The sequence below is a fragment of the Pseudopodoces humilis genome, chromosome 6 (assembly GCF_049639895.1).
Source record: "Pseudopodoces humilis isolate 2021_Gansu_Grassland_sample_001 chromosome 6, ASM4963989v1, whole genome shotgun sequence".
NCBI lineage: Eukaryota > Metazoa > Chordata > Aves > Passeriformes > Paridae > Pseudopodoces > Pseudopodoces humilis.
In genome coordinates this window covers 45,449,081-45,720,298 of record NC_142205.1, presented here as the reverse complement: position 1 = coordinate 45,720,298, position 271,218 = coordinate 45,449,081, and the positions used below count along the sequence as shown (strand labels likewise).

The 271,218-nt window shown below is 39.7% G+C and overlaps 1 protein-coding gene and 2 long non-coding RNA genes across 4 annotated transcripts; 2 read left to right on the top strand and 1 right to left on the bottom strand.

Annotated features, from left to right (window-relative positions):
* Positions 1 to 32,172: 32,172 nt before the first annotated feature.
* Positions 32,173 to 46,486, bottom strand: PITX2 (paired like homeodomain 2). Of its 2 annotated transcripts, XM_014259429.2 has the most exons (5): positions 46,401 to 46,486; positions 44,011 to 44,066; positions 36,176 to 36,439; positions 35,278 to 35,483; positions 32,173 to 33,464 (listed from the first exon to the last, which is right to left on the bottom strand). In XM_014259429.2, exons 2-5 carry the CDS (start codon positions 44,054 to 44,056, stop codon positions 32,901 to 32,903), a joined length of 1,080 nt encoding a protein of 359 aa, XP_014114904.2. In that variant the 5' UTR covers positions 44,057 to 44,066; positions 46,401 to 46,486; the 3' UTR covers positions 32,173 to 32,900. The 2 variants fall into 2 exon arrangements, with proteins under 2 accessions (XP_014114904.2, XP_005517579.1); XM_005517522.3 differs by lacking the exon at positions 36,176 to 36,439.
* Positions 46,487 to 56,819: 10,333 nt separating this feature from the next.
* On the top strand, positions 56,820 to 154,307 carry LOC148184168 (uncharacterized). The gene is made up of 3 exons (XR_015772768.1): positions 56,820 to 56,956; positions 136,997 to 137,123; positions 154,247 to 154,307. It is a non-coding gene; the product is annotated as an uncharacterized LOC148184168 (long non-coding RNA).
* A 4,716-nt stretch (positions 154,308 to 159,023) lies between these two features.
* Positions 159,024 to 181,769, top strand: LOC148184167 (uncharacterized). The gene is made up of 3 exons (XR_015772769.1): positions 159,024 to 159,143; positions 160,008 to 160,069; positions 181,661 to 181,769. It is a non-coding gene; the product is annotated as an uncharacterized LOC148184167 (long non-coding RNA).
* Positions 181,770 to 271,218: the final 89,449 nt, after the last annotated feature.

Here is a 271,218-nt window from a genome sequence, read left to right as displayed (position 1 = left end):
CGTGCAGTGCTGTCCAAAGGGGAGATGACTGTAAGGTACAGACATTTTGGTACAGGCTACATGCTTGCCTCTGGGCCTTGGTACAGCACAGAGGACTCCAGAACAACTTATATAGTCCCAGATGGAAACACTTTACCCCATTTCCACATTTCATTCAAGGCTGGTACTGCTTTGGGCCTCTCTCTAGACACCCAAATAGCTGTGATAAGCCCAGATAAATCCAGTGACAAAGTCAGTTGTCCTGTTGTGCTGGTTTTGGCTGGGATAGAGTTAATTTTCTTCACAGTAGCTGGTGTGGGCTATGTTTTTCATTTGTCCTGGAAACAGTGTTTATAAAACAGGGATGTTTTCATTACTGCTGAGCAGTGCTTACAGTGACAGGGCCTTTTCTGCCTCTCACACCACCCCACCTGAGAGGAGACTGAGTGTGCATAAACTGAGGGGACACAGCTGAGACGGCTGATCCCAACTCACCCAGGGGATATTCCATACCATAGTGCATCATGCTCAGCATACAGAGATGGAGGGGAGAAGGAAGGTAGGGACATTCAGAATGATGGCATTTGTGTTCCCAAGTAACCATTATGTGTAATGGAGTTCTGCTTTCATAGAGATGGCTGAACACCTGCCAGCTCGTGGGAAGTGGTGAAGGAATTCCTTGTTTAGCTTTACTTGTATCCACAGCTTTTGCTTTAATTATGAAACTATGTTTGTCTCAACCCATGAGGTTTTTTGTTTTCTCATGCTCAATTCTCTTCCCCATCCCACCCAAACGGAGTGAGCAAGTGGCTGTGTGAGGCTGAGATGCCAGCTGGGGTTAAAACACAAGATCCGTCAAAGGAAAATATCAGTCATTTTCCTCCTGCAAACAAAACATGTCAGGATTTTGACTAACAGTGGTTACAACTTGCTAGCGACAGCTAGTGACCAGCTGCTCTTCAAGGTGAGGAGGTGGCAAAGGGCCAGGCAGTTCCTTCCAGTTTTTCTGGTTCCGATTCACACGCAGAGAACAGTGAAAGTGAAGCAGCTTCCCACACCCAAAACTACCAGCAGCAGACAGGGAGCAGATTGTCCTTGGGCAGCTGCCAGCTCAGTACAGCATATGACAACTCACCTATTTTACACTTTTCATGAACTGAAGGAGTGGAAGCCAAACAAAAACTCTTTTGGTTTCAAGGTCACAAACTGGTTACGTAGCATCACACAGTAATGCCATCAGCACATTGTATCACTGTGACTATCAACAGTATAAACATCTCTGAAAAATTTTCTGTGTACACTATGTTTTGATTGAAGGTTTTTAATTTCAGCTGGCCATGATGTCAAACATTGCAAAACCAATATGAAGATATCCAAGCACACAGCTCATGATTTAATGAAATTTTGGCAAAAATAACCGATTTTATTACTCACACATTTCTGCCACAAGTTGCTGCAGAAAGAGAAGTATGACTGTTACGGGAGTTGTACAACATTAAGAAGTTATTTTAAGGTTTTTTTATCCCTTGTTACATGTAGCCCATACTACCACCAAGTGGGACCAGGCTGGCCAACTTTGTCAGCTACAGTAGCAGGCTTTCATCAAGGAAAACATAGGAAGTAATGAAGATTTTTTATGATTCAGGACAGCTACAGCATTAACAGCCTTCATCCAAATCACATAGACAATACCACTGCTTCAGACAAGACGTATATTGGTAGCATTGTGTATCACTGTAGTAGAAAGAATAAAAAAGGTCAGAGAGAGAGAACAGAAACATATCACTGAAACACAGAGAGAAAGAGAAGCCAGGGACAAGCCTGAACAACTACTGAGCTCATGGTCCTGGGTGAATGGGGGAGAGAAGGAGATTTAAAGAGTGAACCAAGCAATTTCCACCTGTCATTTGATTCTCATTCTCTTCAGGAAGTTGTGACCAACTGCAGCTTTTGTGCCTGAACCACACTGGATTGGAGAGTTTTGACTAGTGCTTGGATACTTTCGATGTTACAGAAAGGTTAGCTGGATTTCTACACTCATCTTAAGTGGGTAGAGGAACATGGAAGAAAGTCCAAAAGCCCCAGAAGGCAGCTACTTTTATGATAGGGTAAAGGTTCTGTCAATTTTAAATAATGTTCTCTAGATTATGCCGTGCTCTTGCTACCTTTAAATGGCTCATGGAGAATGTAGTGTATGGCATGTGCCTCTTTCAGACTGTTTGTCCGAGATGGATAACAAATCTAGTACATGCTAAATCTTTCAGTCAGGAACTGGTGCATTTATAAATGGTTTGTGATAAGCTTAAGAATGCCAATTTGAAACTGAATCCAAAGAAATGTGAACTGTTTTAAAAAGAGATAATTTTCCCTCGGTCATTCGATCAGCAAGGAAGGAATTTCTACTGATAAAGCTGAGTGAGGGAGTGCAGAACCAGCTGGCCCCTTAGATCCACACAGTTTTTTGAGACTCTGCTGTTCCTATTGTACCACAGCAAAAGCTATTGCAGGCAGTGAAGCAGAGAAACATCTTGTGTAATCAAAATGCAATGTGGCAGAGTTAAAGAGGGGCCACTTACAACTTTTGCAGTGTTGCCTTACACCAGCTCTGCAAATCCGTCTCATATCAGCTACAGCTGTGCGTCCTATAGAGCCTGAACCCATGGGCCCCAGGAGGCTTTAAGCCTGATAGGAGCATGAAAATGCTTTATCTTGATAATTTAGGTAAAGAAAGAACTGAAGACATTGTATTACTGCACAGAGCAAAAAAATTAATAGCACCAATGGGAACACCAAGGCGTCTACAACTCCCTGACTGAGACAGTTTCTAAACCAGCAGTTAAGATCTCTGTGAGTATGCAGACATAAAAAAAAAGACCCCCACCTTAAACATATGGCATGCCTGTTGAAATAGAACATGACTGGGAAGTATCCCTCCAGTCTTCCCACAATAACCAGTACCATTTCTTGGCATTTTGTGTGACGGCATCTTCCAGCAGCTTTTGGGACTCAAGGTGAGAGGGAAAAAGCTAGCCCGTGTTGGGCACAGGAATGCCTAGATAAACCGGGTCTGAAGGCTAGGAACTTGTCCAGTTGCTACCAACTTTTTCCAAGATGTGCTTCAGAAAAAAAAATCAACTACAAATATATTTATAAAGCATCTGAAACCTATATGGTTCAGGTAAGTCTGAGAGTTTCTGACTTCCCAATGTACATTCTAAAGAGTCATGAGGGAAGAGCAAATCCTGAAAAATATGACCACAATATAGTGTGAAAGAAAATGACACAACTTCTGTAGCTGCAAATGTCTGTTGTGCTTGTAACAACACCTAAAATCTAAAAAATACCATTAGTAAGTAGCACTCACTAGTTATTTCAGTAATCTATCACTTGCAGAAATCCTTTCCATATCAATGTTCTCTTCTTCCCAAACTGATATCCAGAGACTGCTACCAAGCTGACACCTACTTTCTGATGATCTACTTTCATGATGCTGAAACAACATGCATGGATGGTCTCAAGAACCAGGTAGCCAGGGAAAGGAAGATATCCAAGCATGAGAGAGGACTGGAGCCTAACTCTACAAAAGGAAGGCTGGAGCATGGTCATTTTTTTTAGTAAAAAGCAAAAGTTAATTTGAAGTAGATGTTGCAGTTATAAATGTTATATCCATCACACAACCTTCACCCAGTTTAAACCATCAAGGTTCATTTTCCTTTGGAGATGGATGAGATGGCCAGGTGACTTCTAAATATCCTTCCCAATATTTTCTTTAACTGTTTGCAGTGTATGAGGGACTGGTCACTGATATGATTTTTTCCAAGGAGTGCAAGGCCAGACATGGGTGATGAGGTTCTGCCATTCCAGAGCTCCCTTTCTGTTCTGCCTACTGCCAAATACATTTGTACACCACAGGTCAGCAAGGAAGCCTCTCCAACCAGGAACTGCAAACCCCTGAGCTACAGAGCTCATATCTGTAGCAGCTCTGAAACTTAGGGCTGTTTTTTTTGGTTTTTTGTTTTTTTCAAAGAGGGATACTGAAAGCAAAAACCTGCAGGATGTACTCTGGAGGGTTGCAAACATAGCTATTAGCCAGAGCAAAAGTTGAGGAATCTCATGCCAAGAAAGGCGTTAAGCTGTAGGTCAAGTTCTCATAAGCCAAAGGCGTTACTGTGGCAGCCTAAGAGGAAGATTTTCCAGGTGTCTGGTGGGTAGCCAAAAACTGATTGGATTCATTTATTTCAGCAAACAGTCACTTTCAGCAAACTAAAATTATGGCCCACCCAGGTTCCTTAAGCAAATTCAGCTGGAGAAAACACTATGGACCTGAAGTTACATAAACCCTGATGAAAAGTCATCATCCCTGCTTTTTTTTGGGCTGGAGCACTTGCAAAGAAAGCAAACAGATCAAGGCTCAGTTCTACCTCCTCCAAAGAAATGCACATGAACTCTTCCACACGACTCTACTGGGCCTGGTCTTTCAAATTTTCCCATGGTACTTAAATAATAGCCAGAATCAAAAGTAATTAGTAACTTCCTCATTTGTTGCTTCATGTGAGCACCTAAGAACACAGGATTGCCAGACATTTTTATTAGTATTTTATTACAGAGTATTTTTATCATTATGTTAAGTAAAGATGAATACTTTCAACGGAGGCTGCTAATAAGTTTAGATCTGTATCAGTAGGCCCTAAGTAATTAGAAATGTAGAAGACCACCATTCTGTAGTACAGTGGTTTGAGTAATAGCCTGAAAGGGAAGACCTGTGGTTTGAAATTCTCTCCAGCAGAAACAATTCATGAAGTCCTCCACTTCCTGCACAAGATCTCCAACCAATGCATGTAAGAGGCATTCCTCTCCTCCAGTGCTCTTGTAAATGCAGCCCTTATTTTACCCTACCACCTCAAGGACTCCAAACCAAAATGCTCAGTCCTGTACAAGGGAATAGTTCTGTGTCAGGTGTGACAAGACTTCAGCTTTCCATTTCTTCAGCAGAAAACAAAGCTTCCTTCAAGCTGCATAGACACACACCCCTTCTCCCTTGCTCAGGAGGAAAACAAACAAAAATGTGCTCCTACACTAAATGTCCCAAAATAACATGACTTGCTTCACAGACAAGTTATTCAGCTCCCTGGCCCAACTGCAACAGAGGAAAGACAAGCTCCAGGCATGAAAGACAACCAGTGCAAACTAGGAGGTGAACCAGAGCAAACTAGCCCCTCAGGTATCACCTTAGCCACAAAGCAGAAGCACACAATTGAGCAATTTGAGAAGGGCTGATGCAAGCTGGGGCTGGTTTTAATGAACATCGAGTCAGTCACTAAGTATTACAAAAAAGAACAGCCAGCAGCAGAGCCAACAACACATAATTAACATTGAAAAGCCACAACCAAGGGCAATGTCAACCATGGCTAAAATCAGATTGTAAGAGGGGGAAATCAGGTACAACACCAAAGGACACAGCTGGCACCAGCGTGGTGCAGTCAGAAAGTCAGGGCTAAGCCAAAGGATGGTATTCATGTAAGCAAGGTGCTACACCAACACACCAATACAGCGCCTTCTGTGCTGCACCCTGGACAGACCCCTCCTCACATCCCCTGTTCATGGCTGCAGGCGCACAGCTAGGAGAAAACTGAGCAGAGCAAGAAAGGTTTGGACATCTTTGCATTTTGAATGAATGGAGAACAAGTCATTTGGCCAGAACTGCTCATTCTGCTCTAATGGATGGGTGGGTTTACTCAGGAAAAAGATATTTTTGGGGTGCCTTCCAGGCTGCTGAGGTGAACATGGAAACAATGTGCAGGACAGGGAAACAGAGAGGCAGTTACCAAAGCAAGTTGACACCCGTGTCCAAATGACACACACACAGCTTGTATTTTGTTTATTTAAACACTCTTGGCTTAGGGGCTAACAGTTCTGCAGAAAATATTTAAGAGTTCTTTGCAAAAGATTGAAGGTATTTTTACTCTTTAGTCAGGACTCCTTGCATAGGAGATTAATTAAATCTGCCAAAGACAAATCAGATGGGGAAGATTAGGGACAGGAAAAAAAGAAAGCATTAGAAAATATATTAGTGAAGTATCATTACATTTTTACTATGGGAAATATATTATCCCAAAAGCATATGTTAAAACATAAATTTCCAATTATAATTTTAGGAGTTATTGCTCAAATATTTCTTAACATGCAATACAAAAATGTTGATCTATTTGCTGTGTTCACTAGATAAACAATGAGTATTGGTGGTCTGGGAAATATGGTTTGTTCTTACATTGGACTGTAATAGCTAGAGTGATTTCAGAGTGGTTAAACTAATCTTTAGCAATGGAAATAAATAGGATAATCATAAAGATGCAACATGGTGATGAACTTCCTTTCGTCTTGTTAAAGAAATAAAAAAACCCTATGGTATGTGTGAGATAGAAGACGTGTAGTGATTTTTTCCCTATTTTTATTTCTTCACAGTGTATTAAGAGCAGCCTCTAGTGACAGTTGGTAGCCATTACATTTAATTATACTCGCTTTAACACATCGAGCAGAAACACCTACTTAACTATTTGTAATACATCTTAAAAAAAAATAAACAAAATAGCCCTAATGTGGTCTTAGAGACCAGTCACTAGGCACACAGCAGCTTCTAAGTAACACTGCACAAAACTACTTAACCTAGAATAAATGGTAATCACAAAGGCTAAAATTTATCTGTGTTTAAAAAAATAACAACCAACCCATATAATAAGCTTCTGTGTCACTTTTTAAGGTAACATTTAACCATTTTAATCATAAAATGGCCTGGGTTGGAAGGGGCCTTAAAGATTATCTAGTTCAACCCCCTTTCTGCAGGCATAGACACCTTCCACTAGACCAGGTTGCTCAAAGACCCTTTAACGCTTGCAGTGATGGGACACTCACAGCTTCTCTGGGCAGTGCCTCTCCATCCTTGCAATAAAGAATTTCTTCCTAACATCCAGTGTAAACCTATCCTCTTTCTGCTTAAAGCCATTTCCCCTTGTCCTACCTCTACATGCCCTTGTATAATGTTCCTCTCCATCTCTCTTTTAGGCTGCCCCCTAGAGTCTCCTTACTGGAAGGCTGCTGTAAGGTCTCTCCAGAGCCTTCTCCAGGGTGAACAACCCCAGCTCTTTCAATCTGTCTTCACAGGAGTGGTGCTCCCATCCTCTGACATCTTTGTGACCCTACACCAGTTTTGGTCCAACAGGTCCATGCCCTTCCTATACAGGGGCTCCCAGAGCTGAACAGTGTTGCTGGTGGGGTCTCATGAGAGCAGAACAGAAGGGGAGAATCCCCTCCCTCACCCTGCTGGCCACACTGCTTTGGATGCAGCCCAGGACACAGTTTGGCTTTCTGGGCTGCAAATGCACATTCCTTGGCCATGTTATCTTCTCATCCACCAATATCCCCAAGTCCTTGTCCTCAGGACTACTCTCAATCCATTCTCTGTTCAGCCTGGATTTGTGCTTGGGATTGCCCTGACCCAGGTGCAGGACCTTGGCACTTGTCCTTGCTGAACTTTGTGATATTCACCCAAGATCACCTCTCAAGCCTGTCAAGGTCCCACTGCATGACATCCCTTCCCTCCAGTGTGTTGACCACACCACAGAGCTTAGTGTTATTGGCAAACACTAACTATGGCCTGAGAGTGCACTCAATCCCACTGTCCATGTTGCCAATAAAGATGTTAAACAGTGCTGGTCCCAATACCAACCTCTGAGGAATGCCATTCGCCATTAGAAAGTGATGAAAATGTAATTTATGTTTTAAAAAGCAGTGGGCACTGCCGTGATGAATCAAAAAGCCAAACACTCAGAACACGAGACAGTCACAACAAGATTCTGTATACAGAAGGTGTGCTGGATTCTGGCATGATGGCTAATTTACCTCAAAAAGTTGTTTGCAACTGAAAAAAAAAAGCTTCCTGGAAGAACCAGGCATGTGTAATTTGCAACAAGCACAAATGCCCATAAACTCCTTAACATCATTCTGAGCTAGGCATTTTTTAGCTTTTTTCACTCATAGCAACTGAGACATTAAGAAGATACTTCATTTTCTTGCAAACTTGTCTTTTGTTTTGGATGTACACACACACACACTTGTGCTTTGAGGGACTGTGGAAACAAGCACCTGTGATCATGTGGGGTGCCCATGCTCAGCAAAATGCTGAGGCATCATGGCAGGACCCAAACAAGCTCTGGCTGCCTGAGGTGTGGCTGGGAATAGCAAAGCCAGGCAGTGTCCCCTCACAGTTCTGCCAGTAGCCCACAACAATGCCCTTAGCATTTCCAAAACAGGCTTATGTTTGTTTTTAATCCATTGCTTTGGGGAGTCATATGTTCCTTTATTCCTCACTGAAAAGAAGTTAGGAAATATTTGTTTAAGAAGGCTGAGCACCTGCCTTTAAGTAATTTCTTCATTTACAGAAGGAGGACTCATCTACCTCTGCCTGCAGTGGCTGTTCTCCTGCAGACATGGCTCTGCCCAGAACTCTGGAGATTTGCTCCAGCCTGTCAAGCTTTGCTTATAGAAAATGAATCCAGGTTCACAGTCATGATAGTGTCTGCAGCCTCAGCATTTCAGCAATACTTTTGCAGCATTATAAAGGGAGACTGGAGAGTCAGGGAGAGTTCAGGAATGTTGTCCCAGGCAGGACAGCAGCAAGGCATCAGTTACCTGTCCTCTCCGTACCACAGGGCAGCACCTGGCACAAGCAGTGCAGCCCCTGTCCCTCAACCAGCCAGGCAGGCTGGAAGGAGAAGCTGCCAGAGAGATGGGCTCCCTCTCATGGCTGGCTTCCCATGGGCTACAGAGAACAAAACCTTGCACCCCGTGGTGGGGCAGTACTCATCCTGGCAGACAGGAGGGGTTGAACATAAGATCTTGGAATTCAGGCATGTCTGCTGCCTCTCCTCACACCTACCTCCCCATAATAGGCCTTGCTCTTAGGCAATCTGAGGGGGCTAAAGCCTCTTCCAGACTCTCATCTCACACCAGTCACACTGCTGGTTCACTTGTCCTGAAGTATAAAGCCTCTCCTGAGAGCGCAGAAGTCCTGTCACCAGGCCCTGCGCCACAGCTGAGTGGGGCTCTGTGGTCTGGCATCCCCGGCAGCTGCACCCCTCCAGCACCTGGGGTGGCTCTGGCCTCATCTCCCGTTCCCGGCTCTCCTAAGGTCACCATCGTGAGGGAGATGAATCTCTCTTAGGGGTCCAGGAGCCTGCCAAGCGTTTGTGTCTCCATGTAGCAGGCAGGGCCATGGGAGGGAGAAGGAAAGGCCCCTGCCAGCATCCCGCTGCTGATCCTGAGCGCACATTCCCCTGCACCCAAACCTTGGGCAGGTCGAGCCCCCCACACCGCTGGCGCACCCGGGAGGGCAGGGGTGGGTGGCCGGCTGCTCTCCTTACAGCCACTCATCGGCCGCTAATCCAATCACCCCGCTAATGAAATCAGGCTGTGCCGCTAATGAAATCACCCTGCAGCAGCCAGCAGGGCTTCACGGTGCTGCTGCTCTCAGCGTCGGCCGTGCTGTGGGCACCCCCTGCTCAGAGCCCCCAGAGCTGCTCCGGCAGCTCGGGCTCCAGGCCTCTGTCACAGCGGGCCCCGCGCTGCCAGCCGGCTGAAGGAAGCAGAGAACAGGATGGCTCCGAAGAAGGCAGTTTCTGGTTTTACTTCCCTGCCAGCATGGGTTTGCTCGGGGAGCTGCTTGTCCGTGTGTCCTGGGAGCTGCTTGTCCGTGTGTCCTGGGAGCTGCTTGTCCGTGTGTCCTGGGAGCTGCTTGTCCGTGTGTCCTGGGAGCTGAGGTGCCACAGGCCTGCCCAGCCCCTGTGGCACAGGTGCTCAGGGAGGGAGCTGGTGTCTGCAGCACTCGTGGGCCCTACACTTCGGGATAATGCTGCTAATGAATGTCTTCTGCTAATTAGCAGAGAAGCGTCCCAGCACAGGGGCCCTGGCCTCTCTGGGATTTATTCCCAGAGTGTTTCCTGAGTACTTACCAAAGCGAGAAAGGGCAACCTTTTCCTTATGAAACACTTCTGATACTATCATTCCAACAGGCTAGAAGGGGGTAAAAAGAATACTAATACTGTTTTCTTTAAATGCCTTTTTTTCCCCTCAGGAGACTTTTGAGGTCTGCTCTATCCCACAAAATATGCCGTATTAATGTTTCTTTTTTACATTAAAAGCTGCTGGATGCAGGGGAACAATTTGAAGCATCCAGATCGTGTTTGGAGTGAGGTCTATCTTAAATTGGAGTGTGTTTGGTTATTTTTTGTTTTTTTCCAAGCAACTTGGAACAGAAAGAAATGAAGGAGATGGGGATAAGAGTATTGTTTGTATGAAACTTAGAGCATTCAGCAAGCTAGTGAGCTCCTCAAAAGGGCTGCTAGTTAATTGGTGTGTTAAGGGAAGATTTTAACGGTGTAGGAGGCATAAGCGTTTATAAATAATATTGTCATTAATGCAGAAGGCCTTATAACACACTCCTTGCTTAGGCAAGTCTCCTCTTTAGACTGGAGTTTTGTGTAAGAAGCACAGAATCAAGTCCATAATGACCCAGCTGCTTAATCGAGTGGTGCAGCAAAACACATTCAAGCAGTTTTCAGGCACATCTGCTAGACATCAGTACTGCCGTGATCTCACTAGAGGGAGCAATTTATTTTGAAATATTAGTCAATATTAGCTCAGCGCTTAGCTGGGCCACCGGTGGGTCAAAATTAAGAAGACTTTTCTCAAGCAAATACACATTTTAAGATACAAAGACAAACAAGGGGAATAGAGAAATGAAAAGACAGTGATAGTTTAAAGTCCCAGCTTCTGAAACAATGAGTTGTAAACAGAAAAAGGATTTTGTGTGACATATGGAGATGATTTTTATAATGTTTTTCCTGCTGAAAAATCTACAGTGGAGGTTCTGTTCCTGTTTCCAGTAGAAATTCCAGTTTTCAGGAATTACAGATCATTTTGGTTGGCCCTTGATGTGAGATTTTAAAACATGGATAAACTATTCCCTTTTTTTATCATAGGCTGTAAAAGGAAATAAATTCCCAGATGCACCGAGATTCTGAGAAGCATTGCTAGCACTCAGACTCTGTCAACATTTCCATCTAAAACTATTATTTAATGTAGAGTCATCAACACCTTTCTGTAAACATTTATTTAGTGCCTGACAAGATCTCCCCTCTAAAGGGGTGGGGGATGGTGTTGTTCCAAAAATCCAGGGGTCTAAAACATTTTTAATGATATCTTAAAAGGCTGTGTTCTAAATTTGTCATGGTTCAATACTGTCCTTATTCAAATTCTATATTGGGGTAAGTTTGTTCTGGACTCGTACAGTGCCTGGCACAGTAAGGTTCTCAGAGACCCAAGGCACTGCAGCAAAAGCAAATAATATGGATTTAATACTGACTGTGTTTATGCAGTCTGACCCTGGGTATTGCTTAGCTCCTGGGTCCTGCTGTCTGGCTCAGCTACGTCTTGACTCTGTGTTGGGGTGAAATGTGGGAATGTGATGCCTCTACTTTGCCCCTGCTCAGTCTGGAGATAGGAAAGGGGATCTGCAGACTAGCAGGGAGCCAGAGCGACCTCCCTGAGGTGCAGAAACCTGGAGCATCGCTGTCCCACAGGCAAGGCACAGCCACCGGGATTTAATCCCTCCTCACAAAGCCCAAATGATCAGCTTGTGCATCTGTGTGAGCAGAAGCTGGGTCTTTGTTTCATGTGCTCAGCAGTCTCTGTATGCAAGATCGCTGGGTCTGTTTGCTCTGGTGGGTTTTGGATATTGCCTTTAGAAGCCCTAAACTTGCCATCTGGCTTACTAAAGAGGAGCCTTCTTTCTACAGAGCACCAACTGTGATACAATTTGCAGGATGAGAGCTGAAATGTTCTAGTGTTTTAGTAAGTGAAATAACATCACTGCCACCTCTCAGATGTATTTGACTGAAATTGTTATGAGCAGAAATTACAAGCATCACAGTTAGTTGGAGGTGGTGTTGGCTCTGTACCTTATTGAAACAAAAATCTGTTGTTATTTTCCAGATCTGACACACACGCAAAGGATGGCTTATGCCCATACCCTCGCTGCTTTTCGGGAGGCTGGATGGAGGTATGTGCACCATGTTCCCCCAGGCTCCGGCCACGTGCTGGTACTGAGAGCACAATGGTATGCTTAAGGAAGCCATGCTGGCGATACAGCAGGATCCGCCTGGATCTAGGTGCCATTTATCACAGGGTAAGAAACAGACCCCAAGGAAGGGAAGAGGAAAAGGAGGGCTGTGCAATTTTCATCTCTAACACGACCTGCAAGAAAAGCCTCGCTTTTACTGCTGCTGACATTTTACTGTTGAGAAAATCAAATCTCAATTTTCAGTGGAAAATTAAAAAAGAGTGGTAAGTGTAAGTGAGGGCAGATGTAAGGCTACCTTCAAATGCGATTGAATAGTGGAAGAAACTTTCTATAGTTTTAATCTCTACTAATCCACAAGGTTGGGGTTTACTTGTTGCAGACTGAAATTTTCTGGTAATGCTTTATATGAAAACATCCAGTCCTGGTTTATTCTGCCTGCTTTAGTCTATAGGTGAATAGAGATTTAGTAGATGTGCTGTCAGGCAAGGAGGAAGCAAAATCTGACAGACTGACTGAACATGACTAATAACCAGTTCATACAGAAAGTCTTTTTGTTAACATTGATGTAACTCCTTTGCTAAGACAGCAGGCAAAAATCTGCTTGGTTCTTTCAGCAAAGCACTGAAGCACAAATCTAACCTTAACAATGTGAATACCACGGAGCTTTTATAGGTATAACTGGTGTTAGAAATTTCAAAATATTTGCATATTCATTTAATTGCTGAGAGAATCTCCTTCAAGAAAATTTCTAGAAAGAAAATTCTGAATACATAAAGGAGATTTTAAAATATTAAACAAACATGGGTAATTGCCTTCACATGCGTGCCTTCCAGTTTACAATCATTTCTAGTGGTGCCTGCCGGTGTGTGTGTATATATATATACATACATATGTATATATATTTCTGTTTTCTTAGAATTATCACAGCACCTGTCGCAATTGCAGTGGGCCAGATAGTACTGATGTAATTGAATGGTAAGTAGCACATAGGAGACCATGTAATATGTAAAAATTCCTCTAGAAGTTTAGCTCAGCTGAGGTAGAAGCAATAGCCTGGATTCTGGAATGCTTGATTTCTATTGAAAAACCTGAGTGGCTTAAAACTCAATTTAAACAAGTATGTATGTAAAAGGCACTAAAGAATACATAATACTTTAATATTTAATAAATCCATAATATTCAGTTGTTCATTTAATAAGAAACTTCTTTTTGGACCAAGGCTGCTTTGGACTAGCAGCAGGATTAACAAGACCTAGTTATCTCTTAAAAAAATTATGATTTTATTTGTTTCCCATTAAAATGTGTTGCCAGATGAATGGAGATTGAGATTCTTAACATTACAGGCATTTTAGGAAAACTTCAGAGAGTTCTGTATTGCTATTATTTTTAAATGTTTGGTATTACATGTAAAGCCAAACATGTTATGTGTAAAAAAATAAATAAATAGAGGTGTTGCTTTTTTTTTTTTGTGTGTTCCTCAGTTTAAGCACAAATTTCTTCCTTTCCCACATTTGGTTGGAGGAAGGGGGGTTAAGCCTCTGCATCCACCAAACTACACCTAGTCCACATGAGCAGATTGCTGGACAAAATCCACAAAGGCATCCAGTAATCAATTCTTTGGAGGAAAGTGGGTTGATCTATTTTTGCTACAAGGAAAAGTTGTTCTTTGCAAAAAGCCCTTTGCCCTTTGCCATGTGAATTAGCAGTACACTGCTGTTAGTCTAAGTGGATTAAAAAAGGGTAAAGACTCCTGGTCCATGAAAGCCTTCTCTATAGCTAGATTTTGTACAAGTGTAACTGTGTCGGCTGTGTGAGAGACCTGGTGAGGGGGAAGCACAAGGGGGGTCTTTTAACTCCATCTACAGCTCCTGGTATCAATGCACTTACAGTGGCAGGAAGGTGCTTGCAATTCATTCCTTTTCCTGTTGAAGAATAACAACATCGGTATGGGGTCTTTATGTTGCTATAATGGCAGTCACGATATGGGGCAGAGGGGAATGGCTGTGTTTGTGCTCTTATACCCGAGTGGTGGAAGAGACACAGCTCCTGTGTGCAGACACAGCCGAAATAATGCACTTCCCAAGGAAGGCAACAGTGCCGTTCTGCAGCTATAAAGCACCGGGCTTAAGAATTTTGCTTGTGAGCATATCAAGGAGCTCGGCATGCTGACTAGATAAATGTTTAAAAATAAGTCTAGTGCCCAGGCTGACAAGCTTGTGCCTTTTTGAATATATTAATCTGAAGAAGAAAATTAATTTATCTGGAAATTTGTTTCATTTAACTGAGGCTCTCATCAGGGATGTAATGCGTACTTGCCATTTTCATTACTCACCTGAATATTTTTGATATCTTGAAACAGGGAAGATAAAGAGTTGTATTCTATTAATCACTCTTCTCTTTGTTCTCAAGCTACCTCTGTTCCTTCTATCCCTCTTCCAATCATACCTCCCTTGCCAAATCTTCAGAAAAAAGGTAATCGCTGCCATATTCTTTCAGGGACTCTAGCACTTGCTGGTACGACATGTAATTCTTGTGTCTAATTTGCGTTTTTGTCATCTGACTGGGAGCCAGTAAAAAAAAAATCACATTAAAATGGAATTTTATAAATAACAGATGTGAGCTTTTTTTAAAAAATGTTCAAAGTTTTTAAGAAAAAAAAATCTAATTCCGTTTGCTTATTTTGAATTTCCTTCTTTTTCTTCTTTTCTCTATTTTCCTGGGCTTAGAGGGAAAATAAAATTTTCCCAGGCGAGACAAAACAGGAGAAGAGTATTGTCTTTGGTTTTATCATGGTGAAGTAAGCACAGAGAGGGTAAAGTCAAGAATTTTCCACAAAATTCTTCAGGTACTTACCATTACATGGCACAAATTCCACTGGCATTATTCACCACTAATATGTCTAGCAATTATTTTCACTGGGCAAAATAGGGTTTGAAGAAGGATTTTGAAGAAATTTGTGTAGTTTGGTGTTACCTTAGGGCCAACACTTTGATAGCCTTCTCTTCTGTATGAGTATATGATAGGCACTGATTACAAACATCCTCAAACTGCAGCTCCCTGCCGCTCCCTTCTCTAGCTATCATAACAATGAGTTGTGAATCTCCATGCACAGGTATAACACTGCTCATATATAGAGCTACTAACAGCCAGTGCTGACTCCTGGCAGACCCACTGTGTGCCCTCAGGTCTCCATCCCAGGGCCTATCACAGCTCCATGCCAGGCATGGGAAGTATTGCACAGCAAGGTCCGGATGTGAAGCCCTGGCTTGGGGACATCACGTGGTGTGAGGCTAAAGAGCTGTCAATCCTAAAACATGTAGGCACTGTCCTTGAGGTGAAGGCTCCACACCAGAATTGCTCTTTGGCCCCGTGTTCCCACCCATGAGTAAATGTTCAGCTTAAGGCTTCCCACCTGTGTAGCAAAACCCTGTTTTCTTCTCTTAGGGTAAGTAGAGAAAGACAGAGGTGACCCAGTTTGCCACACAGAGGGAAGAGAGAATGGGATGGGCTGGAACTGGGTTCCTGTGTGGAAAATCCTGGGGATGGAATAATGTCATTCTCAGAACAACTGATAGTGACAGTCTTGCTTCCTCTTCTGCCACAGCTGCCACCGCCTCAGCCCTGAGCCCTTCCTGGGTGGAAACAGCAGCCTGGCTTTGCATGGCTGTGGGAGAGGTGATACAGGCAGCAGGGCCCACTCAGGCTGAGCTCTTCCCCCAGAATGCTCTTCACCATGATGGTGGAAAATCTCCTCTAACCAAAATCACTACTGTTGCATTTCTTATCTGTGCTGATTTCCCACTACTCACACTTAGACACTCCAGAGTGTATTTGACCCATCACAGTTCTTCCTAATGGCACAGTGCCCTTGTCTGTGCTGTCTCAGGCTGTCATGGTCTTGGGCTATGAGTGTTCTGATTCAAACAATGTTTAGTTCCCCACCATCTCTACAGAGAAAGTACTCAGCCCTCCCTAAATTTCAGCCTGGCCTGGATAAATGAATTCTTTTGTCAAGTTCTGCTTTTAAAAAAAACTGGCAATTCCAGCCATCACTTGACCACAAACTGTCTTTGAGATCTTCCAAGCTGGCCAAGGAAAAGCCTGCCCAGCCCAGTGGAGCCTGGGCTGGATAGCTGGGGTTCAGAAGGACAGCCTGCGGGTCTGTTTGACAGATGCCTGGGTGGTTTCAAGTGAAACAAGCAGCAGCCCTGTCTTGCCATCAGCGCAGGGAACTGGCTGGGGCGTACTGCAGCAGCTTTGTAACACATCGGTACATGTTTCCTGCAGCAGCCACAGTTTGATGCAAGATGAGGAGGAGCCGCATGTGTAAGCTTCAGATAATTTAGCTGCCCAGCTCTAAGAAGTGTTTCTAGAGTACATCCAAATTAGAATTTCAGAAATTTGGCTGATAATATTTAGGAAAGGAAAAGGTATATTCCTCACACTAGCATAACTTTTCCAGCAAATTAACATCCCTGCTCCTAAGCATATACAAGCCATTGTCTTGCAGCAGGATAAGAGTGTTTTTCTCTCTTTGGAAAATGAGCCAAATGATAGATTAATTTAATTATCCCTGGAAACACTGGATGAACCATTTTTGTTGAATCTTTAACCAAAAGATACATAAATCAGCAACCAAAGATAGACAACCATCATGTTTTTTTTTTGTTTTTTTTTTTTTTGTATGAAGGAAAGTATGGAAAAATTTAAAGTGCCTAAAACAGTCATTTACATGAGGCAACTTTGCATTCTAATGGACACAGTGTAGTGCTGTATTTCCCAGTAACAGCAGTTAGTAATACAGGCATCTGTGTCACACCTTTTGCTAAAGCACTTCTTCAAGGAACATATTTCACAAGTAGTGTGTTAAAAATTAGCTCACTTTTCTTAATGTATTAGCAGTGAATTTAAATATGCTTCATAATGGGATCTTCCCCCAGCTGCTGGGATCCCATTATCCAAAGAACCTCCTGTGTGCTGTCTTGCTCTCGCCTACACAGGCAAATTAGGCTGTCCCTATTCTATTCCCATGTTTCCCTTGCAGCTATTCCCATGTTTCCCCTGCAAGAAAACCAGTTGCAGGCAAAAATATCAGTGGCTTCTCTGATGGCTTGAAGGTGTCTAAGAGAATAAAGCCCGATGTGGGTCTTCCATGATGCACCAGCAGCATCCTCCCCCTCAAGTGTCTTCAAAGCAGTCACAACCAGCAGTATCCTAGGAATGCAGTTTCCATGCAGCACTTCTTTTTGGTGCAACATCTAGTCTACAGAACATGATCCTGTAGGATTCACAGCTCATTGGAGAGAAAAAAACTTCTCCCAGAATCTTCATAAGCAGATCCCTGGAAGGGTCAAAGGTCTGGATCTATGCCAAAAGAAGTAGAATCTTTCTGTGCATGAGAAATCATTGTTGCCTTTTGCATATAGATGCATTGAGGTGGGGAGCTTAAGCAACATACCCAGTATTACAAAGCAACCAAGTGGTAGAGCAGAAACAGACATCTGGCATCCTGACTCCTATTTGTCTCTAGTTTCTATTCTCTCTTTCACTGATGCTTTCAAATCTGTAGTTAACATTGCTGTAATGCATTTAGAAATGAATACAAACAAGTATTTTTTTTTTCTAGTGGGCAATAAAGATGAGTTGATTTTGCACAGTTGTAAAATTCTGTTACATATAAAGGACTCTTTATTTTATAATAGCTATTAGAATGTTTGTTTGTGGGATTTTCTTGGGCTGGAAACTTTAGATGGAGCATTGCTTTGAGCTAATCATTTAGCAAAGGACAAAGATACCTTAGATTGGTGACTCGTCCTATAGTTAATGGTTCTCTCAGGCTTTTCTCTGTCAAATGTGGCAACTATGACATCAAATGTTATCTCTGTAAACACATGCCAACTCAAAATAGCACATGGTGGGGGGGAGAAGGACAAAGAGTTCCTTATCCTATATTTTAGCCAAGATTATGGTCACCAACATGTTCCTCTCAGCACAGAAAAAAAATAGACTTCAGTTCACCTACACTTTACAAAATTTAATTTTCACAGAAAATTGACTTACGTGACAAACCATTTCTCTTTCAAATTAGCCACATTAGGGGGTCATGCTCTAAGTGCATGAAGTATGGAATTCTTACTTCTGATATGTCAGAATTTGAGTTATGATATATCACCTGCAGAGGGACACTATAGGCATGAGAACAGCTACAGCTATTAGGGACCTTTTTCTAAAGATTTCCCAAGGCAGTAGACTGGCACTTCAGACAACCAGACTGTTTTGTTGATCTGCCACTGATCTGCCATGTGACCTTGAGCAAGTCTTTTCACTTTCCTCTAGCTCTGTTTCTCCTGCTACAATTTGCCTTATCTATTTAAATGGCAGCCTTTCTGAGCAGGGAATTTCTCACCTTGTGCTAGCTAGCAGCGCTTAGCTGAATGTGAACCCGTCTTCCTTGAGATTATTGTATTGTAAAGCCAGCAAGTAACTACCAATTAAAAGCACTAGTATAAAATACTAATAAGTTTTTTTTCCAGAGAGGATGTTTGTACAGTTGGAGAAACAGTGATCCCTCCCTCTCCACTGCTTCATTTCTGCTGCTCTTCATATCTAGAAGCTGAAGCAACCAACGCTGCCACTTTACAGTCAAAGTTTTTGGAAGAAAGCCTCAAAACCATGAAGATGTGTGGTGTAGCAGCCTGAAGCAGAGCTGGCCAAGCTGTGGCTGCTGAGCTGCACTTGGCTTAGGGGCAGGTCAAATCCACTCCCATGCTGGGTTTTATCAAAGAGGATGAGAGGTGCTCCTAATCCTGGCTGTGAGTGAAAGTGAGCTTGCAGAGCTGCCAAGGCCCTGGCTGCAGTGCTGGACCTCAGCCACCCGTGCTGACAGCCCTGGGCTGGCAGTGTGTGTTGTTCCCGGGGCTGGGTACCTCCGGTGATGGCCAGCTCCAGGGCTCACAGGCATCACAGCCATGCTGAGCCACGCAGACCAAAGTCTGCAAAGCTCTCTCCCTTAAACCTGCACACGCAGTGTGGAGCGGCAGAGGACAAATAACCCAGGTAGTTCACAGCCCACCAAGACCTCTGTGCCTGAGAAGGTAATTTAGAGGTAGCTGAATGACATGACTGCTCGGCAGCAACAAGCCACAGCCTGTCCTAGTTTTTCCAGGGTGGATAATTGTCACTGGCACTGTCTCATAATGAAGCACGCCATGAATAAGAACAGGTACAGGGTGCAGAGGCCTGCTTCAGAGTCCTGGGCCATGGTGAACCTCTCCAGAATTTCTAAGCAAGAACCCCATAAATCTTAATTTACATGTGTGACACCTGTTCCTGAACACTGCAAAAAGTATAAAATAAAAAACACCCTAAATGGACTTCTCTTCATTTTTTGTGGCTTATTATCCCTGACATCTCCAAGCAAGCAATTTGTACAGTGTGTGGAGTCCCCTCCCACTGGACTTCTGGTTAGGGTCTTTGACCTATGGACCAGTAGTGTGGGGAAGCTCTGTCTTCCCCCAGAATCAATGGCATTAAACCCTATTTGGAGTAGAGAGGTTTTCTGAGGCTGAATCATAATTTTTGGAGGCAAGGTTTTTTTTGTTGGTAATATAATATATGCTACAGTCTACGTTGACTTTGGCAAAGCAGTTTATTATCCTAACTAGGAGTTGTTTGTAAATTTGTCCAGAATTAGCTAATATATTTTACGAGCTAGGTGCAAGTTGTCAGCTTGCAGCACGTCCACAGTAGAGCAGTATTCTCGCCATTCTTCCCATAAATTAGACAAATGCCCAGACTATCTAAGGCAGCAGTTCATTTCAGAGAACAGGATTTCTCAACAGAGATTTGAAGAGGAATATGCCTGCCTAACTCATCTGCACAATTTGAGCAGCTGAGGCTTTCTCCCAAAGGATTTGTGTGGCACACGCTCATCATCCTCACAGCATCCTTTTGCCAGCCAAGCAGACACTTTCCCTCTCCATTTGCAGGCTTGGGAGAGTAAGCATAGGGGAGTGAAGCCTGTGCCTTTCTCTCACACATACATGGCAAATCCCAGAGTTTTCTGCCTGGAATCCTCCTGAGTCAGTAAACAGCTGGATTTGTATCCCAGTCAGGAGGCAGCTTTCAGAGGAACATCTGGCTCCAGTCTCTATCTTGTCTGCTGATCCTTCACACATCTACTTCCTTAAAAAGAGCTTACTGGGGTGAGCAGGAGGGAAAACTGGCTCCAGGTCCTTTTGGCTACTTAAAGAGGACCACCCTGTTGCACTGTCAAACAAAAGTTATATATCTCCTACAAAAAAATATAATACTTAAATAAGGGAGACAATTATATTTAGTTGCCTATTGCAATGCAGTTCCGACATCTTTGGGATGACTCGGAAGTTTATATGTGGAAAAATGCTGACTGCTGCGCTTCTTCTCTTCAGTTTGATATTCCAGGCTGTTAGAGAAAGGGCTCTGCACAGAAAGGAATGAGTGAAACTTGTGGGTGTTGGACGAATTGTGTTAAATATTAAACAGGGATGTCAGTCTGCCCAGACTTCCAGATGACATCCTTGTTTTGCAGATTGCCCCAAAAGAAGCTAGCAGCAATATTTTTAGAGGCTCATATTGCTTAGTGCGAATGACAGTGGTTAAATGTCTTTTCTGACAATTTCCAAATAAGCACAAGCCTAATGAGAAAGAAGAAGAACAAAGACCACTGCTGTGGGGCAACAGATTTGAGGGAAAAAATTGTGATTTTGTGGTCAGTCAAATATGGAATGTGCTGATGGTTCCGTAAGATTTTCTAATGGAAAAATCATAGGCTGCAAATAGTTAAATCAGAGTCTGTTTCTCAGCAAACATCTTAAATTACACAAAAAAAACTCTTAAACACTTTAGCTTAAGAGAGGCCCAGTCTAGCCCTAGATCCTTTGTCTTTTGGGAATTTTGCAGCAGACCACCCACTGGGAAAATTAAAAGTTGGCATCACTACTATTGTGGCACTTTTTCTGGAGATGAGCCCCTGTGGTAGTTTGACATTAATTGATATTTAAGGAAAGAAGAAGAAACAGCCCCTAAAACAGCTCTTTTGCGCTTTTCCTTGGAAAGATCAAATGAAAAGGTCTGACTTGGTCAACTTGATTTGACGAAGCAGAGAGGTATAAATCACTCGTGGCATAGTACCTAAACTATTAGGTACTCTACTTACATGTATTTGCACCAAATGTCCTGCTTCACCCCACTACTTACATGTAATGTAATCAGCTCACACTTGTCTACAATTTCACAGAGACATGCTGTATGCTGTAGATGCCTTGTCTCAGATAATAAGCTAGTTGTACTAATTATTATAAATCTGTCCCGGTCTATTAAAGTCTTTCCTTAATGATATTGCAGTGAGGTGGCTGCTTCATTCTGAGTCAGTTTTTCCTGTAGCTATGCCTGTCTTTTTGATTGAAACCTTTTGTGGTTCCTTAGTGAAGGTTGCCAATTTCTAGTTTATAGGCAAACAAGCCATTTTGTCCCCAAATTGTCTCCAGACAATTTTATGAAGATTATGTTTTTCATCAGAATAAAAGGTATGGAGTTGGAATGCTAATCTTATACATTAAAAAACAATAACAACAAAAACTAAAAGTAAAAATATTTTAAAAACCCACAAAAAATAAAGTGTGCATTATGCATAGGAAGTATACATTTCTAGATAGAAATTAGGGATTTAATTTGTTGTCCATTGGCTGAAATGTTCTTCCTTACAAAGTTATCTGAGCATTTCACAAACACCAATGCACTTTTATCTTTATGCTACATGGGAGACGATTGTCGCTCCAGTTAGGCGACTGCTGCTCAAAGGGCAGCTGGAAAAGAAGTCTGCATTGCCTATGAGCTACATGAGACCTTCCAGGTGCCCATCTCCTTTGGCACACACCAAGGACCTGATGAGAACACACTGTAATTCCCTCTAAGCTTGCTTGTATGCCTGGTTTCCTTCCTGTGGTTGAATCCATAGGCTTATTCAACGTGTTTTTGACTGCTTAAAGCATTACACCAGTCTAGATGACCAGGATATGCACTTGGATCTGAAAGTCTTGAAGCATCCCAGATCCTTCAGTTTAAACACCATCTTAGTGGCTTGACCTTGTCTGTGTGCCTGAAACACGAACTAGTGCTGGTGTCCTGCATTTCACTGAGTTCAGCATATGTACAGCCTATTTGCAACCTAGTTAGCTAGGCTCAGCTTCAGAACCTGCCAAAGTTTGGGATGGGCCAGTAATACCATGGCCAAGAGCTCTCTGCATAAAAGGGTCCAGGAGATACGCTGTGTCTGTCTGACCCTCTTTGCTAAAGGCAAAAGATAGGGTCATTCTGCACTCCCATAGTATCCAGAAATTTTCTCACCCTCTTGGTGCTTGGGGCTCAAACCTAACTCAGCCAGCAGCTCCCTTGGGGGTTTTACCATTTGCTCACAGAGGGAGTTGGTGAGAAGAGTTCACTTTCAGAAGAAGGAGACGTCCCATCCACAAACACTTCACAGGGGAATATGGGAGATTGCAAAGTAGCTGAAGGGGGGTACTACTGTGCTTGCAGTCAACAACAACTGTCCTGGACTCTTGGCTACAGTCTAAAATGTCAAGAGCCCCTTGGGGTACTGTGTGTCCAACACCAGTTACTATGCCAGATTGCACGGCAGCGGTTTGATCATGGAGCCAGGACTGTGTATCTGATGTCGCGCCTTTAGGAGTTCAGTAGTGTGGGGTTATAGCATTATGTGTAGTAGACAAGTGTCGGATACTGTCTTGGGTTTCTTGCCAAGATATCAAGAACTGCTTTTTGCGATTTTATACTTTTCACTCATTTGGCTGAAGTCCATATTTTTAGCCTCAGATTACTCATCTCCTTATGGACAGCGGGAGGCTTTTCTTTGTACCTCTGGGAGCCCTCAGTGCACTGAGAACAAATCCTCAAGCAGGTACCTTCTAAAGCACCCTGAAGTTGTCAAAAATGGCAGGACAGGATTGGAACATTATTTCATGAGGCCTGTTCTAGGCTCTGCTTTTTTCTTCGTAACAACCTGACGTTCCTAATCCTCTGGGGTAATCAGGATGGGCATTCTGCCCACAACACTCCACACGCTCTGCTGGTATATACATGTAAACTGAATTTTGCAGTGAAGTTTATCAGACTATATCTTTATTATGAAGAATAACAAAGAATAAATTATGAGTACCTTCATTGCCTTTATAGAATCTATATTAAGACTACCAATTTAGCTGTCCCATTTTCCCTCTGTGGGTTTATTTCAATTAGATTTCTTTTAAGAAAGTGAAAATGTGCCACTAAAATAAATCAGTAAAAAAAATTGCTTGGGTTACATCACCAGAGAATTAGATTCAGAATTATCACTCTTGTAACATACCACCCCTGAGCTGATCTAGAGAGCATAGAGATTTTTCTTAATGACAGCACATTGGTTTCAGTGCCATTGTATTCAATGGGGGTTTCTTCTTGTGACAGTCACTGCATAGGACATCTCACAGGAACCAGAAATAGGTTCTCTTTTCTTCTTCTCAAGCTGTTTCATCTTTTCTTCTTGTTCATTTTTTGGCTTAATTTCTCCAGACAGGAGAGAGAAGTAAGGGAACCACTCTGGGAGTTCTAATGCAACGTGTTTCTAAAGTGCATCTGCATGGTGTCTGCTCATTCCTGCAACCTCCACACAGGGTCAGCATGGTCTTCATGGCCTGGGCAGCATGTGTCTTCCTCCCCCCATGAAAAGCCTTTGCAGAGTTCCTTTAGAGGGTTTTCTCCATTTTTAATTCATCTACTTCCCTGAACATGAGGCATACCCTCGTTCCAAACAGCTGATTGATTTCTCTAGCCAGAGATTAAGTATTTAAGGTTGGAAATTTTTTTATTCTAGGTGCTGTAGAACCTCTAGTTATTCTCCTTGCCCAGCCATGCAAGATTAAATGAGCCTATCTAAGGCCATAAAAAGGGAACCTGTTCCCAGTCCTTCCTCTCCAGCCTTGGAGCCTGGTCCTGATTCAGCATGTTCTGTGGGCACATGCTCCATTCCTGCTGTCCTCCAGTATTATGAGTCGAGTCGTTCTCATGCTGTTCAAATGCCATCGGAAGCCAATGGGATTTATGTATATTCATACATGACCCATTGAATCGACAAGCGCGTCACAGCTTCTGCTCCTTCCAGCACAAGGAGGAAAATGCTACATTGCCTGGTGTAAGCCCATAATATTTCCATGTAAACAATGCTTGCTTGGGTCCCCAAGCTCTGTTATTTATGTCCCCAGAATTGCCAGCTCTACCAGAGGGAATTTGAGTGGTCTCAAATAGCAGTGCCTGGCCATCACAAGAATTAAGTACTCCATTGTCCTGGAAAGAATTGTTAAAGCTGTGCTCCAGTTTCAGAAGCCTTTCTGTTCAGAAGACAGAAAAATGCAATATGTCTTGTGCCCTAGATAATTCAAAGGAAGCACCCCCTAAGTTCCTGAGAACCTACAACTGTCACTTAATGAGCAATGAGACCACTCTTAGAGGTAATTAATATCCCTTTTTTTGTGAAAAAAAAACCCAAATCAAAATAAAGCAAAACCACCGCTGTCAGTAGGAGCCAATGCTTCTGCTCTGCATCAGGGGGTGAAGTTTTAAATAGCATCTCAGGTGCATGGTCCAGGACTAAAAAAATGACCTGTGCTATGAACATCCCTCCCCGAGTCCTTTACTTACTGAGCTATAGCTGTTGACATGTGAGAATGGCTGTCGCCCTGATCGTGTCACGCCAACATTATTTGTCAAGGATGTTGCCGGTCACCCACTGATTACCAGCTAAAGTCTCTGACCTCCTGGCTCAGCCAGCAGCTACAAGTACATCAAGTAGGACAAAGGTGTCCCTTAACATCCAAATAAACCATGAGAATAAAGCCCAACTGCCTGCTGGTGTTAACAAAACACATGGAGTATTTTTATCTCTGGAAAGCTATTTCCTATTTGTAATACTACTTGAAACCCCTTCCAAGTTTTCATTTGATGTTTCTCGCATTCATATATTTTATGTATCTTATTTTCATTTTCCAAACATGTTTATTAAAAAATGTTCTCAGGGTGATGGGCCTTGTGGTAGGAATTTCTGTTTCAGGAAAAGAATGCCAGAGTTGGAGGCTTTTGCCAGAAGGATGTGAAAGCTGAAGGGAATAACAATGACTGAGGCTAGAGATTTGTCACAGGGAGTTAGAACGTGAAAATTTACAGTCTGGCCATGAGAGAGTCCAGGCTAAAGCCATGAATTTATAGGAAGCATTGCCAAAAGCTGGATACTATTATTTTACTGAAACTCTGTTTTGCTTTGCATGGAAAAAAAATTAAAAAAAAATAGAAAATAAAAAATTGAGAAATTCCAGAAACTTTGTCTCTTCATACAGAAGAAAGAAGGCAGAAAAGCCATCTCTGTCTCCACTGCTCTTCCCATCCCAGCTGAGGACTAGGAAGCATGCATGACCTTCCCTGGAGAAATCATGGGAATTGAACCACCCCAAACCTCATAGGGAGAATTTCTACTTGCTTGGGAACTGCTCTTGCACTGAGCACTGCCAGCTCAGACTCTGCTGACTTCAAAGGATCACCAAACGGGCTGGGACCCACTCACACCGATACATCTTCCCCCAGCCTGGCAAGAAATTCTTTCATTCCTCAGTTCTGCATCCACCAAAGCAGATGCAAGAGTTTGTGGCTCGGAAGGTTGAAAACTTCATCGGCACAGGCTTGTAGATTCCTGCTCCTCTCCAGATAATGCAACCATGAAAGTGCCCATCAAGGTTTTACATAAAGGAAAGGCTTTAAACTCCTTTGTTGTCCCAGTGACGTTAAATTTTTGGTGGGGTTGTTTTGGTTTTATTTAATTGAATGAAACAAAAGAGTTCTCTTCACTTTTATCTTAAAACTATGAGGTCTGGATCTGCTGGAAAATTACTTGTGAGACCTCTGGATCTCTTACTTGCACAGAAGTAGACACTTATATTTATTGCTTTACATATGGCCACAATCCAGCAAATCACTCAGGCATGTGGATAACTTTCGGCATGGAAGTAGTCCCCGGTGAGGCAGCGGGACTGCCACCACACTAAATATACACATCAAGTGATGAGCCCGGCTCCACCCTTGTGTTTTCCCGAGTGCTGCCACTTCTCCACATACACACCCCGCAGGCCAGGGGGCTTGTTCCTCGGGTTCCTTTCCAATCGCATGAATTTCAGTTGCAGATTTGAACTCTGGGCTGCCTTGATGGCTTCACGTCCATTGATCCTTGCCCGCGTCTGCCCACCGAGGCTGTGCAGTACTGCGCTCCAATCAGATTAGATATTCTTCCTCTTTTCCCTTTAATCCCGAGAAAAAAACATAACGAATTTGCAGGGGGGAGCCTTGTTGAGTTTTATAGAGCCTTGCTGCAATGTATGAGTAGCTCTTATCACAGGCACAGAGATACAGACCCCTCGAAGGGCGGGAGCAGCAGGGACAGCTGCGAGCGGCCCCACCTAGGCTGGCCCCGGGGGGTGGGGGCTCCTGCCGCCCTGGAGGGTTAAGGGCCGGGCCTGTCCCGCTTCTTTTTCTCCTCGCCGTAGTTTGGAGGGAGCGAGGTGGCCCCAGCGCCCCGAAGGTTGTGACCCTCGGTGGTCCCCTGTGGGGCTTCGCTCTCCTCACGGGGAGGCGAGACTGCATCCCAGGACATGCGGACCCAGGGCTAGGACCGCAGCCAGCCAGCGGGATTTAGAGGGAGAGAAAAGTGGGGAGAGGAGGGAATGGCAAATACTGCGTAGCAACAGTAAGATGTGAAGCCGAGAGCACTAAGTGCATACCAGGATTTATAGGTGGACTTTACGGGACGTTTTACTACAACCTAGGAGATGATTCATTTTTATACATAGCCTGTTACACTGCGGGGCCGCTCCAGCCGGTTAATGTTCAACGCGGGCCGGGCTTAGCGGTGGGCGCAAACCCACGGCCGGGGAAGGGGCTGCGGCCATCGGACTCACTCCGTGACGGGCCCCGCCACGGCCCTTCAGCCCCTGGATTTGCGGGGAGAAACCTCAAAAAAAGGTCAAACGGCAGGAGAGACTGAAAGGCGATCACTCTCCGCCATTCCGGTCAGGCGTGGGTTTCACCGCCGCTGTCTGTGCATGGCCAGTGGCTGGCAAAGCCCCTGGAGCATCCCTCTCATCTGCGGGCGGCGGCTACAGAGCACAGCCCGCACAGCACTCTGTGTGTGTCCGTGTAAAATACGCACGTGTGAGCAGTAGATACGCGTGTGTGTATTACACGTGTATGTGTGTACGTGTGCGGCGGAGGGAACCTGAGACGCTTCCCCGCTGCATCCTGGCTTGGTGAGGAGCCACGCTGGGCCGGGGCCGGGTCTCTCCCACACTCTGGCACACTCTTTGCACACTTGCGCACACACACAGACACACACAGGGCTCGCACAGCTCCTTCTTCAGCGCCGTGCCGCGCTGCCGGGACAGGGGGCTGACTCCAAAGGGCGCTCAGGTTTTCTTCTCTGCCGAAGCGAGGCACTCGCGGCCTCCTGCTGCCGGGTGGGCTACTGGGCAGTCTTGGGCTTGTTAAACTTTTTTTTTTCCTTTTTTTTTTTTTTTTTTCTTCTTCTTTTTTTTTTCCTTTCTCCTGGTTTTGGGTTGGTCATCAGCCGCGGCCATACCCCACTCCCGACGGGATGTTCCAAACCCGCAAATTGCGCCCCTCGCCCAAAACTCCCAGGGATATGCCATTGTAGAGTGGCGGCCGCTCGGGGCCTGTCTAGCCGCTCCTTCCCGCGTGGGGTCTGGCCAAGGCTCTTGTCGAAGCGGTGCCGAGGAAGGGTACCTGTCTCCGCCTCGGTCACGCTGCCTCCCTCCCGTGGGGCTGCAGTCCGTGAGGCCCCGCTCGCACTCTGCCACCGCCGGAGCTGCCGGGCACGGGCTGGTGGCGGCCGTGCGAGGTCGCGGGGCCGGGCTCGGGCCGGTGGCCCCCCCGCGCAGTCACAGCCCGCCCTCCGAGAAGGCAGGCTCGGCTCGGATCCCTCTGTGGCTGCGGCAGCGTTTGCCCTGCCCCGCTTGGCTCCACAGCGGCGGGAGAGACCCGCGCTGCCCCCTGCACTTCGGGGCGGACGGGGGGTGGTCACAGCCGCAAGGGAGAAAGCCACCAAACAAGTCACCCTCGTCCCCGAAATCACGGTTCGACCAGAGGGACGTTCGTCGAGCACCGCCAGAGGGCTGGCTCCCTGCTCAGGGGCGCGGAGCACCGGCTCCGTTCTGCCCGCTCCAATCCCGCGGGTCTGCCTGGCACAGGGCCGAGGTCCGGAAAAGCGGCCTTTTATTTTTTTTTTTTTATTAAAAACCTCCAACAGAACAAAACACACACACGAAAACAACAACAAAAAAGACCCCAACATCCCAAACAACAAAAATATTCCCTTGCCGCTTAAAATTCGCACTTTAGAGTTTATTTTATTTCTCCTCTCTTCCACTCTTAGAAGTAGATGCAGGAGGCCGAGGAAAATAATTCCAAAAGGGGTTAGCATTAAAAAAACTTCAGACTTAGCAATCAATTAGTCCGGCATTGTATGGAGCTCCGAAGGTGTAAATCCTTCCAAATTTCTGGATTATTGACTGTTACGCTCTATCGGGTGCCTAATATCCAGACCTACATGTGTAATACGCGTACCAAAGCAGACATTTAGCAAGGTAAATTATATGTCCCGAAAAAGCGTGTTAGCGCCAGCAACCTGGGCCAGTTCCCTGTCCTCCCTCCTTGTCTTAAGCCGGCATCTGAGACCCCCCCACGCCACTCGCACACCCCCCGCAACCCCGTCCTCGGCTGCGGGGGAAGGCGAACTGCAAACCTGCAAACGCCGTCGTCCCCGCTCCACAACGGAGTATTCTTGAAAGAAAAAAATGTCCCCGAAACGCGGTTTTATTGAAGAAAAAAAAAAAAACACCAACCCAACAACGAACTCTTGCCCGGGCTCAGATGTCAACTATTTTCCCTAGGTAGTTACTTGCCTCCAAAAATGCTAATGAATGTCTAAGGAAAAAAAAAAAAAAAAGTTCTTTTTATAGTTTTATAGGTAGAAACAACTGTACAGGTATGTAAAGATCGGTATCTCGCTGGTTTGGGAAAGTACACGCGGATGAGCGCGCACGTACTAAAAACAAAGCAAGGAGAGGACAACGGGAAGCACAGACAATAACCAAAAGGAGATACATCCATATCTGCTCGTCATTTTGACCTTTGTGAAGGCGAAGCACTCCGATCCGACGGGACTCGCGCACGCCGCCGGGGTTCAAAGTGCGGGAAGGCACCGTCCGAAAACAAAAGAGCGGAGCGGGGCCGCGACACGGCCCCGGGACACCAGCGCGGGGAAAGGGAGCCCGGGGATCCCCCGGGCCCGCCTGGAAGGGGCGCGCTCCCGGCTCCGCTCCGCGGCTCCCGTCGGGGGGTGCTGGGGGCTGCCAGGGCCAGCGGGACTGTGGATTGGGATGTGGATTGCGATGTGAATTGGGAGGCAGACGGTGCTGCCCGCTCGCACGCCCGGCGCGGGGGGTTGCGCAGCGGGCGGCCTGAATAGGCCTTTCGGAGGGGCGAGGGGGGTGCGAGGGGGTGTGAGCCCCTTGTTTAACCACTCTCCGCCCCGCTTCTGCGAATAGATATTTTGCAAATTCCCCATTTCGTTGTGGCTTTTTCTCCCCCTCTGTGCGGCCTCCATTGTTCCAGGTTCACACTGCCACCGCCGATAAGGAGAAGGAAAGCGCCCGGGAAAAAAAAAAAAAAAAAAAAAAACACGGCACCACGACCCAAGATTTTGATTTACGACCTAATCAAAACATTATATCTTTGGTCAAGTGGCGCAGAAAAATGATGACCCTCAAGGCTTCAGCTAGGGGGAGAAAGAAATTCAGATTACTCTCGGAGTGATTTATATCCTCTCTGAGCGGTCACGTTGATTTTTCATCGTTTGAGCCATTACACAGTAGAGTGAAAAACTCTGATTCAATTTTTTTTTTTTTTTTTGGGTCCGGAATCGGTATATATTATTATTCTAAATATATATGCGTATACTATGTATTGTGTATCTAACATTTCTCCACGCACACACAGATTCTACATATATATACCGACATTTTATATGTGTGTATATATATTTATAATTATATTTATAACAGAGGACTATAAATAACCAAAGCACCGAGAAGAAACGAGAGCTGAAAAAGGCGTGTAAAATACCATGCCGATACCCGCAGCGATCCGCTCGCTGATTTCCAAGCCCGTCCCTCCGAGAGGGTTTGGGCAGAAAAGCTTTTCTTTTCTCCGGCTCCCCTGATCCCGGAGGGGGCTCCGGGCTGCCAGCCCTTCGCCGCCGTCACCCTCAGACTTTTCGCCCGCAGCCCAGTGAGGAAGAGAAGAAGGAGGAGGAAGGGGACATTTTTGGCAGCCCCTGGCACTCACCCGGGTGAGGTGTTGACACGGTGCGGAAAAAACGAGGGGAGCGGAGTTGGGTCGGGGAGGCGGCGAGGCCGGACAAGCAGGGGGGGGCTTCCCGCCTCCCCCCGTCCCAAGCACCGAGGTTCTTTCTCTCCACTGACCCCCTGGCAAGAACACACAGAGGAAAAGGAAACAGAAAGACGCGTAAAATAATTTTAAAACCCCCAAACTCGCAACAAGAGAGACAAAAACCCAAAACCTAAAAAAAATGTGATAAGGAAGAAAAAAAGGAAAGAAAAAAAAAAAAATAAAGGGTGTTAAAAGAAATTAAAAAAGGGGCGGGGGGGGTGGGGAAGTGGAGGCTGGGGTTTGCCCACGCTGCAAGTGGACCCACGGGAGAGTATCCTGATTTCGTGTGGAGGAAGCATTTTCCTCGTGGGAAAGCGCAGGTCGCTGACCTCTCCCCTCTCCCCTCTCCCTCTCTTCTCTGCTCCTCTTCCCGACCAAGCGCTGGAGGGGAAGGAACCCCCTCCAGCGTGTCCGCCCACCCCCGGGCTACCTCGGCAGCTCCTCCCGACCTCACAAAGGTGCGCAAGGAGCGCGCAAAGGCCGCTCAAGGATTAAGCTCGCTCTCACCGCACAGAGTTTCCTCCCTGCCGTCCCCTGCGCCCCTCGCCAGTTTACGCGCCTGCGGAATTTCTTCGTGTCTCGATATTCCTGCAGGATCCTGCGGCTGCCCACCCTCTCGGCAGCCCCTCCTCGCCCGCCCGGGGTGTGAGCCGATGGGAGGGCCGAGCAGCAATTCATCTTGATTTGTTTCAATTGTCTGGCGATGGCAAAGTTATAATCCTGTATAATTTCACGAACAAGCAGGTTGAGAATGAATGGGTCAATATTATTTAAAACAAAACACACGAGAGCACGACCTTTCCCTTCAACGGCGTGTTGCAGCACGAAGTCGCAGGAAACTCGGGCTAACCTCTCACCCCCCGCGCTCCACGGGGTTGCGGTTATTTGGGCTGCTCTTTGTTTCTCTTCATGTCTGAAAGGGGGATTTGGAAATAGAAATGTAATATTACATGAAGGATCTCCCCGCTAAAGAGCGAGAAGGTGGGCGCAGGGGCGGCAAAGGGGACAGATTATTTTGAACAGGAGCAGTTTGTTTGCAAGCTGGCCTTTTAAAATTCCCCTTCCCCCCCCCCCCCCCCCCCCCCTTTAATGTAATAAAAGCTTCCTTCACAGGAGGACAAATTTATGCCCGAGATACAGCAATTTAGTGGCTGGTAATTCTCGAGTCCAGCGATGTCAAATAATCCAGCTTTTCTGGGCTGTGTGGGGAAATAAAAGCAGCCAAGGGGTACAAGTCCCATGTTTCTCTAGTATGCAACGTTAGCGAGAGGGATATTTTTTTTTAATGAGGAAAAAAAAGCTCCAGCATTTATTTGCATTGCAAAAGCACTACCCCGAGTTGCCAGAGAACGAGATCCAGTGTCAGCTATCAGTCAATCACTGCAGACTAGTTGCTGCTGCGCAGCTTGGCTCAGTAAATAAAAAATCCAGACAAAACTGTATGCTGTATATTTTACTCCCATGAAATAAAACACATTTTTTTTCATGTTTGCTGAAAAGTAAAACAATAATATTGTACGAAATGTTATACACAGGGCATGTTTTACATTGCAATATCAGAAACATCATTGCATCCACCAGAGGTACTATTCTAAAACTGATATTCACACAATTTTTTTAATAATTATATGTTAGAAACATACAGTGTCGCATTTAGTATATACATTCCCTTGCTCGCAAGCGAAAAAGTCCTAATCGCTTCTGTGTAACATGCTTTATTTTAAAGCCTAACCTTTTAAAAACACTGTTGTGATATTACTAACAACTGCTTTTATAAAATTAATTTGACATTTCGATATATATACATCCTTTCAGTCATTTTTATGTTAACAATGCTAAACTTAAAAAATAACAAGCTTATAGTAACATTAAAATGTCATATCATATCCAGTCAAACATTTGTCCATATATATATATATATATATATGTCCTTGTAACTGTTGAAATACTCTTAGTGAAAGAAAGATCTCAGAATTTGTAGGAGGTCCTTTGAAAACAAAGGAACTATCTTATTTCAGTGGTTTCCTCTTTTTATTTTTTTCTCTCCTCTCTTTCTCTCTCTTTCTCTCTCTCTTCCTCTGATTTTTCCTCCTTTCTCTTTCTCTCTAGTGCCCATTACTTTCTAGTGAAATTCTCAGTCTCTGCGGGAAATGGGGAGGATTCCCACGCAGTTTTCTACTTGGATGTTTCACACGGGTCTGTCCACCGCGTACTGGCAAGCGCTCAGGTTGGAAGCGGGGTTCTGCACACTGGCATAGCCAAAACTGGAGTGCTGCTTGGCTTTAAGTCTCAGACTCGCCAAGCTCGAGTTACATGTGTCCCTATAAACATACGGAGGTGTCGGAGGAGCATAAGGACAGGCTGGCGTTGGCACTGCAGAATTCAGGGAGGGATTGCTCAAGTTGTTCAAGTTATTCAGGCTGTTGAGGCTGGAGCCGGGCACCCCGGTGACTGCAGAAGGTACCATGCTTGAAGACATACTCATGGAGGATATGGAGTTTGGAGGGGAGAACATGCTCTGAGAAGACAGAGGGTTGACATTCATGGAGTTGAAAAAAGGAAAGCTTTTGGTGGAGAGGGAAGCGGAGGTCAGGCCCTTGGCTGCCCAGTTGTTGTACGAGTAGCCGGGGTACATGTCATCGTAGGGCTGCATGAGGCCGTTAAACTGCGGACCGAAGCCGTTTTTGCAAAGCTCGGCTTGCTGGTTCCTTTCTCTCTTTCTCCATTTGGCTCTGCGGTTCTTGAACCAAACCTTTGGAAACGGGGGGAGAGGGAGGGAGGGAGATGCGAATTAGTCAGGAACTACCATCACCACCACCGCAACCCTTTGCAGGTTCTCGGGGCAACAGCCGAGCCTGTCCGTATAGAAATTATATATGAAAGTTTGTACGAATATACATATATATATGAATATATCTCCATGTATAGGTTCACCTCCTCCTCTGTGGAGCCCTGCACTGGGCCGAGGCAGGGGTGCGCTGCCGGGACAGCTGAGCATCCTCGGGGCCGCCCGGGTTTAGCAAGGCAGACTCATGGCCGCATCATTCCACCCTCACCACGGCCCCCCCACTCCCCCTCCCAGTCTCCCCCGCAGCTCTCCACATAATTTGTGATGCTCTAATTCGGGCCACGGAGGCTAAAGCTTCCTTCTTATTCTCTCCTTTCTATGCTGCCGCCCCTTCATTCCTCTCTTGGGGATTTTTTCACCCCCTCCCCTTCTCTTGGCTTTTTCTGTACTGCAGCCATCCAGGAAAAATACAAAAGTGCAAAAGCTAGAGTAAAACGCTTGGAAACCCGCGGAATATTTAAGCCGATAGTACGGGAAAGGAGTGGGGAAGCCAGCAACTAATAAATCCTTGCTTCAGTTTGTTAAAGCTACAAGTTCCTCTAGCGTGAAAGCTTCCAGAACCGAAAAACACTTTCTAAACAAACTTGTTCGACTGCTCTTTGGAGGGGGGGAATAATAGGAAAAAAAAAAAAAAGAAAAGAAAAAAAAGTAAAAAACCAGAAAAGAAAAAACCCCACCATTTAACAACGTGCTAAATGAAATCTAAGGGACCCTTCCCGCGCAGACAATGGAAAAACGTGCCCTTTCCCAATCCACATCTGGGTGTCTGACCCGTCGGGCAGCCGCCAGCAGCCGCCTTACCGTGTGTATTGAAACCACCCCGGGGTGTTTGCGGTAACCCCCACCCTGGTCCAGCCGGGCGGGGGCCGCCCGGGCATCACGGGGACGGGCCCGTCTGGCGGAACCCATACAAAAACTTCCGAGAAAGCCGCACGGCGACCGACAGCGCTCCGCGCTCCGGGAGGACACCGGGCTCGGCCGGGCCCCGCTCCTTCCTCGTGGCTGCCCCGGCGCCAACACCGCCGGACAGGGGCTGAGAGCCGGCCCCGCTCGCTGCCTCCCCCGGTTCTCACTGTCTCGCTTTCCTCAAGCGACCTCAGGGAGAGGATTTATGTGGGATTTCCGAAAATGTGGAGGTTTACAGGCTTCTTTTTGTGCGCGTTGGGGTTTGTTGTTTTTCTTTTTTTTTTCCCCAGCGCGGCTTTTGCAGGCGAGCAGGATCCGGCCGCGGTATCTCTGCAGCGCCGCGATGGTCTCATAAATCTCAGAGGGGGGTAGAGGGTGGAGAGAGACGCTCGTCGAATTGTGAAACCCAAAGAAATAGAAAATGCAAGGAAGGGCACGTTGGGAGTGCCTCGGAGTGAAGCAAAAGCTCTTGTGTATTTTACATCTTTTTCTCATTAGAGACAGCGCAGGTTGCAGCCTGTTCCAAGTTGCTTTCTTGGCTAATGTTTTCATTAGCGTTTCGATCAAAAGGAGAGGGACGCATTGCACGGTGAGGGCGAAACGTGCAGCAAACCATATTTCAGAGACACAGAGAGAGATCCCAATCTGTCTCGCTTTGACAGAAATGTCCTGCTCTGCCCTGCTTTTGTGCAAAGGCTCTGAAGTTTACATACAAGGCGAAATCGAAAGCAGCTGCAAACATTTCAGCCCTCCTTTCCTTTCCCAACCCACCCTGACCCCCGCTGCTCCGAGCCGGAGTGTCAGGACTTACCCTAACCCTGGCCTCGGTGAGGTTGGTCCAGACGGCGATCTCCTCCCGGGTGGACATGTCCGGATAGCGATTCCGCTGGAAGGTGGCCTCCAGCTCCTGCAACTGCTGGCTGGTGAAGTGAGTCCGCTGCCGCCGCTGCCTCTTCTTCTTGGAGGGGTCCTCGGGCCCCGCATCCTCATTCTTGCTCTGTTGGCTCTTATCCTTCTCTATGAGTGGAGGAAACAAAAAAGAACAAGGCGGAAAACGAAGGCGCCTCAGCCTCCTCAGCCTCCTCTCCAGCGGCTGGGGAAAAGCGTGTCCCCAGCGCTGCTGGATCCCGCAGACTGCCCCGAACGCGACTCGACGCTGTAATGATTAACCCACGCCGGCCTCTCGCCGCCGCGGCTGCTCCGCGCCCCGCGGGCACCCACGGGCGGCTCCTCCCGGCGGAGCAGCCACCGCAGGGACAGCGGGACGGAGCCGCCTCTCCGTATGCAAGCTTTCTGCCTATGTGCATCCATATTATTCTCCCGACTGCATACACGCAATTCGTTTTATTTGCTTACCTACACCGTTTTATTCGCCCGCCTGTAACAATATTGTTTGTCCGTATATACCCCTATTTGTCAGTCTGTATCGACATTACTCGCCCACGAACTCCCCACGTTGTCTGCCGATCTGTATCCATGTGTAGCAGTATGCATGCTACTCGCCTATCCTTACGTATGTCATTATCTTCCTATACGCCGAAACACCGCACTCGAAAAAACACGAAACGCATCTCGGCTCGGGTGCGGGACGCTCCCGGGCAGAGGGGCGGCGGCGCATCGCGGTCCGCGGGGCTGCCAGCAGGGCCGGAGCAGGACAGGGCGGCGAGGCGCCCGTCGGGTTGAGGTCCCTGCCTCTCACCCCCTCTTACCTGCGGCCTCGGGGCTGGAGGTGTCGGAGATGGTGTGCACCTCCAGCCGGTGCTTGGCGGACTCCAGGGAGGAGCGCGCCTGCCCCGACGCCAGCGCCGTCGCCATGGCCAGCGCGGGCTGGTGGTGATGGCAGGATGATGAAGAAGAGGAGGAGGAGGAAGGTGAGGAGGAGCACAGCTTATTCCCGGCTCCCAGGCGCTCCAGGCTTAACGGGTCCTTCATGCAGTTCATCGGCAAAAGGACGCCAAAGTCTACGTGCGCGCCTGGGGGGTCGATAGGAGAAGGTGTGCGTGTGTCTGTAGGTGTCGGTACGTGTAGGACGGTCCGCGCAGCGCCCCCTCCGCGGACGCGGAGCAGCCCCGCGGCTCCGGGGGTCAGGGCTGCCGGCCGGCGAGCCGCGCCGCGGCGGGCGACGTTCGACTAGAGCCCGGGCGGCACGGCGAGCCTCGAAGCCCCCGCCGCCCGGGGGGGCGCGGCGGCGGCGACAGGAGAGCGGGCGAGTCCGGTCCTGTAAAAGCCGTCACGGCGACACGGCAGCTCCCCGGCCGGCGGCCCCCGGCCCGCCGCGGGGCTCCGCGGGGCGGGGGCGGCGAGGCGCGGCGGCGCTCCGCGGGGCGCCCCTCTCCCCTGCCCGCGCATGGGCCCGCGCCGCGGCCGGCCCCGCACCGCATCAGCTCAGCCGCTTCCCTCTTGGCCTGACATCTTAAACCGGCGGCGGCCTTCCCCGCGCTGCACGTCACCCACCCCGCCCCGCACCGCCTCCGCACCGCCCCTTCTCCGCCCGCACCGCCCCGCCCGCGCCCCGCCCCGCCCGCGCGGCCCTGAGCGCCCCGCGCCGCCCCCGCGCTCTCCCGGTGATGGGCACACCCGCCCCCCAAAAAACCTCCGCCCGGTGTGCCCCGAGCGGGGGACTGCGCCTGGAGCCCGGCCTCCGCCGCCTGCTCACGGGGCACCCCGTCGGAGCGGCTCCCAGCGCGTCTGCTGCGCGCCTCGCCGCACTCCCGGACCTCCGGGGGTGAGGAGCGGGGAGCTCGGCACTGCCAGAGCCGCTGCAGGAGGGTGGAGGAAAGCCGGATTCCCTCCTCGTGGAGGGATGGCAATAAGCAGGACGGGGGCGCGGCCGGTTAGACGACGGACCTTGTGCTGGTAACAGCGACAATTAAACACAGACGACGACAGCCTCCCCTCCGTGACACAGCTACGGAAAGCTTCACACCGCGCTCGGAGGCCCCCGAGCTCTTCTAGTCCCCGCGCTCTTCCTCTGCTCACACCGAAGGCAGAGTACACGGGGGGTAAAATCCTTTCCTTGGTTTTGCCATTTCCGCCCCTTCTCTGCAACCGCGTTCCCAAAAGCTAGCCCCCAAGGAGTCTTTTCCACCCTGGCTTTATAACTTACTCTCACAGTAATCCGCGGGACCATTCCTCCCTCTCGGCGCGGACCCGGAGGGACCATCCCGCGCCCCTGGGGCGCCCAGAGCAGCCCACGAATCCGCACCCACGCCAGCCGTTCACAGCGTTTGGCCAAGTCCCACATCTGGCCGAGCGCCGGCACACAAACCACTCAACCCCTCTCTGAAGTTTGGGGACATGATTTGACCCTTCGTCCGGGCAGTGGCAGTAGAGGGACGGACTACACTGCCCCGCAGATCCCGCCCGTGGGACTGATTATAGCGCCGGAATGAGGCTGCTGTGGACTCGCAGGAAGGAGGTGCGGGGCTTTTGCACGGGCATCTAAGGCTGGGGCAGATTGCCCTCCTATACTGGTCAGGTCCGCCTGGGGCAGAGGAGTCTGTCCCCGAGCCCTAGCCCGCAGAGCCAGCACTGCCCTAGGGGAGTTGTAGCCGTCTTAGGGATGGGGATTCCGAAGGAGCCCAGGAGCGGGAGATGCAGGTTTCCGTCTCTATCTTCAATTTATCTGGCTGGTCACCCGTATTGAAAACTTACCGAAAGCTTCCCCTTGATGCCCTACACATCCACATCCCAGCGCCCAAACTTTTCTGTGTCCCGTTCCCATCCCGTCTGCCACACCCCACCCCCACCTCCCTCAAGGGTCTTCCTTAGTCGCTGATTCTCGTTCGACGTACGTATCATCCATCGCAATCTTAGTTATCGCTAAATTATACATATTACTTTCGCAGCCTGTTAGTAAAGAAGGTTAAATTAATTTACATTCTGCTCATTATCTGGTGTTTAAATGACGTGTTTTTATCCCTGAGATTTGGCAAAGAATCTCTTTCCTCAGACCCCACAGCGTTTCGATGGAGACAATGCTCTTACATTTGTAGTGGATTTTAATCTGATAAGACTCTAATTTGCTTAAGTCTTTTAAATAGGGGGTTTAAAATGATTCTAGCCGTTTTCTTATTGAATTTCCTCTAATTCCCCCAAGATCATAAAGTATATGTGTAAAGTAAATATTTCCTCCCTTTGCACCGGCAGCAGATGACCTATAACTAAGTCAATATGAATCCAGCTCCATTCTGCACAATTTGTTTACCAATCATATCCCAGTTTCTTCTTAACCTCTCGCTACCTCTGTGGTCCCGCACCGAGAACCGCCCCCCCGGCCTTTCCGCATGGCGGGGCCGTGCCCTGACTGCGGGTGGGGGGCTGCCCAAACCCCGGCCAGGCGGGCGCGGCCTCTGCCTCTCAGCGAGGGGCACTTGGGAGGGGGCGCTGCCCCTGTCCAGCCCCCACGTCGGGGTGAAAACAAGTGTGCAAAGCCCTGGGGAGGGGAAGTCACAGAGAGCGGTGATACGGAGGTATCTCCTCCTTCCCCCCCGCTTTTTTTTTTTTTTTTTTTTTCAGGCGGTGCAGTGCATCCCTGTCTTGGATGACACCCATCGCCGCTTTTTTTTTTTTTTTCTTTCCATTTTTTTTCTTTGCCTTCATTTATTTTTAGTAATTTTGGGGCAATGCTGTCTTCTTCGGCCGGGACTCGAAGCGAAAAGTCCGTCCCTCTTGCGGGGCGCAGTGCTTGTTACGCGCTCTATGCCCTTGCAGGGCGAGCGCCCGTGCCCGCCGGTGCCCGCCGGCCGCAGCCTCGCTGGCTCAGGACATTTGACGGGGGCAGGCCGTTCCTGGCGAGCTCCCCCAGGGAACGGGGAGAGGAGGAGCAGGGCCCGGCCACCGCACCGCCCTCTCTCATCTTCCCTAGCTCCAGCCCCGCGTCCCACAGCCACAGGCGGGACAGACCCTCCAGCCGTCCCCGCGTCCCGAAAAGGAGCGCACAACACTGGCCACGGGCCCCGGCAGCCCAAAGGGAGAGGCTGTCGGCATTTCCTTACGTGCCTTTGATTAAAACTCCCCCACCCCGGGCAGGAGGGGAGCTACCACACAGCATTAGTTGTCATGGTGACCATAAATCACGTAAATCCAAAAATACCCACCTATAATCTGAGATGAAGCTTTTATTTCCCAAGTGAAATAATATTTTAAAAGCTGTCAGCCAACCGAAAAACAACCTAATTGTAGTCACCCAGGTAATATATTAGCGGTAAAGGTTTCAATTAAAATGTCAAGTGTTTTAAATTTGGTTTTTTTCTTTATTTTTTTTTCTGGTGGAAGTTCCCATCGCCTCTCGGGTTCAGGTCCTGGCCGCAAAGCCACCCCCGCCAGCTCACTCGCGTACTGACTGTCCGTGCCTGCTGCGTGTGGCTGCCATCACCAGAGAAAACTCCAAAACTATTTTGGGAATTGCTCTCTTTCCTTTTCGCCCTGAGCTTCAGGGCCCGTCTGGGATGCGCCCCAGTGGACTGGGGGATATGCGCTTCCTGCGAAAAATGGGGAATCGGGGGTACTCCTCACTCCACCTGTTTAATTTCATGGGAGTTTTGGTGTGGTTTTCTCCTAATTGTTTGGTTAGTTGGTTGGTTGGGTTTTTGTGGTTTTGTGTTTTGTTTTTTTTGGTGTGTGCGGGTGTGTGGGTTTTTTGGTTTTTTTTTTGGGTTTTTTTGGGTTTTTTTGTTTCTTCACTCTGTTTTTTGAGCTCACCCGAGATGCCCGGTGCCCGCCCCGGTGCGGGAGGCGGGAGGGCCGAGAGCAGGGCCGGAGCTAAGCGGCTGTGCTGGGGATGCCGGAGGGTGGCCAGACCTACTGCGGGTATTTATTTTCCCACTTTTCCTTTATCTGCTCACGAGATCTTTGTTTCTAGGCGTAATACTCCCCTAAATGGATAAATTGGTTCTTTATGTAGAGCCTCCAACTAGTCCTGTTGTCTTTTACCTTTGGCTTGTTGTCTTTCGCCTATCTCGGATTACCGGGTATTCTCCTCGATGAAGAGCCATTAATTACCCATTCAGTCAATATTAGGAAGACTACAGAGCTTTTTACATAGGATTAAGAAGACATCAGATTGTTCCGTTAGTATATTCCTACTCACGAATAAGCTTTCGTTATACATTTAGTTTTCCCTGGAGTGAGGCTAACAACTGCTGCATATATTATTCTCAGACGGCAACTGCGGAGGGGGAAAATTCTATAAGCGAAGCGCAATGAATAACTTCTAATTTGCGCTTGGTTTAATTTGGGGGGTGCGGGACGGGGTGCGCACCTTCCGCGGCGCCTCGCAGGGGCAGAGCACCAGCGGAGTGCTTGCGCTCTGGACACGGAACATCCCGGCTCCGCGGCTCGGGTCACAATTCCGGGGACAAATTTGGCCGCGCTGTGTGGAGGGGAGGGTGCCGCTCGGCTCTGCCTGGAGGCCCAGCGGCAGCAGCTACTCTCCGGCTCCGCCTCGGCCCCCCCGCGCTCGCTCCGTCCCGAGGGGGCAGAGGCTGAGCGCCCACCTCGTCCCGGGGCTCAAAAAAGGCACCGGCGACCTTTGCACGCTGCTCGGTCTTCAGCCGGTCTGAATGGAAAGCTGAATCAGCGTTAGGTTTTTAAGTTTTTGTTTTTGAAAAGAATGTTCAGTTACGGAATATTTAGACCAATTTTTCTCTTTTTTTTCCTCTCTCTCTCCCTCCCTCTCTCCTTTTTTTTTTTTTTTTTTTTTTTCCCTTTTGTCGATAGAGTTGAAACAATCAATTTGGAATGCTGAATGGTGATATAAAACTGAATGTAATTTCAACATTTTATGCTGGAAGCTGCTGTTTCAGCAATACCCAGATTATCGATTACAGGGAAAGATTCCTTAAGTAGAATTCACAGACCTAACAAATCGTATAGATTATATATATACACGTACACACAAATAGCTTAAGCATCCTTTCTCACTGCATAAAAATTATTCAAACAAACCCACCACCGACAACCATTTGTAAGTGCCGTGGGTCTGCCGAAGCATGTGCTGAAGTTTTCCTAATTTTGTGGGACTGGTCACCCAGGAGCAATTTTCCCGGCTCTCTGAAGAAACCTGACACCCGCAGAGCTGCGTTTGACACTCTAGGCTGCAATAATATTTTCATACTTTCCCATTTTCCTTTCCTCGGCGTGGCCACGAATTCGTTTCTTCTGGAGCAACCCTCCCCCTCCGCGCCCCATTCCCCGCGGGAAGCCGGCATGCCGTGTCATTTTGAAGGGTTTCCTACTGAATTTCGTTTACTCCTTTCGCAGAACCATCGATTTAACAAACGGTCGCATGTTTTGCTATTCCTGCCAGTGGTTCTAGTTAGCGATCATTCTCCTCGTGGCCACCGACAGTGCCTATCTCGCGAAATTACCTCACTGCCCTCGTAATTTCCAAAGCTGAAATGTGACAAAGGGGAGTCCCCAGTCACCCCTGCTTTCTTCCCCGCCTTCTTCACCAGCCAGCCCCAAGGATCAGACTTTTTGCAAACTAAATCCCAAAAGCATGACGTCCTTACGGTCAGGCAAGACAAAAATCAACGAGTACCGCGCGGTTTTAAGCAAATCAAAGCCAAGACACAACAAACCCCTCCGGTATCACGAGAAAACACCCGTGACTTCTCAGCAAGTCGCCCGAGCAGCTCAGGGCTTGCCATTATTCGTCGCAGAGGCAGGGACTGAGGCAGCACACAGAGTTCATCCCCACATCTACAAGGATGTATTCCCGTATCTGCAGGGATATATCCGTATCCGAGGTCGTCGCGCTTCCCTTCCCCGTAAATGAGAACGTTTTAATGGTCAGGCAACACCGCCTTGCTTCTTGGACTCGGTCGTGTGTTTTAATTAATGGCATTAAAGGTGTTTAGATAGCAATTTCCCCTGCAGCCCGGCGAGTAAAAAACAGGCCGGCTGGTACGGTAACAAGGCAGGAAATTTTGCGTGTACTACAATAATCCAGGTTCATAATTGATGTTTAAGAAAATAACCATTTGTTTCTCGGCAGAGGAAGTTAAAGTTACCGTGTCAGGGAGCATATGTGGATATTACTTTTATAAATACTTAGCCGAATAAAGCTGACTTGGAAGGGCTCATAAATTTATTATATCAGAAAGGTCCCCACTTTCCCATTAGATCGTGCTAAGGGTTTTGATTAAGACCACCTGTTCATCGGGAAGAAAAGGCAGGGGAGGGTAAAAAGGCCTTTCTTATTTGCAAACCATATATAAAGCAATGTCACCCTTCCTTTCCACATTATTTAACACTTATTACTGGCCGAGGGAAAAAGTGACAGACTCTGGTAAAGCCTATTTGTGCACAATTTAATATCGTATATGTTTCCGGGATTAAAAATTATCGGTTCGTAATACTTCGGAGTTTGGAATTACCCCGGATTTTGCTCGCCAACCTTCCTTTAGCCTAAGCGTTCCTTCTTCTAGGGGTTTTGATGTCCAGCTAGCAAATCCTGTTTAAAGTCCCAGGGGCGGGTGGACTCGAGAAGGGGACATGGGCCCTCCTGAAATCATTGGATGTTATTTGAGAAATAGCAAGCTGTTTGGCCAAACAGGGCTAATACAGTATTCTTACAAGGAAGTGTTTAACCACGAGACCAGGAATACGTGCATTATTAATTCACTCTAGTTTCCTGTATTATTAATTCAGGTTAATGTATTTTATTTAAACAAAATTACGTTTATCTTGGATTAAACAGTCTATCGAAATACGGAGTGCTTGTTTTCTTCTTTGTAATATGTTTGCATTGCTGTTTTTCTTTACCACCCCTCAGGCTCGCCTGTCAGACCCCTTGAAAAGGGCAGGGGAAGAGAGACAGGAGCTCGCTCTGCTGCAGACCGGGCTCTGTGGGGGTGCCTACCTCTGGGGGCAGGAGAGGGCTGCCGGCTTGTTTACGGGCGAGGGGGTGGTGTCAAAAAATAGAAAATAAAAATAAATACGAGAGCGACGCTGCGGATGTCTAAACGGCGCGCTGACAGCGATGCTTTTTTTGGGGGACGCGCTGGCGGCGGGAGCTGGTGCTCGGCCGCAGCCGCGGGGGTGCGCGCACGCCCTTTCCCCCTTGGCTTTCCTCTCCCGCGGCCGCGCACCTCCAGGCACAAGCGGTGCCCACCCAGCAGGACAGCAGAGGGCGCCCTGGCGCCGCGCAGCCGGGCCCGACCCGGCGCCGCCGCCCCGCAGCGCGCCCGCGGAGTGTGGCGGAGGGGCCGCCGCGAGTCACCGGCGCTGGGGGCGGCCGCCAGGGCACCGCGCTGCCGGCGGGCTCCGTGCGGCCCTCCAGCGCCCCTCGCTCATCTCCCCCTTTAGATGTCCGCCTTCGTAATAAAGAGACTCGACGGCGGGCTGCACACGCCAGGGGACGGGGACACGGGGCGTGGGGGGGAAGGGGAGAGGTAACTCAAGTGGTGGGTGGGTGGTCGGCGCCCGACGCTGCGCAGCCCTTGGCGGAGCTGGCGCGGTTTCCCCGGGGCCGGCCCGCTTGGCTGCACACCCGCGGGGCAGCTGAGCCTCCGGCCCGGCGGGCGGGGGTGTCTCTTACCTAGCTGAACACAGGCGGAGACAAGTTTGCGGCAGTTGGACTCCATTACCCGTTATCTGCAAAAGATGAAAGCACCGGAGTTTTAAGACAATTATTTTGAGATTGAAAAATACAAGCAAAACCCCGAAACAGAACCGCCCCGGGAGCTACGTCGCAACGACCCGGGCTGGATCCCGCACCTTTCTCCAGTGATGCGTGCAGCGTCCCCTCTCCCTGCCTCAGCCTCGGGTCCCACCTAAGTCACACCACAGGACAGGCGCAAACACCCGTGGCTGTTTCCCAGCCCGTCCAACCCTCCGGCCTCCCTGCACCTCTAGTTATTTGGGGACGTAGGAGAGTCCCCGAAGCTCGTCGCCGTGCTGAGCCGCGGGACAGGCCGAGCCCGGTGGCAGGGGAGCCGTAGGGCAGTGGATACCAGCAGCCGCTCCCCCACAGCGGCGGAAGTTGCGCGGCAGCGGCGGCGCCTCCGCGCTCCCCGGCCGCCACCGCCGCCTCCCTCTATCTGAGAGGTCGGGCAGTAAAATCACAGGATTAGTGCCTGATTGAGATGTCTGTTCGTGAGATATTACAAAATTCATTATCACAGCTCTCTACTAACTCGATATGAAGTAACACAGATGGGATTTTATTAGTCCAGGCTTCAAATGTTTACTTATGATAATTTCGGGGGAAATTTGCATGTCACCATCATTTCGATAATCTTTCTTCTTCTTCGCTTCTTTTTTAATGTCTGGACTGTGCGCATTATTAGCTGATGCTTAGAAATCCGGCAGCCTGGAGCCGAGGCATGTTTCGTATGAGCAGCGCCAGACGCAGCACCCACCGAGAAGGGCCCCGAGGCCCCGGCCCTGCCACTGTCCGCCAGACAGGCAGCAAAAGGCCGTGGAAAAAGGGGAGGAAAGGGGGAAATAACAACAATAATAATAATAGTAGTAATAATAGTAATAATAGTAATAGTAATAATAATAATAATAATAATAATAATAATAATAATGGAAAAGGAAACTTGAAGGTGAAGTTATCGGGATTCCTCGTGGTCGTGTCGTGACATGGCGATTTATATTCCCAGATGAACGACGCCAGGGAGAAACTCCACTCCCTCCAGCAGCCAGGCCTAGCACACGAGCAATGCCTAAATTAATCGGGAACGCGATTAAGAGAACCTTAATTCTTCGCCGATGGGCTTTATTTCGGGATCGGTCTCCGTCAAGATTAGTCCTGCGTGACAAATGCCCTCCCCCGCGGCCTGCCTCTATGGCTGATTTATCTCACGAGTGGAGACACACGGCTCCCCCCACGCACACGCACCGACACCGAGGGGAAGTTTTTCCTCTCTACTGAAATGCCGGTCTCCTCGGAGAAAAGTGCCTTTCGCGGACAGATTATTATTATTCCTTCCTGTCCTGTATTGCTCCTTCCCTTTCTCCTCTCCGTATCCTCTTAAATTTTGTTGCAAGGCACATCGCAGCACGGGGCCAAGGGGAGCGTTTTCCTATTGTCTCCAGTCCGGCGACTCAAACGAAAGCAACTTGCTTTTCCACTTCCCTTTCTCCGAGTACTCAGATTTAAATACCTCTGCACCTCTGCGAGCCCACAGCCATAGCAAACGCACCAGCCATGCGACCTTGCCTTTCGCCACGGCCGGGCCCTCTCAGCAGCAACCTGCTCGGAGCAACTGCAGGGCGCGGACAGGAAAGCGGAGTCACACGGGATTTTTTTTTTTTTTTTTTTCCTTATAGGTATCTATCACTGTTCTTTCGGGAAAAAAAAAAGAAAAAAAAAAGAAAAAAAAAAAAAGTCCACAATCCCCCCAAAACTGGAGTTGTCTGCCAAGGATCTCACCGCCCGAAATGTTGTGGTCCGTGATTTTGGCGGGACACTTTCTGCCAGAGGCCCGCGGCCGCTAGTTCTCAAACGACAGGGGGTTCCGTGCGGGGCCTACCGCTCCGCCGTGCCCGCGGGGCAGCCGTGCCCCGCCATTCTCTCGCTGGCGACGCCGGCGGGTCCCAGCCGCAGACCCCGCAGCCGGCTCGGCAGACCCGCCCGCATCGCTTTTGGGCGGCCCGAGCCCGCGCCGCCCCCCGCCCAGGTCCGAGTCTCCGCGGCAAGAAGGCGCTGCCTGCGCGGCCGGTCCCTCGGCGCCCGCCCCGCCGGGGAACCGGGACCAGCACGGCGGGCAAACGGCGCGGGAGCAGCGCCGCTTCCCTCGCCGACAGCTCAGTGGGACGGGCCGCAGCCACCCGGGAGGACATCAGCAACCCGAACCAGCGGGACCCTGCCCAGCCGGCCCGCGGTCCCGCTGTTCGTCCTGGGCTGCGCAGAGCCCTGACCCGCCGGGTTCGCAGCTCCGCGCCCGTCCCGCCGATACCCCCCGAGCCTCCCGCACTCACCGGGGCCGGTTGCGCTGCCCGCCCCGCTGCTCTCGCTGCTGGTGCCTGCGGCTGGCGGGGGCGGCGGGGCCGCGCCGGGCTCCTGCGCTGGCTGCGGGGCCGCGGAGCCGCCGCTGGCTCCCTCCTTCCCCGGCCCTCCCGCGCCCCCGCCCCGCCCCGCCCGCCTCCCCGGGCCCTGACGTCACACAGGCTCCGCCGAGCGCTCCCCGCCGCCGCGGGGCCGGGCCGGGCCGGGGCGGGCGGCTCCGCGGCTCTCCGCGGGCACGGGCGCAGCGGCGGCCGTGGCAGCCCCCGTCCGCGGAGGGGGCAGGGGGCAGGAGGAAGGACAAAAGTCGGCGGAGGCGGCGCGGCGGCGGGCTAGGTAGCCAGAGGAAAACCGAGGTGAGCGAGGACGGCCGTGGCCTCTCCGCGCCCGCGCAGGGCGCGCCCTGCTCCGCCCGGCTGGGGAGGGGGGCACAAGTAACTGTGGCCGAAGTTTCCCGGGCCGGGCCGGTGGCTGTCCTTGCACCAGGTGTGAAGAGGGATCGGCAACCTATTGGGAGAGGTCTCGGTTTCCTGTTTTAACCCAGTTTTTAATAATTTTTTAAAAAATTTTCTCACTTCTTACATATATATACATATATATATATATATATATATATATATATATATTTTTTTTTTTTATTGCGGGGTGTTCTTGTTCTTGCCTGTATCGGTAGCGCAGTGCCGGGATAGCCGAAATCCTGCCGCTCCTCTGTTACTCGCCCTGCATCATTTACGCAAGATAGCGAGAAAATGCTACTCTCTCTCCCTTTCCCCCAAAGGACACCGAGCTGCCTCCAGGGGGAAATTTAATTTCGATTTTGCGGCGTTTTGCGTGTTTAAGAAAATATCGAAGCCGGATTTCTCTATTCAGATCAAACTAAAGCGATCGCTTTTTCTCGCAGCATTTCCGAGGCTTTGTTTATAGAGGAACCACGTGAAAATAAAATAGGCGCTTTACTAACTCGGAGGCTACACCTGATCTGTTTGTGGCTATTTTAAAATTATTTCAGCCTGGAGTGAATTTTAGTTTTTTATAGCCGTGGGCAGGGGGCTAGGCAGTTATTGCTGGAGGGGAAAGCGAATCCTTGGAAGAGTCCAAGTTTTCCGCGGGTCGTTAAGTCAGCCCAGCCGCCGCCGGCAGCACCACCGCTCCACGGCGTGCTCAGAAAAGCCCTTTGATTGCGACGCCGCAGCGGTGGCCGCGCCAAGCGGAGGGGGTGACTTTCTCTCGCAAGAAATGAAATAGTGTGGGAAAATCTAAGCAGAAATAAATTAGTTAAGTGCGTCCTTGGCTACCTGCACTTCTATCCCTGGGAGCGCTCTGCCAGGTGAAATCCAGTTTCTCCGCGCATCCGAAGAAAGAGCGGGAGTGAGAGGGATTCCAAGCTCCCACCTCTCACTTTTGTTTACCCGGGAGAAGCAACCTGCTTGAGCCGGTGTGCATCTTCCCCACACCCCCAGCCCCGTTGTGTGTTGGGGAGGGAAGGCTTGGGACACCCGCCTCGGCAGCGCGGTCGCGGAGCGGGACCGCCCGCCGATCATCGACCGCCTCCGCTCCGGGCGGCAGCAGTCTCCGTCCGCCCCGGAGAGGCTAAAGTGAGCAGCTGGTGGGAAATGCAAATGGCTCCTGGAGAAACATAAGATACTGGATGATTTTCATTCCCTCCTCGAGTGTGTGGAAGGAGCTGGACATACGTTTCACGCTCCTAATCCTTCTTTTACATTTTTAGTCATACTCCTATTAAACAACTAATTAATGCCTAGAATCACCAGGGAATACATTAGACATGCTGCCGTGGAAGAGGGGTTCCAGGGTGTCTGGAAACTATGGAGCCGACTTAATATGAGGATTTCAATTTTTTTTTTCCCCCTTCTGTCAAAGCAATAAATGTAATAATAGATTTCGGGGCGAGCAAAGGGCGCGACGGCTATATTTATAGTCTATCTCCTCCCTTTCGCCAGCGCAGTGACAACAGCTTTAAAACCCCCGAGGAGGCTCCGAAGCCATTCCTCGGCGGGTGAGGCGGCAGTGGCGGGGGGCTTGCAGCTGCCCCGGCCCGGCTGGGACGCGGAGAGCCCTCCGTCCCGGCCCCCGGCAGGCAAGCCGGCTTTCCGAATCGCTTGGGAAGAGAGTCGGAGTTATTTATCGCTCCAACAGACGGAAAAGCTGTTTTCTTAAAACTATCGCGACTATCCGTTTGCAGGCACCTGGTGCACCAGCCGTGTTCCCGACTGCGGCGGGTGCCGTGGAGCTTTTCCCTGGGTGATCCCGGATCACAGAGTGGGTGAGGCAAAGGAGAGCCTGATCAGCTTCCCCGCTGCCCAGGGACGATGGAAGAAAGGAACGGGAAAAAAAAAAAAAAAAAAAAAAAAGCCTCCCCCAATCAATCAAACAAACAAACAAACAAACAAACAAAATTCCAAAAAACTAAACCAGCCGACCAACATAAAAAAACCCCGAAGCGTATGTAGCGGTGACTGAGCACAGAGCTCAGCCGTGTTTTGGGAAGCCCTCAGCGTCTGGCACAGGCCGCCAGCGCTGAGGAACCGGCGGAAAAGGGAGCTATCCTCCGAAGTGCGCGGTGGGGCAATTCACGAGAATTTACTTTCTTCATTCCCGGATTATGATCTCAGCCCTCGCAAGCAAATCCTCCCGTCTCCCCCCAGCCTCTCCTCCCACCTCTCTGAGCTCCTTATCTGTCAGCAAACGAGTATGTAAATACCTATAGCTGGCTATGTTTAACACACTCAAACATTATTGATTTGTTGGGCTGCTCGAATATTTTCTTCCTGTCCAGATCTGGTTTCAAATTGCTCATTCAGGCTGTTCGTTCCGATGCTACAATACAGTAATTGTTAAAAAATTAAGCATTTCAAATGGACCCATTGATTTGCATATAAATTAAAATTATTATGCCTCGTGAATTCCAGTGTTTTATAATCATTTCGAAATTAGCGCTTAACCACTTGATCTGAAAGAAAATATAAATGTCTGTATTGACTTACTAATGAATTGCTTAATTAAAACGTCCAGAGGACGTCGTTCGTTAGGAAGATTGTTAAATCGGGGCACATTAGAGGTATGCGAACCGGAGCGAAGCAACCTCTGTTAACACAAAGTAGTATAAGCAGTGATTCCCATATTTCTTTTCCTTTGCTTTGATCCCTTACCCCTCTTCTATTATTTCTTTTTTTAAAAAATATTTATTTACTCTCTGTCTCTTTCTTTCCTTTTCTTTTTAATTATTTATTTATTTCAAATAATGAAGTAAAAAGAAGAAGAAGAAGCGCAAATATCTGCCTCTGTGCTCCGAGCCTGGGGTCGCCGCTTCCCGGGCGGGCGCGGATGCCCTCGGCCGGAGCCGCTCTCGGCTCGCATCTTCCCGGCAGCGACCGTCTGCTGGAAGCAGGGAAGAGCAATCAGAGCCGGCGAGGCCCGTCCCGCCCAAGAGATGGCACTTACCTTCCTCATGAAACTAGGCATAAAAAGGTAGCTCTTCCTAGGACAGGCAGTGCAAAGGAATGCGAGAAGTTCAGGAAAAAAAAAAAGAAAAAAAAAGAAAAGAAAAAAGAAAAAAAAGAAAGAAAAAAAGGACCGGCGGTGCGAAAATCTGTAGCCTCGGGGGCTAGCCAGCAACCCCTTTCATTTCAAGCACTTATTGATTTGCTGTTGTCATCTTTGGCGACGCAGAAGGACACTTGAAAGAATTTCTGATGGGGCTCTGATCTGAGAAACGAGGTGACCTGACCGGGCTCTCACCAAATTCTTAATTACCACATCAACTGCCTTAAAAATAATAAAAAGGGAAAAAAAGAAAAAAAGGGGGGAAAAAAGGGAAAAAAACGGGGGGTAGGGGGGTGGGGGGTGGGTAAGAAGAGCGGCGGGGGGCGGGGGAAATTTGACAGCACAGAGTTTGCTTATCCGAACTTGTTTAACCACTCAGAAACTCTCCGTGTCTCCTGTTCCCACCTCTGTAGCCGCAGCTCTGCACCCAGATGACCCCATCCCTCCCGCCCCAGCCTCTGCTCCCCCAGGCCCGAGCTCTCGGTCTGCCGGCGCAGCGCTCCAGCTAGCCCGCGGGCGCGGAGCAGCCGCGGGGCGCTGCGTAGGGGCCAGCGGAGGGAAACCGCGCTTCCTCCCGGCTGCCACGGCTGCGCGCATCCCCCGAAGCCCCCTTCCTTTCGCCCACGCCGAAAACAGGTCTGGGGAACAGCCCTCTGTGGGCCAGGGAGGCAAGCCTGGGAAGGGAGTTGCTAAAGAAAACACTTCAAATGCAGCAGATCTCAGAGGAGACGGGGAGAGAGGTCAAGACAAGGGGTGTGTGTGTGTGTGTGTGTGTGTGCGCACATGCATGTGTTACACTCAGCCAGACATGCAAGCCTGTGACTTGTCTGCAGCCAGCTGTTAGAGTGTCATCAAAACTAGATGTATACACTTCAAGCAGGGGAGCAAAAAGGAAAATTCAGATGAGGAAATCGACATGAAAAACATATTGCTGAAGGCACTGGGAGGTAAATAGTGTTTGGTGTTGCTTGTACACAGGCATACAATGCTGACAGATGACAGCGTGCTCTTGGCTGAAGAGAAATACACTGCCTTTGTCCCACATGGTGTACAAACACACAAATGCACATTCCTTCTTCCTACTCTGGCTGCTGTTTCTGCAGGACAAAGCAAAACCCATCCTTTATATACATTATTTTTCCCCACCCCCCTTTTCTCTTTCTGTTCCCTCCCCCCCGCCCCCCCCAACCCATCCCATGTGTGGTTCTTTATTTTAGTATCAGAAAGCTGAGGGCTGGGATTAGCAGCTATTTTGGCCTCTGATTCTGTCCACCTCACAGCAGTGGCTGGACCCGGGCTGTGAAAGCCCAGCAGGCTGTTGCTTAGCATTTTGTACTCTTGCTAGCTTTGAAGGGGCATTGTCCTTTCCAAGCAAATGCCAGTCCCACCAGATCACATCTGCCCATCAACCAAGGCTGATGACATCCCTGTTTTCTGTGTCTGCCCCCCCTTCCCATTTCCAGTGGGTCCCTGCTTGGGTGTGGTGACATAAAATTATTGTACCTGAGTGTTACACTCTCTGTTGAGCCTCAGCTCCTCAAAATTCTGCTTCATAGGATGTCACCACCCATTAGAATTTCTAATTAGAAATTAGACAGCCTAACATTTGTTCAGTCATTTGTGACTGAAATTTTCTGCTTATAGCTTGCTCGCATCCTGCATCCAGTCTGTCATCCCCCTCCATGCTTGACACTTTGCAATATTGCTGTTGAACTTCCTTCTCAGCAGCATCATGTTGTAGCAATGGGAATGAATGAAACAACCCCTTGTTATCTTACAGGAGCTGGATTCAAATTTGAAAGATTTGGGAGTTTAGTAGACAAACCCTTGAAGAGGTGCCACTTGGATTTTTTTTTGACATGACTCTCTTGCTTTGGAAATCTTTTCCAAAGATTATGGAAACCCAGGACTTCTGTGTAGTTGATTATTTTTTTTTTCATCCATACTTGGTAAAATTAGACCTTCTGGTAAGTGCTGCAGGTGTAGGCTGAAGGGGATGTCACATTTTTCAAAAAACAGGTACTATACTACAACAGTGCTGTCAGTGTTGGAGTGTCACGGTCTCCCTGCCACTTTCATCTGGAAATCAGGCAAGGTGTCACACCTCCTGTCTGTCACAGCACGGAGGGACCCATCCCTCATGCCACGAGTGCTGGCAGTGTTTGTGCTCACCCTCTTCAGGGAGCCTCTGTCATGTTCATCAAGTGACTGCTTCTCCTGTGTCTCACTTGCCTTTGTTGCTGCCAGTCCATCTCTCAAGCTGCAAAATGCTCCACTTTAAATGTGTGATCTCTGGCTGTGCCTTTTGAGTGTTTCTGAAGGAGGAGGGGGAGAAAAGATGCCAGAATGACCCTAAATTATCTTTATATTGTGGTTTTGTTACAAAACAGTACTCTTTCCTCCTTTGGGCACGACAGAGTTGTGATGAAGCTTATTGAAGCAGATGAAGTAAATGTGCATTACTTGGACTTTGCTCTCCTCTCACACATGATTTCATGATCATTCAGTGTGATGATGTGCAATCGATCCATTCCTGGGTCTTGCTATCTTTGCTGAGCTGCAAGTGGCTGAAAAGGTAGATGCACGCTGAAAATACTGTGTGTCTGATCTCATATCATTCCTTACAGAAAGCAAGGAATTTCTGTCTCCTTTCTGCCTTCCCTGGGCTGTCCCTGCCCTCATGCGGGTCCCCCACACCCTCAGTCCCTCACCGCAATTGCCCCCCCCCACCATGGAAGGCCCCGGAGTGCATCTTCTGTCCTGGCCAGTGGGGGATTTTTCGGTAAGAATATTTGGGAAGGGGTGTTGTGTGTGCTTTGAAGTTCTGATATGAGTTTTTGGGATGTACAGTCAGGTTTTGGGAGGCGGCAGGACTGTTGCGCTACCTGGCCTTTGGAGACGGCTGGAGCTGGCTGTGGCAGGCCCTGGGCCGCTCATGGCTGCCTGCGGGGCCACGGCACAGCAGCCTCACTGCAGCCACTGCCATATCTCCTCAGCCAGGGCTGGAACACGTACAAACCCACCCAGGGCTGCAGGGAATCACAATCCCTGCTGGCAGTGGGGTGAGGAGAAGGAGAGAAAAATCCCACCCAGCACAGGGAGGCCTCGCTCTCATGCTGGAAGGGACACCTGTCTCTGCCGTCCTCTATGGTGTGAGGTGACAGGATGTGGCCAGAGTCAAGACAGGCTTCAGTTCCTGAGGAGCTGGCTGAAAGCAAGGGAAACAGAGCTTAACAGCAGCCCAGCTGTTTAGTTGGGACAGCCTGGGAAGCCCTGTCGCCGTGAGGGGAGCTTCCTGTCTCACTGGGAAGGACTTGCTGCTCCTGTGCCAGCTCCTCAGCAGCACTCCCACCAACCCAGGGTGGCTGCCGTGTGGCCAGAATGGCTGGTCAGGCTGTGCCCCAGCCTTTGGAAAATCTCCATGCTTTAGGAAGGTTAAAGTATTAAGTGGCATTTGGGAAAATCGCTTGAGGAAGGGCAAAGGTGGCAGCACCCGGTGGGTTGTTCTCTGTCTGGGAGCGTGGCCAAGCTCTCTTACTCACTGTAATATACTGTGTCCAAGTGCTGGCTCCTTATTAGACACTGCTTTAAAAAGTATTGCACTTGGAGACGTGGTGCTAAATTTTCTTTACCAGCTGAGGGCTGCTTCCCTACTTTTCCTAATTTTATATGGAGCTATTCTGACCTCCATCAGAGAAGATATTGAATGCTTTCAGAAGAATATTTGTTCTGATGGAATTTATGATGTGATCTGTTATTCAAATTTATGGTTAGCTTGATGTGGCAGGTTAGGTAAAAAGGCTCTTGATGACACTGTGGCAATTATGAAAAGCCATATTTTTAGGCATGTTTGGACAGCTTACCAAAAAGTGTTTGGAAGCAGAATGTGGATATAATAAAATAAAGAATAGAGTTGGAAATATTGCCAGGTTAAAAAAACCCCACAAAGTCCAACACCTAAGCTGAAAGATAAGTTTATAGGTAAACTGAAGGAGTTTACCTATAAATATAGGAGTTCCCTAGGCAGAAGAAAACACTCACTTTGAGGTCAAACTTGACAAGAAAAGGGAGAATGTTCTTAGTGTTAATTATGGGGAAATTTTTGGTTTTGGGAATGAGTGTATTCAAATCACTCCAGCAGACAAGAAAGCAGAAGATGAGAGCTTGCTGGCAGGTTTCTTCCCCATATTTCTCTGCTTTCAGGAATCTTGCTTACCAGGAGAGCAGTTCATCTGCTGATTCCACCAGGTTGTACCACCCTGCTGAACACAGAGGCAGCTTGGTGCAGTGAGAGGCAGACTTCTTCCCAGCTGCTTTTGCTGGTGGTGTCAACAGGGTCTTCTGAGGAGAGCATGCCACATAAACCAGTTCTCCATCCAGCTGGGTCATCCCTTTACCTTTGACACTAACTAGGGATGCTCATGAACCCTCATGGAACACAGGTTTGTGGAGTTGCTTGTTGTGTCTTCAGCCATTGATCTCATGACTGAACTCTTCACACACCTGCTTATCTCACTTTTCTTCCTGTCTGGTCTCTACTGGCCTTATTTTGCAAGCTTTTACCATCCTGGGCAGGGTTTACTCATGCCACTGTTTCTGGGGATAAGAGTTGTGCTGCCTTTCCCTGTTTAGCATCGTACTATTTAAAAGAATGTATTCCCCATGTAAACTTTAGGGAGAAAGGAAAACGACCTTTTAAATTTGGCAGACTGGTAGAGACTGAAGGAGATCTTTCTGCAGCTGATTTATCTGTCTCTGCCTGCTACTGAGTAGCTATAGCACATTTTGGTTATTGTTTTCCCTCCTGATTTCTGAGATCAAACATTTTCACACAGTCTGTTTTTCTTTAACACTATAAAGTCTATTTTTCTTTAACTGATTTTTCTTTTTGCCTTAGAGCACTGGGAACGAAAGGGGCCATGAAAACTTTGTGGCAATTACCCTCCCATGAAAGGAAAGCCCAAATTACAGCAGAGAGGGTCAAAAAACACTGCATTATAAGAACAGCCTGGAAGTTAGTTCTGTCTTCTCAGATTTTTAAAGCTACTGAGTATACCTGTGATTATAAGTGAGCTGTAGGTCAACAAAAATTGCTGTTAGTACTTTCATTATAATCTCAATTGTTGGGAGTTTACTTAGCACAAACATTTGCTTTGTGGTGAAAGTATGGTATGTAAGCCTTTTGATCTGCAAGCAGTAAAAAAAAAAACCCACCAAATTTTTTGCTTTGTTTTCATTCCCTCCAAACACACTTTATAAACTGCGTTACAGCATGAGCGATCTGATGTTTGAGCTATAAAACATGGCAAGAATATAGATGACATTGGCCACTCCCCCTTTGCTTGGTTCGGGAGAAAAATCTTTTTAAAAGGCACGATAAGATCTCTTTTGAGTGTGCTCAGTAGCAGACTGCACTCCTCTGCAAAAAGATGAGAAGCCTGAAATATGGGTGATAGGCAGAGACACTCCCTCTGCAGCTGTGAGAGCTGCAAGATGGCAGAGAAAGGCTCAAAATACGGTGAGCGAGATGATTTTAAGATTCTTGAGTTCACACAGGGCAAGGGACCAGTGAAAAGTCCTGAGGTTGTATTTCTTTCGGTGTTTTTTTTTTTTTTTTTTTTTTCCTCCAGTTATAAAGGCTCCTCTTCTTCCTCAGAAAAGGAAAGCATCCCACTTGTTGCCTCTCTGAGCTTTTCCAAAGAAATCAGCAATGCAGTGGTGAACAGCTGGGCTCCTTCTTGGCACTTCACAGACAGGGGGGTGAGAAAAAAGATTTCCAGATACTTAAGCAGGAGTTGCAGCTGCTGCTATGGCAGAAGTTTTCCTGTGAACAAACAGGTAAGGACTTCTGTAGTGCCTGGGCAGGCTGAAGCTTCACAATGAGCACAGAAACGGGCATGATGGGCAGCAGAGTCACTGCCAGCCAAACTCCGTCCCTGCCTGGTACCTGGAAAGGCCAGTCAGTGTCAGTTCACACGGAGTGGAGGCTGCGGCTACCCAGACGGTGTCGAATGACAGCCAGTTTCTTTAGAAAACCTGTCCGTGGGTTTTCCTAATCTGCTGAAGCACAATGAAACACAACACGTTTCACTTTTGGGCTGTTTGTCACGCCTGCTGAGCTGTGGTACAAGCACTAAGTAACCCTGTATTTGCAGGTGATACGATGATACAAAAGGAGGGCGTCTTCACATCATTTAGGCCTTCCTGAAGGGTGCTTTTTTTTCCTGTCCTTGGAAGGATGAACTACAGAGTTGATTGTGATCTTCCCATTCCATTACTCTGCCAGAGGACCTGCTGTTTGAGACTTTCCTTGTTTCTCTGCTCTCTCTCTTCTACATCAGCTTTCCAGATTTTTGGTCTTACATATTTGCTCCAGGTTTCCATTCTGGAAATGTTTACATACAATTTATACAAGGATTAGAATTCAACCTTATGTATTTTCCTAGTGATGCAGAAAACTCATCCTAATGCAGAACCTTACCTTACCCCATATGCTACATATTACTGAAAAAGAGGCTTTTTTTTAACATCTAAAATTTTAGGAGAGCAAAAAAATTTATCTTTCTCTTCTTTCAATAGGCTCCAGGCTTATTAAAGGCTGACTTTTTTTCCTAGAATGATATTTCCACACATAAAAAACTGCTTTCCCAGCTAAAATTTTGCATTGTTACAGGCAACCAAAAATATTAGTCTCACAACAGGCAGTGTGAGGGAAACACAGAATAGCAATCAACAGCACCCTTTCCATAACTGCTAACACCTGTTAACTCCAGTCAGGTGTTGGCACTTTAAATACCAGCTCTGGGAGGATTATTTTTGCTGGGGTTGAAGGCCTCTGTCTCTGGGAGCTGAAGATTTAGAGAATTTTTGCTCCATCCCAAGAATTCATTGTGGAGGGAATGTTGGTTTCAGCAATTCCATCCACTTTCCTTCTATGCCACCTGTCTCTTCCTTTCCTATCTTAAAGGTTAGTGTGTGTGTATATATATATATATATTTATCAGAAAAATCTGATACTTCTGGATCTTTTGTTGGATTTGATGTTTGCTGAAGATTTTTTCCCTTCCACTGAGGTAATGTTTAGTTACTCAGACTTCTAAATAATTCCTGATAATGAATTATCATTATCACAGGTTTGGGTTCATAATCCAGGAAAAGTCCTTAAAGCTAGGTAGCTCAGGTCAAGAAGGCATGCTGTGAATACCTCAAATCCACAGACCTGATGTCTTAGCCTAAATTCTCTGTTTCTTGGGTGGCTTTATTGTGTGGGTGGTAAGTTAGTTTATGTCTTCTAGAAACTGCATTGTACAAACTGGAGGGAACCAGCCTCTCCTTGCTGGTGGAATGCTAACTGATTTTTGACTGGCTAATATAACAGAATAGGAGCTGGGAAGTGTACATATGCTTAAGGAGTGGACTATGCTGACCTATGGTCAAGAGGATTTTAGCTGTGGTTGATAAAAGCCTGTGGACTGATCTTACTAGCAAATACTTCATCTAAGCATGAAACTTCTGCTTTTCTGTAGTCTCACACTTTCCTTCGGTCCTACACTTGGCAATTACTCTGTGTAGAGGTTCCCCTGTATAAAGACATAATATCCTTCCTTGTTTGAGCTATCCTTTACTTAGCTCTTTACCCAGCATGAGGTTTTCAGGGGAAGGTGGGGACTTGGAATGTTTGCATGTCTGTTTCTGCTCATTGTTACAACTCATTGGTCTTGTGGTTTTTTTTTTTTTTTTCATCCTATGAAAGGAAGGCAAATTAAGTCTCCTTTTCTTTCCTCCTCCTTTCTGACTTTATTATCAATTTCTTTGATACTGTACTGAGTGTGTTCAGCTTGCTACATTTTGGACTTAATAGTGTTAACATAGTGAATATATGTAAATGTATACACAAGAGAATTGTGCCCTACTTTTATAAGCAAGTAACAGAAAAAATTAGCTAGCTTTATCATTCTTATTTTATTACCACCTTGAGTACGTCAAACTCTTCACTGTTCCCTTATTAAAGGTTAGACAGTCACAGTTTTAGCAGTAGCGTAAGAGATGCTGTTTACTGACAAAGTAAAGCTGAATTTTAATGTGTTAGGGAACTTTGAAATTAGCAGGTTAGTATTTAAAAGATTATTAGCAAACCTTGGATTTATACATTATTGAACTGTCATATTATACAAAAGCTTTTGTTGCAATTATGTAAAAAAATATTTTATTTTTGAGATTAAAGCATGTCTGTGTGTTTTTGCTGAATGAAAGAAACTGGTTGTACTAATTCAACACACACTGTTTGAAAAGAATTTTTTTTGTGTGTAGGTTGGAATACCAAGTGAGTATCAGGAGACTGCTGCATCTTTGAGGGTTTGTTAAATGTACTTGTAATGTACAAAAATGACGTACCGGTCAGTTTTGTAAAAAGTCTGACCTGAGGGGAAGGAGGGAAGCGTAATAAGAGTTGGTTTAGAAGTGTCAAAATTAGAGCTCAGGTGCTTAATTTCTGATATATCTGGTACAATCTGTAGATGTCCTAAACGTTTGGCATTCTTATTAGTGTCAATGAAATAAAGATACAGTGGAGTGGAAGGGTTATAAAACTTACTCCTCCTGATCATCTAATTATGATAAGAATGTTACTTTTAGTTTATCCTAGCTGATCGTTACATGGGAAAGTGTTGAAGTAAGAGTCTAATCTTTTCTCCTATCTGCAAAATAGAAATACCTCATGTTTTTGGTAGTCTGCAGCTGTGAACCCAGTAACTGGTGAAGAACACAACAAATTATTTAACTGTAATTAGAACACTGTTCTTTTTTTCTTGTCTTCTTCTTCACCCCTCCTCCCCAACACACACTTACCTTTTGTCCTTGTCCATAGGACTGCTATTAGGAAGAATAAATGGGATTTTGGGTTTCTGTTAATGTTTATTAACAGTGGCAGCATACTGATTTCTCTATCGTTGTTTGAAATCTTAGATGGTTTCTGCTGGACCAAGGCTATTTTAAGACTGAGATGCTTTGGTTCATGTGCAAATGGAACTTGTCAACTGTTCAGCAGAACCAGGATACTTTCAGCTCCCCAGCTGAAGGCTGCCATATACTTTCAGCATGTCCTTGTCTGTCTGAAAAAGTTCACAGCTGGTTAGCTGAATGACTTGGAGGGCCTTTTTTCTTTCGTTATGCAGCTGGTGCTAACTAGTGACTCGGTAGTGGAAGAGATTAAGAATTATGGGATTCAAGAAGGAACAAAATGTTTATTTAAGCCCCCCAAAATGCCAGATTTGGACGTTTCTGTAAACTGCAATTCAAAACCAGAGGAAGAACTCCGGTTTCCTTTTCTGAATTGAAATTCTCTTTTGGTATAGAATTAAAAGAATGAAAATGAAGTGGCCCCTTTCTCAATCTCCGTAGTGTTTAAGTATTTGATTTGACACTGTTCTAGAGATAGTTTTCTTTGTTTAGAAATTGTTCTACTTCTCCTGAAAGGCAAGCTTTTTTTTTTTTTCCTTTTTCAGGCAAGCCTGAAAGGCTCAAAGAGGAATCCAAAAGTTGTCAGTTGCTTGTGAAATGTTGTCTTTAATTTTCTTTTTTGAGGTGGGTGTCCCAAGTAACATACCAATGGATACTGTATTCCTGATGAGTATTTTCTGTCATTTTACAAGTTTGTTTTAAAATTAAGCATCTGTTAGAAAACAGTGGTAGTTAAGGACTTAGTTTCTTGGCCAGGACCAACTTTAGTTTCCTTTTGTTATTAGTTCAGTGTCATCACAGAAAATAGACTAATGTTATTTTGAGTTTCTTTTTTTTTTTTTTTTCCTAGACATGTTGGGCTGAATAGCTCAACATAACAAATTATAGTCTATGTGCTTTAGTTTCAAATTTTTCTTGTAGAATCCAAGTTTTAGCATCAGGATTCAATTAAATGATAGTTTGATTTGACTGAAAAATTAATGGTCCGGAACTGAAACCTCATAGTATTTTTTAAAGTTCTTATTTTCAGTACTCCTGTTTTGAATAAAAGTCTGGACTCAGCCCAGTAACATAAAGTTACATGTTCTCTCATCAGCTAAACATACATAATGATTAAATTTAATAGTGATTGTTTTCTCATTGCTTCTTTTGGCTGCATAGGTATCTTTCTGCATTCATAAAATTAATTCCCTGGCCATAAGTGGCACTATACTGACTTGCTGTGAAAAGTTCCTTGCTACCGTCTGTTGTCATTTTCAGGAAATAATAATTTGCAAAGTACAAATCATATTCAATAATTATATGTCATCTTCAATGACAGCTTGAACATTCAACTCCTGTTTACGCTTGAATTGGACATATTGATTTTTCATTTTAATGATAAACAGATTGGCATGTAATACGTTTGACAATACATCTGCTTAAAATGTGTTAAGATTGCTGAATGAAAAAGAAGGGTTTGCAGTGCAGGCTAGTGGAGGTACTCAAGTAAAAGTAAAAATGAGGATTACTTTTTTTACAAAAGTAAAATGAGGATGCACGCTACTCTAGGCAATTCCTGACAAAAAAGTGCAGTCCCTTTAATCTGGTATCATAGCAGGCATATTTATAATTGACTTTTCTGGTTTGCTTTTAGTCTGTCCTCTGGCCAGGAGAGATTCTTCAGCCAAGAATACCAGGAGTATTTAAAAAAAAAAAATTGTGGCTTTACTTGAAAAATTTGATTTTTCTCATAGAATATACTACAAATAAAAATGGAATTTGGCCTAACTTCAGTGTTTAAGCTCATTGCCTCTGCATTCACTCCCAAATAGTTTCATCTTTGGTGTTCTATACATTTGTGTACATGTATCTTAACTTGTTAGGAGAGTATGTACTGACTATATTAAAACCACCTTCTACTAGACTGTTGCTTTTGGATAAAGATGAAAGTTGCAGGAATACTCCAATTTTGCTGATTGTAATGGTTTACTTAACCCCCTCAAGTTTCTTTACAACTTAAACAGATACCTTAAATTTGAGTTCTTAAAATTTTTCTGTGGACTTGCATGTAAAATTCATCTCTTGACTTCATTATATGCTGTGTGATAGCCAGTTATCAAATTTTAGTAGATACTGTGATGTAAATACTTGTTTCCAAGTACAGTATTTCTATCAGACACCAGGTACAACATAAAAACATAGAAATGTATATATATGCACACTATGTGTACACTTAAAAGCAAGTGATCAGTGAATATTTGAAATGCTGTGGATAGAGCAGATTTACCAGGAAAACAACTGACATCTTTTGACAAAAACACCACACAAACTGGAATGGTGGAATTGGTTGTGAATGCAGCAGAGCCTCAAGTGAAAATATGCTGAAAGAATGTCTATGTATTTTTAATAAAAACCATATTGTTTGTAATTTGCAAGACATGGAATTGAGAGCTTTGGATAATCTTGATATTTGGACTTCTGTGCTTCCTGTTACAGAACATCTTGAGGCTCCTCTTGATCAGTGAGGCCATCACATCTTCTGTTCTGAGCAACTTTGTCCATAGTGTTTTTTAAGTCTATTTCTTTCTTCAGACTTTCATAAGTTTCTTTGAAACTTGAAGGCAGGTGTTTCATAGTCCTGTACCACAGAAGATTGTATCTTTTATTTTTAAATGAAGCATGAACTATTTTAGAGAAACAGCAGTTATTTTGTTGCTCAGAGTGGAGTGAATCTGAATAATTTGTCTTTACACAGCCATTCCTAGGCTGTCTTTGGAGGGCTGTGTTTGGGCTTGGTTTTTAACGTGAAGGTGATGCAATGGTTCCTCTAAGGGTACAATATTTCTGTGGTTAGTTTGTTACTGGTGCTTATTCTATTTGAACACCATGCTCTTTACTTAGTGACTTGCTAATACTTTCCTGTACTTCCATGTTTTCTTTGATAACACTTGTATTTTGAGGATGCTGCTTTTGGAAGTACTGCTATATTTAATCACACAAAGGATAAATCTGTATTCAGGTTGTGCTGTCTTTGAGCATGGACTGTCTTGACTCTACTTGCATTTATGGAGATTCATGAAATATGAGACTCTATAGATTCAGTATGTTCCTGTGTTTTATTCAGTTGCTACAGTGTAGAAGTGAAATATCCATGCTTATCTGAAAAAAATAAATTGTAAATTTAGTATTAATTGTGGTCAGTTAATGGGGTAAGTGTAGAGGATACTTCAAGAAATGTAGATATCTACAGACTGTTGCTTTTGCAACAGAGAGGCCTTTTTCAATTAAGGAACCTCACACCTTAAAAAAATGCAGCTGCTAAAGAAAAATAGAAAAAAGCAAGCTCATTAGACTTGATTAAATGCAGTGGTGGTATGTTATTTCTCCCAAATAAACGTGCCTTTCCTGTCAGTCAGGTGTCTGAGTTGGGATGGGGAGGATAAAAAAGACAAATTTCCAGGCACATAAGCCTTTCTTCATGCTTGATTAGATGTGGTACCCAATTACTGCAGGTCCTGTAGGCACAGGGGTCTGGTGCAGTACACTTGTACAGCACTGGGATAGGCTTTTTCATGTAAAATGTGTGTTTAAGTGTATAAAACAACCGAGACGGTATCTTAAATTTGCTCTTAGTAAAATATGTCAGCTTATCTTAATTTTCTCATTAGTGAGATATATGATAAATTACTGGAGACTTAGCTGCTGTGGAATTATTTATGTTAACTGATACAGCATAATAATGTGATGATGAAAAGGACCTGGGAGAGGAAGAGGGAAAGCAGAACTTGGACAGCTATCTACTAAAATGAAATGAATTTTGACTGCCCACTAGGTTTTAAGTGTTTCTCAATTGTGAAAGAGGCATTTCAATTACATTGCTAAAAATTAACACATACCCTACTCCCAAAAGAACCCCAAACAAAGCCCTCAAAACCCCCCCAAACAACCTACCATAGCGAAACCTGGGATTGTGTCATCACTGGACTTAACTGTAGGCTGTTCAGTCAGTGCTCTGGGCTGGATTTGCATCTAGTTCTGAATAGCAAAATTTAGTTACCATTTCAAATATAGGGGGTTTATTTTGTTTTTGGTTTTTTTTTTTCTCTTCTGTGACAATGTGCTGATTTCTGAAAAAGGCTAGGAGCTCTTTGGTGAGTCAGTGCCTGGCTGTTGATACACAGCTCATCAAGGCAAAGATCTAGATGCCAACTGTGAATAGTAAAGAGTCTGTACATTCTATTAAAATACCTTTGCTAGCTACAAATAAAAGGGTAGGAGATGAGCCATCTGGCAATGTCCCAAGTACATCTCGGGTCATGGAAGCCTCCTGGCAGAGACAGAAGGACAGAGAACTCATGTCGTATGTGATTGTTGTTGAGGTGAGGGTTGAGGTATGTGAGCATTATAGTTGGGGGGAGTGTTGCTGCTTAGAGCACAGCTCCAAAAACAGTGGAAAAAGATAATTTGGTTTATGGCTTATGTTTGGCACATAGAAATGAGCAGGAATCTTCTTAGCAGACCCCCTGCTCCTCTTCAGAACCACAAAAATAATAGAAAGGGGCTGTTGTAAAAGGAAAGATGGATATCTGTAAAGGGCACTTGAAACTGACAAAAGTTAAACAACACCAAATAGTTGAGCTGAGCCCTCCCTTCTCCTTCTGGTCTCCTGCTGATTTTAATATGATTTGGTTGTTACTAGAGTTGTTCCTATAGTTAGATTACTTGTGGGTATTTATAATTATCCCTGCTATTTCTTTTCTTTGTGGAATTTTTTGGTCACGCTTGTGTGCACTTTGTCTCTTCAGTTACGTTGTAAACCCTGAATGGTGGGCTGTGGGAAAGATTAGCCTTCTCTCCACTATGCCATTGGTTTAATCTCTGGAAGATGGTTTTTCACTGTGCTTAAAAACATACAATAGAGCAGGAATGAGGGTCACTGTTTTTTGGGTACCCATGTTCATCTCAACCACAGCTGCTTCTCTTCCTCCTAGACTTTCAGAGCCAGTGAAACCCTAATCCTAATTTAGTTGGCACTCTCTTAGGGTGCCATACTGTGGAGTGGGCAAACACTTCTCTGTTTAATTTGTGGCTGGGCACATTGAAAGCAGAGCGGTGCCCGTTGCTGTGATGCTGGATTGGAGAGCTGCTAGACACTGGTGCATTTGAAATACGAGTCCAAACGTTGCTGCTTGTATCTTTTTCTGCTTAAAGATGCCTACCCATGTGTCTTTTTGCTCCCACTGCCTAATTCAGCAGCTGTGAGCTGCAGGCAGTAGCACATGTGCATTGGCTAAAATAACCAGCCAGCCTATCCCTTTGCTCTTGCCAGAGTCTCATGTTGTTGAAAAGAGTTTTTAGGATCAGATCCGGCTTCTCAATTTACGTTATTCCTTTGCCCAAGCCCAGCAGGAAGACCTCATCAGGGTGGCCTGTCCTCTTATTCTTTTCTAGATCAAGTTTAAAAAATAGTAATTTGGGGAATTTAGTACAGTAGCTAAATGGCTATTATTTTAACTTTAAAGTAATATTACATATCAAGAAAATGTCTCTTAGAAACGGGCTTTAGGTTTTTGGTTTTTTCTTTTGGCAGTTTTTTTTAAGAGCTCATTTTTATTTTTACCCTTTTAAACACTTGAAAAAATACTGCTTGAGTTTCTACATGCTTTTCACCTTACTGTGGGAAGAGGGCTTTTGTTCTTCAGTTGTCCAGTGCTGACTTACAGGTCAGGTAGGTAAAAATGCAGGTTGCTTGCTGTTCTCTTGAAACTGATTCCATGTATGTGAATGATAGAAATAGAACTTTGTAAATACAAATATCCTCTTTTTAGGGAGAGAGCCTGGACCCTATGCCCAAAGGAAAATTCACTCTCCTCTGTCTGTGGGCACTTGCTTGTATAGTCTGGTCCAAACATTCTTATGCCAAGATGCATGCTGAATCAATTTTTTTTTATTGAATTAGAAGACCCTGAAAACTATTTTTTAAATAGATATGTTGAAAGTACATCAAATTTAAGACCAGGCACAGCTATAATTTTACAGGCATTAGGCATCTGAAATAACTTTGTCTGAAGATTACACCTGGATTTGTCATCAGTTTTCTAGGAAATACTTGAACTGTGTTTTATGCACACAAGAAGACTTACTTCATAAGATAAGGAGTTCTGAGATTTACATTCCAATATTCAACAACACTTTAAAGTGCTTTTTCATTCTCATAATAGAGCTGTCATAAACTATGTATTTTAAACATATCAAACTAAATTTATGAAAAAATTCTATGTGGAATCTTGATTCTGCATATTTGAAGTGGAAAGTGTCCCATAAGGTTAGGTCAGCTTTTTACAAACCACATCTGTTAACAGTCTTGTAGCTTTGTTTATTATTTAAGTAGTTGCCTTAAATTACATTTTCATATACAAATGCTTGATGTACAAGGAAGTTTCCCTGGGGCTGCATCTTGCACTCTGGGAGAAAACAAATTAAGAGTTGCTGCTTCATCAAACAGGCAAAACACTTGCAATATGTCTGGGTGCAGTGGAAGAAATTCTCCTGACAGGCTGGAATGAAGGCAAGGTCTGTAAAGAGGATGTATTCCAGCAAAAGGATGTGTGTCCAATTCCTGCATCAGCCAGCTGCTGATGTGCACTCCCTTGACATAAGGAACAGCAATGCATCACTGTCAGAATGTCACGCTGGCTTTTAGGGGTCAATTCTATGTTGCTTGGATGTCTTGTAGTGACCAAAGTTCTGTCATGTAGAGCAGCAAAAGGTTTTTTTCTTTTCGAATTTGACTTCAAGCAATGCTAGATGTCATATTTCTGAGGGCTAATCTCTTTTGTCTATAATGTGGACAATATCTTTTGGAGAAGGGATGTCAAAATGCTTCCCTTTGAAATGCTTCCTTTTGGTTGCTGTAAATTATATATAAATTATATTATATAAGTTATATAGAATGGGGAGCATGTTACCTGCCACAGATTTCTGAGCATGAACTCCATGATGCGACAGAATCAGCTGTTCCTCATTGGACTGCATCCTCAAGGAGTGTCAGGAAGCAGTGTCTTAAGTAGCTCAGAGAATCATGGTGTGGCTGTGGTTGTACCACCACAGAGTGTGACACAGATTATACACTAAATGTAGGTCCAAATGTTTCTGGCTGTGGTTGGATGTTCTATACCTATTTTCAGACAGATGCTCTTACTGCAGACTGAATTAACAAATGTCATTGCATGAACCTTATCTGTGCAGAGTTCAGTTCAATGTGTGTGTGCTGTGGGGGACTTGGCAGAGGGAAAGATATGGAGGATCAAGTCATGTCCAAATTTCACTTTATTTTCACTTTTTTTAGCTGGGAAGCTGGGATGATATAGGTGGTTTAAAAACCTTAATCCATTAGGGCTACTGTAGAGTTAAATAGTAGTTGCAGAGATTTCATGTGATCTGGAAAGGCTGCTGTTACAGCAAGGAATATTGAGGGGAAAACATTCATTAGTTGAATATTTAAGTAAAGTGTGAGTTCAACCACACATAAACTCAGCAGTGTAAATTATTGTAGTGATAGCATAATCCACTGAAGAGATGAACATTGCCATGATTCTTGTCTGTGATTAATCACTTACCAAATTAGGAAGAAATTGTAAGGAGAGTTGGTTATATTGCTACTTCTCCCAGCAAAGCAAATAAGCAGTGGCTGAAGGAGTTACCTGCCTGTCTGTGGGAGGTAAGTATGTGAGTAGAAAGGAGGGAGGAAACTGGGGACTCTTAATAGGTGGTGTGTATTCAGTGTATACACTGAACATAAACCCCCTGCATCTAAAAACTCCCTTGTTAATTTTTTCTCCCTTTTTGACAACAAAAATGTTATTGACCTTATAATACTTGCTGTATCAAGTTAATTCCAAAAAATCCATCTATTTAAAGGCTAAAATTCGTATGTTTTGTTATTCCTTACATGCACATTTTAGGAGTTTGTCTGCTCAAATTTTGGAGTTCCTTATCCTTTATGACTTTTCCAGTTTAATAGGTTTCAGATGTAAATAATCTGTGTTGACTATTTGGCTGATGGATTGTTTCACACCTGCTTTCCCCTGCTTTTTTTTTTTTTTTTGTGGGTGGAATTATCTGGGGAAAACTGCAGATCAGGTGAAGTTGAAACCTGAACAGCACATGTCAAATAAAAATGATGGGGAAAGCTTGCAACGGTGTGGCAGCAGTGCAAGCAAGGTTGCAGTTAGATATCCAGGTGCTTTTTGAAGAATATATGTGTAGTTGGTTGCTTCAGAGAAATATATATCCAGAGTGCACATAGATTCAAGTAAAGAAAGTGTGGTGCATATCTCAAATAATGGATGGGCTTCATGTATCAATGTTATGAATTAATTAGTAAATATGGAAGCAGGGTGATGCTGGTGGTGTGTTAGGTTGTGCCTAACTTACTCTGCTAAAAACCCAGAATATGAATCGTATTTATAAGGGGATCCCAAGAAAGGTATGTGTTAGATTGTCCAGATGTTTGAGTTTATGGTCTGTTATTTATCTGTTGTAGACTCAAATGATGAAAAATGGGGATAGTATAGACCAGCTGTCCTGGAGGTGCTGGAGAGACTGCTTTATTCTAACTGTGAATTGCTTTACTTCCTGAAGGCTAAAAACTGATGATTTCTTATCACTTATTTAGGCAGTTCTAAATAAGTGCAGGAAATCATTCTGCAAACCATAACATTATGATATATTTTTTAACAACATCTGAAAACATATCTGAATAGGCCTAAGCCTATTTTAGCCTCTTGCCTACTGAAACCTTTGAAGTTTTATGGAAAGTCAGAATTGACACTGCAGTTTTTTGAGATACAAAAACTGAGCAAAATAATTTGAATTGGACTCAAAAATTTACTAAAAAGAAACTGAAGCAAGACTGCATGTTTTTCCTGGAAAGAACAGGAATTCTGCAGTGAACATTTGTATGATGGATATTAAGAAAGGCATCATTACTGGGCTTTGTTTTATAATGCCATATGTGTAGCTAAGAATGTCGGTTCAACTGAAATATTAGTTTTTACCTCCAAAATTAACATAAAATCTGAATCTAATATCTGAAGAAAATAATCAATGCCTATTTATTTAAGAATAAATAGGTTGAAATTTCTTGAATGTAGAGGGATTTTATTAAAAATTACAAAAGCTGGCTAGAAATAGTGTGCATATTTGCATATCATCTGCAAGTTTTGTAGCAGATTGATAGATATGAGTCTGGCAGGTGTATATAGATTAGGATGTTCTAACTTTTTTTGTGGTTTAATGTACTGAGACTATTGCATACTTTCCCACAAGTCAATTTTTATTATAATAGCTGTTGACACGGGAGCTATAACAATCACCTTTGATGGGCATGGGGGCAGTTATCTGTAGTGCTGATTAAAAAAAAATCATCCCAAACCTTGAGTTGAATTGGAGGGGAGTATTTGAAGTATTAAAAAGGCTGAAAAAAAAGGTATTATATTTTAATGTCTCTTAATGACTTGGAGAATTTTATCCAACATTTCAAGTATTCTGTGAATGTGTTATAGTATGTTTTATTTTGAAACCATAAAAATCAGTGTTTCCTAAAAAACAGTGCTTTAAATTTTATTCCTAAATCCAGAGATGGGGGAAGAACAGAATTTAAAAAACATGGGGTGCTGATGTTCTCTTAGTATCAACTCTAATGAACATCTTCTTTTGTGCAGTCTGGCAGCTATCAATTCCAAGCCTAGAAGGGCTTACAGAGTCTGCTGAATGCCTGAAATAAAGCAAACAGACCACTGTGAGCAGCAGGGAGGTGGGAGAGGTCTTAAAACCTCCTGCACCTGCTACATGTGTCCAGTCACTGCAGACCTGAGTATGAAAAGCTTGCTGGATACCTGTGGGAGGGCTAGACACACTTGTGCTCCTGCTGCACATTATTACATCTGTCAACATATCATATCTATTGCTAGATTTACATGGCGTTACTGGCAAAACGTACTGTTTGTTCTGCCTGTCAAAGGCCTCTATTCTTTATTATTGTTCCTTTTTTTCTTTTTTTTTTTCCTAGACTGCAGACAAGATGGGCAGACAGGTCTTCAGCTCAGCTACCTGGTAGTCTGAAGTAGCTGTAGTGTTGGCTTAACTCATGGCTGAAAGACTCTTCTGTTGACAGAAGGTCACCAGGATGGCACCTGAAAAGGCCTGAAAAGGCTTCTGCTTTCCTGCTCAGTGTAAGCACCCTTTCCTGAGCAAAAGTAAGCTGTAATATTTCAGTGTGCTGGGAACTCCTGGCTGCTAGAAGTGGACCCTGAGTTGATATGAAGCTAGGTGTGAGCTACCATGCATGGGACTAGCCCAGGGAGAGAGGAGAGAAAATGTGGAGGTGATATAAAATTGTTGCTACTTCAACTTTTCTCCTCTGAGGAAGCACAATAAAAAGACAGCTTAGAGTTGAGGCCAGACTCTCTCCAGTGAAGATTTTACAATATAATTTCATGTGTTGGGGATGAGTGGGAAATAATAGAGGGCTAGAGTGGGGGGCCTTAATATCTACTCTTTGGTATAGCTAGTTCAGATGCAGAAGGTGTTAATTGGTTTGTATTGTTTTGTCTTTTATTATTTGCTTCCTGATTTTTAGATAATCTATCACACCTATCTGATCCAAAGAAACATAGGTTTTAAAAATAAGTGTGTTAATATAAGGCAGAGAAGCCTTCAGATTCCCTATGCAGAGAGGTGATGCCAGCTGCTGAATGAACAGTAAGGGCAAAACTTCTCTGAAAAGCCCATCTGAGGTTTGAACATCGGCCGAGTTGAGTGGTGATGTGGTTTTGTGGCACTGAGATTAGCATTGCTTATCAGTACCTGTAAAACTGTGGTGCTGCTCTGAAGAATATTTGTCCCTCGTGAGAAGGATAGCAGCTTTGGACATGAGGCTGCATTTGGGGCTTTGTGTACCAGCAATCCCCTTTCTGACAAGCTGCTTCTTAGCACTTTCCAAGACAAGCATGAATTTTGACAACTCTGGCTATAACACTGCTATGAGGCTTTAAAAGATCAAGTTTACTTGAATGTGGGTTTTACTGCCCCAGTGTTGGAAAAAAGTAGCCATTGAGGCTCCATGGAAGATAAAACTTTCAAATATTGATGAACACATCTCTTGCAAGATGTAAATTTTTTCCAGACATCTTAGGCATTTTTGACCTGGCTTTTGATAATCCAGATATTCAGTATCAGTATTACCAATCTTGAGTCAAAATTACTGCTGCCTGCCAGCTTTATGGCAGCCACTCTTTTAGCATTCCTGGATGAGAGGCTGTGGAAATGGATCGGCCAGAAGAGCTAGTGGTTGTTTGGTGGTGGTGGGAGAAAGGTTTTATACAAAGGACAAGAATAATCCTAGAAGGTGTTAGTTAATTTTTCCCTGTTGGAAAATGAAAGATGTAGTTCAGCTTCCTCTGTCATCAAAGGAAGTAATTCCAATAACTTCAAGAATTTCATATGTAGATTTTGTCTGGTTTAATTTTAAATATAAAAATTTGTGCCAGGTGTTCTGTGGGTTTTTGCCAAAAATCTTAAACAAATGAAAGCAAAATTAACTTGGGAGATTTAGCCTTTCATGGCTGAGACGGAATTTTGAGTGGCAAAATTCGGCAAGTTCAACTCTTGCAGGAGCTGTGGGCAGTGCTATAAGCACTGTAAAACAAGTATTATAAACCTGAGCAAAGTCAGAGCTTTGTAAATGCATGCAGACTGAGGATCTTGGACAGATGTTTCAGATGTTAAAGCAGGATAGGCTTTGCACATCCAAACAATCTGTCACCGTGAGTGTGTTCAATAGGCAAATAAGAGGGAACGCCAGCTTTTTTCATGTAAATCTCTGGGGATTTTCTTCTAGGCTTCAGAGCTCTGGCAAAAAGCTGTCTGCAAGAATAATTAAATGCGGGGGGAGAAACCCTACAAAATTTAAACAAAATATCCAGTGCACAAGAACAGCATATGTGCATCTTTGAATTCAACATATCAGTGTTTACAATTAGGGGGAAAAAAAAATCTATCCTATAAAGATTCCTTGTAAAATTAAGTATTTTGAGGCCATCTAAAGGAGCACATAGTTTTGTACTGGGAATTGGTCTCTATCCAGTATGCTTTACATGTATTTGTTGAAGGATACAATACACTTGTATTATTGCACCAATTTCATTCTTGGATGATTTCCCCTTTGGCATACTAGTGGCAGTTTTCCATTGGTTATTCATTTATATTATTGATTAACACCTACTGGACCAATTTATTAGTCCCACTGAATCCATTTTAAGTATCAGGGTTTTCTAATGGAGAAATAACCTTTACAGAATACTAACATCACACTTGTAAAACATTCATTGGCTCCATTTATTTTACTGTGTATAGCATAAACCATACATCGAGTAGATGCTCTTTTGTTGCAGGTCTCAAATTTTGCAAGCCTTCTAGATTTTTTGATATGGAAATGTTACCTGGAACACAAGTGAAATCTGCTCTATGAGACTCGTGGAGCTGCTCCTATCTATCATGGAAATGTTAGCAGTCCTTCAAGGAAAAATTTTTCCCTGTTCTGGTCTACTTGCACCTGTGGTCTTGCTTGTTGTGTTTGGGGAAAACGTGGAGGTTGCTTCTGTTGTTTGTATCTCAGGGGTATGGACTGAACCAGTCCATGAGACAGTTCTCTCTTTCTTCTGGAGTAACTTGAGAATGGTTCAAGTATATGGCACATTAAAATAATTCTTCATGAAAGCTCTTGGGTCAAGGCATTGTAACACTGTGACATAAAAGTACAGGCTGCATCTTCAGAAACCCCTTATGGGCTGATAATATTAAGTACTCTGATGTAGGATACTGTGTTCCCTATTGTTCTTCTTGGGGTAATATCTTTGCACATCACTAGGTCCATATGTAAGTGTATCTTTTAGTGTTTGTGTTGTCAAAAGCCTCATTATACATGCCAAAATTAATGCTAAAAGGCCTAAAAACTGAATGATAGTGAAATTCTACCAGCCTCCAGAGCTTAGATGATGTTGTTCAGTACATCTGTTGGCAACCTTGGTCTACTTCAGTAAGGATCCATCTATGATTTTTTCTTTATTAGCAGATAAAAATTGTTTTACTCGACACGCTCCTGATGACTGACAAGTGTGTGCTTACAAGAATTTTGCATGATGCCTGGGGCAGACCTAAGTATATGGGGGAGAAAGCCAGGGTTCAATAAAAAGGTATGAATAAGGCTAGTGTTCTGCACTTCAGCTGCTCCCCTCCAGAATGGAGTAATACTAGAAACTCTCTGCATTAAAAATGCATTAAAAATGTACTGCTCTCAGACCTTTCTGATCTGAAGTGCCTTAAATAAACAAAATATTAAATGTAACAGATTAAAAGAAATAAGCAGACTTGGGGAAACAGCAATTAAGACAGAAAAAATAATTGTGGAATTTTTATACGCTATTCCTTCAGTAGTTCCTAGATTTCCTTCCAGTAGACCGTTTTGGAATGACACTTGTACTTTACCAAGGGCACATCATTGGAGGGAGTTTGCACTAAGGCTGTGATTTAAGATGCAAACAGATGTAGGGCAGTAACGTGTCTGTGGCAGATGAATAGGTGATGAATCAGGAGAGCTTTGCATAGTACAAAGGATAAATGTTGTCAGTGCAAGTTGTCCTGTTTCTTTTCTTTAAAGACACCTCATTTGGGATGTGCTCTTTTCATTGAATGAAATGTAATGACTGTCTTCTGACTTGGTAACTACTTTGAAACTGGGTAAAGCATAGGCTGCAATTATGAGCTAGTATTTACTGAAGCTGAGCATGCAGTTTTTGGGGTATACTGCTTTGAAGCCAAACAGCTCATACTTGACACATTTCATGGGGTCAGAAAAGAATATTTTAGTAACCAAGTGTGCCAGAAAAGTCACATGAACTTGAATTTAAATTTTATTTCTCGGTGTCCTATTTAGACAACACGCGTAGTGCAATGAAGTTGGCAAAAGCAGAAACCTTTATGTAAGGATATTCCCTAACCTCCGTATTCGGTCTCTTTAGAAATATCATTTTTTGCTGTCTGCGGGGTCCAAACAGAGCTTAGGGAAATCCAAGGCCTTGGACTAGGGAGGAAAAGGGCTGAATTAATAAATGTCCATAGACTGTGGAAAGAATTTGATGCTGACTAGCATTTTCCTCTTGGGCCCCCTTCTGCAGTGAGAAACGGCATTTCACGGGGTATTTGCAGAAAGCTCCATCAGAACAGCTCCACAGAGTTACACGGTCTGGAGAGCTATGAGAGGAACAAATGTTAAGCCTGGTATGGAGTGGAGGGGCTCCATGGAGATAGTGTCTGCTGCGGTTTCTAGCAGTCAGTGGATTATTTCTTTATAAAAAAAGAGATTGATACATCCCAGTCATCTCTCCTGAACATACACATTGGTTATTTTCTTCCTCTTCTGCCTTTAGCATTTCTCACTCTGCTCCTGCCATGGGAGCTTTGTGTGTGTGCAGAAGAAATGCAGGAAGGTTGTGTGGTGGACACAATATTCTGTTTTCTTCATGGGTTTTAGTGGAAAGCCCTAAGAAACTAAGGGCATGGGTTCTCATGATTGCAATGATTCATGGTCTCAGTAAGGGAGTATAAGCCCAATATAAAGCTTTTAATGAGCAAATTAGTTTTTATGTGCTAGTGACTATATCATTATTTGGACTTACTAATGTTTTGATGCTTACGCAAGATAGCTTCTTTTTCCTCACTTGATTTTCCCCTGCTTGTGGGAAAGAATGCTCAGAATGAAAGTACAGTGTGTGGAATAAATTCTCATTTGATTTTGATTATTTGCTCTGTATATTCCAGTGCATTTTGTGGGACCCCAAACAGACTGGATGGCAGGTCAATTACAGGATGTCTATCCACAAGTGCTGTTGAAAGTGGCTTAAAACATGGCTTTGTTAGGAATAACTAGCCCTTGTGCTGTGACTGAGCCATTTGTAGCTTCCTGTCTAGGTTTCTGAAGTGCCCAGAATTGTAAAATACACACACAACATGTAATATTTTGACTTTTGACAAAGGTAACTACCAGAGACTAGGTAGCTCTGACTGGGCTGGGCTAAAATTGGAAGGCAGAACTCTTTAATGCCTGTTTACCTGCAGAAGAGCAACTTGGAACTGCAGGTTTAGTTTGTGATTTAACAATCCTTCCTGCCAGATCTCTGCTAATACTAATTAGGGCTGGATCAGCGTGTGCAATCAGTTGTGCTGTGTTGAGCCAGGCGCAGCACAAGCTGTGCTGTTGCTACCAGCCCAATGCCAGCTGCAGTAACACAGACGATACCTGATCCAGCATAAAGTGAAGAGTGGTGTAGACAGATGACACCTGATCTTGCCCAGTCTGCCGGGACAGCTACTCTTTGAACATTTTAAACAAATCTGAAATGACCAAGCAATTTTTCACTGGCTCTGCAGTCTGTCTCATGGCTTCAGTGTTCCTGATACAGCAGTAAGCATCTTAAAACAATATTCATCTTGCAAAGCTGTACTTATGTTACCTACCTCAGTAAATATCTCTGTGCCCTAAGGAGTCTGGTGAATATACCTTTTAGATAGATTAAACCCCACAAAGTCTAGCTCTGTTTGCGCTTTGTTGTAGCTTAGTTGTCAGACACTTTTGTACTAAATGCCTGTTCCTGTAAATGCACGTACATTTCTGTTGCCTTCAGTGGGCACTTTACATATCAGGCTAATACATGATAGCTGTTGGCATCTGGATCCTAAGCCAAAGAAAGTTTCCTGTGCTAAAAAGGTAAAGACCACAGACACCAGCTATTTTAATTTAATTTGGATTCAGTTGTAGTCTAATTGTAAGTAATAGCCTCTTAAGGGTTATGCACAAATTCCATTGAAAGTTGGGCTGAGATCTAAAGCAGGAGGAGGAAATTTTTGATACCTATTACTATTAATGTCTTGGTTTTACATCTGTTATCCAAAAGAGTTTGTGATGTTTAGTAAATGGCAATTTCTGTGTTTGTGTCTGTAGGCCAGTTTGGGGACTCTGGTGTTTCTTTTTGAGGTGCAGTTCTGTGTTAATAATATAGGAGAAGTGTGGCTTGTCTTCTCATAGCACTAAAAGTGAGATAATCCCTGTGTAAGGAATCAGTAAGTATGGTCTGCTTAATCTAGTCCCAGTGTGAAACTGTTGACATTTGTTCTTTTTTTTTTCTATCATTATGTGACTGGGCCTGTTTTGTGCTGGATTAGGCACAAATCTCCTATGCAGCACATTTGGCATGTTACTAGTAGTTTAACTTCATTAATAATGTATGAAGGAAATGTAATCCATGACAAGGAAGGAAAGAAAAGTATTTTTACAGCTACCAAATCCTCTGGAATGGGTAATTATTCAAGATTTGATGTTATAGTTTACAACTGAGCTCCTTCCACAGAATCAAAAAAATATACATACATACAAATATAGTGGCACTATAGGAAATGTGCTCCTTCCTATTTGAGGTCTTATGTACTGGTTTAAAATGCACCAAATGCAGAGAGAAATGTAGATTGTAAAAAGAATGTTGTTACATCTTAGATGTTGTAAGCAGCATTGTTTTGATCTCAGTGAAAACAAACTAAGGCTATATAGCAATCTTTTAAAAAAGGGAGGAAAAAAAGAATGAGCAGCTACTCACTGAGTTATGTTGACCTTGCATAAGAAAGAAGATTAATTCCTTGTGTCTGTTAGCTACAGAGCATAGATCCCATATTGGTCTATGGGCTGCTTCTAACAAATTTTCTTGTTTAGAAATTCAGTAGCACACTTAGTATTCCCTCTCACCTGCAAGGCAGTCCTAAACAGCCTCAATATTTGAGGTGACTGAAAAGTCACAGTGTGCTGCACAGAGCCTAAACCAGCCTAAAAGCAGCAGTCACTTGCAACTACTTTTGTGTTCTACACTCCTGTCACATTTGTGCTATCAGAGCAACAGCTGGGGAGACTTTTTCAACAAAGATGAGTGTCAGATAATCCTGATGAGATTCCACATCCAACATCTTTTGTAATTATGTCACATTCAGCTGTAATGGAATAATTCAAGCTGAAAGGACAAGCTTTGATCCTTTCTTAAACCTTTCCCTGTGGACTGGCTATCTAAAAGATTTAAAGATATTTCTGTTACAAGATCTAGTGTTTCCTCAGAGAAGTCATGTTTCTGAAGCAGTGAGATCTGCAAGAGCAATATTATTTGCCAAATACATCTCTCGGAGCAATTTTGCAAAATAAAGATGTCAATAAGAATATGCCCTTCCATAACCAGCAAGGAAGTTAGAATTTATTGTAGTGTTCTTTAAGTCATTTGTGTGCACAGAAAATGGGCTTGATTTGTTAATGAATCACAGTGTGCAATCTATAAATATTGGTGTAAAAATTTGTGCTGAAGGAAATACAAATTTGTTTAGGCAAGGATCATATGTATTTGGAATATCTATTTAGAGAAGTAAATGTTTCTGAAGAGCCACTCTTTACAAGTAATTATTTGACGCTAAGATTTTTGAAATAAGATTTAGTGGCCAGTTTGGTCAGTTTCCTATTGAATTTCAATACAATTTCAGTACTTTATGCCCCTAGGCCCTTATGGTAAACTTAATTAACTTGGAAAGGCCTTTGCGTCTACATGAAAAAGAAGTTATTCAAAAGACTTTCTTATTTCAGGAAAATATTTTGTATTCTTTAGTGTTACAGAATATGACACTAACTATTTTATACTTCTGAGCAGAATAGTGTGACTATGGCTATGGACACTGCTGTAGAAGATCTTTCCCTGGGATCATTTTGGCCTCAATTTGGAGGATAGAGTTTGGATCCCTAATTTTTCTGTATGTCAGATTTATGCCAATGTAAATCCCTTGACTTCAGTGAACGTTTTTCATTTGTTTCCTGGCCTCCACTGGAAAAAGAACTGTTCCTTAAGGTTTTCACACATGGACTACATTAAGGGGTCACATTCAGATGATACTCTTCTGGCATTTCCATCAGCCAGGGGTCAATGAAGTGCTATCTGGGCTAAGGATATAGGGTTGGGCATGTGTTTAGTCAGCTCCAAATTTCCCATCTGTCAGACATGAGAAATTCAATGTCTTTTCGTGCATGCCTGTTTGCTTAGGGTCTAAGAATCAGTGTGGCAGGGGTCATTTCTGAGGGCTGTGCTGGTGGAGTCCTTTGGTATGCCTCCGAACAACCTGGTGCGTGCCTCACTTCTGTCTGCTGGTGTTTAATGCTCACTCATCTTTATGGTCCTGAAGTTGTGGGGCCTAGGATAGAAGCTGACCTCTTCAGAGGTATACAAATGGGAGAGGCCTGCTTTCACACAGTCTCTCCTCCAAGTTTCTGCTATGCATGTAGAATGTTATTAATTTTGCCTAAGCCTAAGTTTAGTTAATAAATAAAATCAATAACCAAGGTCCTAGGAGAATATTGTTCTCTCTTTCCCAGGATGTATTTCAGTTTATCTGCAAGCTAATAAATGGTAGTGACTAATGATTGGTATGAGCAAACCTCAAAAGCATCAATTCAGAACGAAATCTTGAGTCTGGACACTTACCCAAGTTTGTTGTGTCTCTTGAGTGATTAATCTGGCCTGAAAGCTTGAAGGATTTCTTCCTCCATTTTGCTGGTTGAAAGGAATTGTTCTGCCTTCATTTCAGGAGAGCAAAATTCTGGGATGTATTACATGAAGTTGGTCTTGTGCCTCTGAGGATGGATGCTGAGAAGGCTGAATTCTTAACTCTTTCATATCCATTGTTACTTAACGGGACAATTGCATGCTGCAGGCTAGGGCAGTTAATAGCCCTGAAAAATGGGTGATGTTTCCACATGGGTAGGAAAGTAAGCCTTGGATTTTTCCCATGTCATTTGAGTCTGTTCTTGACCATAGTGATTTACTTATTCAGTTGTTCAAGAAGTACCTCTAGAATTTTTGGAGAGTGGACAAGGTACTAAAATACCTGAGGAAAAGGACAGTGCTTGCTTATCTTTTAAAATATTGAGGGGTTGATGAGAGGAAAGAAGCAGGGCACCTTCTAGACTATCCAGAGAGGATTTAATCTTTGGCAAAATTCTGTAACAAATTAATGTATAGTTTGGAAATATCTAGGAAACAGAGGATGAAGATCAGCCAGAAATACCTCAAGATCAAATTATATCTAACTGATAAAACTCCTTTCTATGACAGGGCAAAATATATATGGATAGAGTCAAAGCAATAAATTCCTCTGTATCCTGGATTCAGAAAAGCTTTTAAAACAGTCTTATGCAACACTTGTAATGAATTTAAGACTTGTTGTCTAGGTGAAAATATTGTAAGGTAAGCTCTCAACCAGCTGGGCAATTGTACCGCACAGGAGTTATTTGTATCAAAAATAAGTGTCTACGTGCTGGTTTCACGATCTAAACCACCACAGTCTACCTAACAGGTCTGTTTGGAGCCTGATTCTGTTTGATGATTTTATTAGTAACTTGGCTGTTTTGTTAAAGGCTGCAACAAAGCAAACTGGGGTGAGCTGCAATTGTTTGAGGGTGGGATCAGAATTCAAAATGAATTCAAAATAATTTTGGTAAATCAGAAGTTAAGTGATCTGAAAAGCATAGGATGGCATTTAGGCAGGTTGAATGATTGTTTGGGGGTAGTAATTGCTTGCATTAGTATGGATGAGAAGCAATGGAGTAAGCAGAGGTTCTGTGGAGAAAGATCCAATGCTAAGTCACAAGTCATGAGAGAGGTTTGGAGAGAAACATGACTTAGCTGTGTTGCTTTATTGATAAAGAATTGAACAGAACAGTAACAGGAAAGACAACATTTATTTACCTCCCCTCTTGCTTTGTAAGCTTTCAGCTGGAATGCTATGTCTCATTTTGAACATTATACTTCAGGAAAGACTTCAGAACAACAATGTTGGAAAGAACCACTGGAGATTGTGTAGTCCAACCTCCCTACTCAAGAAGGGTTCCCTAGAGCATGTTGCTTAGGATTGCATCCGGATGGCTTTTCAATATCTCCAGGGAAGGAAACTCCACAAACTCCTTGGGCAATTTGTTCTGTATTCCGTCACCCTCACAGTCAAGAAGGTGACTCATGCTCCAGTGAGCTTCCTGTGCATCGGTTTCTGCCCATTGCCTCTTGTCCCATTGCTTGGCACCACCAAGCAATAGGAAAACAACCACCTGGCTTCCTGCTCTTGGCACCCTCTTTCCAGATACTTATAGAAATTAATGAGGCTCCCTCTCACTTGTCTTTTTGTGAGGCTGAACAGGTTGAGCTCCCCCAGTCTTTCTTCATAAGGGAAAGTGTTCCAGTCCCTTTTCCCTCTTTGCTGCTCTCTGTGGGTCTTGCCCCAGGAGACCCAGAGGTTCTGTATTGAGGAACCTGGACCTGGACACAGCACTCCAGATGTGGCTCCACCAAGGCTGAATAGATGGACAGGATCACCTCTCTTAATCTGCTGGCAATGCTCTTCCTAATGCACATCAGGATACCATCAGCCTTTGTGGCCACGAGGACACTGCTGGCTCATGGACAGTTTTTTGTCCTCAAGGACTTCTAGCTCCTTCTCAGTGGAGCTGCTTCACAGCATTTTGGCCTCCACCCTGTACTGGTGCACCAGGTTCTTCCTTCCCAGTTGTAGGACCCTGACCCTGCTTTTGTAGAGTTTCAAAGGATTCTGCTCTGCCCATCCCTTCAGTTCATGAGATCCTTCTGAAAGACTGTGCAACTCTCTGGGGTATTGGCCACTGCTCTCAGCTTTGTATCCTCAGCAGATTTGCAGAGGAGTCACTGTTATCCCTCCATCCAAGCTAATGGATAAGCTAAGCAATACTAGATCGGTATCAACCCATGGGGGACATCACTAGCTACAGGCCTTCAATTAGACTGTGATGCTTATAAAAACCCTGAGCTCTGCTATTCAGCCAGTTCTCAATCCACCTCATTGTCTGCTTTTCCAGCCTGTAGATTTTGGGCTTGTCTATGAGAATACAATGGGAAATAGTGTGAAAAGCCTTTGTGGAACCTCAGGTAGACAACATTCACTGCTCTCTCCTCATCTATCTAACTAGTTGTCCCAACATAAAGGTAATTGGATGTGAACTGGTTGCAGAGAAATGAAGGAAAAGCACAGAGCATCTTTGATGTTAGGAGGATGAGACAGGCTGAATGGACCGAGATCTTTAACCTGATGAAGGCAGTACCAGAGATGGTGACATAATGGTTTGCAGACCTGTTCTAGAACCAGCATAACAATTTTATCTCTGTGGTGAGTAGAAATAGTAATGGACTTGAACTTCAGGAAGATGAATTAGTAATAGTTTCTGGTGAAATTATTTTTTTTAAAAATAATTGAAATTATTTAAATATTTTTATTTAAACAAATAAAACAAATTTATTAAACAAAAAAATTGTTTAAATATCTTATTGGGAGACTCTGGTCTGTTCTTGGAGAACTCTGAAAATAAGTAAGTATCTATTGAGAATGACCAAAGCATGGTTTATACTATGCCTGGAGCAAGGTACAAAATGACCTCTTAATGTCCCTTATGACAATATTCAGAAACCTGTGGCCAATTCTTTATGATAAAACTCTGTATATGTGTATTACCAGAAGTGTGATTGGAACTTGGGTATTGGTAGATCAGTGCCAATGAAACCAACTCACAAAGTTTTCTGGATCATGTGTGTAATCACTGAAGAGTCAGCTCTTCAGCCACTGGAATTAGACAGGCTGCTGGGGTTATTTTACAGGGATTTGGTCTTGTAACTTTTAAGTGTATTGCCCAACCAAAAATTAGTTTAGGCTTAGTAAAAGTGTTCATTAAAGATTAGGTGTTGGTCCAATCCCAAGGGGAAATCCAGATTTGTATGCAGCGGGTAAAGTTTCACTGAATTGAAGATGTGATTGCAGTTTGGCAAAATCAAAGCAAATGTAACCAGCTCAATGCACAGAAGTGTCATTTCCTCAGCAAACTGACAGTTGTGCATGTGGATAGCGCAGGGGAGCTATCTCTGCATACTGGTATTTCCTGTGTTAAATCACTTTATGTTTTGGAGATAATGTATTGCCTAACAGGAAACTCACTTGACTCGTCTTACATACTGGAAGGTACAGTATTGGTAAAAATCCAGCCATTCCAAAAGGATAGTGGCTGACTGTGGTCAGCTAACTGTAGATTACTGCAGGTTATGGAGCAGACCTCATAATATATGTGTGATGCTGCAAAGTGCTGGTGGAAGGCAGGAGACTCTTCAGAGGAAAGCAAGAAAGACACTCTACTCACTGAAAGGCTACAATGGTAACAATAAGGCTTAAGGACTTCAAATTCCTGATTCTGCATCCTGCCTACCGGCTGGGGCATTGATAAGAGCCATAAATCTGTTATTCTAGTGTTTAAAATTTCTCTAGTTGGGTAGCTTTTCCAAAATGTTTGTTAACTGGCAATGGAATTATTCAAATGAGTGCAATTACAAAGCAAAGAAATATTCTGGTTAATTTATTTTATTGAGGTAGTTGTAGATATTAATGAAACATAATACTAGGTATCTTAAATACTTAATCTACTTTATGAATTAGGGCGTAAATAAAATTGTCACAAAGCTCCATCAGATTTCATTGGGAAAAGGTGTTACTAGTACTCATAATATGCTGAATACTGACTTGTGGTCAATGATGACCAATGGTGCAAGTTAATGCATCTTTTCTCTTCCTATCTTTCTAATGTCCTAATACTGCATGTCTGGTTGTTATTGTTGTGGCAAAAAGATGATCATGACTTTAAGGAAAAATACCCCAACTATCTTCTGTGAAAGTCTAGAAAGACACTGTATGATGTTATTTGGAAAATTTATCCATTATGTTTACTAAAAATATTTTTAAATGTGATGGTTAGATTAATAACATATGAAGCATCTTTTTTTTTTTCTCCTCTTTAGGTGGGTTACCAGAGTAATCTGTTTAGAAGAGATGAATTTACTTTTTTAAAGTGAAGCTACAGCTCAAAGCTTTTTAAAAATCTAACCATTAGACTTGTCAGGTTTTCTATATACTGTACGTTTGGCTCAAACCCTTACTCATCCTTAATCACTTAGATTAATAAATCCCACAGTATGCTTCAGCATTGTGACACACTGTGCACTCTTAAGGGCAACATTACTCTATTGGATATCATGTTATTTTTACTCTTCAGCATGATGTCCAGGATTTCTTGCAAATGTAGTGTATCTTTAGTAGCAACTTAAATACAGTAAAATTCTGTGGTTTCAAAGCACTTGTAAAGGTCAATATGCTACCAACACTGGACTGCATTTGAAACTAATGAGAACTAGTGATTTCAGGACTCTTATTAAGATACTCTGTTTGCATCTTTAGATGCATGCAAAATTTATAATTATAATCTATATCAGAACACAATCTGTGAATCCTTAAAAAAAAGTGGTGATTCTAGACATCTACTCTGTTGGGAGTAAAGCCTCTGAACCAAAGGTGTGATATAGTGCAGTGCAAAAGAAGTTTCTTTGTAAAATGGGAACTAGCCTCAGTGATCTCAAATGTATATGGGTAGATGTGAAATTGGCATGTCATTTTAATATTAATTTTAATTTTCTTGAAGAATTCCCCTGGAAATTGGTACCCACTGATCTTTTTATCCTGCATAATGATGGACATGAGCATGTGGTTTATTTTAATAATAAATTGTAATAAAATGCCAAGCTATGTTTTAGAGATCTATAAGTATGTGAACAATGTAAATTTTTTTCATGAACTTTGAACTACTGGTTTGTTTGGGTTTTTTTTTACTTTTTGCTTGTTCAAATTTCACAGATTTTGTAACTAGAATTAGTGGAATTTCACTGTTCTCTAACTCATCTTGTGAGCAAATGGTTAATAAAAAACCATTTCAATATGCATATGGGCCTGAAGCTGCATGTGTTGCTCATCAGAAAAATGTGATTAAAAATAAGAAAATATAGACATTAGTTAAAGCTCTGGGTATAACTGACTAAATATGGAGAAGGATAGCCACCTTAATTAAATGTGCTGTGTTTATGCCTGCGTTTGACCTTAAAAAAAAAGGTCTTTTTAGAGAAAATGAGAAAATGTGGTTTTTCCAGGTTGTGCTATTTCCTATCTCATCTAAGTGCAGAAAACATGGCAGCTTATTTATGTTTATATCAGCTAAAATTATCCATAGTTCTATGAGTCACAAATTTATATCACTAGCTCTTGATAATTAATGTCAAGTTTTTATTGTACCTATTCGTGGTTCTTAAATAAGCTTTTTGCTGTGAAGCTTAGCTAACCACTCAGTGACCTTTTGTCCATAATTGTGTGTGCATAATAGAAGAAAGTTCCTCTGTTGCTCTTAAAGTCCACATTTACATAATTTCACATTTCTCAGTGAGAGCTCCATCAGCTTAGTGGGTACAAAATCTCACTTTTCAGTTCTTTCAGTTTAAGTATTTCATGGATATCAAAAAATAATGGTGTTAGCCATCAATTTCATTCCTATGGATCATCCTAGATAAAAAACATAAATTACCTTTTAGGTTTGTATAATCTATGTTACATTAAAGTTTTAGGTGATTACCACAGAATATGCACATAAAAGGTAGCCTTAGATCAAGAACCAGACTATTGACTGAAGCTCTGATTTCTGATCTTTTTCCTCCCTGACACAAGCCATTTCTCCCCATATGTTAGAAAGCTGAATCTTTTCTTCAAGAAATGGAACTAATCATATTCCTTCCAGCTCCACTGTATTTTCCAAAAGGCTATCCACTTTTAGTTTCTCCCAGCTCTTCTCAGAGCTGAATGCTTTCTGGAGTGTAGGAATGCCTTTTTAACTTGTCCAGACACTTTTTTCATTTAGTTTTGTTTTTTCCTCCAAGAGTACTTCAGACAGATGTAGAAATGTAGAATCTGTTGCAGGGAAGACCAAGCAGATATCCAGTCTGTTTTTAGCTTTGTTATCCCAAATATGCTTCAGGCCTTCTTCAGTTTTTCATAGCCCTAGAAAGTCTTCAAGCTTACTCACCTATTTTGCTTAGAGTAAAACTGTTAATATGATTGAAACTGTGCCTTCATTACCAGAGTTATCAACTTGTAAAATGCAGGATATTAACAGCACAGAATGTGCTTTTAGAATGTACAATGTTAGGGAAGTTTCTGCTTTAGTTTCTGCTGCCTTCATCCTACTTCTGAGGTCTTCTTTTACTAAGCACTGAACTCAGTGTATCTGGAAGGGATCAGAGGTAAGAGCCAGGAGAATAAGATTTTTTTTCCTTATCAAGTAACAGAAGATAAGACACACAAGCAAAATTATGGGAAATATTATTGAATAGGTAGAAAAAAATTGGGGAAAATCAGCATTAACCAAGTGAGACAAAAATAACATTTTTTTTAATTCTGTAGGTATTATACCTAATAAGGCAGTTCCTATTGAACAACATTTCAAAGTCACCTCTTAACTGTAGATTTCAAATAATTTCCTAAGGATGAGCAAGTATAATTTTAATGGCTAGACTGGGGAGCAAAGGCACAAAACTGAAGTGGTCATTTTAGAGCTCTCATTGTAGAGTCCTGTTCTCTAGGTTCTGGTAAGAGAAGATGCTGTGAAAGACTGTATATCACTTTTTTTTTTTTGCTTCTTACGGATTTGAATTATTAAAATATCTTTACAAATGTGTTTTCTTGCATGACTGTCCCTGTTTCACATATGTCACATTGTACTGTTTAAGCAAGTAATGTTCTTTCATCAGTATGAAAAATAGTGTCTTCACATTCTTCCTCCTGCCATTACATTTTTCATGGTTTAGCATGTTCTTAGGGGAAAAGGAGCTAGAAAAATGTATTCTTGTTCAAGACAACTGATAGGATTTTACCCCATTCTTTCTTTTTTCAGTGGGATTTCACTTAAATCTCTAAGTACAGTCAGGAATGATGAACAATGAGTATGTGTAGAGGCCTTTTCTTTAATTTTCTTTTGTAAAATTGGTTTATTGTATTACAGTTTCAATAATGTAGTATCACACGTTAACATTGGTTAGTGTGTGATATTCTTTTTACCTGACAAAGTTCTTGAGAGAAGAGCCATCCCTGGCATTGTGATACATCATTGTCTGTGATTGCAGACTTCAGCAAAAAAGACTTATCTGCATTTAAGAGAATTTTCTGAGGGTTGATACAGGATGCTGGGCTGCATTTCTCAGAGTCTGAGCATGAATTTAAGCTCAATTCTAAGAACAATGTATTTGACTCTCTTGTATGTTTGCTAAGTTATATAAAAATTATAGGAGACACAATAAAATGTGTAATCCCTACACAATTGTGCTGGCCTGAAATGAAGTTAGAGGTCATGTGAATAGCACTTTTTTGCTCTATTAGCATATCACTAAAAGTGATTATTTTGGATAAAGCAGTGAGGAAGAGCAGTTTCTTCCCCTCTCTTTTTCTCTATTTGGTTAAAGAAATTTTAACATATTTCTAGTAACTTAAAGATATAAATATTCTTTGTCCTCTCCTTCAAGTCTGAGAGACGATTCCTGTATCACTTGCCCCAAAAGGAGCTAAATATTTAGAAGAAAATTATCTGTTCTTTTACCCTTTCTCACTGAGAAGCAAAATCCTACTGAAATGCCCACATTGATCTAAAAACAAAACCAGTGAACTCTGGCTTTTCCTAACCCATCTATGTAGCCCAGTGATATGATACTCATTTTCCCTCCTAGCTAAAAAAATATTTCACATTGTAGCTTTTCAAAAGAACATTTTAAGGGTTTGATGGGATAGACTGTGGTCTAGGCAGGTAATCTTGCATCTCTGGAATTGAATGTAAATTGCTAGTGAGCATATTTAGTCTTTTTTTTTTGTCCATAAAGAAATGTTTATTTGGTGCTTTGTTCCAAGATTGCATTTTGACAGCAACATTAGATGGACTGTTTAACTTTTTATCAAGCAGAAGAAAACATGTAATAATTGGCATATTGGATTGTACTTGTGGTCTGCCTAATGTACTACCATTTCTCTTTGACCATACCAGATGCTTGAGATGAGGATGGTAGACCCCATAGGAATTAGAGGCTTCTATGAAAATTTCATTCTAATCCCTTCTAATGAGAAATTGAGCTAAAACTGAAGCAGGAGCTTTTATCCTTTCCAGCAGTCTTCATAGGTTGGTGACTTTAACTCCTCTAAATATTCTTATCTGTGTCCAGATTTGATTTGCCTTTGGATAGTAGTGTTTGGGTTTATATATTTTTTTAAACTTGTGGCAATAAACTACATGAACGGTGATAAAATCAGATAAATTCTTCTTCTAATGTAATTGGATATCCCTTTCCCTCTTGAATCAGTCTTCTGAAATGTATTGCATACCACCTGGTTTACAAAGTAAATAGCAAAGTAGAAGGCAGCTACTTTCTCCATGTGTTCTCACTGGGGGTAGTCAACTATGGTGATAGCCTAACTACTGTCTGTATGTACAGTCTGAGAGGCTCAGCAACTCCCCCACACCTCTTTTCTCAAAATCCTGTTTCTCGAGTATTTCAGATTGGGCACCCAAAATCACTGATTTGCAAACTTCCATTGATTCTGTGACTTCTCTAGTGAGCATTGGTTTAACCAGGATATAATTTTAGACTTGGATGCTATATTATGAATAAAATAGGTATTTTCAATACTTGTTTAGAACACGCATGGATCGATAAGTGGGCTGTATTTCTAGAATGCTTCAAAGTCTGTGGCATGTGATTAGATGCTCTTATTCCCAGGTGAAATCTTAGATTTAGTTGTTAGTAAGGAAGATATTTTTTGAAACAAGTTTGAGTGCTGTCTCTAATCCGTCTTTCCTAAGAGTGGATAAACTGCTTTTGCATGCTGGTGATATATCCAGTTGTCATATAAAACAACGACTGTAACTGTAGTGATGGAACTTTCTTGGTAAGAAGTAATTGTCTGATTTCAGCTACATCAGTAGAAGTCTGGATTCTTCTTCTCTATTCTCAAAGATATTAGCATGATTCTGGATGTGGTTGGGACTGTAGCTGGAGCAGCTGGCTGTGTAATGTTAGACCATCTGGTGGGTTGGGTCTTGCTGGAGTCTGCCTCCTCCCCTGGGACTGGAAACACCCTTGTGTACCTCAAGAAGTCAGATGCCAGAAAATATCTCTGTTTGCAAGAACTGTTTGACTGGGATAGGACTTTGATTGACACCAGTATCAGCTGCATGTACACGCTAGTTGGGAACCTAATGAGTACAAGATAGGGACTTCAGAGAATTGAAGGGAGTTCGCTGAAGAGACTTCAAATCTCTACCAAATAGTCTCTGAAGAAAGAGATCTGAAAAGTTCTTAATTACAGTAATCATCCCTTGAGTTTATCCTAGAGCTCTACACGAAGAAAACCTGACCATGATTATTGAAAATGTAAATGCTATTGGTCACCTACCATTTCCAGTTTCTGGATTACACTTTATTTTTGGTTAAACCCAGGCTGTCTCTGTACATAAAGAGCACGTTCTTTATCCAGAAATTAAATTGAATACATTGTAAAAAGTATTTAATTTAAAATTTATTTTTAACTAATTATATTAATCTGGTCTGAGTTTATTAATTTCAAGACCAGGGTATAGCTTGGTACCATTAAAAACCAAGCTTATTAGGATAAATGTTTTTGATGACTTCACCACTGAAATGGTGCTTACAGTGCAGGCTTGGTGCATGAAGTCCTATAACCCTCTTGCGGAAGTATCTGGCTGATTTCCACCCCTAGTCCTCCTTATTTTTCCCATTTCTGAGTCTTTCCTATTGATTACAGTGTCATTAGTTAAATATTTTTCTCATCAGAGTCATGGCATTTTAAGAAGCCTTGGATTCTATTGCACAAGATACTTCATGGATATGGTTTAAAAGAAGTCTCAATGGTTGTGAGGAAAATACAATGAATGACCACAGTGGGAACCAATGTAAAATTTGTTCTTCCAGTGGCGTCAAAGTTGTGTGTGGGGGTGGGGTTCTTTGTTTGTTTGTTTGTTTTTTGTGTTTGTTTTTTTTTCTTCTTTGTGGGATTTTTATTTTATTTTTTTTAGTACAGGAGAGCTTTAGAAAGGGATTTGGAGGGGAAAACTCTGGAGCTTTGAGAATGGTTGAACATCAGTTTCATTCAACAAAACACTTCTGTGTCCCACTTCTGTGTAGCATCTCAGAAGAGTAATGCAGGCAAACAATGTGGAGGAATAAGTCTGGAAACTATATTTTTTTTTTCCTATTTGCCTCAAAAATGCATTTGTATGTAGTCATTTTTTCTACACTGGAAATTCATTTGTGGCTGAATATTAAAAAAAAAATACTGTAGAAACCTGACACAGAGTCCTAGTGTAAGGCTGTGTATATATGTTTTTTAAATGGTGGAAAAAATAAAAAAGACAACCCCCAAAAAACTTCCTAATGATTCTTTGTTTTTTCTGTTGTGAGTAAGGAAATGCAAAGATACTGTGAATGCTTTACAGGAACTTAACAGTCCCAGCATATTTTAGGAAGACTTTTTATACTACAGCATCTGAAAAGATAAAGGTTAAGTAATGGACAATGCTTAAGCTACCCCAGGAATGTGTGTATATCTTATTTAAACAAAAGCCTGGTTACAACTGAAATTGTTTGAGAGGAAGATTAGTTGAGGCAAGCTCTGCTTGGACATCCCATTCATAATTTTCTAGCATTTAAAAGTAACTCAATTGATTTAACCTGTACTAAAATGAAGCCAGAACTCTCTTGGCCTTAATTTTGGGAGCAACTGAAATTGTTATGGTGCCTGAGTAACCTGTTTTCTCTGTAGATCCTGTTGAAGAGATGGATATTTGTGTTGGTCATAAAGCTGGGAGACTAAAGTTTCCTAGGTTTTGGTGGTTGCCCTAAATAAAGAAAGGTTTGTTATCCTCAATGGGAATTTTCATGCTTACATAAAGCTTTAGTATTTGTAATTTTTACATTTATAGACCATAAAAAAAAGTGTTTAATCTGCTTCCCATCCTGTATTTTTCCAATCACTGTAAGATATCAAATAATAGATCTGTGTTCAAATGTTTTATTTGTGTGCCTTAAGAAATTACTGCATCTACCAGAAGACTTACTTAACTGAAATAATGCTTTGTCCTTAGACAAAATATTTTGCTGGGTTTGGATCTAAATTTCTGGGAAAACTTTACAAACTAATGTATTTTTCTCATCTTATGAAATAATCACATGCTCCAAAACTGGGAGAAACACCTTTTCTGGATTTTTCTAATACTTTGGGTTCATGCTCACTTTCTAGTTATTGCTAGAATAACATAATAATTACACTGGTTATTTTTCATCCTTACTGCAAAAAAAATTAGAGAAGTTCCTTAGAAATAATGATGGCAATCCATGTCTTCCCTAAAGGTTGCATTACTTTGCAACTGTTTGGTCTCTGAACAGAAGTTAAGCATGATTTCAACAAGCTTCAGCTGTTGGTATCCCTTCCACTTGGGCAGGAGGTTTGATGCACACCTGGATATAGCTTGGATGCAGATGGAGGTGGGACAAAAAAAATGGGAGGGCAGAAAACAAGCTATGGAAAAGAAGACCAAAGGTGAAGAGACCAGAAGCACGCTAAACTTGTTAATGAGCAAGTATCATAGTAACAAAGTGATTCTAATGGTGTCAGGATACAAAACAGGCTGATATAATCATTGGGCAGCACAAAAGAGGGGTGAGGCTGTCCCTACCTCCCACCTCAGTGGTGAAGGCCAAGGGCCCTGTGCAGGTACTAGAAATCTTTACTGATGTGCTACCAAACCATTTCTACATGGAATTCTTTCAAGGTCCTCTGTTTTCAAAAAACTTCTGCATGGATTTGCCAGCATCACTTACAGACAGGAGTAAATTGGCGGGGGACATACACTGACAGTGTGGGAGCTCTTCTCAGTCAGATTAATGATTTCCTAGATTGATTTGACTTCTGTTTTTAACATAGACTTGCTTTTCCTGATAGACATGCTATTCCTCTCCTTCTATAAGCTGCTAATGCTATTGGACTCTTGTTAGAGGCAAGTAAACTTCAGAGAAGAGATGGACTAGAGATGGAGCATATCATGCATCACGCCCTCTCTGATATGTTGTTTAGGGTGTAAAATTTATACCGGATATAAACTCACTGTGACTGTGTGGCTCTGGATGCTTGACTATGCAGCCATAGGTGTATGGATTTCCTGTTTTCAGTAAGGCATGGAGCACACAGATATTATTGAGAAATGAATTTTTAATTTTTTTGATTTTTTTTATCAGTAAATCAGCTGCGGTATCTGTGGAACACCAAGAGCCATAGAATGTCATTTTAGAAATCTGCAGGAGTCTCCAGACATTTCAAAATGCCAACAGTCTCCAGCATTTGCAACCCTGCTTGAATCAGAAACAATAGAAGAGCTGTGCTTGCAACTTTGCCCATTTATTTTTTTTTTCTTGCTGGTGGGATACTGTAGATTTTAGTAGTAATGACTTTCATATGAAATAACATTTAAATAATTATAAGAAATTATTTACAGAAACTGTCTAAAGCTGTAAAGTTAAACCAACAAATGCATTTAGATAAAAACCACTTGTGTTCTATCAAAGGAATTGTCTTTTTCACAACACACTTGCAGATGACAATTCCTTAATATACAAAAAAACAGCCATTGAAAAAGCTGAGGGCAATCCCTTCTGCAAAGGCTAATTCTAACATAAGATGTGAGGAATGGGTATTTTCTACATGGGGCTTCAGAGGGAATACTTAAACATTTATGTGACCTTCTGGGACACCTGGCACAGGTTTTCACTTGTGAGCGAGAGACATCGACAAAGAATGCTTATAAAGGCCAGAAAAACCCAAACCCACCTTTTATTCACTCAAGATCATTCACATCAAAGGAACCCATCATTTCTTTCATGCAAATACTGTGGGGATTGCTTCACCCAGGACTGGAAAGCAGCCAGCCTGCATAGCATGACAGCTACTCAGCAGTCCACAGCAAAGCTATACACCACGAAGGAGCAGGAATGGATTGCTGGTTTTAAATCTGATACACATTTGCAGCAAATGTTCAGAAAGCATTTTATTTTCTGCGTTTTGACCATATCTTCTCTAATGTGCTGTTTCATGAGCCTTATGGTATAGCCTCAAATCTTCACTTTTTTTCCCCTCTATAAAGGATTAAAGTAGTATGTCTCTACATAATTAAATGGTCTTACAGAACTGTGTGCCTACTCCATCTCAAAATGGCATCCTTTCCTTTGCAACTGCTATTGGAAATATGCTTGTTGTGTCCAAAAGCAGCCAAGGTTTTTCTTGGTTTTGGTGTTTTCTCACAACATCTCTAGCACCTCTTAAATTTTTTTGTCACGTGTGACTTTCCAAACCTGCACATTGAGGAAAATTACTGAATTCTTCCAACCTGAAGTCTCTTAATGCAGCCTGCTTAATTTTCAAACACTTGAAATCAAACCTTGTAACTCATTGTTAATTTCAACATAATGATTCCTAGAATTAAAAATTCTACTGCTGAAAGTATTAAGTTTTCCTCAAGTATTTTCCAGCTGGCTTGAGGCAATGGATATTCTGGCTTTCCAAATATAATAATCTCAATTCCTGGGGGGTTCAGGTCCCACCACGCACCACATGCAGATACAGAAGCATTAAGTGTTCTCCATAGAAGATCTTTCCTCTGAGCATTATTGAGCAAACCTGAAATTAGCAAATGGGGTAGCTACACCATTTGTATCTTATATAAGAAAAAGTGAGCAAGGTCTAAGGAATTAACTGACATGAGAATGTATGCAGTCTCATTCTTTCCTATTAGGAAGAAAATTCTCTTTCAGATGAGGAGTTATTTAATCCTGTACTTGCCTCCACAACCTGAAGTTATATCATCTCAGTTTATTTTTAGAATACCATTTTTAAATATCAAACATGATCCCTGCTACAGAGTTGCATTGATGTGTATTTAAATACTTGAGTACAACAAATAAAAATACCCCAAACAACGTCCTACAGGACAAAGCAGATGCAAAGACTTCTTTCCAAAGAAATGTCAAAATGCAGGTGACCTCCCCTTCATAGTGAGGTGTCTGCTTGCTTCTTATCTTTTGAATATCAGCATACTTACAGAACACAGAGGGAGTAATGTACATTGTTGTCCAGTGCTTTTAGAGACTATAAATATAGCAGGGCTTTTTGGGTTTTTTTTGGGAGGCTGTTTGGGTAATGCTCTCTTTAGAAATACTGCCTTTAGATTACAGTAAAATCAGGTGGTCAAGATTTCCTTTTTGAGTTGTATGCAAGGAAACATGCATGACAACATAATCTGAATGTGTTGAATATGTACTTGTCGTAGCAAATTGTTTCACTAATTGGATGTACAGGACTGTTTCAGTTATGGCATCTACTCTCTATCACTTCATGAGGCATTTGGATTTATTTTAATTTTCCAGAACTGTTCTTAGTTATGCTCTGTACATGTAAAAATAACTTTTAAAAAGTGTCTCAATTATTTTGGAATACAGCTGTATTAAGTCGAGTCTATACCTTGTGTTTGCTATTACCTTTTTAAAAAAAAAACATTAAAGCCTTTGATTTTGGCCATGAAATTTTCATAGTGGATAGATGTAGAATTATGGGGCAATAGGAAGGATTAGTCCTGCAAGCACAAGACTTAGTTGTGGAGTTCTATGTCATGGGACTATACAAGGGATGCTCTGAGAGAGATTTGGTATATCAATAGAAGTTAGAAACTTGGGTAACTGTTGGATGCAGTGGCTAGAATGAAAAGGTTATGTACTTCTGAAAACATTGAAGGGACTGGGATATGTGGGATAAAGGTTACTTTCTTCAACATTTTTTTTAATTAAATATTTTTTACTTGGTCATGCACTTCACTATTACCCATGCTAAGCCTTTGTTTTATTTGGTCTAGCTGCTCTTAGTTTCTCACATTTGTATCAGTATGCTTATAACTGACTTGGATACATTTATTTACTCGTGCTGGCTCCAGAGGTGGCTGAAGCCACAAAGGTCAGATTTTTGCTTCTCTTTTGTTGTCTTTATAACAAGAGATTATAAGACGTATGGTATATTTGTGAGCCCCAGGTAAACTTAAATCTTAACTGGTGATATGTTAGAGAAACACTCTGAAAATTAGGAAAAAAGCTCACAAAAAGTAGAAGAGCAAAATACTCAATAGATGTCCAAAATATGTATTTAGAACTGTAACTCACCCTAAATCTTGACAGGCTTATGCAGTTATGGTCTTGATTTGTTTATGAAGGAGGATCCCAATGCTGCTTTTTCAGTGATGGGTGCTGTATTATCTGATCCTAAATATAAAACTCAGTGTGTGACCAGCTAGAGATGGTGATAAATTGTTTAGCTGAAACTCTTGTTAAGTTTGCTTTGAAACACACTATGTTTTGAGGAGAAATTTCTTCAGAGCTGTATTGTCTTATGAGGCTAGAAAAGAAGAAAAAACCATGTATGTTTGGATGTTTAGCCTTTCGCTTATTTCTTGAGAGAGCAGTTGTTAGAGGGTTCTATTCTGCAAACAAGGATGGCAGAACAGTTTTTGCAGCCTGTCAGAGAAAGAATGGATGTGCTAGAGGTACACTTGACATCTCTACTCAGACCTTGTGAGGGTGAAAAAGGATCTGGACAATACTGATTTGCAGTCACTTCTGAGCTTTTGTCAAGGTTGCTGCAGCATTGTGGTTCGAGGAAACCAGAAGGAAATTCCTCCCATGCCAGCAATGGAAACACAGCAGATACTCCTACTCAGCTGTGGCTCATGGTTTATGTCTCTTTTATCTTGTTCTTGCCAGAATTGGTCACTTTGCTGGATTTTGGAAGGAAGAACAATACTGGTAATAGCTAAGAGGGAGATTTTAACAGTGCGCTTCCATCTTTACTGTTGGCTGTCAATGGTACTTTCATTACTAACAAAGTCAGTCAAGTGCTGCATTCATTTCCTCTCCTCCCCCTGCCCACTACTGCATGTATAATGACTGAAAACAAAATATTTTAGAAAGTATTGAACTAGTATGTGAGATTTTTTTTTTCCAAGTTGTTTTGCTTGGTTTTCTTTTCCCCTAATTTCCTTTGACCCTCTGTCTCTTATGTCTTTGGTAGGGAGCTCATTAGGTTGCATCCCTTATAGACAATTTTGGTCATGTGCAGTTCAAGGCCGTTGTGCAGCTCAGAATGTGTTTCCTTGTAGAAAACTTTCTGTTGCAAATGGCTTTTCATGAGGGACTTGCTAATCTAATTTCCCAGAATTTTTTTCTTGTAAAAAGCTAATTTAGAGGATTGATATTAAATTTATTTTTGCCATTATGAATTCTAAGTTAAGTCAAGTCATTCCCCTTGAAAAATTAGTAACACGCTTCTTATGTGCAGCTGTTTAGTAGATCAGAGATTTAGTGCAGAGATACAGGTAATGAAAGAATATTATGCTCCAGGCAGATTGTGCTAACTGAGCACTGCTCTTTACAAACACTACTGGACTTTACAGGCCAACTCTATCAGCCTGTGTCCAAAGCCCGTAGGTTTGGAGAGCTGGACTGTGTTCAGGGGACCAATGTTTGTTACAGATTTATATATTTTTAGCACTCTGTGTCATCCCAATTGATGGACATAGATTGGCATTATATATTAGGCTTGATTCCTGGGATATATTTGGCTTATTTAACAATGCTATCTTTAGAATATCATCAGCATGCTAATCCTCATTAGTTGTATGAATGGCATATCTTGGTGTCATTTAACTAGATGAATTGGTTCTGCTGGCCTATGCTACTCTACTGGGTTGTTTTTTTTTTAAGCTAATGTAGTAGCCATTTAAAGTATATTAAACCTAAGAATTTTTCTTTTTATTTTCTTATTCTTGTTTTTCAACTTGTGTTGTTATGAAAAGGGTGAAATGTTTGATGCCTTTTTTTGTCACAACTTTCAATCTGTTCATTTACTACCTCTGCATTTATCTCTCAACATGCCTCTGTGACTTCTGTTGTGACAAAATATTATGTAACTATGGGATTAGTTTGATGTGTTGGGCTATAAGGAAAAGAAGGAAACATAATTTCTGCTGTTTAGCAAAGTCATCATTACAATTTGCAATATGGCTTGGGTAAAATATGTCAGAGAAATATCGTATACTGCTGGTGGTTGAACTCTTCAGGAACTTAAGGATGGGCATTGTGGCCTAGAAGAAAGCCACATTTGGGACTCTGATGCCTCTGAGCCCATTGAGCTGCAAACAGGCAGGATCATAAGTAACAGTATAAATATTAAATACACCCGGCCTGCTTTCTCAGCAACTGTACCTTGAGCTCATACCATGGTCTTCTTTGCTAGTAATTTTCTAGTAATTTGTCCAGTTCAGCTCACAGTCTCACTGTTCAACTGATGAATGTTCTAAAAGTGTCCCCACATCTTTCTAAATAATTATAATGAGTATAAAGCTTGTTTCGAAGTAGATATGTTATTTTGTCACTTTGCGATTTATTGGTTTTTTCGGCTATTTACTGTGGATGCTAGCTTTGGAGCAGGCTGCAGGGAGCCTGCAGAAACTGCAGGCCACATAGCTTTCTCAAGGCCAGCCTGAGAAAGTAGCCTGGGAAGTTTTAAGGAGGAATCAAAACAATTCTTAGAGACAGAAAACAGCCGTACCAGGTGTTGTTTTCCTGCTCTTGTTTTCTTTGCAAGAGAAAGTCAGAGGGTGTTGCTCACCACTGACCAATGATGGTGACGTAGCAGTTTACTAACCAATAAGAGTTTCCTTTCTGTATTTTCCACGAACCAGTCTATAAAACAAGGCTGAAGCAATAAACTAAGGAATTCTCCTGTTCTGACTCCCTTGAGAGTCTATGTCGTTCTTTTCACCGTTCCTAATAGAACGACAATTTACTAATACCATATGCATACCATTTTATATAAAATCTTGTAGGATTCCACAGTAAAAGCTGATTAGTAAACTACTTACCCTGATTTTCTTAAAAAACAACAAAAAAATTCCAGACTGTGAGGTGTGGCAGCTTCTTCAGAGCATCATGTAAGGGGTGTTACAATCAGGGGCATGAGTGGCATGTAGTTGTATGAGCAATTTACCTGCAGATACCTGCAGATGTGAGCAGGTTAATCAACCACTGATAAGTTTTTTTGTTTCAATTTTTTTGTTTGTTTCTATCTACCTGTGCTGTTTTAGCTATATTCTTCAGTCTAAATCACTTCAGTGTGGCACTGCTATTCTCACTGGGGAAAACTGCAAACACAGGTAAATCTAGGATTTAATAGCAAGATTGTGCAATAACAAGATTTTGAGGACAGGACTCTGCTGATGGTGCCTTCACATGGGAGAGGAGTGTAGGAGATTAGCAATGTGATGGGTTCATGGTGGAATTTATCTTAAGGAGTTTTTTCCCTTTTTTGGTCTGCAAAAAAGGCAGATGTGAAATTTGTTAATCAAAAAAAAATTATTATGGGAAAATGGAGGAAGGTGTCTGGGTATGATGATACTTAAGTTGTATTATTATCCCAGAACACTCCAATACCTTTGTTTAAAGGAATTACAGACATAATATGACTTTTTTTAAAAATAACATTTGGGTTGCTTTCTTCACTAATGAAATAGAAAGGCAAGATGGGACAGTGAGATACCATGGTGGGACTAAACACTGAATGAGCAACTTGTCTGGCCAGTAGAAACTCTGTGTGGTATTATCTAACCCACTTGTTAGTACAACCAAGAAAATGCTTGAGAAATTAATTTGAAAAATAAGAGGAAAAAGACATTTAAGGATGTCATAGAGCAATCTAGGTTGAAAAGGATCTCTGAGTCACCTGGTTCAATCTCTGCTCTGAAGCAGAGCCAGCTGTGGTTCTTGAAGTGTTTCTAATAGTTGTTCTTATAGCAAGATGCTTAATGTGCCACATAAGAAAGAAACAATGGTTTTAATTTTAGTAATTCCAGAATAATGGGTAGAAATGGACCTAGTTAATGTAAAGGCTATTCATTTGGGCAATGCCTAAATTTAATCTGATAGCTAACACTATGGTATCCCGAAGACTGCAAAAGTAGAATAAATAAAGTGCCATGGTTCCACATAATTTCTCTATTTCAATGTAACCTTTTAACATTATATTTTTAATTTATTAAAATGAAATAGCATTTAAACCGCCTAATGAGGCCAGAGCCAATGGAATGTTTTGAAAGGGAAGAATATGTTTTGGCAATTCTGCTTGATACATGTCAGAATATTTAGAGTCTGATCCAGGTTAGAATTGAAACCATATCCCCCTACTACCATGAAGTTATACATTGTTAAGGCTGCTTCCAAAAGCAAAATGTCTCTATCCAGTTTTGCTCTCTGTCCTGTGTGTTTAAACAAGTTGTGTGGGTTTTATGTGTGAAAAATAATTTAAGTGTCTTCTTATTTGTGTGAAAAATAAGTTAGGTTCCATCCAAGTACAAGTTAATAACAGAGGTAACTTTGCTTGATTTAATTTTTGGGGGGCATCCTAGGAGAAAAGAGGTGGGGAGGAGAGGAGTAACTGTGCTGTTAAAGTGCTTGACTTCAGCAACAGCAGCTCAAAATGCTAATAAAAGGACATTAGTTTTAATGTCACTTGAAGAAATTAAAGTATGTTTGACCTTTTGATCATCAAATAAATGATGCATCCTACCTCTGGGGAGGTGTGTTTATATAATGAAAGGTTTCTAGGACTGAACATCAAAACAGGCTTGCTCAATGTCTATCTGGAGCAAATCACCTTGTCCTTAGTGATGATTTTATGTTTTTTTCTCCATTACAGAGGCGTGTGTGCTAGCTTTTGAAATAAAATGTGGGACACTGCCATGTCTGTTGTTGTTGCCAAGTATTTACACTGACCTGTTTCCATCACTTACTCAGAACACATTTTCAATCTGGCTGAGTACAGTGCAGATGTGAAACAGTTGGATATTCTTAAATATGCTGTGGGTTTTTTGTTTGTTTTTTTGAAGACACTGCTGTGAGGCTCATGCAGCCCCTGACACAGAGGATGAGGAATGAGATGTGCTGGCAGTTGGAAGTGATTGCACTGTGAGAAGGAGACATCTTGAGTATGAGTTCCAAGGTACTGCGGTAGCCCTAAAGAGTCCTGAAGATAATCAGTAAGACAAGGACTGGGTAAAGGCCAAGGCAAGATATTCAACTGAAAAACTTATTTCCTACCATAGGGCTTTATTATCAAAAGGAGTTTTAGTTTGTCTTCCTGTTCTCACACATCCCTTGTGTATGATGAAACAAAAACTGTTTTGGGGAGAGAAGGAGGAAAAGCTTGTGTGGTAAAGTGGTTTTGGTGTTATGAAGGGAGGTCTCTTCCCTTGGTCTGCAGTCCTGCCCTTTTAAAACATGCAAAACCCATGGAGATACATTCCCCTGCAGAGTATTGAGCCACTGTAGGACAGACATGTGATGAAAGTTCAAAAGGCTAGAAATTTTTTAAACAATGAATGTTGAAGCAAGTTTTAATGTTTACCATGGAGCCTGAAACAACCAAGTATGAGATGCTGTGTCAGTGACTGGCACAGGTATAGTGTGAATTTCCAATTAGTATAGATTTAGCAGAGTGGGGAAGAATTATTTCCCATGCTTTCCCATAAGCAGTCAAAGATGCCCAAAAATGTGATGTTTACAAGGTCCTCTGCTATAAACAAATGATGAATGTAGGTTTCCCAAATTCTGATCCAGTGCTTAAGTGATCAAAAAACTGGATATTCATACAAGTCACATTGACTGCATTTTCCTGTCTTCATAATGATCCTTTCAGAGGTGCTGTAGGCTGTGTAGCAAGAGGTTTCTTTCTTTCCTTTTGGGATTGCTTTGCAAAAATTTCTATGATATTGCAAGTTGTAGTTTACTTTTTGATATTGGATAAGCTAAGGATACTAACCCAGAGATTATGCAGTGGAAACAGTGCTTCTTAGCTTTAAACCTTTAAAGAAGAGCTTTAACACCAGCTCTTCTTCATCATGGGTACCTTCAGTCTCTAACCCAAAAGAAAAGTCCTGTTGGGACAATGGATTAATTTACAGCTGCTGACATCTAAACAAAAAATCAGATGCCACAGTAGAACCGGACTGAGAGAATAGAGCATATTTCTCTCTCTTTAGTGTTTTAATATTTTCAGGAGTCTTTGTTAGCAAGCCTATTGTGAGTATTCCACTGGTAATACCCATCATCTGAGCTACCCTCTTCCTGATTCCATGGCTTACTCCAAAACAGTCTCTTGAGTATGAAGCTCTCTTCTTAATAAGTACCATCCTTCAAGCTGATGTTGATTGGCATTAGGCCATGTTTGCCTCTCCTGGGCATGTTTCAGTCTCCAGTATTTTGTTTTCATTGGGTTTTACTGCTTTAGCTTTCTCTCACTTTTAAGTTCTCCAATAATTTAAGCTCTCCTGTGATTCTTCCAGCCTTTTTGTACTTAAAACCAAGCTCAGTCACTTGGCAGATTTTCCCAAATGCTCAGGTTCTGAAAATATCCCCTTGACTCTGAAGCAAAATATGTCGAGGGGGGACTGTTTCAAGTCACGTTTTATATTTCATCCCTTAGACTGACTTTCTGTTACAAGTTAGAATTGCTTCAGGTTGGCTGTTTAAAGAGCTTTGCCAAAGCGTTGACTTTCCTTAGAGTAGAGTGAGAGTAGGAATGAATGAAATGTTATGGAAATCTACTTTGCTCCTTTATTCAATGGGAAAAAGCAACTTTTGATATTCTGCAGGAGAGCACAGGATCACAGAATCGTTTGGGTTGGAAGGTCCCTTAAAATCATCTAGTTCCAGCCCCTCTACTATGGACAGGGACATCATCTGCTAGATCATGTTGCTCAGAGCTCCATCCAACATGCTACTGAACACTTCCAGGGATGGCATGCACAGGTTCTCTGGGAAACCTGTTCCAGTACCTCACCATCCTCACAATTAAGAATTTCTTCTTCATATCTAGTCTAAACTAACTCTCAGTTTGAATCCATTCCCCCTTGTCCTGTCACCACACACCCTTGTAAAATCTTTCTGATAGACTCCCTGCAGGTACTGGAAGGCCACAATTAGGTCACCACAAAGCCTTTTTTTTCCAGGCTGAACAAACACAATGCCCTCAGTCTTCCCACATAAGAGAGGTGCTCCGTTCCTCTGATCAACTGTTGGCCTCCTCTGGACTTGCTCCAACAGGTCCATGTCCTGTGCTGTGTACTCCAGAACCAGATGCAGCGCTGCAGGTGGGATCCCACCAGAGCAGAGCAGAGGGACAGGATTATCTCTCTTGACCTGGTGGATAGGTTTGGCTTTGAGCTGTAAGTTCGCATTGCTGGGCCATGTCCAGCCTCTCTTCCACCAGAACGCTCAGGTCTGCAGGACTGCTCTTGATCCATTCATCCCCCAGCCTGTGGTGGAATGCAATTTAGCCTGTAGGTGCACAAAGCCAGTAGTGTTCTCCTTTATGTACATGTGTAGTGAGGATGGTTATAGTGACTAGAAAAAATTCTTATTTACATCTGTTTCAGTATAGCGAAGTAGGTTGCAATTAATTAGGAAGTTTCTGGTGTGGTAAAAATCATCATATAGGAGGAATGCAAACACATGATTTTCAAAGAGGAACTGAATTCCATATGTGTTATGCCCTCTCCCAGCTAGGAATTAATTGCAACTTTAAAAGAGATTTGATTATGTCTGTTTAAAAATTAAAAAAAAAAAAAAAATCAGCGACAAACCCCAACTCCCTCCTCTTTCTGCCATGCCTAGCCACATTTTCAATACAGAGGATATTTAAATGATTCTAATTTAAACTTTTCTTTCATTACTTTGCTCAAGTTGAGAGAGTGCTTTGATCAATCTTTGAGTTATATAATTTATTAGAGTTAAGGGAAGAGGATAACCTTCAGATGTCTTCTGTGGTAAAGCACTGATGCTGAAAATGTTAAATGTTTGCAGACTGAGAGCATGCTTGGCTGGAAAGGCCAAAAAAGAATAAATAAAATGTGACATGTTTTATTTTGTTATTTATTCCCTAGTAAGAATACAAAACAAAAGTAAAAATAAATCGTATCTTATTCCAAACATGGGCATGAGTTGTCTGGAATGCACCTCTTTGTGGTGGTATCCTCCCACACCATATATGATGTCAAGACACATGCAGTTAGCTTAAAGGTTGTCAGTACAGCAATTTTGTTAAATCCTTCTAGCTTCTTAATATATACATTGTAAATCCTGTGAAGGACACTTGTATATCCTTATTGACACATGTCAGAGACTGCTGTTCTGCTGCATTTTTTGGATTTGTGGCTCTGGTTGTACTTTCCATAGGTTGGTACTTGCTGCTTTCCTAAGGTGTTTCATTCAACTCACTCAAATGTGCTGCGTTCAAGTGTGATATAAATCCAAGCACCTAAATCCATAATTCTTTGGCTGCTAGTGCTGACAGGATAATTAGGAACAAGAGCATTCAGATTTGCATTTCTAATTCATTGTGGGGGCACAAATTAAACCAGTTGAAAACATCGTGTGCAGAGGATGTATTGGCTGACAGGGTGAGTTAGAGTGAGGAAAAGAGACACTATGCAACAAGATAGTACGGATCTGGGGGAAACCCTCACTCTGGAGCTGCCAAAGTAACTTGTGGTATAGCTGTCCTCTGAATAGTATGATCTTCCCACTAAAGTCTAATAAAATGGGTAAGAATAGCTGGTCTTCTCTCAGGTGCTGCTGAGCATCAGTCAAGCTAACTGAAATGACACACCCTATGAAATAATGTCAGAGCCTGGCTGTTTTACAGAGGATATTAATGTACAAATCTGGGAAATGGAAATGCTGGGAAATGGAAACTCTGTGAATAGCATATTTTAATGCACAGTGCTTGAAATTCAGTGCTAGCTTGTGCAAGTATCAGTCCTGAAAGATGCTGATGGATTTGCAGGTGAGATCTTTATTTCTCATCTTACTCATCATTCTCATTTGCTTGGTGGGAGAATACATCACAACAGAGTTTATACCAAGACTTACAGCAATAGCTAATGCTGCTTTTGTCTTCTGGGACTGAAGCTATTGGGATGGAAGGCTTCTTAATCATTCCTGTATCAGACCTTTTCAAGTAGTTAGGTGATTTCTTTGGCCTACTGATTTTGTGTTCATTTGTAGCAGTTTACTATAAAAGTAATTTAATTCTGTTCTTTACGAGGTTGCCTGGCAAGCTTTGGGGTTCTTCCTCTTTGGAAATCTTAGCAGTGGTTTAAACAGAACAATTTAAGTTTACTTAGTTTTGCCTCAGTGTTGAGTGTTTGCCAAGATGATTTAGGGCACTCCTGATCTTATGCTTCTGTGTAGAGTAATTTCAAAATCTGGATCTAGGTTAGGGTTCCTAACAGTGTTACAAGTTTCTGTTTGAACCACATACAAGGAGAGGATAGGTGCAGGACGGTGTTATTGTGCTAATATCATTTCTGGAGGGAGAAGATGTAAGACACATGGTAGTGCTATTTACACAATAAAGAGCTGCATACAAAGGGTAAAGTGATGTTTGAGAGGAAAGTGGAAAATGGTAATATGTCATGTGCCAGTTGCAAGGGAGGAGAAAGTATAACAATGTGGATTAGTTTTAGGTATGAGTATGACTAAATGGAATATGTTTTGGGGTTTCACAGGACATGCAACTAGAAGTGCAAGCACAAGATGCAGAGGACTAAGGGCCAGGACAGATTATGATCTGATCTAACTGCCTGTATTCATCAGGACAGAAAACCTGATAGAAACAACACACAGGCATTGATCCCCACTGCTTGTTTTTATTTGAAGCACATCTTCCCAAAACAGTCTTGATTTGAAACAACCAAAACTTTTCCAGTTCTATTTTAGTTGCTACCAAGGTTAATCAACTTAGATTTTCAAAAACCAAAACAATGCTATTTTATTTTCTCTGCATTTGCTAGCTTTACATACAAGGTACTATTTATAACATTTAGCATGGTTCAAAGAAGTCCTTTAGGATTTAGTTTCTATGAGAGGATACCAGCATAATCTGATTTAATAAGTTAAACAGATAAACCTTTAAAGTCTGAAAATTTTCTCCAGTCTTTAAAATGGATGCTTTTTATTATTATTTTATTCTTTCATGCACCCTCTTAAACATAAATATTAAAAATAATCTGCATCCCAGATCTTTATGTAGCATTTTTAATCCTTTGGTTTCAACCAGAAAAACCTACTTTCCCCCCTGTCTTTCTCTCTGAATACACCAACCCTTTTTGAATTGGCAAAGTAGTTATCTTCACAAACAATTAAACTTATAAATTATATATCTGGGATTTTCGATTTGCAGTTGTAATTCCTGCCTAGATCTTTCCTTTCTATTAGGTTATCTTAGAGTTTCCTCAGTTTCAGGGAACTGGGCATTCTGAAGCTTAGTGACAGGACTGTGCTTTGCTTAATTCTTCCTCCATATTTTACTTCAATTTACTGAACTGTCAGTTGATCCCTAAGGCATTTTCTTTGCATGTGTGCCTTGCAACCTTAATGTTCTGCAGCCAGTTTCCAATAGATGATCCATGAGAAGTGTGATTTTCCATTCATATAATCTCTTCATCAGAACTGTGATGTGAAGATCCGTGCTACCAAAATCTTCAGCTTTACCAGCTGTATTATTCACCTCATCACAGGTGAGGGGAATGTGTTTCTTAGACAGAAATTTGGCTTGGTTTTTCTTTTTCAACTCTTTCACAGTCCGTGAAGTTCTTTAATGTGTCACTCATTCACAGAGTCCTTTCCATTTGATGACATGCAATGGAAAAAAATGTCGTCATTAGTAAAGCTATACAAGATAAATGGAGGCTCAACAGGATTATTATTTGAAGCAAAACTTTTTCCTGTCCTGCCTTATTTTTTTCTCTGTTATCAAAATAATTTGGTTTTTGTTCTAGTTTAGGCTTGTCGATTACTGCTTTTGGTAAGAACTTTGAGCCAGATTGTGAAAACATAGTTTCATCAAATTTTTACTGGAATTTGTCTTAAATCTTATGGGATGTGATTTAATAAGTTTCTGAAATTACTTGTCAATACTAACTCTATATCCACCTGCATATATCCAGATACCTTATTTTGTTTGAACAATTCCTGAAGCCTATAATTCCTTGGTCTAGTGGTATAGTGCATGATGGTATTTCAGTTGAGTGATTTTTTGAATTTTCCAGGAGCTCACAAATTTGAATAAGCCTCTTGGGCTTGAATTTAGATAAGGAAAAATAGCTGTTGTGACCATCTTTTGCATACCTCACTCCATAGTTTTTTCCTTTGTGCTGCCTATATTTGCTCCTTGTCTGAAATATGTCTAAGTGCTTCAGCTTCCAACCTTATGGAAAGTCCTTCCCCCGTATTCCTTCATTGTCATAAGCTTAGTCTTTGAACCCTCTGATTTTGCAATATTTTTTAAAAATAGAGGGATTGTGTGTAAGTAGTAAATCCACTGTGAATTCTGAATATTGGATGCTAAATGAGGAAGAAACAGGCCAAATGGAACGTAGGTACCCTTGGAAATTATATTTTCATTCCAATATTTAAATAAATGGGGGAGGGGAAGTCAAGGTTAAGTTGGAAGAAAGCAGTTGATCATCTGGGGGAATACAGCACAAGACTGGCTGAATTACAAAGGAGAGACACAACTTCTTGATTTTTCAAGGGAACAGAAAACCAGACCCCTGTTTATGCTGAGTTCTGCTGAGGTCTTGCCCCTTTGTTGCCAGGTGACCTGATATTCTGGGCACTCTGGGGCCTGTTGGGGAGAAGCTTCTCTTGATATGTGTTTGCAGTGGGGAACAAAGCAATTATGGCTGTAGCTGGGAATATGTAAAATTTGGGGCTTTTGGAGGGAAGTCCAAAGAAGGAATTGGATCAGAGAATCACATGTTGAATGTGTGTGACTTGACAGGTTTGAAGAAAGGGCTTTTTTTGGTTTTCACCCCTTTGCTTTTAAGACGTGCTGGGTGTGCACCCAAATGTTCATGGAAGAGCATTCCTCCACAGGAAGCCTGTGCAGCAGCTGGGCTTTGTCCCTGTGTATTGTTAGCATGCAGTGCTTAGCAGACTTTCTGCAGAAATTCCTATGTCACAGTGGTATATCATTTTTAGAGGAAGAGGGATTTGGGGCAAGTTGCACAGGGGTATTGATGGTCCTCAACCTGCCCTCCTGATTGGTTCCCAGTGTTGGGTGACTCTCCTTCCCTTAGACATGCACACACAATGGCAGTATGACAGCAAATTTCTTAGTCTCATATGGGACCAAGATTTTGAATTCAGTGAGTGTCAATCTCTCAGGCAGTTGGTTGAAGGGACAGCACATGGAGAAAAAAATGACGCTGACTTTGTGCTTTAGGGCTTCTTAGAACTCTTTGTTGCATATTTAGCTCTGCTGCATTGCCTTGCTGAGTCCTTGAATGCTTTGTACAAGTTCTTGTATGCTCAGAGAAGCATTCTTTTGGTCTTTTTTTCCCTAAACCTGTGTATGTTTAAAGCACTGAAAATTGAGGTTAATTGAAGCAAGTGTTCAGGCAAACTTATGGGGAGGGCTCTGTGGGAAGGTAAATCAAGCTGGTTTTGAACTTTTACAGGGTGGATTTCAAGATTCAAGTAATTTGTCTGGTCAGGAGAAGTGCAGCTCCTAGCTTGGAGTCCTGTGGCTTGTGGAACTCTGCTGGGGGAGTAAGAGAGAGGCCCACAATATACAGCAGCATAGGCCCAGCTAGAAAATAGAAGTACTTTCTTTCATACATGCCTTGGCTAACAGGATAGGAACACTTGAGCTTCACAGGCACACACAAACAATATGCTTTAGGGGAAGACCACAAATATGCTAAAAATCATAATCTGATAAACTCAGATGCTTTCAAAATACAAATGTCCTGTCATTTCTTTTCATAACAAAAATGATCACTCAAAACTTTACCACAGCTTAAATATTCACAATGTAAACATCAACAAAACTGATGATTGTTTCAGCACCTAATGTGCCTTTCACTGTGGAAATAAATATTTTGGCATCCGATCTTTCCGTATGATATTTCTAATAGGAGCCCACAGTGTAGAATCACCATTTGGTTAGACAGCTGAAGTAAAGCAGATTAGATATGCAGATATGGAGACTACTTTTCCAGACCATTTTCCATTTCTGAAACTTATTTTGTTATCGCTATTTTAATCTTTTCAGTGCAATCAAAAATTTCTTTCCAAACTCCTGAGCCCATCTTCTCTTAAAGAACGGAATAGTTTATGACTTCTCAATTCCTTTTCCCACCCGAGACCCAAACCAGCTGCAGGCTTCACTTTTTTTCTCCTTCTTCCCTCCCTCCCAGATTAAAATCCCAGAGTCTTGGGTCTTGGCATGAAAGTGCAGCAGTTTTTTTGCTGTGGGTTATGGGGGGCTGGGTGTAGAGGAGTGAAATGGAATTGGGTTTCCACGCCCACCTATACTGCATGCGCAACCAAAAGCAGCTGTTATGGAGCACCCAGATGGATTAGGGGGGGCTAATTTGGTACATGACTGGTGAAGCACCCCTTACTGCTGCTTTGTCCTGCTGTGCTGGCAAGATTTGAATTAATTTCTTGGCCAATTCTGGCCAGTATAGGACCCCTCTCCTAGAGACTGTTTCTGAATATATTTTGTTATTTAAGATCCACTGATCTTAGTAATTTATGCTATTGTTCCATAGATGTATCATTTTTCTGTGGCTTCACGTTTCTACTGCCATTCAGATCATATTAAACATGGTTTTTCCTTTTTAAATACTAACATCTAGGATTAATTTAATCCCACATTTTTTCCTGGATAACTTAAAGTTTTGGATGAATCACTCCCAAAAAAATATTAACATGTCCAAGCCTCAACCTAAATGTGAAATTAAACCAGGATTCAATAGGTTTGGATGAAAGCCTGCTCTTGGGCCCTCCTCAGAGTACACACTGAATCAATGATGAATCTGTCCTAACAAGTCTGACAGCCTTGCTGCATTGCCTAGTACCTTTGGATCTTCTGTGTTTAGGATTTTCTTCCGCATGATCCATATCTGAAGCATCTCAAACTCAGACAAGCAAAACTTCTGAGAATTAGATGGAATTAGTTAGAGAATGGAAAGGGATTATTACTGAAACCTGATGTTGCCAATTTGTAGCTTGTTTTTCTTGCAGGTAAGATTTTTTTAGTACCTTTCTCAACAAAGGAAAATGTTTCCAAAGAATTTTGCACCTTAGGCTCCAACTATTTTAACAGAAAGAGTTGAAAGCCGTCATGCTCCCTAGCAAGAGAAATTTCTGTAGGGAAAACCTGGAAGACACCAGATAAAGTGAGCAACTGAGTGTGACATGTATTGAATTAATGGCACACCTACAAAAGGAAGGATCTTGTAATTTCTCTCTAAGGCTGAGTAAGGGCATCACATTACAATGCTTTTCTGCTTTCCAGTGTCTTGAGGATTCCCTGAATTTTCTTAGATCTAAACATGACTGCCTGTGTGGTTCTTTTATCAATTAGCATTACACTTTTGTTCAATATGGAAAATGTACACTACTTCACTTTTTGAAGAGACATTTGAGGAACCCTGAGAAGTTCTATGTCACATATAAAACTGTAGTATTGTAAGCAATATAAGTATTATTCAGCTATAAATCAGTGGAAAAGCTTACACTTTGGTTGCACTAAAACAGAACCATCTGTAATGCCACCTAATATGGATGAAAGGAGCACACTGGAGCTGAAAGTTGTTAATGGGGAAAGAGAGAAAAGTAAGGGTTGTAAAGGCCTTGGCAATTTTACTGAAAGGAAGATAATTCTTTTTCTACAAACAGATCTTTAATTTTATAAAAAAAAAGGAACATGTAATTGATCTGGGGATAGGAAGAGAAAGGCAGTAAAGGAAATAAGTATTAGAAGGAAGAAGAAGAGCAGAAACTTCAAATCGATTAGAAGTTACTTGAGTTGAACTACATTTTGTGGTCCACCACCAAGAGTGATTATTTGCTTACCTTGTAAACATCTGAAATATTTTGGGTTCTCCAGCAACAGCACAAATTCCTATACTTCCTTTTTTTGAAGTTAGAATGGGTTCATGTGGCTGCTGTCTTCTGGTCTGTTTCTGTTCTCACTGAGGGTCTCCTTTTCTCCTGTTTTTCACAAACTTTGTAGTCTCTGCTTCCAGGATACATGTATCTCTTTCACCTTGTTTCTTGATGGGAAGCCTTTATCTCTGCCTTTCATCTCTATTGCTTTCCAGTATGGAAGGTAGATTTTATTCCTTCTCTTCTTCCTGCCTGTATGATGGGCTGTTATCTATCACTTATCCTATTCTGACAGATGAGTTGCAACCCTTACAAAGGTCAGACCTCGGGGTGAGGTTTGTGTTTGTCTCTGTCTTCAGAGAAATGAGAAGCTTTTGCCTCTGCTGCTTTCTGAATTGCATAGCAGAATAGTGCAGGAAAGGAAGGGAGGTGTAACAGGTAATCTGTTGTCCTGATGCAAGGCTCTAACCGGGCAAAGTTAAGGAAGGCTGAGCCATGATCCTTGTGTGCAAGTGTTCCATAGCTCATAGCTCTCCTTAGGTTTGGTTCATAACAATTTTCATCTAAATAGACTTGATATTTCTGTCCCAGTGTACATGTTTTCATGAAATACACTGTTTTAATTGTGAATGTCAGTTTGGGTTGTTGAATGCAGTGTCTTTGCCTGTAACCAAAATAAAAACCAGACTCAGTGCACACACACAGTGAAGGGAGGAACATGGATATAACCTTATGATAATATTTCATCTAATATACTTGAAGCCACTGGTATTCACCAGAACTGAGCTGTAGGCCAAAATTCAGAGCACTTCTAGGGGCTGCATAGAGTCGTCCTGTTGGCTACACTCCCCCTCTTTTCTCCTCCCTCCCCCCTCCTCTTTCCTCTCCTTCAGTATCTGAATTAAGCATTTTGGCAGACAGGAGAATTAACTCTTGTAAGGCTGGGAAAGAATGTGGAGGTAACCCACTCCAGCAAGGCTGTGGCCTTCTAGACTGCATATAATTGTTGCTGCTGTAAATAATTGTTTTAAGCTTAACATTTGGGAAAGCATGGGGACAATTTTATGTTAATGTTGTACAGCTTTTTGAAAATAGGGGAGGAATGCAGTATTTGGCAATGATTGCTCTGCAGTAAAGCAAAGGTGAAGGGACACCAGCAACTGCTCTCACTATTGCTGCCTCCTTTACCACACTCAAAGCACCACCAATTTCACTGGCACAGAGGCATCATCTTTGTTCTGTCCAAGAACATAATTTCCTTACAGCGTTCATACTTTTGTAAAGCCTAGTGTTGCAGGATCTCTGCTTTGAATACCTGTTCTCTGACAGAGAGGGAGCCCTCATGACAAGCTCTGGGAAGTGCCAAGAAGGCAAATGGCACCCTGGCTTATAACAGGAATAGTGTGGCCAGCAGAACTAGGAAGGGATTGTCCCCTCTCTGTGACACTGGTGAGGCTTCATCTCGAGTGCTGTGACCAGTTCTGGGTCCCTAACCACAGGAAAGATGTTGAAGTGCTGGAGTGAGTCCAGAGAAGGGCAGTGGAATTGGTGAAGGATCTGGAGCACAAGTCCTGTGAGCAGTGGCTGTGCGAGCTGGGGGTGTTTAGCCTGGAAAAAAGGAGACTTGGGAGACCTGACTCTGTTTAACCACCTAAAAGGACGTTGTAGTGAAGTAGGTGGTTGGTCTCTTCTCCTAAATAACAAGGCATATGATGAGAGGAAATGGTCTCAAGTTGTGCCTGGGGAGGTTTAGACTGGATATTAAGAAAGATTTCTTCAAAGAAAGGGCTATCAAGCATTGGAACAGACTGAACAGGGAAGTGGTGGAGTCACCATCCCTGGAGGTGTTTAAAAGATGTGTAGTGGTGGCACTTAGGGACATGGTTTAATTGTAGACTTGGCAGTTGTGGGTTAACGATTGGACTCAATAATCTTAAAGGTCTTTGCAAATCTAAATTATTCTGTGATCCCATAAGTACCTCTGGGCAGGGCCAATGAGCATTACTATTCCAGAATTTTTGAGCTTCCTTCACTGCTTGTTTTTATTCTGATGTTTAAATGTGATATTGGGCCAGGGAACTCTAGTCCTGATGATCTCTTCAGTGTAAATACAATGTATTTCTTTTTATTCTTAATTTGTTTTTCTCCTTTCTTGATATCTTGTCATTTTTTTCTTTCACAGTAATCTATTTTACTTTTTCCTTTGTATTATTCTACTGTCCTTTTATCATCTTCAAATCTTTATTTGCATCACCAGGTTCAAGCTCTCCCTGTTGTTACTTGACTTTCACCCTATTTTTCTTCAGCATGTAAATATTTTCATTGCTTACATCACCTCTCAGCTCAGCCTGCTGTCTTTGTTTTCAGCCAGAAATCTTCACTCTGCCAGGAGGACACAGCAGCCTTGCTTTATTGGAGAAACTGGGAAGTGGTTTGTGTAGCAATTTCTAGGTGGTAGATCAGCCTCCACTTCAGTGAGTTCTTGGCTCTCTGAGAAGTACTGTGCTGCCTGTTCCATGGTGTGTGTCCTCTGTTCCTTGCCAGGTCACAGGGAACTGTGTCTTCAACCTGCTGGAGAGAGAGTGGGAAATGCTGGCTACTTTCCTCGAGAGCTGCAGCCAGCCATTTGTGTGGTGGGCTTGTTTGTCATTCATTCAGTATTTTCAGAATTTCTGTAAACTCCACTGGGAGGGAATGATTTTCTTCTGCTGACCTGTTGGGATGGGGCCAAAACTTATACTGAGGTGTTTGGGCCTGCTGCAGAAGAGCGTCTTTAGTAAGAAAGGCTCAAACTATTGGGCTCTTGAAGATTTTTAAAAGCCCTGATTTTTTGAGGATGCTGTTTGTCATCTCTGTGTAGACTACTTCAACAAACAAGGACATCACTGCTGCCATTTAGAGACCCTATTTTTGTGTTTGAGAGTTTGTGGACAATGCAAGACCTGGAAACAGGCATAAAACCATCAGGCAGCAAAGGTGTATCTGTGACAGCTTGTGCTGACAGTGGGGTGTTTTGCCATGTGCCACACGCTTCACGCTCTGCAGTGGCTTTGGCTCAGCAAGTGCTGGTTGCCTGAAGCACAAGTGATTGGTTTGGAGGTCTTGCATTAATAAAAGTTAGTGCTATGGCCACATCTCCATCCTCTTTCACTCCAGAACAGCCTTCTGTTCTACCAATGGAATTACTGTGCACTCTAGACTTTAAACCCATAAATTGCTAATGCCAGACTGTTCCAATGAGCAGCTTTTTGATATCCTTTACATGTTAAAAAGTACTCAGGCCTGTTGACAAAGCAAAGAAATGGTGTCAAAAATAATTTTAAAACCTTTTGACCTGCAAGGTTTAAGAGAATTAGGCACAGATTCTTTGCTTTAAGCCTCTTGGTGACAAGAAATATGGCCCTATGCTAGCCAGTTTGATTGACAGTGGCGTTTGTAGTTTCAGCTGCTAATACACTACGCTCCTTGTATATTCCTAGTGTGTAAATATAGAAGACTATTTGTCACCTGGGTTGATGGATTATGCATAAGTGAGACAGTGTGGCTAAAATTCTAAAGCATAAATGAAAAAGCATGAACTTTACATAACTCATAAAGCAATGCTTAATACTCATAATGAAGTATCTTTATTTTAATCAAGGGAAACTGTCAGAATTTCAAACAAACAAAGATTATGCAGCTGGCATGGTGTGTGTGCCTCTTTATAGCTCCATGCTACTAACTTGCATCATTGGATTTTTGACAACCATAATAAAATGTATTGGAAAATTGATTAGTTTTTAGAGACTCTTCATAGCCAGCTGCTTTTATTTGTAAATGTCATGTATTGAAGCCATTGTAGGCTTCATCTCTTCAAGTGGAATTCTTGGCTGAATGTGAACCTTTGCATAGGTATAAAAGCACTCTTGTTTCACATTCTTCAATTGGTTTTCAGCATTTTCATGTGTATTTGCAGAAGGAAGATTTTCCTAAAGGCTTTCCCACCATAAATGGTTGCATATTTATTTATTTCCCACCATGACATAATTACAATTTTTTTGTGCTCTTGAGATGTCGTAAATTTGTAATATCAAGATGACTTTGTAATTGATATTTTCAGAAAATTCCAGAGTTTTTTTCAAGGAAAAGAACATGGTTAAGTCATTGATTTTTTGGGTAGAGAAGTAGAGAAAATAGAATTTGTCATGAAAAGTGTGTTATCACCTCTTGAAATATGCAGTAAAATTGGCATTTTTAGCATGCTGCTCTTATCTTTATTTGCTGATAGAGAGAATATCCAGATTTTTTTTTTAGCTTTAAGGGAAAGGCTATGGTTAGGTTCATATTACTCAGCATTTAATAAGTATGAAGTACAAGAAAAGGAGATGCAACCCTGTACTCTAACTTTTCACAGATTTTGTTTAAGTAAAGCACTTTTCATAGTGTAAATTAATCTAAATAAATGAAAGTTCAAAACAGCATCTCTTTTAATCTGTTTTTTTTAGTCACATAAAAATCTGTCTCCTGAAGCCCTTTTAGACTAAGCTATCCTGCTGACCTATGGGGGTTCTGTATGAGGTGCAGGACTTGCCTATAAACTGGTATGATTTTTGTAAACCACTCTAAAACAGCTTGGCTTCATCCTGCTCTTTTGCTGTACACTGAGCCCTAATAGATGTCAATGGCAATTTCATGCATGTTTTGAGAGGGCTGTGCCCTTCAGTATTTTTTTGTTCTACAGAGATGTCATAGCAGAGTTTGGTTTCTTATTAGATTTTAATTTTTTTTTTTTTATAATGTGATGAGCTTTATGTGGCTGACTTCTGGCATTTAACATAAAAAAGCCTAGACTCAGAAGATACAAAAATGGATATGAACATAGATATCACCATGATTATTTTATTTGGCTTCAACAATAAGGGATTCATTTAGATACATTTTATTGTTTGTTCTGTTAGCTCACATATGTGCTGTGTTACTTTAGGAACCAGCTTCTGAACCCAAGTATGCCCACAGATGAAATGAGGTCTATTCTCAGAGGAAACATTTTAAAGTATTAGTTATCTTCAATGGATTATTTTAACTAGCTGCAGTAGCTTCTTTCATATGTTTCATATCTACTGCGTTCTAGACTAGAGGCTCCAATTGTCGCATTACTTTGTGGCAATTTGTGCATTTCTCACCTGTTGAGTGAAACCCTAGAAAGTAATTTGGCAGCATGGGTTAGAGAAGAAAGGTTACATTCGCTGCAGTTTATTCACACTATGCACCTATAGTTTGACGACATATAACATTTATTATATGCTGTGACTCAAAAAATGTGCAAACAATGTTACTTTAAGACTAGATCATAAAAAATAACAATAAAAATACAATTCTAAAAGAGAAAATGGCTAGCCTGTATTTCATTTAGTGTGGATCAGTTTTTAGCAGAATTTTTCACTTCTATACCTGGAGGAATTCTATTTATCGCTAGTTGCTATGGACTAGACATACTATTATCTGTGGATAAAATAAGTAAAAAGAGAAATAAACATCATTGTTACAGTTTTGTAGAGGAGAAATTGTCCTTAACCTTTTCTTTTTTCATTCTTTGAGATTGATGAGGTTGTTCAAAGACTGGGAAGTCAAAGAGAGACTATTTAAAAAAGGTTGCTTGAGATCCTAGCTGTTACAGGAGTTTGTTTTAACCCTTCACTCTATGAATATTGAGCTCCATACCTTTTCAGGTTGCCTAATTTAGTGAAAAAAAAAGTTATCTAGTCTGTGTGGGAAGATGCCAAGAGATAACTGCACTGTTGGTTGATTACCAGTTCTCTTGAAAAAAATATCTTTACCCTCACTTCAATTTGTTTTCCTTCAGCATTCAGATGTAGATTTCTATTATAATTTTCAGTGTCTTGGTTAATTTTGGACAATACATTCTCAGAGGAGGAAAAGAAAGCTTGTGGTCACTCACCCTCTTGAGCATTGGGAGGATTTTGCTCCGTTTGAGATCTTCCCCAGTATGCACAGTACTTTAAGATCAGTTTTGAAAAACTCAAATTTCAAGTTCACCTCCCCCCCACACATAAAGAGCCTCACAGATTTATATTCCTGTGGGCTGGCATTTAAGATCCTATGTTAAGCTGTCCATTTTAGCTCCACCTAGCAACCTCAAAGATTATGAAAGCAGTATCCACACTTCAATATTTCTCTATAATTTCTCCCTTTCCCCTTTTATAGTTATTAATTTTTAATTTTTTTTCTAAGCATAACTCTGATATAGAAAATGATCCTAACACATTTCTTCTTTTTTAAAAAAAAATTAAAAATGCACAGTTCTTCTGGTTTTTGTGCATCTGATAGAATGTAGAGATTCATGAAAATATATCCTCTCAAGTGATTATAAAAATGTTATACCTAGACCAGCTGCAAAGTGTAAATGTAATCTGTGCTGTAACTTTTTTCAAGTTCAAAACTGACATATGACAATACAAAGCTGCTTATGAGCACGTTTTTAATTTTTTAATTTTATACTAAAAGTAGTAAATGGGAATCCTTGTTTTGCATGACAAATTAATAGAAATATTAACAGTTGATGGCCATGGTTGTCATCCAGTTTATAGCTTCTAATTTTTTCAGTTAGAATTAAAAAATGCCAACAAAAGCAGAGGTGTAGTTAACCCTTTAAAGCCTTCCAAGCCTTGCCAGATTCTGGGTTGATTGTGTAAGGAAGACTGAGCTTTTAATTTTTGTTTTTTGGGGTTGAGATTTATTCTAAGAGAAAACTTGGGGAAGCAGCTTAGCTGATAACGGTAAACTGATGTGCCAGGGCTTGATTTTTCCATGCTGTAGAAACTGGTGCTACTGATGTAATGCCGGAATCATGACAGTGTTGCAGTAACTTTTACTTCGAGGCATACTGCTCTGCTTGCATTGAAAGATGGAGGCATGCATTTACATCCCTCAGAGCTCTTGCTTCTTGGGTATTTGTTATATGTTTTAGAGGTCAATTAGAGGTAAATTTAGAGGTAGGATTCCTGAAATGGATTGAATAATAGGTAATAGATTGACTTGGTTTGATTTCGTTGTTGTTGAAATCACTGTGGTTTGGTGAATTAGAGAAAAGTCAGGCATCTGTCTGTTTAATGAAACCATTTCTGAAGTGAAGGGGAATGAATAGAAATAGGAAATCATTAATTTCTGATGTTGCATAGCGTACCAAAACTTCAAATTATGTCAAAATCAATATAGTGCACTAATGTGTCAGAGCATTAATGTCAGCCTCTCAAACTGTGGTTTTCTGCATTTCTGCATCTCTTGGTCTCATAATAAAGTGGTTTTCTAGCTCTCAAAGGTTCAGTACCCTTAATCCCAAATGCTGGATTATCCTGGACAGAATTGAAATAACATACCTGTAATAGATAATAATGGAATTCACAGAGAAATGAAGTAACTCATGTTGCAGATGGACTGAAAGTTTAACTTTGTGTTTTAGTAAGTGAAAACAAAAACATACCTTGTTTCCCATGTGCAAAATCTGTCCCAAGTCTTTTATAATGTAGGGAATCTGTCCACATGTTTGTTATCAATCCTTGCTGACAACTGTGATGCTGCAGTATCATCAGTGTAATCCCTAGATAGTTGACAGAATAGGGTTAAATATCTCTTGTAAATTGTCATTTACCCTTTGTGCCTCCCATTTGGATGAGAATGCCTTGGAACTGAACTCCGAGGAAATCAGCTGCATCTGAAAAACACAGAAATAGGTGTGAATTTGCTGTGTGTTCCCAGCAAGCTGAGCAGGAAAGTGAAGAGATCAGGACTTCTTGAGGCTGAGGGAACTGGCTGCACAAAAGAGGTAGAAGTCACAATTCAAAGGATGGGTTGCAGAAACAGAAACCTGGCTGCCCATCTATGTTCTGGCTTTGTGATGGGCAAAATAACAAGAAAATATTATTATAAATTTCAAACTTTGCTTTTTACGGGCTGTGTTGTGTCCTTGATAATTGTACATTTAGGGAAGGGATTGTTGAAGGTCTGAGAATTTATGCTCATATCAACCCATAATCAAATATACAAGAATATGAGGTCATTAGTGTCATTAGTCATTACTGCCATTCTACTGAGAGCCCCATTGGCATGTTTTGCTTTCTATCCAGGAGGCCAGTGGGAGAAAAGCTGCTGGGGCATAAACCAGCTCAAGGACTTATGAGCACATGTGCCTAGAAAGTGACTCTCCACTGCAACAGCCTGTGTGGTGTCCTTGTGGGTTGTTATTTTACGGAAACCCTGATTTTAAGCTGGCTGCAGATGGCGAAGTAAGTGACATCATCATAGCACAAAGGAAATAAATGTTTGCTAGTTATTTCTGTTATATGGTAACCGTGTTTCTTTCCCCCGCTTCTCTATACAGTTTATTATATAATTGCTTTCTTCAAGGAAGCTAACAAATAAGTGTTGGGAAAACAGTAGAAACAGTGTGGAATATATCAAATTTTATTCATTAATATTTTCTTTTCAAGACCTCTTTACCCAGTTAGCTTTTATCTTCACAATAGTTGGAGAACTCCATGCAGTAGCTTGTTAAAATACATTAAAAGACACACACACACAAAAAATCCAAACCCAAAGCCTTTCTCCCTCTGTGTTTAAAACCCCACTCTGCCTAAGACAACTGTGCTACATGGAGACACAGCACTTTTGAAAGGAAGATACAGGCTTGTTATATTAATAATTTTTCCAGTTAGAGCATCCAGCTACTCTCAAGCTTCTAACTGCAAAGTAAAGGAATACTTTGCACCCGTCGACTAATTTTAGCTAACACAAACCAAACATTTCCCTCTTCAACCAAATGACCTTGTGGCCACCTAGAAGTGCTTATATGAAACAACACAGAGGCTGTTTGGAGGTGTTGATCCTGGCAGGGGGATGATTTCATGGGCCTCTGCTGATGTCCTGAGTCAGGTGATGTGGCTCACAGACTGGGAGGCAGGCAGTCAAGGAGGTTTTCTAGGCCGTGAACTTGAACTGTCCTGATGGAAACAGCAGGAGCACCCCTGTCTTAGTTTAGGGAGTCACCCCAGGACAACCCCATGGCAACAAGTGTTTTGAAATGAACTTTAGTCCAGAAAACTGTCTCCAGACTGTGTCAGCCTGTCCATTTTAATCATCATATTGAAATGGAGCATGATTGTAAATTACACAGATTTTAGAGAAGGATGGTGGTGGCTTGCTTCATAGCCTGGGAAACACCAGCAATGAAGACTGGTGAACTTTAAGCTAAAAATCACTCACCCCTGCTCATTGCTGAATTTACTTGGCTCCCTTCCAATATGAGGAAGCACAAGAGCAGTGCCAGAGGAGCATCTCCACAGTGCCCCAGTACCTGCTGAGCTGTGTGTGGCCATTATCCATGTGGAGCTCTAATGGCTGTGGGTGGCGTTTCCTCCACACATAGCAACTTTTGGATAGCCCCCATCTGCAGGAGTAAATACCTGACAGCTGATTGCAGCTGGAGACTGGGAGCAAGCAAGAACGTGGCTTTACCCCATGATGTTGCTTGACATAAACATTGTGTGTGTATCCTTTTTTGATGATCAGTGAATGTTACATTGGCACATTCGTACAAATGGTACATTTCTACCATTTACCTAGAACTAATGCTTTTAAAATAGCACTGCTCCCTCTCTTGAAACAAGCAAAAAAAACCAAACCAAAAACCAAACCACCTATTAGTATTGATATTCTTATGTCTTAATTGAGTAACACTAACCTCAGAACTAGTTCCTGGATAATTTGTTCATAACAGACATTCTGAGGTTGATAGTTCTGGAGGGCAGAAGAGGTCATTAATTGCGCTGTGTAAGGCAGTGAGTTTCCCTGGTGGTTCTTGTAGCTGGTTAAGTAACTTGTGACCAAATTAGCTGAGTGTGGGTTTTGAACACATAGAAGAAATCTCCTTCTATTGATCAGAAGAGGGATGACTACTGTAGTTGTGTCTTTTAGTGCAAAACAGTATCTGATGTGGAATAAGAGTCAGCTAAACAGTAAATGGGTGCAAGGAAGAGAGGAGGATGCTGGGTACATACTGTTAACACAGTCTTCCAGTGGGAACGTAAACTGTGTACTTGGACAGAAGAAAAACTCTGCTATAAACTTTTCCCTCAGCATCTATTGAGAAAAGGAATATTTTATTTTTTCCTGGAGCTGCAGGTAATGTAATTGAGAGATTGAGGGTATGGCAAAAGGTTTGGAAGGCCAGGGCTAAATTGTTTTGGCAGAGATGTTGTAGGAGAATGTGCAAATATCTATTGTTAACCCTGTTACTGAAGGATGCCATTGCAGTGGCTGGAAGAGGCATTACACATAGTCCTCACACAGCTCTGGCAGTGGATCTCCTTCCCCCTCTAAAAACTTCAGAATATTGTGATCTCATTCTTTTGTTTGTGTTTATGTATGATGGACAGGGCTGCTAACGCTACCTATGCTTAAGGTTGCTTAATACATTCAGCCAGAAGGCCATGTTTTTAACTCTCTGTGTTAATGCTGCCAAAGCTTAAAACAATTTAGGCTGAGATTTTCCAGATGGGTGTCTTCATTCAGAAGAAGTGGGGAGGGGAGGGATTTCAGCCAGGCTTATACTGGTGTACTTCTTAAAATAAGCTTTTTTTTTTTTCTAAATGACTTTTTTTTTTTCATATTTCAAACTGAAAACATCCTGCATCTTGCCTCACTTGGAGAGGTAGGGGGAGAAACCTTACAGTCTATGCTTTTCCACTTGAAATCTGGCAGGCAGCATTTGCTTTTACTTGGGGAGAGGAGAGAGAAGTAAATGATTAAGTAATGAAAAATTGTGCATTAGAATAAACGTAAGTTTTCCAATGTCTGTCTTATGAGACTAATTAAATTTTCACTTTCAAATAAATTTCACTTCAAATAAATCCTTAACTCTGGTGTTTTCCTGCATCTTTGAATGCCTGACTGTGCAATCTTAATGTCATTTTCATGTGCTAAAAATGTGATATGACTTATTTATTTTGTAACAAAATAAGCTAAGCGAAACTCCACCAAGGGATAGAATTTTGACACCTATGCTTTTCAGCTACTCTGCCAAAGTCTTCTGATCTCTTCCACTGAAGCAAATGGAGCAATGTGCAGTGGCTGTCATTGTGCATGGGCATCTCAGCAGCTGCAGCCAAATCAGGTACACTTTGCAAGCTGGTATTAGAGCTCTTCCTTAAAACCACAGCTGTTGAGACAGACCTCTTAGGCTTTAATACAAGCTCTGGCTGGATTGTTACTTAGGTACAAAACCTTTTCCCTCCCTTCATTCCTTTTCTGAATAGCTATGCTTATAATAATCTTTAGTTTATTCTCTTTCCAAAATACCTTCAGGGTAAAAAGAGGTTTCAAAAAAGCCTGGAGTCAGGAAGTAATTTTTATTCCTTCTTCACTCACAGCATTTTAATTAGTCTTCATGTTTTTGTACTTCCTTTTCCTCATGTATATAAGGGAAAAAAACTAAGGATGATTGAGCAAAATGATTGCTTTTGCAACACTTGAGCTCTGGAGATGAAGCAGAAAATAGGCGCATGTGTAAGATGATGCATCAGGGAAACCAAAGGAGAGCCCCAGGAAAAAGTGTCTGCATGGTCCTAGAGAAATAAATTACTTACCCTAGTGAGGGAATTTGTCAGCAGAACTACAGCTCATACCACAGCTCTTTATCTTGAATAACAGAGGGAATTTAACAATGTTTACTCTTCAGTAATGAAGGCTTTAGACCTGGTAAGGTGACAAGAAAAGCACAGTAAGAAGACAAGGCAGCAGCTTTCATTTCTGCTAAACTATCTGAACTCTAGTAAAATTGGGTTGTTATCTAGAGTCTTATTTTCTCAATATTATTTTTGGAAGTACAGTGTAGTTGTTTCACTTCTTAAAGACTGTGATGGAGTATGCACAGCAGTCTGCAAGCTTATCAGTTTGATCTAGAGTTTTTGCCAAAGAGTATGCTTGAAATAGTCTTGATTTCTTTCTCCTCTTTTTTAGTTCTTCTCCCCCTTTCAAAGTGTCTGGACAGTAGAGACTGGAAAGTATGTAGAATTACAAGAAGAATGAACTTATCCCATTAACCTTTTAAAATACAGTTGTGCAGAACAACTCAAAATCACTCAACAGTAAGACTCTTTTTACTGGAAGATACATTGAGGTGAGAAAAAGGGCTTTACTCCACATGTACGTGTGTGTGTCCATATATACCTGAACTTTGTTCCCAGTTCTCTTAATTGCTCTTTCTTAAAAAGAAATTGCCTGCTTCAGAGTTTTTCAAGGACTTCATCTAAATTTTATCTGAACTTCCTTTCACTTTTCATGAATTCTATCTTGCAAGCCATGATTGGAGCCCCTTCCAGCCTGATTTATTCTATGGTTCTTCCATCTACAAATAACACACACTTTTTAATTAAATCTTCAGCTAAAAAATTCCTTGTGCAGCATAAACCTCACTATCTCTTCCTTTTTGTTTACAATTACTGTAATTGATGTGAACGCATCAACCATAGACATAAAAATATACAGGTAGCACAGGAAAAATGTTTCTTTTGGTTTCCAAAATTTGACTGTATCAAATATTCTCCTCAATGCTATGGAGAAGAGGGTACTGCATTGTTGAGAAGATCCCTGTCTTTCTCTACTCAGACCTCTAGAGAACCCCATAGAAAACTATAGCTGTAGAGGTGGGTCCTTTAGACTTTTTTTTTGTGGATATGGGGCAAAGCTGTTAATCTAAACCTGTCATTCTACAGTTCAAGGTAACTTCACAGCTGTCTTTCAGGACAAGTTATCGGCTGTGAATGATCACCTGCTGCTCATGTCAAAGTTTTCTACCCAGATTCTTGGCTGTGCTGGCTGCAATTGCAGCCATAGTGAAAGGAAGAAAATCAAACAGGTATCAAATTTGGCCAATCTATTTTAATCAGGATATTTGATGCAAAATTAGAATGAAGATTATTAATAAATTTAAAGAAAAAAATTGGATAATTTGCTTATGTTAATAGTATCTATTAAAAAGGTATTCAATTTTTTTAAATGTTAGATTAGCTCCATATCCTCGTGTGACTCAATTAGAATGGTAGGAATATTTTTTTCCCAGTTCATGCTCTGATCTGCCCTTTGACCTAGAAGATGACAATAGTGAAAAAAAATCTGGGGCCAGAGCATCCTAACTTTACTTTTACATTTTTTTTCCCATCAAATGTCTCCCCTCCACTCCTTAAATAATTTTCTAGCTGCTTTTATTTTTGCAAAAAAAAAGGGCATCAGAAATAGCAGAGGTGTGATTCTGAGTAGCTCTTACCACTGGGTAAATGGGTTTGTTGAGGCTTTCTGTAGGATTCTCTGTGTATGAGAAGACTGTCATCGTTTGTCCTGGTTTCACTCAAATATTTTGCAATGAAATATATGGGATTTGGCTTTCACTCAATAAAGCACTTACACATTTGCTTAATCTGGGGTAAACCGACATCACCTGAAATCAATTGCTTTGCTTATACTAGTGAAATAGAGAACAGCTTCTTGAGTCATGGCACACTCTCTTCTTACCAGGATATATTGTAGAGCAGAATTGATAAATTATTTTCTTCCCTCCACCTGCTAAATGTACTTGTTACAAAAGCTTGTTAGAAGATCATGTCCTTCACCTTATATTTCCATCTGTCTCATAACCATCATTATTTGGGAACCTGTTTGGGGGTATTATTGGCTTATCTGTACCTGTTTGCTACAATCTTTCAGTTTTAAGCTCTTTGAGGGCAGTACTGTCTTTTTATAGCATGACTGTGAGTACAACAATCTTCAGGGCCATGCAGTCATGACTAAGGTTGGTGGGTGCAATTTGATTATTCTAATAATAAGATAGATCCTGTTGTGCACACAAGGTTGCTTTCAGGCTGCATCTTCTCTCCGTCTCTAATTTTTGCATGTACATAGCCTTCTACTGTGTGTCAAAGGGAGCAACTGGCACTTGGGAAGGGTGTCCTTCTCTGGCTGCAAAAGGGTCAGCTCTCATTAGCTCAATGTACTGAGAGAGGGGTGCAGAAAGGCACTTTCCTTTATAAAGATCCTCCAAACGTAAGAGCTACATTCTACCCTTGCTACAGACTGAGGCAGGTGAGGGTTTTCTGAAACATTCAGGTGGTTCCTGCCAAAGCATGCAACTTTTCTCTGTGTGTCCTGGTGTAAGAGCTAACAATAGATTAAACCTTTTTTGTTGTTATTCCCGCAATTTGATTGCAAGTATATTTGTGAAGCCAGTTTGTGTATGTCATAAAATCTGATTGATTGAACAGTTAATCCTTGAAAGCTTCCCTCTGAAATATTGCCAAGGTTAATAAGGGATAGTGCCCATGTATGCATGTCATAGAAATTACCTATTTTGCCATTTTTATCTACACCCTTGTAGATATGAACATGCAGATCATTCTGGTCTTGTCATGAAAAGTGTTCTTTCCCCAAATATTGGTTTTAGTGATCTGTGTTCTGCTTTGTTCTAGAGAAAATTTTTAAACAGTGAAGGAAATGATCAGTGAATTTGAGTATTTCTTATAAATGATGGGTTTGGTTTTTTTTTTTTCTCAGTTCAGAACAGTTTGTGGAACAGAAATATGGGAAAGAAATACTGTGAAAATTTTTGGAAAATCAGTTGTTTTCACATTTCCTGTGAGGTTTGTTATGTTTTGAACATAAGTTGTCATTTACGTAAATGTCCCACGCTGGAGATTTTACTCAGTGCCACAGAGGTGCCTTCTGAATGCCATAATAGTTATATGAAATGAGGTACTGTTGAGGTGAATAAAAACTGCATGTCACTTATGCACTGTAAACTAAATGGAAGACTTTTCACATTTCTGCTGTTCTTAAGCAGTAACAGAGCTTATTTTTTTTTCTATTTGGCCTTAGGCACCACCCTTCTGAATTTATTCAGTTTTTGTCAATAATTGAGTTGCTTACCACGATATACATTAGATTTATGCCAAGGTTTGCAGAAAATCCAGGCAATTCTCAGAAGACCCAAACCCCAAAGTCTTCTTTTAAGGCTGTAGGAAATAATTTAAAATGCCTTTATAGTGGTTCCCAGGCACTAATGTCCTATTATGCTTCTCTGAAAAAGAATGAATGACCTCCTGAGACCTTGTCATAGTGCACAAGTTTTCCTAGGTGACTCTGGCAAATACATAACCTGTTGTGTCAGCTCTCACTGAAATGAGCCAAGGTCTGTTTACCCTTCCTGGCTATGTGAAGAGATGATCCTTGTGCTGCATTCCAGGAACATGGCTCTTCTTGACAGCTGACACATATCACAAATATCCACCCAGCTCTTTGTATGAACCAGTAGGGGAAACGGGAAGCATAAAAGAAAATTTTGGTAACTCATTTACCATAACTCACTCTAAGTGAAATGAGCAGTTTCATAAGATAGAAATGGGAAGGGAGGGAAGGAAGCTGTGATCATCACTGAACTTTGCAAGTGAGCAGGGTACTTGATACAAAAAAATTACTGATATTGTCCAGAATGAAAATCCCTGTCCTTTATAGAATGTTGTGCAGAGATTCCTCTCCTGCTCTAAGGAGGGAAATTGATATGTCTTGGTCTTCTAAGGAAAATAAATTCAAAATTAGTAATTAGTATAGTATGGAAATGGTGCAGTAGGAGTCAAAATGTGCCAGCAAGTTTGCTATGCAATACTAATTGTTGCACCCAAATGTATTCTTGTAGGAACACTCTCCAGTGTTTCCTGTACTGATCTTGTTCTGCTGGTTTTAGAAATGGAGGAGTTTTAAGCTTTGGCAAAATACAATTTATGCCCTTTAGGTAGTTAAGAAGTTAGCAAAGAAAATCCAATTTTGGTTAGATTGGAATTTCTATACTGACTGCTTTTTTTTGTTTGCTTTTAGTAGGTAGAGGCATATACTGCTTGTGGGAAAGTCTGAATTTTACCACAAGCCAAGGTCATGCGTGATTTAGGGGGAGCAATAGCTGAACAGCAGTCTGCATTGTAATTGTAAAAGGAAAAGACATAAAATGCAGTCAAATTTATCAGTAAAGACACTGCTGCCAACTCTGAAAAACACCTGGCTAGGTATTAAAGGACACAAACATGATCCCCTTACTGAGCAGTATTTTATAGACTGTAGCTCAGAGCCAAAGAAAACAGCTTTTGTAGCTTTTAGGTGTCCATAAACAGCTAGATAAATACGAGGGAGCCAGAATAAGGGATAAACAAGGCAGCTAAGTATCAGCTTGCCACATTGCCTTTTGGAGCTCCCCAAATATCCAGCAGGAGTGTATTACTTCCCCAGCATTCTTACTGCTTTCCATGATTCCTGGAGGTGGCGTCCCAAGCGTCAGAGAGAGAGGGTCAATGGAGCAATGTCATGATATAAACTCAAGCTGTGTCCTGTCATCTGTATAATTGCTAGGATTGCATAGTTGACCATATTTCATGTGAGTTGGCAGTGACCACCAGTCTGTAGTCAGGATAGGGATTTGGAAGAGCTGCACCTATGGTCTCTTGTAGCTGCTGCCAGCATTCAAAGCATTGCGAACGGGTTTCATAAACAAATCTCATTAAATGTTTTTAGACAGAGGAAAGCACATAGCCATAAATAGAAAACTGATAAGTGGGCAACTGTTAAAAATAGCTCAGTAAGAAATGGTAAGTGGAGAAATAATATGGATGTGATAGCATAAGGAATATTCTACACACATACTTGAAGCCTTTGGCAGTTGCCAAAACTCTGATGAAGTGAATGAAGAGCAAATGGGTTGTATTTCAAACACATACCATTACACTGAGCAACAGTAACATTTTATTGCTTCAGTCACATTTTTTGACTGAAGTAATAAAATTTGTAAAAGATAAAGAAAAATACAGGATTTATCTCTCCCTCCTGTCCTATTTTCCCTCCCCCCCATTTCAAATTCAAAACAGATTTCATGGTTAACAGTATTGGCACTCAAGTTATGGAGATGTTTAAAAATTCACTTAACAGATTCAGAGAAACATGCAGTTCAATACACAACTAGAGTAATAAGAAATACTTTTTAGGAATTTTATGGTCATAGCTTATGCCTGGTGAAGCAAGAGAAGAAACAACTACAGAGCTGGTTTCAGCCATAATCCTACAAACATTTAAGCATATATTAAGTCTTGTCCTGTAGAAATAGTCAAAGGCAGGTAAATTACAAAGTACAAAAAGCTGCTCACATTTTAAATTCTTTTGATCTGTATTTTATTCAGTTTTGGTATGAGTGATTTTGTTAATTAATTAATATGAATGACCTTATTCAAATTGAGCTCCTTTTCAGGTGTTGTTCTATGCTATTGTCTTGTAAAATGGAATTCACTTTTCCAGATGTAATTCTTCATTACCTGTAAGCAACTATGTAGCCTTCTGTTTTTAAATCTATTTCTTGCTTTAAAATGACAGAGAATCTGCAATATAATCATAACCTGAAGAGAAGCCATCAGAGTATTAGGGCTTTTGAATGCTTAGTTAATTTCATTTTAAGCAATACTATCCCACCACTGATGAACATTGGTAAACATGACTAATCTCATAGTGCACACCTGCTTAAAATTTAAGGTATGTGTGTTTTAATTCTATTGTCCAAAGCCAAATTTTAAAATAGAATCTTATGTGCATCCATTAACCTTTCTGCTGCTGTTCTTGCTGAAATGCCAGTGTGAAATAAAAAAACTGTTTACAATAGAAAGTTTTTCCCCAAAGTGTCCTCATATAGGGATAAGGATGGAAAGTCTAATATGGAGTGAATGATTTTAGGAGCAAAGTGCTCCCCTTATCATGAAAAGTGCACCTAACATTTTTCTCTCACTCTCCTCTTTATTTTGGATCTGGACTGAAAATAAATCTAAATTGTAACAAAGATGCTTTGTTCTGTAGTTGGTTCTTTCAGGTCTTTTCCCAGAAGGTGGTGGTGAGCAATCTGCTTTAGTGTCCCTGCCAGCTGCAGTTCTTGCATGTACCCTGTCCTCTGCTGGGGGGGATATGAAACACTCAGCTTTGTGACAGAGGTTTATGCAGTTAACAGCTGGATGTTGTCTCAGTTTTAGGTGCCATATGTTGCAATAGGACGTTTCAAGAACCTGTTTGAGAAGCATTTCAGTAGCCGCACATTGTTTCAAATGCTCCATTTTTGCAGAGTGCCTTACAACCATAGAGAATAACAGTGGATTCGTGACATGCCATCCTGATTTTGGTCTGAGATACAGTCACTTGCTAAATTCTGAGCTAGGTTTTTGCATCACGGCTGAGGAATTAGAATGTCATATTTTTCTTCCTTAACAATGGCTTTCTAATGGAACTGTTTAATGGTCTAATGTATATTGATACACTGGTATAATATACAGTCTAGACTACTGAAGGACCTGTGTAAATAGAGTACCATAACCATTGCCCACAAGCAGGAACTATCTGCTGAGTAACTAGCTGTACATGCATTCATGTCTTAATTTCTGTTCAAAGCTGTGAGTAGCAGCACTAAATACCTGAGCTGGATCTAAATGTGCAATTATGTTCTACTCTTTCACAGCTCCATAGGTATTTTTGCTTTCTCATTGAGGTTTTCCTGTTGCTCTTTGTGGGAACTTAGAACGTTGTGTGTTAGTACTTTTTACTTGGAAGAAGAGCCAAGTCAGTGGTGATCTTCAAATGAGTTCTGTTAATACATGTAACTGTACATGTAGCCAAAAGAGAGTATGTGAAAATTCTTTGTAGAACTCCTGTGACTTCATTCACGCTTCAGTGATTAATAGAAATGGATAATTCTTTTAGAAAGGTATATGTTTTCCTTGTTAATCTATGTGCTGATCTGTGTTCCTCTGACAACTTAATAAGCAAAGGGTTTACATTATGGTTGTAAACCAGACAAACCAAATCCAGACTGCTACCTAATGAAATGTCACTTTTATTTTTTTTTTTTCTTTCAGAACAGACAAGTTTGCATTGTGTTCTTGCTTTGAAGTGTAGCATTAGTTGCACATCTGTCAGTATTTCTCTTCAACTAGGAGGAGCATTTTGTAACTTCCTTTAATTATGAAGCAGCAAATATTCAGACTTATGAAAACAATTTGAATTTGGGAAACCTAGAGCACTGTATGGAAGACATTCTCTTTTCTGTGATTTTCTTTTTTCTTTTTCTTTTTTTTTTTTTAGTATGAGCCTGTTTCTGTGTTAGCGTGTGGTTCATGAGGCATTTTCAAAGGGGACTGCTGCCATGTTGTCTTGCACCTTGTCTCTCAAAGAAAGTAGTGGATTCCTGCCTGTTCTACAAAAGAAAGCATAGTTATACTGCAGAAAAACATTTTGGTCTTTGGATCCTGAACTTCTTTCATAAAAGACACCTCAGCCCAAGATATCCGCTACTGCGTTTGTTACTCCAGTCAGTTTTATGGTGCTAGATGTGTGGGACTCAAATTATTAACTTTCTTTTTCATTCTGAGATGTTCTCTACTTGCACTGTGTAGAGCTGGAGATCTAATTTAGTAGCCTTGAGCTCACTGCAAAACTGTAAACCTGGTTTCCCGCCTTGGATTGTAGACAGACTGCCATTCTTCTGCAGCTCTTTGGGTATAAAGAGTAACCTTCTCTGAATATGTTTACCCTGAAGCAAAACCCTGATGGTTTTTCCTGTCCTCAGGACCTCTTTGGTCAAAAATCTGGTAAGGTTCAGAGTTACCTGCACTCATCAGATAAATGAGGCCGTCCCTGAAATACACTGCTAGTAAAAATAAGACTTGAGCTTTGACTGTATAGAGCTGATAGGTCTTATACATTTATAGGCACACATGCATAATTATGCCTACATATGTAATTAGGACCAAGATCAGCAATATAACTTGTGCAGCTGTATCCTGAGACTGAAATGTTCTCTGTATCTTGCAAGAATAACATGTTCTACTACAATAGGCACTCACCATGACAATTGCTGCTGTAATGGCTAAGTAGTAGATAAGCAGTGATTTGTTCATAACAGCAGTTATCTTTTTACCTTATAGCATCAAATGAAATAGCAGTAAAGCAATCCCTCTATTAGTGAGTTGTAACCCGATGAACTAAATAGTAGTGTCATGTCTATTTTCAGAAGCTTTGTTGCTAAAAACAGATCTTTACTCTGTGAACTGCTTTAGCCTTTCCCAAAGTGACAGCATTTCATTAGAAATAGCTTGCTGGGCCTTCTTGCCCAGCTCTCCACTCTAGTGCCTGGTCCGTGAGAGCAGACAGCTGGGGGAGTTTGGTGTTTTGAAGGTTATGATCACAGCAATTTCGTAAGTGCTTTATTTCAGTTCTGTTCTGGCTGTGCTGGGGACAGGTGCGGTCTGGTTCTGATTTCACTGTTCTTAATTTCTTATCTGACCTGGTAGTTAATCAAGGGCATGAGAGAGGAACAAGGGAAAGTGGGAAAGGAACAGCCTGAGACAGGCAGACAGCAAGAGTGTAATGCTGAGCATCTGACTTTGCTCATCCAGGACCTGGCAGACCTGCCTGTCATTCAGTGCTTCTCTGTGTACTGACACTGCCCTGTGCAAAATGGATTTCTGAGAGTTATCCATCGTGTTCTTCTTTTCCAAAGGGTCTTCTGTAGGATTTCATTTGCAGAGCACAGAGGGCAATATCTAGGGTAATTCCAGGGCTTAGTGACTGTGATCTTTTGTCAACTCTACTTGTGAGTGAAATTAAACTTGGTATGAGCACCCACAATCTGAGCTTGTGCAACACAATTCCTGGCCAATGAGTGAAAAATCATAAACCTGACAAGTATTTATGAGAGAGAAAAATGAGATGTCATATTATAACAGGAATATATTCATTAAATCTATCAATTTTGCAGAAACCAAGAATTCCCTCTTCAGTAAAAGGCTTTGAGTAGGTTTATAAAGTCAGATATTCTTTTATGAGTTGTAACTTTTTTTATGCTAAAACACAGTGTTTTGAAATTCAGGTCAGTATTTTCTAAGGGAACAAATGACAAAAAAGGCTAAGTTAATTTGATGTTACAGTAGCCACTCTGTTTTTGAGAGAATATTGGCCAATGTCTGTGAATCATTGCAGCTGAAACCATACCTTGAAAAAGCCTTAAAAAAAGCAATAAGCCTGCCAGGGGTAAACCTCGAATGTCAGTAGCCTTATGCTACTTCCCATCATCAGAGGATTTGATGCAGCAGGAATATAGCAAAGACTTCAAGGAACAATTTCCAGTAGTCTTTCCCACATGAGAAGGATTGTTCCTGGAAGAACTCAAGGTGTGAACTCCACAGAATCTTCTTGACTGCCTACTGGAGCAAAAAGGTGTCTTTCCTGTCAGAATGAAGATAGACCCCCAAACTGAAAATCTGGACATCTTCAGTTTCTTGGGGGCATTCACTCATGCAGCCAGGTTTTCAGGAGTGATAGTCAGTGTACTGGTGATGTGAGTGGCTGAACGGTGTAAGTATGCAACATAATTAAACTGAATACAAGTTCATAAGGTAAAATTAATTCCACTGCTACTAGCCCTAAGTTTTTGCCAGTGTTGAGATTCCAGCACAAAGTTTACCAACAGCAACTAAAGCACTGGGTGAGACAAGCTATAGCTGCACTTGATGGAATTGGCCAACTTGCTCCTTGGGAAGGAAGGCTTGCTGCAGCTTCAATTCACCTCATCAGCCTTATGTGTAAACCTTTATAAATGGAGAAATTCAGATAATTTTGGCAAAAGGGATGCAGTGCAAGAGGTGGTTAAGCTGTCTTATGGGATCTAGTGTGCCAGTATGGACAGACAGGTTAGGCACAGTGAAGGCAGGGACAGAAAAGACCATCATAGAAGGAAGCAAAGTTCAGCTGTAATTTTACCAGATGAATGTCACAAACCAATATCTAAGTATAACTGGTCTGGTGTTAGCAGGTTAGATTGGCACCTGCTGCTGACAGAGAGGAACTCTGCTCTGTTCCCATCCCAGCAGGTGTTATATCTGTCTCAGTTCTCCAGCCTCTTGTTTCTTTCCATATGATGGCAGCATGCTGTGGAGAAGATGCTTATATGGTTTCTGTTGCCCTAGTTCCAGCTGCTATTGGTTAGAGAAACAGGAGGTTTGGGGTTTCTTTAGTGTGACTTTTTATTTGTTTGTTTGCTGTTTTTGTTTGTTTGGTTTGAGTTTTTTTTTATTAGTACTTAACTGTCTATTTTTGAGTTAAGTAATGCTTCTAATCCCTGTGCTGAAGTAGTTTGCAGGGAGTTACTGCTCAGTTTTGCCACAACCATATTTCCAGATGCTACACAGATGCCAATTCTTTGTTATTCTGACACTTGTTCTTGGGTAACCATAAACTGTCCTGTATGGGATCTAAAACTGTGAAGGGTGGAAAAAGCATGGATAGAGGCTGAGGAAAGATGAAGGTTTTTACTGCTCAAATCTCCCTACCCTGCCTAGTTTTCTTTAACAGATAGCAAACAAACACAGGTAGAGAAACATGGAGTGGAAAGGTGTATGCATCCCTGTGTGCTAATGCCTTGGATGCTAATGCATAGAAACCTATAAAAGATTAAAAAAATCATCTGTACAGGGTGCATGGGATTCACAAAGTCGAAAGACACCACTGATATTTTAAAAAACCACACATCTAATTGTATCTAATTGTATTTCATTTATTGAGAGCAACACAACTTACCCATTATACCTAGGAATACTAGCTCCTAAATGTATCTGTTTACAAATGGCAACCTTGACTTTATTGTAAACCTAGCATTAGCACTAGACGTCCTTTCAGTGGAATTAATTCACCAGCATTGTGAAGAAATATGAAGTCTAAACTTATAGTCATATATGGCTGTGTAACTGTAGTTAAAGCCTCAAAACCCTATTTTTCCAAGTGGAATTTCAGCTCTGTTGTACAAGTAAATCAGTTTTTCACTTAAAAGTAATGAAAGCCTTTAGCTGTAGCCTAAACATAAAACTCGAGAGAGAAGTTGTATTGTGTGAGAATTGACTTTAATAAATGTAAACCCTCACAAATTATATCACTTTTGTTTATTTGTCCATGGGCCACATTTAGATTGCTCTGTGGGAACTTTGGTGTTTCCTAGCACCCCATCACACAAGAAATTGTGTGTCTTCAAAGGAAAACTGGACCTCAGTCCTCTGTAAAGTTACATCTCATAGTACTAATCAGTCATCATCCTTACGGTGTGCAGAGATCAAAATACAAAATCTTTAACTGTTCCTCCATTTCTGAACTTTTGAGTGCTTGCAGTAATACATTTTAATGTTCAACAGGGCTGCTGCTGGATAGTCAGGGTAGTGGTGACAAAGTCTATCACCACTTACAAATGTAACGATTAAGTTCAAAGCCTTGGGACAAGGTTGTTTGTTAGCAAAGACAGCTTGGAAACTGAGACAAAGTATTAACAATCAGGGAGCAAAGGGTGATGTGTTGTGGCAGCTAGAGGCATTGTGCTAATAGTCTGGTAACCCAGCTGGAACAGCCGCTATTTGTATGTTTCTCTATCTGTTATTCAGATTATTTCCTCATGTGGTAAATGAGGGTTTACTTTGGGTTTCTCCTGTTGTGCCCATACAAGTGAAAAAAAAATAAAGAGGTAAATAAATGAGTAAGCACTGTGTATAAGCAAAATGCTTTCAGAAAGCTGCCCGGGCTTCTATTTGCCTTCACAGAATGACCTTAACTTTTTAGGGTTGTGGTGGCTGAATGACAACTCCTCTTGACTCACCTAGCACCACATTTGCTGATTCTCAGGCAGGGAAATCCCATGGAAGGAGGACTGGTGTGCCGTAGCCGGCTGCAGTCCAGGTTAGTGAGGTACTGACCTCACTACTGACTGAGGTAGTGACAGTCCTAGCTGTGAGGAGCACAGGGCGCCCTAGGGACACGCTCAGCAAAGGTTGAATTACCTGTCAGGACCTTGAGGGCATGTGCAGCAGAGGGCACTTTGCTGCTGCCCTGGAACAGAGCAGCACGCTCCTTTTTGTTGCACGCTGTTGACAGCAGGACATTGGATACCCGTCAGGAAAATGGATAGCCTTTTAGACAGCGTGTTGCCGCTCCAAGTGCTGGCACAACACCTTCCCCCTTTCCCTTCCCTCCTCCCTTCTGTCAGCCTTCTGAGTGCTGAGCTTCAGTGCTCCTCAGGAGGTGCTGCGTGACATCCTGTCAGGCGCTGATGTTCCTCCAGTCCAGGTGGATGTCCAAAATATAACAAGCAAGAGCAAGGTGCCTGGTGGAGCACTAGCTTCTGGAATGCTGGTGTACTGGGTGAGCCCTGAGTGGGAATGCTGTCAGCCTGGCTGGGATTTGCTGCGAACCTCCCCCTGGCCAGGCTGTGCATATTGAAAGCTGCCTGCTGTGAGCTCTGCTGCCCTGCCTGGCTCTCACTCCTGGGATGGGTGTGCATGGTGGGGGCCCTTCCTCTTTGCTAAGATGGAAATGCTCCTCCCCAACATCTTTTTGCTACCTAGGTATTTGTGTCCTTTCCTCTTATGATGCAGTGGACAAACTTCTTGGAAAAAAACACAACCAAGGTTGCTCTTGAAAGTTGCCACTAATGCTCAGAGGTCTAAGGAGTAAAGAATTTAATTTCCCTTCATACCAAGGCCTTGACGTAAATGGTTGACGTGGGCTTGTGCTGTAGCCATTCTCTTTGTCAGAAAAAAGTCTAAAGCACTGCAGTAGTGCCTTGACACAGCACGATGACTTTAGACAAATTGTAATTTAAAAATACCTCTATTTTTAAAGCAGTTCCTAGAAGACAGGAACTGTCTGCCTTTCAGGCTGGTTAGGAGCTGAAGATTCTCTCTGTGTGCCAGAACTGCTTTGGGATGGATACAGGTACAACATCAGTGAATTCTGGGAATGTGTAATAATCCAATTGGCTATCACCAAAAGGTGGCAGCGTCTACATCTGCTTTTCATTATAGCCCATGCGGCTAGTTAAGCCAAATATCTTAGATTTAGGTGCAGTGGGAGCAGGGCAGTAGTAATTGGTGCTGGATGAGTAACAACGACAGTTCCATGTTTGCTTAGTCTTGATGTTTTGTTGGCCAACCCAAATGAGGATAAATAGGCAGACAAACAGATTAATGCTACTGATGGGCTCTGAGAAGCCATCCATGTCTATATTTCATCTCTTCATGGTGGCCCCAAGCTAATCCCTGGGTCAGGACACTTCCACGTCTGGGGATTCAAAGCCCTGGTCTGAGTGTGAGACTGCCCAGAAACAAGAGTGCTGGGAAGTGTCGGCACTGGTGTTTTTGCAGCAGGAAATGAGCAATGCAGGCTAGGCAGTGCTGTGTCCTGAGATACAAAGCAAAATGCTTAAGTTAGGCTATAAAAGAAAATGCAGCTCATGCATTCTGATGAAAATAATCTTACCCTCTCTCCTAGCATCTGTACATATTTATATTTTTGACTTTTCTAGTAAACAATTCTTCATGTGGTAAAATGACTGATGATTGTCTTCAGATTTCGTCTCATTCTTAGTTATCATATGAAAGAAAAATGTATTTAGCCAGCTTGAATGAATTCTTTTATCTTTCCTTAAAAGATAAATTTTTGTTAGAGTCCCTTAATGTTTTTCCTTTAGAGAAATATTCAGTAAGATTGCTCTGTTGCCCTTTTAATTTCCTTGTACCTTTTTCTGAACTGCTGTGTTGCCCCAAGGTAACATGTTAATTAAATTAGGATAAAAACTATGTTTCAGTGCAGAAAAAGAATTGGGCATGTTTGTTTGTTCTATGAAAGAATTTTATTTTTTGCTTTTTATCTTATAAGGCCCTTCTAAAGTACAATGCTGACTGAAATCTTCGCAAACAACACTTTTCATGCTGGGGCCTGATGTTTTAGTGCTATTAAAATCAATAGATTCAGTCGTAAAGGAGAACTAGATTTTCCTTTGAAGGTCTCTTCTAGCAGTTTACCTGCAGAGAAGTCCTGGTACTGTGGGGTTAAAGTGTCTGTCTCAGCGCATCAGCTGAAATCAATGTAAATAGTATACTCACGTACTCAGAGACTGGCCTTTAGAATTTTATACATACACTCATATTATTTTCAGTTTCTGAATCTTATTTTCATGTTCTATAGCAGCCTCTTGCTACAAATAAAGTCTATGTCCATGCCTTGTGGACAAGAAATCAAATGCTGGGGGCAAGCAGCCTTAGAAAATAACATACTCTTTTGTGATTGCTTTTGTCACGTGCTTACAGGAGCAGTGTAAAATTTTCTAAATAAATGAATATGATGTATGGAATCTCAATGAAAATTATAATAAACTTTGCCTCTGATCACAGCATTACTAAGGTAAATAACTGAAAATAATGCTGCTTGTTGAGAAGGGTGTTGTCCTAGCCTTAGAGGTTCCCTGGGTTTCCTCAATTGGTACCAAATCCATCCCTGGAAAAATATCATGTACTGGTGGTTTCTGGATAGTGCTTTTGGTTTAGAATTAAATAATTTAGACAGGAATTCAGAGCAATGTTGAGTAATAATAATATTGCTCAAATGAATTACTGGACCCACAGGAGAAGTTCTGATCAGTTTATAACTAAAATGAGACTCAGAACGTTTATGTATTATAACCCGTTTGTGGACTCTTGTTCCTTAAGGAAATGGATCATTTTGGCTAAAAGTTCATGTAATATTTTCAGTTGTTTCTAATTTTAAATAACCATTATATTTCAACATTTAACTTAAATAAGTGACTACTGTTCACCTTGTTTTATGTTTATCAGAATGTGCCAGGTTTATGGCATGACCTGTAACAGCTAAACCAAAGCTGTAAAGAGCTAAAATGTGGTTTTATATCAAAACTTGTCCTTTGTGACAAGATTTGATGGGAAATGTTCCTGAGATATTTGAAATATTTTATCTCTGGTTTCAACATCTTGTATGCATTTACCATTTAGCTAATTTTGTTTGTAATATTTATATGCATAGCAATTTTTTCACGTAAGTAGAAATGAAGTGATTGAACCAAGATTATATTAGAAAATGAGTAATTCAATATTAACATAAAAAGTGAAAGAGTTAATGTAAAATATTTAAACAAGTTTAGAATTTTTGTTCTGGTTTTTAGAGTTTCTTATCCTTATTTTAAAACATTTTCAAAAATAACTGGGAAAAGAGGAATGCTCATTGTTGTTGTCTAATTTATTGGATCAAGGTCTACAAGACTGCCAAAATTCCTAACATTTCTTATTAAGGACTTTGAAATTGTATCCCTGACTCAGTTCTTAGAAGCTTTAAGAAATGTACCAAGAAATTTCCCTTTTCCTGAAGGAAATTAGCAACCTTAATGTTGCAGGAACTGAACTTGCTAAGCCTCTCTGGCAAAAAAGGTAGGCTACCTTTCCCATTGTCTCCTACTTTCAGTGGGAAAATCCCCTAGACTCCAAGCCCCCTAGTTTCAGCTATTTATATTCAGATGAGGAGTAGTGGAATACTTTGCAACTCCTTTGTTATCAATCCCCTTCCATCCTGGTCCCCTATTTAGTGAAAAGTGTATGCCTGTTGCTTAGGCCAGGATTCCTTGCTTTTCATTCATAACCTCTTCATAATGTGAAACCACTGCTTTAAACTCCAAGCTTATTTCACTCCATCAGTCTTAGAGATCTCTGCTTTTCCAAAACAAGTAAATCCTGAAAGGTCAAGGGGTAAAAAAAGATACCTTCTTACTCTAAGACACCTGCGCTCCTCCTCCAAGTACCTGACACCTGGTGATCACAGAAAACCTCTTGCCTATAACTCTGCAAGTAATCTTGCTTTGGAAGGAAGCATGGAGATGTTCCCAATGCTCCCTACCTATATGCTGAAGCTGCGCCTTTATGGAGTATCTATAGGAATAAATTTGACTCATCCCCATTTCCACAATGAGTCTTCACTTTGTTTCTGCTGTGATGCTTTAGAGTACCTTTGCTGTAGGGCTAATGGTAACCAAGGGCTCTGCAGCTCCTAGAGGTTCATCCAGTGCATCCTGGGTTCTCCTGTGTCTCTGTATACATGATATGTATACAGGGAGTGTTATGGGTTTTATTTCTTGTATTGATACCACCTATGTCTGAGCTCCAATCAGAGGTGGCACTGAGGACATTTTAAATCTTGTGTACGTGACAGCACAGCAATTGGGACTGCAGGAACAGTATAGGTTGTACCAGGCCACACGGGATACTAAAATTTCTTTCAAGGATTCATTTGGCTTGGTCTGTAAGTTCTGTAGGTCATTGTCTTAACTGGACCTACTAGCCACATTAGGAAAGTTGCATTAATCTTCACATACTTTGCAAAATACCATTCTAAGTATGTAGACGCTTTGCTTCATCCAAGTATGCCTGGTGAATCATAGACTGTACTATAAAATTTTTTTGAAGAACTGTCTGATTGCCAGGAATGAGACACTTCTCTGTCCTCAGTCTTTTAGGGAAAGAGGGCAAAAAAGACAGGCAATGCATCTGGAATGACATATAAAGTCTGAGTATTTTTGTTTATTGAATTAAAATTGCCTCAGGCACAACCTTTATTTTTTTGGAATTACAGCTTGATTCTCAGTTATCAGACTCTGGAAAGCCTCTCCTAAGTGCTTTGAAACTGTATTCTGCACTTTGGAAAATATCCAGAGTTATTAGGGAATATCCCAGAAACAACGGACTAATATTCTCCAAAGCATCACATTTTTAGTTTTTCCATGATTTTTAGTAGCCTCCAATATTTTATTTTAAAATCCTTAAGAAAAAGTCTCTTCTTGCATAATACTAATGGTAATTACATCATGAAAATAGAAAGCAACCTGACCTGACATAGTTTCCATTTCTGTTATAAATATAGCTTTCCCCATGTAAATCTATTTGCATTTGCTTTATTAGGTCTCTAGAAAGTTGCTCCTGTACAGTCTGAGGACATGAATGCAAGTATCCTGCCTCCAGAGAGCAGCTGAAAACCCCACCTGTTCAGGCAAGCCCTGAAGGAAGATGACAGATTTCAGTGTGACTGGTTAGTGCAGATGCCCTCACGTATTTATCCATTCGTAGCCTACGCTCCGTCTTTTCCTGCCACGCAGCCAGGATCAGAGGGAGGTTGAGCCTTTTCTGCCCTATTAACTTTGGCATGTTTGCTTTGCTTTTATCTCCCAGTCTCCTCTCCCCAGTAGCAACTGCCTTGCCCTCAGTCCGGAGGATGGCCCCATGACTCCTTTGTTTAACTGCTGTTATAAGCTGCTGCACAAATTGCTTGGTGGAGGGTGATTTGTAGTGACAAGACTTGAACCTTATCCCTGGAGATTCACCAGATACCTCTGCAATGCTCTGCATCTCTCAGGATGGGGAATAGGAAGCCCAGCTCCCACTTCCAAGCCTAACCTTGCATCATTCCAGCTATTGCATAACATTTTAGATGAGATGCAGTAGCATGTCCTCCTTCTCTCTATCCCATTAATGGGGCTCTGCTTGCTCACAGGAGGTGAGCGGATCCTTCTTTCCCATTACTTATGGATCAGTATGCACACAGTGACTTACACACATCCTTTAAGAATCATAGTGATAGATCAATCAGATCAGCAGAAAGGATAAATATTTTAAAATCTTTTGAGAAGTGGGTAATTTTAAAAAGAAGAATCTACAGGGTAAAAATTATTCTTGTGTATGCCTTGAAGTATCACAGTTTAACTCAGAGTTTACAAGCATTCAGAAAATGTCAGAGGATTAGTTTGGAAGACCATTTAACTTGTATCTTCTTCACTTTCAAAGTTCATGTTTTGTTTCTCATTCTTTCTCATTTTTTCACTGAATCTGAGATACATGCCAATTTTCTGTTGCAGACTTGTTGCTGTTCCCTAGCTTTGCCTGATTTTCACCTCACATTTTGAAATCTGATGAAGATCACATGGTCTATTTAGTCCTTTAACACTTGAAAGTTTTCTTTTAGTGATGATTTTGCTTTTATGTTTTTAAATTGTATCTGATACCTCTTCTCCCTGCTAGAAATAAACCAAGGGGCTTCTCTTTCCAGCTGTGCCTTAGGGTCACATAATCTCAGAGCTGAGGTCTCCTTAGCCTCTCAAGCCTTTAAACAATAACAAAACAAAATTATAGATCTCCTCTCCTTATTAATCTTTCTGCTGTAGAAATACTTAAATGCCAGGAAGAGGCATGTGAGTGTGTGGAGTTGCATGGCAGTTTTTAGCCTATAGGCTGCAAAATTACCAATTGTTTTTTCTACTGCTCTTAGGGTGAGTTTGCAACCCATGTGAAGAAGCTGATGGAAGTTCTGTAGCTGAGTTTGGGATAAGGAGCCACCATGGGCAATATCACATTAGTGTTCAGGACTAAATCCCAGAGATTGATTCAGCTTTTCCTAGTGGCTGTGAGGTTACTTCCAGGTAAATGAATAAATGAACATAATTTCTTTTACATCCCTGGATTAACCTCTTTATATTTTTTTGCTTTCATTGTTTTGGTGCTAAGATACAATGGATAGTTAGGAGCATTGAAGGTGTTGGTAATTTTTTTACCTTGTGATGTTGAACTATGGGCAGAGCTTTCTTGGTGATAAGGTGGGCGACCAAAAGGGGTGTCTTCATACTTTCTGTCTCCTCCATTTCAGCCCTCAGGAAAAAACTTTTGACTCTGACTTATCCAGAGTATGACCTACAGTTTCACAAGTGAGCTTTATGCTGTTAGAGCTCATGGCAGGCTAATGGCATTAGGACTAAAAGCCCAAGAGAAATAAAACACCAATGACTTTGAGTTAAGAGGTTCACTCATAGACTTGAATGCTTTCTTTATACTTGTAAGAATATATGCAAATTTTAAGAATTATGAGTGGACTCTGAGACTAAAGTAATCCAATTTACTTTGAAAAACATTGCTAGGGTTCCTGTATGTTTCACTAGAGAAACTGAGCATCCAGCCAAGTAACCAAACTAATTGATGTATATCTGGAGAAAGAAAGTCTGGCCTTGGACATGACTAGTATTTTACATACACTGCATCAGTGTATTAGTTATTTATATTGCAGGAGTTTAGAAGACACACCAAAAAAATCATTGCTTTAAAGCACACAAAACCAAAGCAGTTACTACCTCAAGAAAAAAAAATAAAAATGTACAACTTCTGATTCTCTGATAAATTTGGAATACTGAAAAATTGTTGGTACAATAATGTATTGTTTCATTATTTGCTGTGCACAGATTCCCTTTAGCACCAGGGACATTAATGATGTCACATTCACTATATTTTTAAAATGCCTGTAAGACATCTGCTGAAAAAGTTGGAAGAAGTTTGTGTATTAAAAGTGTCACAAAATCACCAGCACAAAAACACAGATGTTCTGTGGCTGACACACAGGCTTGGAGTGCTTGTTTCTGCATCAAGATATTGTCTAACTAGATAAAACAGCTAAACATATTTTTTCTGTCAGAGATCTAAGGAGATGAGTGACAGGTCTTATAATAATGGTAAATATGCTTGGGGCAATGCAGAGGCCAAAGACCATGACCCTGCATTGGTAGAACACTGTTTTCTGGGAGAATCTTAAGAATTTTTAGTAGACTCAAACATGCATGGGAACATTTGGGATGGTTTCAGTTTTTTCTTTTTTTATCTCTTTGGAATAACTTATAAATATTTAAGAATGCCCCTGTGACATGTCTGGTCCTGTGTGAAAAAACTTCAGGAAATATATTTCAGAATTGTATCCCAAGTGTTTATAAGGACCAGGTTAAGGTTGTAAGTTTAGAAATTCTTCCAGAAGCATTCATTTATAAGTGTGCTGGAATTCTTATATGTGACTAACAAGGAAATCCTGCTTTACAGGTATAATATAATTTGAATGTGTCAGAGGATGAAATATGTGGAATAAAATGTCCAAAAGAATCACAGAATTGTTTAAGTAGAAAAAGACTTCAAGATTGTTGAGTCAATAACCCAACACTGAGAAGTCCACCATTAAACCATGTCTCTAAGTGCCACCTCTGCATTTCTTTTAAACACCTGCAGGGATGGTGACTCTACAACTGCCTTGTGTAGACTGTGCTAATGTTTAATGACTCTTTCTGTGGAAAGATTTTTCCTGATATACAATCTAAATCTGACCTAGTGCACCTTGAGGCTGTTTTCTCTTGTCCTATTGCTTGTTGAAGAAGGACTAACCCCCATCTTGCTGACAGCTCCTTTTCAGGTAGCTGTGGAGAGTGATAAGGTCTCCCCTGAGCCTCCTTTTGTCCCGGCTAAACACCCCCAGCTTCCTCAGATGCTCTTCATAAGACTTGGGCTCCAGAGGCTGTATCCACTGCCCTTCTCTGGACATGCTTCTGCACCCCAATGTCCCACTTGCAGTGAAGGGCCTAGAACTGGATGCAGCACTTGAGGTGTGGCCTCAGCAGCTCTATGTAAAGGGGGGCAATCACTGCCCTGGTCCTGCTGGACACACTATTTCTGATACTACTGGCCAGGATACTACTGATGGTCTTGGCCACTTGGGAAAATGCTGGCTCATGTTCAGCTGCTGTCAGCCAGCATGCCCAGATATTTATTTGGAGGGCAGTTTTCCAGCCACTCTGCCTCAATCCTGAAGTGTCTGTAGTGTTTGTTGCGTGGGACTGTTGTGACCCAGGGCAGGACCCTTGTTTAACCCTTCAGCTTGTTGAACCTCATCCAAATGGCCTTGGACAATTGATGCAACCTGTTCAGGTCCCTCTGCAGAGCTTTCCTATCCTCCAGCAGATGAACACTCCCATCCAAATTAGTGTCATCTGTAAACTGATGGGGGGTGTACTCTATCCCCTTGATCTAATCATTGGTAAATATTTTAACCAGGGCCAATACTGAATCCTGGGGAATCCCACCAGTGATTTTCTGCCATCTGGAGTCACCAACACCCTCTGGGCCCTGCCACCCAGCCAGCTTCTTCACCCAATGGACAGTGCACCTGACCAAGCTATGAGCATATCCAGTTTCTCCAGAAGAATGCTGTGTGAATATGTGACAAAGGCTTTAGTAAAGTTCAGGTAGACAACATCTGCACCCTTCCCCTTATTAGACAGCACTGCTGCTAAGGATAGGAAATTATTTGGTGAGAATTTCCACCAGCTCCCTCAGCACCCTTGGGTGGATCCTATTCAGCTCCATAGGCCTGAGAGTGTCTAAGATGTGTGTAACCGGTTTCTGACCTTTCTTCCTTGGATTATGGGGTCTACATTCTGCTCTCTCTCTTCCAGTTCAGGTACTTGTTCTGTACCCACAGAGCAAGTGTTATTATTAAAGACCAAGGCAAATAAGATGTGAAGTACCTCAGCCTTTTTCTCAGGCTTTGTCACTCCTAATCCAGTAAAGGATGGAGATTCTTAGCTCTCATTTTGTTGCTGATGTGTCTATAGAAACACTTCTTATTTTCTTTTATTGCAATAGCCACAGTAATAAAGAACAATAGGAGCTGTCTTGTAGGGCAGATTGAAGTTTCAGTACAGAACTAAGTGGCACAGCAGGAAAAGAACACTGAAGCAAACGTGTGTGATGAAGAAAGTAAATATAAATGAGGTGACACTGACACTCTTCACTGAAGGTATGTTAGTGTTTAAATGGCTCCTGCAGTTTCCTTGAATGTTTGGAGCAGAGCAGAGTCTGCACCAGCAGACTCAAAGCTGAGCTGCAGTTTAACACAAGCAAGCTGTCAGCAGCTTGGTCACATAATCAGTGCTCATACAAGTACACCAAAATGACCAAATTGTTCAGTGCCTGAAAAGTATCATGCAGGGTGATTTATCAATCACAAGGAGATAGTAGTGAGCCCACAGTGATCTGACTGTTTGATGGGCTGCTTAATGATGATATAAATTTGGTTATTGGAAAGGGGACTCAAGAATAAAAAAATTGTGTTCACAAGCACATTAGATTGGATTCAATTGCATGCAGCATGGGGAAAAACACCATGAAGGTTTTTTGATTTGTTGATTTTTTTTTTTAATTAGATGACTCTCTAGCTTAATTATGAAATTCTAAGGAACCTCTAGATCTTCTCCTTGAAAAATAATTGTTTTCACCAGTTGGTTTTTTTCCTCAGCTATTTACTTAAAATAGTTATAGAATAGCACTGATAATTCCACTTCATAGTGGAAGTAAATCTGACCCCCAAATAAATCTTTTTAACAGTATGCAAGTCCTTAAGGGTTTATTTTACAACGTACTCATGCATATGGATACCTCCATACTGTCTCCAGGGTCACAGAAATCAACCGAATTCCTTCATTGATGATGTTCATCACTGAACAACAACTGAAAGCTTAGAATACCAAAGGGTACTAGATAGTCTCATTGTAGTACCTACAAAGTAGACAGGGATGTAATAAAATACAAGAAAGTGTGGAACTGTGTTGAGTGATACCAACTTCCAAAATTTGTTACTGGAATAATTATGTGAGGTTTTTTCTTCTCTTCTGGAGTGGTTTTTTTTTTTTTTTCCATTGTTTGGTTTGTTTTCTGTTCGGTTGTTTTTTTGGTTTTTTTTTTAAATAAGGCACACCATTTAACTTGCCTATTGCTGGAAATATATTTGGAACTTTTGGGATTAATTGAAAAGCACTTGTTCTGTTATACCTTTGGGTGAAACTTTTGTTTAGATGTATTTATCTTGACAAATGTTTTAGCTTCTGAGGGAATGCACTCCTTCATCTCCTGCTATTAATATAGCACTTGAACATTTTAGTCATAATATCATGACACCTAGTGTCCCTTTTTGTATTTTATTTGTGAGCAAGGCAGTGCTATAATCTTACACATTTAGGCAGTTTTAGGTCTGTCTTGTTTTGGTCATGTCCATAAATGAGCCCTACAGCAGAGATGGTGATCCAACGTGTGTGGCAATTATCTTTTTCAATGTCTTCAGCGCTTGTTTCCTTGTTTGTAAGGAATAACAAGCCATAAAAAGCAGGGAAAGCAGAAGGAAGATCTTGTTAAATGGTTTCCTTTACTCAAAGCTTTTGTTATCCCCCTTGAAAACCACCAGCCCTGATTTCTCCATCCTGTGGCAAGGGAGTAATGGAACTGCAGAAGGCTTCTCTGATGTGAATGGAGACCTGGTCCCTCGGTAAGGGAGGGTAGATGTGTGTCCCAAGAGGCCAAGTGTCTGCAAGTGTCCTGTCAGGGAGTAGAATGTCTGCAATGACAAAGTGAGGGCTTGCAACACCTGAGGACAAACCAGATGGGTTCCAGGCCTCGTGACAAGTATCATGTCTACTCCCTTTTACAATGAAACTTGTATGCCTAGGACTAAGACAGAGGGTACTTTGCAAAAGTCCAAATGCTGGCTATGCTTCAGCTGAATAGATTATATACATCAGTTGCAATCTTGCATTTGAATATTCCTACATTTTTCAGGTAGTTTGGTGTGAATTTCATCTTGTGTAAGTTCAGCATTTCTTTGCACTACTTTATTAGATAGTAATAGATATTAATAGATCTAAAATAATATCTTAATAAAGATATTAATTTTTATCTCTCAGTAGCAGAGAGAAGGAAGGTGGGGACTGTTTGCAGGGTCTGGTGGCAAGGTTTGTCTTCAGTTGGCACATAGGTGCTATTGCTGACCATGTTTTCAGACCTTAAGCTGACTGTTTAATCAGCTCTCAAACTTTTTGAGTCACTTGACACCAGTACTGCTATTGTATTTTTTTTACTCCTAGAACTGTCAGATTGGACTGGACTCAGCCATGTTTGCTGTTGGTGTTCCCAGTGTTTGTTTAAAAAAGGAATATTCTGAGAGTGCAAGAGGTCTGTTATCATTTTCATCTGCATACATAACTTTCAATGGCTGTAATGGGAAATACGGAGGGGGAACAGATTGCCTAAGAATGTCTGTCTTTAAAGCAATTAGTTTGATAAATGACCTGACTTGACTGGTCAGAAAGACAGCAGAAGAGAGACTTATCTATGAAGGGGTACCAAACCACAGCGACCATTCAGGACTCCTCTGCATTGAAAACGATGCAAAGCTTTTTGTCTCTACAGTGCTTCATTTTTTTCTGGTACTAAGCTATTGGAAGAATTTGCTGTTATTCTCTGCTTTTAAAGCTAAGAGAAATGGAGGCAGGAAGCTTCAGGGGTTCTTCAGACAGAGAAGTTGTAGGGTCTTATCTGAGGAATTTCTGGGGGTTCTTCCATTTAGTCTCTGTTGGACAATTGGTTACTGGGCTGAGTGTGGTAAGCAGCATCCCAAGCTACATATAAGTTATGAAGCTGCAATAAATTCTGAGAGCATCAGCTTGGAAGTCGTCCAGCTACTGTGGCTGAAGCCCACGGTGTGGTGCAAATGTCACATCAGATGACTTGTGTCACCATGAGCTGTTGCTTCCTTAGAAAACTGTTGAAAAATCATGGTTTTAGGGAGATTTTACACAAATAGGTCTGTGTTATCTGCTGCTCAAAACTTAAAGGAATGCTGGGAATGAAGTCCTGTTTTCTGGTTTTCCCTCACTGGTTTCTCAAGAGGTCTTCAGATGCTCAGGAAAGACAAGTACTATAAACAGTTCAACATATAAATGACAACACATACTTTAGTTTCTAACATCAATAAATAATAAAAAAGATATTTTAGTTTACATTTTCATATTTTCAAGGTTTCTAAGAACAAACTGGTTTATTTTGGTTTTCTTTTTTTTCTCTCCTCTCTGTGGAAGAGCAGCTGGTTGGGGTAGATTGGTGCAATTCTTTGGTGAAATATTTTTCCATTGATGTATGGTGTTTAAAAAAAGAGTTGTTTTTCAACCAAAAAATGTGCTCATCCCCTTAGAATTTTTCAGAGAAAAAGCACCAAACACACAAATCTGTAACTATGGTTATTAAAATGGAAAGTTCAGCTTAATTTCAGCATTTTTGATACTATAACCTCAGATTTCAAAATGAAAGTGTAGAAAAAAAATACTTTAAAAATGTTAACTTTTAAATTGCTGGGAAATTATTTTCAATCTATTTTCCTTTCTATTTGGGACAAATTCCAGGATGTTCAGGTTTTCTGTGGAGGATAAATCCTGAGCCAAAATCAGTGGAGGACAGTTTTATCTTTAAATTCAAATTTGTATTCAAGAAAATGCTTGCATTATACAAAATTATTGAGGAAATCTTACAGGTCTCTATGCAGCTCTTACTTTTGTGAGCCTCTAAGAATATCTCTGCTTCAATTTGAGTCAGTGATAAGAGTTTTGAAGTATGCCATTTGTCATTTAACAGCACAGGGAAATGCCATTGGGAAGAGAGGTGTAGTTTCTCAAGTGCAGGAGGATCTGTGGTGTTGGGTAGTAAGCAGAATATTACATTTTTTAAGAGCCAGATTCTCAGTTCCCTACTCTTCTTTACTCCTTCCTCTTTGCTGTGGCACCACTTAGATGAGGCTTTTAAGCAATTCCAGTGACAAATGCAAATATATTAATAAACGGAAAGTGAATTGTTCAAGAGAGATTTTGGTTCCTGAGGTCCCCAGTTTTCTCCTAGGTATGTCATGTATTTTGGTTCTTCCTCCTTGGTTTTGCCTCTTCTAAGTTTAGTCCATGATAGCCTCTTACAATTAAAGAAACCTGAGTGGTAAATTATAGGGTCCCAGGAGGTTGCAAAAATGAGTTCATCAGTAACTCATGGAATAACACTGCCTTTACAGTATAATGAGTTTAGAAGCAAAATCTTTGTCTGCCAAATGAGATGGGGACATACACCTTGCAGGTTTTGTGCATTTGTGTGAAAAATGTGTAAATGAACACAAATTTCTTTCCAAAAGGATTATGGCTCATGTAAGGCTCAATGCTCTCTCTGTGTTTCTTACTGAATCAACATACTGTCAATAGCATTTTCTTCCTAGATTTGCACTTGCGAGCTGAAGTGTGATTTAAAACTGAAAAGCACATTTATATGACAAGTTCTTTTGCTTCTGCCTGTGACACCACAGATCAAGACTTTTTTCTTTTGAAAAGGGGAGAGAAGTGCTCATCAGTAGAGATCCAGTACAACTTTATACCCAACAACTTAAGTTTTTTTCTCTCTCTCATGATGCTTGTACTTCGGTGGACAGTCTAATTATTTGCTTTTCCTCAGTTTCTTTAGTTTGGGTCTTAGCTCTTTTTCTCTTGTTGTTTGTTTTTTTTTTTTCTCAGCAAGACTGTTCATTAAGTTGCAACTAAAATCATGAAATACATGTCTAGATCCCCAAACCTCTTTACATCTGGAGTGTATTCACCTATTTTTTTTTTTAAAAATAAGCTTATCTCCGGTCATCAATGTGATGCCTATTTATGGATACAGGCTGGCTCCTTTCTGAGTCAATATGAGTTTTGCTATTGTCTCCAGTGGAAGTTAGGGTTGCGCACTTGGACATAAAAAATTTGATGGAGTGTTTAATTAAGTTTGTGAAAATCATTAGAGGATGATAACCTTTCATCCCTCCTGACCTCAGTTGGATTTTGAACTGGCTACCTCAAGGTTAAAAATTCTGTATTCCTTTTGCAATGCTTTGATCCAGGAAGCCCATTTTATTTTCAAATCCTTTAAATTTCCCGTTTTCTGGCTTCATTTTAAATGGTGGTGAGTAGTTCTTCTGCTTTAATTTCCTGCTCGTCATTCTTCCTCATTCATCCCCTCTAAACAAGGTTGCTTGTGAGATTCAGTCTGGTTATTAGGCAGCCTTGCTGTAACACTCCCTTTCAGGCTTTGTCTTCTCTAGAGTAGACAAGAGAAAATCTTTGTGCAGAAGGAGTCTTGGATAATGCAGTTTTGTGTGTTGAGAAACACTTGAATAAATCCCATACCTTGGGCTTTAGCACAGTTTGGAATCTGGTAAAAATGTCCATTCAGAAATTAGGAAAATGAGGGTTAAACTGACTTGAGGAGAAGGCTAGGAAATGTGAGCAAAGCATTTCTGCCATTTAAAAGATTTCTCCCAAATCTTGTGAAAAAAAGTTTATTGATACTTTGGCAATTCTCAATCCTGCCATGCAGTCTGTAATCTGATGTCAAGGTGTCTGCCTATGTTTTACACATCAGAGATTTGCTTTGAAGTTTGGTTACTCTGAATAAAGGGAAAGATTTCTCATTTCTTTCCACAGAGCTAGAAAAAGAGGCTTTCTGACACACACAGGTTCTGGGATAAAAGACTTCTTGTTAGATTGCAATAGTTTTAAAAAAAAATGAACTGTGCTTTCAGACTTAGCTGCAAATCTTTTTAGGGTCAAACTTGCTTTATTTACTTTGAATTCCAGATCAAGATGGAAAGCAGCAGCGAAAGGTACTCAGTCTCTCCAGTTTTCCCACCTGCCTTTAGTCTGGATTAAAGTTTGGGTAAATTGTTAATTTTCCTGCACTGTTTTACTTATCCTGTTGTAGAACCAGAACAACTTATATTAGATCAGCAGATTTGATGACTGATTTCTAGCCTTACAGTGTCCTGAACTCAAATCCCAGATGCTAACACTGTCAAAGTCTCAGAAGCTGGAATACACATTTGGATTTAAAGACAAATGTTGTGACTTGTATTAATTTTAATATATACTAGCTAAACCTATCCTTCCTTCTCCAATACTCCCTAATTTCATTAGGAAAAACACCTACTTACACTTGATTAAATAATTGAAATTAATTAAATGTTATGACTCTTTCTTTTTCTGCTGTGTGTTGATTCACTGAAGACAAAGTGCTCTTTTTCTAGTATTCTGTCCTCACAACTGCAAAATCCTATCTGATATTTGTTAACAAATTGATCACTCCATTAACAGTTTTAAGCTCTGAGCTTGAGTCTTAAGTGTCAAGGCTGACTCCATTTATCTATCATTGACCTTTTAGCATATGCAGTCACCATTATACAGGGAAATACATAGGGTTGGGGTTACCATCACTAAGCCACCAGTTCTAATGTCTTTTCTAGCCATGAAAGATTATTATATATTTTAAACATCTTATTGCTACTACAATACTGATTGTTTTAACTTTTTCACTAATTGTTTCTAAGATCTTGAAGGCAGTTTTTCAGATAAATCCTCTTTTATTGAATTAAAGGTAGTCTTCTGGTGACTACAGCAGCCTGCAGAAGCTATGAATGATAGCAATTTTGTTTCTTTGCTGTAGATTGAGAAGCTAAAGGGTAATGATTCTGCAGGTGGTAAAAATGGAAATTCTAATCTTATTTTAATCTTATTTTTTTATTAAAGAGAAGAAAAAAATGAAAAATTGAAAAAATATTTATAAAGATAAAGAAATTGTTCTTTTTACAGTGATTTTTGCAAACTATTAACCTGAATCAATTATTTGCATCTTAAACTAAAGCTGAAGAGAAGATGTAAATATTCCAGATATTGTTTGCCCTCCAATAGGAAGCATTGAAGAGGGGTGAATTCTTTTCTTTTTCCTTGTTTTCCTTTTCTTTTAGTGAACTTTTGTTTGTGCAAATAAACTGTCTCATTCAGTGCAATAGGAAATCCTTTACACAAATGTAGCCTAGTTTTACTCTTTAATCAGACTTAAACAGGACACCAAAGGCAGTGACGTTATCTTGCATCCCAGAAAAACACAGAAAGGGATGTGTGGGATTTCTTTGAAGTATCACAGTATCTACTTCTTCAGTTAGTCACAATGTCATTAATAACATTGCTGAACAAAACCAAGGCTAGGTGATTTATATAGTGGAATGCTGCTTAGCCTGTCTCAGGTTCAGCAAATGTTTCACTGCACAGTAAGGTTACTGTGGCAGTACCCTGTAGCACTTAAATACAATTTTGCATGCTGCTGCTATATGAAGGTAGGGTGCTTACTGTTAATAAAGGTGAGGGAACTGACACAGGAAAATCCCTTTTAAATTATTTACCAAAATGTTCCCTTTGGTTTAATTGCCTTTCAAATTTGGTACTCAAACTAAAGTCTGTTTTAATGGTAAGACCTCCAAAAGCATTTTATATCGAAAGACAGTTTTAGGGATTTGAAAAGTCCTTTTATCATTTTTTCTGTAGATCTAATCAGTAAACAACAAAAAAAAGAGGCAAAGGAGCCATCTTTGATTCTAGAAAGATGGTTAGAAATTAAGATGAGATCTTAAAAATTCTGGGTGTAAGCATGACAGTTTATTTTAGAACTTTAGAACTTGCATAAGTAAGAAGGAACAACTATGAGAAATAAGAAACATTTGTATATTTTTGCTTTGCAGCTTAGTTTCTGCATGTTTGTTTGCACCCCATCTAATTTCTGAAGGTTTTGCAGGCTGTTGCTTGATACCTTTATCAGTCCTGTCCAGAGCTGCTGATGTTTTCTTAACTGAATTTTTAAAGCTCTCTAGTCAGTCAACAGCTCTGCCTCAAACAAACCCTCTCAAGTTTGGATTTCTTGCAATTTAAAGTTGCAATACAGGCAACTTCAAAAACCTAGAGATTTCTTTTGTTTGACAGACTTCACAATATTGGAGGAGAGTCCACAGAAAATCCCCTTTATATAATATCAGACATAATTCATGGAAGAATCAAGCCAATAAACCTGCCATAGGAAGAGAAGCAGCTTCTCTGCTGTGTTCCATCCCCTTCTGCATTGGCCTGGGAGAACAGGAGTGATTAGTTTTGTGAACATAAACTTACACAATTGATATCATTTTGGGACATAAGTCATTGCTGGTACACAAGCCCTTTGTTTTGAGGCAAATAAAAATGTGATATTGAAAAAAAATCTAAGTTAGAGGATTTCCACAACTACTGCCCTTTTGGACCTAATGCTTTACAGGAAAGGATAAGGCTCAACCCAGACTGTGCTTCAGTCTCTGCTGTGTATGTCAAGTATCTGCTAATGTCTGCTGAGTGCTGGTTCATTCCTGATTTCACATGTACCTCTCCTACCATAAAAATGCAGGACTTCCTAAGCATGTTGCTAGCTAAGGACTCAGCTGTGGCCTTTCCCCATGGACTTGAAATGTTATGGTTTTGTAATTTCAAGGGGGGGAAAGAAATTTTGCACCTTTTTAATCGCATTGCATAAAATAGGATTATTTTAAGCAAATAAATTGAACATAGGTATTACAAAATTGTGCCTTGTAAAATTAGGGAATGGGTCAGGGTGTTTAGCCAAACTTCTTGAAGTTTCTCAATGTCAAACAAAATCCTACATGTTGCATAAAGCTGGAAAAGTATCACAGAAGCAAGTGATGTTAACAAAATAAACCAATAATAACTGAAGTGCAGATTTAAACAGGTGATGAAGCTAGTGTAAAATACTTAAAAACACAGTGTGCTGCATTGCTTCTGACTACTTTAGGGGGAGAAGAATTATAGCCATCTATGCCTTTAAAAATCAGGTAAATGGGATCTTTCATCATGATAACTGTGGTCAGAAAAGAGGAGCATAATGGTAGTGCATGTGGAGTTCAAGTCCTACCAAATGGCACTGAGGTTAAACTCTGGGTATACTGCCCACTGTTTAAATATGAACTACTCAAAAGAAAGATACAGAAGTTTAAAATAACAGCATGCAGATTTCTTTATAGAATTTAAAGAATGAAAAACACTTGAAAAAATATCAGCAGGCAGGGGCAGGAAGAACAAACGGTAACCAAATTGGTTCCTGTGACAAACCATAACATTTACTTTAAAGCATCAGTGTGCTAGTCAGTAAAAGTCAAGCTACTACTCTTTTAATAGATCCCAGGCCTTCTTAAACTCACTGGTCTGCAAGTACTACCCAGGTCAAGAGCAGGTCAAAAAGTGAAAACCCATGTGAAAGTAAACTTTAAATATCTGCTTTTGAAGAGCTATAGCAGACTGTCTCTGCCATAGTAAATATATTTCCTCTGCTTGTATGGTATTATACAGTATACTGAGCTTACAAAACTGATCCTTTCTGCATCCTTTGTTCAGTTAAGAATTAAGAATCTCCCTCATTACAGTTTTCCATAAGCCAAATTTATTTTACTCTTAAGGTTGTGGGGATTTAATTTTAATTGTCGTGGAATTTGACTAGATTTTTTTGCAGACAATATCACCATTATTTACTGTAACTTCCACTCCATTTACCAGACTATGTCTCTCAGTTAAAGACCTCTTTTTAACTATGTGTATACAAGTGCACTTAGGCAAGTTGCATTTCTAGCCTTGCTGCCTGATGATAATACAACATCAGGATCCAGGGTGCTGCAAATAAAATCCGGGACTTAATTCCAAAATTGCAGACAATACTGCAGTGATACAAGGTATATTTTAAAATATCTCTCCCCTATTTGACATTACTGGAATACCATGGGGTTCTTTTTGGTATGTTTGGTGGGGTTTTTTTTCCTTAAAGATTTAAAAATATCAGAGTGTTGCATTTTGGTGTCTTCAATCTGTGGTCTGAGTCTTATTTAGAATTGATGTCTTCTTTGAGCTCCACAGAGTGAAGAGAATCTGACTCCCTGTTTTGAATTTATTTGCCTAGTAGAATGTGTATTAATTTGGCCTGCGATACACTTGCTTCAGCTTTTGCTGGAGTGAAAGGTCATAGTCTGAAGCTGGTTTTCATTTTGTTTTATATGTGTTAATGTAATACCTTATGAATTACTCTGGATTTTTTTCCTGACAGCTAAAAAGCATAATCATTTTTCCTTTCAGGAGGACTGAAAGAAAAGCAATAATTCCTATCTGGGAGATGATTTAAATTGTTTTCCCTCATCTTTTTCTCCTTCATATATAAGTAGTGAGTGAGATTCTGGTTCTGTTTAAGTTGGTGGCAAGACTCCCGTGGATTTCCATTGGGCTGGGATATTGCTAACTGTTACTGTAGCTCTCAGAGCTGTTATGCTTGCACATGAAGTTTTTGCCAGCTCAATAAAATAGCAGAGATCTGAAATGAGCTGAGCTCCTGTTTTGCTGTTCCACAAGGGCCCATTCTGCTGTTATTATGGAGGAAGAAGTCCCAATAAAGGGACTTCCCAGTATTTCAAGGATGATGAGGCTTAAGAGGAGGAAAAATAATGTAAACTCTGCCTTTCATGCAGTTGTCTTCAAGTTTGATGCAAATTTGTGCTAAACATATGCCTGAGAATGGGACAACAAAATGTGAAATTTTAAGTGATGAGGCATACAGATGCAACCTGAATGTGAGATTTTTGTCTCTTGCTCTCTTGGTATTCAGCTAATGATATGTTTTGCTTATTGGTTGGGAAGAAGAGGATTGGATGGAGACCTAGGGAGGTAGATATTATGCCAGAAAAGATAGGATTTTGTCTTGCTTTTTTGCTGTTTTTGAAAGCTGTGATGCTTCAGATGTTTAAAATAGGAACCTATGCACTTGTAAATTAAACTTCCAGAAACTAGAGTGGAAACTGAAGTTCAGAGAGAAATTTTGGTCAGGGTAAAAGAACTGTTCTCTGTGTTCAGAAGAATAGAGCAAAAAGCCAGAACCAGACACAGGTGGATGAATCCAGATTGCTGCACAAGATGCTTCTAACAGAAGTCACACTTGCCTGCCTTCAGTGCATATTGGGGAAAAATCTCCACCAATAATTTTGCTTTTCCAAATGCATGAGTGGAAAATGGATATTCCCATGTAGATAATGGGAAATAGATGAAGAAGAATGTCTTTCTTGAGGACAAGTATAATTAGTATAATATGGTTTATACAATTAGTTTTGCACCTTTTCACTATTAACCTTAACCCCCCTTGAGATGGTGGACTTTATTTTTTTCCAGTGATGCTAGACCTTCTCTTTAATGTCTGTTTTACATTATTTTTTTACCATTTCATTATAGGGAATGAATTTCAAAAATATATGCAAGATTCATTTCAGTATGTAGGTGCTGCATGTGGGCTTTTCTGAAGGAAAGGGCTAGTAAAATTCCAGCTGGGACTCAGGAAGTTGTTTCATCTCTTTGCTCCATCCATGGATATTTAAGTGCATTTAGGTACTGCTCAGGTCAGCATTGCAGAACCTAAGTGATGTAGAAACTGAAATCTCTCAGGAAAAAAGCCCAGCAGTATCTAAAGTAAGAGCTGGAATCTGAGCTCTTGAATCAAGCACCATGTCTCTGCAATCCCTGCAGAGCAGCTGCTGCACCCTGAGTGCTTACAGACCCCCCTGGCAACTTGGTGGGCAACAGGGCAACCTTAACATGCCCATGGGTTTGTACCTATCCAGGAATGCACTTTCACAACAAAGTTAGTAGTGCAGGCTATGCTTAGGTGAGACAAACCCTGCCCTCAGCTGTGCAGGGATGCTCAGTGTGCTCTGAGACTAGCAGGCTCTATCCAAACAGCAAGGGCAATACCACCTTTCCCTCAAATTTCAGTCAGGAGGAGGCAGAGCTGCTGACAGCAGTGTGCAGAGTGACTCCTTGCACGATGGATGGCTTGTCAGAGCCCCTTCCTCCCTCTGTGGAAATGTAGTGATGATTCTTCTAGAATTTAGAGAAAACTAGTGAAGATAAATAAAGAAAAAATTATTACAGCATTGAGAGTAATATTGGTCATACAGCATTCTAGTTGTGCCAAACATCTGTGTGCCTTTGGGCAGCTGATCAGAGTAACCTTTAGAAATCCCCTGATTTCAGGGAACAGATCAGCCAGGTGTGGATAGCAACACCAAAATGAAAACAGATAGAATTGTTAATTGTCTGTGAAAGCTGATAATTTTTAAGTTTCTGTATCCATTTATGCACGCATGTACTGAACCAGCTGTACTACCTGTGTTACACTGCAGAGTCCCAAAGCAGGTACCCAAGTACAGCACCTGTCCTCATAAAAGACCTCATTCTCTGGTAATGTAGTTGTCTCCTAAAGTTTTGGAGTGGAAGTGGGGCTGTGTTCTGTTTTTTTGTCCCTCCTCTTTTTTTTTTTTTTTTCCCCTAAAGCTGGCTTGCTTACACTTCACTGGGGTAGCAACATGGGCTATATCCCACTATATATAATAGTATATAATAATAATCTCACTATATATAATAATATATAATTATAGGAGTGCATGGCTTTTCTGGCTAAATGGTACTCTCTATTGCTTTGTGTCCCAGCCATCAACTAAGCCAGACATGCCTGTGATGTTACACTTGGTCAGAAGTGCTGTGTCTACCATAAAGATTCTGCTGCCACAGGTTGGGCTTCTTCAAAATGCCTTATGCCACTCTCCCCCTCTGTCTGTTTATACAGGTACATGATTTATGTATCAGTGCTGAACTCGAGACAGTGTGCTCACATGAATCCATCCAGGTACTTTTTTTCTTTTCTGCAAAAAATTCTGCTTAAAGAGAACTTTATACTCTCTTTTCAAAATTTTGTCAGTGATTGCAGCTTTAAAAATGGAAACGTTGAGATAAAGTTACATATTTTTAGGCTGTTTTTGTCCAGATTTCCCAGAGTGGCTATTGGAAGTGAATATTTGTTTCATTGAAATATCCCTTTTGCCCATGAAGCTTAAAATTCAAGTGTTCTCTTTATTTTTCTTTCTCTTTTCTCTTCTTTTCCTACCTGTTTTTCATTCTTGCAGCATTAATATTAGTGTAAAATCAGGCAATGAGGAGTGAATTGTATATCCTTTTGCACCTCTGTGATCACCTAGTTCATAGATGTTTTCAATTACCCTGCTGTTTGTTTTGCCTTGTGATCTTGCCCTGTCAGTATTTAGACAGTGATGCAATGTATGTACAATCTCTTCAGGTATTTAACAATACCTCTTTGCACTATGTCAAGCTTCTTCCCCCAAATGTGCCCTGAATAACATTGCAGCAGAGAAGGCAGATTAATTTCAAGAAACTACAATAATAAATTTTAAAAGTCTGTCCTTTCAGCTTCATAGTTAAAAAAAAAAAGAAAAAAAGGCAGAAACCTCCCCTTAAAAACAAACAGCTCAAACATAAAAAAATCTCCAAGCTAACAGATCTACTTTGTAGCTTATAGGTATATTTTACCTAGGCTGGCTAATAGTTTCTATGTGGAAAATTGGAGTGTGGGCTGTTTGTTTACAGGGATCTAAACATGTGTATTTTTATAACTTCTCTGCTGTCATAATGAATTACCAGCCATAAGCTGTCCTTTGTTGGTTTTCAAGAAAATCAAATGAAACCCAGCAGGAGCTCCCAGAGTGCATTGTCCAAGAGTGTAAAAATGCTGTGTTGATGACAGATCATACTGTTTTTATTAAAGCTAAGAACACTGACTTTACTTTGCTTTTTGACCCTAGTGCTTTACTGTCAAGGTGATTTTATTTCTACAAATTTTCCTTCTGCAGGCCTCATCAACGATTCACCATAAAACATTAGACAAATTCCCATCATCTGTATATGATTAGAGCAGGTTCTGTTGTGCTGCTTGCCACAACTTAAAGTGATGTTTTTCAGCTTTTTCTGAAAAGGAGTCAATTTACCAGCCTTCATTCATAACACAATGTCTCCTTGTTTTCATATCAGTTTTCTTTGGTTCTTTTTAAGCTGATAAGTATATAATTGAAGGAATTCTAATGCACTGTTTACTAAAGACTGCAACTGATTTTTTAATTCTACAGTCTAAAAAATTTTAACTTAAAAAAATGGTTTTGTACAAATTCCCTGACAGAAGAGCAGGATGCACATGTGACAGTCTGCTCTGAGAATAGTATTAGATAATTGAAATTCTGTTAAGAAAAATCTATCCAAATTAAACACATGGTGACATTGCAAGATTTTGCATAGACAATTTCAGGTTATTTTCTATAAGAATTTCTCAAGTAAATAATAATCTAATCTTATGCTAAACCCAGCCCCATGGCAGTCAGAATAATTAATTCTACTGCTGTGAATTTTCAATGTCTCTATATAAGCAAACAGTTAATTTAATACAATATATGTGTATTAAAACTATATTTTTATTCTTTTCAAGTAGATTTTAAGAATGGAAAGAAGTTTTTTACAGAACCCTATATACTGAGTATTTTTTCAGCAATAAGTTTAGAAAAACTTCCATGGAGTGTGTAGCTATGAGATAGAAGAGGAAGAGCAGGAAGTCTTGCTTTTATTTTTTTTTTATATCAATGCACACAGTCTAGTCTTACATGTTACAGAAATGGACTTGAAGCAGGCTTATATACAATTCCTAGCAATGTCTGTCTATGGTTTAGGATTAACTATCCTTTTCTTGGAAGAGAAAGAAAGACTGGCACAGTGAATGTGTCCTGGTGACCGGGATGCCCATCAGGTGTTGGCTTCTTGGATTACAGACTTCTTTTCTGTTCTGCAAGGAACTTAAAAAAAATCAGACTCACAATTCTGGACTGGGTATTTATTTTAAGACTCTTGAAGCCTTCTGGTTTAAACACTTCATGACCAAAGAAGCACTCAGGTGCTCTTATGCATCTCCGCACACACACATGCAACTCAATTTGGCATCTGGTATAAGCTTTTTTATTTATCATTAAATAAAAAAAATTAATTTTTTCTGTTATATTATCTTACTGAGTACTAGCACAGTCATCATCTGTGTTAAAGTATCAAAACATTGGCTTATTGACTGCTTTATAAAATCACTTTTTTTATTGTATGGATACTTTATACAGTGCTGTAAACTTCAGATTTTTAGTGGAATTTTTTCCCTCCATGTTGCCAATTTCAGTACAAGACACAATACGAGTGATTGATTTTAGAAGACTTAAAGCTATCCTAGGACACCCCTGATTTATGCACAGCTTTACTCCAGTGCGATGTTACTGATGATGACTTTTCTCTGTCACACTTCTCTGACATATTTTTCCTTGTTGCACCTCTTCTTTCCACCCTGATGAACAAGGACAAATCTTAAAACCCAGGGATGAACCAGCTGTAGGAAGAATCTCAGAGTTATTTGTAAAATTTAGCAAATATATGAGAAAGCACACATTATACACAGCAACAGAATTTTATAGAGATGGCTTTGCACTGAAATCCCCAAAAATGCTTCATGGCAAACTTTGCAGAGCAGCCGTATGCAGTAAATTAATGTGTGGTATGATCTCATTTCTACAGTCCTAGTTCAAGATTGTTGGCTTTCCTCATCTTGGAAGACTCTTACTGGTAAACATAGTTAAATGGTCACCGATATGGTGAAGATCTTCAGAAAATTTGCATTTTGGCAGCTAAAATAAAAATGCCGATGTACTGAGGTAAATGTTTAATAACAGATTGATTGTACAACATCAGGCCGAATCTCCACTTGAATTAGGAAAACCACACGTGTCAAAAATCAATGCAAGTTTCAGACTCCAAACAACTTGTGGACTGAAGCTGTTTTCCTCTGCATTACTCAGTCTGTGAGTTATGTCAACAGGAAAGCCAAGCATTTTGCACATTTTAAATTGCTGGCAAAATCACAGGTTATTCAGCAGGAAAAACAGTGAGACAAACCGTGTATTAAAAAAAATATGCAGAAGCACTTTTTAGACTGGAAAACAATTGTTTTGAGAAGGGCTAGGTCTTTTGTCTGGCTTGTTCTCAAGGCCAGGCTGGTGCCTTGGACCCCATGGATTCAACCAGTAGCACTTATGCTTCAAAGAGCATTTAGAGGTATGATTTTTTGAATGGGGAAAGACTGATTTTTACTGGTCATCCATGGCAAATACCTTTTGGATCAGCATAGACAGGAGCTGTTCTGCCAAATACGGTGTCTGTTGCTCAATCTCATGAATTTCACCTGTGGTTTTGAGGATCCACATATGCAAAAGACATTGGCCAAAATTGGAATTGGAAATAAGTTACCCCAGGAAAGCTGGGGGTAGTCGGATTTTTTAAGAACTTCCATTTAGATACTTACTGTGCTGTGGGGTCAGCTGGGAGAGTGCTATGGACTTGAGGTCTGGAGGGAAGGATGAACATGGGAGAAAAAAGATGGAATTTATGTGGTTGGGCTGGGCAGCCTGTGGCTGTCTTCCTGTTTATCTTTTAGCACTGGGGGCCCTTCATCTGGATGTAGGATTTCTTTGTCTGAGGTCCCCCATATAGAAGAGCATCCAGTGCCCACTTCCTCCTGCTCTCAGTCAGCTGGCTGTGGCCTCCAGCTCTGTATGAGCAGCTGAGCCAAAGGCTCAAATCCTTCCCTCTGTTCTAAAAACCTACCCACTGGAGAGGCATAGTAATTCTGTTATTAACCTTTTAATTTGGCCTTCTCCCTGGGAGGAAAGAATCTGCCTTGGAACAGATGTACTGCTCAGTTTTCCTCTGTTTTCATTTAGTTTGTTTTTTTTTAGTAACTAGAAAATCTGTGATATCATAATTCATTGTGCAAATGAGTGTGCTGCTATGCTGTATTCCTTTTGTCCCCAAGTTGGATGCTAAAGTTCATCCATCAAATCTCAGTGATGGTGAGGAGTCACTGTTTCCTAAGAGTATTGATTGTGTCTTGCCCCTCAAATCCAGGTGATCTTGACTCAAGAAGCTCCCAGCTCTGACTACATCTGTATTTTGTGGGGCCATTGGGGATGTTTCCCACCAGTGATTCCCACAAGGTCCTCAAGGCCATTGAGGTGCTTGGCTGCTCAAGGGTTTCTGTGCCCTGATTTGGCCCCTGTGCTGTCTGGTGCTCCGATTTCTTACCAAAGATGTATTTTAACAGTATTGTCATGGAAATCTGAGCTCTATACCACTCTTAGGGCATTTAAAAACAACCCTGTGTCTAGTTTTATTTTTTTTTTCCTAAGAAAGTGATTCCTATGTGATGGAGTTATTAATATTCTTGTTTTACTTATAAGGACAAAAGTCTTATGTCTTCCTTAAGAAATTGATATTAAAATCTATATGTTCCTAAAATATTTTATTTAGGTTATACTTCAGCAGAAAAGACTTTTTGAAAAATGTTACATTGTAATTAAATCAGCCACTTAAATTGCAGTGGTGTAACTGTGTTTAATTTGTCTGCTAATTGGTTGGTCAGAAAAATTCAAACTGCCCATTTATATTTCAGTGCAAAATTTTCAAGGATCTTTGAAGACTTACTTCCTAATCTTACTGTGGTGTGTTTGTGAATATGTATGTTTGGAAACACTGAACCTGATGTGCAAATTTACACTTGCTGAATATTGAATATGAAACAATCACGTAAATGTCAGGTAAATCTGTTAAGTAGCAGCTATCTGTGGGCCTACCATGCTGTGTTAAAACAATCCAGCAGTACATGAGGTTCGTGCTGCAGAGTTCAGGAGAATGGCTTTGTATCTCATTTCTGCTCTGACTCTCTCTGACAGACTGATAAAATTAGCAAGTGATGCGGAAAATTTTAACTGTAAATGAGTATTTTCAATATTTTCAATTCAAAGATGCTGACCACATCTGTGAGGCTGATCTGGGCACTGGGACCCACAGTCAAGGAACAGCTCATATGAGTGTGTCTGTGTTACTGTGACTTACTCAAAATACTAGATCCTTTGATTTAGGATCCCTATTCCTGCAATTAGGGCTGCCAAATTGCTTTTCTGCGAAAGCAGCTAATCTCAGTAATCTCATAATCCCATACATCTGTGTGTTAACACAGATGCATTCCAGGAGAACTAGGCTGGATGTGCATATGTATCACAGTGGCAGTTACACCTTTGAGTATGGTATAGTGCAGCTTGGTCATAACCATGCCTCTTTGTGAAATGAGCAGCTTCTAAAATTAACCTAAAAATAATCTTTTGAGGGAAGGCATCTGAAGTTAATGTGTAGCTAGTAATTCTCCTATGCTTTTTGAAAATCTGTGTGGTTTTAGTTCCCAATTTTGTCTTTGTCATTCTTTGATAATCTTTATTTTGTAAATAAAGGAAATATTATTTTCTTTCATAAAAAATCGTCATATAGTCCTGGAATATTTAACAATGAATAGAATTGAAGTAATTTTATTACTCTCTTTGACATTAATGCGAGATGTTCATTATATAGGTTGTGTCTCTGTACATTTAGGTATATATGAATCACTCCTTTCATCTCACTTGCAGGAAAAGAAGATGCTTCGGACAAAAGTGGACCAGCTTGACATTTTGGGATCTCAGGCTCAGTGGTAGGTTGACCTTGGCTGGCTTCCAGATGCCCACCCCAGCTGCTCTGTGTCTCTTTCTCGAAGGCATAATGTAGAAAAAAAGATGGAAAATCTCATGGGTTATATAAGACAGAAAGGTCACTTAATTACCATCATGAGCAAAACAGGCTTGATGTGGGAAAATTTAATTTATTGCCAGTTAAAACAGAGCTGGATACAGAGATGGGCAGTGAGATGCAAAGACACCTCCCCTCTGTACTGGAACCAGCAATGTCCAGCTGAGGGTAGCCTCTGGCCTCCTCTCACAGAGACCACAGGAACTGCTGGGCAGCCTCATTCCCTGGTCCCTAATGAGCTCTCTCCTGGTAAGGGAAGGAGTCAAGCAGTGGCAGGGCTAAGAAAGGGGAGTTGTGGGAAAACTAGGTTCCACAGGTTGCTCTCCATGGCCTAGATTAGAGGAGCATCAGGCAACTTCTCAGCTGAGGCTGAGCACCATCAGTGATCTTGTCTGCTGCTTCCCTGTACATGCATTAGCCTAAGGATGGCTGCAGAAATACCTACTTGACCTTGGAAAATTTGCTGGGTTTCTATAGCGTCGCTGTATGGCATCTGTCTGTATGTGACTTTGTTGCAGTAGAAAAAGTAGAAGGTATAATCTCCTACTGCCATGGGTCTATCATCCATAATGGCTCAGATCCCTTGGTGTTCCTTGTCTAGTTCTATAAACAGCACAGAGCATGCACAGGGTCCTGTAAGCAGTCTGTCTGAGAGATTTTACCGCTCACACAGTTGTAGTGTCTCCTGGACAGGTTCAGTGAAGCACATAAGTACATGTTTAATTTTAAGCACATGTTTAAGTCCTATTAGTATTTATGGGAGTACAATGTGGACTTATATTTAGGTACTTGCCTAAAAATGATTTATTGAAGAGTGATAAATTTAAGCCTACACTTAAGAGCTTTGCCCATTGAGAGAGTGGAATATTTACATTTGCTCCAAACACATGTTTGAGTCATTAGGACTTGTGATATATAAGTGTGATTCGCTACGTTTTTGTTGTCTTGCAGTTGGTTAAGGAGAGACCAAGATGCACAAGTACACTTGATTGGTGGATTCTCTTTAAAGACAGTTCATTAAAAAATAAAAAGAAAGTGATTTCTTGTACAGCAACCTAGATAAAAGCCGATGGGTTTTACTTTCATTCCTTTGTCTCTTTAAATGTGGATATTGGGTCCAGGTCCACATATGGTCCATAGAGAGAGCAGGCTGCTGGGCTCTCTGCCTCAGGGAAGCCTCCACTCTGAGTTCTGCCTTGGAGCTTGCAGGTACTGTAACCATTTTGAAGGTTTTGTGGCTTTTGATTTGCTTGCTTCTTTTTTTCACTTTCTTTCACCCTTCTATTTTGTCTGAATTTATGTGCACAGAAATGCTAGCAATGAGTTACGGCTGTGAGTGTATGTGCAGAAAAGCTGTGGCACACAGTTGCCTAATGGGAAACAGTTGGCTTTGCTCTGCTGTGTTGCAGTGCACTTACTGGAGGAGGTAAATACTTGGGAAATTAGAGTTTGTGTGCCTTCTTGGGAGAAATGGAGCTTCTTAACACATTTTTACTAGCTGGAGAAGTTTTATTGCAGGTTTCAGGAGAGTTCTATGCTCTTCAGTGCCTCTCTGCTTCTAGTTCACTGTTTTATTGAAAATTTAAGCTGTTTCATAGGTTTTTGGGTTGTTTCTTTTTCAGAAAAAGCCCAGCTCTTGGAGGCAAGTAGCAAGGGCTGAGTCACAGCTCTCATTGTGTAAAATAGGCATGTTCCAGAGCTTAGTATTTCAGGAAAAAACCCAGTTAAAATGTAAGTTAATGAATCTTTTCAAAACTGGCCCTTCAAAAGTTACTGTAAAAGAGAAACCAAGTTATGCTCCTACCTTGTGATTTCTTTAAAGGTTTCTTTCATGATCTGAGGTTCCCACTCATGATTTATCCTGAATACTTGGGGTTTGGCAGTACCCTTGCTGCTTAGGACCAGAGGCATTTGGTATACTATTTGCTTCTGTTGATTCTGAGAAGTTTAAAATATATGTTCAGTTTAATGGTGCAAGCAGCTATTGGCTTTCTGGAAGGCTTCCACAGCAAACTGGGTCTCTGAATGTGCACATGTGCCCCCAAAGCCTCCTCATACAGCCCCGATCTGTGAGAGTAATGCATGCAGGAACTCTGGGCTGCCAGAAAAGCAGATATTCACCAGCATTACCATAAACCATATTTGCATATCAATCATTCATACTTGAAAGCAGGGGTTAGTAACCCTTTCTTTCTGAGATGGCATGTTCCGCTATGTGTTCTGCCACTATGGCTTTGATCTGTAGAAAAGCATGTTTACTTTTTAACCACAAAACAGTAGTTCTCTTTTAATTGGGATGTGTAGCTCTGCTACAGGGTAACTAAACAAGTGAAAAACATTGGAAAAGAAGACTTAATATTTTCAGAGGAGTGTTGTCTTTTATTATGAAGAAAAATGTGCTATTTAAAGATGCAGGCTACTTAATATCTAGATGGGTCTCCATCATCTCAGGTGTGTTTTCTTTTACTTAATTGGCAAAATCAAAAAGTCTGAGCTCATTGCTTGGAAGCATTAGGACCATACAGAGTAGAGTTGCTAAATGTGTGCATATCTGCCTCATTTTGTCTAAGGAAGCACCTTTGGCAAAGCTAGCATTGCTTCCTGAAAAAAAGTTGTAAACTAGATTTATTTTGCTTGTGGCATCTGTTTGTAAGAGGCTTTACAAGCCTTTACAGGCTTTGCAGGCCAGTTGATGTGACCTACCTTTGCTCAGGAAACCGGTAGCTACTGAAATTGAGGACACCATAAGTAGGCAGTGTTGTTCATGGCATTGGGTTTGTGATCCTGGGACATGACAGGTACTCCAAACTGCTGTCTCTATGTGACCTCAGGCACATGTCCTGACCTCTGCTTGTCTTATTTGCCCAGCTGTAAAATTGGGTAAAGCAGGAGCTCTTTGAAAACTAGGTGATGTACTTGCGCTGAGCTTTCCTGGTTAAAAGAAGGAATCCTTAACATTTTTTTCTTAAACTGTGTTTGGTGTGCAAGTGTATTTGGGCAGTTTCTCCTGTTCATTTGAGGCTGAAGGTAGCGTAGATGAATGAGGTCATCATATGAAAATCACCTACCAGAGGCTCTCCGCAAGTTCACAAGGGAAGATGTGAAGGCCTGATTTAGTGTGGTGGGTCAAAATCTCTTCAGGGTAGATAAAGGGTGTTTTAGTAAAGAAAACCCTGAAAGAATCAAAGAGAAGAATCCATCACAAGCCTATAGCGAGCTGATCTGAATTTTTAGCGAATTTGCCTGGATTATGTTTACACCCCACTTTTTTTTTTAAATTTCTTTTTTAATACATAGCTTGTAGGCATGAGCAGTCCCATAAACAGGAAGCCCTGTGTGTCTCTTGGAGACAGACCTCAGAAAGGGATTTCAAATTTCTTGCATGAGGCCACATTGTATCAGCTTAGAGTTTTCTTTAAGACTTGGATATGAAATTGTTCGCGTGTGTGTTTCTAAAATAAAGAATAGGATTAAAGAAAAGTTTAATCAAGTTTCACAAATGTCATCACCATCACAGCTTGAATGCGGTTAGCTATATATAGGCACAGATGTTACCATCTCGCAGTATTCTGTTGTCGCTGGAAGCAATGAATTGTCTTGTAAGTTTAGTACCAGTAACTGAAAAATTGCTTAGCAAACAGCTCTGAAAATAGCCCTCACTGCTGGGCACACCCCATCAAGAATGTTTGTTGCAGCTGTGAAATGCACAGGGAAACTAGATTGAAATTTCTCAACTCATTTGGTTTGGCATCATCATCTTCTGTGCTGTTGGGATGTGTATGGTATGTTACTCCTGATATAACACTGCACTGTTCCTTTGGTTTCAATGTATTTCAGTGTTATGAAAGTGATGCTCAGAGTGTCTGTTTCTGGGTTTTTATTAGTACAGAAGTAAAAGATTTAAAGATCATTAATTAGTAACCAAGTTCATCCATTAATTTTGGAATTAGTACAGATTGTACTAAAGTAATACAGCACTGTAAGCAAAAAAAATGTATTTCTGGATGAGAGTGAAAAGGCTCTGCACAAAAATAAATACATAAGCCACAAGAAGACCCCAGACACCACAGCAGATCCCCACAAGACTCAAGGCACTTATAGTCTGACTCATAGAGCGGGGCTTCTGTTCTACACAATGGGCTTGTTTTTACTTTCACCTGTTTAATTTCACACCTTGCAGGTCAGACAAATCTCTTAATTTGGCACCTGCTTTCTGCTTCAAGGGCAATTAATCCTCTGCTGCTGGACATACTGGCTCCATAACAGTAGGACCACCCTGTGTGATGATGGTTGCCTCCAGAGCAGCCTCCTTATGCATACTGCCTTTAAGCCCCTGACAGCGCACGCTGCTGTCTTCTGAGTGATCTCAAAAGTGCGGTAGTCCATATGCTGGAGCCATGGGCTCCCTTCCAGGCTCCCTCCCTGGCCTTCCCAGCCCTCCTTTCTGGAGGCTGGGGAGGGCAGATCTGTAAGGGCGCTGGGCTGGGCTGGCGGTGCTAGGCTCAAGCCAGGATGCACCAGCAGCCTGAGCTGGGTCACACACTGCATGTTGTGACATGGCTCCTGTTTTGAAGACCATAGAGATATTGTCAGTTTTGGAGAGAGCTAGATATCATCATTTTAACTGACTTTGAAGTAGAGAGGACCCTCACCTCTCTCTCTTAAACTATGTTGTTACATGTCACTTAAGATCATTTTCCAGTTACATCTTTAAATATATTACTATACGCTTACTATGGTTACAGAAATGAAGGATATATTCTTCAAAACTATAAATGCCTGTGTCTATATAGGTTAATATATCTGAACATCATGTGTACTTCTATTTTTTTTCTACAAAATTAAAATCTTCTTCCAGAAAATTCTTGCTATTTTTATTAATCTCTAATGATGAATAAAAGCATATATTTTAAAATCCTCTCCTTTATAAGGCAGGAAATTGTATTTGCTTTTGTTCATTGCTAGCACCAATCTATTCTGATAGATCTGTGACACAGATAGAAAGCAGAAGCATCTTGAGTACTGACTTCTACATTTATTTTCTCAAAGCAGAGGGCAAAGAAGCTAAACATTTAAAATGCATGGATTCCTCTGAAAGCTTTAAACTATTAGGGCACATGCACGGCAACTTTGCACACAGATTGCCCCCAAAGTAAGTCTTGATTTTAGGACTAAGCCAAGCTGGCATGCAAGAGCAGTTGCTGTTGATCTTTTATACTAATTTTGGATTAATTGTGATCTACAGCACTGCGTAAACATGCTAACCTAGTACTTCAGCTTCACCACAGCTAAACATTAATCCTTCTTAATGCTCTAAGTCAACTTTTAGTCCTTAGCAGAATTTACCTTAATCTCTGGCTAGGAAGCTAACTGATTTACAAAACATAATCCAAGAGCTCCAGAATCTTAAGGAAAATATGCAGAGAAGCAATTCATCTATGCAGAATAATATGCTTCCCTGGTACCCTTCCTAAGGAAGTACTGGGAGTATTTCTTCAAAGATATCAAGGCCTATAGTATAAAGGTATCTTTCTTTTTTAAAGATAAAATACATATATAAATTCAGTTCACCACATAGATTTTCTTATCTTTCTCACATCCATTTATTTATGTTACTGATTGTTATGTTATGAAATGTTAATTTGGATGCACTTTTATATGCGACATACATTACTCAATATAGACAAACAAGTCCGTGGTGCTGAAATATTTGAATTTTATAATCTTTACCTCAATTTTGTGTAGCATTTTAGTCACACTAAAAATTGGATCATTCAAGAGACCTTTAGCGATAATTTGGAGAGCTGTGGTTATTTTGTGTTGTTTTTGGAGATGGGTATTGGATAGCTGGGGAGTATCTGGGGAGTAGCTTTATGGCTAGGAGTATCTGAGGAAGCCACACATTGAGAGGATGTTTTGCAACAGAACTGGGAGAACTCCTGGATGAGGGCCAGTTAATACTCCAAACTGCCATCACCCAAAATGTCAAGAGTCAAAAAGGGAAGGGTGCAGAGTTGCATACAAAGAATGAGGAAGAGCTCAACTTGATCTTCATAAGACTCTAATAGATATATATTATGCATTTCAAAGGCTGGGCTGTTCTGGTGCCTGTCTACTTACTAAAAATCAGAATTGTCTTCAGTCCTTACTGAGAGCCTCTGCTCTGGCACATCAGTGTCTGGAACTGATTGATTGCTTTTCACTGTGCTTTCAAGCCTCAAATTCCTCCATCATCTTTATTTGCTTGTATACTTATTTTCCTCAGTCATCTGATGTTTTTTCCCTGGGTTCATTTCCTATCTCGACTACTTTATCTGCATCACAGAATATGAGCTTTTGCTAAAAAAACAAGGAGCTGGATCTGTGCTGAGGAGGCTGGGGAAGAAGGTGTAGTGACAGCTAACCCCTCACCCCCACTTAGTAAAGCATTACCAAAATAAATGAGGCATGTTCATGCTTTATGAATATCTCCTTAGAACCTGAAGAATAAATTTTTGCTGTGCGCTATTTTGTACTTGACAGCTTTAATTCCACTCCAGATTTCAGCCCTCCAGAAATCAACAGCGAGAATCCGGTTTTCACTGAGATTTGTATAAAATTTGGATTTTCCACAGTAAATTTCAAGGCAATTTTTGGGGTGTGGAGTAGGGACTGCTCTGTCCAGAGTGATGTGGATCAGGGGGGTGTAATTTGTGATTCTGTCTGGTTGAGGTTCAAGCAGCCTGAAGACTGCTCTGCAATATTCCTGCTGAGTGAGTCATATCCCTTCAGGGAACAAGGCACAGTGCAAGGCAACCTCTGCTCCAGCTCAGCACCTGTGTGGTGGCTGCAGGAAGGTGTTGGGAGAGCGTCACCAGCCAGCCATCAGGAGGGTGCTGGACTGGGAGTCCCAGCAGCAGGGCCTGTATGAGTAGCTGTTTAACACATGCCAGCGAGCAGCAGGAAGGGTGCTGGCTACAGGAGCTGCCCCTCGGGGTTCAGGTTACTGAACTAAGCTGGCCATGGCCAGGAGCTATATTTAGGTCTGGAATCTGTACCAGTGTGGTAGAAAGCTCATGTACACACCATCCTCAGGTAACCCCTCTGCCCTTTGCCCTGAGAAAGCCTCCTGACTGCTTTTCAGGGTCCAGCAGTGAGCAGCTCTCCTCCCATGTGGGCAAAGTACATGGATAATTCACCTCTTAAATCACCTCTTTACAAGCTATGCTCCCCAGAGGGAGGCTCTCAAAAAGCCCCTCGAAAGCTGCCTGTCAGTGGCCCCAGCACACCTTGTCCCTTACGGCTCTGAGCAAAGAGAGGTTCCCATGGACCCTCTGTGCCCCTCCATCACCCCCTGCACAGCTTCAGGGAGGGCAGCCACTGGCTGACACCTTCCCAACAGGTGCAAGGAGGTAGCAAGAAGCAGAAAAGAGCTGTAATTCTCTGCCTTTAAATCCAAAGGGGGAATGAGGGTGTCTCAGGGATTTTGATTTAACTGAATGCAAAACTTCAGACCACTTATTTCAGTCAGTTTGTGATACATTTTAGTGCTTTGACACAGATGTGCTACTCTCTATTCTCCTCGTTGACTGAGTTTCCAGAAAGGCTAAGGAGTAGGATTTTCTGTAAAATTCTATAAAATCTGGGGTGATATAAGTATTTAAAATACATGTATGTTGTGTCACAGCAGCATCTTCCTTGTGTCCTATATTTACACTTGGCTTTAGCCTGTTCTCTGGTTGGCTAGCACACCTTTCAGGAAAGGAAAAACACATCATTTTAGGGAAATTCCCTTAAGGCTGAGCACAAATGGACTTGGATTCTTTTAACTATATCTGCTTGTCTTAAAATTGTGTAAAATGCATGCTGATAATTCACAATTCTGTTTTTACCAAAGCTCTAAGTTTTCAAACAAAGGAAACCAGATTGTTAAAGTTCAAGATTTGATAAGTTGCTCTCTTAATGTTTTGGGCTCTTACCCAAAATGTTGCAACTTTGACATAAAATTGGCAGGAGAGTAATCCATTTCCAAAACGGTGTCTTGAATTCATTCATTTTTCAAAAGAGGTTTCTGCCCTACATTTGCCTGTTCACACTCATTAAGATTTAAAAATAGTAGTAATCTGATTTTGTTGCTTTTGTAATTTTTTTTCACCCTTTAGAAGCTGGGCCAAGCACTCAATTTCTAAACAGAGAAAATATTTATCTGCAGGGCAGATATGCACATTGGAGAGAATGGGTCTTAAAATGCATTGCTTTAGAAAATGAAGCTGTATTTAAAAGTTATCAAAATTATATGATTTACAGATAATTTATGGGAATTTTTTTTTTTTTATTATAATATTTGGAACTTTTTGCACTCCTGATGGAATCACCTGGCATGACTTGTATGGCACAGATGACTTCATTCACTCATCCCAAATTACTGAAATAGATTTTGGAAGAGACCTCGTTCAGCCTTTGGAAGGGAGATATGATGCCTAAAACTGGCAGGTGTCAGGATCAGGTGTTTAGATAGACAAATTCTTTCTTTCTTGAACAGAAGCTCAAGTTGGGAGACATTGCGTGAAGCCAGACAGGGAGAAAATTACTCTCCCTGGTCCTAGAAATAGGAGACATTCAGGGGGAAAGGTAGGTCTGGGAAACAGGTGCATTGAATAAAAGGAGTCTGAGAAGAAATTTCATCCCTGTATGCTTCCAGGTTTTTTTTTTTTTTGTCTGGAAAGTGATTTTGTTTCATGTGTGGATCCAAGGAGAGCCTGGAAATTCAGGATACCTCAAAGCAACAAGGCCTTTTTGCTTAACAACTGCCTGATTTATTTCTGGAAACATTACTTGTGCTTATATTTGACTGCTGAAATTCATTAATTGTATCACTTATTGCACTAATTTATGTTCTCCAAGACCCGAGGAACCCACAGCATGTTAAATGCTCACATGGCTCCAATGATTGGGATGACTGAAGGGTTGTTTATTTTCCCCTCTTGGGTTTGTGTTGCAGTTGTCACGCTGTTTGCCAACCCTAACCAATTTCTGTGTGCTGCTGCTCACACGAATTCAGAGCCCTTTGAAGGAAGGAGGGCAGAGATGACATTTAGGAGATTATGGACTTGTTTGAGAATTGGAGGTGTTTTATGACTCCATGAGCACTTTAACCTGAGCGAAACTAAAAGCTCACTGCTAAGAAAGGCTTATTTAGGCTTCCTAGCAAGGATGCTACTTAGTAATGAACTTGGTTTTGTTTTAATTCAATTGGAGCTTCTTAGCCTGAGAAGTGCCAAGTGAGGCCCCACAAGCTTTCCTTCCTCCACATTAAGTGACCCTTGAGAAGAGGTGCAGAAATGGATCTGACTCCTGCCACCTCATAATCTTGGTAGCTGCAAATCCTTTCGTCATGTGCTGGAAGGTTTATCAGAAACAGCATGGAAGTTCAGGTTCTTTTAATAGATACTTGTTATTGAGACAACATAATCAGCCATAATGATTTTTTTTTCTTTTTTCTTTCACCTTTCTTAGGACCACTGATGACCCTATAATAAACCATGTTATCTTTGGTATTTTTTGGTAACTAAGCTAGGCCACCTTGGGACATTTGATTTTTTGTTATGCGAGTGCAAAAACTTGCGTACAGTACAATGCAAAAAACCCCCAAAAATTTTTTTTCTACAACTTCATTAATGTTTCTAGGCCATGTTTCTTCAAGCTGTTTAAAGGGTTAGGACCCTGAATGGTTATTAATTACATTGTATTTTCTTTTGAGTTTTCACAGGTGACAAATCTTGTCCCTTAAACGAAATACAGTAAATAATCATACCTAAAAGTATGCCTGTAACATATAAATCTTGATCATAATGTCACTTCAGAACTGGAAGTTGCTAGGAAATAAACCCTTTGCCTGTACCTGTATGCTGAGGTACAGCATACATAACCCACAGGGAATGGCTGCTTAAGGAGGAGAAAGAATAGTCAGTACCTTTTTGACAGACAAATGCATTTTATGATGTATAGCCCAGCTTGGTATAATCATGTTGATGTGCAGATCACATGGTGGATGGAAAAGGGTGACATGTGAGTTGCAGAAGCAGATGTAAGTGCCTGATCTGTTGTGCATCTGCAAGCCTTTATGTCATCTTCCCAAAGTCCTTCCATGTCAATAGGTATTGCTAAATGTCACTCCTTAAAGGGATTTTGTCATATTTGTATTTCTGACATTAAATACATGATTTAAAACATGGTTTTAAAATCTTATTTTTTGCCATTTAAGATTACATTTAATTCTTTAAGAATACATTTAATTAATATTCTTGAATATGAGAATATTACCTCTGCAAATAGTGATCTTTCCCTTCTTTAAGAAATGTTTTAAAATGCAAAAAAAGCAGAAGTATTTTCTTCCTTAAAATGAAAACATATATGAAAGGAATATTTACTGTTTAAACTTGTTTTGGTAATGTCTATATTTTAGGACTAAATGCTGTTAGCAATAATAGTGTAAAGTTTTTTTCTTTTTTTGTGATAACAGTAGTCCAGAGTGGTGGGAGGAAGACACATCAAGGAATAATGTAAAATATTCAATATTTTCTAACTTAAGCAGAAACATTGAGGTCATCCAACCTCTGTTTTATTTGATTTGAAGGTAGTTTCACTATGAAACTCTTACTGCAGTTGTTTGTGAAAATACTTTGTCACTATATTGGTGTTCCCAGGAAGGTTTATTTGCTGTGATAGTCATAGCAACAAACTTCAAGGAAGATCAAATACAAAAAGCATTTAAAAATGGCAAATACATGTGACAAATAGGCTCCAGTGTGTAGTGCTAGAACACACCACTGCTTGAGAGGTTGTGAGGCTAGTAATCAGTTTTGTTTGAAAAGGTCTTTTATTTATACAGAATCCAGACATGTACATCCAGTTACATGTCAGATACATGCCAATTGTGTAACTGGCATTCTTCTATTTTAGGTTAGTTCCAGTGAAAATAAGTTGAATAAATTACATAGTAAATAGTCTATAATATTTAGTTTTACATATACATACAGATGGATAAAAATATGTGTATACACAAGCAATTTGCTATGATTAGCTGACAAGCTGAGGCATGATACAACACTTAATAATGTCTAGTAAACCTCTAAATGATGTCAGTGTATCACAGAGCTCTTTTCATGATATTATCAGCAGTCATTAAAGTTATTTATTGCTGTCATCATGCATTTCTGTAGCCCTTGGCAACTTGGCAGAAAATGCATTGCTATCACAGCTGATGATAGATTCAGTTTCAGATTTTGGATATGACAATCTGAACATATTAATGATATTTTTATGCTTATTGGCAAACTTCTTCCCAAGGCATGCTGTATTTAAAATACAAAATATAAAAATAAATAAAGCATTTATGCATATTTCACATTGCCTGTTAACAGAATCTACTCTTTAATAAAGAATGATTAATGTGCAGATTTTGGGGTGGCCTGTTGAGAGGAAAAACTTCACTATCTCTGTTTTACAGATACAGGAAAATGAGAGGCAGAGACATTTGCACATCATGTTAGCTGAGGGGAGACAGCATTCTGAAAGAGGAGTGCTCCACGCTCTTAGGGTACAGCTGCTGGTGCTGCTGCTCCATCCTACACCTGCACACACTGCTTTGAGGGCAACACCTGTGCTAACTCTCCTATTTGCTAAAATTACGGTGTTAGGCAGTTGAATTGCTGCAAACCTATTCCAGCATTAAACCATGATTGTTTTTCAGGAAACACATAGTATTTATTCAGAAAATCTGTTTAATGAAGGGAGAAAAGAGAGATGAATAAATCCTTTTTTTCCACAAGTGTGTAGCTCAGACTAGTTGGCTAAACAGGATGATTTCAGCTTGGTGTGCAGTATGAAGGCTGTAGTTCTTCCACAGCAGCATTTATTCCTGAGGATTCTTAAAATATTTCAATATTTAGCAATAAGTTAACAATTATACATGTTTAAATGAAAAAAGAAAGAAGAAGGAAACACACACATCATTTAATTCATTTCAGATTCTTGGTTTTTCATTTTTTTGGGTATTTTTTGTTGTTGTTTGCTTGTTAGGGTTTTTTGTTTGTTTGTTTTTACTGTGGTTGTTTTTGCTGGGTTTTGTTGGATATTTTTTCTTTTTTTTTTTTTTTTTCTCTTTTAGTCCTCTCTGGTGGGATTAGTATACAGCTTTTAAAGTTTGCTATTTTTGGACATACTGCTGTGGGGAGACACTGGTGTCTAAATATATTCCCCCCGATAAATTTTTTCTTTCACCCTGTCTACAGGGCAGGGGCAGGTGCCTTGTTAACACTGCAGCAGTCATCGTGTATAGAAATGATATGGCAAAGATGTGGCCGTGATGTATTTGCAGAGTTTGGTTCCTGCAAGAGACAGGAGCTATGAAATGCCTGAGGAGAGCCCAAGTTCAAATAGAGTTAGGTATTTTCACCTGTCATTATGTTCTGCAGGGCTTTCAACCTCAAATTTCTTCCTCCCTCGTGCTGTGGGTCTGGTTGGTGCTGCAGGGGCAGGCACGGGCAGGGGCATGTCAGGGAGATGGGCATGTGCTGTGAGTTGGAAATGTGAAGGGTCTCCAAACAGTAAAGCAAAGAGCAGGTCAAAATCTGAAGTGCAGTTCCACAGCCCTACCAAATCATTTGGCTTGATTTATGCTAAATAAAAGTGTAATTTATGCTCGAGCAACATGCTCATCTACTTAGAATAAATACAAATTATTCTGGCTTCTGAGTTTTGACATAGTTTTTGAAGTTTCCTAAAAGTTATTATGATCAGATGAACTTAATTACAGGGTACTTTACATATACTCATCTGGTAAATGTCATACAACAGACAGTCAAAGGGAAGGTATGCAGGATTTTCAGTCTCCCTCTTGTTATGCTCCTTTGTGTTGCCACTTGAGCTTCAAGCATGCCAGTCTGTTCCCCTGTAAGAAAAAGAACAATCCCTCTGCCTCTCCCTTGCCCCCTCCTCTCCCCTTGCAAAATCCCCCCAAAAAACATGCAAAACTCAGACTGTTGCCTGTTCAGAAAGGGAATGTCTGCCAGTTCACAAAAATAACCTGCCTGGAGAAATCATGGGAGTGGGCAGAGCATCACCTCTCCACTGCTTACTCCAGCAGTAGCAGGGAGCCTCTCCCTTGTGTGGCAAGGATGCAGTGTGCATCTCCCATCTTGCAGTGGCAGTTTAGCTGCCTCTCAATGCCTGGGGAAGAGAAAAGGGCTGGGATGGGACATGTCTGAGAAATCAAAGGCTCTTGCAGCAAGCTTGGCTGGACTCCCACCCTGACAGCACAGCCATGGTCTCTGCCTGGAACATGCTGGCCATAGAATGTGAAGCAATCTCTTCTGAGGTGTGCTTGGCTCTTCCCAGGGATACCTCCTTTACAATGTTGTTCCAACACCTACCTTACTCTTTTCACTGTGACTCAGTAAACTTTGTGTTGGAACTTCTAAGAACTTAGTATTTAAGCAGATTTTTTTTTCCCTTTGCACAGAGTGTAGTTCAGCGTGTGCAGCATCTTGCTGCTTCAGACTGGTGGAAAGGTGGCCAAGTGATTTCTTTAGAACTGAGTCAGTGCAATTTCCAGTGATACTGTATACATTAGCACTGATAAGGGCATCCTTTAATCTATAGGGTCATCTCTTCCTACTGTGGTAAAATAGTTTCAGTGTGTGTAAAGTAAGTTTGAGTTCCTTCATACAAACAGGGTCTGCCAGTCACGTAGGGGTGTGTGCATATATAAATATATTTAAAGATACAAGGTTAAACTTCTAAAGGCATGCACCACCCAATACTAACATGTTCATATTTCTTTTCCAAGTGATGTCACACGAGGTATAGCGGTACATTTTTCTCCTCTTGCAGTATCTAATAACTAATTGTTATTAAAGTTTTACTATGTATTTATTCACTACACTATGCTACAGACTATAATTGGAACTGTATTTTTAGGTTAGAATAAGCATCATCTGGAACACACTGAACAAACTGATTCTAAAAGAATGTTCCAGAAAACAACTGCTAAATGACCACTGTTCTACACTGTAGAAGTGTCAGCACTCACAGGAAGAGTAATTGTTTTCTTGGAAAAGTTCTGCAACTGAGACAACACTGATAATAAATTTTTTTGCTGGCTTTCACAGAAAGCTGTTCTCAGGTAGCAATGTGCAATGCTCTTTCTCTTGGAATGTTTTATCAGACTCCTCATGGACAGTCTTGCTTTTTCTTTAATATTTTTTTTCTTTTTTTTTCAATTTTAAATTAAAAAGCATCCTGACTAAATTGTGCCATCTAGATAATAAGTAACAAGTGGCTCTAATACATCTGCTGTCATGCTTTTTATTTACAGTGTATGCAGAAATTAAGGGGGGAGGGAAACAAATCTGGAGTGAATTTCCATCACCCATAATGGTTTTTGCTAAGAAAACAGTCTTTCAATGTAAACAACATCTGTATTTTTCATGTTGTCTTTCTAAATAATAGTTCTGTAAATAACTTGCCCCCACAGTAAGGCAACAGTTAGATTCCTTCATCTCTTAGTCATCCAGGGCTCTGTGCAGAATGCAGACTTCTAGCATATTTAAACATACATCTCTCAGACTTTTGATATCTTTTCCTCACGGCAGGATTTCAAAAGGTGGATGACTGCAAAATGCACTTTCATTCTCTGTGTTAGTGCTTTAACATTAGCCTGACTTTAATAGGCTGGGATGATTTCAGCTTATAAATCTTCAACTGGAGGATAAAGTTCAAGTAGATAAAATCAAACAGATGTTGGTGGGAGGATTTCTTCATGACCCATAAAAGTGCTATCATCAAAGCCTAGAATCATTTGTTTTGAATTATTACATTGTTATCAAAAGGACTGTAGCAGTCTGTTTGTTGAGAAATTGGATCTGTTTATCTGAAAACAGAACAAAGATGCCATGCTAAGACGTCCCTGGGAAAGTGTGGGTTAGCTGATGGCTGACACGGTAGGGTAGCTGTGAGACATTTTGATTGACAGCTGTCTAAATAACTGCAAGGCCTGGAAGCTCCTGCATATGATCATATTATTGAAAATGGCATCTGATTAAATTTTTAAGTGATGCTTTTTAGAACTAAATATATTTTTCCTTTTTTTTTTTTGTGCAAATGAAGGTTTTTAAAATATTTTATTCCTTTTATTTTTTTGTAACACAGTGGCAAAACAAGGTTTACCTTTCAGTAGTAATTTGAAGTCATGACTGAAAAGTGTTGAAGACTTTACTGAAGTGACATTTCATGCTTTTACTTAGACTTAAGCACTGTGCTGTTAAACAAGTTGCACCTGCATAAATGAAAAAAATGTGCTCTTTTATTACTCACTGAACAACCTTTACTCTTTTACTCATAATTTATTTTTTAGAAAATTGGCACATTAGGGACATATGTACCAGTGTTTGGAGTGAATCTAAGACCAATGCTCAGATTTAAGTGGCCCACATGTAGAAGCATGAGAAAATAACTTTTAAAATCCTGCAGCTACTATGTATGTTCCCCTGTGTGTGTGTGTATGCATACACAGCACAGCTCAAGTTTCACAGACAACAAGGGCTTTATAAGTGCCTTCCCTTTCCTTCAGAAAACTGCTGACTAAAAACTGAAACTCATCAGGAAAATATTCTGCCTCATATATGAATATTCTATAGGAGGACTTGAACCTTGCCCTGGAGTCCTCAGTGCAGCATCTCCTGATCCTCAGTGCAGGAACGGGGTGCAGCATCTCATGATCCTGCAAAGATACCCTTCTTCACTGTGACTCTTTCAGGGACACAGCTTCAGTGTGGAAGCACCAGATTTTGAGTTTTCTTTGGTGGGTGTTAGACCTGACTGTGAGAGTAAATGCTGTGAACTGGACAAAGAAACAGTCTCCACTTGAGGCCACAGTAAGAGGTTCAGCCCCATCTCCACTGGAAGCCACAGAAGTGTGCAGAGAAGAGGGAGAATAGTTTTCCTTAAGTTTTCTTCCAGAAGAAGAAATTTTTCAGAGAAGAAATACTCAGAATATTTGCAAAGTTTTTCTATTTTCCAAGTAAAAGTCATAATAATGCCCAAAAGAAAGGCGTAGATGCGAGCCAATGCCTAACACTGCAGTCTTCAGATTTTCCCATTTGCTTTCACTGGTTGGATACCTTCACCTAGGTGATTTGTTGGTGATTTAGGGTCTTCTTCGTGTTGTGCACAGAGGTTGCAGTGCACCTGGCCAACTGTGACATGAGGTGTGCCCAGGGAAAGGGTTAGGTCATGAACAGGCATAGGGAAAATGTATGCAAAAACCAGGCTTTTCCTAGGAGACTGCCTTCTCTGTTTCCATGGAGGTTCAAAGTCATGCATAAAACTTTCTTGAGCCTAATGTTTTTGAAGTCAGTTCTCAACTGGAAGAAGGCAAGCCTATGGGAATTGCATGCTATGACATTTCTTGGTCTTATTGCAGTAAGATGCCTTGGCTTAGTGTGCTTTTAAATTACTTTCATCTTCCTACATATTTCAGTTGTGACAGTGACTGCGGTTCTGTTAATGCTGCATCTGATAAAAAACAGGGACAATGAGTTTGCTGAGATACTTTGTGACCATGTAAGATTTAGCAGAATTCTTCCTTGAATTCAATCCCTATGTTTAAATCTCCAGATAATCTTGAACTCTAATTTGCTAAGATTATTATCAAGATACTTAAGCATATTGGAGATTATTTTAGTGTTAATAAGTAGTAGCATTTATATATTTGTATTTTGTTTTTCTTTTTTTTTTAAAGAAAAACAATTTTCTTTTGGAATATATGCTCAGCTTTGATTCAGAAAGCTTAGTTTTAGAGTTGCAGCCTTGTTTTGAAGGAAATTTGCAGGCAGAGCTTGGCCCAATCCTGCAGCGGTTTTGCAGTCTGCTATGTCTGTATAAAGTTTGCCAGTCTTCAGAAACAGCTTAAAGCAGTCCAGTGGGGAAGTCATGTATGACACATTGTTGATTTTACTCTAAGTGTAGAGAGAAATTGTTCTCCCTTTAGTTTAATATTTCAAAATTCCACTTTTTTCTCTGCTTTTGCTAAGACTGAAAACTTACTATGTGTAAAATTCTAAGTCCTCATGGCCTATTTCATTACCACTATGAATGCAAGCTCTTTCTAACAGCCAGTGAGTCCAAAGAAAGCACAACATTTGCCTAGTGGTGGCCCCTTCAGAAATGAGTAGGTGAGGGAGAGAAGGTTGGGAGCAGTTTCTGATGAGTGGGGTGGGGAGATGATGGAGGTGGGTGGAGAAGCTTGTTGAGATCCAGGATGCACACAGAACCCTGTAGCAGCTCTTCTTGAGACTTGATTTATTGGAGCCAGGAAAAGATATGGGAAGAGCCTCTCTTGAGACAAATTTGGGTAATGTTTTGGAGCATGTCAAGTAGGTCTTCCTGGTGTTGAGGAACCAGCTAGCTGGCCAAGACCTGGACATAAGCACATTTTGAATGGTGAGTGAGGCAAACCTTTGAGGAGCTCTAAATTTTTGAGGAGCTTCAAATTTTGACAATTTTCTAAGTGCTGCTCTGACAGTGAGGGAAAGTGGTGTTACATCTTCTCTCCATATGGTTACTAAAACGTCAAGATGCAAAGCAAGACTGCTGTACCCTCCTTTGTGGCAAGGGCTCCTTCATAGAGATGAGTCGGGCAATAGTTGGTTATTGAAGTTTATGTGGAAACTAATGTGACCAAAAAGCAAACTCATTCTACTTTGTGATCTTTCACATTCTGAAAATGTGTTATAGGAGAATATAAAATCAGTTATTGCAAATTGTATTTGAATGCATTGTTTTCTCTGAGGTACTGAACTTGCTGATGATGCACATGCTTTTGTGCTGAGGAGCTTTTAACAAAAAGCTGACGTATGAAGCAGAGATGATCAGAAAATATTTATAATGCCTAACCTCCTTGTGGCTGAAGATGCTTTCCTACTTGCATTGCCAAGTCTAGTAAATTACTACAATTGAGAGAGCCACTTCTTTATAGCTTATAAAAAACCATAAGTTTACAGCTTTTGTTGAAAAGGAATCTTGAAAAAGCATTTTCAACCAAGGCAAAAACACCGCACACTGTGCAAGCAGTTGAGGACTGTTTACTCTGTCCTGAGAGTGCAGAGCTTAGTCTCCAAGACTTTCCTCAGTTGAAATTCAGCCTCAGTCCTCATATCAATGATCAAAGTCATGTGTTTTTTTACCAGAAAACAGGTAAAATTTCCAGAATTTTTGGTTAATTTGGAATGTAGAGACTGAATTTTGCCTTTGTTTGCTTAGGAAATCAGTTCCTTAGGAAATCCATGGTTGGGAAGCATGGGTTGGTTTTTTTCACTTGCAATGTATTAGTGGTGTAAGAGAGCTGGAAGGCAGTCACGCCACTTGACTTTTCTCTCTTTGTTCCTAAGCTGTGTGTTCTAGTTGTCTTCTGATGCTGAGGTAAGATGAGAAGTTATTCTGTGGAAAATTCTCCCTGAGAAAGCAGACATACACATGATACTTCTAGGAGTCTGGGTTTTGGGGAAGACACACATGGGATCTGACTGTTTTAAGGCCCAAGATAAAAAATTAGTTGTCTGGGGACAAGGTGAAGGTGAGGGAAGGAATGCTGTTAAAGAATGTTGTGGCCTGAAGGGGAAAAGGCCGGAGGAATAAGTGATTGTAAACTGATGAGTTTCCTTTATCTAATCACCCTCTCTTAGTCCTTAAGGATCTCTCTCCTCAAACTAAGTGGTGCTATGCCTCAAAAGCAAGTAAAAAGCCTAGAAGAAACCAAGTGGCCCTGTATTCTTAAGCCCAGAATTAATAACCTATTTTATAGATATTCACCTTGTGTTGCTATCAATAGTACATAGTAAAGCTCTAGGACTTGAAATTACTCTTTTACGAGGCACCATTCTGTTATACATGTGCTATGTGAAGCACCGACTGCACGGTCTTGCTGTGGTATTTTGCCACTTTCACTGTTTTCATTGTGAAAAGATGAAGGGACATCTTGAGAAACCACGGAAATTATTCATAATGTCTGTTTTGGGCTTTCAGGTTTTCCCCACATTGAGTTTGTTCAAAAGATCAGAGAGCAACATAATGGGAGCATATGCAGAAATGCAGAGCTTATGAAACTCCCTTCCTCCCTCCCTTTCAGGCAACACACTGTTCTTGTTCTCTGTTGAAAAGGGTCTAACAGTAGGTATTTTCTGTCTGACACATACGCAGTGTCAGTTGCTAATAGACAGCTGTGAGTAGCTCTTATCTAAATAATAAAATTAGAATAGAATATTTCAGCTGGAAGAGACATAAAATAATAGTCTAGTCCAACTGCCTGAGAGACAAAAGACACCTAACCTCAGTGAACATTAAACAACTTGCCTATAATGAGCTGCCCCTCATGCTTTTGTACATTAAAATACAGATTATTTTTGAATGCTGCATTAGTACAGTACCCTTTCAGAGGTCTTCAAAGCTCTGTGAATTGTGAAGGCAATAAGTAGGTTAAAATAAAAGACAAGTTGTTGGTGCTGGCAGTTGCCAGGGATCAGGTGTCAAGAAAATGAAATCTGAGCAAACTTGCAGCTAATTTCAAAGCAGAAAAAGAAATCTCTAAATGATCTTACAAGGGGCAGAGTGTTCTCAGAATTTATTTCCTCTGTGCATCAGTCTCCCCTCTGCCCCCAACTTCCTGTGCTAGTCTTGAGAAGAGGCTGATGGCGCTTTGTGAGTTTTTGGTAAGTCTCAGTTGTGTGATGGGAAGAAGAGCTAGGAGTGCTACTGTGAGGAATTTTCTTCATGAAGAGTGTTGCTTAGGTGAGGATGTATTGAAGGGTATTTTTACCCTGTTTGGTTGATTTCTTCTTCCCCTGAATATGAAGTCAAAAGAAGTCAACTTTTGAATATATGCAAAATCAGTGATTAAGGAGGCTGGCCATGGAAAGATATACCTTATTCAAGCGTAATTCAAGGAACTGTTCAGAAGACTGTTCTGCTGTGCACTATGGTAGACCTTTATGATGATCCTTAAATGAGGAATTAATCTGTGGCATTTTAGAGAGAAAAAAGGGCGAAATGTGCAAGATCTCAAAGGAGAAGGATAAAAATAGTGTATGTTAACTTATATAAGTGTGTGTTTATCAAGTGTTAAGATGTGCAAAGTTAATGAACTTACTCAAGTAAATGAAGAATAGAACCAGGGCAGCCTTTGTGGGAAATTTTTCAAATGACTCCTGAGAAGCTTGGAGAGAAAATTGCTGTAATGAAACTAGTGGAGGACAAATGAAATGGAATACAAGAAATTGAGTTCCTCAGTGAGACTGGAGAATGGGTAGACAATGGGTTACAATAAAAGGAACTTGTTATCTTTCACTTGGACTATAATCGCAAAGCACTAATTCGCAATCGCAAAGCAAACTTGGTAGCTGGAAATCCCCTAACAAGACTTTGTAAGCTTTATGCAAGAGAAAAAAACTAAACCAAATAGCAGGAAAACAACTCACTTGGTGTGATACTGTGTCACAAACAAAATCATGCCTGGCATTCAAAAATGGCATTCAGAATGTCAAAGAAAATTTTACACAGCTGGAGATTTCAGGTAATAGCACTAAGAAGTCATTAAATCTGCAGCAACTGATTTTTATAGTAGCCTCATAAATTAAATGACACCATATTCAAAGTACACAACGCACTACAGCTTTGCGTCTGAAACTTCTGAAAAAAACCCAGTATTTTTTTCTAAAAGCCTGGGATGCTTCCAGATATCCTAGCCTTCAAAACAGAGAATAATTCTTCAGTCTCTCAAGCATCTGTCTTGGAGAGTAAGTAAAAAATTGCTGTGTCTGTGCTAGATAAAAAGAGACAGTGGCATTGCTAAAGGGCCAGTGTTGTAAAAGTTTGATATCTGTACTAATAGCCATGGAGAAGACATTTTACGTTTGGATAGATCTGAGCAAGTGACTTGTTAGAGTTCTCCAACCAAACACCTACACTTGAATAAATATTATCCAGCTTACTTAAAATAAAATTCTCTATACTTGGTGCCAAATGTTAATGGTAAAGAAAGCAGTTACCAAATCACACTCTGAACATTGGCAGAGAAATGAACATTCTATGTGGGATGAAACCTTCAGCAGAAAGATCCTATTGCCACCCATAAGGCTCACAAACAGGCATAAGTAGCAGCACCAAGGGTGATGACATTCTGATGTGTAGGTGCCGAGACAGTAGGATAGAAGCTGTGGCATGTCACGCTCACAGCCTCATATGTTTGCTAGCAAAATCCAGGGGAGTAATTCTAGAATTGAAATAAAATAATGAAATTGTGACTGACTGTAGGTTCATGTGTGGAACAGTTCTGACCTCCTAAGAGCTAAAACCTGACCTCCAAAAGGTAAAAGCAATACAGGAAAGCCTACTACTAAAGATATTAAATCAGTTCAGAGATTATTAGGGTTTATAAACTCAGACTGAATTTTTTTTCTAATAGGTCTCAGATGTGTGCGAATTCCTGTGGCAACTGCTAGGCCAAGACTCATACTGGAAGCAAGTCCCTTCGTATGACATGCTGTACCCCATGTGCTAATGGCTGATGACCACATACACCAGGTTTATCTTTTAGTTAATTCTCTTTACAAGTAGGAAGATAACAGACATTTCTGATGTTTTTGTTGTGTTTTTTTTTTTTAATTAAGCCCATGTTCTTAATTTCCATCAGCAATGGCAATAAATGCTCTGCAGTATGCCTGCCCTTTCTACTGTGCAGAGGAGCCTTGCATTTGGTGTGGCAGTGGCATATTTCACCTGCCAAAGTGCAGGTGGAGGAGCCCAGTAACCAGTGGGTAGTCAGAGGCTCAGGCTAAGCCCAGCGTACAGGCATGCTACTCGCCCCAGCATTTCTTTGCTGACTCCACTGTTGCTCTCATTACAAGATCCCTGCTGCTAAAGAGGGGACATGTGTGCTATTAGGGTTGTTGAAGTGAGGGTGAGGTGAAGAGAGGCCTTTCTGACAAAATGACCTTTCAGGTGGCCTTTCTGATAAAAATAATTGTGCTTGTATTTTGAGTGAGGAAGAATGGCAATTCCTGCAGGTAATGGTAGAGTTTTCTATAATGTCATGTCAGATGTTTGATTCTTTCCTGTCCTCGTTCTCCCTTGCTGATAGGTGAAGCAGAGGAGGGTGGTGAGGTAGAGTGAGAGTTAGAATTTTTCTGTGCTGGTGTTGCAAGTGTACATGTTTTAGTGAGGGATCAGTGGTAAGGTAGGCACAAGTAAAACTACTCAGGGATTACAGCATCATGGCTGTTCTCTTCAGTGCTACCTGGCTCTACGGCAGGTCAGTGACAGTAAAAAACTGAGGACATGGAACAAATGCTCAGAGCAAATTGAACCAGTTTCAAAAAATCCCCCAAAAATGCTGTAAGTGGTGGGTAACCTGTGAGCCGGAGGATTGCTTAAAACTCAGTGACTGTAGCTTCATGTATGAAACAGTTCTGACCTCCTAAGAATGAATATTTTCTCTTTTTAAATAGTTCTCTGGCTTTAATAGGTGCTGAGTATTGAAGTACTCTCCCTGCTTCCCTCTCTACTGTCATATTGGAAGTTTCCCTGTTCAGGTAGAGCAAGGGAAATTACTTGAGGATGTCTTGATTTTTGTTAGAGACTAGCAGATGCCAAACCCTTGTTCCCCCAGTGCCTCAACCTGGTGGCTGCCCATGGAGGGAGCCATGGGCTGAATATGCTCCTTGTTGGGGTTTGATGCGTGAAGTCAAATGGGTGGTGGCCCAGTCAGGCCACCAAGGCCTTCTCCTCTGGCAGCTCCCCATCTCTACCACAGCCACAGCTACCTCAGATCTCCCTGCCATACTTCAAACAGATGATGGGGAATTGCCTCCATGGAAAACAGAATTGCCACTGTAGAGCGGCCCTCACACAGAGGGCTTTGGGGAGCCACAAGACACAGGAGTGACAGGTTTGAGCTTTTTTCCAAGATTAGACTAATTTACCAAATGCACATAAGTTGTTAAGTTTTTAAGGTTTTTGGGGTCATATTGGAAAGCTGGATTTTGGATGGTGTTTTTATGAAACGAAGGCAGGAGGCTTTCAGGGGACTTGCCAGCTCTTGAGTCTCCTGTTTCCCCTTGCTAGAGGCCCAGCCTTTTTCCCCTGCAAGTCCCAGATCTGTTGTAACTGCTTCATTAAGCTGCTGTGTGTCACAGTGGTGACTCCACAAATTTAAATTGGCTGGTTTTGTCCACAGGGGTGTGAAAGGGAAGGAACTGGAGAACCAGCTCTGCAGCTGTATTTTCCACGTGCTGAGTGGGGGATGATATAAACAAAATGCTTTTCCTTCGGGGTTTTGGCAGCTCTCACCCAATCTGTCGGAGAAATGGTTATGACTGCTTCTCTGCTCTCAGATGAGGCTGTTGAAAACTTACAGTCTCTCTGGGAATTTCGGCTTCTTTCCATGGACTAGTAATAAAATCCAGTTTTATGTTATGTTTAATTGCAGACGATTTCAAGTGTTAAGAAATCTCTCTTGGCAGATGTAAAAAGATAGGGGGAAAGACCCAAAACAAACCAAATGCATCCCTCCTGCCCTTTTTTTTGGTAAAACCTAAAATACTTGTTCTTTTTGACAATATCTACAGTTTTTACATTACTTGACTGGCTGTTCTAAGAAGCTGCTTACAGCAGATATTTGCTACAACTTACATCACAAATTTTTTTCTGTTGCTTGCTTTGCTTAGTTTCTAAACAAATATTTTTCTTAAGTTATATTCATTTAGCCTGAATTATTAATTTAAGTAGTTTTATTTCTGCTATTAACAAAATTGGCTTATAACCTGTGTTTTTGTAATGCCTTTTAGTTAAATTGCAATTGCAACAAGTGACAGATATATGTTAGAAAAAGCCCTTAGGTGGAGAGCAATTAAATACAAATTCGTACCAGACAAGAATTAATGCAGCATCAGCACCATATTAGAAGTGATTAAATGAAGCAAAATTAATAAAATTTGACTTTTTTCAATCCCCCTAACCTGTTTATTTTTTAAAAAAAGTACACCACTTTAAAAATATTTCTGAATGAGATTTTGTTTCAGAAGGTAAGAAAGAAATATCATAAAGGATAGAAAGTAAATATCATAAAAATCATAGATGATCAAGAGGGTATTCATGCATAGTAATGGTTGTGGGTTTTCGTAAAATGTCTACTTTTCCCTGAGATGTTGTATCTCTGGATATTCACAGTTTCAAGGTTTTTTTTTATGTCTAGATGCAGCTTTCATAACTACAGAGCTGGTCATCCAGATAGGAAGCAGAAATAGCAAGTAAACAGCAAATGTTTTTGAACAGGTGGCTGAAATGAAGTGAACATGGAGAATAAATATGTGATAATTACAGCTGGTTACAGATAGCTTTTTGTCTGATATCACATTGAGGATAATAATGCTAAAGTGACATTCTTTATTGAATAAACTGCTCACTGGAAATATTTCTTCTGCCTGTTCAATGAAATATAATTTAACAAGTGTTTTAGAAGAAAATTTGCTTCATGCTACTGTCAAACATATTACATTCAATGAACTTGATTAGAGTTTTGATGACAAGGTATCAGTGGAAGTGGTAGCTTGGGCTTTGAATAGCAGAACATTCCAGGAAAGGTGGATCTATCCTGAAACTGATATAATTTGGCAACTGACTGCATAATATGGCTTTGAGACTTATAGCCTCATGACAGATATTATATTGTGGGTGAGACTAGAATGTCAGGATGTCTATTCTGGGAAGTGCTCAAGATAAAAGAGGAGCTGGATAGTGTAATGGTAAATTGGAATAAGGAACTATGCTTTATTTTAGAATTTTCTGCTAGTTTTTACTCCTGGACATAACTCTCTGTCCTATTTTTTGTGTGGCTTTTGTTTTGACAAATAATCATATTGCAATTGTAGATCACAACCAATAAGGTTAAAACAATTACATTAGTGATTCATTTTTAGAGGAGTATTTTCAGCTAAAGAAGCATCAGGCAGTGGTATGGTAAAAGTACACAATGCACTTGTGGTCAGTGCTTATGCCTAGGAATCTCTTCTTCCTGCTGCAAAATTTGCAAATATGCAGTCTCACCTGCAGTGCAGCATTTCCCAGCTGGTGACTGGGGAGATATGCTCATGACAAGGGTGCAAGTTCTGGGTGATTGTTATTGAAAGATGGGACTTGTATTTTAATGTTAATGGTCATAATCGCACCTTACTTAGTGCTTGGTTCTTATCGTGAAGCCTCACTGAGCCTTTGCATTTCTTTCAGTTAAGTACATGATAGAGGTTTGAACAAAAGCTTAGAGATTTGAAGCAAAATATCTTAAATTTCAAACTTCCCAGTAAATATTTTGACAAAGTATACCTGATATATGCAGATGACCTTGAACAAAATATTTTTTACCTTTATGATTTCATTGCTTTAATTTGAATTTAGAAAAGGAAATCCAGTGCCGTGGTAATTGCAGTTCACTGTCAGTGCCTGTGATCATAGTGGCTCACATGCTTTTCCTTAACTAGGCAATGTGATGTTGCTAATAAAAAATATTTTAAGTAATGTTACTTTTTTTTTTTTTTTTTTTTTTAATGGGGATATTTAAATGGCTGTTTACACAGGTCATTGACCTAATTGGATATTTTCGGAAATTCATTTAAATCCTGACTGTGCATTTTAAGATGGATAATAACTGCTACCCCTACCATAAAAATAGCATGTAAATTCTTAGCAGTTTCTTGAAGACAGTCTTCCTTGTCCCCAGGTGTGCAAGATATACTTGCTTGGAATTGTGCCTGATTTCCAGGAGCTACCATTTCTCCCAGAGATACTTCAGGTTCTTAGGTTATCACATGCCTTCTGGGGGCAGGAGGGGGCTGTGAACTCAGCTCCTATTCCATCTATTGCTGCCTCACCTTCCCATTCTTTCCCCTCTCTATATGGGACAGACAGTGCTTGTTCTCTTTGTGCTGTCACAATTTAGGCATTGACTTTGGAATTGTTTAATATGAAGCAGGCTTTCCATAAGCAGCCTAGTGTAAATCAGGTTATCTGTTTGGATAGAGGATGTAGAACAATGTCAGTTGTTCAGAGCTTGCAAAGACCTCCTCAGCTGCTGTTGGGTCTTGAGGTAAAGCACTGAAGTGTGCATCTCTTCCCTGCTGTATTCTGACACAGTACTTTTATGAGTCAAGTAATTTTGGTTGTAAGTAGGTTTTATTGATGCTCTGTAGTATTTAGGGAGGTAGTGCTGGGAAGAGGAGTTGTCTTGGAAACCTTGTTGCCACCTGGTGCGGATTTGCAAGGCTTAGTGGATCTGGACTGTAGGACTGCAGATGTTGGGTACAATATACCTGGGTAGGAGTTTTAAGGGGAGAAGCAATGTGGAAACAGGTTTTTGAATTGCTGTTGGGATTCTTGTGTTGAAAGGTATTTTTAATAAGAACAGCAGACTCTATTGTGATGAGTCCTGCCCCAAGAAGCATTCGGGAGATGACATGACCCGAGTCCTGCAGGGCTGGGCGCCCTGCCCTCGCTGGGCAAAAATAGATGGCAGAATGCACACAGTAAGCAATTCCCTTCTTGCCAAAGCGCATGTTTTTATCCCCTGTGCAGTTTGAAAAGCATGGCATGGGCTGATGTATCACCACAACTGTTTCTTAGGAGGCATTTCCTTCTGTCTTGTTTCCTTTATAAATTTTTCAGTGTTTCATGAGAATAGTTAGAGTTCATCATTGATTAGTTATGTTTCATTATCTTCCATTAATATTGATGGGAGAGGGAGACACTCAATAACTTTCAGAAATGGGTTTGCTGTAATTTAGTCCTGTTTGCCATTGTGCAGCATAAACAAGTATACTAGCAATAGTAAGTCTTGTTATTATTAAATATAATTGTAAATATGAATGAAAATTTAGTGGTTTCCATGAAAAACTCTGGAATAATGTCTATGAAAGCTTTTAGTAAAAAAAGTATTAATTAGTTGTGGATCTAATTATGCTTGCCTCTAAAGCAGATCTCTCTACTTCAATCTCAGAAATTCTCAGGTGGAACTGGGAAGATGGTAATTAATTTACATTCTATTTATATGATGGGAAAACAGATGTAGAAGCCTGATTTTCCTCCCATTTGTAATAAAAGAGGTAATTATAATAAGGAAAAAACCCTACTCATTTTATTAATGTAAATGTATGTAAGCTCTTTATTTGTTTAGTAGTGTGAACTCTGGGAAATTTAATAGCGACATTTTGGAAAGGTTTTTACACTGTACTGTATCTTTTTTTCCCTGAGACTGAGCACAGCCTGAGCAGGGACTTTATCATGGTAATGAGCCAAAAAGTCACAACTCTCATGTAACAGAATATCTTCCGACAGAGGGCTCAATTCAGAGAAGCATCCAGCCTTTTGATATGGTTGCTCAGTAGCAAGGGTGATTCGTGGCAATAGAGATAACTCAAATGAGCCAATGTGATCTCCTGGGATGCTTCAGTCCCTTCTTTTTCTCCTGAGGGCATCTGCATGTTTCTGGGAGTCTGGGTACTTGAGCTAGCACTTTGTATCTCCTTTCTCCTGCAGTCTTTAGGTCTTCCAGAAGTCAGGTGGTTCATGTTGCCAAAACAGATCTAGGGGTGTCTCTGAACACTTGTCTGATTGTGGTGATAGCCTTGCCAACCCCCAGGGTGTTGAGAATCACCACAGGAAGGACTTTGTTGAAGAGGAGTCTCTATTGTTCCAAACCTTGTAAACATTACAAATGGTGTTTGACATCATACTTCAACACAAGTAACTATAGAAATTTTGGGAGATGTTTGGCATCTAGAATCTCCAGTCATAACCTGCTGTGATTTCTCTTTCCTATGTACCTTCTTTTGTCTTGGTATCAGGCAGCCCAAGACTCAAATTCATATCACATGGTGAGCATGTTGGTGGATTTGCTTTTGAATGTCCTAGTTCCTTATCTGCTTCTTCCCATCTCTCCATGTTATCACACACTCGTGTTTTTTTTTCATTTATTTTTAGTTTGGTTTTCTGTTTGTTTATTTTCTGCCTCAAATTTGATACTCATCCAAGCCACTCGACATCACCAACCTGATAGAAAAAAATAATCTGACAAAATCAGTTATAAAGTTTGGCAGTTGAGCTGAATTGATTCCTGGAGTCAATGCCACATTCATTGCAAAAAGGTGAAATGAGAGGGTAGGGAGCACAGGAGAAAGCTCTAAGTTAGATGTCTTCTCACTTGAAGGCTGGTATTACTCTGTATTGTGATAATAAAATGTGTTTTTCAACACCTTTGGGCATTCCCTCATGGTAAACAGACATGCCAGCAGACCTCATGGAGAAGTAAAATAGGTTAAATTATGGAATTGTTTGCATGAAATTTTAAGGCTGCTTTCGACTTTCATGTGTACAAAAAGTAATGGGTTGTACGGAAATAAAGAATAATTGAAGTAATGTCTTCCATAATTTATTACAATTATTATTTTAAAATTTATAACTTATGAAACTTGCCTTTATCCAGGGCACAAATTGTTAGGTGCCTTGTTAAAAATCAAAAAAAAAGGAAAAAATAAAAAAGTCTGGTACAACTAATCTCCAAATAATGACTTCTGTATCTAACTTTGCTGTGACTTTATAAAAATGTCAAAAATGACCAATCGTATCTCATATCATGCAGAACCACATGCTGGAGCCAGGGTGTGAAATCTCTAAAAGTTGACACCCAGTGTTTTGTGTCTGTTGAACGGGAACACCAGCAACTCTGGATTTAATGATTTTGCTCTTAAATGTGAGTATATATGATCTTATAGCCCATGGGTATAATTGGCTGCAGGTTGATGGGACCATTCAAATGTTACAGTTTGAAATAATTTATATATGTTGGAATATAGCACCATGCAAATAACTTTGCTCTACGTTGTTCCACTGTTCTTCCAGTATAGATCCAAAAGGAATTCAAATTGCTTATGTACTGTAATATGTGTGAGATTCTTATATATGTCACTGTTCTATGTCTCAGTTGCATATTTCCTCTATTTAGCAAACAAAGCAAGAAAAAATGTGGAGGCTTTGGGAATTCTGTCAAACTGAGTGCAAAATACTCTTTGAAATGACTGCCTATTTTAACTGGATACTTCAAAGTTGTGATGGATTATTTTTGACCTGAAGTGAATGAAGCCAAATCTTTATGTATCTTGTTCTTAAAGTGAGAAGTGCAGCTCACAAGTTGATGAGACAAAACAGCAAAGTAAATGAGAACTTTTCTGAAAATCAAAATGTGTCCAAAGATGTCCAGGATGGAGTGGAATAATATTGAGTATGTTGGTTAGTTGGTTTGATTATGGTTGGTTTTTGGGGTTCGTTTGTTTTTTATTTTCATGGGTTCCCCTAATCTCAAAGGAGTTATACCAAGATCACATCTCTGGCAGAACAGATACATAAGCTTTCCCCAAAATAATGTAGCTTGTTGAATATTGACTGCTCCATTTATTTGTAGGATGAAACATTTTGGGGTACCACCTTCAGGTAGGTCAAAAGCATAGAAGGGAATAATTTTGCAAGCCCAGAAGCTGAATAAAAAACAATAAGGAAGACGTTTGGCAGATGAGGAATAACATAAAATATTAATAGCCATGTTGGCTGTCAAGGAGAGAGAAGACAAAAAACTTGTGAAGTTAAGTGAGCGGCAAGCTTTCTAGTAAGATTTTCAGAATCTGACTCTATTACATATAACTTCAGAGGTATGAAAGCCATTTAGGTCCAGCAATGGAAGCTTGTTTGTTCTTTACTGCTCACTTCTGATGCTATTTGCATTAAATAAAGCAAATAAAACAGAACTTTTCAAAATCCTCAGTGAGAATTTTGAATAGAAATTTGAAGCACTTCCAAAATGTTTATTCAGTAGAAATGAAGTGCTGAAAAACATTTTGGAGTCCTGCACTAGTTGTGAAAAATATCCACTTGGTTTGCAGTTCTATTTTTTTGTAAAATGTTTGTAAAAAAACTTTTTTTTTTTTTTTTGTATTTCAGCATAAAATGTCATCATTTAGTAATTAAAATATTGTACATATTTGGAGTTCCAGTAGTCAAAATAGTGATAAATTTTCTAAGGCTCTAGCTGTAAAGAATATGAAATATGGGAAATCTAGTGAATTTAGTGGAAGAAATGCAACAGCATAAAACCAGTGACCTTATAAACATAATGTTCTTTTAATAGAATATTCAACTATAATTATCTGGAAAAATATATGTTTTTGAGTTTCAAAAAACCAATTTTGTTATGACAGCTAGTTTCAATCTATGCTCTCACATTGTGCAGAATAAGGTAATTCATATCAATAAAATGCTACTGTTCTCAAAGTCAACAGTTAATTTTAATGTACTGATGCAGAGATACAGAGAGAGTATTCATCAAAGTTTATATGTAAACACTCTTTCTAAGCACATAATAAATGTTTATTAAAGATACGCTTTGAGATATGTTTCTTATTTAGATCATATGGTATTTACTTTGTTCAGGTCTTAAGACACTTTCATGTCTATCTCCTAGAAATTCTTACTAAGTAAGAAACTTGGTGAGTTTGTGGATGCAAGTTGTTGTCTTCTCTTATTTCTTCAAGATTATGTCTTGACTTTCAAAGCAGTCTTCATATTGTCTGCAACTAGTAGTTGTTTGGCACATCTTTGGAATGTCTTAATATTCTTTAGCTTATTTTAAAATTAGAAGTGACCATTTCTTCCTGTGTTTTATTTGTTGGACTGTTCTTTTCCTGCTGGGACTTCTTGGGTGTTTAGAGTAAATACACAGGTAAGTGAGACTGATTTTGGTGATGAAGAAAGTTACAATTAATATGTTTGCTTTTTGTTGATTTATAAATGCTATGTACTTTTACATATCCAGCATTGTTTGATTCTTTGTGGATGTGACTTTAGAAAGCTGTATTATTAAAGGCATTTGCTATTGCCATTTTTTAGTGTGGGACATGAAATTATTAATTTATGCCAGAAAAAAAGATCTTCACAAATTAACTCTGTGTGTGCACGATTATATGTGACTTGGTCAAAACATTTTTCTTCTTAGCTACACAAAGTTGATTGAACTATTTATAAAAAAGTAATAGTTCTAATTCTTTATTTTAAGTCAAATTCACTTCTGCATATTGTGTAAATGAATGCTGCTGCTAAGAAAAATATGACAGACTCAGAAGGATTTTTATTAAGGTCAGACATTTGTGAAATAAGCTGCTTTTACAGTACATATGTTGGGAGGGAGGGGGGAAGAAGAGAACAAAGGCAAAAAAAGCTGCACTTTTAAAGGATGATTAGTGTCTTGTTTCAGAACCTCAGAGCTAATTCTATTGATGAAGACAATTTTCTAAATTTTCTTAGAATAGTATTTTTTCACACATTCACTTAGGAAAGGAAGAGTTAATAAAAATTTTGTAAATTAAGTAGTATGATAGTAGTATGATACGTAATGGCAGTGCTGGGAATATTTGACTAGACACAGCCTTTTCCTAGACTTTGGAAGGGTGAATATGGGGGAGATAGAGAACAAAGGAAAAATGAGATGTGGGAGGAGAGATTAAGGAAAAAAAAAAACCCAGCGTATTTTATCAGTTTTCTTTTCATGAGGAATAACCTGAAAATAAATAAAATTATAGCTAAAAAAAGAATTTTTTTTACATCACTGCCTTTGAGAAGAGCACCCAACATTATTAGAAATTAATTCTGATATTATCTTTTGATGGTCAAGTGAAATTATTCTCTTGGATATAGACTAAAACCCAGGCATGTTATCTGTGAAATTAGAAGCAACATGCTCCACCAAAGAGGGTAAAAACTATTCAAATTTACTCGGAGGGAAGAATATGTCTTCATTTTATTACAACAGTGTTTCCAAGTGTAACAACATTAATCTCTAGTTTTATACCTCACTTAGTTCTGCAAAGACACATTATAAGACTTAAGAAAACAAAGATTAGAAAATGGGAACATGATTTTCAGTTTTTTTTGTAAGTAGATTCAGCAGTTCATAGTATTTTCTTTTCACATATTTAAAAAATGCGATGTTACAACCCCAGATGAACATTTAGTACAGGGACAGGAAACCGGTAAATGAAATAATTTATCTCTAACAAAAAGATAGATTCCAAATAGTGTGTTGTAATATATAATGCATTTAATTTCTCTAAATTATTCAACTGGGACTTGGGGTGTTTTTTCCTTTCCTTTGTCATCCTCTCTGCACTACTCCTTCCCATCTCCCCCTTCCACATTTCTAGGTGTATCGTATGGAGATTACATGTTTTCATAATTTTAAATCTTAGGGTTTTAAATTCGCCTCTCAGACCTAATTAAGTTCATCCTGTTCTTTCAAAGGTGCTGAACTGCGTCTCTCAGAGAAGGGGCTCAGCAGTGTTCAGCCCTTCTGCAAATAACGTACTGGAAATGTAGGCGCTTTTATTTTAGATAGTTAAATATTGATTCAGAAGACTCATCTTAAGCCTTTTCATTTGGAAATATATCTTTTGACGGGCTTCTTAATTTCTAAATTCTGCACTTTTATAGCTTGAGTGCACCACTGGTGGGACTAAACTGGTGGGACAAGTGGTCAAGTGGATGTGATTAAGGATCTGCTGGCTGATATGCTTAAGATGCTGATTCTTTTCATATTTGAGCAGTAAAAATCAAAGTTGTGCTACCGCAACATCAGCCGTTCCTTTGGTATATGCCAATGTTGTAACATTTAAAATACTTTAATTTCTAATATTAATAAAAGAACATTTGATATTACACAGCAAAAATGCTTGAATTATTACACCAAATATAAAGAAAGTGTTCCAGTTTGAGGAAAGGCTATTTTAAAAATTTGAAAACAAAATTTATTTGTATTGGGGGTTTCTCAAGGTTAAAAATAACTTTGGATAGTATCTGTGTGAATAAAGAACACTCAAACAAGCTAGTTCTTGTTGATGTAACTTGGCTTTCTTTATCCAGTGCTGTTGTATTAAACAATTTGGAGTATACAAGGGTATAGAATAATACAACTGTTGGGTCCTTGTACACGCATCCCTGTCTTGCCTTTCCTGCTTCACCCTCAGCAGCGATGCTGCACCCAGAGCCCTGCCTGTGCTCATGGTGAGCTGCCCTGCATGGCAGCTTTGCCCGTGCCCTTCAGCTGTGGCTGCCATCACACAGGGTTTAAATGACACGGATAATTGTGTGCCCACCCAGCAGATCTGCAGGATATTTGTGCAACTCAAGAAGATTTGGAAAAGGGGCTGTACGTCTTGTATGTCTGTGGGATTTACATTGGTGCATAAACTTCGAGCAGAGGCTGATTTTTAATGTTAGTGCAAGAAATCAGGCTCTGTCATATGGAGACAAATATTTCTGTAACTCTTGGCTCTTTCTTTGCTCAGTCTATGAGTGTTCTGAAATGAGAATTGCAAAACTAATATTACTGTAATATTTGATATATGATAGTCTGTAGTGGGGAATAATTTCCTCTTCTCATTCTTTCATCATTTGAAAAAACCAAAACAAAAAAAGAAGAAAAAAAACCCCACCAAAATTAATCTGAAGTTTATAATAAATGAAATGTATAAATGGAATAATAAAAGCAGGACATATTATTATTTTAATAATATTCTAAAAACTTTGGTATTAAAGTTGCACCAGAAGAAATTGTTACAGTAGTTGCCTGTATCCTTAATATTTTTGTTCTCTGATATATTTAATATAAATTAAATCTGATATATTTAATATAAATTAAATGATAACTTATATTAATTTACATTGCAATTCAGTTGTCCATTGCAATAGATAATAATTTTATTATTCTTTTACAGTAGACAGTAAATTATATTACAATTTTTGTGATTGCTGATGTATTGAATTGATATTTATTGCTCGTTTCCCTGAAAAAGTCCAATAATCTTATGGAAAAATATAAGAAAAAGGAAGGTATTGGTTTTTAACTCTGTTGTTTTTTGTAGCTTTGACGTTGTTCATTTATCTGAGATGATGTATCCATGCATAGCTAATTACATTTTATATTACTGCATGTTACTATTTTTATTTTCTCTGTTTCTTACTTGTAAATCCTTCTGTGATTTAACTGTCAATTTTGATTTCAAAGACCAACTTTAGATTAAAGCCACAATTTGGCATTTGAAAATTATTTTGGAAACTTTGTGGCATTTAAAAATTATTTTGGAAAATTTAGAAATTTTCTAAAAAAATTTCTTTTAGAATTCCTCTTTGAAAAGGAGAGGACTTATAGTTGTGTTTGCCATAACTGCAAATAAATGACCGTTTTAGCTGCTCAAGATGTAGGATAATTTAGTCGTGTCTTTAAAAAAAAACAACAAACAATCAAAATCACACACAAAAGCCCCCAAACAAACACAAAAAAACTCCCCAAATACACCCCCAAGAAAACTGATAAGAAATATAAAACCTAACTGGCATAATTTTTGGGACTGACCCCAGAGGTGCCATTGATTTCAAGCATTTGGATGCATGTCTCTCTTTAGGTTTTTGTCTTTTTAGGTGTTTGTTTTTACTTTTTTTTTTTTTTCCTTCTTTTTTTCTTCATGCTTTATGTGAAATATTCCATCCTTAATTTGAAAGATGAATTAACTTCTGGTATGGTATGAACTAAAGCCCTGAAAGTCACATGGGAAGCCTTCAACAGAAAGGCTTAGTCTGTACAATGAAGATTCTCATGTCCTTGTGCTGTCTCTTGTTTAAAATAGTTTCATTTATAATTGAAACAGCACATCCCATTTCCAATTTCATGCTGGGCTTAGTGCTAACAAAGGGTTAAGAGTTTAGAAATGGACCTAAAATGCTGAACGTGAATGCTGATCCCAGAAGAGGGAAATTTGTGCTGTCATGCAAAGTATCTTCAAGATTCATTTTATCTAGCAGAAATTTCTCCCTCTGTCACTCCCTACAATTGGGAGGTTTAGGAGTGTGTGTGCTAAGAGGGAAAGGGGAATGTATATGAGAAAGGGCCCTCTCTCCAAACTCCTGAGAAGCAGATGGGATTTTCTGGAAATACTTAGGTCATACCAATAAATAAAGACTAGCACATGGTCCTAAGAAACAATGTTTTTGCATATACAGTAAAATAATAATAATCTCGTCTCAGAGTCACAGCTGCAATGGCACAATGACTCATAGTCTCTGAAGTGTGGGATATTCCCTTTATAAAATGGAGTGGAATGAACTGCTGTTCAGATGCAAAATCTTCTCTAAGACCCACAACTGAGCTTTGAACAGAAATGTTTTGACTTGTCAGCAAAAAAGTGGCTTACTTCAGAAGTAGAGAGAAGCAGGGAGCAGGATGAAAAAGCACACAAGTAAGATATGAATATAAAGTGAGTTCTCGACCTCCCACCAAATTTTTAAGCAAGAAATTGAGATTCCTGTTTTGGTGGTTTGATCCCCTTCTTATTCATCCCTCTGGATTTAAAAAATAATAATGTTTTAAAAGTTGCTATTAGATGTATTTTAATGAAGTTCTTCCTTGGGGTTCAACAATGCTTCATGTTCAGTCTCTTCGAGCATGCACACTATAGAAAAAAAAGCTATTTTCTGTTCTCAATAAAGATTTTTTAAACAGACAATAAATTCACTACATTTTAGCCTGGTTTTTATACATAGATATTTTGCTGTAAGACTACAGCATTTGAAGAAAAAAAAAGAAAAGTAATTTTAATTAGAACTGCTACTGTTTAGAAGCAGTAGCATTGTTACTTGATGGTCCTGGACTATAAACATGGTTTATAGACAAGGAACATGCAGGTTTTGGGTTGATATAATTGTAAAAAAGGGTCTTCTGCTGAATGTGCAAATCCTTCTTTAAGTAATTTTTTAACAGTGCTTTAAATCCTTGTTACTTTATGCCTGCTTATTTTTTAAAGTGTAGCAGTTAGTTAATAATATCAATATATCATACTCGGCTGCTCGCCAAGCTGCTGCTGTGTATGAAGTCCAAGCAACTTAACAGGACATCTGCTCCCAGGGGTGCAGGTGTGGCAGCCAAGGGGAGCCCACACAAAACCCAGTCTGACGTGATCCCTGGGGTGTTGCACAGAACCAAGTGGTTTTTTCCAGTTTAGGCTGGATGGGAGTAAATGGAGTCATGCATCTCTCTCTTTATTTTTTATTTGTTTGGGAGAAAAAAAAGCAAAAAAGAAAAAAAAAACAGCTACTTTTCTTTGCAGCAGTGCAAATAATATGGTAGAGTTTATGTTATGAAACTCTTAGTAAGGGAGAGATTTCAAAGTCCAAAGAGGATCCCTGTATGGCTCCAGATTTCCCTGGTGGGAGGAAATAGAAAGAAAGGCTTCCTGGAGGAGCCTGTAGAAGGGATTGTCTCTCTCAAACCTGAAATGTTTTTGCAGGAGGGCCTATGGAAGCCAGGGCCATGGGACTTGTTGAGATGGACCCTTTGGTGGGCTGTACGTTATGATGTTGGCTGTGCTATACCAAATGTTATCCCTAAACATTGCTGTAGTATTGTGCCTCTATACAGCAGTCTGCAAAGCTGTGTCAATCTGGGCACCCTCTCACTCCTGCTATGGGGTGGAGCACTCAGTATTTCTGATGTTCTCTTTGTTGGAGGTCCATGCACTTGGAAAGGAAAACTGGGAGAAACCTTATATTATCTGGTGCCATGGGCATTCATACAGAAATATAAAGCTCAGTTCTCAACCGGAGCCCTTTTTCCATTGCATCTAAGTGTTGAACAAATCAAATCAGAACAAAATCAATCCTACCCCTACCTAGAAAAAGGAACTGTGCTCATATGTGATATGATCAAATACCTTCCTTAATGGTGATACCTGTAGGCTTCCATTGCCATGGGCCTCTACTTGGGTTTTGTAGAACACTTCAGAACTCCCATGTTGAAGTTATTGTTGCTATGATCTGAAACAATAGTAGCATAGTAACTTTCAGGGGAAAATGAATAGTGGTACTTGGTGCTTTGAAACAAAAATCCTGGTCATCTCTGTCTGTGTATTAGGAAGCTCAAGTGGATAGCAAAATTATCTGAGTTAAACATGTAAGACTCTAAAGAGGGCACATTTTGAACTTTTACCTTTCAAGAAATAGACTATATTAATTAAAGCCTTTAACTTTAGCTGAAATGTGCCAGGGACAGTCTTTTAATATTTGGTGCCATCTTCTATCCATTTGGAAAACCATCATTTTTTAAGAATTCATTCTTCAAAGATATCCCACAGTTGTGGACATATTTCTGTTTGACTCAGTGCCAAATGAAGGAAAGGAAAAACTTTGACAAAGTACAAAGTAACTTCCCAAAATACAAGGAGAACCAATACAGCTAAAGATAGGTTTTACGGGAAAAACATATCTGTATGCAAATAAATTGTAGCCAATGATGAGGACATCATGAAATTGCATACACATACAGAACTTTCCTTACATAGTGCGCATTTCTGTGCCTTTGCTGAAAATTCAGAGCTTTTTGTAGGTACTGCTTTTGTAGTGTAATTTTCATTCAGATGTTAGCAAAATTTAAAGGATCTCTAAACTATTTTAAAATGAGAACCAATACTGTGTTGTTTAGCAACCCAAAACACAGACATAAAAAATCGCACAAACAGCTCTAGGGAGAATGTGAAATAAATCTATATGAGTCACAAAGATGTCATAAGGATTCAGATTTACACTTTTGGTGACTCTGCTGCTTCTTATAAAGAAAGTTCCAAGGAGTGAAGCAGTGTTAATTTTCTTTATAATGACGCGTTATGAACATTATTACCGTATCTTTCATACAAGTCAGAATACTCACTTTTCTCTATTCCAAAATATTCAGAATGTGTTAGAAATGCATGTATATATGTGTGTGTGTGTGTATATAAAAATATACTTTAAAAATCTATAGATCTAATTGTTTTAAAAAATTCTGTTTTCAAAACTGAAAACTAGCATAATTCTGAGTTTATGAGCTTTGATCAAGTAGCAATGCTGTTTCCACACAGAATTTTTCTCTTGTATCATGGGTAAAAATGCAGTGTCTCTCCGTCTGGTCCTGTGCAACATGAAGCCTGCTACTAGCCAGCACATAATGTTAGAATTTTAGTATTCCAGGAGCCTATACTTGTAGCCCTGGTGCAGCTGCTATGGATGTATTTAAGCTTTTTATAAGCTCACACACATAAAAAACCAAGAAGTCACAAAACTGGATGCTATAAAACAACACAGAAAGAAGCACTCATGTTTTCAGTTTCTTAATCCATATCTTGATAAAATATTTAGTAAGGTGAACTGTGTCACAGGCAAATGCTGTGCGGGCATCTTGTTTTAATTCTGGTCTGTACTCACTAGCTCTGCAGGCTTGCATTTGATCTCTGAGCCAAGATAAAGCTCACAATGAGAACCAAACAGGGCAAATAAACAGAAATGTCTGCTTTGGTAAAGGGTGTAAAACAGAAGTATTCCACTAGGTCCAACAGTATATGCCACCAGGCACTGTTATTCTCATGACCATTGTTCTGAGACAGCATCCTCAGACAGGAGTGACAAATTGTGGTAGTGGAGGAGACGTGGCTGCTGAACTCCAGGGAAAGTTGAGAGAGGCAGCTGCGGGTGCCTGGGAGAGGCATGGCTGCCCAGGGCACCGCAGTCACTACTGTGCTGCAAGAGCAGCTTCACTTGTAGTCTGGTTTAGGTTACCATGGCAGGCAAGGATGAACATAAAACGAATGGATTTTCATTACCCTTTCCCAAGTGCAACTTTTATGTGCCTTACCCCATCTGAGTCTTGGGGTTTTATGTGACACTTCTGTAAAAATGTTTTTCTTAATTAATAATCCCTAAGAAACTGGTCATTATCAGCAGTTTATGAGTACTTTGAAACTTAGGTCTGTCAGAGGTTTATTTCCTCAAAAAGATGAGGGTTTGGGAGATGTTGCTGTTTTAATAGTTTCCAACTCTTTGTTAGAGCTAGATTTGAACACTGCTAGAACATTTGTTCAGGATAATCTGTGGCTTCAGACTGCTTTCCATCACTGAGGAAACGTGAGAGACTAAGTTCTTCGAACTCTAACCTTCCTCTTGTCCCCCTGTCTGAAAGGATGAGGGAACACATTTCAGAGTACAGTCGTTTAAATATTTAGTAGTGACTTTACTGCTTACTGCTCTTCATTTCAAAGGGGTTAGCCCCAGAAATAAGCACAGCTGCTGCATACTCAGGAGTAAGTGTTTTCAGGATGGCGCCTTAACACAGCATTTGTACAGGACTTGTATGGTATTAACAATTTTAGGTCCTGAACCTGCAAGCACTTACGTGTTTCAGTAACTTTACTCTTGAGAAAAGTCTAGCGGTACTCACATGAGTGTGATTACGGACACCAGTAAGTGCTCACAAAACCCTGGCATTAGTTTTCAAAGGGACTGTAAACTCTGTGGACCATTGCAGAAATATATATACTGCAATGACCTGTGAAATTGCCACACATATATTTAGCTATGTGAAGTAAACTATGCATTCCTTGTGCTCAGTTCTGTGAATGCTTAAATGAATGAGTAGATTTACTCATGCAAGTAAACCAAAGCAAATATAAGAAATGATACGGGATTGCTTATAAGAGTAAATCTCTTACAGGTCTGTCCTGCACACTTTACTGTTAAAAGATGAGGTTTTATTCCATGTGGAATCACAAATGCAGTGCTCTGCATTCAAATACCATAGGAAAAGTAAATTGGTGAATTTGCAGGGTGAAACAATCAACCAAAAATCTTTGCTTAAAATGTATCTGGTTACTGCAGTGAAGGTGAATCAAAAAAATACTAGTAAAATTAGGAACTTTAATTTTGTTTTTATATTTTTAAAAAAAGAATGTATATAAAATATGTAAACTTTAAATTATGTCACTGGACCAAAAATGGCACAATGACATTATTAGTTCCTGCTTCTTTTTATTCCTTGTCTTCTGTTGCATTTGGGTGAAATCCCTCGAAATGTTGTAAATGTACTTATAAATGGAAATATGTTGTGTAGTTATCTTTTCATTAGGAAATAATCAGCATTTCATGTTTCTGAGCTCTTAAAGATATGAAAAATCAAAAGGCAGTATCTCTCTGTTCTTTAGTATATAGGGTAGGTAATACAGAAGGCAATAAAGCAAAAAGGTCTTTTTCTTATTAAGAATGGAAAACCAAATGAATTCTTAAAACCGAGCTGTAAAGTAGTGCTTGGTCATAGATCTGAAGTCACGGAAAGCCATGTTTATAACTGTGCCAAGATAACGACCAAGGTTGCTCTCTTATAGAAGTAAGAGGTGCAATTCCATTGAAGAGGCTGAAATATTTTCATCATGTTTTAAAAAGCATTCTTGTGAGTTTTTCCCATTTGTTAGAGGACACAGAATGGATATACTGAGATGAAAACAGGCTTTTGCTTCACAGAGCCACCTGAACTTAAAATATCAATGTCTGAGAACTGAGAAATTCATTCTACTGTTTAAGAAAGTTGTGCTAACATATTAAGCATTTAAATATCAGGGATATTTTTTTTATCTGTTATTGGAGAGTTACTTGGGGGTTGCTATTATGCCTTGTAGTTGCTATGGAAACGTTTTAATACCAGCAGTTTGGGAACAAGAAATTGGAAGTAATTTTTGCATTCCTAAATCCAGTTTCCTAGTAATAAAAGGGACAATTGTGGATTATCAAATTGTTACCAAAGCTTTCCACAAGATCTTAATGTTATTAATCTGCAGAAACAGGAGAGAAAAAAATTATACGAATAAACTTTTACAAAGAAATAGGAAGAAATGATGATAACTATTTTTTCATGTTGTGGAAACCAATCAATTCAAACCCCAGGATTTTAATAGACTCTCACAAAAATGCATAGCTGATCAAAAAGTAGGTTTTATAGAAACCCAAAGCAACTTCTAAATTATTTTAATAAAAAGGTGAGATAATTATGACTAAAACTCACTAATTATTACATGAAACATATATGATTTTAAAGTATTTAATTTATTTTCTTTGTTCACTTCATGTAATCTTGTTGCAGTAGAAAACATATTAGAAGGTAAACTAAACCCACTAGAAAGCAATAATAATTTTAATTTCTTTGCAAAATTATTTTAAAAGTGTTTTTTCTTATATTTTCCAGTTATAATTTTTTAGTTTTTTAGAGTGTTTAATTGACTCTTATGCACTAATGGTTTTGCTGTTAATTTCTAGTGATAAGATATTAATAAACAAGATTTGAAGGAAAGTATTTTTTTATTATAATTCGAAAAATTATCTCCAAATGTAACTTTATTACTAAAATTCTTGTTTTCATGTTTATCCAACTTGGTAAAAGTTTGAATTATTCCTGGTAAAGTAATTTAATTTTGGGACAAGAAATCTAACTACTCTAAAAACGTTTACAGCATTGCTATTCCTCTCTTTGAAAATAATGGCTTTCTTAAGAATCATAATTGGAATTTTTAAAAAGTGACATTGGAAATGAAACATTGACAAATGTAACCTGCATAGGTTACTGAAAATTTTCTTAGAGTATTTAGTTTTATTAATATCTTTGTTTCAAACTAGTTTAAATTTCACCTGGAGGTTTTGTGTTTGAGGACTCACCTAATATTTTATAAAATTAATGTTCAAAGTTATCGTATCATAAAAAAATGAATTTAAATATTGATTAGATCTCTTAATTTTGCTTTTCTTCTTGTGAACTTGTCAATTGATTTCCACAGGGATATGAAAAATAGGTTTTAGACAGAGATAATCCACTATAATCCCAAAACAGAAATCAGAGGACAAAATGGTCACAGCAATAAATTATTCTTTTAAACATTCTTGTTACCTTGATTCCTCCAAAATTTTCCAAATCCCCTACTTAAGGTCACAGGAAATATGAACCTCACCAAAAAACTTAAAATAAGGAGGTTAATAATGCATTAAAAAAATATATAAATTATTTAAAATAATCTCATTTAATTTTATTAATTGTCATTTCTTCTTTTAAATTGCTAGTCATATTTATAGCAGTGGCATTTTTTACTATATCTCCATTGCCTGGAAATTCTGTTTTCATTGATTAGATAAAGCTTTAAAATATTCCAGAAAGTTCAAAGTTGGCTCCAGTCATTTCACATCAGTCTATACAAAAACATGTGTTCTCATAGACAGATGGGCACAGACCAACTTCTGTGAATGGAGTCCTGCACTTGGAATTTTAAGGTGGGGGAGACTGAACTTCATGGATGTGTTTTTGTGATTTTCCTCTCCCTCCTTACTTCTGTTAGCCTAGAGCTAGAAAAATTAATCTTTATGCAACATGCATATTCTGTCTTCTGTAGATATATGATGACCAACATTTGTTTGTAAAATAAACTGTTTTGCACCAATTACCATCTGTTTAACGAAGTCAATATTTTACACACATCATGCTCTAGTATGACCTCAGCGAAGCAAATGAGATTTTAGGAAAGAAAAGTAAAGATTTAGGAAAAGAGAGTTGGTATATTAAATACAGATATTTTTGCAGTTGCCTTAAATATGCACATTAGTGATGATGGTAGGACTCATGTTTAAAAGATTTACAATATAATTTGTTGCCAGTAATCAATATATTTGTTAGAGGGAATATCTAATTTTCGATATTGTATAGATGCTTAATGGACTAATAAAAATTTGCAGTGTATATAAACTATCATCCAGAAAAAATTCCTGTTCAGTTAGAGGCATAAATTACAAGTAGAAATTTCTGTTCAATAATATTACTTCAAGAAACAAAGATAGAGAACATTTCACTGTGCGCTAATTTAAGACACATAGTGAATCATGCAGCACACAAAATTTGGAATTTGGATTCTGCAAGTATTTTAATTTGAACTTTATTTCTGTGTAATTATGCAAATACTGTTAAAGCATGCACCAAACTGGCTGTGACAGAGAATATTGTGTTAGGGGATGTGTGAATTGCAAGGATTCTGGCTGAAAGGAGGATTCAAAATCAATACGTTCTCGGCAGGGAGGTAAATTTGAGCCAAGCTGACCTCTCTTTGCAGCTAATGTACAAGCTAGGAATTATTAGTGCTCACTCAGAGAAAAGTTTTAATGCAAACTGAAAATACTTGTTTTAGAGCAAACATGGAAAATTGAAGGACTAGCTTACCTATTTGATTAAATGCAAAAACGAGACTGCACGTAGGATTTTGTTGTGCTGTGATAGAACTTATTTTATCAGTCACTTTCATAACCTTTAAACAGCCTTAAATAGTACATATGAAAAACACATTCATAACAGATTCCCCATAGGGAGTTTTCTTTGGTTTAAGAAAATTTTATTAAAGATTGGCATTGCAAATAACATTTTTCATAACTATATGTAGACCTGTTAAAATTTTTATTAAAACTGGAGTTTGGCCTGTTCTTTTTCATCATTCTATCAGATATTAAACTCCAGCAGCAGCTGTAGGAAATGGAGAAAGGGATTTTCAAAGGGATTTGAGTCTCCCTGTCTCCGTGCCTTTAGTGATCATATTATCATAACTATCACACATAACAAAGCTCTAAATCTGTAATTCAGATAAAGTAGTCAGGACTTTGAAATACAAAAATCCAAACATATGCTGTAACATTTTTTTTGCAATGCTGGTTCCTTTAACATGGATTTTGTAAACTTGGGGAGGTATCCAACAGATTTTGTATACTAACACATGCTAAACGACATTATTACTTAAATGTTTAATGGAGATTTAATTAAAGGTATGATCTATTATACAGTAGTTCCACTAAGAGTGTACCAGATTCTGTTCTATCAGATGTTGAACAAACCACTAAAGGTTAATAAGAAATGATGTTAGAAGCTTTTTTTTTGACTGAATTATGTAAGCTAAACTGCTGAGGAGGCAATGCCCATCTTTTCAACAGTGTGAGTCCTGTTTCATGAGGGGACAGCTCAGCATAATGCTGTGTTGAAATGGTAAGTGTGAGCACAATTCTCTGATGAACTTATAAAGCTAAAGATGCAATGTAATAAAAGTTAAGGAGGCTAACTTGTAAAGTAAAAGCAATGTTAGTATAAAAGAAATGGTTTCCAAAGTATTTTAAATATGTCTCTAAAGTTATTTGCATTGAGAAGATGGTTTTGGTATGAAATGCCTAGGGAAAATAGGAGATGTATTGTGAAAAGTTAGGAAAACTCTAAATTTCAATATCAAACCAGCTTGTAAATGAGCAGTCACATATATATTTATTGTAACACTGCCTTCTGCTGGTCACACCTCATTTATGATGTAAGTGAAAATCCTGGGGAATAATGAGATGTTGTGTTTATCTTGAATTATTCTCAATGTGAAATATTTGGTGCTTAGGAAATATTTATTTGGAGATAATGTTCATCTATCAAAAATGTATTCATCAGTGATAAACCCATTGCATCTGTGCTATATGCTTAAAATTTTTAATTTGATATTTTCTTGACCTCAGTTGAGTGAAAACTTTTCATGTATAACATACCTGAGAGTTATCAAATCCTTATGCTTTGTTGTTAAATTGATCCCTAGTTTTGGTTATTTCCATAGAGTTAGAATTTCTGCTTGTTTCTGGTTTTTCATCTGGCTTTGGGTGTCAGAGAGCACACACCAAACATGACATCCGCTAAAAAAATTCTGTTTCAGAACAGAATGTCTATATGTAACAGAAGTTAGGCGACTGTTAGATCTGTGTGTTTATGTACACATTTTAGTGAGTGTTTGCATAAGCTGCACTTTTTTGTTACTGAGTACTTTATTATTCCTTAGCTGGTCATTCAAAATACACACATATATTATGATAATTACTCTTTAGAGGAAAAATACAAGATTTTGAACATGGTTTCTGTTTTATTTTCTAGTATGTCAAACATATTTTCTTTTATAAAATCCAACAAGCTGCTGAAGGAAGTGTTTTCTGTTTCCTTAAGCATGCATAAATTGTGAAAAGTGTAATGTGAATTTATATTTATTTGACTGGATGTCTGTCAAAATTAAGGAAAATATTTGTCACTGTATAGTAGCTTCATCATAAGAGTTTTAAGAGGTATGAAATGATTCTCTATTTCAGTCTGACATAAAACCTCAAAATTAAAAATCAAATATTTGGTGGGAGTTAACTTCAATTGTACAGAAAATAATGGTTTAACCACACATTTACTTAGTGAAAACATTGGCATGCATGTCTGGCTGCCTCCACTAAAATTAATGACTAGAGTGTGCAGTGTGGGAAAATTTTTATTTTACTTTGTTTTTCCTCAAGAACTGAAATCCTGCTTCAGTTGCCTGAGGCTACATTTTTAAGCACCTTTATTACAGCACAGATAAAAACCCAGCTATCTGACAAAATGCATTCTGTTTTATTACAAAGGATTACTTCAAAAAGCACAATTCTGTACATTCTGGGAATAATTTAAACACCAAGAATCCCTATTGTATGGCAAATAAAAAGTAATTATCCATAATGCATACTAAAATTGCATTTTAATGGACAAGACCTATCAGAAGATATGCAGATTGAAAAATTTCCATTTTTAAGTTCCTTCCAAGATTTTGTGGGCCTTGCCCAACTGCCTGAGGAGGATTGTACCCTGACTCCATGGGATCTCTGTCTGAGCAGCAACTGCAGATTCCAGCCCTGCAATCCTCAGAGGATCCCTGTGGTCCCATCTGACCCTTGTAGTCTATGAACCTTAAGGTTTTAATAATCAAAGACCAGCCTAACCCCATGTGTGCATGTTTTTAAATTCCAAATCTCATCTTAGATGTAACAGTAATTAAAAAGTCACTTGAAAAGTGATAATAGAGTCAGACTTGTAAGAGCAGATATAACAACACGCATAATAAAGTACTCCATGGCTGTGCTAGAGAAGACTAGGTGCTGTTAAGATGTAGTAGGAGGGAGAAAATAATATCTCTAAGGTTTTAATCTTGGGGCAGAAAAAGAAAGTTTTAATGATCACACAGCCCATCAGGAACAATTTCGCATTAAAGAAGTTGTCGTTATATTGTTATAGATGACATTATAACTCAACTGTTTTTCCAGATTTACAGATTTTCAAGGAGATTCCTTATTCCTTTATATTTTTATGTGTTTTTTATTTACAAGCATCTGTCACTTGCATGTATGTGAGCTCATTTGTGTGTGTACACACAGCATACATGAGAATGAAAATCCCAGAGCAAGCTTGTGTTTAGGGTGGTCACAGCAGCACATAACCATGTTTAAACCTGAGTGTTAAAGTGTGTGTATCCAGAGAGATAATATGTGATAGTGGGCAGCATAATTCACTCTCATTTCCCTGTGTTAGAAATGACTGCATAATTCATGAATGTCAGAACAAAGTCAAGCCAGGCACGAGTCGCACGTGGACATCCCTAATGAATGTGTGTACTACCTACTGCCCATCAGATAATACTTAAATCATAGATATTTCATGTGGGCATTCCCTTCTCCTCCTCCATTTTTAGTTGTCAAACTAGTTTTCCAATAATTATGCTTATAAAACTTTTTGTGCATTGCCCCTGAGAAAGTGTGGGGGGATTCCTTACTCTCACCCAGGTCTCTTTGTATATTAAAGCAGAGTGTATTTGGCACTCTGCTTTTAGGTTTTCAGCAGTATCTTTATGCACATCTCTATTTTGCCTTCAGATATGTGTCTATTGGCTCAAACTTTTATGTTTTACCTACACATACTCTTCTGCGTGGTCCCTTTATTTCAGTTTTTCTTTTGGTGGTGTTTTGCTCTGTTTTGTTTGTTCCATACATATTATTGTGCAACCTCTAATGAGCTATTTAGAAGTTCACTTACTATATACAGACAAGTAGAAAAACAGCAATTGTTGATTCCTTGTAAATAGCAGCCTTAATAAGCATAGTCCAAACATGTAGATAATTGTGTGTGATCATCTATGTAATGAAACATATTTCAAAGGTGGAGAAATAGGGGCTGAATTTAATTAAATACATATATAGTACTTCAAAGACAAAAGAAGCTGTAAATAAATCAGCAATGTCATTTTGCTTTCCTCAACACATAAACATAAAAGCAATTTTAATTCCAAATTTTTTATTCGGTCTGGGATTCAGAAAGAATAAAGTCATTGTAAAATTGTTAAGTAATTTTTTTTCTCCTTAATTTTATTGACCTAACTTATTTACTAAATGAAATATTTTGAAATATTTTGCTTGTATATAGCACGGAAGTGTTATAATGTGGATAAACTTCTTCCATTTGTAATATGGATTGCAGATTATACATAAAAACATGCGGATTATGGTGATTAAATATGTATAAAATCAGCATAATCCATTCATATGTTTGTAAGGGCCCAGAGTTCTCCAGAGAGTCACAAATCCACTTGATGTTCTTGAGTGCTGGATTTTTTTTTCTCCCTGATTTTATCTAAAATATGTGTAAAAATTCAAAAGTCAAAGGGATCCCTGTTGGTTACAGCGAAGTAGTCTCAAACACGTATATTTATCCTTCCTAGACTCGGTAAAGTCCTGTGCTTACATGTGTGGAGTGTCTTGGTTTTGTGGGGTTTTTTTTGGTTTCTTGGGGGGAGGTTTTCTTTCTGAGAATTCTCATTTCAGCAAGCAACACCTGTCTTTAACTTTTGAAGTAGATAATTTCTAAGTAAAATCTCACTCTCTCAGGGACAACCTTCCTCATGTGTCTGTACACAATGAGAATAGGTTTTGCATATTTTGGGAGAAATCTATGAACTGTTTCATTTTTTCATTTCATATTTTTAATAAAGAGTATTTCAAGTCTTCCAACTACCTGTTTTGTCCAGATTTTCAGAAAACTGTAATATGAACAGATAGGTAAAATAATTAAATAAATCACATGAAATACTAATTTGTTTGCATGCTTTTATTATTTTGTTCTTCTACTATAATTTCAAATTAGTAGTCCAAAAATGAGTTATGCATTCTCAGGAAAAAAAACTGAAAAGGTGCCTGTCTAGGAATGCGTGTCACATATGTGCTTATGTGTAATAATGCATGTAATGTTGGGAGAGCCATCCCCCATTATGCCCAGGTGTGACTCTTACACTTTTTAGAGTTATATAATGCCTTTGATTGTCTCATACATTCTGCTCATCTCTCCTAGCTTCCACAGGAGTTGAGTGAACAACAGAATAAACATCCTGCTGTGTGATTACTGTATTAAATAAGATATTGAAAAAAATCTCTTTAAAAGAATAAAATGTTTCATCTGCATTTGTAAGAATCAAACAATTTGATTCTTTCCTTAACTAAGTGGAGTAGAATAAGTGTTATTTTTCAAGATAGCCACTGCTGTAAATCCTGTAAGCAATATTATTGTGATCATTTTGGGGGCATCAGACAGGTATTTAACAATTTGGTTCAGGTTGCCTAGGACAACAGAAATGCCACTATGCTGCATCTCAAAGCTTCTGGGATGAAATGAGTTGTGACATACCAGTGAAGATTAAATTTGTAACAGATAGAACACCTTTGAAGTACTAGCTTATGATTTCACAGTGGCATTTACTTACTTAAGTAAAGACTTACTGCAGTATTTAAGCAGTTAGAAAAAATGCTGGTTATTAGTGTTTGAATTTTGTAAAATAGGATTTTATTGTCTTTTAAATAGCCATGACAGCAGTTTGTATTATCCAAGCACAACATTTTTATTACTGTGTATTACTTTTAGTGGTTTTCACACTCTCATGTATAAAGCCAAGGCACTTAAGCAGGTGAATACTTTTTGTCTGTTGTTCACTTTCAGCATTATATTATACAGCCTTTTTCTTGTTTTTGTTGTTTTCCTTCCCCCTCTTTTCCTGGTCAGTGACTTAGAGGAAAGCACAGAAACATTCTGTGTTTGTCTCAGATAACACTGGAAGATCAGATGTCCAAAAATGTTCTAGGCCTGCGCATTTTTACATAAGTTAAATTACTTTTAAAAAATAATAGCACAATTTCAGATGTCAGATATGCCTTTATCATATGGCTTTATGACATGACATTACCAGAACATAAAGTTACTATGCTTTATGTCTGAATTGGATCGCATCAAAATTTCCTGGTGTATCGAGTAACAGAAATAGAAATTTGTTCCTAAAAAAAATGTCTAGAAATCTTCAAGTATTTATCAAACCGTTTGAGGGGAAGCAGGCATGAGCCTCTTTCGCTGCAGTAATCTCTTAAGGATCACTAGGCTCCATATTACAATTTCCAGTGTTACTAATTTGTGAAAGTTACTTTAAAATATTAATCTCCGCATTGGCAGGATTTTTTAATGAGTCTCTAGACTTCAACGGGTTAATTTTCAATGAGGGTCGGGTTTTATATGTTTATATTTTCTTAGCCTTGGTCAGGAGAAGTGGCTTTGCTTGCCCTTGTGCTGTGCCAAAGTGATAGGGTTTCATTCTTTTGAAAACCAAGCACATCCCAAGAGGTTACCTTGGTGTAGATTTCTTTCTTTCTGTATTAAATCGCTCATTGTCGCAAAGTGACTGGTGCTGCTGGGCTTTGAAAAGAACTTCTAAGAGGTTAAAAAAAAGCTTCTGTATAGAAGGATTTTTCAGTTCTGCAGACAGAATACAGTCTGCAGCTGTTTGACTTGCGACAGTGATATGGATCTGATTGTATACAGTATACTAGCCATGGATGCAGCTGGAATAGAGGTTATAAATTTTAAAAGCAATGCAGATTTTGGCCATTAATTGGCTGCTAATAAAAGCAAACTCAATGGGTTCTAACTGTGGGAGCCTGTAGCTCTGTATCTGATATCAGGAATTCATACACATTACACAGTTTTAGTGATTCAGACCACGACTAATTGAAATATGAGGCATACTGATCAAATTTAGCATTACCAGCATGCACTCTGGTTTGGGACTGTATGGCGACAAGGTAGCATTTATTACTTATTCTCCATAACACTGCCTGATTGAAATATCTAGCTATGTTGTCAGCAGAGGCCCAGCTGGGCTTTAGTACAGCTAATTAAGTCATTAAAAGAGAGGTCAAGCAATCTAACTCTTGCATACTAAACTACATAAAAGTCTTTATTATTTTTTTTAATAAGTCAAGATTTGAATTTTTAAAGAAGTTTGTTTTAATAATAAATGCTTTTGCTGACTGCTTTGTCTGGAGCTTGATTAAAATATGCATTTGTTAGTAACAAAGTGAAAACTTCTTGAGGCTTAGTTTAATAAAAAACCCAGCAAAACTAAATCTTGTGCAATTTTTTTTAAGTGTCTGAAAACTAAGCCTAATTCAGAAACATGACTGTCCTTGTGCTGGCAGACAGAACCTGGTTCTCCACTACAGAAGGTACCAAGGCACAATCTGTGCTGAAAACACTTGTGTTTCCTAATGGAATATCTGTTTATATGGCATGTCGTGAGGAAGAAACACACCTAAAGGGAGAGGTTCCATGAAGACTAAGTACAGCATGATGTTGGATGACTGTTGTTACCTATTTTATGAATTTAGATGCAAGAGAGTGGAAGAAGAAATGAAGCAGCAACAATTGGAATTTGAAGAGTAAGTCTATGGGTTGCCTGAATTTGGAAAAGTAAGGCGAGGAAAGAATAACAGTACCAATGGTTGGTGTTAGAGATGCTATGAGATCCTACTCTGTGGAACTGATCCTTCCTAGCTTGCATCCATGACCTTGCATGTTTGTATCAGTGCAACACTTAAACATGGGGACCTCAAATATAAAGATGACAAAAATATTCAGGAGCTACAAATTGCAGTCTTGATGATTCTGGGATTCAGTGAAAGGCCTGTGAGGCACTCAGTTATTTCCTTGGTAAACTTAGGATGTTTTGGTTTAGACATACAAATTTTGGTCTCCCATGTCCCTTTTTCTGTATGTTATATTACAGTAACTAAGAGACATCAGTAGCTTAGATTGATTATGCATCCAAGGCAAATACCTGAGATAGAGCACCAGGAAATGAGGAATTGTTGGGTTTGTTTTACCTTTTTTTCCAGTTTATAAATCATCTTTTTTACAGCTAAAAAAAGCAAGTCTTAAAACCCCAAATCCCTGATGTTAATCAAGTGGTTCCTCTGAGGTCAGGCTTTACTGCTGTGAAGTGGGAAAGTGCAACTCAGCAAGGCATATATTTCTAATGGTGGGACATATTAGTATTGATAGACTGCATGTCTCCAGTATTGTAGCAAATGGATCTTACTCCACTTCTGCTTCTTTCTTTGTTTCAAACTTTGAAATTTGTTACTTTCAATCTCTGAGTAAACCATACAAATTATAGCATCTGGCTTAGAAACATGGTGCTTTTAAAAAAAAAAAAATCATGACAAAAAATGTGGCTAGGTATTTGGAATATAGGCAAAAGGAAGCAAAGGTATTGAAGGGAAGTTAATAAATAATCCCAGAGGTGAGTTGTATAATTGTTTTTTCCTCTTTTTAAAGAGATGTAGTATTTTTAAGAGAAAAGTATCTTTATAGAGTAAGAAGAGGGTTATGATAGTAAATGTTCAGTTCTCTATATGTTAAAAATCTGACACAAATCAACTTCATCTGCTCTCTTTATACTACAACTGCTGATTTACTGTGATTGTTTTTCTGGTTAGCTTAGTTTTATTACTTGCAACAAACATGATAGATTTGCACCTCATTTAACTTACCAGGAGGTGCAATGGTATGAGCAGAAAGGATGCCTTGCTAGTAGTTCTCTGAACGTCAGAAGGTGCAGTGTAACTAACTCTGTACTAAGTAGAGGAGTTCTACATGGTGTTGCTTTGTGAATTCATATTTCCTTATATGAATATGGGAGTTGCTTCCTACCAGAATTATTAGAGGACTTTACATATTCCATTAATTCTTTGGAAAGATTAAAAAAATTATAAACTATTAAATTATTATGTTCATTGCAGGCAATGGATCTAAAATATATTGGATTTTAAAAATCTTTTATTCATTACAATAGTGAGAGAGAAATTTCCAGAATAAAGGCCATCTACTTAAAAAAGAACTTTCCTGCATGTTTTAGCTCATAGCATTTCAGAGCTTTGCTTTATCACTGCTATATTTTCTCAAACTAAAGCTGGGATCCAGATGCAAAAATCCGAATGCTTAGATATATATAAAGATGTTCACATTAAGAATGAAGTCCAAAATAAGGTAGCTTTTATTTTTAAATCTGTTATTTCTCCCTTTCTTAAAATTAGTAAATGATTGGTATAGGAAGTCTTTTTTTTTTTTTTTTTCTTTTGAGATCTTGAGTGGATTGGAGCAGACAAATTTTTCACACTGATATAAAAGAATATTGCTTACATCAGTGAAGAGACATAGCTCACAATAACCTCAATTAAGAGAATGGTCAGAGTGATGATGTGTGTCTGACTGGTCTAGCAAAATGGAATGGAGCAGCAGCAGTGGGTAACAAGAATGACTCAATAAATGTCCTCTCTAGAGTATCCACCTCTCCTCGTGATTTGTCTCTGATGAAGGCCCTAAGCATGTGTGCCAAGGAAAGAGCAAGAGCAGAACTAGTGTCTATAATAACACTTTGCTTTAATGTCCTCTTGGCCTCTGATCATTTTAGAAGTTATCCAGAGCTTGTTACAGATTGTCTATCTAATGTTTCCTAATGGATTTTTCTTCCAAATACTTATTCCATCTTCCCTGGTCTCTTTCTCTATGACAGCTATTTACTCTGAGCTGGTGGGAGACACAAAGTCAAAGAAACATGAGCATTCAGAAATTCAGTAAGTATTACCCTGAGCTAGAATACTGTATATTCTTCATTGTCAGTGAGAACAGCAAGGGATGATTATAAGGAGCTGGGCTGTAATTATTGTTATGGTATTCCCGACTAAATTGGTATCGGGGAAACTTATAATTTGTTCTAATGGAAGAAACCAGCACTGTTTTTACAAAGAAAATTCAGAAGTGTTCTCATAATTGTTTGCTGTCTTGGCACTTTCTCCTAGAACTTGTCCTCCAAACCTGTTGAGATGTGTCCATGAGTATTATGCATATGGGTGTGCATCACAGTGCTCTGTGTTGACTGTAATTAATAATTCATATTATGTGATCGTATTTCACTGTTCTTCTAAGTGCAGAACAAAGCCATACACAGGATGAATTCCACAGCTGAAATCAAAGACAAAACCTCTGTAAGCTTCAAGACAGATTTCATCTCATATGTTAATACAGTTGTTAGCATTGTAAAGATAATTTCAACATTTCTTTCCCTGTCCTTCAAATTTGTGTGATACCTGGAGATGTTTCCTCAATGAGAATTATTTATTGTTTATTGTAGTTTTCCAAGTAATTTCTAAGTTATTTTTTACCACTAGAAAAGAAAATTATTTGACTGATTTATAAGTAGCACTAGACTAGTGCATTTAGGCTAGATGGGAATGTGCTGAGGTCTTTGTATTAGAGTTGTGTGTCTGCCTCCCTTTGTCTGCGAGACAGAGAAAAGCTCAGAGGTGGTTTTGTGGTTCCAGCAGAGGTGGGGTTTTATGTGATAGAGATGTGAGTAGAGCAGGATGATGTGCAATGTTATGCCTCTGTATGACAACTGAGTGAATATAGAGAAGTTTATTTACCTATTCCTTTTCTTCCCTCAAAAAGCAGCATAGAAACTCTGGCAAAAGTTCTGCCTGGGGTGACAGAGTGAAACACTTCAGTACTATGACAATGACCATGCTCAGAAACCTGAAATCTCTCCTTCATGTAGGCAATGCTGTTCTTAAGCAAGCTGTAACATTCCCATTTTCCAAAATTTTGCATATCTCAGTTTTCCATTTCCTCACTGAGACTTGGTAAGTGTCAAATTTTTCATACCTTAATGTCTCTTGGTCAAGATAGTAGATACAGGGTTACATTCAGTCTCATTCTAAAAATATCTTATTTATAATAATATATCTCTCTTCTTGTTTCCTTTTGTCTTATACTTCAGTTCCCAAGTATCATTATCAGTGGAAATAAAGAGTTAGATAATAAAAAATATCTTCATCAGTAAAGCATAGTAGTTAACACACCTGCAGGTCATCCCCTGTGCTTTTAGGCTACCAAGAAATAACTAACCAGTGGAGAAGTAAGAGCTCCAGCCACAAATTTCATGGTCTCTCTCAGGAGTGTTTGTTCAACAGTGATGAAAAAATGCAGCATTTTAAACAAGCTGTGCTGTTTTTCTTGAGACACTAGTCTGACTGAAAAATGAAGTGGTAGAGATAAAGGCCATTGATATTCTGCTGAAACTCTCTTGTTCTTTTAAATGCCTTGCTTAAGTTGAGTGATTATGGTCTGAACTGATTGTACAACAACAAAAAAATGCTGTGGGAATTCTGTCTTTTTTTTCCCCTGTAATTAATTTGGTTCATTCTGGACTGATGGATATTCTCACCTCTTTATTTCATTGAGAACATCCTTCACAAATACATGAGACAGCCTTATACAAGTGGAGAGGACCTGAGACAATTCTTAGAGCCACAAACAGAAAAGCCTTAGAGTCATGTGCTTTCTAGGAAAACAGAGGGGCAAACACAGCTCCACACTTTATCCAAAGAGAGTTTTCATTTCCCTCAGCAGGATAAACATTTCTTTCAGTCTCAGCATGCACTTCAACTTGGTAGTTTCTGTACTGACAAGCCACTTCATCATTAGCTTAAATTCCAACAGCTGTGAGAAACAGGGCCAAAAGGAATCTGTGTGGGAAGGGTGTGATTAACACCTTAATCCAATTTTTTTGTCCATTTCTCTTCTGTCACTTGTCATCACATGTGCTTTCTTGATAATTCTGATCATTGAGCAGCATCTCAAATCAAACCAGACCATCTTGTAAGAAAGCCTTTACTGAGCCCTATCCACTTCTCCCGGTGGAGACTGAAGAAAACCAGATGAGTTGGGTTGTCCAAGCTGTTGCATGCCGCATGAAGTGACCACCATTTATGTTGCTTGTGGATTTCCCTAGTAGTCTTCACCCATTCATGGCACCTATTGCTGTTGTTGCCTTTCAGTCAGCTATTCCTCTTCATTTTAATCACTTTGCTGTGCTTGACACATAGGGACTCTTTCTGCCCCTTTCCCTTGCTCTCTCTGAATAACACCAAATTCTTGCTGAAATAGGTTCTTCCTCCTCAGGAAAGAAGTCCTTTATGTCACTATTTTGTCACTGTTTTGTAACAGTGTTGAAAAATCTCCTCCCTACTTATTATTTTCCAGGATCTTTTAAGCTTTCTTTACTATTCAGGGCACATTAACTCCATGTGAAATATGATAATTCCTTGCTATTGTTTAACAGTATCCACCTTTAAAAAATAAGCTGTATTAAGCTCTTTCTGCATTTTGTGCATCATCCACTGGCAGTACCAGTAAGCTTTTGACTTAATGTTGTCTACCTTGTCAATAGATCTTCCACCCCTCTCTTGATCTCATACCCTCAGATTGGAAAGGGTTAGGTAAAATCTGGTTTTGATTTTGTTAAACTAAAATATTATTAAAAACTTTTTATTATCCTCTCCAGTGCTGCTAGGCAGTCAGTTTTCAGTACAATGACTAAAACAGGTAGAAAGATGCTAGGAGTCCTTGAAACAGCAAATATGTGACTTTAAAATCCTAAGCCAGGATTTTGGATGCTAGCTGAACTGTGGCAGGGTGTTCTATACGCAGCCCATGCCAAATGCTGTGATGCCCTTTTCCCAGTTTCTGGAGAAGTGTGGTACACTTAAAGTTAAACTATTCCTCCTCCTGCTCCTGCCCTTAAAATACTTTGAGTTTCTGTTTGATAAGGCTAGTGGAAAAGACCATGAGAGAGTTTGGAAAGAAGTTACATTTCTGATGGAAGAGTATTGTGTTTCATGTCTCCTTTTGGCTATAACTTTCCTGGGCAGAGCTGCCAGCCAAATTTATTCCTTTTGCCTTAAATCTGAAATCCATTAGGCTTACCACTGAAGATCTACACAGGCAATTTCCTTCCAGGGCTAAAGTACCTGGGTAAGTATTGTAAGCTTTCCCAGTCTCCCTTCCACTACCATTTCTGAAAAATTGTGCAGCCTCTTTTCTCCCATCTCTTTGCATAGCCTCCCATCCTGCTTTACCCTTGCCTGAGCTGTTGCTCACAATCACAGGAGTTATCCATTCAAGTTGGGGCTGGGCACAGGCTGACAGCCCTCCTCTGGGAGCTGCCCAGGGAGCCTCAAAGGTCTCACCATGAGACAACTGCATGTCCCTTGCAGTTGTCTGCCTTAGTTGTTGTAACTTACTGTTGTCAAAAGAATACAGAGAAGGAGCGAGACCTTTCCTTTCTGAGCTTCAGCCTCCGAGAGGAAAAGAGCAGACCAGAGTTTTAAATCATTGAAGAGGAAGAATTTTAGAGGCACTCGTGAATAATTATGTGAATTATAATAGAAGAATTCGGAGAAGCTCTAGGTATTGTAAGTGAAGTGCTCAGAAAAACCTGTCTGTACATAGTATTCAATGTATTTAAAACCCTGCCATTTTGAAGTTACTTATTTGTCTGTTAAAAACTGAGATAATGCTGGAATAACAGTATTTCTGCTTTTTCCTGTTAAGGGTTTGTGTTTCCAGAGAGTTTCATAAGGAGGTTGTGATTAAGTTGATGAGAAGATACAATATAATTAAAAATGCTGTCACTCCATCAGAACAGGAGGTTCCCTCCAAAAAAGCTGTATTTATACTTCTAAAGACATTTCCTTTACAATGTATTTTTTGTTCTGTCAGACATTTGGCAATATTTTACATTACATTTTGGAAGTCAAACACCATGGTAGAGTCTAAATTCTTTGTCTGAAAGTCTTTTTGTTCTCAACCGTCAGAGAATATAAAAAAATCAGCTGTGGTATTTTCAGTCATCTCATATTTCAAATGCCTTTTACTCAGTTCTTTTACTACCAGTTGCTTGACAACATATAGATATAGTTACTTCATGTGAACAATGCCCCTGTGCAATTGGTGCTGGTATGTATTTTTCAGGGCATATGTCGATATACAGTAGTCTCCAGCCAAGTGAGTTTTTTTGAAAGGGCTTTGCTGCAGCACATTTTTACGTGGTGAAGTGATGTTTTCATTGAAACCCTTCCATGACATCCTCTCTGGGTTGCATCTATTTTAAGATCCAAGTTTTAATAATCTGAAATATGTTATGCCCTAGTGGAACAGCATTTTAATGTTTAAAGCATCTTTTACATGATGTTATCATGGTGTTACAATAAAAATGAAAGCAAACAAAAAAACTTCCCAAAACCATTCAAGAAATTATAAAAGCCTCTTTTGCTAAAATGCCTTTATTGGTGAAAGGGGAAATGAGAACAGTAAGACAGAAAAATAAGAAAAGTGTCAACAGAAATACTAAAATCTTTCTAGGTTCACTTTCACTTCATATGATAAAATAAATTGTATTCTTTCGAGAAAACATTTCTTTGAAAAGTTATTATATTCTATGGGAATTTGAAATCATCTTTTTGAAAAAAATTATAGCCTTGCTATATGCCATATGATAGTTGTGAGGAGCCTATAGAAAGTATATGATTACATGGTAAATGCTACCTTTTTTTGTACTAATTTCTACAAAATCCCACTTAATTTCTGTAGAACTCTAGCGATTTTATGCTTACTGTATTCCTTTTTCATGAGGAATCTGAGATTATTGTTTTAACCTTTTTCCCCCACTGAGTGGACAATAAGTGAGAATGACTGTGGGTTTGGTTTTTTTATAATTTTGCATTGTCAGCTCCATCTGCAATTTTTACACATTTCATAAAAGGGATTAGTCGTGAGTACATTAAAATAGAAATAAGTACATTAGTCTGGAGAAGTTTGAGCATGCTGCCTTTCTGAGTAGTGAGTGTTTATTTATTTGGGCTATTTCCAAAAAATGGCAGAATTATTGTACAGGGAACTAACTCTGGAAAACCCTAAATGTAAATATTACTGTAAATTTGCCGGTCTTCAGGCCCTAGACTGTTTACTTGAAATTTAAGGATTTCTGTCATTACAAGCATCTTTGCTTGTCAGGTAAATTCTCTCCATCTTAAACAGAACAGGAAGGGTTTGCATGTGTTTATAAATTTGCTCACCACTGACTTTTGGTTCATTGGCATCAGGTACCTGAGGATTCCTTCTGTGTCTCTTGGTACAACAGAGCAAGTATTTTACATTTTGTCTGTTCCATGTAGGGAACAGTCATGGGAGTGAATAAAAGCAGTACAGTACAAAATTGATAGGCTCAGTAAAACCATATATAGCTTTCAAAGTAGTTCTGGCATGACTGCAGGTAGGATAATCCATCATATTTTTATTTTAGTGAATTATTTAAGGTAAGTTACCAAGACTATTTGTGCGGCAATAAAGATGATCTCAGAAAATGTCCTGTATTGAGAGAGTTGGGCAGCCATTTTCAGTGTTGATCCTAAGCAGTTAGTTTTTTTCTTAATACATCAAATATAGTTTAGTGGGTCACCAAACAGTAGATCTATACAGAGAAAAAACCAGTTGATGGCAAAGAAAGAGAACTGATATGTTTTCAAGAAGGACTAGCTACACTTGCAAGTGATGATAGATGTGTGTGAAATATAATCCTGATTAAAAATGCATGTGTGAAACTGCTTTGAAAAAAGTGCTGTGTCTGACAACATGTTCAGAGCTCCTTTATGGGTGAAGCACAGGGTAATGTAACAGCCCTGCTACCATTCACTTTCTCTTCATCTCTTGCTCAACTCATTGTTTCAAAACTTTCAGCATTTTTAGTGCCAAAGAGTTATGAATGCAGAAAGCAGCATGAGAAGTTGTAAGGGACTCGCATTGGAAGTAGAGATTTTGAAAATACACCTAAACCAGACTAATGCTCACATATGTCCAGACTCTGCTTTTGTGCATGATAAGGAGTGCCATGTTTGGGATAAGTAGACAGACATGGTCATTTGGCAATTTCTATGACCTGTCAGGTATTATGATCATCACATGCGGATTTTTTGCTAGCTGTTAACATCTGCATTGGAAACAATTCTCAAAGTTAAAGCAGTAGAAACTGATAATGAATATTTGGTTTTAGAGCCAGATGAAGCTTCAGTCAAAGAGGCTGAGTGGCTGACAATCCTGGTTCTGTGTAAGTAGGAGATTAGCACGAATGGCAATCACACAAGAAATGGGGTGGTCTGTGCTGTTTACAGGGCCAGATCCTGCAACCATTTCTACATATACACATGCTTGTTGCTTTTCTAGGACATCTTTACTCTTGATACCTCAAGCCTGCTGCTTGGATTTTGTTTGCAGGAGCTATTGCAAGTAGCAATTGACTGAATTACGAGGTTGCTGAGAAGCTATTTATGTGTTTTTCCCTAACTGCTTCTGACTGCATTGACTGTGGACTTTGTGCATCCCTGGTTTTCTCTTAAAAAGGCTCATAACTGCAAGTGAGGGTTCATGATTGCTTTGGTAAAGTGCTCCCTTTAAGCAAAGACTGCAGGATAGCCAGGCTGGGGTGAGTAATGTTTGAAAGTTGTGTTTTGGTGGAACTGTGCTGTTACAGGCGCTTTTAGTTGTAAGATAAAAAACTGGAGCTGTGCCGTGTCAAATGAAGCCTGGGGAAGAGCTATGAGTTTGAGAGGTATTTCCTTCCCCTCCTTCTCCCTTGCCTGCCATTATTAAAGGCCAGGGCCCACTCATCTGTGCAGCCTGTGACATTTGAGATTCGCTGCTTTGCCCCTTCCTCAAGCCTTGGAGGCAGCTTCGCATCCAACTGCGTTGTGAGAGGGTTTAGTGCTGTGCTCAGCCCAACACCTGCAGCAGCCGTTGAGGTGGAAAGAAGTCACCTGTGGGATTGTGGAAGAAAGAAAAGGGGTGTCAGCCCCTCTTGCAGCATGGGAGCTATTAAAGAGCATTTGGGGGCATTTTTAGAGGCATCCATATGCCTACAGGTGCTGATAGGCACCCAAAGGGATTTTCCAAAGCTCACACTTTTAAAGGTATTTAGGCATTAATCCAACATTGGAGCGTCTAATTCTCAATTTCAAAAGTGCCTAAGGGCCAGATTCTTAAAGATCTTTAGGTAGTGGGCTCCCCCTGAAATCAAAGAAAGTTACACCAAATGATCTTATTTCCCAGGACAGTATTTTAAAGAAGAATATTAATGCACAAAAGACCCAATTGATCTGAATTGGGAGGATATCCACAAGTTACTGTACATGTCAGCTTTACTCAGAAACCGTGTCTTAAAAGATTCATTCTCGGATAAGGATCTGCTAGCTCTTTAGTAATCTGGCATTATGACAACTGCCTATTAAGTTTGTAACTCAACTCAAAATAACTCAACATTCATTACGTACTTTTAATATATAATTTTTGTGAATTATAGAGGTTATGAGTGAGCAATGGCTAAGAGCCAGGATGAATATGCTGTGCATTTCTGGCAGGTATTGCACAGCCTTCCTGCCCAGAACATTATTTCTTCTTTTATGACAATGTTTTACCCCCAGCTTGAGGTTACAAACTTGATGCTGGTTTTATATGTATAAGTACGTATATGGTCAAGACTCAAAACCTTTCACTTTGAGTGCAACATGAATTTTGAGCAAAGGCCTCAGAGTGGAAAAAAAATGCCCAGGTCAAACATGCAATTTCAAGATTTCTTTTTTCTTTTCCTCTCCTTTGAAATTTAATTATATGCAGGTATTTCCATTTTAGGCTAATGCTTATAGAAGTAATCTTCCTGTGTACAGTAACCCATATGTTTATATTTGCCTATTATATTTAGCCCTTTACCCAGGGCACTGAGATCTGGCAAACTCTCACTGTGCACAGAAACTTCAGTAAAGCTCCTGAGATGTGAGGAAATGGAGCTGTGTGGTGAGGAGGGGTGCTCCTCCTGCTGCGCATCCTGCTCTGACCACCTGCAGAAGAGAAACTGAGTCAGGAAGTTAAGAAACTGAGGCACAGGAACAAATTAAATTCCTTAGCCTGGCACTGGAGCTGAGTTGGGAACACAGTTCAGCCACGTGTTTGGGAGCAGGAGGCCAGGCTGCCTGCCTGTACCTGCCCCCTCCTGTTTCAGATGCAGCTGGCGCCTGCTCTGCTTCCCCTGAACACAGGTATGAATGTCCTGGTGAAGTGGCAGGAAAAAGGCTGCAGTGTTTGGTGAAATTCCAAAAAAAAAAGCCTGTTCTAGCAGCTGTTATTCGCAGAGGGATCATGTGCAGGATCAGTCCCTGAAAGAAGGCTGAGAAAATTCAGGACAAGCATTATTGCTTTCTTGATCTACATGAAGAACAAGTAGCTGTAAATAGCAGAGAGGAAAGGTATATCTTGCTTGCTTTTTCCTGCTGTCTCCTGTCACTGCTGGAGGGAGCTAGTTTGCCATAACTTATACAATTACCAATAGTCTTTTTTAATTTGACATTTTAAGAGCTGTGTTGGGCAGAGGATAATTAATAGCACTTACTTGCTTTGAAGTTGAGCTTTAAATTATATATAGCATAATTATGTCTAAAGCCTCTAACTCACTACTTACCCTAGTAGATATTTCATCTGCATTTTACTGTATCACAGCTCCTTCTGTACAGCAGCACTAATTCTTTACCTGTACTACTTAAGCTGAGAAACATTGATTACATATTGTGATTTTCCTGCAATAACCTTAATTAATTCCTGATGTCTCTACCTTGTTTCAATTATTTTGAGTATCAGCTCAATATAAGGAGAAATAAAATGGTGGATGAAATTTCATAACAAAATTTGTTGCAGGTAAAAACCAATGAATAAAAATTACTGTTTTCAAGACCCAAACCCACCAACCTTCTAAAACCTTTAAGACCCTGAATATTTTTTCTAATCCCTGGGTGCCTTTTAACAACTGAAACTATTTTTTATTTTTTATAAAATTGTCAATGGCTTCTCTTCAGATTTATTGTGGCTTCTGTTGAGCTTCAATAGTTGACTTCTATGTTGAAGCAATATATGCACTAATACTTCTGTATGTGATTGCATTTTTTTTTTCTTTTATCCTGATAGCAGAGAAAATAAAGATGTAAAAATGAAGATTCTACTTGTATAACCTACATGGAAAATTGTACAGTTGGGGTTCATTTATTCATTGCACACACGCTCACACAATCTGCTTTCCAATAAATATGCAGACATTAGTGACAATGAAATCTTGCTTATCCTTAGTATTCTGCAAATATTAATTTGCAATTAATTGTCTTACCAGGTTACATCTATATTAGTATATGTTTCCCTTCAAATTCTAAAGAGAGTAGAGTCTCTAATTTATTTCCCATCCTGCAGTTGATATAAGCAGGGTTTTAATGCTGGTGATCTCTTTCTTAGTTACAAAAACACACTCTGAGTGCTTTGAGATTTATGTAAGAACCTGGAATTCAGACATGGGGTTTTACACTGCTTCTTCAGTTAAGATTAATTAGCAATTATTATTAATAAAATTCGCAGTGTGAATAAAGTGTTGTCTTTCTAGTCTCTCTTGCAGCCTCTTTTATTTGGACTTCAATATTGACATGGCTGTGAACAGTGAGGGATGCTGTTGCTACCACAGTCACAAAAATTTATATTAAGGAAAGACAGATGGTTGCTTAATATTAAGCAAGAGGCAAATTGCAGTCTTGATTTAATTTTGGTTTAGGTGATTTTAGGAGTAGGGAGGGAAATCAGTGACTGCAGAAAACACAAATGCACTTTTAAATATTTTAAATTTCTAATGAGCTTCAGCTTCTCAACTGAATTTGAAATAACTAAGCCTTTCACTGTGCTCTAGATAATGAATGAAGGTTGAAAACTGTTTACTAGAAAGATGTTGTGCTATCTGATGCAGCATTTTAGAGCATAATAAAAATAAACTCTCCTAATAATAAAATTTTGGTGATACCAAAAGTGCTGCCATAAACTTCTGTTTTATTGCTTACAGAGTTGAAAAAGTAAATAAATATACTGTTTAAACCGATTAAAGCAATATAACATGAAAAATCATGTGAGATATATGATTTATCTTGAGAACACAAATTTGTTGAAAGCAAATTTTTTTAACTGGAAAATACAAAAGTTTGCTTTGCCTTTCTTTACCTCTCCTTCTCATCCTTGTTTCATTTTCTCTTTTTTTAAAAATATTCGGATCTGAGAAGTTTGTCCAGAGGAGCTGAATGATTCATCCCTGCATTATAATGGAGAAAAAGTAATTTCCCACTACCGAATTGCACACAGCAATCCTTATTCTCTTGAATAAGGATACGAGCTGGCTGTGGTGGCCAGCAGCTCCTAGGAAAAGGTTGGGTCGATGCTTGAGTTCAGATTGGCTGTCACGGGTGTGGGGCTAAGTGGGAACCATTTGGGGGCATGTAATTCTTGGGAGCATTTGCTGCTGCAGGAGAAAAGCTTGGCCAGTTCTGGGCACGTTGTAAATGAGGATTAGACAAATTACCCTTTGGTTTTGATTGACCTTTCCAATATGGGCTATACATAGGGAGGTTGTATGCCTTAAATGGTGCATAATACTGATTGCTTATATAATAAATAAATTTTCCAGGTAAATGTGCTTCGTCTTAACCCTGACCAATGGCTACAGAGAATGATAACATGCCTACTGGCCTATAGTCCTTAGTTAAATCATCAGTTTGTTAACTGCTGTTTGCAACCTAAACCCTCCCTCTGGAATGGACTTCTTTAAAGCAAAATGAAATAAAATAAAGGTAAGTAAAAGTAAATAGATTTTCCTATTGAAAGTTATTACTTCAGGAATGAAGAAGATGGATATTGATCCACACCATCCTTTGCCATTACAGTCAGGTTCACATAGATAGCTCAGACACTTTATTCTAAGCAAACAGCCATTTTCTCTTCTGACTTGGATTCCAGTGAGAATTGAAAAAAGTAAAAGGTTTGTAAAAACATTTTTCTGTCCTTCTTACAGGGACAATTTATGTTGAAGTAGCAGTTTCTGAGATACTTGCTCCTGTTATTGATTTATTTCTTCTTTGTCATGAACAAGCTCCAGTTTTATAATACAGTTACCGTTGCATGCTGCCCTAAGGTAGTTATTCAGAAATAGTTTTACTAAAAAAAAGTCCCAAAAGACTCCAAAAGATAAAAAATCATTCTGAATAAAGGGACGGCCATTTGTCTATACACTGGGTTTTTTTCATCTTATGTGGCCCGTCTCAGTAAATTTAGTGTTTGTTTCCAATAGTAGTAAAGAGTATGACATGACGTCCAATTGTCATAACCCTGCAAATGATACTGGGAATCTCTAAGGTCCTTTTCCACCTTGAAAAATGGCTTTTGGAGCCTGTGGAATGGAATAAAATTGAGAAAGTGAAAAAAAATAAAGTAACACAAATAAATATGAATAAAAATAACAATTTCTGGGTGCTGTTATCTGAAGTGCATGTGTTCCATTCTGAAAAAAATGTTTGGTTTGTTAATGAATTGGAATGAATGTAGGGTGGAAAAATAAGTATCTTTCATGTATTAATAAATATGTAGGCATGCACAATTGTGTGCTTGTTTTAATATAATATTTCCATTATTCCTCTACAGTGTACTATTTTATAGTTGGAGATTAATGTGTGACCTCTGCCTTCTTGACTTCGACTGATTACTACAGAGGAATTCTTCTGTTTTTACTTTTTATCACATCTGACATTTTAGTGAATAATACTTGACAGCTATGAACATCTGCAAAAGTTATTGTTATCATAGCTTGAGCTCAGCAGAGCTACTGTCACTGATGCTGAGGGAGATCACATTGCAAAAAAGATGGGGAGTGTGTTTATATTCTCTTTATTTTTAATTCTTGTTGGATTTACGTTAGGAACATTTTATTAGTGCACTTTTTCATCAGTGAAGATACATCTCTTTTATATTTAAAAAGGGTAGGTATAACACTTATGCTGCTTGACCATAAGTTTGCAGTCTAGCCAGGCTGCTTAATGAAGCAGTTTTCTTTCGTTTAAGATTTTTACACACATCATGGAATGACAAGGTTTGTTTGGTTTCTTGTGTTATTTTCCCCATTCCCTTTCCTCACTCTTTTTTCAGTCTACTGGGCAAAGAGCTATTCGTGGGCTAAGAGTCTCAAAGCAGATTTAAATAGTACAGACTTGTGAGTTATTTGTGTTAAAATAATTCCACTTCTTCCGATTGCTTATTCAGTATGCACCCGAGGAAACTGTTAGAGTCTCCTTGAAGACGGCAATGGAGGCAGCAAATGCAGATAGTCATTTATGTGCATATTACAGTATAAATCACAAAGATTAAGAGCAGTCATTTTTGGTACCACTGCAATTTTGCATCCAAAAGCACTTAAATAATTACCTTTTTAAGCAACTTTTATTGACTATGTAGGAGGATAAAAAGTAATCTTACTTGTTTTAAATGGCATAAAGCAACCAAATGCCATTAACAGAGTGTTACATTTCTTATTTCACTCAGATTGCTGAAGCTTACCAGCAAGAGATAAAAAATGTATAAATTCAGGAGCACTGGCTAGCAATATCCCAAGCCATTGTCAGTGGACTCCTACTTTCCCCTGCCAAAATATGTGGAAGCATGCATGGATTGTGCTAGATTAGTACGAAGGGCTTGTTTCCGTGGCATTAGCCAGGTATCTTAGCAACAGGATCATACCAGATTCTCGCAGTGCTCTGTGGTGGTGCATGTAATATCCTGGACATAATCTGTCTTTTAATTTTCTTTGGATTGTAGTGATATTACAGATACATGTGTTCAGTTATAGATCTTTATTTAATAAGAAGAATGCTTTAGCTGAAGATTTGTACTATGTCAGAAGTGGGCAACTCACAATAATGTTACCGGAGGTTTAGCCCAGGTACAGCCTTGTCTTGCATTTCAGATTGACAGGAAAACTTACTCCCTTCATTAAGATGTGCCTCGTAGTTCATATCTTTATGCTATGGAGACAGGGATGCTGCCAGAATTCATAATAATGAGAACGTTATTTAATGTCAGATAGAATGCAAATTGCTTGTACAATTGAAATGTCATCTAAAACATGCCACCGTATGCAACACCACTTTATTATAAGTCACTGAGAGCAATATCTTAAATTTGGAATTGCACTAATCCTTCATCTGCTTTTGTTTACCTTTCATCTATAATAGAGATGTCGAATTTCCTCCAAACTGCATTTGCATGTTTTAACTGCTTGCGCACACAGCTGAAAATGTGTGGGAGAGGCATGAGCAAGAACTTGATTTTGATTTTCATCATTTTTTGCTTGTTTGTTCAAAGCAAATTAATAGGAAAAGATAGCTTTCAAATACAAGACACAATGCCGTGTCAACCATTTTTAAAAAATAAGCTGAAGCTCCAATGAGAACAATTTTGTATTTAAAGTATAAATTGTAATACAAATTTGATTGTATTGATTAGATTGTAATTGATTTTCTTGGTAATTTAGTTCTGTACAGCAGTTAGTTTCATATAATTGAAACAATAAAAATAAATTCACAAGATTAACTTGCCTCACAGTAAGATGACATTTAATGTATTTAAGATTTTTGGCATACTTTTCCCAGAAAGAGATATCCAGAACAATTACTTTGTAAATGCAATATATGGCTGTGTGGAAAATACAGTTAGTACACCAGACAGGGCTGCACAACTTTTTTTATAAATATCAGTCCATGCAGGAGCCCTTTTAATTGGAAAGGTCATTTTTGAAATATTTGAAACAAAACCATGGTGGTATCTTCCCTCTCCTACTCTTCTGTGGCAGCCGTTCTTCCTGTGCTTCCATGTGAGTTTCTTGAACAGTGGGGGAGGAAAGAGGGGGAAAATGAAATTCTGATTCCCTTTCTAAAGCGCGTCTACTGAGGTGCCACTACACTTCATTTGGATAATTAACTTTTGCCACTACACTACATCTGGATATGTCTGTAAGTCCAACAATTGCTTTCATTTTTCCCTTGAAACTGATTGGAGACAGGGAATCCCATACTGGACACTCTGGGAATCTGATTTACACAAAAAAAATTGTGTGGCTGGGGTTCCATGAAGGTGTTGAATAGCCTCAGTTGGCAGGCTCTGGGGCAGTGCCTTTGCACTGAAGCCAGCTGCAGCCTCTGTTTCTGTTTGCCTTGTGGTCAAGAAAGAAAAAGAAGATACCAGGGACAGGCTGTCAGATTTAGGGGCTGCAGGTGTGCTAAAAGTTTTAGCTTTTGACTTATTTAGTCTAAGACTAAGGAAATGTTGGAAAAGTAGTTTCAAAAACTATCACCTTGAAGAATAATAGAAGCTCTTTATAGCTGAAAATCTATTATTTTAGGAAGTACTTCTTGCCAAAATTGTGCAATATTACTTAAATGCAGACTTATTTTCCTGGACAAAAGGGATAAGACAAGAAAGGAAGGAATAATGTGTTTTCTCTCTGGAGGTTCATCTTCCAAGTCCAAACTTACCATGGCAAAATGTATTCCATTGTATCCGTATGCTTAACGTCAGATCTCATTTTGAGGATGAACCTCTCAATTCACAAGGAATTTAATCAAACTAATTCATTTAGAAATTGTCTGGATTTATTTATTCAGTGAATGCTACAATACCATGCTCATTCCTTGGACATTCAGCTCTTGCTCCTGCCTCTTTTCTGTTCCTCCTTTTCTCTTACTCAAGTCAGAGATTGGTTGAAACATCTACTAATAGAAACAGCCAGCCTTTAGGTAAAGACAGGGAAGAACTTGTTTGCATTTTCTGTGTAATTCATTTACCTGGAACATTTCCCACTGTGGGACTTCTGACCCTTGTTTTATGATTAAGAAAAAAATGTGACCAGTTGTTTCAGTAGGAAACGTGGTGTCCAGAGAAGCTATGTCTCAGATACAAAAGAGAATTTTGATATTTCAGTAGTGGTAGCTTTTGTTACAGAGAGCAAAAAGATTGTCTGCAGCTTCGCTTCAAGTGGAATAGAGAATATTCAAGTATGACTGGGTATTTAATAAGGCTTTCCTGACATCTTAAATGCATGTGGGATCAATTCTCCTCCCTGGAAGAACTCCCATACATACACTACTGTGGAGAAATGTACAAATTAGTTACATAATAGCCTTTCTCTTTGTGCTTCAAAGTTCTTGGACGATAAATACAGCACTTAGAATGTTGGTAGGACAAAGCTTTATCATCATCTAAATGGCCCAGTGGCATGAAGCCTTGAAAACTTGACCCAGTGGCCTAAAGCAGCACTCTCAGAGAGCCTTAAAAAGGGCATACGTCGTGCAAGGCTGGACTCCATATTCTGATAGATTAATTCTGTTTTAATTGAGATACACAAGGCTACAGCCTGTTGGTTTTAGTTATTTGGTGTTGGGTTTTTCCATATGTATAAGTTTTTAATTTTTAGTTAGAACAAATGCTCTTCTCAAGAAAACAGTGTTCCCTTTTTCATTTAACTGGTTCATGGATTTCTGACCATGCTGAGTACTTGGGAATCAAATAAATATCCCAGGTGAAAAAATTGCATTCATATGCAGAGCTTCAAAATTTTTTGTTCCCTTATTTCTTTCATCTGTCTTAAGGCCTTTTCTGTTGTAGTTGTAATTATTTTTTTCTTTCCCATTGCAAATAATTTCTAAACTATTCCAAAATTATGAAAGAATCTGTCTTTGCTTCCCTACCTGTTATAGATGCATGACTGCTGCAAAGCCCTTTCACATGAGTCTCGTTACAAACCTAAATTGACTCTTTATTTAAATCCTAATTGTATTTGTGGCCTAGAGCTGTCAGCCAGTCTTACTCTCCTATGCTAGACACTAAGCAAACATATAAGCTAATGATGGCCTCCACTCTTAAGAGCTTAAAATCTTTAAAAGACAAGACCTCCCAGATAGATAAGACAAATAAATGGGCCAGGTAACAAAACTCAAATGCACATGTGTCTTTGCTGCTTTTCATCTTCGATTTTGTGGATTTTCTTTTTTTTTACCGTAAGTAGGAGGGATGCTTAGGGCTGCCTTGTCCTTGAATAAATTCATACCCAGAGATTTGATAATGAATTAGTATCTTTGTTAGTTTCTCAGCCCCTTTTCATGGGGAACTTACTGAACAATAAATAAACACTGAATTTTTTTACTTGTTTTTAGGAGGATTGTGTTAAATTACTGATTTTGAGGGCTTAATATCTTCATTTGTTTTGTTGGAACCCTTAAACATATTCTTTTTTTTCTTCTTCGTTGATCTCTCTCAATCTCATAAGCCTGAAATTGTTTCCTTAAGGCAAATTTATTTCTTTATTAAATATGATTTCTTCCTTAAAAGTTACATTCACAAATGTTGTTTCACATTACTCTAGGCTGACTTACTCTTGTATTTGATAGCTCTCAGGGAGAGTTATCAGAGAAATGTTAGAAAAATAAAAATGATTGTATGTGCTTGCAGCACAGATGCTAATGCCCTTTTCAGCTGATACCTTAGGGGAACTCAACACCTTGCTCTGAGATACTTCAAGGGTGAAATGTGATGAATTTAACAAAGTTGAGAGGCACTATAAAATAGTTTGGAATGTGGGGAGAAAATATTATAGCTGTAAAAAGTACTAGAAAATTAACTTCTGAAAAATACATTTTTGAGTATTCAGTTGCTTGTTTTTTCAGGGCCCTTTCCCATAAATTTGTTTACCACAGTCTAAAATTTAGGGATTTCTGGATGACGGCAGAAAACATATAAGTAACCTCCTGAATGCTATGAGGTGCAGAGGGGAAAAAAGCTCTTAATTGAATTTAGAGTTAATTTAAGAATGGTATGCCTACTCTAATTAATCAGGCTGCAGAGAACACTATTTCAATTTGCTATTCTGAAAATATTCTAATTATTTCTTCCTGTTAATCATCATCTTTGGACTTACAGAAACTGACTTTTAGTTTTATATAACAGAAATGGCAGGCTTCTTGGTTTGCAATCAGGAAACTGATTTTTACAGTTGTATTCTAAAAGTTTGTCATTTGGTCTTGAAGTGTCCACTGTATTCCTATTGAGGAAGGATAACATTATTTTGTATCTGAATATAAAGAAATAATTATGCAAGGTTAATTCCTTTGGTAAATGCCCTTCATAGAATGTACAGCTGATTTTAATTTTTATTAGTGATTTGTAATTTAGCATCAATGAAATGATCTTTTGTTTTGTTTTCTTTTGTTTCATCTCAACTACCCAATGGTCTGTTAACACTGGCATGCAGCACGCTGGCTCCTTTCAGGGGAAGAAGCATACTCAGTGCAAGAGATTTAGCTCTTGCATCTTGACAGCACTTTGGGTGGGGCATAAAAAGGCAGGAAGAATTTAAATGGTAAGAAATTGGCTATTAGGTGGAAGTTGAGTCAAATGTTTAAACTTGAGTGTGGAAAACTTGATTAATGAGAACAAAAGGACCAGAAAACTTGTGACCTCTCATTTTCCACCAAACATTGCCCAAAATCCAGTTAAGGAGAGAATACAGTTACACTGGAATTCTCCTCTTAGGCCCATATTTATTACTTGGTCTCATTCGAAAATTCACTCTTACAAAGACTGTAGGAATGTGCATGTTTTTCATAGTATGCACCATAAAGATTATTAGTTTTAAAGTTTTGGTCGCTGGAGCTACTCACCTTAGCTAAATTCCATCACCTGTTACTGTGTACACTGGGCTAGTATGAAAGGTGCGGTTTTTCCTCAGGAATTCTTAAAGAATTTTTTAATTATACTGACTTTTTGGGGATCTTTTCTTACTGGCTTCCTGAAATGTTCAAAACACATTATCACTAAATGCAGAAATATGACTCATTCTTGATCACAAGATGAGCTGTCACAAAATGTATACAAAGATTCAGCCTATGGAGACAGCTCTGTCATTTCATGGGAAATGAACTGGAGGGATCCTTGTGAACTATGGGGCCATAGAATAGAGCAGGTAACTAATTTTACCGTATGTCTGATCTTAAACTGGCTCCATCAAACTAGGCTTAGCATGCCTGAACAAGGAGCTTAACCCATTTATCTGAACTATGTGAAATAAAAGTACTATATTTGTTTGTTCAATGCTCTGTTAACTCAGATTGTTAAATAGTGGTTCCTTTGAAATTGTTTCCTTACTTTGAAAAAGATGTTTTTACACATAGTGGCTGATGATAAAAGAACTGAAGTAATTTGTTTGACACACTGGAGTCAGTGAATATCATTATAAAGTAATACTGCTACCAGTATCTGTTGGACTTTGTAAATCAATGTTCATTTTTACCAAATACTGTTCAACAAATACCAAGCCCAGAAGAGGTGACCCTTTTAATTCCTTAGTATAGGCTACGGTTTGGTTTGATTTACGGAAGACCAGTAGTCTATTTATAAAAGATGTATCTGCAAGATGCCCTTTATGAGAAACTTGGCTTTTGGGACACATTAATTCTAAGTGCAGATGCAACTTTCATGCTTTATAATATAGCCCTGACAGCTGTAATTTCAGATTAAAGATTTTTCATTCACATTCCCATCCTGATTGCACGGCATGGTCCTTATATTACCTTATTGTCAATAGCAAGTGTTCATCCTATTGGGAGTCATTTAATAACCAGCTGCCATTTAAAGTGTAGACAGAACATTTGTCTCAGCCAGCTCATCTCAAGTGTAGTTTCTCTGCATGAGGAGCTGGGACTTCTTCAAGAAAAACAACAGCTGGACCTCACTATTGTTCCTTGCCTCTTCTTTTTTAGTGTCAAGTTAAAACAAACATGGATACTCTTTGTGATTTTTTCTGATTGCATTTGTGGCACTGGTTTGTTTATTTATTTTTCAGGAATGAAGTAGTACCCTCTCTATGAAATACTTTTGTCTTTTGTTATGCCAGACAGATCTGCAGTGCTCATTTGTCATTGGTTAAAGTCGTTTGCTGAAAGTTAGGCAACAGCAAGATTCTAGGTTTTGTGCCATTCCACAGAACTTCTGGCTTCCTACATCGTTATTTCCACTACATCGAGCTACTCCGCTTTCAAAGTATTTTAAAGCCCATTTTAAAACAATAGTTTAAGGGCATCAGTTTTATTTTCAGATGTGATTTTCCAACCAAAGTCATTGGGAAATAAGTATAACTGGTATATATGAAAATGAATTCACGACTGATAACGATTTTTTTTAGAACCTACCTTTTAAATTTCCTTAACTTGACAGCTGGGGATTATCCTTTGTGGCAGTGATCTGTAACAAAAAAGGGGGGAGGAAAGGCTTCAGAAAAAAAAAAAATTGACTCTTTCATGGCTAATTAAACTGGAATACAGATCAATCAGCAGAAATAGCTGATGAATTTATTATGTCTGTGCAAGCTTACTGTATCCTAATGTGTTTGATGTTCACTAAAATTACTATTCCCATCATCTTATAGGGTAATCGTTTACCTTAAGCTTTACCTTTATCTATAATATCGATCTGAGACTCTCAGACAAGTAATGGAAGTTTGGGTTTATGTAAGTGTGCAGGTTATAAACACTAGAGCCATGACAACTCGGAAAACCTGTCCTGGTGATTAAACCCTTTATTTTTCTTTTCAGATCAAGTTCTCTAGGTCCTCCAGGCTTGTAAAACTATGGGTTACCTTAATTAAGTTAATGGAAGGGTGGATGAAGAGGTGTAATCACTAAGCTCTTTCAACCTGGTTTCTATAAACATTTTACCATGTAACATTTGTCCACTTTTCATTGTACACTGTGTCTTACAAATACTTCTGTTGGTGGACTCAAACATACATGAGTTTGAATGCATTATAAACATTACTTGGAAAAGTGTCCAGGGGTTATAGAGAGAAATACATACCACAATGTTGAAACATTTTGAAAATTAGTGTGGAAATTTGAATACTTTTGCTCAGTTGTATTCAACACTGGAATGCTGTGGTCATGTAGCTGCTGACATGTAGTTTGTTGTTTGGTTAACTGTCATAACAGACTTCCCCTCATGCCCTCCCCTCATTTCTGAGGTGATGAGTGGGGCTCATCTGAAGTGTAACAAAGATGTCTGGCAGTGGATTCAAAACTTTTAGGGATTTTAGAATAAATTGATGCAAGTCCTGTATAGAAACTTCATTGAGTCATGTAGGAAAAACTTTGTTAATGTATTAGTAATATAAATACATGTGATGGGCATCTTGCATGAATCATTTCCTGGTTCTTTATTTTGAAAAAATGGCTAATAAAATGTACAGATTCATTTCCATTGCCAATCTAATAGTTTCCCCTCCCCTTTTGCCATGTACTTAGCCACTCTAGATATTGGTTAAGTGGTCATCCTTCAACTACAATTTTACAGGTCACCTCAGCCCCACAAGATAAGAAATTTAATTCTCCCCCTGTGCTCAAGCTAATTTCTACCAGGCTACTAAGACTTTCTTTTCCATTCAATCACTGATTCCAAGGAAAAGAGTAACATTTGGCCTAGTGTCCAAGTCACATGTTACTTGAGCAAAGAATGAGATCAGCTACTTGCAGTGTACGTCTTCCGACTGCAGATATGTGTGAATAATAAATTATATTGTCTTTGTTAACAAAGGCTCAGAAGAGAATCCAATCTCCAAACAGAGCAGTCAGTAGGCTGTACACAAAGGGTATGCAGAGGAGGAAGCAATCTTTCCCCTTAAGTGTCTAGGAGAGGGATACTCATTCTAGTGTGCCACTCAGGTGGTAATATGTACAGGGTGGATTTCAGACTTCCTTGGATCTTCTCCCTAAACCTCTACCAACATCTCGTTCTTTTCTATAAACGGTGGTATTTTCCCAAATCCCTTCCACAGTCTGCCAGTCCTGGATGCAAAACTTGGTGATTCCAGTTTACTTAGTACATGTTAGAGCAAAGTGTTGAAGGGCTGGAGAGCAATAACAAACATCTGCATAAAGCTGGATAATGCTTAGTTAATGACAGTTAGCACTTTCCCTTGATAATTCCGTGAAAAATGCTATATATGTTATTCATCAATAGTTAATTGCTTTTGAAGATGTAGTCGTTCTGATTGGAGGGTCTTTAACAAAAAAAACCCAACCAGACTCAAATTACTGTTAATTTTAAATGACTGATTTTTCATCAGGTTGTTCTCTTTTTAAAAGGAAGAAAGCAATACCCAAGATCGCCCTGCACACAAACCCCAAACTTCGAAATGTTCCTGAAACAGAAGAGGGAAAAGCCTCCTCAGGATTTCCTGTTCATCCCTCTGCTGGCAGTGCTCTAGTATTTACTGTAAACAAACTATAGTGTCCTCTGGAGGTTAATGGGGCTGTTGATTGGTGTTTGCTCATCACAGCAGGATCTGGTGTGTGATATCTGGTGCTCCTGTGTATTGATGAGTGTGGGCTGCCGGTGGGAGGTACAGCCCGCCAGAGGACAGGGAGGGGGGCACGGGGGAGCTTGTTAGTTCTTTGTGGCTGGGTGGAATGGGAGACCTTGTTTATTTAGCATTCTTAGCAAGTCCTCCAGGACCCTTGCAAAGTCTACTAAAGTAGAATTCCCCCTATTCCCATGGATCTTTGTAGAAGTATCTGGCTGTTGAAAGACCAAACAAGATAGTTGCATGCTTACTTAAAATAACCTCTGTGCATCTGATCAAACATCTACTCTCATCTGAAACAGCTTAGGACCTCCATAGAGGCTTATTAAGCAGGTAGCAATTTAGAGTATGTCCTTGTCAAAGAGTTCTGTGTAATAGTTTGTTTGTATTCTGTCATGCAATAATGCTAAGACAGAAAGAAGATTTGCCTGACATTGGGGGCTTCAATCAAGTTTGGGTTCCTAAGAACACAATTTTAAAAAAAGGTGTTAGTAAATTCTTAATTAAATTACTATCACATGCGTATAGCAATCAGGAAATTAGAAGCCTATTTACAGACTTGTGTCTACATACAAGAAGCAAAGCAGATGATTTGACTAATATGAAATTACAGAGAAAGGTGAGAAATAGTAATTTTCATCCCAATTTACTTTGAAATTCTTTCTCACTTTCAGTTTTTCTAATTTGATAGTCTGTTGTGCTACTGATAGAAAGACATAATGGAGTATTTTTGATGGCTTTTTTAGAAAGCAGTATTTGTGTTAAGAGTGAACTCTACTTGAAACTATTTAAAGCAAGGTAGTTGGGGAATATTTGTTTTACTAATAAGAATGCTTTAGAAAATGTTATTAATGATGAGGACTTCCTTTGTATTTGTTTTCTCCCATCCCAGAAAAGCTTTCAGTAGCAAGCAAATATTTGGGGTAATCCTCCCCTCAAATTCTTTTATACTTGTAATTTATATGATATATATATATTTTAAAAGTCCCCTTTTTGTCTTCTCTATGTTAATTGCTAATTATCATGATGTATGGCTGAGAACTCTGGTCTTAGTGCATAAGTAGGAGATTAGAAACTTTTAGATACTAACCACTGTTGAGAAGCTGCACTGGTACAATAATTTGCTGCTTCAAGCTGGCCTGAGCTCAAAGCTCATGTGCTACCATCCTCTTTATCCTTATATATGAGAATGCATGAAAGGTGGAAGCACCTGAATGTCAACAGTCAGAATCTAATGTGACTGGTAATGTCAAGAAGAAGCAGCCCTAATAAATATTCTTTTCTTTTGTGATGTTTCTACAAGGTTTTCTGTCTGATTTAGTAGTATTCATGAAGTTATGTAGACTAAATGGTTTTTAAAATAAAACTCAAATATTGAACAGATATCTAAGAAGCAACGTTAAACTGAAGGTCTGCAGGAGACAGAGAAAGTCTTTCAAGAGATTTGAAAGAGCACAAATCTATTCATTTATGATCTTTTCTGAGAGGGTAAACCTGTCCAAGGACACTGAAGACCCATTAAAGGAGTCGCAGAAGGATTGTATGTTGCTGTGGAGGTCATTATAAGGCAGTTTCTAAAAATAAGACAGTCCTTTGTTACTTGGATACTTCAAAATATTTTTAAAAAATTACTTAATGACATTTATATCAATGTTAAGGTAACATTTAAAACCTATTAGAAATAATAACAAAACACCCTAACCAAGGATGCAGTGCTATATATGTCTTTTCTTGGCACTGCTCTCTCTGTAGCTGCCTTTCAGGATGATGTTGCATGTTATGCTGTGAGCTTGACTAGCCCTAAATCTGTCTCCAAAAAGAAGAACTTGTATCCCTTCCTCCCTTGTCTCCTGTCTGATGGCCACGTAACCCTCCCTCTCTCAGAGGAACCTGAGCTGATTCCACTCACTAAGCTGGCAGAAAAGTAATCCCAAAAAGCGTCTGTGTGCTTTTGCAGGGGAAAGTGGGCTGAAGTGGCTCAGCAGAGACATGCTCCTGCTGGCACATGGAAAGGGTCAGGTCAAGCCTGGAGGAGGAAGAGTAGTTGAAAAATAAGAAGGGAAGGAAGATAAGGTATTATGTTGTCTACCATGTGTAATTTCATTCTCAGTTAAGCTGACATGTTGCTTGTACGGCTGCTCTCTGAACAAGATGGTGAATGTTGGGGGCAAGCTGGGCTTGCTGTCAAAAGAGGCATTTGTGAAAGCGCACTCTTGGACTAGGATCTCTTTCTTAGCTCCTCTGTCTTCAGACCTTCTGTGTTTCTAAAACTGGCTATTCATTTTTTTCTAGATTTAATGTGGATTTCTCCCTTTTCTCACATCAGGAAGGGAAATCTCGGGCGGATAGAAAGTGCTTGGAATTTAACAAAAGTTTTAACAAATGTTGTTTGACGTGATATATAAAACTGAAAATAGAGTCTATGATTTTCTTGCAGGTTTTGTTTCAATTTCAAGGTAACACTGCTTTATTTCTTCCTTTGAAGCAAGAAGGATTGATAGATTGCAATAAGGAAGTATCCATTATCTTTATCTTATCTGAATATAACCCATTCATAGGGCAGATCAAAAAATACAAAAAAATACTCAAATTTAATGATCAGTGTTTATACATGTAGGACTAAAACATTAATAACAAGTAAGAGAGAATCTTTTTAGCATTTGATTAGTGCCCTCACCTGCTGCTGGATGATATCAGACCTGCTGAAGTGTTTGTGAGTACAATATTTCACCCTCTAGAGGCCAATTTAGCAAAAGTGGATATGAATCATCTGTGGCACTCCCCCCTCTTCCACTTGAGATAACCTCTTCCTTATTTCGTCTCATGTTAGAGCATGCTTCAGTGGCTGTTGTCCAGAGGTGTGTTACCTTTACATAATTTCCAAGACTTTAGATAGTTGTTTTTATTTAAACAGTATAAGAACATTTACATTTTCAAACACAAAATACTGAGTTTTTTCATCAAAAAACTTGAAATTTGTTGACATTCAAAGTGATTTTATTAGGAGCAGGAATACTGAGAACATTTTTCGGAAATTTTCTTCAAAAGTTAAAACTAAATTCAGTGCATTCAGAAAAAGTAGTCCTGACTTTTAGCAGTTAGGGCAAACTGAAGCAAAAAAAAATTAGTGATGACTACACAGAGTTTGAGAATTGTCCAGCCTCAGGTACTGCCCCTTCTTTCTCCTTATCAATCCCTCCACATTAATGACTGGATACTCCTTCCTTGGCTTTAGTGGGACATTCACAACTGCCTGGAGTACTTTGCCAGGACACTTTTTGGCCTAACTGCCCTGTCAGTTACAATTAAAAGAGTTAATATGATAGTCAAAGGTCATAAATTGCTTGTGGCTAGTGTTCACTGCTTGTCTCACACAATGGCAACCAGGAAATTGCCCTGTCAGTTACAATTAGAGGTGTTAATATGGTGGCTAAGGGTCAAAATGCTTCAGTAGGAGGAAGGCGTTGCAGGGGACATTTGGTTTACATTAAGTGAAGGTTCAGGAAAACTTTCCTTAAATGGGGATGGTCACTAAATCAGGATGTATTTCAATGTGAGTAGGAGCCCTGATTAAGTTTTCTACTGCATTGCTCTCACAATATTAAGAGTTGGAATTAGGCCATTTTGGAGGGTTTCTAAAGTTTACAGAAATGCCACACTGGTGAAAAAAAAGTTAGTAGATCACATACTCTCTGGTGAAGTTTTTTTAGAGGTGTAGTTATGATGCAGGAAAAAACAATGAAGAAAAATAACACTACTGTTTATTACTGAAGCTTGTGTGCACAGAATTATGTAAACAAGGTACCGAATTTCTCCTTTGCAGGTGGATTTTCTCATGCCTTATGTCATTGTCTTTGACTTTACAGTGAAATTTACCTGGACTTTAGAAGCAGCAAATCAAACCCAGTCTTTTCTTATACTATGGTTTCCTGTCTATTTTCTATCTATTTCTTCAGAAAGTGTTTTTCCTACCAATTCCACTTTGGCCAGCTCCACACTTACAGATGAAATGAAGCAACTCAATAAGAATATCCATCCTCTTAATATCCCTTGGATTTCAAAGTGTAACTTTGAAAATGGTTTTAAATGTCACAGGTAAGAACACTACTCTTGTTCTTGTATTTCCACTGTAAGATGATGATACTTGATTCCCCTGTATGCAAAAGATGAATTTTCTAGTGTATCCACAAAACTGCCTGAGCAGCCAGGTGGTTAACTCATGCTTGGCTCTGGTTTTGCATGGCTATAGACCAGGATTGCTGTAAAGTTAGTTTTGATGTGCCCACATAGGTGTGGCAGATATCCATGATCTTTAGGGACTGGAATCTCTTTAGTATCTCTAATCAAGTAATTATAACCCTAGGATATACATAGCACTTCTAAGTGCTTGATGTCTCTTTTTCCCTATTACTAAAGAGACCCACAATATTCAACCAAAAGCATTGTCAAAATAAATGGTGGAGATAAAAATCTATCAGAAATGTCGATAATTTCTGATATACTGCACTCAATGAAATACTGAACAAGAATAATAGACAAGAATCATTTGATCTGTTGGCTCAAAAATAATTTTAGTGCAAACAGTCAATGAATGAAGGCAGTGGCAATGAAACCTCAGAATTCTGGGCCTTCTTGGTCAAACTGACCATGCAGAAAAATTCTTGCAGCCTTACCACTTCAGGACAAACCAAACAACTAAGAGAAAGGAACATATATCAGACAAGAACTTTTTTTATTACTATTCTGCCCTGGACCCTCTCTGGCTTTTTAATTTTACAGAAATTAATATAACAAGACCAATGCGTACTGTCTTTTTAGCCTTACTGTGCAAAATGCTTCTTAATTCAAAATATTTAAAAGTCTAATGTTTCAGGACTTTTTGTACGTTATTTTAGAATGTGGATATTCTAGGAAGACGTATTCAAAAAGAGGTTGAGCACAGTATTTTGTTCTAAAAAGTCCCACATATCTGATATTTTTATAACGCTTTTTCTTATATCTATATATCCTTTAAGTAAATTAGGGAAACATCTTTTATCTAATTAATATCCTTAAATTTCCAAGGATGATAAGAATGAATGTGAATCTTTATTTATAAAGGCTTAATTTATCATTTCAAAGATATAAGATAAAAGATTCAGCTATTAAAAAACTTATGAAAATTTAGTTTAGTTTCTTCGATAGTTTCTTCCATCGGTAAACTGAGAAATAAGAATGTGTTTGAAAGCAAAAATAAATATAGAAAAATATCCTCCGTGTTGAAAAGTCAAGAAAGAAAAAAGGTTAAGCTTTGTCAAAATTAGTCAAAACACTTTTATTAGACATAGGATAATTGTTTATGTGATTCGCTTCCCCTAAAAGGGTATTAGAAATGTGCTCTTCATTCTTGGGTTGAGAGATTGGTATGTTAGTTCTCTTACTTTTAGAAGAACTGCTTCTTGTGCTTCATCTATGAAACTGAAGTCTGTTTTTATCCTCTTAACATGGGCATCTTACAGACCTTATGGACTGAAAAGGTAAATCAGGTCAGCAGTTATGAAAGCTAGTCTTCACTATTATCTGAGTTTTAGAAATGCTTGGCCTGCAGTTTGCTTAAATTAAGGTACTGACAACAAACTGATTCCAGAATTCTGGTATCATATATGAACTGTTGGCAAATCATCTATGTATGAAGATATATGGACATGAAATCAATTTCCTGTGTTACACTTCTTCAAAGTCACAAGCACAATACATATGATGTTGGACTGATGTGAAGCAGGGATCATATTTGTCCTACTCCATAATATTCTGCCTATAGAGCAAAATGAAGCCTGTGTTCAGACAGTTTCATTTCTTGTTATACAAGAGCATTTGCTGGTCACATTTTGAAAGAAGTATCTGTTGCAATGGGTTTTCAAGTCTGGGGGTTCTTTAGTTGTGCTTGACGTCTTTAAGGGAATTGCTTGAAGGGCAGTGGGCACAGAAGGAAGACCTTCTAGAAGACAACATTTCAATACACTAGGAAAGAAAAGAAAGGTTTGTAACAAAAGCATAAAGATGCTATGCTTCAAATTTGATGTAGAGGAAAAAAGGAAATTCTGAAGTGTGTAAATATTAACAACTTTTCTAATTCATCAGATTCCACTCAGTATTCAGTTGGGTTAATGGTTTTAGTCCTGTACATGTTCATGCTCCTTATCTCTTTCATGTGAGTACAGCAAAAATCCATATACTTTTCCAGCTACAAGTGACTCACACTTCTCTGGGTGTTTCATATATTGAAAGCTGAGACAGAAAAGTCTTAATGAGACCTGTTTTGTTCTCCTGTCCTCTCCTGCCCTAAGGGCAAAGGATAAAAAATATGTACATGTCAATATACAGCTAAACACAAGATAGTTTTATATTTGCAGTTTTACATTTGTCTCTGAGTTCTATTCTGTGAAGAGGAATTTTTTCCTCAGTAAAGCCAGGTTAGCAGAAAGATATAACAAAATACATACAAACTTCTAGTACACTGACAAGATGCTTTTAAAGGCTGGGAAATATTTTTCCTCATGTTCCATTTGGGGAGCTGAACAGAGGGTTAATAATCTCTGCTGTTGAGATGCTGATAATTCATAACTCTCAGCAGGATTGTTGTTGTAATCATTTCCTAAATCAGCTCATAACCAGTGTTAAAAATCACAGCACTAAACCACTGCTACTGCAAAAAATGGTTCCTTTGCTTGAATCAAGCATATTATGTTTTGAATGACAGGCTGCCCTCCTAACATCTGAAATAAGTTAGGAGAGGGTGGAAAAATGTAATACCTTGATGGCTGTCTATAAACAAACATTGTCACTCAGAAGGTGTTTTCAAAAGGCTTTTTTACTCTTAAAAAATAAACTCACCACTAATTATTTAAGGCTTGCCTTTCTCCTGTAGGTAAACAGTGTTAATGAACTTAATTGGTCACTAATTGCTTTATTGGTTTTATGCCTTCTCTCTGGGAAACTCTCTACTTAACTAGACCTGATGGGAAACCACATCCTTCACAGTGAGAGGTAGCAGCATCCAGGAAGGGGTGGTGTGGAAACAAGCTTGAGGTCATGATTAGGAGAGAAGAGTTCTGGGATGGTATTTGTTGTCACAGTGTTCTCTTCTCTGGGGGAAGAAACCAGCTGTGTCAGAGGTGTTCAGGTAACCAAAACCAGAGCAATTCCTAGCTCCTCTTCAGCTGGGTGACTACCTGGCAGAAAGGTGTTTGCTTGGGTTTTCCCAGCTTATCTGGAAATACATTTTGACTTGTCACGAGCTGTAGTCCAAGGACTAGAAGATATTCCCAATATAATTTTTATTTTTTTATTTTTACTATCTCAAACCTAGCTAAACAATTCAGAGCTAATAGAGCTTAACTACTTCCCTTATTTTTCCTTTTCTGCTCTTTTAATTTCAAAGAAGAAAAGATAGAAAAGGAGGAGAAGAGAACAGGAGATGAAGGAAGAATTATTTGGAGATAGAAAAAGGAACACAACATGCTTTCTTCATTTAATTTCTTTAGGATGTGAAAGATTATTTTTTGACTGTGTGTGCCTGCATGTGTGTTATCAAAAACAACCCTTGCAAGCTGTTAGAGTGCATATTTTATAGCTAATTTCAGCTTTCCCAGTGATTTTATAGATCAACCACTGCTCCATGGGAAATTATTTTATTTAGATCTAGGTGTTAAGCACTGCAGCTGAATGAGACCATTGAGATCTACTGAAAGGGACCAACTAAAGAGAGCTCGGTTTAGAATAATGTTTGAGATATGTTCTATCCCAAAAGAGAATGTGTTAGTCATACCAGCAGAATGGAGGGAGCTGCTCCTGGGGCGCTGTCCAGCTGACTGGTTGGAGCACATGTGAGTGTGTGCTGACTGCACCCCAAGAGCAGGGTGGTGGTGGTAGCTACAACATCACAGAATCGCTCAGGTTGGAAGGGACCACAGGGCATCATCTGGTGATGATGCTCAAGCAGGACACAAGATTTGTCCAGACAGTTCTTGAAAATACCTCCAGTGAGGAGAGACTCCACAATTCCCAACAATCTATTCCAGTGCTATAGCAGCACAGTAAGGAAATTCCTCTTTATGTGCCGGTGGAACTTGCTGTGCATCAGTTTCTGCCCACAGCCTCTTGTCCTGTTGCTCAACACCGCCAAGCACAGACATAATTACTTGAGGCTCCATCCTCTTCAGGTACTGATAGATGTTGGTGTAGGCCCCTGCCACTTGTTTCTTCTCTGGGCTGAAGAGGCCCAGCTCCCTCAGACTGTCCTCATAACTGAGGTGCTCCAGGCCCCCAAGTGATCCTCATAGCCCTCTGTTGGACCTGCTCCAGGAACTCCATGTCTCTCTTGTGCTGAGAAGCCCAGAGCTGGGCACTGAGCGCTACAGTTCCTCACCAGGGCTGAGCAGAGGGGCAGGATCATGTCCCTCGTCCTGCTGGCAGTGCTCTTCCTAATGTACTCGGTGGTAGTCCTGGAGTTGATACATTGGGGAGCTGTCAGCAGAAGCTGTCTGTTCACTCCTGAACCAAAGGCTACTGCCCCCATTGCAAAGGCAGCAAGAATAAATGGACTCCATATCTTCAGCTGCCACAATTCACAGGCAGGTGGGTAAGTCTGGAACACAGATGCATTGACTAAGCAATGAAGGTGGTTTAGAAAATATGTCAGGCTGTGAATTGTAGTGGCTGAAGGTCTGGCACAAGATTATTCCTGCTGCTGCTAAGTTTAGAGGTGGGTGACAGCTGCCAGTGGTGACATCTTAAATGACAGTATCTAAATAGTCCAGAGCTAAGTGTCAACCCAGAGCCTGGATGATCCATCGATGAAAGAGTTTTGCATGTCACTATCATGTAAGTGTAAGCAGTGAAGTAATGACACAACTGGTATAACTTACTTATCCTGGCTCCTTTTTTGGTACAAAAGATTTCAGAAATGAAGATGCATCTTTATTTTCAAAGTATTAAACAAAAACTTCAGTCAAGATACATAGATTGTGGCTGTTCCACTTGATATGAAATAAAGTATGTGGTTAGTAGGTGATGTCCCATGTACAGTTATTTTCAAGTGAAGTGCTTATGAATGTGTCATGAAATTGCTAGTTTAAACTAAGATTGAAGTTTTCTTTTCAGGACAAGAAGAAATATCTTCCAGCAAGTAACAGTCTGATATTTCAGTGTTTGTCTGTGTTTCTCCATTTGTTTATGATTGTGTGTAGAGTTCATGGCAATTCTAATCTTGGCCCTCAAAATGAATTTTCCAGCAAAATTTTCACAGTTTTTGAATGTGAACAATTGTCTGTTGGGAATTGGGTGGAGATCCAATGGAAAAAAATCTATTTTTTTTCTAGATTACCAAGAAATTTCTGTAAGGTTTTGCGCTTCCCTAAACTAAGAGTGTGGTACAGTGATTTTAGTTGCCCTGCTGTGAAATAAAGCTTTGTATAGTTAAAAAATGCCATTACTGGTATTAACTGGTTTTAACAGAGTTCCTTGAATTTGAATTCAGTTTTTTTCCCTATAACAAGTAAGTTAAAAAAAAAAAAAAATTATAAATTATTTAGCAACTGTGGAGTGTATTTTCCCCTTGATGTATATCCTTAATTCCCATTAAACTGAAACAGGAGAGACTACACTGCTGAATGTGCGTGTAACATTTTGATATGCTCCCAGTTGCTAGGACCGAGAGCGACACTGACAGCTGCTAACAGTGTCAACAGTCTCACAGGATGAAGTGAAGTGGCAAGCCCCCAACTGTTTCCCATTCAAATGAGTTAGGAGTTCTCGCTGCTCAGGGGCACCCTGAGAAGAGACCATTTGAGTAGAGTTGTGAGGCTTGGAGAATATCCACCTGTCGGGATGGTCACCATCCTTCAAATAAAGTAAAATGGGGGAAGACATCTCGGGAGAGGGAGAGAGTTAAAATAAGGAGAGAAGATGTCAAAGCCCCACTAAGGAGAGCTCAGGGGAGAAGTAGCCCCTGGTTCAGGGAATAGGATGTGCTAAGGATGGGGAATGCTCTAAAGGAAATGCTATGAGGCAACATGAGATGACTTGGGGGCCTACCCATCGTCCAACATCAAAGTCTGACTGCAGAGAATGTTTGATCATTTGCTGCTTAGTGTTACTTGCTCTGTATTGATGCCAAAATTATTGGCCTGCCACCTTAGTGCTACTTATAGTACTTCATTCAATTTGCTTGCTTTCCTATTCCCTTATAATTTTCCCCTTTTCCAAGAAACATCACACGGGGACAATAAACTACTTACTCTTGATAAAGAAGAATCAATATTATCTGTGGTCTGCTCTTGTGCTCCTTTCCATTTAGAATACTGCCAAGCTATTTCCTTCTCCTGCCATGTAAATAATGTGTGAAGTATTTCACAGAAGCATTCATTGTGAAAGGTGCCTGACAGATCTTGTAGTTTGTTTCCTGGTATTATGACAGAATTAACTTCATTATCCCTAAGCACTCCATAATAGATGTGTGTTTGGCCTGGCCTGAAAAATGCTCAAAAGTTTGTAATTCCCCAAAACTATACCTTTGGATAGTTTGTTGTTACAATTATCAAGTATTCCATCAGATTTTTCCATACTAGCTTCTAAAACGCTTACTGCTTTACTCTCCAGATACTTAGACCAGGGGCTTTTTTAAATCCTTCTTTTTGTCACATAAAATGACTAGGTTTGTTCTCTGTTTCTAAAAAAATATGGGTCTTTGAATGTCAATATCTGTTTCTAGTTTAATCAAAGATGAAATGGTACTTTGAATTTCGGGTATGATTTTTAAAGTTTTTTTTAAGCTGGGATGTTTTCACTAATGCATCTTAGGAGCATGCTTCCCTTTCAGGAAAGAAGCACTCTTGGTTTGTCAGCCACAAGTCCCCAAGTATATTAGTCTTTTCTCTTTTCTGTAAATTTTCCATTTCATTAGGCTTCTCAACATATATGTATCAGTGGTGTCCATCTGCATTGGTGCTTTTTGTATTAGTGTTTTTAATAAGTTTCCAACCATCACTTTAAAATTACTTTTTTAATCATTGATCCCTCCCTGCTGGTTTAACTGTGATCATTAAGAATTACTTGTGGTCAGATGTTTATCCAGTGATGTGTTTGCTTTATGCTGGAAAACCTTACTCTTGAGATTGATCCAAGGGTGATGTCATCCAGCCACTATCCATTGGCTTTCGACTGCTGCTTCTCCTTTCCTGTGTCAGCTAGTTACGAAAAGTATGGAATAAAAACTGTTGAATTGCTGCTAATGTTTTGGCTTCAGCTAAGGGGCTGAATAGTTCCCAAACAATCTTTCCTGTTCTTGGGGAGGAAAAAAACCCCAGAATAACTAAACAAAATAACTGCTTATCTTTTGATGACCAAACCCCAATCCCTTTCTTCCTCCTCTATCAAATGTTAGCATGCCAGAAAATCCACCAGGACCCTGTGCATCCCGAGACAACTCTGGAATTCTGAAAGACAGAAGTCTTCCCGACTCAGGCCACATCACACACTCGTCCTGAAAGTGTATGAGCTGCAGGGAGAACTATGAATAAGAGGATAAAATCATCCTATCTTTCCTTCACAATGTGTAGTAGTTCTTTTATTCTTCCTAGTTTGCACATCAGGTGGCTGATTTGGCATATTTAGTTAGAAGCTGAAATTTATACATTTTTGTGGTTGTAAATTTAACATCCACTTTAAGATTCTAAGCTGCATTCTCATGTAGGCTGAAAACATGTCTGAATGCTGCATTATTGGAAGGTGTGGAGGTCATAAAAAACTGCAGTTCGTAAAACCACGACACTGATAGTGGCTGTTGGTGGTGGAGGCTGTTTTAAGGTACCTGTGGACATACCTATATTCACCATAGTCAATGTTGTGCTTCCTTCCACAGCCACATGACAACTTGTCTAAGATGCACCCAGTTGAGCTTGTCTGGAAATTTTGAGTGGGTGTTTTATAGATTAGGCCACCCAGTGTTTGGCTGATACCAAAGATATTTGTGGGATTTGTATTAGCTGTGGGAGGGTTCTCTTACCAAGTCTCTCCGTGCAACAAGAATATGTTGACAATGACAGGAAAAAACCTACAACTGTTTGAAAACTACAAATAACATAACGGGGTCAGCTCAAAAGATTTTTTTTTTCATGTTAAAGCCTATTTTAAAAGTGTTGCAGAATTCATACTTAATTTACACCATGCTCGATTTATCATCCCTGAATTGAATAATTTTTTATTTTACATCTCAGATAGTTCCAGCACAAAGTGTGGACACTAGAATTTGTATTTGCAATGCTTTTTTGCTGTCAAGGTATCAAGAATAATATTCTTATGATGTTTTGAGCTACAGTATAACTCCAGAAATAAAACTAGATTAGCAGTAGTATTCTGTTTAGTTGGTAAACAGGAAAAAGTTTGATTCCTGTTGTCAAGAATGCTGACTTTTAGATGTTTGAGTATATTAAATACTTTAAAAATAACTTAGTTGTTGGAACACTGGCAATTGATATCCAAATAATTAGCATTTTGTTTCTGATGACTGTCTCACAGTGCTTGCAACAAAAGCAAATTTGTTCCCAGAGTTTCTAGATAAATAAAAATAATTTTTTAAAATATAGTTAATCTACAAGGGGTCATGATCAGCTGGTCATCTGATACACATTTGCCAAATATTTAATTTTTTGAAAGCTTTAATGGCTCTAAGGATTTTGTTAAACTGATTAAATGCTCTTAATTAAAGTAACATGCCTTATTATTTTCAGGCTATGCCCAAAAGCTGCTTTCAGGCATTATATTTTCCCTTGGGTATTGTCAGCTGGAGAAACCGATATTTCCAGGTCTTCTGTTCGTGCTTGCAGCTTCCTGTGAAGTCCTACTGACAACATTCTCAATAAATAAAGCTACAGAAGGTCTTTCAGAATAGGCTGATATGCTCCATTTTGCAACTGCTACTTGTTATTGTCTTCCTCATTTTTTTTTAACACTCCTTTTTAAATTGTAGATTATTTTCATACAAGTACCAAAACCTGATTCTCTTTTTATATATGACTAACAATATGGAGAAGTCCTAGTTGAGGAGGGTGTGGAAACATTTGTCAAACATGTTCACACAGTTAAAACTCACTCAGGTGATACTTCAGATAATACTTAATTTCAGTATGTACCTAAGAGCTGTTGGCTGTGGCAGAGCAGAACATCTTTACTGTGATAGTAAACCAAGTGGACTAGACAATGCCCTTTAATTATTTTGACTTAATATAATTTATTTCCTGGGTATTTTTGCTCAGTAAGCCATATAAATTTCTGGAAGTTGTCATGTGCTTGGGGATTTTCTCATTGCTGTGTTGCTTTTCACTTGTTAAAATTTTCACATAACCAGCATTTGAGGCTCAGTAGCCCCAGATCACTTATATTCTTTAGTGGCTTTCTGTTACAGTTTTATAGACTTTAATATGTATAATGACAATGTCTAGTATATGTAAATAACAGTACGTATTTGTATAAAATACCTTCAATATATATCTAAGGGTAGTTCCAAATTCTTGTTTCAAGTCTGTTTTTCAAGGAGTCAGTTGCCCTATTTCATACTATAAGTGAACCCACTGTAACACGTATCTTACTTACTTGCTGTAGGAGTAATGATTTATTTAAATGACACAAAAATCTGAACTCTGAAGAGGAAAAAAGCTGTGCTATTTATATCATTTGGCTTAGAAATTTGCAAGAAGTTGTAGAGACACGTGAAGATGAGCTTTATACTTTTCCCAAAGTGTGGTTAAAGGTAACAAAGGAACAGTCTGGGCATGATACTGGATTGAAAACTAGCAATAAGAAGTTAGTGGATTATAAAAGCAGGAAATAGTAATTTCAGAACACTGTTGGGCTTAGTCCATGTGTCAGGTGTCAACTGCTTTTTGTCTTTTTTTTTTCTTTGAATGCTTTCTAAAGACAATGGTATTGTTTATAGTTTCTCCAGAGTATTTGCAAGCTGGCTTTGTTGGACTTTGCTGAACTGTACTCAGCATGCTAAGGTGTGGCCACATGGCAAGAAGCAGAAAGGAAATGTCAAGCCAGCACCTCTAGAACGATAATACCTGTTTACATTTTCTGCTGCTACCAAAAGGAGACTTGTTGAATCATGAAAGAAATCCCTGAGGCCACATTTATGTCATAAGTTCCGTGTGTTATATGGGATGAAGCCTTGTCCCATCTCAGTGACAGCTTAAACCTCAGCTAAATATGTTTGTACAGCCACATCACCTTGAGTAGTGATTTTTGTCAGACATTTGAAGCAAAGAAATGTCAAGTATTTCAATGGAGTAACCTTAAATAAAATGCAGGATTGGTAATTTCACTGGGACAGAAGTAACATCGGTCTCTGATGTTGGTTTAAAAGGTGCTGGGCAGACAAAGAGGAAGTGTAAAATTAAGATGAAAACTGCAGCTTGGATATTAAGTCCATAAGAAATTGTGTGCATATCTATTTTCTTTTTTGACATGTTACAAGCTGTGGTGGAAGAATTAATGAGAAACATGCTACCATTTAATTTGGGGAGATCTACTAACAATGATGTTATAGGAATCGGAAATGAATTCTATTTTATAACTTAACATATGAGTTTAAAATAGATTCTGATCGTAGTTGAAGTCAAAAAGACCTTTGCCCTTAATAGCTGGCACTCCAACCTGAAGAATTTTGGATTTTCAGCATGCCTTGGAAGTCTTTAGCAGGATGATGTACATGTTCTAAATTGCAGTTTAAGGTTCTAGGTATAATAACGTAGGGAGTTAACCCAGTTCATTTTATTTGCTGGATACCACAGAAGGGACTTTTAAGACAAATAATCATATGCTGGATCTTGTCCAAGTTACACTTGATTTTTGCTTGATTTAAACTGATCCCTGATAACTAAGGAGGAAAAAATTACTGCAAATCAGATCATACTGTATTCCTTTTGGTAACTGATTTTCCAAAGAGGAAACTTAAAGTTAGATGTAGCAAATGAAAGCAGAACTTACTAAGATGGGGCAGACTGCCAGGGATGGTCAGAGTAATGGTTTTATGCTACAAAAACATCTTGAAGGTGTGAGCATGGTAGTAGCTGATATGGAGGAGGAATAAGAGAGATCTTGATTCCAGTTCTCCTTTACTTCTTATAATACAGAAAGATGGTGGCTGAATACTGTGTCAGTTCCTTGCTACGCTACATTTCTCTAACAGTGTATACAATAGTTTTGTGTAAAACTCACTATGAATAGCCATTTGTAACATGTGCTTTGTCAAACTCTTCACAGATAAAACAGGTTATTTTGAGGTAGTGTGACAGATGCTGTGCATTTGTTATATAGCCAGTGGGGTAGGAGACAAATGAACATTGCACATTCAATCTGGGGCTGACATGGTGGTTTTATATAATGGATGTAATGTGTTATTATTACATTATAATGAGCAGACTATCTTCCTGCACTACAAATGGCATTATTTAAAACAGCTAAATTGTTATCTAGAACAACGTTTCTCAAAACAGGAATCCCTTAGGAGGAGGCTAGGGCAAAGCCATCAAAGCTATGATAAATTAAAAAAGAAAGAAACATTGGTCGCTCCATTTTGTTTAATCCGTATTGGAAATCAGTGGCGCTGGAAATCGTCTATCATTTGTAGAGCAGTGGCACGTGCAGGTCAGACCCTTAAGGCAGGTGTGACAGCTCCCTATAGCTCCCCCACACCTTTTGCAAGAGCAGCTCAGTCTGTTCTGAGACGTTCCCCAGTGTCTGCACCTCAGTCCTACTCTTGTAAGGCTCTTGTCGGCACTTGCTGCACACAGCTGGCACCTTCAGTAGCTGCCTGTGTGGGGGTCTCCAGGGTCTGCCTCTAGAAAACTTGTGGCATCTTCCCATCCTCTAGATCCTCAGCTGCTCTGCAGGTCAAAAAAGCCTGCTGGCTGCTTCTGGGGTTGCTGTACTGCCCACAGTCCTGAGAGCATGCCTAATTCTGCCCCTTGGCACATTTCCTCTGCAGGGGTGTGTGCAAGGAGAGAGGAAGCAGGTTCATGGTGTGATTTACGATTGCAGCTCCTAAACAAACCCTTGCAATGTATTAAAGGAGTTGGGCAGAGAACCAAATCCATGGATAGTGAAGAGTGTATCTAGCTGTATTTAATTTAATTTACATATCTCACTGAACAAAGGTGGCAGTGGCAAATCATCTTTTTCCCCTCTACTACATGTGCACTGTGCATCTTTGAAATGCATCACTCTTCCTATTTCTATGTCTTTCTGGGAATGGCTTTTGTGCACTTCTCTTCCAAGATTGCCCTTTGAGAGGTTTGCATATCATTTATGCACCTTTGGGGAAAAGTGTTGCCTGGGACGAGATTTGAGAAATGTGGGCCAAGCCAAATGTGGCAGTTTTCCAGGCTGTAATTGTATTAGATTTTAAGGCAAAATGATTTTACAGAAGTTATGCAATAAATATATGTAATGTATATATGTACAACTTGTGTAATTCATCAGGCATTTGAAAAAGAGCAATTTGAAATAAAAATTTGGCTCTCAGCTTAAAACTAAAGGAAATAATATTGAGTAAAACAAAGAAAAAAAGCTTCTGCACTAAACTTTGGAAGTCAGCAAATCCATTCTGAGGAGCATACTCATGCCTTCATGACGCAGTGCATTATTGTCAGTGTGTTCTAAAAATGATCATAACTTCCAGCTCAGGATATGAAAATCTGGGTTCCTAATAAAAGCAAAAGAAACTTATTGTGAAATTAATTTGTTGCCATTTTGATATGCTGGATATTCTATGGGAAACATTCTTTTAAATTTCAGTTGTTCCATAGACTGCACACAGAAAAAATGGTTGTGGTGTATTAACATAAATCATCAAGAAAGCAAGATTTTGGATTTGCTAAGTTTTCTTGAAGCCCTGTGCTGATTCTTGTTTCCAAGAGCTTGTGCTGCTGTGGGTGAGTGATATCACATGTGGTGGTGAGAGCCTGGTAATTAGTGTGTGTTTCTTAGGCATCTTTGACCACTCATCTGTCTCTTCCAGAACTGCCTTTCACAGTTTCTGAAGTTAACACTGTTTTTATTCTTTTTATTTTGCTTTTCTTTTTCTCCTCTGAGCACTTACAAGCTTTCCCAACATGTCTCATTTGTTTTGTAACATAAAGAGTGCATGATGTTAGGTTATTAACTTCTCATTGGGATGAATGTCATATTGAAAGTTATTTTGAATGATTCCTAGGAAACAGTTCTAAACATATATTTTTCAGAAAACTTTCCTGCCTCCCAAGGATATCTTCATGTTACTGATTGTTGCTGGAATTCTTATCTTTCTGTTCCTGTAGAGCTTTTACTGTTTTTTCCAATATATGATTACATAAACATTCCCATACATGGATCTTGATGCAGGTTTTGATCCTGGAATTATAAGTTTTCTGAGGATGAAGAATGTTTCATAATAATGTCTATAAAATGCTGCATTTAGTTACGGTGTGCAGATATTTTATTAATATTAATGAATGTGTAATTGAAATTAGCAGGCTCCCTTGGAAAGGTAAACTATTCTCTTTGTGTGATTTTAAAATAGATCTTTGTTTCTTAAAACATACTTTCATCTTTCATTCTGCTGGCATGTAAGACCCCTTCTGTTGCCATGAAATTCAGCCCTCCAAATTCTATACAAGAATGATCTCAAGAGAAATAATTCTATTCAAAAGTGGTTTTTTGGACAGTTTTTGGTGACTTTCCCTCTGAGAGTTGTGGAAAAATGGCTGAATGTTTGGATCTAGGCCTGAGGAAGAAAAAAAGGACAGGGAGCTTCTAAGTGGTACCATCAGGACAGAGATACAAAGATACAAAGTTACAGACACATCTATGAAAAAGGCGGTGTTGTAAAGCTGTTGGGCAATAATTTCCAGGAATGTTTAAATCACAGCCTTTTATTGAAAGGTGACAAGTGGGGAGATACTACCATGGAGCTTTTACTGTTCTGTGATCATTGAGCCTATAGCACACATACAGGGTTATTTATTTTTATGGTCAGAGGAATCAAATATGATCATCTATCCCTAACAGCATTACACAAACCAGAGAACCAAACTTCATATGCATTGCTGAGAGTATAACCATTTCTTTAATGGTAAAATTATAGAAAAGGGACTTGGTCTAAGTATGTTACATGATGGTGAACCCCATACATCTTCAGTGAAATGCTCCAACAGTCAATAACCCTCCTGAAATCAGCCTAATATCAGCTGTCATTTTGCCTTCCTCTCTTTAAGATACACTGCAGAGCTCCCTGATATCACAAATGTCTTCCTTATGTTGTGACCTGAAGTCTGTGGTCAGTCACCACTTGGATTTGTCTGTGATGAACTAAACGGGTTGAATTTCTTCAGTCTCTTATTATAAGACAGTATTTTCAAGATGTTGAATCACTTTGTGGCTCTCATTTGAGCTATCACCAGTTTGCTGAATTCTTTAGGGGAGCTCCCAGTGTACTACTTATGGTCTCACTAATGCTATATGCAGAGAGTAATATCAGCTCATTACTCCTGCTTGCTATATGCAATTTCCCTGCTTATGCATTAAAGGATTGTATTAGTTCTCTTGGCCATTGTGCCTCCTTGTGAGATTTACTGCTGGGAGGACTTGGATAAAGCTCAGAGACACTCAGACAGCAATTGGGACGACCTTATTCACTAGTAATGGCTGGGGCTCCTTCAAGAAATTTGTCAGCAATCTGGAAGTCTTACAGTAGTGACAGAAATGACAGCAAGTCCTGGCTGCACCTCTCCTTGAGAAATACTCGAGTTAGCTCTCCAGCTAAAACACAGTTCATTCCAGTGGTGCCAAACTCTACAGCTTTCTTTCCAGACCCAGGAGAGCCACGACAAGACACATATGCATCATGCAAATACAATCCTGCTTGCTTAGCTCAACAGCCAGGTAGCAGCTGCTGCTCCCATGGCAGCACAGAGATTTAGAAAATGATGTGGAGTCTTCTCTGTCTTTGCTTGCCAAAATATCCACAGTGGCTTTATTTTTCCTACCTCTGTGACTCAAAAAATGCTTGTAACTCCTTTCTCCCCACAGGAAAAAGTGTTGTTTGGAGTTCTAACAAAGTTCTTGAATTAATTAGAAGGGAGCCCTCACATGTGAAATTTCTGGTGTCATGAGATTATTGCCCCCTTCTGAAGCAGTAGAAACATACTGCCCATGCAACCTAATGCTGAGCAAGCTCTGTCTTTGCTGATTGCCCATGTGTTGACCAGGAAAGTGGCCACAGTAGAGAAGATTTTGACCTGTTTAGTTTAATTGTTGTTCTTTTTTTGTTTCAAGGGTTTTTTTGTTGTTGATTATTAGGGGATTTTTGTTGGTGGTGGTTTGGGTTTTTTTTTTTTTGTTTAGTTTTTATTACATGTTTTTCATGGTTTACAAAAAAAATAGTGAAAGAGGTTTTGTAAAAATTGTGACAATTTTTTAAATACTATCTTATTTCTAGTTAATATCTTATTTTGCTCATGACTAGTGCCATATACTTTTATGGAAAGCAGTAAAGGAATAAATATGACTAAGAAAAGGGTGCTGTTATGAACAGAAAACAATTGACTAATATTCACATATAATCATAAGCAGGTCTATACACTCACAGAGAAACTCTTCTGGAGTTTCAAATAGAAGAATAGTGAAAATTGGTCATACAAGGTGAATACTGGTGGTCAACAGCTATTTTCAGTATCAGTTCAACTTGAACAAAGCAGGTGTGTACAATGCCTGCAGTTTTTTTGTTTGAAGGTTTGGAACAGGAATTTCTCGGTGTGCTTTTTCTTTGTCTTGTATTTTCCTGTTATGTGATAAAATGACCCTGCTCTTTGTCATTTGATTGGATCCCAGTCAAAGCCAGACTCAGAAATGTACCAGTCATGTGCTTTCCTTCACTTATGCCAAAGAAAATACGGAACTGGCTAGGTGCAAAAACGGTGATTTTTAATTTTTTTTTTTCCCTTTCTAAATAGGTATCAGTTCGGGGAGCAAATGAGTCTATAGGAGTACAGTGGGTGGAGATACTTTATGTACACAAGTTTTGAAGTAGGATATTGTGAAAACTCCTTCCTTTGTGATTTCCAGATTGACAGGAAAAATAGGGTCCATAAGGCTGACAGAGTAGGCAGACACTGTGAACTACTAAAAAACCTGTCTTTTCTAAACCTTCATTAGAAGAGTAAAGAACATTACACATTTTATCTGTAAAATGTCTGGGATTATTCCAAAGTCTGAATTTACTTCATTAGGCTTCCATCATTATCTCATATATGTTTTTATTCTTGCTATTTTTATTAATTTTGAAAGCTTAATAGATGACATTGGTTAAGAAACCCATCAGAATGAACCTTGCTTTCATTTGTTCAAAAGGAAACTCTTCACTATTTTCTTGTTTTTCCATTATGGTTAGTTACCCTCCAAATTCATGCAGATCATTTATGTCACTGTTGGGAGTAAATCTGGAAGTTGCAAGCTTCACCGAGTAGTGTAGCATATGAAAGCTTTAGTTTTATATCATAAAATCTCTTACTATGGCTTGCTTGCAAATTGTCATGCACCTGTTTTGTTGAATATAAATAAGTCAGTTTAGTAGACTTGGTTTAGAAAGGCACAAACTCTTAGTTTAAAAAAAGGTAATTCTGTGTCATTTAAATCAGCTGTGGTGTTGCACAGACCTAGGTTTGACAAAATCAGTTCAAAATTTGGATTTGAGAAAAATGTGTTTTCTCAGTTAAAGGTGCATATGATTCTTTCACGCATGCCTGATTTTGTGTCCTGCTGCACAATGGATTCTTTGTGCTTTTGTCTCATTTATTTTTGATTTTAGTTTTATTTTTTTACTTTTTTCCCCTGACCCTGCTTGCACGTTTGAATTACTAGATCATAATGCAGGGTAAGGCACGCTAGATTCCTGAGCTCTGTTGGCAGTTTGGGAATGACAAATGAAAGCAACTAGTCATTTGATTTTCCCTGCCCATCTGTTTAAATCATTAAAATGAAAACCCGATGAATTTTATTTTTCTTACAGTAAAATAGGAAACTTATAATTGGATTTAAGTCTTGGAAGAAACCAAAATCATCCTGTGCTCTACATGACCCATTGCTGTGGTAGAGTTGTTAGAATGTTGTTAAGTTAGTTTATGTTAGTAGTTGATAGCTTGAAATATATCTTTTCCCCTCTTTTAGTTGTGATTTCCAACCCCCTCTTCTTTTTCTCCTGTTTACCTGGCGTCAAGTTACCATGGTTACTGAAGTTTTTCTCCTCAGCTCCACTGCGAGAAGCCGGATAAAGAGAGGACCCTGCTGGCATTTCCAGCTGCTTGAAGTTTCTTTAGCCCAGGAGACCCTTCTTTCCAACACGGAAGTTTGTAACTCTGTTTTTCCTGTCCCAGAATGCGTCTGAGCTATGGAAGCTGGGAGGGCATCCTTCCCTTCCCTTCCCTTCCCTTCCCTTCCCTTCCCTTCCCTTCCCTTCCCTTCCCTTCCCTTCCCTTCCCTTCCCTTCCCTTCCCTTCCCTTCCCTTCCCTTCCCTTCCCTTCCCTTCCCTTCCCTTCCCTTCCCTTCCCTTCCCTTCCCTTCCCTTCCCTTCCCTTCCCTTCCCTTCCCTTCCCTTCCCTTCCCTTCCCTTCCCTTCCCTTTCCCTTCCCTTCCCTTCCCTTCCCTTCCCTTCCCTTCCCTTCCTTCCCTTCCCTTCCCTTCCCTTCCCTTCCCTTCCCTTCCCTTCCCTTCCCTTCCCTTCCCTTCCCTTCCCTTCCCTTCCCTTCCCGCACCTTCCCTTCCCGCACCTTCCCTTCCCGCACCTTCCCGCACCTTCCCGCACCTTCCCGCACCTTCCCGCACCTTCCCTTCCCGCACCTTCCCTTCCCGCACCTTCCCGCACCTTCCCTTCCCGCACCTTCCCTTCCCGCACCTTCCCTTCCCGCACCTTCCCGCACCTTCCCGCACCTTCCCGCACCTTCCCGCACCTTCCCGCACCTTCCCTTTCTTTCCCCCTGTGTTGCCAGGAAACCAGCCTCCCCCCCTCTGTGGAGAATACTCCTACACACCTTTGTGGGCATTTGAAGAAGTTGGTGTCTGTTATTTCTTATCTTGGTGTGTGTAACCTTGATTTGTAGAAAGTTTGTAAGATGTACTAGCTGAGAAAAATAATTGATTCTTTCTCAGATGTTCCCTCCCTCCAAGAAACTCTGTTAAAAGAGACCCCCCAGACCCCAAATCCTTTGTCTTTTGCCCTTTGGATTCCCCTTCACAGAAATAAACTGTGGAATGCAACCCCGGGGAGAGAGCCCCCCCTGATTTCTTTACTCACTTGATAGACTTGAATTCTTGAAGCAAATCAGTGAACCCCACAAACATATGCTGGCTCGAACCCAGAGTGAAGAGAACCCTCATCACTGAGCTAGCCGGGCCACACTGGGGGTTTGAGTCAACCCATCTCTACATTTTGTGCTTTTCACAGATGGGCACCAGTAGAGCAGCAAACCTCTGTGCTCCTGATGCTCCTCAAAGGTGAGTTACTGCAAGTGCTGCAGCAGTGACGACTTCATTCTGCCCAGCCTAGAGCCTGGACTCTTAAGTGCTCTGAATGCTTTTATTTTCCTAACAAAATGCGAAGCCTTGAGAAAATAAGGGAATCGGAGCACATTAATCAGAATTACCAATGTGAAAACTGTGACAGAAATTTGAAAAAAACCCAACCACATAAACAATGGTTCCTCTGTAAGAAAAATAATTTCAACCCAGTAAAAAATTGATTGGTAATTCAAACCAGAAATTGCCCTGACTGTTGAACATATATTGAAATATTTCATGGGCTGTTTTATCATTGCAACTTGTTGACATTATTTTGTACTTGTAACTTCATAGACTATAGCCATTTATCACGTCAGCATCAGACATCTGCACAAGCATTTGTCATGCTGCTGTTGATTTTTTTCTGTTTCTTTTTTTTCTTCTCCCCCTTTGCCCCCCGTTGGCTGATGGAAAGCTATAGCTAACAGAACAATACAGTGGAATGTGAAGGCTATCATTAGGGGGCAAAAACAGACTTCAAAGAGGAAGCACATATGGTTTTGACTTTTATAAAAATGGCAGGTGGACATGAAAAAAGGTTGATTTCAAATTTATTTTCATGATAGCTGCAACTTCTTAAAAGTCCAAGGTGATTAATTTTCAATTTGGCATTCCTAATATCTGAAATAAGATCACAGTTTTACAACTTCCTGAGGCAGAGAATGAGAATGACGAGGTCTTGTTGGTATAAAATAATGGCAACCCAAACCAAGAGGGTTCTTGAGCAGCAAGAAATATTTTGCAAAAGGCTTCCTGAATGTAAAGCATGAATATAAAACAAAATGTTTCTGAAATCAGTCTGCTGAGAAGCATATGTTAAACTCAAGGATGTTGGGTTAGATTTGAAAGGAGAAACTTTTGTTTATAGATTACTAAGTGTCACTTGTATTACTAACTGAAATAGCACTGGAATACAAAAGACTTGAAACAAAATGAAACACCAACACAACCCCAAAAAAATGCTGTCTTCCCCTTACTGATAGGTGTTTCTTTTTATATGAAGGAATACATGACAGTTAATTTTCATTTCTGCATTATCATATGTCATTTTAAATCTAGCATCTGAAATCCTCATGGCTGGAAAGCCACAGCTCTCTGCACCTGTGGGTGACTTGCTGATGATGTGAAAGAATAAGCAACTGTCATTTTTAAGTACAAGTTGAATTTATCCCTCTTATAGTTGCTGTATATGGTATTTTAATTGAAAAAGAATGTTAGCCATCTTGCCTATATATGTTAATATATTAAAACCAGTAGATTTGATAGAAAATATTCTTGGTGGGATATTCTGTTCAGTGCTCAGAAATACGGCAGGGCTATTCCCTATGGCTCAAATTTATCTGTGACCTGAGTGTGAATGGATTTGGGTGCCTATATCTGCTTTCCTGCTACTCTGATGAGAAAATTTCTTCTATTCTGGCTCCTGCTAATTCACTTCCTATTTCTTGCATCTTGTTCTGAAATTGTGGACTACTCAGAATATGTCATGACTAAACCTCACCCCAAAGGGCATATATTTTTACAAAGTATAAATGATATAAAAATAATGATGGTATCTTACAGGGATGATTTTTTATCATGACGTCTAAAGCCAATATTGTATCCGGGTGGGATATATTGGAATAACACCATTCTCCAGCAAAATCAATCAAACAAACAAACAAACCCCAACATTTCTTCTGTGTTATTTATCCTCTGAAATTGTCAAGAAAGGCTTAGCTTTCCCTAAATAAAAACTATTTTAATGCCTCTTATCAAGAGGTTGGAATTAAAATAGGACTGTATTCTGGAAGTTGCCTGCAGACTGGGACTTGACTATTCATTGTTCCTGCTGAAAGACAAGATTGCTATTTCTTATAATCAGATATTTTATTACCTCTCTGAGAACAGTACTATATTGTTTTCTCTGGTGGAATGTATTATTTTAGTACCTGAGACATTAAGCTGCTAAGTTGCATCTGTCCTCAAGAAACAGTCTCTAGAAATGGCTTTATGAGGTTTTCTTTTGAGGGTGTTTTTTATTTTATTTCAATCAGGGTTATGTGGGTTTTTTAGGCTGAACTAAAGAGATGAGAACTTACAGGAAAGAAATGAGATGTTGGTCTACAACAGCCTGTCTTCTGCCATTGAATTTGAAGGAAGAAATGCTTTGTCAGCAATTTAGTTGTCAGTGCTCAGGTTGTGGAACACAAATCCTTCCTAGTTGGGTGTTTGCCTTCTGTGTCAGACACTCCCACCAGCCAGTCTTGCTTATAAAGGTCTTCCCCCAGTCCCCTCAATAAAACCACTCTCGGGAGCAATTGAACAGAGTCAGGGTCATGGTGCTTGAACTGAGAATGTCCCATGCCTCCATCCTCTCTGAGGTCTCATCAATTTCCTCTGCTGGAAGCCTGGTAGCAACATTTTCAACAGTTCCCTGAAGGCAGGTATCATCAAAGAATGTTTAACTTGAGCACACTTCTTACATCTGAATCAGTTTGCCCAGCTTCCTCATGAGTATAGAAAAATGTTCCCTTTTGTCAGTTAACATAATATGTTCTGGATTGCTGTCAGGATATGTCTTCAGACTATTTCCTTGCTAGAAAATTTTGTACCACTGGAACTGCAGAATAATAATAAAAGAAGTGCTAAGCTTGTTCAAGGGGTAAAATAACGCAACCACTCAGTCCTTCTATCTCGTTCAGTGGGATTTCCTATCAGAATTCAGCACTGATATTTTCAGGAGTTGCTGAATGGATCCATGCGTCCGCTCAAAAATTTATTCCTAACTTACACAGAGGAATAATTAAATATCAAACCGCACTCTTTCCATTGACAATAGAAGCACACCCTTTTTATTTATAAAATTTTAAAAGCTTCCTCCTCTAGGAAATCATGAATGTATTGTTGTCAGAGCTGTTCATTCCTTCTAGCTTAGTTTCTCTTAGTTTCGTAATATCTGATGGGAAATCATCACAAAATTCTTCATTTTTCCAGTAAAAAATCAGTGTGAAAGAAGGGGAAGGAGAGAATAATTTTTGCCCTGTAGAAAATATGGATAGTTCTATAAACACAAGACAAAAAATAAACATTTCTTTAACACGTACACTATTGATTTACTGTTTGACCATAAATGGAGTGGTTTAGGTTTTGATATCTTTTGGGAAAGCAAGAAATCCCATAGCTGGTTTTGTTTAGCCAAAACTCAGGTTTGACTCAGTTTTCCATATTGTGTCTGAATGAATAAATTTGAATTAGACTGTGTTATTGTGTGGACAAACTTGGACATAAGTGTCTTTAAACAAGGTATATATGAAGCATCTTCATTATAAATTCTTTTCTTTATGTTAACTAAGGGAAGAAGATTGGTCTAGGCTGGAAAAGTGTTGAGGTAGAAAAGCAAGTTAGGGAATACAGCATGGAAACAAAACCAGGGAAAATATTTTAATTACAAATTGCAGCGGTCTCAGAATAAATATAAATCCAGTAAAAGTCATAGTCTTCAACGTGCTATGGAGAAAACAGACATGATCTAAGGAAAAAATACCTAATCATCAATTAATTTTATATTGAGAAAAATTATTTTAATCAAAACCACTTTTTTACCAGGCCTAGAAGGATATTTGATGTTTCATGCTGTTGTAGTTTAACCCCAGCTGGCAGGTAAGCACCACGCAACCCCTCATTCATTCCCCACTGCTGGGATGGAGGAAGGAATAGTAAGGGCAAAAGTGAAAAACCCCATGGGTTCAGGGCTCCTTCACATGTAATGGTGGCTTGGGAAGACTAATGCCATCACCCTGGATGTCCCCTCTTTCCTTATTCTCCCAGCTTTAGGTGCTGACTGTGGTACCACATGGTCTGGAATATCCCTTGGGTCATTTCAGGTCATCTGTCCTGGCTGTGTCCCCTCTCAGCTTGTTCACCCGCAGCCTCTTGACTGGTGAGGTGGCGTGAGAGGCAGAAAGGACCTTGACTCTGTATGAGTTCAGCAGTAACAAAAACATCTGTGTTATCAACACTGCTTCCAGTACAAGTCCAAAGCTTAGCCTTGTATCAGATTCTCTGAAGAAAATTCTATCCAAACCAAAACCAGCATGCACTCACTCTCTCCAAGAGTACACCTAACACTGTAGTCTTGGAATATAGGGGTAAAAGCAGCTGTCATGTGCTCCCTTTCTAACCCACAAAAGAGTCCTCTGTATTGGTGTTGTTCTTCATGGACTGCTGTTCAATCTCTTCCCCATGATCCCTGGTGAGGGAGATGCTTTATTCCTCAGAACAGTCTACTGCAGTCTTTCACTATCCTTATATTTTCCAGTATCTAATCTCTAAGTAATTTTGGCCACCTCATCCATCCAAAAAAGATTCAGAGTAGAATAAGGTCTCCAGCTATTTGAAGACCTATAATCTACTTCTCTATTTCTCTTCCTAACTAAATTAGTCCAGATTTTCCTAAATTTCTTGTTTTACTATCTTGATAGTCCTTCTTCTTTCTTGTCTTTGAGCACTCTAAAACTGGTCCACAAAGAAAGCACCCCTAACCAATTATTTCTCATCCTCCATTTGTGCAGTTATTGATGCCTACCTGACATTTTTTCTAACTGATTTTTAGAGTGTTCCACCAGTTTTAAAGATTGTGGTTGCTTTCCAGCATATCTACATTTTGTTTCATGCTAAGAGCAAATTTAAAAAGCATACTCATTGATGAATACAGTTGTTTTAGTAGGTGAATGCTTCTGGGCCATTTTACAGTAGATGTGAATTAAAAGATGAGAAGCACGTCTGCCTAATAGTGTAGTAACACGTATTAGAAGAAAAAAACATGAAAGCAAAAGATTTCAAAGTCATCATTCACACAGGATGGCTGGAGTGTTGCTTAGAGTAAAAATCTAGGAGCTGCGTAGAAGCTATTACCATTTACTGGAAATCTTAGATTTTTGAAGAAGTGGACTATTTTGAATCGATTTTAAATAAAAAGTTATAATTAATGTTATAATAACATTATATGACATTAATATAAAAGTTGTAATAGTATATAATAATAATAACAACTTTTTTACAATAAAAAGTACTAATTAATGTTTTCCAAATAAAAACTTGTATTCAGTACACCCAGAAATTCTCTGTACCATGTCTGCATGGTGGGAGAATACAATCTCCAGAGATCCCTTCCAATCTCAACTATTCTCTCACAGGTTCTATAGTTTTCAACTTTAAAGATATCACACACTACAGTTTAGGAAGTAGCGTTGTCGCACCAGGAGGTATCTTCAAGGCTCTTAGTCCCTGGGTCATTTCAAAGTCTTCAGGTCCCTTTTGCTCCCTTAGGAATTAATCCAAAATGCACGAGGAGACCATTTTCCAATATCCAGTAAAAGCTGATGAGAAAACACCTCAAAGACCCTGCATTCAAAGGAAAAAAAATGTCTGTCTCTGTCTGGGAGGGGTAAGGTATCGAAAGTGCAAGAGTCCTTGCCTGTCATCAGGTTAAGTCGTCAGTAACATGTAGGTGAATATATATCAATATTCACGGGTCCTGTTCATATCTCATTAAGATAAGTATACATGAACATCCAGAATATATTTCCAAGTAAGCAAGAGTTTGCACGTGCACAAAGAAAGAGGTTGCACCTGGTATCACTCTTATTGTTTTGCCCCAGCTACAGCTAAGTGCCCAGAATTGTGGTGTTCTGTCCTCTGTTTTCTGAAAACCAACTCAAAATGTTCTTACATAGCTCCTGTTCTACTCTTGACATGATGAACAAATCATAGAAACCATAAGCCACTGTAAAAGCCTAGTTTTACTATTTATTATTGCTAAGCATGAGAAGAGAAAATCCCAGTGGTCTAATTGCTTTTATGGAGACCCAGGAAAGTCAAGTTATTAAACAGAATTATCTGTGCCCCTTAGTCGATCAACTTCTAAAATAATTCCTAAAATTAAGATGTAAATACTTTTCTTTGTCATTCAACTTCCAGTGGCTGCTAAAGTATTCAATTGAGGCATAACATTTTAAAGCCTTTTAAGAGCCAAATAAAATTATTGCTTATAAATTATTAAAAGCCCCCAACAAATGGAAAAATACTTACAGAAAATCCTTCATAAATAATGTTCAAACTAAATTAAGTAATAGTATAAGGAATGCATTAAGGTTTGCGAATGAGATATTAGCAGTGTGTTCCCTTAACCTCAAAGTTATGATAGCTGGAGCACTTGCTACCCCTTCAAAACCTTGCAGCTCCAACTCCTAGCTCACTCTGGGAAAGAAACATGTGGTGCTACTGGAGATTGGAAAAAGAGCTTGAGGTCAGGGGTCGACACAGTAAGGGAGTTTGCTCTTTAAGAGGTTATCTGTGGATCTGCAAAGCCAAAGTGCAATTGGGTTCTGTGATGTGATTTTAGTGAGTAATTGTATATGATCGTAGGTAGTTTCAAAGACAAGGTTGGAAGATTTTTCTAGCCTGCTTGTGATATCAATTTTGGGGAGTCTGTGTAGCTTGAGATGGACAATGCAGTTTCTTCAGAAATTGTCATCTGAACTGATACAGCTGGTAACTGATTTATTTTAATTATATATTTAGTAGACTGGTAATATGTTTTTTTTTTCTTTCTCATCCCTGTGATACCTGTTGTGTAAATCAGGAGCTTTGTATTCTTGTACATTTTTTGCCACTGGTAAAAACTCATGTTTGCTTTTGAGCTGGAACTGCATCAGAGAAAATTTTGCATGTTTATTAAGACAGTACTAGTCACTGTAATTGATCTGCCTGGATATTGCTTTTTCTTTGGTCTATGAGTAGATAGTTTGCCAGTGGGTTATCAAGTTACTGGCTCTTGATTATTCAAAACAATGTGAAACAAACATTTCCTATTGTTTTAGTTGTTTAGGGTTTCCTTGATTAAGCTGTCACCGCTGTCAGTTATGTTCTTATAAGCCTGCTCGGATCTATTTCATGTTAAGAAAAAGCTCAGATAAATCCAGGAAAGCTTAATGTTTATCCAATGTGAAAATAATTACTCAAAAGTGTTATTCTTAATCCAGATAATTAGAGTGAGGAAGGAGAGATCAGTGTCATTGTGAATTATGCCCTGGCAATTGACTCTTGGTCCTTGTAAGTTTCAGGTGAAGATGTGAATGGATAAAGGTTAGATTAACCATAATCCAAAGTAGCTGCAACCTAAATCTGTTATGATACAAGGATGATCACTTAAAAAGAGCTGGATTGTGGGATTGTTTCTGGTTGGATAAGATGCCGCTCGACTGGGACTAGTCTTAAAACATGCTTAGCACCATGTCACTGCAGCTGTAAGCACTTGTGCACGGTTTCAGGCTGCCGCAGACTGCGGGGCTCCCCCTGCACGGTGTAATACTACACTGCCTTGCAATATCTGTACTTTACATTAACATGCTTTACCCTGTGTTTCATGGAAAATAGATGGTAACTTATGCAGAGTGATTTGCTCAATGATCACTTCTCTGTGCTGTTAAACATATTTCTTTGCGTTCCCCATTTGAAACATTCTGTGCATCCACATGTAGCATAGTGTACAATGGTACAGGTACACAGTTATAAAAATTGACCAATAAAAAATGTAAAAGAGACAAAATGTTTACTCTCTCTATTTTACTTTATACCATGATTTTGTAGGGTTCCTAATTATAAGAAAAGAAAAAAATACAACCATATAGTCTGTGTAAGGATAAGGTTTACAGATGTTTTTTCTCTCTGAAATTGCACAGTTTTCAGAAGTCCATTATAGATTAACAAGACTAAAACAAAACAAATTCACTCTGAATGCAGAGAAAGTAGCATTAAAATGGGGGACATACATGTATTAGCACATATTGGAAGCAGAAAGGATTTGATGCTTCAGACTTCTCTGTTTATAGATTTGGACATAATGATGTCAGCTCAGATGACAGTATGTGTGGTAACTCTCCGTAAATATATAGATTCTTGAATGTCAATGGTTACTTACTGGGAATAGCACCGCTGAAAGAGGAAGAGAAGAGGGTGAAAGACAGGCCATTTTTTGAAAAATAGTACAGGAAATATTTGGTCTTAGCAGACAATTTAATTGCATGGTCCAGTCTTTTTCATTATTTCAGTACAAATGGAAAATAAACTAAAGAGTGGGGTTTTTTTCCTTATTATTCAATTTTTGTAATAAATTGCATGCATTTATTCTGAAGTAATACATTTGTGCAGATCTCGTTCATCCTTCCTGGAAAACTGGAAGCAGCATTCCTTGATGCATGACTAAGGTAAAGAAATAGTTAAAAAAGTAATTAATGGAATGCAAAAGCTAATAAGAGGAAAGTACTTTAATACACACTTGAGCTAGAATCTTCTCTGTGAATAATTAAAATTATTTAAAGTTCATTTCTGGATTTTTAATAAAGTATGCCTCAATAAGGCTTCTTCCTGGTCTTAAATCTTTCTACACTTAACTCACTACCTTCTTTGTGTAGTTATTTTTATAATTGCATTACTTTTTCTTAAAAGGAGGTTTAGGTAATATTTATGTTTGTCTGTGTTTTAAAAGTAAAATCTGCAAGAGGCTTAGTATTCCTAAGTTTTGTTCCTAACATAAAAATTATTCATTTAGCGCATCACATTTCTAATACTACATTATATTCTATGGATTTGTGTCTGTATAGCTATTATATTCTCCTGCATCCTAAACTCCTTGCCTTTAGAATAATGTTTCATGGAAGTACATGTCCCTAATAAAAATTTTCAGGCTTATGCCAGAAAAGATTTTAGGGCACGGATTTAAGTTTTCAAGCTTTAGAATATAAGTCAAACTTTAATTAAAGTAGGGGAGGAAGAGGCTTCCCCATTTGATAGCTCATTACATAGCACAGTTTCCTCACACCTTTCAGCAAAGGCTTTTAGTGATTGATACTGAAGGGACCACTGGTCTCATGTAACACTTTCATTCTTAAGTTAGAGAAAGAGGAATGTAAGATAAATTCCCATAGTATAAAGGGCAATAAGAGCTAAATGTAGAACTGCTAACGCAAATTCTAACTCTGAAAATATTAACATGGAGGAACTGGTTAATGAGGCAAAACATCTCTTCAGAACTGAAACTGCAGGGAAGGCAACATCTGGACATAGGTGGGGAGTGCAGTTTTCCTTAGTGGAAAAGATTAGTTTGGATGAAAATGAAATTATATAACTTAGAGTTGAGCACTCTCAGCCCCTTCTCCATTTTACAAGTAGACTGGTAGACAGTTGACTGTCTAAGTTGCAGAACTAAGGAAAATAATAAAAAGGAAAATAATAACACTAGTAAAAATCTTGAAAGTTTTAAAAAATTAAAAAGTCAGTAAAACAAAACTAGAAATGGTACCACGTTTAGTGTATTGAAAAAAAATAAAAAAAAGAGAAAGTCCTGTGAAAGTTTTTGTAGTGTCAAAGACCACAGTCAACTCTGCACCAGTATCTGTAACTTTGGGTTCTTTAAGTGGCTTGAAATTGCTTAAGTATAAGGGATCATAGAAACTAACGGTAATTATTACAAAGGACATAATATAACTAGACCTATCAAAAGAGAAGTAATGGAAAAATTTAAACACCAAGTTGCAAATAGTTACAGAAAATAGAAAATATTGCTCTGAGGAAATTGAAGTAGCTGGTAAAACTGTGACATTTATCACTTTTAAGCAGCTCCAGTGTTGAATGCTGACCAAACTCTGTCAGTTTTTTTGAATAGTGATGATCCCAGGAAGCTCAGGGAATAGGAAAAGAGTTTCTGATGAATTAGACTGACTTCTGCTACAGGGTGAACAGATTTTTTCCCTGTTCAGCCTCTCTGAGGTCTGGAAGCCATACGTCAGTGGAAAAAACCTTGGCTGATTTCTCTAATTTCCCAGGATTAGTGGGGTTTTAAGCTAAAATTATGATCTTCTGTAGCTTCCATTAGTGTACCAGAAGAAGTAGTTCAAAAATAAAATAATTCTTTTATTGACTTAGAGTTTTATCTACTTACTTGCATGTTGAACATGCATCAATCAGCTAAATTAGCATTTCAGAACTTGATGAAGTATTATAAAATAATACAGAAAGAAATGTTAGTATATTGCTTGTTCTGAGACAGCATAGTAATTTACTGACCATGGACAATTAAGAAAGAAGTAGGTACCTAAATACAGCCATGAAACCAGTGCAGATTAGTCACAGCTAATCTATTCTTGTAACCCAACAGAGCTTTTCAGTTTCAGAGAATGAGGAATTTTACTTGTGTTCAAGACTAGTTCAGAGCAAATGGAACATTCAGGGAATTGTCAGTGAACATACTTCAAGTTTCTTAACTTGCAAGAAATTGGTTTTTTTAACAAGAATTGTGGAAATGCATAAAATGTATTTATTCTAGAAAATACAGCTGTTTTTTTCAGTGTTTTCTAGTATTTTGTTCCTCCATCCCACTAGAAAAAAATGAACTGGTTTTCTTGGTGTTTTGGCAGAGAGTATGAGTGATTGTTTTTAATCACATGAGAATTACATTTTGTCCATTAACCTGTTTCTCACAGTGGCCAGTAAATTAATAAAAGCAAATGCCCAGTAAAGAATATTTTCTATCTTCTAATGATTTCAGCTTCAGAGATTTCTTTTCATAGGCTTATTGTATTTTAGTTTCCTTGATAATCCCCTGTTCATTAAATTTGTCCAGATTCTATTTACACTTGTAGCATGATGCAACAATGACATACGTAAAACAATGAATGTAATTACGGATTATTTGAAAAAAAGAAATTCCTGGTAAAGTGCTTATTTTAAATGGACTGCCTAATAATTTAATTTGATATTCCCTAGTTCTCCTCTTGTGAGACAGTGGAAATTTTTACTTGAGAGCATAAAAAGGGACAAATTCTCTTGTACGATGTTTTCACGGTGCTGAAGGATCCCAAGTCTAATTAATTTACCTATCTAGAGAATGATAATTGTATCTTTGCTCATTCCTTGTCATCTTCAGTACACTTCTTTGTATTTTTTGAAGCTTTGCTATATTTTTATGAACAGCATCCAGTCTTCAAGAAGTGGCTGCTACACCAATGACTTAGACTACCTTCTATTATTTATAGAAAAAATGTAAATATTTTACCTGTACTTTTTAATTTTGCTACACATTGAGCTTGTGCTTATTGTCTACTATGTGTCCATAGTAGGCTTTCTTAAAATTGACATTATTATCCGTTTTGATATTATTTTGATTGCCTTTCCTGTCTATATTTTATTTTATATTCTTTGAAAGTAAATTTTTCTTTCCCAGTCTTGCAATCATGAGATATTTCTGTGACCAAATGATTAATTTTTGTGGTGACAAAATTCTTTTTGAAAGTCTTTTATGAGGCAGTTAAACTGCACAGAATCCTATGGATGTCCACAGACAAATGTCCTCTATTTTGAAATCTGTTCTTTTGGGGTTTATTTGTTTGTTTGTTTGTTTTAATCTGTTTTCCTATTTCAAAATATTTTGTTTTAATTACACAGCCTTTTTTCTAATTCTGCAGGAGATTACTTTTGAAATTACTGGCACAGACCCCCTATTTTAAAATTTATTTTATTAAATTTATATATTCCCAGACAATTTACTGGCCCAGAGAACAGTTTCTACTTCTTCTCTAACTGAGCACAGACACATTGATTAAAAGATTGGACAAGCTGTATGCAGCTTTACTTTGCAGTCAGATAAACTTTTTACTTTGCTCAGACAAACTTTTACTTCTGCCCAAGATCTTTGGGAAGATAATGGTTGGCTTCTAAGTTAGAGATCAGACCTTACATTTGGTTTGACTTGTGAGCAGCGTGTCAGTTTGGTTGCCATTTTGTTTGGCTGCTGCTTTACCAAGAGTAATAAAATATGTGGGAATTTGATTCCTCAAAATTGAAAATCCTTGTCTCAGTAAGGATGTTGAATATCACTGAATTGTCCCTGAAGCTCTCTATCCTAAGTATCTCCTTTATATGCAATTCAATAATCTATGTTATGAAACTAAAAATAGTATCAAATTATTTTATTAACTGTGTCTTATAATTACTGCGTTTTTACTCCTGTATTACTTGGGATCAGCCTTGTAAAATTATTCATTAAATTCTCATTACTGGGGTGGGTTTTTAGAAAGATGTGTCTTTCAAAAGTCCATTACTCCAGCACTGTTATTTTTTGGTAAATATTTCCTGCATTAGCTTAATGAAATCTGAATATCCCTAGTTTAAACAAGAGGTGTAACAACATAAACACCTGCTAGTGTACACATGGACATATTTTTTTAATGGAGTATAGGTTTCTAAAAGTACTGTTACTTAAGATAAAACCTTTTCTGCTCTAAATGACAAAATGACTGAAACTACATTCAGTAGATACAAACACACATATATACAATAGAAATTTCATGAAAGGAAAGATAACTGGCCATGTTGTGTAGTTTGTTCTGTTTCATTGTTCTGTATTAGTACTGATGAATGATAGCTGCTGCCTTCTTCACAGTCCCTTCACACAGAGAGCTTTGCTGTTAAACATGGGATGACAGTGAATGCATGAGTCAAGCAGGCTTCCCTCTTGTTAAAAACAGAAATTAAAGGAAATTATTTTGTACAATTTGCAAGTATAAAACTGCTAAGTGAATAAATGTTTCTTGTTCTAAAAGAAATTAATTCAAAGGCATTTTGCACTGAAATCAATAGTTATGGCATTTGAAAAAAAAGGATTTGTGTTCCCTAAATTTGTGTGAGCTCCCTCTCAAATGGAAAACTTCCCATGTATGATGTGTTTCAAGGCATTATTTGTGTTAGGGATTTTTTTTTTTTTGACTTCTCAATTCCATGCAGACTTGAAAGCCAAATGGGACACTTACGGTCATTTTTATAATATGAAACTAATAATTTTATGTCCTATTGTGTGTGAAATTTTTGAACTAAGTGTCTGATATTTGAACTAATAAATCTTATGATCTCTGCCATGCCCCTGTCAGGTGTTTAATGTACATTTTGGACTAGCAAAGTCAAATAAGAAATTTTCTTTGGTTGGGACACCTGTCCCAGAACATGTACCCAATGGCGTAGTATTTCTGGAGCTCATCCTATTCATTGTCATGCCCATAAAGAAAGCTTTTTGCAAATTCCACAGGTCTCACGTCTGGCAATAATAATCTAATATATAATGCAGGGAGAGAGTAGAAAGAAAATCTGTTTCTATTTTTGCATGCTCTTCAAATGCAAGTCTTTCAAATGCTGCAAGATACGAGGCTGTGCTCATTTTGGTATTTCTCATGTGCCTGGTGATGTCTGGATGCTGTTTGCTCCAATGAAGATGAAGTTCCTCTAGTGAGAACTAGCTTTCTTGTAAGTTTTCTCAGGCTTTCTAGTTCTGATCAAAGAACTATTACTGCAAAATTGCTTATGCATTCCTGATTCCCATCCTAATAATAAAAAATATGCACAAAAAATGTACTGTAAGCCAAATTTATCTGCTTGTTTCAAATTAGAGCATTCAGGCTAGCTTAAGTTTGGAAGTGCTATTTCAGGTAATTTCTAGCAGTATGGGAAATAATTTACATATGATATATTTATTAGGAGTCTCATTTTCAGATAACCTCTTGGGTATGTTTTTCTTCCCCAGATTAAAGACAGAAGGTTTGCAAACAATAGAGATTACTCTTTGGAACAAGTCAGAGACGCAGCACTGTACACACACTGTACTCCTTCCATTTACAAATTTCCTCTTATTTCAAAGATCTAAAACACTAACAATGCATTTCTATTTTTTTTTATGACTTTTATTGCTCTTCTTTTCCTTCTTCTTTCCCTTTTAAATTTCCTTTTTCTTTCTTTTTCTCCTTCCTTCTTATTTCCTTTCTTTTTTTTTTTTTTTTTTTTTAATTTACACTGGATGTTGGTTTGTCACAGGTTAGAGTATTGCATAGATCTCATAATATGTAAATCCTTCTGGGCTCTTTCACTGTGTAGTCACCCTTGTGTGTGAGATGATGGTGGCCTGAAATCCTGTTCCTAGATCACTGTGAAATATAGTGTCAGTCCACAGAGTTGAAGTTTAGATAGCAAGTGCCTCAAAGA

Bases quoted from the DNA above. Each gene is read 5' to 3' on its own strand.
- PITX2 (XM_014259429.2), bottom strand. From the start codon at position 44,056: ATGGAGTCCAACTGCCGCAAACTTGTCTCCGCCTGTGTTCAGCTAG. The intron at 35,484-36,175 runs GTAAGAGGGGGT...CTCCACTCATAG, and splicing joins CTCCAGCCCCGAGGCCGCAG to AGAAGGATAAGAGCCAACAG. The intron at 33,465-35,277 runs GTAAGTCCTGAC...CCGTTTCCAAAG, and splicing joins TCACCGAGGCCAGGGTTAGG to GTTTGGTTCAAGAACCGCAG.